The sequence below is a fragment of the Schistocerca serialis genome, chromosome 4 (assembly GCF_023864345.2).
Source record: "Schistocerca serialis cubense isolate TAMUIC-IGC-003099 chromosome 4, iqSchSeri2.2, whole genome shotgun sequence".
Lineage (NCBI taxonomy): Eukaryota > Metazoa > Arthropoda > Insecta > Orthoptera > Acrididae > Schistocerca > Schistocerca serialis.
The window spans coordinates 886,494,531-886,782,888 of record NC_064641.1 but is presented as its reverse complement, the minus strand read 5'-3'; the positions used below and the strand labels follow the sequence as shown (position 1 = coordinate 886,782,888).

Genomic DNA, 288,358 nt, shown 5'->3' with positions numbered 1-288,358 from the left:
GTTGCTACGCAATGGCCCTTGTCAAAGTCACGGATCGAGGATCCGTTGGTTCGCCGATTTTTTGCTCACAAGGAGAGACTTTTTGTGTGACGTGGTGTTTTGCTGTTGCGTTCTGATAATGATCAGTCCAGGGTCGTGGTCCCATGTTCGTTACAGTCCTCTGTCCTACGGCTTATCCACCAAGGACATTGGGGTATAGTGCGAATGAAACAACTTGCTCGTCAGCACTCTACTTGGTTCGGAATCGATGCTGCGATAACGAATATGTGCTCTTCTTGAATGGCGTGTGCCGAACAACAATCCGCACCACCGCGGAAATTCTTTGCATGGCCAAAAGCCACTTCCCCTTGGCAACGCTTACACATCGATTTTGCTGGTCCCTTCTGGAATGCTCGATGGTTGGTTCTGGTCGATTCATTCAGTAATTTTCCTTTTGTTGTCCGGATGTCTTCCACGACGTCATCTCCCACCATCCAAGCGTTATCCACTATCTTTTGCATTGAAGGTCTTCCACAGACTATTGTTTCCGACAATGGCCCACAATTCATGTCCGCAGAATTTCAGTCATTCTGCAAGGCCAATGGTATTCAATATCTGACATCCGCACCGTTTTCGCCTCAGTCAAACGGTGCCGCTGAACGATTGGTCCGGACTTTCAAGTCACAGATGTTGAAGTTGAAAGTGTCGCATTCTCGGGAGGACGCATTATTGCTCTTTTTGTCCTCGTATCGCTCTCAGCCCCGAGATGGTCGCTCGCCGGCTGAGTTGCTCCACGGTCGTCCTCATCGAACCTTGATGTCTTTGCTACATCCGCCACATCAGGTTCCTGTGCAGCGGCAGCCACCTGCTTTTGCCCCAGGCGACGTTGTGTACTGTCGCAACTATCGAGGTTCACGGCGTTGGCTCGCAGGGCGCATTCTTCGCTGCCTCGGCCGCGCTATGTATCTGGTTTTGGGGGACTCTGGTGAGATGTGTCGGCATCTCAATCAGCTGCGCCTCTGTCATCGCACGGGATCTGCCGCTCCCCGTCTGCTTTCAGCGTCCTGGGGACCCATCTACTGGCGCGCCTCAACCCCGGGTGTTACCGACGCTGCCTTCCATTTTGCCCCATGGCGACGCACCGCCGCCTGTTCTCCCGCCGGCGATGCCTGCAGTGGATGCTTCGCTGCAGCCGCCGGGCGCCTCCCTGGGTCACACGCCGCCGGTCGCTTCCCGTGACCAGCTGTCCTCCGACATGGAACTCTTGCCCGCTCCGGACCACATGGCGTCTTCGCCCGTCGGGTGCCCTGACCCGATGGAGGTCGACCCTTCGGCCCCTCCTGTCTCTCTACGGGCACGTACACTGCATGTTGGCGTGCACCCTGGACTAGGTTTTCAGGCGTTTCCTAGCTCCCCTCGGACCGAATGGCAGGGTGCGTTTGGCACAGCCTCGCCTGTTGTTAGGCTCCCCACCTCGTCGCATTTGTCAACATGGGGTCCTCCTCACAGCGGGCGGAAGCTTTATACCACAACCGTACGCCGATTTGCAGGGGAGGAATGTGGTGTCACCGCCAGACACCTCACTTGCTAGGTGGTAGCCTTTAAATCAGCCGCGGTCCGGTAGTATACGTCGGACCCGTGTGCCACCACTATCAGTGATTGCAGACCGAGCGCCGCCACACGGCAGGTCTAGAAAGACTTCCTAGCACTCGCCCCAGTTGTACAGCCGACTTTGCTAGCGATGGTTCACTGACAAATTACGCTCTCATTTGCCGAGACGATAGTTAGCATAGACTTCAGCTACGTCATTTGCTACGACCTAGCAAGGTGCCATTATCAATTGCTATATATCTTGTGATGCATGTACTGTCAGACCGATGTTCACCAATTATGGATTAAAGTTAAGTATTCCAGAAGCTCCGTACTTTTTTTACTAGACTCAATTCCTTTAACTGTTCCAGACCTCACGCAGCCTGCATGAGCTTAAATGCGTGCCTTTCAGCTATTCGTCACAGTGGATTGGCTGTTTTGCCAGTCCACAACTGAGAACATGTGAGGACATTGGCAGAAAGAGTCTGACTCACTGGTATGCAAAACTTGAGGACAGAAGTAACTTTCGCATTATATGTCCATGTCAAGTAAAATAGGTAAATGAATCTTGGGTCATATACAGAAAAAACTGCTATAGTATAGTAACAAGGCAAATGAGAGAAATACACAGTGAGATGAAGAGAAATGACACTGTTGTCAATAATGTTACTGAAGTCGCTGTTATTTTTTGGTCCTCAGCACATTACAAAACCCACAACATGGTTCTTCACAGGGTGTGTGATCACCACAGAGAGGAGCGTAAACTCTACAATGTGCTCCCATGTGGGCCCCAAGCTTGGTAAGAAGATCTTGTGGTCGGGTTTTCCACTTCTCCACCAGTGTAGTTTACAACTGCTGGATAATCATTTCTGCATATGGACGAGATGCAATACTTCTCCCCAACACATCCCACATGTGTCTGACAGGGTTTAAGTCGATGGAACGGGCAGGCCAGACCGTTCACCGAATATCCACTCATTCCAACAGCTCCTCCATTTGTTCAGTTCGATGTGGGCACGCATTGTCATACGAGGGTTGTTTTTTAAGTAAGGGTCATTTTTATTTTTAGAAAAAGATACAAATACTTTTGTAAAAAAACTTTTATTTTCTGATTCAACACACTTTTACCTAGTTTTCTACATAGTTGCCTTGTTTATTTAAGCACTTGTCATACCGTACAACTAAGTTTTTAATTCCCTCTTCAAAGAATTCGGCCGCCTGCTCCGACAGCCAAGAGTTCACGGCCACTTTCACTTCATCGTCGTCATTGAAGCGCTGTCCGCCAAGATGGTGTTTCAGGTACCGGAAAAAGTTAAAATCGCTAGGAGCAAGGTCGGGGCTGTATGGTGCATGATCCATAACTTCCCAGCCAAAAGAATCAATCAAATCCCGAGTCTTTTGAGAGGTGTGAGGCCTAGCATTATCGTGCAGGAGCAAAACTCCTTTTGTCAGCATGCCATGCCTTTTGTTTTGAATTGCTCTGCAGAGCTTCTTTAGAGTTGCACAGTAGGCATCTGAGTTGATTGTAGTTCCTCGTGGCATAAAGTCCACTAGCAAAACACTGCGCCGGTCCCAGAACACAGTTGCCATAATCTTGCGCTTTGACAGCGTCTGTTTGGCTTTGACCTTGACGGGTGAGGTTGTGTGTCGCCATTCCATCGATTGTCGCTTGCTTTTGGGAGTGATATGGGATACCCATCTTTCATCTCCAGTGACAATTTGACTCAACATGTCATCCCCTTCTTCTTCGTAACGAATCAAAAAGTCCAATGAAGTGGCAAATCTCTTCCCTTTGTGGTCCTCTGTGAGGAGTCTGGATATCCACCGAGAACACAGTTTCTTAATGTTTAGGTTTTCAGACACAATTTTGTACAGAACCGATCTTGAAACTTGTGGAAATTCCAAAGAAAGAGTGGAAATTGTGAATCTTCTGTCCTCACGAATCTTTGTTTCGACTGCAGCCACCAAATCATCAGTGATCACAGAGGGCCAGCCTGAGCGTTCTTCGTCGTGGACGTTTTGACGGCCATTTTTAAACTCTCTAACCCACTGACGCACTTTACCCTCACAAATTGCATTCAAGCCATAAACTTCTGTTAACTGACGATGAATTTCTGCAGCTGATAGGCTTCTCGCGGTCAAAAAACATATCACTGACCGTATCTCACACGTGGCGGGCGATTCAATAATCGTAAACATTATAAAGTAGCACAGCGTTTCGTGCACGTGGGCTACAGAGCTACAACTTGCATCAGTGTGAACGGGAAGGATGCCGGCAAGTGGCGCGGTGGCTTGTTGCGGCGTCTGCGCGAACTACGGGACTATACGCGCGAACGGCCCTTACTTAAAAAATATCCCTCGTACATAAGAATGGAGGCTGGGCTGAACAGACACGTGGGGAAGGAGTACAGTGTCACAACAACGTTGCCTGGTGAGTGTGTCATGTTCGAAGAAGTACAGGTCAGTACGCCCATGAAATATTATGCATCCCAACATGTAACACATCGACCCTCAAAACGATCAGTTTCGAAGAATTTTCTGGCTGCTTTACGTATTCCCGTCTCTCACCATATGAAGGTATCTCCAGAATCACTAAGACTTAATCCGCTCTCATCTGAGAAGAGTACACAACCCCACGTCACATTGGTCATGTCCCTATGCTCTTGGCACCATCATAAATGGTGCAGCTGACGTATGAGTGTGGTGGATCACAACATACTGGTCATTGGGCAAAGAGACCATGTACATGCAGTCGCTGTGCCACTGTAGAGTGTCATATTGCGTGCCATCCAGTCCATTTAAATGTGCTTGCATTTCCAACTGCTGTTTGATGTGGATCACTTTTTGCCTGTTGCAGAATGTAGCAGTCATCTGAGCTGTAGCTGACCATGATCGACCGCCTCCACCTCTTCAGGCAGCAGCGCCTGTGATTCTGAATGCTCCCCATGCATGTAGAGCAATGCTGTGAGCAGTACCAAACTGCTGGGCTACATTTGTCACACTCCATCCTTTTTCTAGTTTCCAAATGATACTTCTCTGTGTGAAGTCATCCGGTTGTTGTAATGAAGAGCACAACCACAGTGAACTATGCATTATCACTAATTGTCACACATTGTCTTTCCCTAATCCTTCAACTACCTCAGGCTGCATAGCCAGCCCCACCTATCACAACAGTCAAACTGACGTCAGGCCTTGTGATGTCTAATTTTCTGTGAATAGTTGAGAGACCTCTCGTACTTTCATATATTTCCACCAAATAGTTAATATGTTTGTTACTTTATCTATCTCACTCTTCATTTTTACAGAGCAGTGTACTTATCTGAACTGGGCCATCTAGCGTTTCCCTCTCGCCAGCACTTTAGTCTGTAAACAGAACAAACTAGCAGTCTCGCTCTCCACCATGAAGCAATAGTGACTTCACGTGGCCAGCTTTCCAGAAGTGGTGGCAGGCTTATTTTGCAGTGCCGGTGTATTGAATAAGTACTCTTGACTTCTTACTTCATAGTGCATGTTCACTATTTGCTGCATTGGCGCCAGGCTGTTCAGTTGTCCAGAGTAGTTCATGACGCAACAGAAGTATAAAACTGAATTGAGATTTGTGTGAATTCTGAAACAAATGTGTAACTACATTTCATGCAATATTGTTAAAAATACATTATGCAAAGAAACCTAATTAATATTATGAACACTGTCAGAAAAAGATAACAAATGAGACTTGCAATTCAAAAAGTGTCAATTTTAAAATGTTGAAAGTATGGAAGAAAAGACTGAACCCCACAATATGCATACATCATACATGCAACTGTTTTTCATATCTGTCTAAGGATGAGCCAGGTAGTAGACCGATAGTAGGGGATTTTATTTTACTTTTTATCTGCTTTCAAAAGGTAACTTTATTTTTATCGTTACGGTCAAGCATCGGCCGGCAGCGTTGGCTGCCTGCAACTTCTCTGTCCCACAGTCTGGCAACAACAAGTCAGCAAGCATCTCGATCACGCGCCTCCCTTGTGTGCTGACGAGGTAACACCGCCCCGGCAGTGACGCTGAGCTAGCCACGCTCTGGAAATTTCCATGCCGCCTCCGCGGGGTTCTCAGCTTCTGACCAATCAGGGCTGAGGAAGTCGCGTGGCCATGTTGGATGTACCCAGCATCCCGCCAACGGGTGCTCCCTCTCGATCGTGCACCCTGTAGCGGTCAACATCTCCAGCCCTCCCCCGTGCTGTGGCACTGCAGACTTTGTCTTTCCGGACACCGCATTTCCCTGACTATGTGCACTACGTTTCGACCCCGACTACGCACTGGCTCACTCTCGCCTCCCTAGGCCTGACTATGTGACACTTTTTAAGACAAAAGTGGCCAATAAAAGACTTATTTCTTAAAATCTTCCCAATGGTTCTTTCACGCCCACCACCCTCCCATCTGACCGTCCTGCACATATGTGTCGATATTCATGTATGTTTTTATCTGAGAAAGTAACATAAATGAAACCTATAAATCATTATCCTATCCTCATAAAAGAAAAATCAGCCATAAGAAAAAATATTTCTAAAGGTTAATAAAAAGAAAAAAGAGATAAAAGCATTAGACCAAAGATGTTGTGGAAGTTCAGTGGCAGCAGCCATATTTAATAATTAAAGGTGTCTGCTACTACTGGGAACATTTTAGTATCTTGTGAGAAATAAGTTTCTGTGTGCAAATTCATAGCAGCTATTGAGTAGTCAGTATCAGGCAGAAGTGCTGAGTGCACATATTGTTATAGCTGTTTCACTTCAGTTATTCCATAGATCCTTCTTGACATTATCAATTTTATAAGGACAATCTGATATCGTAGTTGGAGGAGAAAGGAAGCATTCGTAAAAAACAGCCATAATGTTGAAGATTTTGTAATCACAATCATACTAGACATGGCTACTTATTTTGTTGTTACAAGAATAGTAATAAACTACACAATATTAATGAGAATTCGTAATAAATACTTATTATTTTAGATAGAAATTCTAATCATTGTTATTCATGTTATATGTATTGTTAAATACACATGGTATGGCTATTGTTCGGTGAGTTAGTGATAAAGTGACAATAAAGCCTGTAATCTTCAGAGAAAATATTCGTTTTTGACTTAAAAAATGAAAATCTTGCAACTAACCATCAGCTCATGAAACACATATATGCATTGCAGTCAGTGTGGTAAATCAAGCCAAGAATATAAAGTATCTCCATGAAACCAGAAAAATAAAAAATAAAGATACATCATTGATTTCATCTTTGGTTACTGTAGGCATACCTTCTGATCTGAAAGTGTTCTGTTTCTCCTCAATGGAAGCTTTTGAGTTGCCTTTGAGCTTGAACAGTTCGCTAAGTAGCTCCCATTTGCTGTGTTCCCTCACTTTCCATCCATGTACGCCTGTACGTGTCACACTAGTCTATGAAGTTCTATAAAACTACTGGCTTGTTGGTTAAAAACAGCACATGCTCTATCAACTGGTCTCGCTCCACTTAGTATGTGTTGTGCTATCCCAACTTCAGAATAAAGTTGGAACGATGCTCTCACATTAGTCTTAGTACATTCTACATAATAACTTACGCTTACACGCCCCCTTGTTCCTTGTGGCAGGTTTGGTAAGTTAGTTCAAATGGCTCTGAGCACTATGGGACTCAACTGCTGAGGTCATTAGTCCCCTAGAACTTAGAACTAGTTAAACCTAACTAACCTAAGGACATCACAAACACCCATGCCCGAGGCAGGATTCGAACCTGCGACCGTAGCGGTCTTGCGGTTCCAGACTGCAGCGCCTTTAACCGCACGGCCACTTCGGGCGGCGGTAAGTTAGTTCCTAAAGGGTATGTTCCAGTACGGTTTCCTCAAACAACCTTTTATAAAAATCACTAACTGTCATTCCTTCAGCCATGGCTTTCTTAATTCACTGCAAGATCTTGTCCCTTACTTTTGTAGTTACTGAATGGAGGAAATCATCCTGTTTCACCTCATATACTCCCCCTCTCTTCTGAAGATGAATAAGAAAAAATGTGCACTATGTGCTGAATGAAGTCAATAGAAAAACAAGCGGGCTGCACTAATAAATCCTGCCGAGGATTTTTAAGTTTTGTAAAGAAACCACTTACTCTTCCGTAGCATATCCGTTTACACCCAACACTATCATCATTGTCCACTTTGTCGATGCAGAACACCCTGGCGTTGCAAAACAACCTCTCAGCCCGTGCAAAAACTGCCACTGCCTTCTCCTTGACCAAACCAGTACCAGTTTTATCGTACTTTTCTCGACTAGCCACTCTCAGATCAGTAATTCGAGCAATATAATGACTTTCCCCAGCTCGAATTCTCTTTAAATGACTATTAGGAGGTTCGCAGCACTCAGAAATAAAATAAGTCAAAGCAGATTTTATCGAGCTGACGACCACACTCACGACATCACAACCCAAAATATCTACCCGCACTCTTTCCACGACCACCTGACGGAGTTGCTGCAGCAAATAGAGTGCCGTACCTGATGGTTCTCCCCCACAGACCATTATTTCATACTTTTACTTTTATTTGAACAGATATGCTAGGCCGCTTACCTTCCTGGCAGCCATATCTGTAATAGTACAAGACAAAACAGTACCTGACAAAAACCACAACGCCATGAACAGCAGCACTCAAACCCAAACCAACTGCTAAAAGAGAAATATTTTAAGTTACAAGGAGCAAGGGAGTGGCAGCAATAACAATAATAATAGTGATGTATGCCTCACTGGCCTGGTGCAAGTCTTTCAACGGCAGAACCAAAATTGCAGATCAACAGTGTTCTGCTACCAGTTAAAAAGAAAGAATTTAACTTACAAAGAACTAGGGAGTGGTAATAATAATAATAATGTCTGTGGCTCAGCAGCTTGGCACAAGTCTTTCAGTTGGACACTACTGTGGCGACTTGCATGTTCCTGAGTCAGAGGTAACCAGTGTTCCAAAACGGTTACCCATCCAAATACTGAGTTTGGTGTCGCTTAACTTTGGTGATCGGGTGACAACCAGTGTACTCCACATGGGAAGGGCATTGTCAAATGAGTTGTTGGCTGTGTTAAAAGTGTCGGCAGTACTGTTAAAAACATATTATTAATCTCAGAAATATCGAAGTTAACACAGGCTATGGTGTAACTCAACTCATGTCTTTATGGCAGATGTTGTCAACAAGAAAAACAAATTTTCCAGAATGAGATTTTCACTCTGCAGCGGAGTGTGCGCTGATATGAAACTTCCTGGCAGATTAAAACTGTGTGCCCGACCGAGACTCGAACTCGGGAGCTTTGCCTTTCGCGGGCAAAACTGTGAGCATCGGGCGTGAGTCGTGCTTCAGTAGCTCAAATGGTAGAGCACTTGCCCGTGAAAGGCAAAGGTCCCGAGTTCGAGTCCCGGTCGGGCACACAGTTTTAATCCGCCAGGAAGTTTCAAAACAAATTTTGTTTGTGGCTCTATAAAATCTACAAAATTATAATAAACCTTTTAAATAAATAATCTGCATAATTTAGTGTGGAATGTTTTCAGGAATTACTTTATTAAATGAGCAGAACTTCACAAACAAGCCTAGGTTTGTAGACGTTAACAAATTTGTCTATAACAAAAAGCACCCAAGTGAAGATTCTAAAATAAATGTCCATGCCCATAAATAAACCTACACATATAAAAGTGTTTAAATTGTATTCATGAAACAGTAACCAGTTAACCTCATTTTACATTCTGGGCTCTATGCCAAACTATATTGCTGCCATGGGCCACTGTTTAAGAAAGCCAGAATACAGTATAATGTTCTAAGAAGAAGTGATATCGTTAGGCAAGTTGCGAAGCGAGCGACAGCTATGTAGCGAAGTCCAAGAGCAAGGCTATATTATACTGTGTAAACTTCCACTTGCCCGCAGCTGTGGCGTTCTCACTTCCCATGCACGGTGTCCCGGATTCGATTTCCGGCGGGGTCAGGGATTTTCACCTGCCCCAAGATGACTGGGTGTTGTAGTGTAGTCTTCATCATCATCATTCATCCCCATTATGGTCAGAGGAAGGCAACAGCAAACCACCTCCATTAGGACCTTGCCTAGTACGGTGGTGTGGGTCTCCCGCGTCATTCCCTCTATGCTCTGTCAAGAAGCATGGGACTTCATTTTCAAACTTCCACTTGCTCACCAAAAAGGCCATCACTATCAACCGTGTAATACGCAATCAGATGATAGCATTGCTTACGAAAGCCTGCTGCGTGACCACTGGGGAAGTATGCACCCACTGGTCTCGTAACCCACAAGCTCAACAGTTTCAGGCAGTCGCTTTCCGCCTAATTGTTCAACAATCGCTCCTGACGCGGTGCCATTCTTCTCGCTGGTGATGGACGCTCACAGCTCACTGCACTGACGGCGAATTGCAGGCTGCCCCATTTGGTGCTGGCGTGATGGCTGAGCTGCCTCAGCAACACCAGGTGGCGCTGCAAGACAGCGACAGAGGTGCAGCACTTGTGCGCCAAACACAAACTTAAAATGTATCAGATCAAAAAATGGTTCAAATGGCTCTGAGCACTATGGGACTTAACATCTATGGTCATCAGTCCCCTAGAACTTAGAACTACTTAAACCTAACTAACCTAAGGACATCACACAACACCCAGCCATCACGAGGCAGAGAAAATCCCTGACCCCGCCGGGAATCGAACCCGGGAACCCGGGCGTGGGAAGCGAGAACGCTACCGCACGACCACGAGATGCGGGCAAAATGTATCAGAAAATCGAGCACAGTATATAACATACTGCATACATTGGTTTATTTGAAAACTGGCTTTGTTCTGTACTGTCCGTGTAAGTTCCTTTCATAATACATAACTCAAAACTGCCTGGGAACAACATCTGCAGAAAGATGCAATCTTTTGACTTTTGTCTCCAGGGTACCTATGATTACCGATGAGACTATAACATACTTCCTAGCTGTGAAGAGGATCAAGATATGATTCAGAAATACAGTTATTGACAGAAGGTTGAGTAGTAATATCAGTATTCTATATATACATAATTCTAATGAGAGTTTATTGACTTGTTCACTTAGAATAAAGACAGAAGAGTGGGATTTGTGCGCAATAATTGCAAGTAGGCGTGGTTTCCTACCATGTACAGATTACACTAGTTTTTTTTTACGCCAGTTTACTCAATTTGTAGCAACATGTTATGGTAAAATTTTGTCGTGATTTTCGTATGCATTGATGAATCTGAGCCCTCAGTTGATTAGTGACGATCTTCCTCTGAGAAAGTGCGAAGTAGGCAGAAAGTATAAAACAATCACACCACCCAATGTGCGAGTACAACATGTAGTAAAATATAGATATAGTGTTGCAATATCTTACGTCTTTATTATACCTTGTGTACTTATAGTGTTAGGATATTGGCAAATCTGAACACATTTACAGCTCACACATGTCCTCACATAATAGTTTTCCTGTGTTGCTTATGCTTTTATGAACTCATTTCCATTATGTTTACGATATTTTACCAATATATTTGTTTGCATTTCAATAATGTTTATTTCCCTGTAAATATTAATATGTTCATTATTTTGTATTGTTTACCTAAACACTACAATGCCAAAAGAAATTTTGCACAGTTTAATGAAAGTACACTACCTTTTCCTCAAAAAACATTTTTTAAAGAAGATGCCAGTGTAAACAAGTTTTTTGCATATAACAGACTGAGATTTACTACTTTTTTTTACAGTGCTCTTTAGTACTCTGACAACAATCTACAGATTCAACAGAATTTACTATTTGTGACTATATTGTAAAATTTATTTTCATATTAGAAAGATAGCTATTCATGTGAAGTACAGAAGGGTAAACCACTGTGCTTTATAGGTTAAGTTTACATTACTTGGTCACGTAAGTGCATGATTCGTTATTGTAAATAATTTTCAAATTTTCAGTTGATTCTCATGAAATGTGTTAAGGTCAGTTCACACTGGCCGTCATGGCACTGTGATGTCTGTATATTCACACTGTTCATTACGTCATGGCACGTCAAGTCAATTCAAGTCACGTGATCTCAACTCGAATGACTGTTCTCAACTGTTTTCTTCGTGGGAATTGCTATCTTCGCAAGATCATTTTCAGCTGTTTTTAGATGTGAAATGCACGTACACAATGTAATAGCTTATATATGTGGATGCTGGAGTATACATTTGTACGAAAATGACATTTATTGGACTCAAATGGTTTGCAGCTTGTAGGGATATCTTTATGTTAGGGAAGGAAGACAGAAGTGCAAAGCAACACAAAAAAGAGTGTAGGTCCGAAAAATGCCATTACGTGGTACAGAAGGGAAATTTCACACACTAGCTCGAGGAGGAGAAATGAGCATTTTATACTTTAGAAAGTCGAAATGTCAGTTTCATTCATTTGTTGTGTCAAATTGCACCCAGAATTACTGAAAGGAACACAGTGTTATGATCTGCCATCCCATCCCATGAAAAACCGATTTGTTTAAGGTTAAGTTTATTTGCTACTCCAGTGTAAATTTTTGTGGAACAGTCACATCTCCCCCAATACCTTTCCCTTCAAGTTGTAGGTTTCCTTTATATCTTGTATTTGGCTTTTAATAGTCCAAGTGCCTTATTTGTACTGGGGTTCGCTAGTAATACCACATAAATATTGATCGCTGATGCCTGCAAAACTGTTCCACACACAATCCAGAGAGCTATTTAACAATAAGTCTATCACAAAAACCTGTTTAAACGAACAACTTCCATAGTCACAAGGTTTCAGTCCATTTCTTTATGAAACGCTACAAATGCCTGACGACATTAATATAAATTCCCCTTACTAATCAGTCTGAGTCTACCCTTAGTACTTTTTCTACATCAGTTTGCTACCATATTGTAATCCATTTCACTGTAAAAGATTAAATATGGTACTGATACGTATACAACTCCACTGTATAAATTTAATAGAGGCAAGTATTTTAGTGTGCTCATGTCATACAATTCAGATTGCTACCTCATTCCTTGATTCAATCTTTCGTCGTTTGTTATAAGCCGGCCGGAGTGGCCGTGCGGTTCTAGGCGCTGGAAGCTCGAGACTGCTACGGTCGCAGGTTCGAATCCTTCCTCGGGCATGGATGTGTGTGATGTCCTTAGGTTAGTTAGGTTTAAGTAGTTCTAAGTTCTAGGGGACTGATGACTTCAGAAGTTGAGTCCCATAGTGGTCAGAGCCATTTTTTTTGTTATAAATTGTAACAAAAGAAATAACGAAACGAAACAATTTATAATAAATAATGAACAACAAACAACTTATATTAACCAAGGAAACCATGATGAAACGAAAACTAAATAAAGGCGCCAAATGTGCAGAAGGAGTGAACGGAACAATTTACATGGGAGCGAATAACGCTACACCGCAAACGCACCATCTTCTCAAATTTCCACTTGATCACGAAAGCCGCCCAACGCATACTAAGTATTAGTTCGCTATTCAGTCGTGTAGAGGACTGCAAAGTTAACTCTTACACACTACATGGGAGAGAATAACACTCCAACAGGCATCTGCATTCGGAAGACAGCTGCCGTTAATGGCGAACGTCAATCAATACCACCACAGACTTTGCGTGGTTGCGTATCGGGAGGAAATGAGCTTGAGGATCACGTGATCAACAACGGATATATAACGTCAACCGTCAAAACTTTCTCCCCGAGAAACCTCGACGGCGCCATGATATGACATGACATGATGTGTTGTGACGGAATGGGACGGGACGGGACAGGATGGCATTGAAGAATTTTTTAATGGGACAGGACGTGGCGGCCAGAATGAATTGGTCTTTACTTGTTGTGATCTTCATTAATGTCTAGTTGAGATAGGTGCATATCTTTCACATATTTTGGATAGAAAGGAGCTACATTGATAACAACAAAACCAGTATTGAGATTACTCTACTAATGAGAGCATCTTTTGGCTACAAATAATAAGTAGCAACGCCTCAGGTTGTTAGGCCACCATGTTTCTGAGTGGCACATGAATTAATCTAATTTTTTCGTGAGTATTAATACATAGGTAGTCTTCTGGTAACAGCATGTAGTTTATAGAATTAATTAATTAGATTTATTCCATTTTTATTTTTAATTTTTTCAATTTTTTAATTTTCCACTGAACCACATAGCAAATTTTTTGGGAACGGTACGGAAATGTGACATGTTCACACCAATGGCAATCCCCGTCCCTGTACATGTAGACAGAAATTCGTTAATATTATAGGTTTAATTCCCTGCTAGGTTAATTGATTTGCCTTTCTCTGGTCAAAGTTCAGAAATGTTGTTTCTTCAGGTTGTCGCCCTCAAAAACTCGATTTGGTCATTGAGGTCTTGCCTGGCTTTTTTTTGTTTCTCTCCTAATATCAAGCAAATTGTATAATAGCAGTTTTCTGTTGGAAATTGGCACTATCAACAGTGGCTCTGTAAAAAAGTTGGCAGGTTGCAGTGAGTAACTAATATTTGCCGACATTGTTGTAGGAGCAGTGTTGGCAGTGGCATGTCGATAGTTGCGGCAGTCATATCGCACTTGCGAAGTGTTCATGCGTGAGTCCTATACAGCTTCAGGTGCTGATCTGTAAGGTAAATTGGTTTTCGCCGATTATCAGAAAAGTTCGTGTGAGAAACTCACGGAGACTAGTACTTTCGCTTCATAACACAGCTGTCTGGTGAAATTGTTGTTTTATTGATCAAGTAATGTCTTCAAAGAAATGGAAAACTTTGTACGATTCCACCCACATGTACAGTAGGACATGGGAAGGGAGGTGAGATCAGGTGAAAGAAGCTGACTATGGGCTGGATGCACCATTCTGCAATTTGTACCTAAGCAACAATGTAAGTAAGAGCAGCGCCATTTACAACACGAAAAGTAAGAGAATCGCAAACAAAATATTCCATTAAAACGTCCGACACAACGGCAAGCGAAGAAATTTCCGAGGCAAGATGATAAAGTCAACAGTCGACCATTTGAGTGACATTATGATAGCTCACTGGAGTCACAGCGCATTGGTTGCAGAGGATTCATGGGACCATTTTCACAGTATATCGGTCCACACTCAGCGCGCGGGAAAGAGGGGTGCTGAAATCTTTAGGTGCAAGCTCTGTTCTCTCTTATTTCATTAGTATGAAATGTCTTGTGGCTAGGGCCTCCCGTCGGGGAGACCGGTCGCCTCATTTCCACCTTGTAAGTGGACGGCAACAAAATATATTCGTATTCAGAGGAGAGAGTTGGTGATTGAAATTCCGAGAAAAGATCTCGCAGCAACGAAAAACGCCTTTGTTTTAATAATTACCACCCCAATTCGCCTGTCATATCCGTGACGCTCTTTCCTCTCCCCTGTTTCGCGATAACACAAAACGAGTTGCCCTTCTTTGAACGGTTTCGATGTCTTCTGTCCGTCCTATCAAACAACCTAATGTGGTTCGTTCATAAAAATTTAATTTTACCTGTACCCAAAAATAATCTCGTTCAAGACGTCGGAACTAGAAATACGCCGTCTTTTCATAAACACTTGTGTGAGCTGTATGTTTAAGTTATAGGCCCAAGGACACTTTTACTGTATTTCTGTTCCAGTGAGAGAAGTTGCGGGAGAAATCATTTTGTCCTTGACTGAAGAGGAAATCAAAAACTATGGGCAGAATCTAACACATCGTTGGTTTTATCATCGGATGATGCATAAAAAATTAGTAGACGCAACAACTCCGTCTAATCTAGGATGAAAGCAGTATCTAAGAATTTTTAGCACATTGCAGCCCCGTCAGCAACTGTAATAGCCTAATATTTTGAAGAATCAGCCTAAGTTGCTCAAATTTTCTGGTCTTTACCAGGTTTCGGCTAAATTAATCTAGCCTTCTTCAGAAACATAAAATTACTGTAACATGCTAGAGTAAGGCACAGTCAACATTGAAATTAAAAACTGTAGTACCCAGGAAATGACCTGGGGGGGTCTCTGCAGACATCATGAGACTCTGGCATAAAATGGGGGTGATACACGATTACAAGAACTCAGCAAGAGAGTTCTCACAGCCTCTGTCACCTCAATTCTCCAACTTCCTACCTACACGTGGTGCCCCTGTTAAGCCGAGCAACTCAGCGGAAGGTTGGGTAACCAACCCCAGCGGGAAACTGAGTCGGTGAGCAGATAGGAGTTGGAGGACAGTGGAAGGCAACGGGAAACCACCACTGAACTATCCCAAGAAAACCCCATGGCTTCGCTCGGCTCAAAATGTTCCGGAGTTTCAAGTTCCCCGATCGGATCTCCGGGGGGAACCAGGTTGAGAGGAGCTTCACGAAGAGTAAGATGGTGCAAAGAGAAGCACTGCATAGGAACATGGAATGTAAGATCCATGTATCAAGGAAAACTAGACATAGTGAAAAGAGAAATGGAGAAAATTAACATCGACATATTGGGAATAAGTGAAATGAGGTGGACTGGCATGGGAGAATTTGCTTCGGATGGCCATATGGTGTATTATTCTGGGAACGATAACAACAGAAGTAATGGAGTAGCCTTCATAGTTAGTGATAAAGTGAGAAAAGCTGTGATGGGATGCAAATATAAAAATGATAGAATGATGTCCATCAGACTTCAAGGTCAGCCCCTCAACATCACAGTAATTCAAGTTTATGCACCAATAACCGATGCTGAAAAGGAAATTATTCACCAGTTCTATGGAGATTTACCAGAATTACTACTGTCAACACCAAAAAAGGATATCGTCTTCATAGTTGGAGATTGGAATGCAAAAGTGGGAAATGAAGCTGTAGAAGGTATAACAGGGAAATATGGTCTTAGTACAACAAATGAAGCTGGACAGAGGCGCCTAGAATTCTGCCAAGAAAATTCATTGATAATTACTAATACACTGTTTCAACTACCAAAACGACGCCTATATACCTGGACTTCGCCAGATGGCCAACACCGGAACCAAATTGATTACATACTTTGTAATCAGAGGTGGAAGAGCGCGGTTCAGTCAGCTACAACAAGACCTGGGGCTGACTGCGGATCAGATCATGAGCTCCTGATTGCAAAATTTCGGCTGAAACTTCAGAATGTAGCAAAAATTATCCCAACTTGCAGATACGACCTTAACCCTTCGACTATGCTGCAGAGGTACAAAACAGATTTAATGTATTACAGCTGGAGGACAAAAGCTCGCAAGAGATGTGGACAGAAGTAGCCAATACTGTCAAGGAGGCCGCAGAGAAACACATTCCCAAGAAAAGGAACAGTAAGAAGGCTAGATGGCTATCAGTCGAGGCACTGCAAGTTGCAGAAGAACGAAGGAAAGCAAAAATCAAGGGAGATAGATCAGCTATGTTTGAATTAAATAAAGATTTTCAGAAATTAGCTAGAAGAGATAAAAATATATTCTTTAATGAACAGTGCAATGAAGTTGAAGATAGTAACGTAATGGGGAAGACAAGAGATCTTTATAAGAAAATTAGAGAAATTAAAGTAAAATTCCAGGCAAAAATTGGAATGATAAAAAAAGAAACGGGAAAGATCTGAGTGAAGCAGAGGATGTTAAGGAAAGATGGGCAGAATATGTAGAATACCTATACAAGAAAGAACTGCATCATGACAGTGCTCCTAATGCTGATGTTAATGTTAATTTAGAAGCAGAGCCAGATATTTCGGAGAGCGAAATCCAGTGGGCCCTTGAAAATATGGCTGATAACAAAACTAGTGGACATGATGAAATACCAGCAGAATTGTTTAAAGTCACTGGAAAGGATGCAGTGAAAGTGCTGCACTCAATATGTCAAAAAATATGGATCACGCAGCAGTGGCCAGAAGACTGGAAAAGATCAGTATTCATCCCCATTCCAAAGAAGAAAAGTTCTATAGAATGCTCAGATTACCGAACAATCGCACTTATTTCACATGCTAGCAAAGTTATGTTGAAAATCTTACAAAATAGACTTCGCCAATATCTAGATCGAGAGCTGCCAGAAGAACAAGCTGGATTTAGGAAAGGAAGAGGAACTAGAGATCAAATTGCTAACATTCGGTGGATTATGGAAAAAGCGAGAGAATTCCAGAAAGATGTGTACCTCTGCTTTATTGACTACGCCAAAGCCTTTGACTGCGTCGATAACAACAAATTATGGAACGTACTGAAAAACATGGGTGTACCAGATCACCTCATTCATCTGATACGGAGTTTATACCTTGACCAAGAAGCCACGGTGAGAACTATGTATGGAACAACGAAATGGATAAAGATTCAGAAAGGGGTCCGGCAGGGCTGCATACTGTCACCGTACTTATTCAATCTGTATGCAGAACATGTCATGAGGAATGCGAGGCTAGATGAAGGAGAAACAGGAATTATAATAGCTGGAATAAATGTAAACAACCTCAGGTACGCGGATGATACGATCCTGTTGGCAGAAAGTGAAGAAGAATTGAGAACACTCTTACTGAAGGTGAAAGACGAAAGTGAAAAGGCTGGTCTTATGCTGAATGTGAAGAAAATGAAAATTATGGCAACTACACCTACCAATTCGTGGGATATAGCAGGAGAAACCATGGAGGTAGTGACCACATTCAGTTATCTCGGTTCCCAGATCTCTGCTGACGGTGACTGCAGCCGTGAAATCCGGAGACGCCTGTTGCTCGGTAGACAGGCGATGTCAAACCTTGACAAGGTTATAAGGTCCAGAGATATAACACTAGCAACAAAGATCCGTATTGTGAGGGCTATGGTCTTTCCAGTTGTGATGTATGGATGTGAGACCTGGACCATTAGAAAGGCTGAACGCCGAAGAATTGACTCCTTCGAATTGTGGTGTTGGAGGAAACTTCTTAGAGTTCCATGGACTGCAAAGAGAACGAACAGATCAATATTGGAGCAAATTAAACCAGATTTCTCCCTGGAAGGTCTAATCTTAAAACAAAAGCTGACCTACTTTGGACACACAATGCGAAGGCATGCCTCGCTGGAAAAAACATTAATGCTGGGGAAGATTGAAGGAACTAGAAGAAGAGGACGTCAGAGGATGAGATGGATCGATGGCATCACAGAAGCAATGTGTTCCAACCTGGAAGGTCTACGGGAGAAAGTGCAAGACAGGAAAAAGTGGCGTGATTTGGTTCATGGGGTCACGAAGAGTCTGAACCGACTAAACGAATAGAGAGAGAGAAAGAGAGAGTACCGTGGTACCATGTCGAAATAAAACTACTTAACGGAAGTCCAGCCCCACCATCTCAGTGCCAACGTAGTTGCCGCTGCCAACCGACCGCATGGTGAAGTGATGCCGGGGCTGAACTTCAGTTAAGTAGTTTTAATTCGAAATGGTACCACGGCACTACAGGTTTTACTTTCGATGTTGACTGTGCCTTACTCTGGCATGTTATAGTAATTTTATGCTTCTGAAGAAGACTAGATTAATTTATCCGAAACCTGGTAAAGATCAGAAAATTTGCGCAACTAAGACTGATTCTTCAAAATAAAAGCAGTATCTCCCTCTTACGTCCAATCCAAATGTAAGTATTGTTCACTGGCTTTCTGCACTCAAAATGTAATGTCCAAATTGTCAACAATCATACTTTTTTTTGCTGTTGTCGAAAGTACTCAATAGGTTTCGCCATATTAAGCTGAAACGATAAGCATATAAAAAATTGTTTAATATGATGAACTTAAGCCACTTCAAACAGCGCCATTGCAAACTGTTCGGTTTCATGCCAACACATCCCATCAGTTCTTATCAACCCATTACGATTCTATATGCATTCTTTAAGAGTGGATAGCTACTTGGACATCCTACACGGCTTGTAATACCCAAGGAATTCGCTTTTGAGCTTGATGCTGCGAATCTTTGTGATGTCTGTGACACGCCGTTTTTCAATCGGTATCAATGGTGCAAGTTAACGGTTTGTTTTGAGCATTTCTTGAATGTCGCCGATGTCCATTTCGTGAAGTGAAATACATACATCCCATAAAAGGTTGATCTCTGCGGGCACACATTTTATGCCGCGCTTCTGGTGCACATGATGAGTCATTAGCAGCTAATATTTCTCCTGTCGTAGTTGTTAACGCAACACTTTCAAATTAGCTTTACTAAAGACTAAACTTGCGAGGTCGCAATCAAGAGGTTCCTTGTTAGAGGGGAGTGACAGTTGTCGCACCCTTCGTCTTCCATCCGATTCCAACTGCCAATAAGAATCCGGTTTGGAACGTGACTCAGAGTAGATACTACTCTGCCATCTCCGCCTTGGCTGCCGCCTAGGTAATTTACCCAGCAGGAACATGATACAAAAATTGCCCTTTTTAGTCTCGTGTACCACATTCTGTAAAAACAGAAGCCTTATAAGATCACTTCCTTGTCTGTCGGTCTGTCTGTCCCACTATTAAGATCCTTTTTTTTTTCAGGCCGGATAGAGGTAAAATTTATATTACGTACTAAAGTCCCTTTTCTAGTGCGAAAGTTTTACGCTTCTAAGGCAATGCAAGTAAAAGATTGGCCATTTACGTCACGTATTTCGATACTCGCTACCTCATTTTACAAACCTAAAGCGTAATTCTCGTTGACCTAGAACCGTCAAATTTGACAAGCAGCAAGATTTCTCAGTGCAACTAAAGAAAAAAATTCGAAAATTGTTAGTTTATAAGTATGTCCGTCTATTAAAACCCCCTCTTTTCAGTCACTGGCATAGGTAACAATTTGAAATTTATGTCAGATACTAAGATCTCCGGTCCCTTGGCGATGTATAGAATTTAAGATTCTAAGTCAATGCAGTCAAAAGATACATTCATATACGTCACATATTTCGATACTCGCAAACTTAGTCATCAAAACCTACACTTGAAATTTAATACTTGTGCCGTGTAAAACTGAATATGCTTACAAGCAGCAAGCCAGTTGAGAAACACTCTGAAGTTGTGATTCAGTTGTGCAGCAAAGGGAGGGGATGGCCTTATGTGAATTGAGACACTGTGACACTGGACTTGTTGAGGCAACTAGAATAGCCTCTTCACTCATTTCAAAATAAGGAAAGAAAATAGCAAACAACACACAACACAAAGGATTCGGTAAAGGCTACCACAAAGTTACGCAAAGTAGAAGGTTAGTGCAATTATTTGGTGAGAGTGTCATTGTCATTAACGAGGCAGTGCAGTTAGACCAAACCTCAATACATCGATTAAAATAACTTTTTGACTGATAGATGTTGATGGTGGGAATTGGAGTTGTTAGCTTGTAGAACCTGCCATGCAATCAGACAGAGCGTGCGGAAAAAATGAGAAAAATAAAGTTTGCTGTGCAGTCTGGAGCAGATGTTTTAGAAGCATTTTATCTGCATACACAAAATTTCTCAGCACTAATGTTTTCATAGAAGCTTATAACTAAGTTGCAGAATACATTTTATTTTTCACTTCAGACCAAATGCGTCATGTACATCTTTCCAGTCCGTATTTCTCAAATAGTTCTTGAATTCTTAAATTATTTTTCCATTTCTTGCTCTTGAATTTTTCCAGTTTTTTTATGCCATGCACACCATATTAAACAGAAGCAGTTTACTATAACGATCAGAAAGGTCGTTAACTGTAGGCTTATGCTATTACTTTGAATCTCGATGCTTCTATAGAAATGTTGCAGCTGGTTCCAACTCTTGTTAGGAATTGTAACAGGTGAGTTAAATTACAATGGCGTGCAAAACTTAAGAACAAGAGTTGCTTTCGCATGATTTGCCACTGCCAAGTAACATAGCTCGAAGACACTCCGACCATAAGTGGGAAGTACTGCTACAGTACAGTACAGAAGGTAACTGAAATAAATACTCAATGAGACTAATAGAAATGACATATACAGGGTGGTCCATTGATCGTGACCGGGTCAAATATGTCACAAAATAAGCATCAAACGAAAAAACTACAAAGAACGAAATTCGTCTAGCTTGAAGGGAGAAACCAGATGGCGCTATGGTTCGCCCGCTAGATGGCGCTGCCGTAGGTCAAACGGATATCAACTGCGTTTTTTTTTTTTACAATAGGAACGCCCATTTTTTATTACATATTCGTGTAGTACGTAAAGAAATCTGAATGTTTTAGTTGGACCACTTTTTTCGCTATGTGATAGAATTCGCTGTAATAGTCACAAACGTATAAGTACGTGGTATCACGTAACATTCCGCCAATGCGGACGGTATTTGCTTCGTGATTCATTACCCGTATTAAAATGGACCGTTTGCCAATTGCGAGAAAGGTCGATATCGTGTTGATGTATGGCTATTGTGATCAAAATGCCCAACGGGCGTGTGCTATGTATGCTGCTCGGTATCCTGGACGACATCATCCAAGTGTCCGGACCGTTCGCCGGATAGTTACGTCATTTAAGGAAACAGGAAGTGTTCAGCCACATGTGAAACGTCAACCACGACCTGCAACAAATGATGATGCCCAAGTAGGTATTTTAGCTGCTGTAGAGGCTAATCCGCACATCAGTAGCAGACAAACTGCGCTAAAATCGGGAATCTCAAAAATGTCGGTGTTGAGGATGCTACATCAACATCGATTGCACCCGTACATTATATCTATGCACCAGGAATTTGCATGGCGACGACTTTGAACGTCGTGTACAGTTCTGCCACTGGGCACAAGAGAAATTACGGGACGATGACAGATTTTTTGCACGCGTACTATTTAGCGACGAAGCGCCATTCACCAACAGCGGTAACGTAAACCGCCATAATATGCACTATTGGCCAACGGCAAATCCACGATGGCTGCGACAAGTGGAACATGAGCGACCCTGGCGGGTTAATGTATGGTGCAGCATTATGGGAGGAAGAATAATTGGCCCCCATTTTATCGATGGCAATCTAAATGGTGCAGTGTATGCTGATTTCCTACGTAATGTTCTACCGATGTTACAACAAGATGTTTCACTGCATGACAGAATGGCGATGTACTTCCAACATGATGGATGTCCGGCACATAGCTCGCGTGCGGTTGAAGCGGTATCGAATAGCGTATTTCATGATAGGTGGATTGGTCGTCGAAGCACCATACCGTGGCCCGCACGTTCACCGAACCTGACGTCCCCGGATTTCTTTCTGTGCGGAAAGTTGAAGGATATTTGCTATCGTGATCCACCTACAACGCCTGATAACATGCGTCAGCGCATTGTCAATGCATGTGCGAACATTATGGAAGGCGAAATACTCGCTGTTGAGAGGAATGTCGCAACACATATTGCCAAATGCATTTAGGTTGACGGACATTATTTTGAGAATTTATTGCATTAATTTGGTATTTACAGGTAATCACGCTGTAACAGCATGCGTTCTCAGAAATGATAAGTTCACAAAGGTACATGTATCACATTGGAACAACCGAAATAAAATGTTCAAACGTACTTAAGTTCTGTATTTTAATTTAAAAAACTTACCTGTTTCCAACTGTACGTCTAAAGTTGCGAGCCATATGTTTGTGACTATTGCAGCGCCATCTATCATAAAGCGAAAAAAGTGGTCCAACTAAAACATTCTTATTTCTTTACGTACTACACGAATACGTAATAAAAATGGGGGTTCCTATTTTAAAAAACTCAGTTGATTTCCGTTTGAGCTATGACAGCCCCATCTAGCGGGCCAACCATAGCGCCATCTGGTTCCCCCTTCAAGCTAGACGGTTTCGTTCTTTGTAGTTTTTTCGTTTGACGCTTATTTCGTGAGATATTTGGCCCGGTCACGATCAATGGACCACCCTGTGTATTCAAAATTAGTTATGTTACTGAAGTCACCGCGATTAATCATGCTCCCCTGGAAATTACAAAAGCAGGGACTCGGTTCTTACAAGGGAACCTCCCCATCGCATCCCCCTCAGATTTAGTTATAAGTTGGCACAGTGGATATGACTTGAACACATTCGAGGGTTGGATTCCCTCGCTTCCTCATCGAGGACTCGCACTGCCTGGGCTACTCTCAGGGTGTATCTTCGACGTGGAAGAGCCCCCTACCGTGCCTGTCGTGTTGCTGCCCGTCTGCACGCCGTCACTGCTGCCCGCCGCCGCCGCCGTCGTCGTCTGTTCGCCGCCGCCCGGCGCTTGCCGCCGCCGCCGCCGCCGCCGCCGCTTGGTCGCCGCTTCCTCCTTTTCTGCCGCCGCCACCTGGTCGCCGCTTCTTCAGCCGCCGCCGCCACCTGGTCGCCGCTTCTTCAGCCGCCGCCGCCGCCGCCGCCGCCGCTGTCGCCGTCTTTTGGTGCTCGCCGCTTCTTCTGCCGCCGTCTCTCGGTGCTCGCTGCCGCCTGCGATCATGGACGCCCCAACTACCACCATCATCTACACCTCTCCTTCACCTGCCCCCACTGTAACGTCATGGAGTGCTTCCTCTGGGATTCACCCGTCTCATGCACCTCCCCTACTCACAGTCTCCTCCCCATCTATCTCCTCTCCATCGATGTATCCCCACCTGTACGTCACTCCTGCTCCTACCCCTGCTACTGCCCCTGCTGCTTCTCCCACTCCTGCCTCTGTCCCTGCTCCCAACCCCCCTACCCCTCCTGTCGCCCGCCGAGACGACTTTCCCCCTCTCCCCCCTGCGACTACCGCTGCTTCCCCTGCCAGAGTCTCCGCCCGCCGCGCCACAGTCGCCGCCACAGAGCGCCCTACCCTCTCATCCGGAGCTACTGCCTCACAGGAGGGCCCTGCCTCCCACCACCTCCCCATCCATCCAGTCCCTCATCCCTCCTCCCAGGCAACACCCGCAAAAAATCTTCCAGACGGCCCAGTGGCGACCTCTCCTCTACTCCTTCCTCCAAAAAGCCACTGCCCGCCCCACCTCCCACTGACCCCGCTATGGATACCACCCCACCTCCCTCCTCTCCAGCCCCCTCCCTGTATACCTTTGTCCTAGCCAACCCTGATCCGAAATTCCTGGATGCCCGCACCCTCACCCTTTAAATCCGGAAGTACATCCCCAGTGCCCCCATCACCCAACTTATCCCTCGCAGAGACTCTGTCCTCATCAAGTCTCCCTCTCCGTCCTTCCATACTGATCTCCTCCGGCGCCTTCCCCGCATCACCTTGGGCCCCACGCATCCCTCACCCCATTCCTTACATCCTCCTCTCCTCGTCAACCCCAACCGCCTCGTCGTCCGCCGACCCTCACTGCCGTCATCACAAAACTCAGCCCTGTGGTCACGGAGGCTGAGGTGTTGGCGGAACTGAATGCCCACCCCTCCCTGGAAGTCCGCTCTGCCCGCCGTATTTACAACTCCTCTGGCCCTACTTTCCTCATGCGTATCTTTACAGAGTCCGCCTCCTCCATCGACCACCTCCTCACGCAGGGAGCCCTGATTTTCAACCGCTGCCACCCTGTTGACCCATCCCGTTCCCCTCCTCAATCCTACCGCTGCCAGCGTTGTCTTCTGTACAATGACCACCTCACCCAAAACTGCAAGAACCCACCCACCTGCCCCCATTGTAAAGCCTCCCACTTCCTCAAACAGTGTCCCAACCTCGCCTTCCCCCCATCCTGCAACACCTGCAATGAACCTCACCCCACCTACTCCTCCAAATGCAAAGCCAAGCCCCCTCCCACCAACCCTGAACTCACTGTCCCCGTTCGCCCCATTGACCCACCTATCCACCCTAACAATTCCCTCCGCCCTCCCCCTACAGCAGAAGACATCATCCGGTTCCTCACCGTCGTCCTGCAGAACATCCACCCCTTCCAGCACACTCCAGCAGATTTCCCTCGCTGCCCGCTCTATTTTCCACTTAAACACCTACGCCACGTACTCCCACAACCAGGCCCACTTTACCTTCACCCGCCTAGACACCCTCGTTTAAGCCCCTCTCTCCCCTTCCCATACCCTTCCCACACCCAACCCCATGGCTCGTCAACAGTATCGTCTCCTCTACCTCAACATTCGCTCCCTCCCTGCAAACAAATACCTCTTCATGCATACCCTCTCCCAGCACCAGGTTGACTTCTTCATCCTTAATGAAACTTTCCTCCAACCCCACCATGTAGTCCGCATCTCCCCTTATCTCCTTCACCGCACCGACAATCCCCTTCCCCTAGCTCGAGGCGGGGTTGCTATCGGCCACCTCCGGCATCTCCCTGTCCGGCCACAACCCCTCCTCAATGACCCAACCGAACACCTCCTCCTCAGCCTCTTTTTTCCCTCCCTCACCGTCACCTGTGCCACTATCTATATTCGCCCCGCAGCTCCTCTCCCCTTTGACTTCATTTCCCATGTTGACCATGCCTTCTCCACCTATGTGATCGCCGCTGACCTCAACATCCACAGCCGTGACCCTGCCACCCTTCGGCGGTGGCATCAGTTCCTTGCCACCCTCCATGGTGACCTTGTTCCTCTCCCACAGCACACCCGTCCTGAAAGTAACTCTACCCCCGATGTTAACCTAGCTTCCCCCAACCTCCTTGGTCGCACTGCCGTTGATGTCCTCGATCCTGTCGGTAGTGACCATCTCCCTGTCCTTCTCACCATCTCCTCTATCCGTCCTGCCACTGCAGCCACCTGCCCACCTGCCCCTCCAAAATCTGTCCATGACTACCACCGTGCCAATTGGGCTGCCTACCGGGAATCCATTGCCTTACAGGTTGAAAGCCACCCCCTCACTTTCCACCACCCTGATGACATCACCCATGCCTCTTCCTTCCTTAAGAAGACCATCACTGACGCTGTGGAGGCTCATGTCCCTACCAAACTCATCCACCCTCACCGCCCTACGCTTCCTCCACAGGCCGTCCTTCTTCTGCGTGAATCCCGCAGGCTCTACCGCTCCTTCCTCCGCACTCGTGACCGGGATACTCTCACCCGCCACCGGCAATTACAGCGACATATCCGGAACCTCCTTACAGCAAAGAAACGCCGGGACTGGCGACAGACATGCACACGCCTCAACTCCACCCTTCCTGTCAACTCCTCCAAGTACTGGTCAGCCTTCCACCGCCTTACTGGTAGCCATCCCACCCCGCATTACCCCATCCTCCTTGACGATCGACCCTTTCCTGACCACCTCAGTAAGGCTAACCATTTTGCTTCTCACCTGTCCGAGGTCTTCTCCATTCCTGACGATCCCCATTTTGATTACTCCCTCTTCCCCACTGTCCTTGACCGCACTGACACCTCTGTCCCCCCGCTCGCCCCTAGCTTCCAGTACTTGGATCGGCTACCCCCCTCCGACATTAACACTCCCATCACCATGCAAGACATCACACTCGTCCTCCGCTCCAAACGAAACACCGCCCCTGGTCATGATGGCGTCACCTACCATCACCTCAAGGAATCCCCTCCATCCTTCCTGTCTGTCCTTGCTACGCTGTACAATGTCCTCCTCTCCACTGGATTTTACCCTGACCTGTGGAAGACTTCCTGTGTCCTGCTGTTCCCTAAGCCTAACAAACCCCCCTCTGCTACCTCTTCCTATCGTCCCATCTGCCTCACCTCCGTGTTCAGTAAGGTCTTTGAGGCCATCCTCTCTCGCCGCATCCACCGCCACCTTAACCAGCACCGCCTCCTTCCTCTTACCTAATGTGGCTTCCGGCCTTCCTTCTCTGCTGACGACCAGCTCCTTAACCTTACCCATCTTCTTTCCCTCCAACTTAACTCCCGTCGCTCTGCTATCTTTGTTTCCCTTGATCTCCAGAACGCCTATGACCGTGTCTGGCATCCCGGGCTCCTTTTTAAACTCCAGACCTATGCTCTCCCCATCAACTTCGTCCGTCTCGTTGCTTCCTTCCTCTCCCATCGTCCCTCCTATGTGACTATCCACAATTCCAACTCCCGTACTTTCTACCCCTCTGCCGGCGTGCCCCAAGGTTCTGTCCTTTCCCCTATCCTCTATCTCCTGTACACTGCTGATATGCCCAAACCTCCCCCTCCAGTTCATCTTCTCCAGTTCGCTGATGACACCGCCTTCCTAGCCCTTTATCCTACCCTTCAACGGTCCCAACGTACCCTCCAAACCCACCTTGACCAATTCACCGCTTGGTGCAACCAGTGGTTCCTCCTTGTTAATCCCTCCAAGACCCAGGCGATCATCATAGGCCGCACCACCCGCTCCTTCCGCCTCCATGATTTCTACCTCACCATTTACGGCCGTCCTATCCACCTCACTCCTACCCTCAAATACCTTGGCCTCACACTCGACCGCCACCTCACCTGGACTCCCCATCTCCTTACCATCCACAACAAAGCTCACAACCGCCTTCGCCTCCTGAAACTCCTGTCCGGCCGGACGTGGGGTCTGCATCCTTCCACCATCCTTCACACCTACAAATCCATGATCCGCCCCATCCTTTGTTATGCCAGCATCGCTTGGATTTCCGCCCCTCCCCGGTTCTATAAAGCCCTCCAAATCCTCGAACGCCATGCACTCCGCCTCGCCTTCCGCATCCGCCTTCCGTCCCCCACGCGCATCCTCTATGACCTCATCCCCTTCCCCCACCTTCTCCTTTTCCTTGAACACATCCGCACACTATATATTGTCCGCCGCCTTGATCCCCCTCACCCCCTGGTATCTCCCTTCCTCTCCACTCCCAACCAGTTGCCGCACCTTTACCGTTGTGTCCCTCCCTCTCTCCATCTCCACACCCTCCATCTCCTTTCCCAACACAACTTCCACCGTCTACCACTCCCGGATGATGAGCTTCGCCCTGACATCTACCCTTCCTACCAACTCTAACCCCCTCTTCCTGCCTCCTCCTCGGGGCTCCCTCTCCTCCCCCTCCCTCCTTCTGAGCGGATCTCCCCTCCCACTCCCCGTCCATCTCTTGTGCCTTCTTTCAGTGTCTCTGCGCTCCCTCCTGCCCTGTCTTCCCTTTCCCTCTCCCGCCCCATGTGTCTCCTGCCTCTTCGTGCACCCACGGTTGCCCCTCCTCTCTTCATCCCGCCGCTTCCCCAGCTGCCCCATGCTCTCCCCTCCTTTTCCATCCTCTCTGCCCTTTCCCTCGGCAGGTCCCGCCTGGTAGTTTTACTCTTCGTCGTGTGTGCTCCAAGTGGGTTTTAAGTGTGTTGTTTTCGGAGTGTTTTTAATACTGTGGCCAACTTTTAAACTGTGCATGCGCATCCAGTGTCTTCTCTGTGTTTTAAGAATCGCAAACTGTGTTTTTTAAACCTTCTGGTGACTATTTTAACTGTCCCCAATGAACTTCTACATGTCAGTGATTTTTACCCCCATTTTCTCCCCTTACTCTGTTTTATGTTCCCCTTTTTTACCTCCATTATGTATGTATTATTTTATTCTTGTTTTAGTTGTCATGTCACTCGGCTGAAGAGCAGCGGATTGTTCTGCTGACAGCCATCCCCTGCCCATATGGGGCAGGGGCATGAAATCACAATAAAGAAAAAAAAATATGGCTTGAAAAACTGAACACAGATCAATCGAGAAAACAGGAAGAAGTTGTGTGGAACTACGGAAAAATAAACAAAATATACAAACTGAGTAGTCCATCTGCAAGATACGCAACATCAAGGACAATATAAGTTGAGCAGTGCCATGGTGCCGTGGTTAGCGAGAGCAGCTGCGGAACAAGAGATCCTTGGTTCAAGTCTTCCCTCGAGCGAAAAATTTATTTTCTTTATTTTCGTAAAGTTGTGATCTGTCCGTTCGTTCACTGACGTCTCTGTTCACTGTAATAAGTTTAGTGCCTGTGTTTGCGACCGCATTGCAAAACCGTGCGATTAGTAGACGAAAGGACATGCCTTTCCAATGGGAACCGAAAACAGTTGATCGCAAGGCCATAGTCAACCGATTCCTCCACAGGACAACATGTCTGATATATTCTATACGACACTGGTGACGGCATGTGCGTCACATGACAGGAATATGTTGTCGACCCACCTAACTTGTACGCTTGGCGAATGGGTGAAAATATTCTTCTACCTTGCCCTGGTTAGGTTTCCTTGTGGATGTAATAATCAATCCCAAAAAAGTGATGAAAACAAAAGAGTTTGTGACATAAATTGAAAATAAAAAATTAAGTTTTTCAATCGAGGGCAGGCTTGAACCAAGTATCTCTCGCTGCGCAGTTGTTCACGCTAACCACGTGACCATGGCACTGCTAAGTTCAAAGTGTCCTTGATATTGCCTATCTTCAACATGGACTACTCAGTTTGTATATTTTGCTTATTTTTTCATAGGTCCACACATTTTCTTCCTGTTTTCTCGATTCATCTGTGTTCAGTTTTTCAAGGCCTATCCACTGCGCCAACTTATAACTAAATCTGAGGGGAGGGGGGGGGGGGGGTGCGATGTGGAGGTTCCCTTGTTAGTAGAGCGTGTGGCCAGCAGGGGCTGCAGAGCATGCCCTGCAACGCACTCGCATGTTACCCACAAAGTTGATGAGCTCTTGTGGTAGGACGTTCCATTCCTCCATGGGCTTCAATACGTCTCCAAATGCATCCCTTATGTACTCGATGGGAAAATGGCAAGACCAGACCATTCACCGGATGTCCTCTCGTTCCAAGAGCTTCTACACTTTGCTGTTCGATGTGAGCGGGCGTTGTCATCTATAAAAATGAAGTCAGGGACGAATGTAGCCCTGAAAATACGCTCGAGGGAAAGGAGAACAGTTTGACAATAACGTTGACCGGTGAGTATGCTGTGTATTAAGTTTTGGAGGTCAGTACGACCACGCAACACAACGCATCCGCACACCACAACACCTGCCCTACCAAAACGATAAATTTCGACAGTGCTCCTAGGTGCATTACGTGTTCTCACTTCTCGCCGTATGAGGGTACAGCCAGAATCACTACTCAGACTGAATCTACCCTCAGCTGAGAAGAACACGCTACCTCACTCCTCGTTGGTTCAGTCCCTAAACTCTTGGCTCTATTGCAAACGGTGCCGCCGACGGGGGGGGGGGGGGGGGGGGGGTGTCAGTGGAACACAGCGCACTACTAATCGGACAGGGAGGCCATACCCACGCGGTCGCTATGGCACCGCAGAGCGAGAGGCTGTGTGCCTCGCAGTACTGTTAAGCGGAGTATAAATGGTCATTTCGTCGAAAATTTTCAATTTTTTGTTTTTTATGCAGAAATACAGGATGTCCACAATGAGATTGCAACATTTTAATATCCTATATCTTTCTCATTTCAGATGGTGCACCTGTGAATCCTGAAGGGACAGACAGAGCAACTCAACAAGTTTGTGGTGTGCAAATTTGATACCCCAAGTCGCCGTAGTGGAGCTGCAATCAATTGTTTTAACAAAATGGAGGACATGAAGGAGCGTGCACAAGTGGTCTGGTGGCATGCAGAGACAAAATCGGCGACCCAAGTGCAAAGAAATTTTAGTCGAGTTTATACCAAAGCGCCGCCGTCGTTCAAGACTATAAAGAAGTGGTGTAATCAGTTTTTGGCTACTGGGAGTGTTGCGAAAGGGCATGGTGGTGGTAAGCCTGGGATCAGCGAACATCATGTGGAACAAGTGCGGCGGTCATTCGATCAAAGTCCACAGAAGTCAGTGCGACAGGCAGCACGAGAACTTCGTATGAAACGTTAAACAGTGCACAAAGTGCTTCATCAGCGATTACGTTTGTACGCATATAAAGTGCAGGTTGTGCAAGAAATCAAGCCTGATGATCGACCAAAGCGAAAATAATTTGCATGTGTCATGTTAGATCGCACTGCCGCGAACGAGACATTTTTATCACGCGTGATGTTTACTGACGAGCCAACCTCTCACGTGTCAGGGGCTGTCAATCGTCACAATGTGCGCATCTGGGGCTCCGAAAATCCACATGCACCTAGGGAACACATGCGCGACAGTCCGAAAGTGAATGTGTGGTGTGGTTTGATGATAAATCGCATTGTTGGGCCGTTTTTCTTTCAGGAGTCGACTGTGGATGGAGCCATGTACCTGGACATGTTGGAACAACTTGCCGTGCCACAGATAACAGACCTGCAGCCAAATGTGATGTTTCAACAGGACGGTGCACCACCGCATTCGAGCCTTAATGTCCGAAAATTTTTAAATGACTCATTCCCGCAACGATGGATTGGCCGTGGAGGTCAATTCCTTGACCGCCACGTTCGCCCGACATAATCCCCCTCGATTTTTTCTTGTGGGATTATGTAAAAGACCAGGTATACGCTACACCAGTAAAGGACCTGCAAGACTTGAAACAGCGCATAAGAATTGTCATCAACTCTGTCACAGAACAGATGCTCCGCAACACATGACACGAAATCGATTATAGACTTCATATTCTTCGCGCTACCTGTGGCACCCATGTTCAAGTGTACTGAACCGTCCACCTGTGTATGAAAACTTGATGAGCTGCTGTATGATTTCCCTGCATTTGTTCGTCAATAAATTGTGTTTCCTCTCAAATTTTATGATTTCAAATGTTGGTGTCTCATTGTAGACACCCTGTATTATTTGGAGTTTGGTGTGTGATTTATTAAATTTGTTTGACTGAAGTATTTTTAATGGAATTTAATCTAATTAGTTGTAAAGGACGTTTTTATGATTTCGTAAACCATGGGCCAGCTAAAACTTTATATTTCAAGAACGATAAGTTTTACAAGGCTGTGGTTTGATTTAATTTGTAGTGGAAACTTTGCTGCATAACTTGGAAGGACTTGCATGACAGTTACGAGTCTTGTTTGCGTTGTGCATGCAATATTGTTGTTGTAGCATTGGTGAGTACTTCATTCTTTTTGCTGTTGTGCTAGTGTACTCTTGATGCTGTGAGCTAATTATTACATTTGACACTGACAAGAGCAAAAGTAGTTTTCAAGAAAGTAAAAAACCGAGGAAATCGGTACTATAGGACTTATTCTCGTGTACCAGAGGTTATAAGTGGGGTTAGGAATGACAGTTCAGTCAATACAGGTACAGCTCCACCCGCTGCTACACCCTCCTCTTCCAAAAAGAAACTTACGAAACGTGGTGAAATGTATTCGAATAAGAGAAATGTGAATAATAAAGACATTAACATCACTATAGATTTCAGTATTCTCAGTTCCGTGTTAGTGAATTTACAAGTTGTAGATTATGTGGAGAAAAAATAAACGTCACTGAAGACGCCTCAAAGCGATATGGGTTAGTTTGTAGCTTGACAGTTTCATGTGAAAATTGTTAACTACAGATGCAATTTTTTACTTCAGAAAAGTGCAACTATAACGAATTGTTTGAGACGAACCTAAGGTATTTTATGGACTGAGTTGCATTGGAAAAGGGCCTACTGCTGGGAAAGTATTAAGCGGTATAATGAATCTGCCGCGCACCACTACAAGCACATCTAAACACAGTGACATTTCACTATACAAAGTGGAAAAAGTAGCAGAGGAACCAATGAAAACCGCAGTTGAGGAAAACCGAGATAGTGAGACACCTGCAGACATAACAGTTGCATTTGATGGTACTTGGTAGTAGAGGGGCCAATAGTCTCTAAACTCCTGTGCAGCTGTCACAAGTATTGACACAGGCAAGGTTCTAGATGTAGAAAATTTATGCAAACATTGCCATGGATGGATTATTGCTAAGCCAAATGTAGATAAAAACAGGCAGCACGAGCGAAAGTGCATAAAGAATTACACAGGCTCTAGTGGAGGAATGGAGAGTACCTCAGCTATAAAAATTTTTCATCGTTCTGTACAAAATCGAGGGGTTCGCTATGTGCAGTTCATTAGAGACGGTGACTGTAGCTCATTCAAATCTGCTGCTGATAGCAGACCTTATGGCAACAAGATACCAGAAAAGTTGGAGTGTGTCAACCACGTACAGAAAAGAATGGGCACACGACTTCGACGGAGGTAACAGGAGTTGTTGAAGACGATGCTGTCTGATGGCAAGACTATTCGGTGGTGTGGTGGTGGTTAGTGTTTAACGTCCCGTCGACAACGAGGTCATTAGAGACGGAAGACTATTCGGGGTCGTCTACTTGACAAAACCATCAATCAGCTATCGGAGTACTATGGTGAAGTCATAAGAAGTAACCAAAATATCCTAGATGATATGAAAAAGGCTGTGTGGGCAACCTTTGTCCATAAAACATCAACGGATGACATTCTGATCCACAACCTTTGTTCAGGCGAGTGGTGCAAATATAAAAAAGCTGAAGCAGCTGGAACTTTAGATAAGTTTGCCCACAAGAACTCTTTACCTGAGGCTGTCATGTTGGCTATAAAACCAGTTTACAGAGATTTGGAAAATCCAGATCTATTGAAGAAATGTCTAACAGGCAAAACACAAAATATGAATGAGTCATTCAACAATGTAGTGTGTGCAAGAGTACCTGAAAATGTATTTGTGGGGTACCATACATTGAAGCTTGGTGTGTTTGATGTTGTTATCACATTTAATGATGTGTTGGCAGAAGAGCCAACACCGTGTTGCTAGAGGAGGCCGAAATGCACGCGTTTAAGCTCACGCAGACTGGCTTGAGGTCTGGAACAAGGTAAAGTAATTATCCTATCAAGAAAAGAACGTAGTTGCTTGAATACTTAACTTTAATCCATAATTGGAGAACATCGCACTTGTTGATACATGAATTATAATCTCAATATAAACTGGTAATGGCGCCTTGCTAGGTCGTAGCAAATTACGTAGCTGATGTTGTGACTTGATCAGACAGCCAAGCCACTGTGAGGTAGCCGAAAGGCACGCGTTTAAGCTCACGCAGGCTGGCGTGAGGTCTGGAACATTACAAGGAAATGAGAACTTAGAAAAACGGACGCAGTTGCTGTAATACTTAACTTTAATCCATAATTGGAGAACATCGCTCGTGTTACTACAGGTATTGCAATCTCAATATAAACTGCTAATGGCGCCTTGCTAGGTCGTAGCAAATGACGTAGCTGAAGGCTATGCTAACTATCGTCTCGGCAAATGAGAGTGTAATTTGTCAGTGAACCATTCCTAGCAACGACGGCTGTACATCTGGGGCGAGTGCTAGGACGTCTCTCTAGACCTGCCGTGTGGTGGCGCTCGGTCTGCAATCACTGACAGTGGCGTCACGCGGGTCCGAAGTATACCAACGGACCGCGGCCGATTTAAAGGCTACCACCTAGCAAGTGTGGTGTCTGGCAGTGACACCACATTCCTCCCCCGCAAATCGGCGTACGGTTGTGTTATGAGGCTTCCGCACGCCGTGGAGATGACCCCATGTTGACGTATGCGACGAGATGGGGAGCCTAACAACAGGCGAGGGTGTGCCACCCGCACCCTGCCATTCGGCCCGAGGGGAGCTAGGAAACGCCTGAAAACCTAGTCCAGGGTGCACGCCAACATGCGGTGTATGCGCCCGCACAGAGACAGGAGGGGCCGAAGGGTCGACCTCCATCAGAACGGGGCACCCGACGGGCGAAGACGACATCTGGTCCGGAGCGGGCAAGAGTTCCATGTCGGAGATCAGCTGGTCACGGGAAGCGATCGGCGGCGCGTGACCCAGGGAGGCGCTTGGCGGCTGCAGCGAAGCGTCCACTGCGGGCGTCCCCGGCGGGAGAACAGGCGGCGGCGGCGGAGCGTCGCCATGTGGCAAAATGGAAGGCAGCGTCGGTAACACCTGGGGATGAGGCGAGCCAGTAGATGGGTCCCCAGGGCGCTGACCGGACGGCACTGTCGCTGAAAACTGACGGGGAGCGGCAGAACCCGTGGGACGACAGAGGCGCAGCTGATTGAGATGCCGACGCACCTCACCAGAGGCCCCCAAAACCACATACACAGCGCGGTCGAGGCAGCGAAGAATGCGCCCTGCGAGCCAACGCCGTGAACCTCGATAGTTCCGATAGTATACAACGATGACTGGGGCAAAAGCAGGTGTCTGCCGCTGCACAGGAACCTGATGCGGCGGATGTAGCAAAGACATCAAGGTTCGATGAGGACGACCGTGGAGCAACTCAACCGTCGAGCGAACATCCCGAGGCTGAGAGCGATACGAGGATAAGAAGAGCAATAACGCGTCCTCCCGAGAATGCGACTCTTTCAGCTTCAACATCTGTGACTTGAAAGTCCTGGCCAATCGTTCAGCAGCACCGTTTGATTGAGGCGAAAACGGCGCGGATGTCAGATGTTGAATACCATTGGCCGTGCAGAATGACTGAAATTCTGCGGACATGAATTGTAGGCCATTGTCGGAAACAATAGTCTGTGGAAGTCCTTCTATGCAAAAGATTGCCGATAACGCTTGGATGGTGGCAGATGACGTCGTGCAAGACATCCTGACAACAAAAGGAAAATTACTGAAGGAATCGACCACAACCAACCTTCGAGAATTCCAGAATGGAACAGCAAAATCGATGTGTAAGCGTTGCCAAGGGGAAGTGGCTTTCGGCCATGCAAAGAATTTCCGCGGTGGTGCGGATTGTTGTTTGGCACACGCCATGCAAGAAGAGCACATATTTGTAATCGCTGCATCGATTCCGAACCAAGTACAATGCTGACGAGCAAGTTGTTTCGTTCTCACTATACCCCAATGTCCTTGGTGGAGAAGCCGTAAGACAGAGGACAGTAATGAACGTGGGATCACGACCCTGGACTGATCATTATCAGAACGCAACAGCAAAACACCACGTCGAACAAAAAGTCTCTCCTTGTGAGCAAAAAATCGGCGAACCAACGGATCCTCGATCCGTGATTGCGACAAGGGCCATTCCGTAGCAACAAAACGCAAAACGGGAGCAAGGACAGGGTCAGCAGCTGTGGCTGTAGCTACACGACGAAAATCAATCGGAAACGATTCGACCACGTCATCGGTTTCCGAATCAATGAACAGGCAAGCAAGTTTGGAGGAATCGAATGCTCTATCCTCAGCAACAGACAAACGGGACAACGCATCGGCGTTTCCGTGCTTAGCAGTGGTCCGATACAAGATATCGTAGCGGTACTGCGAGAGGAAAATAGACCAGCGAATGAATTTCTGCGCTGTACGTGGAGGTACAGGCTTGGTCGGATGAAAAAGCGATGTCAAAGGTTTGTGGTCTGTGATAATGGTAAAGTGACGACCATACAAGAAATCATGAAACTTTGTAACACCAAATACGAGAGTCAAAGCTTCTTTCTCGATCTGTGAATAATTTCTTTGCGCAGACGAGAGCAATTTGGACGCAAAAGCAATAGGGGGAACATGCGATCCATCTGTGTGCGCAAGCACAGCACCGATCCCGAAATCCGATGCATCTACCATCAACAAAAGGGGTTTCTGGGGATCGAATGGCGTAAGGCAAGTATTGGAAAGCAACGCCGATTTCAACTGGCGAAAGGCGCGTTCGCATTCCGTCGTCCAGACGAACGGAACACCTTTACGGCGTAAGCGATGAAGCGGAGCTGAAATGGAAGAGGCGTGGCGCACATATCTGTTATAGTAATTGATTTTTCCCAGCACACTCTGTAGCTGCTTCAAAATCTGCGGCGAAGGCAAGTCTTGTATGGCACGGAGGTGCTCAGGACTGGGATGTATGCCCTGGGCATTGATTACATATCCCAGATAGGGTAAGTCACGAGCAAAAAACACACATTTGTCCTTCCGCAAGCGAAGACCATTTTGTCGCAAGACCTGAAATAATGTTCTGAGATTGGCTAAATGTTCTTCTTCTGTCTTTCCGGTGATCACAATATCGTCCAGATAGTTTGCTGTAGTAGGGACCGAGGCACAAACAGTTTGGAGATATTGCTGAAACAATGCAGGGGCGGATGCACACCCGAATGGCAGTCTTTCTATCGATACAAACCAAGATGCGAGTTAACCACCAAAACGCGCTGGGATTCTTCATCCACCGGTATTTGCAAGTACGCATCTGCTTGGTCCAACTTCGAAAAATATTTACCCGGGCACAGTTTGTCAAAAAGATCTTCCGGGCAGGGTAAAGGATAAGTTGCAATCACTAGTTGTGGATTCACCATTGCCTTGAAGTCCACACAAAGTCTCAATTTTCTGGAAGGCTTTTGCAAAATTACTAAGGGTGATGCCCAGAGAGAATCCTGCACAAGTTCAATCACACCTTGTGATTCCAAATCGTGTAATGTTCGTGCGACCTCATCACGCAATGCGTGGGGAACATTGCGCGCTCTGAAAAATTTCGGTTGCGCGTTTACTTTCACTTCCAAATGTGCTTTATAGTTCTTAGCGCAACCAAGGCCCGGTGCAAAAATGTCTGCAAATTCTTCACATAGACGAGAAACACTGTCTGAAGGCACAGTCTGGTTCACTGATAGGACCTGATTGACTATAGACAAGTTAAACAACTGAAATAAATCTAAACCAAACAAGTTCACTGCAGAAGAAGAACGAAGGACATAAAAAGACACAAGTTTTTTTTGTCCCTTGTGTGTTGCAAGAAGGCTGCACTGTCCTAACACAGGGATATTCTGACTGGAATAGCTAGTTAACTTAACATTTGCGGCACGCAACGGAGGTGTGCCCAGTTGTTTGTACGTGTCTTTATTGATTAGTGAAACTGCAGCTCCGGTATCGAGCTGGAATGGTATCACGTTGCCATTTATGACCAAATCTACAAAAAGTTTATTGTCCTGCTGACAAGAGCGACTGTCTCGTGCAACGTGATCTGACACTGGTTCAGAATCACTTGCGACTTGACTGGATTTCCGGCGACGTCGACGCACAGTATTTGTGGGACGAACACAGTCACTGTTAGAGAGAGTGGCACTGGGCGGAGTGGAATGAACTACATGAATTTCCATGGGCGAAGGTTCACGAGCCTGAGTATTCTTGGTTCAATTCCGATTCCGGCGCGAAGCAAAGGGCCTGGACTGGTTGTGAGTGTCCGCTCGGAGCTTTTTCTGGCAAACACTCTGAACATGTCCTTTTTTAAATGTGAGTGTATGCTTTCCCGGCGTATACAGCTGGCGAAGAGTTCTCGGGCTTCCAGCCGGGTGGCGGTGTCTTCAAACAGCGACGTTTCGACGAGTGACATACTCATCATCTTCGCCAGAAGATGATGAGTATGTCACTCGTCGAAACGTCGCTGTTTGAAGACACCGCCACCCGGCTGGAAGCCCGAGAACTCTTCGCCGCATGTCCTTTTTTATTACAGAAAAAGCAAATAGCTTGGCGTGATGGGCAATTGTCACGCGAATGTCTAGTAGCACACCGCGGACATGATTTTAGCACTGCATTTGCCTGCTTGTGCCGCACACGTAGCGGAGAGTTTGGCGGCAGCTGCGCGGATGGGCGCGAGGGCTGTATACTGCTCCGTGCAGCGCGCCCGGCGGGCCGGTTAACGTGACACACGGCTGGCGAAGTGTCAAATGATTCCTGAGCAAAGTCAAGTGTGCCTTGCCTATCCAATATGTCCATCACTTGTTGAAGGGAGGAATTGACTAGTTTCAAAATCTGTTCCCTTATACGAACATCAGAAACGTTCTGTGCAATTGCATCACGCACCATAGTATCTGAATAAGGGAGTCCACAGTCACACTCAAAAGCACAATCCTTAGTAAGGCCTTGCAAAGTTGCAACCCACTCCAGATTAGTTAGACCGGCCGTACGTTTTGTACAAAAGAAAGTATACCTTTTTGCAACTACATTGACGGATTCTTTGAAATATGCATCTAATGCCAACAAAATTACGTCGGGGAAACAATTTCACTATCACACGGTACGTGGACACTCCAACACACGAAAGCAAAAAAGGCTGCCGCTCGTTACCTTGAATTCTGTAGGCGGCGAGATGGAACCCAAATTGGCGTGACCACTCTGTCCAGCTTTCCAGTGCCGCATTAAAAGGACTAAAAGGTGGTGCAACTGCATTTTGTGGCTGCGGTAGCGGTGGAGTGGCGGCGGCCGCATCGTTTTGCATTGCACGTTGACCCTGGACGAGCTGTCCGAGGGCATCCAATAAGTCCTGCGTCTGCTGATTCTGCAAGCGATAAAATTCGGACAGTACATCTGGAGATTGTGGCGAAGCCATGACACAAGTAATTTAAGCAAGTATAAAGAAGAAGACTGTGTTTACACTCGTCGCCAAACTGTTGTGACTTGGCCAGAGAGCCAATCCACTGTGAGGTAGCCGAAAGGCACGTGTTTAAGCTCACGCTGGCTGGCGTAGTGTCTGGAACATTACAAGGAAATGAGACCTTAGAAAAACGGACGCAGTTGCTGTAATACTTAACTTTAATCCATAATTGGAGAATATCGCTCGTGTTGATACAGGTATTGCAATCTCAATATAAACTGGTAATGGCGCCTTGCTAGGTCGTAGCAAATGACGTAGCTGAAGGCTATGCTAACTATCGTCTCGGCCAATGCGAGTGTAATTTGTCAGTGAACCATTCCTAGCAACGTCGGCTGTACAACGGGGGCGAGTGCTAAGACGTCTCTCTAGACCTGCCGTGTGGTGGCGCTCGGTCTGCAATCACTGACAGTGGCAACACGCGGGACCGACGTATACTAACGGACCGCGGCCGATTTAAAGGCTACCACCTAGCAAGTGTGGTGTCTGGCAGTGACACCACAGCTGAAGGCTATGCTAACTATCGTCTCGGCAAATGAGAGCGTAGTTCGTCAGTATAGCATCGCTAGCAAAGTCGTCTGTACAACGGGGGCGAGTGCTAGGACGTCTCTCTAGACCTGCCGTGTGGCGGCGCTCGGTCTGCAATCACTGACAGTGGCGACACACGGGTCCGAAGTATACCAACGGACCGCGGCCGATTTAAAGGCTTCCACCTAGCAAGTGTGGTGTCTGGCGGTGACACCACATTCCTCCCCCGCAAATCGGAGTACGGTTGTGTTATAAGGCTTCCGCCCGCCATGGGGAGGACCCCATGTTGACGTATGCGACGAGGTGGGGAGCCTAACAACAGGCGAGGGTGTGCCACCCACACCCTGCCATTCGGTCCGAGGGGAGCTAGGAAACGCCTGAAAACCTAGTCCAGGGTGCACGCCAACATGCGGTGTATGCGCCCGCACAGAGACAGGAGGGGCCGAAGGGTCGACCTCCATCAGAACGGGGCACCCGACGGGCGAAGACGACATCTGGTCCGGAGCGGGCAAGAGTTCCATGTCGGAGATCAGCCGGTCATGGGAAGCGATCGGCGGCGCGTGACCCAGGGAGGCGCTTGGCGGCTGCAACGAAACGTCCACTGCGGGCGTCGCCGGCGGGAGAACAGGCGGCGGCGACGGCGGCGGCGCCGGCGGCAGAACCCGTGCGACGACAGAGGCGCAGCTGATTGAGAAGATACGCACCTCACCAGTGGCCCCCAAAACCAGATACATAACGCGGCCGAGGCAGCGAAGAATGCGCCCTGCGAGCCAACGCCGTGAACCTCTATAGTTGCGATAGTATACAACGGCGCCTGGAGCAAACACAGGTGTCTGCCGCTGCACAGGAACCTGATGCGGCGGATGTAGCAAAGACATCAAGGTTCGATGTGGACAACAGTGGAGCAACTCAGCCGGCGAGCGACCATTTCGGGGCTGAGAGCGATACAAGGATAAGAAGAGCAATAACGCGTCCTCCCGAGAATGCGACTCTTTCAGCTTCAACATCTGTGACTTGAAAGTCCGGACCAATCGTTCAGCGGCACCGTAAGATTGAGGCGAAAACGGCGCGGATGTCAGATGTTGAATACCATTGGCCATGCAGAATGACTGAAATTCTGCGGACACGAATTGTGGGACATTGTCGGAAACAATAGTCTGTGGAAGTCCTTCAATGCAAAAGGTTGCCGATAACGCTTGGATGGTGGCAGATGACGTCATGCAAGACATCCTGACAACAAAAGGAAAATTACTGAAGGAATCGACCACAACCAACCATCGAGCATTCCAGAATGGACCAGCAAAATCGATGTGTAAGTGTTGCCAAGGGGAAGTGGCTTTCGGCCATGCAAAGAATTTCCGCGGTGGTGCGGATTGTTGTTTGGCACACGCCATGCAAGAAGAGCACATATTCGTAATCGCTGCATCGATTCCGAACCAAGTACAGTGCTGACGAGCAAGTTGTTTCGTTCTCACTATACCCCAATGTCCTTGGTGGAGAAGCCGTAAGACAGAGGACTGTCACCAACGTGGGACCACGACCTGGTACTGATCATTATCAGAACGCAACAGCAAAACACCACGTCGTACAAAAAGTCTCTCCTTGTGAGCAAAAAATCGGCGAACCAACGGATCCTCGATCCGTGATTGCGACAAGGGCCATTGCGTAGCAACAAAACGCAAGACGGGAGCAAGGACAGGGTCAGCAGCTGTGGCTGCAGCCACACAACGAAAATCAGTAACAAACGATTCGACCACGTCATCGGTTTCCGCATCAATGAACATGCAAGCAAGTTTGGAGGAATTAAATGCTCTATCCTCAGCAACAGGCAAACGAGACAACGCATCGGCGTTTCCGTGCTTAGCAGTGGACCGATACAAGATATCGTAGCGGTACTGCGAGAGGAAAATTGACCAGCGAATGAATTTCTGCGCTGTACGTGGAGGTACAGGCTTGGTCGGATGAAAAAGCGATGTCAAAGGTTTGTGGTCTGTGATGATGGTAAAGTGACGACCACACAAGAAATCATGAAACTTTGTAACACCAAATACGAGAGTCAAAGCTTCTTTCTCGATCTGTGAATAATTTCTTTGCGCAGACGAGAGCAATTTGGACGCAAAGGCAATAGGGCGATCATGCGACCATCTTTATGCGCAAGCACAGCACCGATCCCGAAATCCGATGCATCTACCATCAACAAAAGGGGTTTCTGGGGATCGAATGGCGTAAGGCAAGTATTGGAAAGCAACGCCGATTTCAACTGGCGAAAGGCGCGTTCGCATTCCGTCGTCCAGACGAACGGAACACCTTTACGGCGTAAGCGATGAAGCGGAGCTGAAATGGAAGAGGCATGGCGCACATATCTGTTATAGTAATTGATTTTTCCCAGCACACTCTGTAGCTGCTTCAAAATCTGCGGCGAAGGCAAGTCTTGTATGGCACGGAGGTGCTCGGGACTGGGAAGTATGCCTTGGGCATTGGTTATATGTCCCAGATAGGGTCATTCACGAGCAAAAAACACACATTTGTCCTTGCGTAAGCGAAGACCATTTTGTCGCAAGACCTGAAAGAATGTTCCGAGATTGGCTAAATGTTCTCCTTCTGTCTTTCCGGAGATCACAATATCGTCCAGATAGTTTGCTGCAGTAGGGACTGAGGCACAAACAGTTTGCAGATATTGCTGAAACAATGCAGGGGCAGAAGCACACCCAAATGGCAGTCTTTTGAATCGATACAAACCAAGATGCGTGTTAACCACCAAAACGCGCTGGGATTCTTCGTCCACCGGTATTTACAGGTATGCATCTGCTAGGTCCAACTTCGAAAAATATTTACCCGGGCGCAGTTTGTCAAAAAGATCTTCCGGGTGGGGTAAAGGAAAAGTTTCAATCACTAGTTGTGGATACACCGTTGACTTAAAGTCCACACAAAGTCTCAATTTTTCGGAAGGTGTTGGCAAAATTACTAAGGGTGTGCCCCAGAGAGAAGCCTGCACACGTTCAATTTCACCTTGTGATTCAAAATCGTGTAATGTTCTTGCGACCTCATCATGCAATGCGTGGGGAACATTGCGTGCTCTGAAAAATTTCGGCTGCGCGTTTACTTTCAATTCCAAATGTGCTTTATAGTTCTTAGCGCAACCAAGGCCCGGTGCAAAAATGTCTGCAAACTCTTCACATAGACGAGAAACACTGTCTGAAGGCACAGTCTGGTTCACTTATAGGACCTGATTGACTATAGACAAGTTAAACAACTGAAATAAATCTAAACCAAACAAGTTCACTGCAGAAGAAGAACGAAGGACGTAAAATGACACAAGTTTTGTTTGTCCCTTGTATGTTGCAAGAAGGCTGCACTGTCCTAACACAGAGATAGCTTGTCCTGAATAACTACTGAGATTAACATTTGCGGCACGCAACGGAGGTGTGCCCAGTTGTTTGTACCTGTCTTTATTGATCAGGGAAACTGCAGCTCCGGTATCGAGCTGGAATGCTATCCCTTTGCCATTCATGACCAAGTCAACAAAAAGTTTATTGTCCTGCTGATGACAAGAGCGACTGTCTCGTGCAACATGAACTGACACTGGTACAGAATCACTTGCTACTTGACGGGATTTCCTGCGATGTCAACGCAAACTATTTGTGGGACGAACACAGTCACTGTTAGAGAGAGTGGCACTGGTCGGAGGGGAATGAACTACATGAATTTCCATGGGCGAAGGTTCACCAGCCTGAGTATTATCGGTTCGATTCCGGCGCGAAGCAAAGGGCCTGGAATGGTTGTGAATGTCCGTTCTGAGCTTTTTCTGGCAAACACTTTGAACATGTCCTTTTTTATTACAGAAAAAGCAAATAACTTGGCGTGATGGGCAATTCTCACGCGAATGTCTAGTAGCACACCGCGGACATGATTTTAGCACTGCATTTGCTTGCTTGCGCGGCACACTTAGCGGAGAGCTTGGCGGCAGCTGCGCGGACGGGCGCAAGGGCTGTTTACTGTTCCGTGCAGCTCGCCCGGCGGGCCAGTTAATGTGACACACAGCTGGCGAAGTTTCAAATGATTCCTGAGCAAAGTCAAGTGTGTCCTGTCGATCCAATATGTCTATGACTTGTTGAAGGGAGGAATTGACTAGTTTCAAAATCTGTTCCCTTATACGAACATCAGAAACGTTCTGTGCAATTGCATCACGTACCATAGTATCTGAATAAGGGAGTCCACATTGACACTCAAAAGCACACTCCCTAGTAAGGCCTTGCAAAGTTGCAACCCACTCCCTATTAGTCTTACCTGCCATACGTTTTGTACGAAAGAAGGTATACCGTTTTGCAACTACATTTATTTAGTCTTTGAAATATGCATCTAATGCCGACAAAATTTCGTCGTAGGACAGAGTTGCTATGTCGCGTTGGGGAAATAATTTCACTATCACACGGTAGGTGGACACTCCTTACACGAAAGCAAAAAAGGCTGCGACTCAATACCTTGAATTCTGTAGGCGGCGAGATGGAATCCAAATTGGCGTGACCACAGTCCAGCTTTCCAGTGCCGCATCAAAAGGACGAAAAGGTGGTGCAACTGCGTGTTGTGGCTGCGGTAGCGGTGGAGCGGCGGCCACCGCATCGTTCTGCATTGTACTTTGACCCTGGACGAGCTGTCCAAGGGCATCCAATAAGGCCTCCGTCTGCTGATTCTGCAAGCGATAAAATTCGGACAGTACATCTGGAGATTGTGGCGATGCCATGACACAAGTCATTTAAGCAAGTATAAAGTAGAAGACCGTTTTTACACTCGTCGCCATATGATGTGTTGGCAGAAGAGCCAACACCGTGTTGCTAGAGGAGGCCGAAATGCACGGGTTTAAGCTCACGCAGACTGGCGTGAGGTCTGGAACAAGGTAAAGTAATTATCCTATCAAGAAAAGAACGTAGTTGCTTGAATACTTAACTTTAATCCATAATTGGAGAACATCGCTCTTGTTGATACATGAATTATAATCTCAATATAAACTGGTAATGGCGCCTTGCTAGGTCGTAGCAAATGACGTAGCTGAAGGCTATGCTAACTATCGTCTCGGCAAATGAGAGTGTAATTTGTCAGTGAACCATTCCTAGCAACGTCGGCTGTACAACTGGGGCGAGTGCTAGGACGTCTCTCTAGACCTGCCGTGTGGTGGCGCTCGGTCTGCAATCACTGACAGTGGCGACACGCGGGTCAGACGTATACTAATGGACCGCGGCCGATTTAAAGGCTACCACCTAGCAAGTGTGGTGTCTGGCGGTGACACCACATTTAATGATGGTAATGCTGGTTGACTAAAAGTCTTAGGGGAATTGGGAGTGAACACTGATTGGAATACGCAAGACATACTAGAGGAACTGGACAAGCAGCGAGTCAAGAATGCTGAGCTACTAGTCCAAAAAGTGTCCAAGGAGGCAAGATCTTTGAACTGGAGGAAGGGATGCATTCTGCGAATGTAGATGAAGATAAAGACTACAGTGATGACGCATTTTAGCTGTTGATTCTACTTAAAAATAATTTTCAATTGCAATGTCTGAAAAATAAATTTTTCTAAGACAAATGACCCGTTTTCTCAGTAACTGTTAAAGATAGACTCTTCATTTTCTTACAGTGAATTTGTAATACCATTATTGTACTATACATCTAGAATGTTAGACATAACTTGCACATTTGCGGCAAAATGCACAAAAACGTATAGAAAATTGTAATAAAAAATGTACAACGGAGAAAAATTTCTATCTTAACTTGTGTAATATATAACTCAATCACGCTAGAGGAGTAAGTACTCAAAGCATATACAAGTAACGCACAAAAGTTTCATAGAGTTGCATGAAGTAGTTCTTGACAAAATGGGTCATGGAGTTAGCAAATTTAACACTAGCGGCATAAGCCATTCATACTCCCCTTAAATGTGGTTGCAATTGCACCCGTTGTTTTCATGGGTCATTTCTTGCCTGTTGGACAATGTAGCGGTCATCTCGCGCTGTAGGTGATCGTGTTTTGAGTATCTCCTGTCCTTCGGGAAGCAGTGCCTATGGTTCAGAGTGCTCCCCATACACACGAAGCAATGCTGTGAGGAACACCAAACTTCTGGGCTACACTCGTTGCACTTCGTCCTTCTTCCAGTTTCCCGACGACTGCTTGCCGTCTGAAGTAATCCAGATGTTACTCGAACAGTCCACGGGTGTACTGCCGGTCCATAGTGCCCAACGGGCACAATATTTCGGCAATCAGACATGTCGCCATCGTCAGGTGTGCTGACGAACTGAGCTCCTGAGAGCGGGCGGCCGTCCTAAATCCTCTTGCCCCGCGAGGCGTTCTCTCGGCGGTCCGCGGCCGCGGCCGCGCGTCGGCGGTCCCTGAGAGGCTGGCGTCAGTGTCTGTGGTGGCTCGGTGTAACTGCCTCGTCCGCCCTGGTCGCTCGTTCGCTTTCTTTGTTGAGCCTCTTCTTAATTAGACTCAGTGCTGGTTCCCATGCCTTGCTGAGGTTGTAGCTGCAATCTCTGTTGATGAGTCCGTCCCTGGTACGAATTTCGATAGCCTCTCTAACGATGCTGTCCCAGTATTTAGATGTCTGTGCCAAGACCCTGGTATGTTGGTAGTCCATTTAGTGATTTTCGGACAAACAGTGCCCTGCGACTGCTTACTTGTTGGGGTACATAAGTCGAGTGTGCCTCTGATGTTCTCGGTAACGATCTTCGATGGTGCGCACTGTCTGTCCAATGTAAATCTGCTCACGCAGCATACGTTCGCTTTATGGGGCAACAACAAAGTTGTTGACTGTGGATGGTATCGTCAGAATGGAAATAATGAGGTCACTGTAAAAAAGTCATTAATTTTGGCACATCTTGAATTGTTCCCCGCATAGATTTCGTCGAAGTTGTGACAGTGACAACTCAATATATAGTGTTCAACAGTGATGAAGATGATTAAAAGGAAAACGTATAAGTGGTTGCAGATGACAAACTGTGCAAAAAACGGTGACTCTGGAAACACAATACATCAGAAAAACCACACCATGTGGTAACAAGATGGAAAATAAAAGCCAACTGAAGATGCTGCAACTGCAGTGAAACATGTTTGGGTAAAAAAACAAAAATGTGTTTTGCTGAAGGCGGACCCTATCCAAAAACATACATATTTGTAAAGCAAACACGGAAGAAAAGAGCTTCAACCCCAAGATGATTAGTGGGATACATAATGTTGGATGGACGTATGAGCGTACTGACCTCCAGCTGTTTGAACACAGTGCGTTCAAGGATCAAAGTTTTTGTGCCACTGTACTCCTTCCCCATGTGCGGCTTTTCAGGGCTTGCTTTTTTATGGATCACAGTGTGCGATCGCATAGGACAGCGGAGGTGGAGGAGCTCTTTGAACGAGAGGATGTTCGACTAATTGACTCGTCTTCCCTTTCCCCCGGCTTAAATCCCATTAAACAAGTGTGTGTTGCTGGCGGAAAAGGACGAGGACTCCTTACAAATTGTGTGGCCAGCATTGGAGCATGGTGCAGAGCTCGCATTGCCGTCAATGGTCATTGCCCACCCTATTAAGAATCGTGTCCCGCCTTTTGTAATGTCCAGGGCACCATTACAAATCACTTCTGTGTATTTATTACTTTTGAATAAAAGTGTCATTGCGGTTCGCCTCATTGCACTTTTCTTACAATTACCTTGTGTACTATACTGTAGCAGTTCTTCCCATACACGATCCAAGTTTCATTGAGCTATGTTAATTGGCAGTGACACATCATGCAAAAATTACTTTCGTCCTTATATTTTCCAAAATCAGTATAATCAAAGAATACTGAAATTTCTCTGGTGTCGCCAACACCGACACATGAAAACGTTGTAAAAAGAAAATCTGCCTTTGTTGCTGGGTGTTGGTGGCACAAATAGATCTTCCATTTGGTATTCCATTACTTTTTTCATATTTCCGCCTTCCAACACCATCTTCAAACGTACACCGGCATCCCGTCTGTAGCAGCTGTTGCCCCTAAGATAGTTCGAATATAGCGTGATATGTAGTGTTAGTGCCGTTAGTTTACTAGGTCCTGAGTCAAGGTTCCTGAATGAGGGCTTCCTAATTCTGGATCGGCCGAAGCCGGTGGTAGTCGGTCGACTTCGGGCCGCGAGAGTTTTGCATCCGGCCGTTACCAACACTGGCGATCTAACAATACAGTGTTGTTGTCGTAGCATATCTTGCCAAACCAGTAAGAACAGAGCACGCGTTCAGTGCCAGAGCCGCGCGAGTAGAGCGCAGCTTCCTGTCCCCGCACCAGCCTAACTCAGTGGCTGTCAACAGGGCCCGTTTTAGACCCGAGAGGGGTGCCAGGGGCACCCAGGTGCCAAATTTTTATACAGGGTGTCCATAATTAAAGTTCTAATTTCGAAACGCTGTAGACAGAGAACCACTGCTCAGAATGACGTCAAATTTGAACGGCATATTTTGACGCAGGGGAAACTTCATTAAAAAAACACGAAAATCTGACCAATAGGTGGCGCCATAAGCGTCAAAATATGCACGCAAACAGAAACGTAGCACGCGGTTGTTTCTCAGTTCGCGTCCGACAAGAACGGTGGCTGTGAGCCAGTAACCCTGCAGAATTTCCGCACTCTCAAGATTATGAAAAAGCGCATTAGTTCGATGTCTGCTAAGGGTCTGGAGAAAATGAATACAAATTTCGAAAAGATAAGTTCTTTCGGAGTGCAATATGGCAGAGGGAGGAAAGCAATTGATGCGACATTTGACGAAGATGTTGCCACAATATTGCAGGACAGGTCGAGCGCTGGTGTTCAAACACACATGCAGTGCACGGGAAATTGCCCGAACGCTGGACATGCCCGAGTGCATGGTACAGAAAATCTTATAAAACACCCTGCATTGCTATCCATATAGAATCTCCCACCTTCCGGAGTTTCTTCCTGCTGATCTGACAGTAATACACTAATGGCCATTAAAATTGCTACACCTAGAAGAAATGCAGATGATAAACGGGTATTCATTGGACAAATATATTATACTAAAACTGACATGTGATTACATTTTCACGCAATCTGGGTGCATAGATCCTGAGAAATCAGTACCCAGAACAACCACCTCTGGCCGTAATAACGGCCTTGATACGCCTGGGCATTGAGTCAAACAGAGCTTGGATGGCGTGTACAGGTACAGCTGCCCATGCAGCTTCAACACGATACCACAGTTCATCACGAGTAGTGACTGGCGTATTGTGATGAGCCAGTTGCTGAGCCACCATTGACCAGACGTTTTCAATTGGTGAGAGATCTGGAGAATGTGTTGGCCAGGGCAGCAGTCAAACATTTTCTGTATCCAGAAAGGCCCGTACAGGACCTGCAACATGCGGTCTTACATTATCCTGCTGAAATGTAGGGTTTCGTAGGGATCGAATGAACGATAGAGCCACGGGTCGTAACACATCTGAAATGTACGTTCACTGTTCAAAGTGCCTTCAATACGAACAAGAGGTGACCGAGACGTGTAACCAATGCCACCCCATACCATCACACCGGGTGATACGCCAGTATGGCGATGACGAATACACGCTTCCAATGTGCGTTCACCGCGATATCGTCAAACACGGATGCGACCATCATGATGCTGTAAACAGAACCTGGATTCATCCGAAAAAATGACGTTTTGCCATTCGTGCACCCAGGTTCGTCGCTCCTGTCTGTGATGCAGCGTCAAGGGTAACCGTTGCCATGGTCTCGGAGCTGATAGTCCATGCTGCTGCAATCGTCATCTAACTGTTCGTGCAGATGGTTGTTGTCTTGCAAACGTCCCCATCTGTTGACTCAGGGATCGAGACGTGGCTGCACGATCCGTTACAGCCATGCGGATAAGATGCCTGTCATCTCGACTGCTAGTGATACGAGGCCGTTGGGATCCAGCACGGCGTTCCGTATTACCCTCCTGAAATCAACGATTCCATATTCTGCTAACAGTCATTGAATCTCGACCAATGCCAGCAGCAGTGTCGCGATACGATAAACCGCAATCGCGATAGGCTACAATCCGACCTTTATCAAAGTCGGAAACGTGATGGTACGCATTGCTCCTCCTTACACGAGGCATCACAACAACATTTCACCAGGCAACGCCGGTCAACTGCTGTTTGTGTATGAGAAATCGGTTGGAAACTTTCCTCATGTCAGCACGTTGTAGGTGTCGCCACCGGCGCCAACCTTGCGTGAATGCTCTGAAAAGCTAATCATTTGCATATCACAGCATCTTCTTCCTGTCGGTTAAATTTCGCGTCTGTAGCCCGTCATCTTCGTGGTGTAGCAATTTTAATGGCCAGTAGTGTACAAACGTTCGCAGTGGAATTTCTTGCTCTCATGGAAGTGGACAATGAATGGCCACGGAACATTCTGTGGACAGACCAAGCCCGTTTCTATCTCCGAGGACATGCCAGTACGCAGAATTGCAGAATATAGGCAACGGAAGATCCGCAAGCACATCAACCGGTACCAGCTCATTCTCCAGAGTTGTCTGTGTGGTGCGGACTGGCGGCATCGTTGCACAGCCGTGTCACCTGTACTGTCGCCGATAAACGCTACGAGAGTCTTTTGCTTGGCAACGTCGTTCTAACTGTTCAACAGCGTCGACATATTGGTAGGTCAATTTTCACGCAAGGTCGCGGTCATCTGCACATCGCTAAGCTGCTGCAGAGGCATTTCGGAAATGCTATAACTATAAGCCGTCATTTTCCTACAGCATGGCCGTCCAGATCACCTGATATTAATCCGTGTAACTTCTGGCTGTAGGTTTATCTGAAAGATGTTGTGTTTAGTGTTCCAATTACGGTCGTAGCTGAACTGAAGGAACGCATTATGCAGGGTATTCTGAATGTCACCCCAGAGACGCTCCGATCTGTTGAGGAACATGCTATTTTCCCAATTTTGACTTGTGGCGGAAAACTTGGACAGCATATTCAACACGTCTCGTACCAGTCTCGCAACACGAGAAAACCGACGTCGTTTTGCTTTTTCTCTGCGGTTTTTGATCTCAGGACAACTAGTAACCAATATTTCCCATCCGATGTGATACGTAATTGCCCTGCTGGATCGGTCTACCCAACTAACAGTACCACAACTGTTCACTGCCAAACTTATGCCGTCATGCAAATTGAACAGTATGGACGGTGTAATATGCGACTCCAACCGTAGCCATCGTATTGCGATCCACCTGTCAGTTGTAACGTACCCCTTCTACGTTAAGATTCTTACAGCGCCATCTATTGGTAAAATTTTCGTTATTTTTCCATACAGTTTCTCCCTGCGTCAATAATACGATGTTCAGATTTGACGTCGTTCAGAGCGGTGGTTCTCTTTCCACAGTGTTTTAAAATTGGATCTTTAATTATGAACACGTTGTACATGGTGTATAACAATTGGGAGAGAAAACTGAAGTGGCTGAAAGTATACGTATGAGAACAGAAGTAAAAATGTTCTGGTAATCAAGGGTCTGCAAACCGGAAGATAACTGTAAATTGTGGGTACGAGCCGTCACTGACTTCAGTATCAAATATTGTTCTAGTTAGTATCAGTGTATTTGTAATGCAAACATTTCGATTAAGACACAATCTAATAATGCTCAGATTTCACCTAAGGCCTGCCTAAACAAGAAATACAATACAACGTCAGCACATTACATGTTGCAGTTTACTGCTCATTCATTGCTGTTAAAAGCTTGTCTTCCCCCTGCCGACATCACATACGGTGGCAATATTGCACTCGTCTCTGCAGCGAGTCAGAAGTTCTTCCAAACATCTACAGTCAACCCACAGACAGTTGTTGTTGTTGTTGTTGTTGTTGTGCTCTTCAGTCCTGAGACTGGTTTGACGCAGCTCCCCATGCTACTCTATCCTGTGCAAGCTTCTTCATCTCCCAGTACTTACTGCAACACACAACCTTCTGAATCTGCTTAGTGTATTCATCTCTTGGTCTCCCTCTACGATTTTTACCCTCCACGCTGCCCTCCAATGCTAAATTTGTGATCCCTTGATGCCTCAGAACGTGTCCTACCAACCGGTCCCTTCTTCTTGTCAAGTTGTGCCACAAACTCCTCTTCTCCTCAATTCTGTTCAGTACCTCCTCATTAGTTGTGTGATCTAACCATCTAATCTTCAGCATTCTTCTGTAGCACCACAATTCAAAAGCTTCTATTCTCTTCTTCTCCAAACTATTTATCGTCCACGTTTCACTTCCATACATGGCTACACTCCATACAAATACTTTCAGAAACGACTTCCTCACACTTAAATCTATACTCGATGTTAACAAATTTCTCTTCTTCAGAAACGCTTTCCTTGCCATTGCCAGTCTACATTTTATATACTCTATACTTCGACCATCATCAGTTATTTTGCTCCCAAATAGCAAAGCTCCTTTACTACTTTAAGTGTCTCATTTTCTAATCTAATTCCCTCAGCATCACCTGACTTAAATTCGACTACATTCCATTATCCTCGTTTTGCTTTTGTTGATGTTCATCTTATATCCTCCTTTCAAGACACTATCCATTCCATTTAACTGCTCTTCCAAGTCCTTTGCTGTCTCTGACAGAATTACAATGTCATCGGCGAACCTCAAAGTTTTTGTTTCTTCTCCATGGATTTTAATACCTACTCCGAATTTTTCTTTTGTTTCCTTTACTGCTTGCTCAATATACAGATTGAATAACATCGGGGAGAGGCTACAACCCTGTCTCACTCCTTTCCCAACCACTGCTTCCCTTTCATGCCCCTCGACTCTTATAACTGCCATCTGGTTTCTGTACAAATTGTAAATAGCCTTGCGGTCCCTGTATTTTGCCCCTGCCACCTTTAGAATTTGAAAGAGAGTATTCCAGTCAACATTGTCAAAAGGTTTCTCTAAGTCTACAAATGCTAGAAACGTAGGTTTGCCTTTCCTTAATCTAGCTTCCAAGATAAGTTGGTTGGTTGTTTTGGGGAAGGAGACCAGACAGCGAGGTCATCGGTCTCATCGGATTAGGGAAGGACGGGGAAGGAAGTCGGCCGTGCCCTTTGAAAGGAACCATCCCGGCATTTGCCTGGAGCGATTTAGGGAAATCACGGAAAACCTAAATCAGGATGGCCGGACGCGGGATTGAACCGTCGTCCTCCCGAATGCGAGTCCAGTGTCCCAAGATAAGTCGTAGGGTCAGTATTGCCTCACGTGTTCCAATATTTCTACGGGATCCAAACTGATCTTCCGCGAGGTTGGCTTCTATCAGTTTTTCCATTCGTCTGTAAAGAATTCGCATTAGTATTTTGCTGCTGTGACTTATTAAACTGATAGTTCGGTAATTTTCACATCTGTCAACACCTGCTTTCTTTGGGATTGGAATTACTATATTCTTCTTGAAGTCTGAGGGTATTTCGTCTGTCTCATACATCTTGCTAACCAGATGCTAGAGTTTTGTCAGGACTGGCTCTCCCAAGGCCGTTAGTAGTTCTAATGGAATGTTGTCTACAACCGGGGCCTTGTTTCGACTTAGGTCTTTGAGTGCTCTGTCAAACTCTTCACGCAGTATCGTATCTCCCATTTCATCTTCATCCTCTTCCATTTCCATAATATTGTCCTCAAGTACATCGCCCTTGTATAGACCCTCTATATACTCCTTCCACCTTTCTGCTTTCCCTTCTTTGCTTAGAACTGGGTTTCCATCTGAGCTCTTGATATTCATACAAGTGGCTTTCTTTTCTCCAAAGGTCTCTTTAATTTTCGTGTAGGCAGTATCTATCTTACCCCTAGTGAGATAAGCCTCTACATCCTTACATTTGTCCTCTAGCCATGCCTGCTTAGCCATTTTGCACTTTCTGTCGATCTCATTTTTGAGACGTTTGTATTCCTTTTTGCCTGCTTCATTTACTGCATTTTTATATTTTCTCCTTTCATCAATTAAATTCAATATTTCTTCTGTTACCCAAGGATTTCTACTAGCCCTCGTCTTTTTACCTACTTGATCCTCTGCTGCCTTCACTACTTCATCCCTCAGAGCTATCCATTCTTCTTCTACTGTATTTCTTTCCCCCATTCCTGTCAATTGTTCCCTTATGCTCTCCCTGAAACTCTGTGCAACCTCTGGTTTAGTCAGTTTATCCAGGTCCCATCTCCTTAAATTCCGACCATTTTGCAGTTTATTCAGTTTTAATCTACAGTTCATAACCAATAGATTGTGGTCTGAGTCCACATCTGCCCCTGGAAATGTCTTACAATTTAAAACCTGGTTCCTAAATCTCTGTCTTACCATTATATAATCTATCTGAAACCTTCTAGTATTTCCAGGGTTCTTCCATGTATACAACCTTCTTTCGTGATTCTTGAACCAAGTGTTAGCTATGATTAAGCTATGCTCTGTGCAAAATTCTACCAGACGGCTTCCTCTTTCATTTCTTACCCCGAATCCATATTCACCTACTACACTCCTGGAAATGGAAAAAAGAACACATTGACAGCGGTGTGTCAGACCCACCATACTTGCTCCGGACACTGCGAGAGGGCTGTACAAGCAATGATCACACGCACGGCACAGCGGACACACCAGGAACCGCGGTGTTGGCCGTCGAATGGCGCTAGCTGCGCAGCATTTGTGCACCGCCGCCGTCAGTGTCAGCCAGTTTGCCGTGGCATACGGAGCTCCATCGCAGTCTTTAACACTGGTAGCATGCCGCGACAGCGTGGACGTGAACCGTATGTGCAGTTGACGGACTTTGAGCGAGGGCGTATAGTGGGCATGCGGGAGGCCGGGTGGACGTACCGCCGAATTGTTCAACACGTGGGGCGTGAGGTCTCCACAGTACATCGATGTTGTCGCCAGTGGTCGGCGGAAGGTGCACGTGCCCGTCGACCTGGTACCGGACCGCAGCGACGCACGGATGCACGCCAAGACCGTAGGATCCTACGCAGTGCCGTAGGGGACCGCACCGCCACTTCCCAGCAAATTAGGGACACTGTTGCTCCTGGGGTATCGGCGAGGACCATTCGCAACCGTCTCCATGAAGCTGGGCTACGGTCCCGCACACCGTTAGGCCGTCTTCCGCTCACGCCCCAACATCGTGCAGCCCGCCTCCAGTGGTGTCGCGACAGGCGTGAATGGAGGGACGAATGGAGACGTGTCGTCTTCAGCGATGAGAGTCGCTTCTGCCTTGGTGCCAATGATGGTCGTATGCGTGTTTGGCGCCGTGCAGGTGAGCGCCACAATCAGGACTGCATACGACCGAGGCACACAGGGCCAACACCCGGCATCATGGTGTGGGGAGCGATCTCCTACACTGGCCGTACACCACTGGTGATCGTCGAGGGGACACGGAATAGTGCACGGTACATCCAAACCGTCATCGAACCCATCGTTCTACCATTCCTAGACCGGCAAGGGAACTTGCTGTTCCAACAGGACAATGCACGTCCGCATGTATCCCGTGCCACCCAACGTGCTCTAGAAGGTGTAAGTCAACTACCCTGGCCAGCAAGATCTCCGGATCTGTCCCCCATTGAGCATGTTTGGGACTGGATGAAGCGTCGTCTCACGTGGTCTGCACGTCCAGCACGAACGCTGGTCCAACTGAGGCGCCAGGTGGAAATGGCATGGCAAGCCGTTCCACAGGACTACATCCAGCATCTCTACGATCGTCTCCATGGGAGAATAGCAGCCTGCATTGCTGCGAAAGGTGGATATACACTGTACTAGTGCCGACATTGTGCATGCTCTGTTGCCTGCGTCTATGTGCCTGTGGTTCTGTCAGTGTGATCATGTGATGTATCTGACCCCAGGAATGTGTCAATAAAGTTTCCCCTTCCTGGGACAATGAATTCACGGTGTTCTTATTTCAATTTCCAGGAGTGTATGTTTCCTTCTCTACCTTTTCCTACTCACGAATTCCAGTCACCCATGACTATTAAATTTTCATCTCCCTTCACTACCTGAATAATTTCTTTTATCTCATCATACATTTCATCAATTTCTTCATCATCTGTAGAGCTAGTTGCATATAAACTTGTACTACTGTAGTAGGCATGGGCTTCGTGTCTATCTTGGCCGCAATAATGCGTTCACTATGCTGTTTGTAGTAGCTTACCCGCAGTCCTATTTTTTTGTTGACACTTATACGTTACATCGTCCTGAGGAATTCGTGGAAATCCTTGGTGCAGGACGTAACTTTTCTAAGATAGATTTGCGTTATGCATACTTGCAAATTCCATTGGATGTATTTGCGTTTGCCCTTCGGCAGTGCTTCCGCAGCCCCCATTTTTCAACGTTACTAGGAACATCTGACTGCGAAAGTGCAATTTTGTTCAAACTACCTTGACGGTATTACGTCTCAGGTCGTACACCAGAGGAACACAACGACAATTTGAGTACTCTTTCTCGAGTGTTGTCAGAAGCAGGACTAAAGTGTCGTCTGGAAAAGTGTGAAGGCTAAGGTACAAGCATTTCTACACCTGTTCAGCTTGGTCCGTTCTGGTGCGTTACGTGGTGTTAAATGTCAACAGCAAAATACACGGTACACAATCACATCTGTACCACACTCTCTAACATTGTCCAGGCTAACGTAGGGTACTTACGCGCCGGCAAGAAAGGGTTAGAGGGTAATTGCTCCATCCTGGCATATGGGTACGCTCTTTCTCTAATAATTTCAGAACTCTCTCGAATTTCTAGCAATCATTGTATGCGATTCCATTAAACTGTAGATGTCAAACAGTCGATAGCGATGAGAAGTACTGCAGTTTTAGCAGTTCTGTGACCAGACGAAACTATTTTCATCGAGTCATAACTATGGGTTCCTGTAATTGCTATGGGAGAAGGCTCATCAAACTAGAACACATGAAATATTAGTTCACATTATTACCTAAATAAATAAAAGATTTACTTAATTCTGACACATTTCTTTTCCACAGGAGTATTGGATAATTTATAAAAATGGTTCAAATGGCTCTGAGCACTATGGGACTTAACATCTTAGGTCATCAGTCCCCTAGAACTTAGAACTACCTAAACCTAACTAACCTAAGGACATCACACACACCCATGCCCGAGGCAGGATTCGAACCTGCGACCGTAGCAGTCCCGCGGTTCCGGACTGAAGCGCCTAGAACCGCACGGCCAACACGGTCGGCGATAATTTACAACTGTATTTGACTATGAAAGTATCACTTGATACACTAAGTAACAACCTGTTCTCCTGAGGTACAGTATTTGACATTTTCTACAGTACAAGTTCATCTGAAACCTTAACAACTCGTTAGTCCTATACTGTGATGTTGACTACTGTAGCTGAAGCCTAGAGGCTGGGATGAGCTCCTGCAAGCTCGACACTGTGCTGGCATAAGCCATCACTCTGATCGGCAGAGAGGCTACGAGAAGATCGATGGCAGTATGTCAGGAGAGAAGCAAAAGACAGACTCGCAAGAAACGCGCTGCCAACGCCCTCTCAGCCGCCAGTATTTAGATCCCGCTGCAGACTGGAGGCCCAGTCAGTCATCCAGTGAGTCAACGAGTCGAGTCATCAGTCGCAGCCAAGTGGGAGTTGCAGTCGCAGTTAGCTCAGCCTCTAGCTGAGAGTCAATCAGTACCTAGCGACCAGTGTAGTGTACATAGCGGACTTGTACTTCACCAGCAGTGAGACTAACGTGGTCTATTGTGGAAGAGCTTGTATCACAACACCTGGACTATCTTAAGTAGGTCTCTATGTTAATAAAGAACCATGCTAATACATGTGTGCAGTTGTGTAATAGACAGAGGATACTGGCCACCAAACAACATCCTCTCCTTGCTCCCCATGGTACAAGCCTACAGTGACAAGGAGACGACAGAAAAGCTGGCGGTGAGTATACTTCAGTGCAGATTTTGCTTGCTGCTCTTGTGTTTTAGTTTTCAGGGGTGCTCATTTCTCATTGCTAATTTGTTGTTGTGTTCTTTCATGTATTGCAGGAGGGGATCCGCAGAACCAATCAAATTTCTCTCTTCAAAGGTTTTGCTTGCTTTTTGGTACAGCCTATTTGTCTAAACAATGGCTACTCCGCCCCCTCCACCCGCAGCCCCCCCCCCTCCCTCCACCTCAGCCGCAGACGGCCAATGTGATGCATCTAACACCGGTTTTTCAGTTTCACAACTAACTAATTGCTGCTCTACTAACGACGGTACAACAACTTCTGGCAGCACAAGCCGCGTAGGCCGCGCAACAACAACCTACCAAGTTCCACCGACCAGCATACCAATGTTCCGGCAATTTAACGACACAGATGAGGACTGGCTCGAATACCTGACACAGTTCCTAGCACATTGTAAAATTCATCATGTGGAAGGTATTGTAAAGCTACAATACTTTCTTCCGACTGCGGGGTCTCCATTGTTCACGTTAATACAAAAACCATTCTCAAATGCGTCTCCCGACGAACTCAGCTATGACGAAGTTCAAATGGCTCTGAGCATCATGGGACTTAACTTCTACCGAGCGAGGTGGCGCAGTGGTTAGCACACTGGACTCGCATTCGGGAGGACGACGGTTCAATCCCGTCTCCAGCCCTCCTGATTTAGGTTTTCCGTGATTTCCCTAAATCGTTTCAGGCAAATGCCGGGATGGTTCCTTTGAAAGGGCACGGCCGATTTCCTTCCCAATCCTTCCCTTAGCCGAGCTTGCGCTCCGTCTCTAATGACCTCGTTGTCGACGGGACGTTAAACACTAACCACCACCACCACCACTTAACTTCTGAGGCCATCAGTCCCCTAGAATTTAGAACTACTTAAACCTAACTAACCTAGTGACATCACACACATCCACGCCCGAGGCAGGATTCGAACCTGCGACCGTAGCGGTCGTGCGGTTCCAGACTGTAGCGCCTAGAACCGCTCGGCCACTCCGGCCGGCTATGACGAAGTAATCGCTGCATTAACTAAATACTATGACCAGCAAGTCCAAGTAGCTGCAGCCAGATATCAGTTCTTTCGCCTGCAGAAAAAGCCGGCACAAACGTAACACCAGTGGCAGACAGAATTAAAGGGCATGAGTCGGGACTGTAAACTTAAGTGTATTGTAGCAACTTTTACAGTGATTTATTAATTAGAGATGCTATAACATTCAATGTTCCAGATAGTAGAATACGGGAACAAATCTTAAAGCACTCGGATCCATCACTTCCGCAAATGTTACAAATCTTAGAGCAATGTGATTCGGATGTCATAGCGGCCAATATGTTTGACCAGGCCCCGATTTGTCGGTTCGAGTCGCCCATTGCTCGCGACCGCCCCTAGCAACCACCACAACGGGAGCGCACACAGCCGCGCGGGCAGCCACGTAGACAGCTAAACAGGCCTGTGAATTTAACGAAGTCTTGCCCTAGATGTTTTGCTCGCCGTAAAAGACAGGATTGTCCGCCACGTAACACAACGTGTTACACATGTGGAAAATAGGCCTTGTCCAAGCAGTTTGTTTGCAACGGCACAAAAATACCAATTTTGCCAGTTCCCAGAAAAAACAGGCTCTTGCATATGCAGTAAACGTTGTGTTTGTCAAACCTACAACAGGTTCTGACAAAAGCAAGATTAAGGTTGTGCCTCATTCTCGCCCTAGCACTGTGCAAAGACGTTCTAACAAACTTTTTGTCTCATTACGAACTGTTCGCCGTCGTGTGAACTTTCAGCTAGAGTTAAGTGCCTCAGTAACTTTACTTACAAGGGGAGGCCGCCAATTGTGAAATTCAGATTCGATTCATACTGCGCATAATAAAAGCTCATGGCCAGAGGTGTAATGTGGCAAAGCACCAAGATGCACTTCTCAGCCGTTGTCGAGAAAATCGATAGTTAAAAGAAACCGTTGCCGTGAAATACTTTCTACGATTAATAATGTTCTACAGCGTCGTGGCGCAGCGGTAAGCGCTCGGGTTCGTAATCCCAAGGTCGCCGGATCAAATCTCACGCCATGCAATTTTTTTATTAGTTTTTTGTAATTCAACTATATATATATATATATATATATATATATAAACTATTAATGAATTGCTTATGCATGTTGGTGAAGGCGGATCGCTCTCCAATTGTACCGCCTCCATTTTTCCGTTTGTTTAACAGGGTGTACCAAAGCTCTCCCGTCCGCACTGATTTTCGACGATGTTATAAGTTGCGCTAGGGACCGCATCTACCTTCTTTCGAAGTTAGCAGGCAACTACGCTGTTATGCGGCTGCTCGTTTCGGCCCATTCAACATCTGTCCTTCAAGTGTAACGAGCGAGTAACGGAGTTTATACAGGGTTATTACAAATGATTGAAGCGATTTCACAGCTCTACGATAACTTTATTATTTGAGATATTTTCACAATGCTTTGCACACATATACAAAAACTCAAAAAGTTTTTTTAGGCATTCACAAATGTTCGATATGTGTCCCTTTAGTGATTCGGCAGACATCAAGCCGATAATCAAGTTCCTCCCACACTCGGCACAGCATGTCCCCATCAATGAGTTCGAAAGCATCGTTGATTCGAGCTTGCAGTTCTGGCACGTTTCTTGGTAGAGGAGGTTTAAACACTGGATCTTTCACATAACTCCACAGAAAGAAATCGCATGGGTTTAAGTCGGGAGAGTGTGGAGGCCATGACATGAATTGTTGATCATGATCTCCACCACGACCGATCCATCGGTTTTCCAATCTCGTGTTTAAGAAATGCTTCTGCTTTAGCCTTTTCCGTAAGATTTTCGAAACCGTCGGCTGTGGTACGTTTAGCTCTCTGCTTGCTTTATTCGTCGACTTCCGCGGGCTACGCGTGAAACTTGCCCGCACGCGTTCAACCGTTTCTTCGCTCACTGCAGGCCGACCCGTTGATTTCCCCTTACAGAGGCATCCAGAAGCTTTAAACTGCGCATACCATCGCCGAATGGAGTTAGCAGTAGGTGGATCTTTGTTGAACTTCGTCCTGAAGTGTCGTTGCACTGTTATGATTGACTGATGCGAGTGCATTTCAAGCACGACATATGCTTTCTCGGCTCCTGTCGCCATTTTGTCTCACTGCGCTCTCGAGCGCTCTGGCGGCAGAAACCTGAAGTGCGGCTTCAGCCGAACAAACCTTTTTCTACGTATCTGTAGTGTGTCGTGACTATATGTCAATGAATGGAGCTACAGTGAATTTATGAAATCGCTTCAATCATTTGTAATAGCCCTGTATTTCATACCTGCCACAGCAAATTTGTGTTCGTGGGGTCTCTGTTCTAATTCGAACGTGTGACTTACGCTATACGTATTCGTTTCGGAATATCGTTTCTACGTCTTCCGTTAACTATACGTGGTTAAAATTATGAAGACAATTAATAACATTTGTGAAATACAACTTTGTTTGCGGAAAACGTAATGATGTTCGAAGTCGCCAGTTTTTCCACGAGAAACGACTTTCAACAACTTATTATATGCATAATTGTTGCAACTGATTGCCGGGAATTTTATATATATATATATATATATATATATATATATATATATATATATATATATATATATATATATACACATTTGAATTACAAAAAACAAATACCAAAAAAAAAATGTTGCAGAGCGCGAGATTCGATCCGGCGACCTTCGGATAACGAACCCGAACGCTTACCGCTGCGTCACGACGCTGTAGAACATTGATAATCGTAGAGAGCATTTCACCGCAACGGTTTCTTTTAACTGTCGATTTTCTCGACAACGGCTGAGAAGTGCATCTTGGTGCTTTGCCACATTACACCTCTGGCCATGAGGTATTATTATGCGCAGTATGAATCGAATCTGAATTTCACAATTGGCGGCCTCCCCTTGTTAATAGTGCCGCATACAGTTAGGCTCACCACGCCTTTCTAAATCTAACAAGTACCTCATTGTTTACAACGGACAGGAAATTCCAGTGCTTGGACGGTGTAGTTTGCCTGTCACATGCAAATATCACACTAGGACAGTGAATTTTACTGTGTTGAAATCAAAAGACAGTAAGAAAATATTCGGTTTAGATGTCTTTGATTTTTTTGGACTTAGCATCCATGAGAACGTACTTTCCATATCAGCTTTTGCACCAAAAAGCAGTGTCGCTAGCTTGTTTAAAGACTTAACTGAACTATTTTCAGACGGAATGGGAAAAGCAAATAACTTCGTAGCGCATTTTACATTGAAAGACAATGCACAGCCTAAGTTTTTCCGGACTGACCCCGTTCCAATTGCTTTAAGAGATAAAGTAGCCAGTGAATTGGAAGAATTGCAAGATAATGGTCTAGTTGCTCCCATTCAAGCTAGTCAATGGGCAAGTCCTCTCGTTTTGTTGTCTAAGCCTTCTGGTCGCATTCGCATTTGTATTCGCCTCATGTCTACAGTCAACTTATCCCTTACATCGCTCTGAGGAACTCATTGATCGGCTTACTGCAGAACGTTACTTTTCTAAGACACATCTGCGTGATGGCTATCTGCAAATTCCATTGGATGAAGAATCACAGAAAGTGTTTGCTGTAAATACATACTTAGAACTGTACAAGTGTTTGCGTTTGCCCTTCGGCAGTGCTTCTGCACCCGCCATTTTTCAATGTTACTTGAAACATCTGACTGCAAAAGTGCCATTTTGTTCAAACTACCTTGACGGTATTGCCGTGTCAGGACGTACGCCAGAGGAACACATTGCCAGTTTGCGTACTCTTTTTCGAGTGTTGTCAGAAGCAGGACTAAAGTGTCGCCTCGAAAAGTGCGACTTTTTTCAAACTCAACTACAGTACTCAGGTCATGTTATAAACAGTCAGCGTGACCACCCCCTCCAATCTCATTTGCTTGCAATCCGTGACCTGCCCGTTCCTCGCAATGTGCCCGAACTGCAGTCAGCACTAGGCAAGATGACAAAATTCATTCGGTTCATACCGAATGCCGCCCAGATCGCGGCTCCATTGCATCGCTGCGTCGCAAAAATGTACCTTTTGTGTGGACTAAAGACTGTCAAGACGCATTGCAGGAACTCAAAAATGCTTTGCTTAGTGGCCGATGTTTAGTGCATTTTGACCCTGCCAAGCCAGTAGTTTTGCAAGTCGATGCTACTTCCTACGGAATCGGCGCTGTGCTTTCGCACAGAATTGGTGCCCAAGACAGACCTGTTGCTTTTGCCTCGAAGTTGTTAACTCGAACTCAGTGTAATTAATCTCAAATAGAAAAAGAAGCTCTCGCTATTGTGTATGGTGTGACCAAATTCCATCACTATTTATATGGTCGCAAGTTTTATTTAGTGACAGATCACAAGCCTTTGTAGTCCTTGTTCCATCCGTGAAAGCCGGTCCCTACACGCACTGCTAAAAAATTACAACGTCGGGCTTTGTTGCCTGCGGGGTACCGGGGTGAAATTGTGTTCATAACTACGGTAAAGCATGGCAATGCAGATGTGCTATCTCTCCTTCTGGTTGGACCAGACTCTGACGTTGATGCATTTGTCGCATCTTGTTGCCAAATCTATGCTCAGGACTGTGAATTGCTGGATTCTTTTTCCTTGCACGACAGAAAAATTGCACAGGCCACGGAAGTAGACCCAGGTCTCAAGATTTTGTTGCATTACATTCACACATCTTGGCCTCGTTCATTGAGCAGTATCCAGAACAAAGTTGTGTGTCGATATTTCACACGTCGACATAGCCTTTCAGTTCAACAGGGTGTGATTCTAGTTCAAAATGACAGTGGATAACTCCGTGTGCTTATTCCCAAAATTTTGCAAAAGGATGTGTTGCGATTGCTCCACGAAGGACTTTGGGGAACTGTTCGCACTAAACAGCGCGGCGACATTGTACTTGGCAGGACGTTGACGCCCACATTGAACAGATGGCACCACAGCATCACGCATGCGCGGAGAACCAATCCTCTCCGCCACAAACATACTCAGCTTGTATATGAAGACAGTAACAGTTCTCGAAAGAACAGATACCATTGATGACCTGGCAGCTTCTCTAGAATAAATGATAATTAATTGAAACCCTCAGTTGCCGACAGGTGTCGTTGATATACCTCGATGGGGACAGCTGAAAATGTGTGCCCCGACCGGGACTCGAACCCAGGATCTCCTGCTTTCATGGGAGACTCTCTAACCATCTGAGCCACCGAGGACACAGATGAATAGCAGCAGGAGATCCCGGGTTCGAGTCCCGATCCGGGCACACATTTTCAGCTGTCCCCATCGAGGTACATCAACGACACCTGTCTTCAGCTGAGGGTTTCAGTTAATTATCATTTATTCTAGAGAAACTACACGGTCATCAATGGTATCTGTTCTTTCGAGAACAGTTACTATCTTCATATATTTAGTTAAAGGATACCCAGCCATTGACCTTCGCCTGTGCGAATGCGCACAGGTTGCCTGAACTCTTATGGGAATCGTCACCTTAGTGTGCGCGAGTAATGAGTGGATGGGCAAATTTCTATTAAGTTCATTACGTATGTAGATTGTGGACAGCTGGAAATGTGGATCTCACGGGAAGCGTGCAAGGGATAAGTCCTTGCAGTCGCGCCGTTTCTCTGTGTCCTCGGTGGCTCAGATGGATAGAGCGTCTGCCATGTAAGCAGGAGAGCCCAGGTTCGAGTCCCAGTCGGGACACACATTTTCAGCTGTCCCCATCGAGGTATATCAACAAAACCTGTCAGTAGCTGAGGGTTTCAATTAATTATCATTTATACTCAGCTTGGCCTAAGGATCAATAGCTATGGCAACGAGTGTTCATCGACTTTGAGGATGATTTTGGAACACTCGGTGGGTGATAGTGGTAGACTCTTTCAGCAAGTTCCCATTTGCGGTGCCTATGGCTTCTACCACATGGAGTAGCACCATTGAAGCAATGTCCTCCGTATTTTGCATCGAAGGTTTGCCAGAAGTACTTGTGTCAGACAACCGACCACAGTTCATTTCACGTGATGTTGAATGGTTTTGTAAACACAGTGGGATTCGTCATCTAACAAGTGCTCCGTTTCATCCGCAATCCAACGGTGAAGCAGAACGCTTCGTACGCACTTTCAAGCAACAGATGGCCAAGCTTTGCACCACCCAAACACGAGAACAGGCGCTGCAACTCTTTCTCGTCTCCTATCGCTCCTGACCACGAGAAGGACCATCACCGGCGGAAATTCTGCATGACCGCCGCCACTGGACGCTGCTACACTTGCTACACCCATCGCAGCATCCAGCACCACCAGTGGTCCGCAACTATCACTTTGCCACGTGCGATCTTGTTCTTTTCAGGGTTTATGGCAACAGTGGGCGCTGAGAAAGAGGTGTGATCCAGGAATGCATTGGCTCTTATATACTGGATGATCAAAAAGTCAGTATAAATTTGAAAACTGAATAAATCACGGAATAATGTATATAGGAAAGAGAGGTGCAAATTGACACACATGCTTGGAATGACATGGGGTTTTATTAGAACCAAAAAAATACAAAAGTTCAAAAAAATCATCTGATCAGAATAGCAATAATTAGCATAACAAAGTAAGACAAAGCAAAGATGATGTTCTTTACAGGAAATTCTCACTATGTCCACCATCATTCCTCAACAATAGCTGTAGTCGAGGAATAATGTTGTGAACAGCACTGTAAAGCATGTCCGGAGGTATGGTGAGGCATTGGCGTCGGGTGTTGTCTTTCGGCATCCCTAGAGATGTCGATCGATCACGATACACTGGCGACTTCAGGTAACCCCGAAGCCAATAATCGCACGGACTGAGGTCTGGGGACCTGGGAGGCCAAGCATGACGGAAGTGGCGGCTGAGCACACGATCATCACCAAACGACGCGCGCAAGAGATCTTTCACGCGTCTAGCAATATGAGGTGGAGCGCCATCCTGCATAAGCATCGTACGTTCCAGCAGGTGTTTATCAGCCAGGCTGGGGATGATGCGATTCTGTAACATATCGGCGTACCTCTCACGGTAGCAGTTACAAAACCAGAATCACGCATTTCCTCGAAGAAAAAAGTCCCGATAACGGTAGATGTGGTAAATCCAAACCATACCGTGACTTTCTCGTCGTGCAATGGATTTTCCACGACAGTTCTAGGATTTTCGGTAGCCCAAATTCTGCAGTTGCGGGCGTTGACAGACCCTCGGAGCGTGAAATGAGCTTCGTCGGTCCACAACATGTTACTCAACCAATCGTCATCTTCCGCCATCTTTTGAAGCGCCCACACTGCAAATGCCCTCTGCTTCACTAAATCGCCAGGTAACAGTTCATGATGCTGATGGATTTTGTACGGATAGCATCCGAGGGTATGCCTCAGTGCCAACGAAACAGTAGTGTATGGTATGCCGGTGCGACGTGCGAGTGCACGAGCACTGACTTCCCCGTGCATAGATGAACCCGCTACAGTCTCCATTTCTTCCTGAACTCTCTAGCAGCATTACGCCTTGTGCTCGGTCTATCGTCTAAACAACCCGTGGATTCGAACTTCGAAATCATTCTCGCCACAGCTGCATTTGTCAACGGATCTTTACCCGTTCGAATCCCCTTCCTATGGCGATAGGATCGTAACGCTGAACTAGCACATTCCCTATTCTGATAATACAGCTTCACTAAAAGCGTTTTTTTCAGGTAACGTCAACATGCTGCGACTGCTGGCGCATCTGATTCTCTCTCTCATTACAGCTCCTTTTATACACGATTATCATGTGCAGTCACTGACGTTTTGCTGTCCAGCGCCATCTGTAGGACATTTTGTGAACTTTGTTTTTTTTTTTTTTTGTTCTAATAAAACCCCATGTCATTCCAAGCATGTGTGTCAATTTTTACCTCTCTCTCTGCATTATTCCGTGGTTTATTCAGTTTTCAAATTTATACTGACTGTTTGATCACCCAGTATATTTGATTGCAGATCCCCATGGTTTGCAGCACCGCCAACAGAACTAAATCTGTGCATGTCATTTTCCCTGTGAGTGTGCTGCTTTTCTTCCCCCAGATTCACGGCTTTATGGGACAGTGCAGCCTTTGCAGCTGCCCACTGGTGCCACCAAGACACCCCCGGAGGAGTGGATGGACGATGCGCACTCGCCCTCACTGTCACCACTGGCCGAATCCATGGACCTGGACTCGCCATCGCCGTCGCCGTCGCCATCGCCATCGCCATCATCGCCCCAGCACACACACTCAAGCCTGGACGTGTGCCCTGGCAGCAGTTTTCCAGAGGATGTTCCTGCTGCCTCGCAAGCCAGATGACTGGGTATGGTTGGGAGTACATCGTCCTCCACAGCTAATGTTCCCAGCTCAGTTCTACGTCCAGTTTCGTGCCTCACTTCCCGTTGTCGTTCACAGCCTCACTACACGACGATGGTGTGGTATTTCGGGGGGGGGGGGGGGCGGGGGGGGGGGGGCGGCAGGAATGTGCTGCCGTAAGCTGTCACCAGCACTCTGATTGCAAAGAGGCTACGAGAAGAAGGCACCGGAGCAAGTGAGCCTATCAGGAGAGAGGTCAAACTTGCACGAAACGCGCCGCCAACGCCCTCTCAACAGCCAGTATTTAGATCACTGTCTCTGATCAGAGGCACAGTCAGTCATCCAGTGAGTCAACGAGTTGAGTCTTCAGTCACAGCCCACTGGGAGTCGCAGTCGCAGTTAGCTCAGCCTCTAGCTGAGAGTCAGTCAGTACCTAGCGACCAGTGTAGTGTACATAGCGGACTTGTACTTCACCAGCAGTGAGACTAACATGGTCTATTGTGGAAGAGCTTGTATCACAACACCTGGACTATCTTATGTGGCTCTCTGTGTACATTAATAACGAACCCTGTTAATAGATGCGTGCAGTTGTCTTATAGAAAGGGGATACTGGCCAACAAACAACATTCTCTCCTTGCTTCCCATGGTACAAGCCTACAGTGACAACGAGACGACACAAAAGACACCATAATGAGCTCAGCACAAGGGTGCTGCATTGCCATCTGTAGTTGTGGATCGCAGCGAGTCCTCGCTAATGCCTATGCTATCGATTTGAGTTGGCTACTGTGTCATGGTACTGCGATATCTAGACGATACCACAGCAGTCACTATGCTCTGATCAGCCAGAACATTATCACCACCGACCTACTATCGATATAAACCCGTTCAGGTGATAGCAGCGTCACCTGGCGATGAATGACTGCTAGCCAGACACACACATGGTGCATGTACTTATCAGTGAGCATGCTGTCTGTGTGTAGAATGGGGAAGGCGCGCGTTCTATCTCAGTCTGATCGAGGGCAAATTGTGATGGCCCATAGGGCTCGGCACGAGTATCTTCGAAACTGCAGGACTTGTCGGTTGTTCGAGGAGTGCTGTGGTGAGTGTCTCCAACACGTGGGGAAACCAAGGTGAAACCACATCCTGACGTCTTGGATTTGGGTGGCCCCCATCATTACAGATGTTGGACATCATAGTCTGGACAGACAGGTAAAGAAGGACAGGCAGTGAACTGTGACGGAAGTAACACCAGACGTTAATGCTGGGTAGAGTACAAGTGTGTCTGAACACTCCGCAGCTGGTGATCCGTGCATGTGCCAATGTTAACACCACGACATTAGCAACTACAACTGAAATGGGACCGAGCGAGGTGGCGCAGTGGTTAGCACACTGGACTCGCATTCAGGAGGATGATGGTTCAATCCCGCGGTCGGCCACCCTGATTTAGGTTTTCCGTGATTTCCCTAAATCGCTCCAGGCAAATGCTGGGATGGTTCCTCTGAAAGGGCACGGCCGACTTCCTTCCCTGTCCTTCCCTAATCCGATGAGACCGATGACTTCACTGTTTGGTCTCTTCCCCCAAAAAAACAACCAACCAACCAACTGAAATGGGCACGGGACTATCGGCACTGGACGTTGGCGCAGTGGCAGAACATTACATAATCTGATGAATTCCAATACCTTCTTCGACATGCCAATGGCAGGGCGCAAATTCGTCGTTTTCAATGGGGAACGGCTCCTTGACACTTGTATTGCAGGATGGAGACAAGCTGGCGGCGGTCCCATTGTGCTTTGGGGAACATTCATGTGGGCATCCATCGGTCCAGTGGGGTTCGTCTAGGGCCGAGGAGATCGTACACTGGTTGCAGACCACGTACAGCCCTTCATGACAATCATGTTTCCTGATGGCAGTGCCATTTTTGAACAAGGTAATGCGCCATCTCACAAGGCCAGGAGTGTTATGGAGTGGTTCGAGGAACACAGTGGCGAGTTCCAGTTGATGTGCTGGCCCCTACAACTCACCATATCTGAACCTGATCGAAAACATCTGAGATGTCATTGAATGTGGCGCAACAGATCTTCGCCCCCTCTCCCCAGAATTTACGACACTTAGGTGACTTGTGTGTGCAAAAGTGCTGCTAACTCCCTCCAGCGACCTACCGAGGCCTCATCGCTTCCATGCCATGACGTGTCGCCGCTGTTATCCAAGCCAAAGGTGGACATACTAGCTGTCAGGTAGGTGGTTATAATGTTCTGGCTGATCAGACTATGCGTACGGTTCTTTTTTTTTTTTTTTTTTTTTTAGCTTTCACTCTCTTCACGAGAAATTGCGCTGATTTCTTGGCTTGGCTGCGGTATCAGCGCTGATCTGCAATCAAGATGAATAAGAACCTTTACAGAAACGTGCCGAAATCATCCTTTTTCCGTCGCTTCCTCGTCCAGCCGTTACCGGGCTGCAGAAGGGAATCAGTCTAACGCTCTAACGCACTGACTCCTAACACATAAACATTGCAGCAGTATATGCGTCCAAGTCCCTCAAGGATGATCTCTCCCTTTGATGCACAACGGAGTCAAGATAGTAGTTTACCATTTATATTTGAAAGAAGAAGCAGAATGACTAGCTGATTCTACATTCTGTTTTACTTGGAACAGACATTGAAGTACCACTCAGAAGAACAAATCCATATTATACTGTCGGTGTTGTGTTGGCAGAAGAGCCAACACCGTGTTACTAGTGGAGGCCGAAATGCACGCGTTTTAGCTCACACAGGCTGGTGCGAGGAGGGAAGAATTATACTGACGTGAGGTCTGCAACATGACAAGGAATTAGAATTCAGAAAGCGGACGTAATTAGTTTCATACTTAACTTTAATCCATTAATGATGAACATCGCTCTTGACGGTACATGATTCACAATATTATCTGTTCAGAATACATTCATAGTAACTGAATATGGCGCCTTGCTAGGTCGCAGCAAATGACGTAGCTGAAGGCTACGCTAAACTGTCGTCTCTGCAAATGAGAGCGTATGTAGACAGTGAACCATCGCTGGCAAAGTCGGCTGTACAACTGGGGCGAGTGCTAGGGAGTCTCTCTAGACTAGACCTGCAGTGTGGCGGCGCTCGGTCTGCAATCACTGATAGTGGCGACACTCGGGTCCGACGTATACTAACGGACCGCGGCCGATTTAAAGGCTACCACCTAGCAAATGTAGTGTCTGGCGGTGACACCACAGTCGGTATGTACATCTATACTTAATCCCAAACACACCAGTCGAAAAAGCCATTTTCTGCACCAGAAGAGAGGGAGAAAAGTGTGTAATTTCAAGGTCGATATGATCCGCAGGATTTGGTCCTTCTACAAGGGTGGTTAGATAAGACTGGTAAAAGAACAAGAAAAAATATTTTTTCCTAAACAACTCACCTTACTCCTCGACATAATCTCCACTGATAGATATAAACTTGGTTCAGCAATGCTTTGCCTTTTCAGCCCATACGAAAACATGCTCTGACAAACACTGCAAAATACTCGTTGACTGCAACCATCGCTTCCTCATTTGATGAAAATTTCTTCCCATCAAGCCAAAGTTTCAGGTTAGAGAACAGGAAGAAGTCACTTGGAGGTATGTGTCGGTTAGACCGTCAGCGAGAGCACACCACGAGTTCCCGCTACTAATAAGGCGAGTACACCGTTCGCTTGTTACATATTTTTAAGAGCTTCAAACAGGAGCGACTTATTTTCAGTTATCTGTGTAGTTACTAGTTTATTTTTGTAATTTCTTGCGTGTTCGAGTGCTTACTAGGCACTACCTTTCATTTCAATAACAGTGTGTGTACAGTACCGCCGTTGCTATCGACCGTTTTGCCGACCCTCATATCGTACAGGCGTTTGTTCATTTGGTTAGAACAGCTCAGTGTCGATTAGACCGTCAGTGAGAGAGCACTTCGATTTCATGCAACTAATAAGGCGAGTACACCGTTCGTTTGCTGCATATTTTTACAAGCTTCAAACAGGATCAACTGCAATAATGGATAGGAACTGTGATCGTTGTGTACAGATGCGAGCTGAGTTGGTGACCCTTCGCTCACAGCTCCAGGCTGCATTGGCTACCATCACACACCTTGAGACTGCTGCCAAGGGGCGTCACTGTGGGTGATCGAATGCGGGGAGGTGAGGGACTTCGAGCACGTCCCACATGTCCTCCTATCGCTCCACTGCTGTGACTGCCCCAGGTACTGCCTGCACTGAGGTTTACCCCTCACCCATGGTCTAGTGGGAGGTCATTCCAAAGTCTGGCAGGCAGTGAAAAACTTTCTGAGAGGCCGATCGTAGGGCCTTCCCGGTTCTTTTGACGAACAGGTTTCAGGAACTATCTGTGGCTGACGATGTCTCTGAGCTGGATGCAGTCGTCCACCCTGTTCCAAAGGAAGCTTCTCGGCCTGCAAGGTCTGGGCATTCACAGAGGGTGGGTTAGCTGGTAGTTGGGAGCTCCAACGTTAGGCGTGTGATGGGAACCCTTAACAACATGACTGCTAACGAGGGAAAAGAAGCCAGTGTGCACTCCGTGTGCATTCTGGGGGGAGTCATTCCAGATGTGGAAACGGTGCTTCCTGATGCCATGAAGAGTACAGGGTGCAGCCAACTGCAGGTGGTGGCTCATGTCGGTACCAATGACATGTGTCGCTTTGGATCGGAGCAGATTCTGTCTGGTTTCGGACGGCTAGTAGAAATGGTAAAGACTGCCAGTCTTGCTTCTGAGATTAAGACGGAGCTCACCATCTGCAGCATCGTCGATAGAACCGACTGTGGTCCTTTGGTGCAGAGCCGAGTGGAGGGTCTGAATCAGAGGCTCAAGCGTCTCTGTGACCATGTAGGCTGTAGATTCCTTGACTTGCGCCATCGGGTGGTGGGTTTCCGGGTTCCACTTCATAGATCAGGATTCCACTACACACAGGATGCGGCTACACGGGTAGTCGGGGTTTTGTGGAAGAGACTGGACGGTGTTTTTAGGTTAGAGGGTCTTAGGGAATCACAGAAGGGGCGTCCGTCTAAAAGTGGGCAGGTAAAACACAGTAAGGTAGTTGTAGAAACGAATGGTATTGTAAATTGTCGTAGCTGTGTTGGGAAAGAGCCAGAGCTCCAAGCCCTAACAGAAAGCACTGAAGCTCAAATAGTAGTCGGTACAGAGAGCTGGCTAAAGCTGGAAATAAGTTCAGCCGAAATTTTTTCAAATGATCTAACAGTGTTCAGAAAGGATAGATTAAATACAATTGGTGGTGGAGTATTTATTGCTGTTAGAGGTAGTTTGCCTTGTAGCGAAATTGAAGTAATAGTTCGTGTGAAATAGTATGGGTAGAGGTTATACCTAACAATCGGACTAAACTATTAACTGGAGCGTTTTACCGACTCCCGACTCAGAAGATATAGTTGCTGAACAGTTCAAAGAAAACTTCAGTCTCATTTCAAGCAAGTACCCCGCTCATAAAATTATAGTCGGTGGTGATTTCAATCTACCCTCGATATGCCGAAAAATTATTCGTTTAAAGCCGGCGGCAGATATAAAACGTCATCCGAAATTGTACTGAATGCTTTCTCAGAAAATTATTTTCAACAATTACCACACTCGAAGCGTAAATGGTTGCGAAAGCATACTTGACCTTTTAGCAACAAATAATCCTGGATAAATAGTGAATAATATGACGAATACATGGATTAACGACCACAAGGCAGTTGCTGCTAGGCTGAATACCGTAACACCTACAACCTTAAAAAAGAAAAGAAAAGTATATCTATTTAAAACAAGCTGCTAAAAATGCTCTTAACGCCTTTTCGAGAGACAGTCTTCACTCCTTCCGATTTGATCATGTAAGTGTAGAAAAGTTGTGGATTGATTTCATAGCGATAGTATCGACAGCAGTCGATATATACCGCATAAATTAATAAGTGATGGTACTGATCCCCCATGGTACACAAGACGTGTCAGATCGTTGTTGCAGAAGCAACGAAATAAGCATGCCAAATTTAAAAGAACGCCAAATCCCCAAGATTGGTAAAGTTTTACAGAAGTTCGAAATATAGCGCGTACTGCAATACGAGATGCTTTTAATAATTTCCACAACGAAATTCTGTCTCGAAATCTGGCAGAAAACCCAAAGAGATTCTGGTCATACATAAAGCAAACCAGTGCCAGACACAATCAGTACCTTCGCTGCGCGATAACAACGGTGAACTCACTGATGACAGTGCCACTAAAGCAGAGTTATCAAACACGGTTTTCCGAAACTCCTTCACCAAAGAAGACGAAGTAAATATTCCTTAATTCAAATCAAGAACAACTGCCAAGATGAGAAACATAGAAGTAGATATCCTCGGTGTAACAAGGCAGCTTAAATCACTTAATAAAGGCAAGGCTTCCGTCCAGATTGTATACTTCTCAGGTTCCTCTCAAAGTATGCTGATAAAATAGCTTCATATTTAGCAATTATATCCAACCACTCGCTCACAGAAAGATCCGTACCTAAAGACTGCAAAATTGCTCAAGTCACACCAATACCCAAAAAGGAATGTAGGAATAATCCGCTGAATTACAGGCCTATATATTTGCAGTAGGGTTCTGGAACATATACTATATTCGAACATTACGAAGTACCTCGAAGAACATGATTTATTAACACATAGTCAGCACCGATTCAGAAAATATCGTTCTTGCGAAAAACAACTACCTCTTTATACTCATGAAGTAATGAGTGCTATCGACAGGCGATGTCAAATTGATTCCATATTTTTAGATTTCCAGAAGGCTTTCGACACCATTCCTCACAAGCGTCTCCTTACCAAACTGCGTGCCTACGGAATATCGCCTCAGTTGTGCGACTGGATTCGTGATTTCCTGTCAGAAAGGTCACAGTTCGTAGTAACAGTCGGAAAGTCATCGAGTAAAACAGAAGTAATATCCGGCGTTTCCCAAGGAAGTGTTATAGGCCCTCTATTGTTCCTGATCTATATTAACGAGATAGGAAACAATCTGAGTAGCCGTCTTAGATTGTTTGCAGATGATGCTGTCATTTACCGTCTTGTAAAGTCATCAGATGATCAAAACGACTTGCAAAATGATTTAGATAAGATATCTGTATGGTGCGAAAAGTGGCAGTTGACCCTGAATAAAGAAAAGTGTGAAGTTATTCACATGAGTACTAAAAGTAATCAGCTAAATTTCGATTACGCGATAAGTCACAGAAATATGAAGGCTTTCATTTGTACTTTTATAAGTACGTTCTCTCTCGTGAGGCAACAGCATGTTCAATCTACTCGAGGCAGCTGCACAGTCCACACAGCTAAATACTTAGGGATTACAATTACAAATAACTAAAATTGGAACGAGCACATAGATAGTATTGTGGGTAGAGCAAACCAAAGACTGCTTTTCATTGGCACAACACTTGGAAGGTGCAACAGGTCTACTAAAGAGACTGCTTACACCACGCTTGTCCGTCCTATTCTGGAGAATTGCTGTGCGGTGTGGGATCCGCATCAGGTGGGACTGACGGATGACATCGAAAAAGTATTATCGCGAAATAGGGAGATAGTGTCACAGTCATGATACGTGAATTGGAGTGGCAATCATTAAAACAAAGGCATTTTCCCTTGCGACGGGATCTTCTGATGAAATTTCAATCACCAGTTTTCTCCTCCGATTGCGAAAACATTCTGTTGGCACCCACCTACATAGGGAGAAATGATCATCATGATAAAATAAGAGAAATCAGGGCTCACACAGGAAAATTTAGGTACTCGTTTTTCCCACGTGCCATTCGAGAGTGGAACAGTAGAGAGACATCTTAAAGGTGGTTCGTTGAACCCTCTGCCAGGCACTTTATTGTGAATAGCAGAGTAATCACATAGATGTAGATGTAAGTGGATATGGAACCAGTTTAAAGCCCAAATCATGCACTTTCGCCATTATTGTCGCTGATGGGAGGAATGGTGCATTATCCTGATGAAAGGGGACTTTTTTGTGTGCCAGCCTTGGTCTTTTTTCAGCCAACACAAGTTTCAAACTATATGACAATCAATCTATGTGGATTTCCCTTGGGAATAAAAAAATAAAACGTGGTCATCACCTTACAAACTAACAAAAAGGTCTTTGCCTTCTTCGGTGCACTGTCATCAGCCTATGTCCATCGTTCTGATTGCTGTTTTGACTCTGGTGTGTAATCATGGATCCAGGTTTCATCAAAAATCACAAATTGGCGCAAAACATCTGTAAGATGGCAAGAACTATGCCCCTTACATGGAGTCATTAAAGATCACTGAACTCACGTTGAGCAAACAGTAGGGCTGAATAAAAATGACTGACAAGGTACAATGCATCTTGTAGAGGGTATAGTATGGATGTATTGGAATAATTAATGTTGGGTGATGGTTTTAAAGTAATTCACACAACATGAAAACATTTGGAAACGCGTCGATTTACTGGAGGCTAGTTTATCCCAGGGAATTATTCAGAGTTGACAGCGGCCAGGTAGCGGCTGGGGAACGGTGAAGGGAAGCGACAATAAGCAGCTTAGGGCGGGTCAAACTCTGAGAAAGTGGTAACGGGGCGCGGCCTCCAGCTGCCTTAAGATGAGTGACAGTGAGTGGATGGTTGACCCCATGCTGGTGCGCCGGGAAGCAGATGGAGAACTTCTACGCCTGTTGATAAATGCCCGTTGTCCCATTTTCAGTGAAACATGCCTGAAAGCCGCGCAAAGCTACAGTGGAGCGGTCAACAGAGGCCGAAATATGCGTGTCCATGACTGTAGCAACTTCACGCTGAATTCACAGTCCACAGCGTCTGAAGTAAATCAGGTGAAGAGCGACAGAATGAAATACGCTGGCCTCTGATGGGAACGTAGGACAAAGGAATTTGAAGTACTCTCCTGGGAGTCAGAATTTCGGAAAAATTGGTGTTTTATGCAGATGCTAACCTTGATGGGTAGCCTGGGAGGAGCTAAATAGCAGAAGTTGAGAGGAAGGGAAATTAGTGGGAATTTGTTCACTTCCCACAGCATATGTCGGCACTGGGAAGCGACGCATAATTAACATGACTTGCGCTGCAATTGGCGTAAGTTATTTTGCTGGAGAGGAAATCGAGGCGAAGAGCGGACTGGCAGAAGTCTCGGTAGAAGTCTTCCATTCCCAGCTTGCCTAGAGTGCGGACGTGGCGCTCTTTACTCTGCTTCCCTGAGAGAGAGTGAGCTTCTCTACAGTATAAGACTTAGCAAACGGAACGATTGAGCTTGGAGATAGAAAGTTTTCGTTCAGCTTTGTACTGAGCAAGATAGCTAGAAGTGAATGGACGGGTGCAGCCTTGCAGCACCATGAGGCTGGCCAACGTCTGCACAATGACGCCTCCCTGCCACGCTGAATTCGGTGATATTGCGCCCACTACAGCTAGAGTTAGGCCTGATTAATTTGTTGGATCACGCCGGCAAAGTTTCCACAAGGGTTTCATGGGCCTTGTATTGTAGAATCCTTCTCGCACTTTGCATTACGCCTGGGTCAGTCGATAGGAATTAATTTTGATTTATATCGTTTTACTCCATGTAAATGCAATTTATTCCCACTGCCTGTTAGGAGAGTCATGTAATGTGATGATTGAAGGGCGTGAGTTAAAATAAATTTTTGCTAGTCGACTGCATCTGTTTTTAATCAAGTAGTTGAAATCCCAAGTCATTTTCTAAATTAATTTAATGTTCAACATTTGCATCTGGTGTTCAATAGCTGAATATAACATCAATGTGCACCCATTTTTAATTAAAAGGGATCAATTCTGAATCAGTTAATGTCAACACTGCCACCGCAGTTCGACCAGGAGTCACAGAGCCTTATTACTTTCTTTGCGTTATCCGATATTGCGGCAGTTTTGCACTCTCTGTTGATCTGTTAGTCAATTAGCTAGGGTGAACACACGCCAAAACCAGATAAGTGATGGGTGGGGTGTTACACATCTTATGCTGAAATGTTGTGCCAGATGCGCTTTTGGTCGACTAAGCAACTGCGCCATCCACGGCTCACCCAGCTTCTTCGTAGCCAGTTTGTGCAGGATGTTATACCCATGTTCAGTTGAGATGGCTACAGTCTCAGCTATCTCGCGAATTTTTATTATGGGTCTTTCATTTCCGTATCACGGATTTTGTCAATGGTGTCCCTTATGGTGACCTTAATTGGATGGCAGGAGTGCGCTTCATCTTTGGCAATTGTCCAACAACGTTTAAATTCATTGATGCAAAAGTAAATAGTTTTCTGTGACAGTGCAGAGTTCGCACGAACTTCATCCGCTTCTGTTTTGATTTCTGAAGCAGTCCAACCCTTCAAATAATAATGTTTAATAACAACATGAAATTAGATTTTGTCGATTTTCAAACATAGCTAAAACAATGACCAATTCAGATGGCTGTCAACAATGAACTGCACGCTGCACATTGTTGAAATTCTTTGTACGATACTTGGAATATTCAAGCATAAAACGTGAAGACGCAACGAAAATCTGCTCTTTCGTCGAAATTTAGCAGACTTATCAAGCTGTCACTGTAAAAGTCTATGAGTGCTACACAATGCCAAGTGCGATTATGGAGTAACGAATCCTGTATTCTTGTTGGCATGTTGCACAATAACATGTCAAACTGAAGAGACACAGATTATTTTGGTGTAACCCTAGTCTACCGAAAGCTGGTGCCATCGCCCGATTTGAGAGTGTGTTTGGAGGCGTCCCATGTTCATCTACTCGGTAGTGGTCCTGGGCTGTACTTTACCTAACCAACCTACAAAAGTAGCTTTCAAAACACATTTTGTCCAACTTTAGTTATGGTAGTCGACACTAAAAAATAGAGATCTTGAAAGTAATGCAATATATTCTTTAATGTGAACGGATGTGAAGTTTTATAATCAGAGTGGATACCCTGGATTTAATCACATGTGGAAGTTATTTTAGGTCGTTGAATCAAAATCTACAATCATATCAATAACATAAATAGATGTACTTTGCTTATAATATTGAAATATGCCTACTGTTTGGTTATCAAAGCAATCTGCCATAAAACAGGAAGTAGAGAGCTATAAATCTTTTGAGATACAGTACGTTTTTTGTACTTTTTGTCAAATTTAGTTCTTGTGGCATGATGCTCGCCGAGGCAGTCATATCAAAACTGGCAAGTTTTGAATTTTGTCCGCTCTTGGAAATATTTCTGCGGACGCCCAAGTCCTAGGCCATGGCCCAAAATTGAAAGCATTAAAATATCGATAAACCAAAAAGTTTATATTTCAAATTCATTTGTTGTAACTCGGATAATATTTCATACTAAACTTAGTGATGGCTATTAGCCATACATTTGCAGTTGGACTCCGATTTAATAGTTTTTGTTTCTGCTGTCGCATACTTTCACATGTGTCAGTTTTTGCTGTTCAGCATGTATATTTTTATCACAATGTTTACAGATAAATAAATAACAAATCTTGTGTGGCTCTCAGCTTGGTGCAAATATTCTCATCGGACACCATTTCAGTGAGGAGCGTGTCAGTTTCAGTTGGTGCAGACACCAGTAATCGAGCCCAAGTTCTCTAGGTCAAAATCGTGAACATTGCCATTCAGCTACAGAGGGGGTTGTTATGTTTACGACATGACAAAAATGCTTCGTCTTGGATATCATTATCCTCGTGGCATTTTGGCCAACAAGTTGTCACTGCTCCTCACAGCAAAATACCAAGAGCTTCGCCAATGCTGAGTGATGAGGACTTAGTTGTTCACAGACACAGAATCACCTGCCCTAATTAACTGTAGCGCCTCCCTTCTTTCCATTCTTACAACACAGCTAACGATAGGATCCAAAAGATGTGGTAGCAACACTAGATTGCAGACAACAGTGTTCAGCTTGTCTCCTAGAGTGATTTAGTTCCATGGTCGTGCACTGTTATGAGTGCAGTGTTCAGTTGGTTTCTAGACTGTTCCTGTTTCATGATAGTACACTGTTCTGTGTCCGTCCGTCCAGCAGTTCTGAAGGTACCCTGTAATTTTACTGCCTGAAAACATGGCACGATCAGGATGTTGGGAGTAAACTTGTAGTAGTAGTGGTAATAGTAGTAGTAGTAGTAATTAGCAATGGTAGTGCAACTGATAGCGTACCACAATAGCACAATTGCTAGGATAAAATTCTGTGCCTTGGTAGTAAAAGGGCCAATGTCAAGAATCTTAGTTTTAAGTTATAAGCTTCTGAATATTTTCTGTCATTTTCTGACAACTGTTAACAGTATATTTTGGGCTATTTGTTACTATCATTATAGTAAATCATCTTAACTAAAGCTTATTTTTAAATAATACATTTCTCTAATTTTCAACTTCAAAATTAAAGGACTTAAGAGGACATTGGCCCTTTTTAAAATCATTTAACATTGGCCCTTTGAACATCAGGGTCAGGTACACAGAATAACCGGAAACAGGTAATTTTAAGATAAATATGTCCTTGTACTCATTAATTAAATCACTTTATTCATTCCTCTAGAATTTAGTAACTGATAGCAACTGTTATGTGTTCCAAAACTCACATTTTATCACCGTAAATCATGAAAACACTGTTTGGACTCATAATCATGGGGGAAACTTTGTTCACAATTCGTAATATCATACAAATAATTTGCATACACTATTGTTGATACTGTAAAAGGGGAGAGAAAAATATATCACTCGTTTCCATCATTGTCAAGATTCTCATCCTTCCCTTCTTAAGATATCTGTTTATCTCTTTCATCTGACTGTGTATTGGCTCTCAGGTGATTGATGAACTGCATGTAGACTGGACGACTGCTTACATTGATGTACGCAAGGAGATCCCTTAAGTCCTTTAATTTCATTTCTGAAATGGGTATGATGGCATCAGAAATAGGTACAAGTTTTGGCAAAGACAAGCATTGAGTTTTTTTTTCTGTTCAGATCTATTACCTTGAATGGATCTTCTGAGGAGTAACTGTGTTTCTAGGAGACAATTCCTGGGATACCTGCATGATACTTCATCCATTTTATCTTGTTCGAAATAATAGGATTCCTTCTGTGTTAATTTTCTTATGCAGATAATGACTTTTCATCAGGTCTTTAAAGCTGTAGAAGTCCTTTTGTTCCAGCTCTGTAGCAGTTATGGGTGACTTTCGGGGAACTATGCATATTAATTTGGCCCAGTCTCTTGGCAGTTCTACTTCAACAATTGTTGTCTTTTTGTCTTCTCAGTGGCTGCATGTATTGAGTCAGCTTCCATGTGAGTATGTCCAACTTCAAGAAACTTATGGTTAATTTCCAAACGTCTTCCCTGAATCATGAATTCTCCCACTACTCTCAGAAACATGATGGCAATAAAAATATTTCCGTTTTGTCCGGTACACGAATCACTGTACAGGTGTACCTCCTCAGACACATGATTAGCTATGAACTGATTTTGAGCTTCTGGGGACAATTTGTAATATTCTATGAATATTTTCTCTCTCTCATCGTCATATACTTTTCCTCCACAATTTTTCCTGCACTTGCACGATGATTTCAGAACTTTAGCAGGTATAACTTTTCCTTTCAACGTCACATATTCCTTTCCCACAGTTTTCAATTCTTTCTTCCAATTTTTCTCCCATAATTTTTCGTTTGGCTTTCTTTTTCTGAATGAATCCTGTGGATCACATTTCTTCCTCCTCCTTCAACTGAACTTTGTTATTTTATTGCCAGGCTGCTGTTGAATTAGATCAATTCCTTCAATCCTTGAAGATTTCTCCCCCCATCATTGCTTTCATCACTACTTTCACTACCACTTGGAACATATTCATCAGAATCTTCAAGTACATCTTCATCAAACTTGATATCACATCTGCCGATAATGACGAACATGAATTTCCTTCTGTACTGGTACTGGGATGACCTTAAGGAAAATGAAAATGAAATAAATTTAAAAGGCAGTTGATAATATTTTAGATTGGCATTAAGTAGAGATACCAGTCAATTTATGGCCTTGTGCTGGAAAAATTAGGGATAAATGTTCCTGATACCAGTTTATTTTAGTAAACTTACCTTCAAGGCAAAATGATGACTTTAGCGATGATATTTCAGGTGCAGTTTGTTCCTCAAGCTCTTCCTTATAGCCTCTGTGAAACATATTTGTGCCCACCAAGACTGTCTAGAATCCTCACTAACAATGTGCCGAATGCTAAGGGAAATTGTTAAAGGAACAATTCTTATTATTGTGTATTCCCGCCAGATTTAAGTCCAACGTAACAGCACTGCTTCAATTGTTGAAACCATCTGACAGCAGAAAAGGCCAATGTCAAGATCGGCCCTTTATTGCCGATTGGAAACTTGATAAAACACTTTGGGGCTTACAACTTAAAAAACGAGTATCTCTAATCCTATGTGGCTTAGACATTGGCCGTTTTAACGTTATGAAGAGCATGCGAAACTATAGCGCGTACACCAATAAAACCAGTTTTGACAAATATTGACATAGGCTCTTTTAGAGCCAAGCCACAGAGTTATTTGTAGATTTTTTTTTTATTAAACCTTATCTGGTGAAGTCCAGATCATCGCTCATATCATCTGACGAATACGAGAGGGCTGATCGTTTTAGTGCTATACATACAAATGGATTTCTCAGTCCGCCTGCACACACCCAAATATCAATCATGGCTCTACCAAAGAGACCTCAACAAATAAGAAGTCGCTGTTGCCTGCATTTATCGCACTTAAAAAATAAAAAAAACATGACATAAGCACTATATATTCTTTTTGCGCAGCTATTAGCGTTTGACCACAGTCTAGACTGTGTTTTTTTTCCTTTATTGTTATTTGAATACCTGAACAATCAGGTAGGCTGTCAGCGGCATGCTACGCCGCTCTTCAGCCGTAGTGTTGACAGTAACAGTACAAGAATGGGGAATTGGAATTAACATAGTGACGGGCAAAAAATAGTGGCCACAGATACACAAAAAACACGGAGCCGTTCACACTCGACGAGGACAACACTGAAAACACGTTGGCACGGCGCACATATAACACTGATGAATCCGACGGCACAAGTGAACGTAGAAGCGTGACGGCGGACACTAAAAACACAAAACGACGTCACACACACGAGACACTGATGGCGGACTGTGGTTTGGTTTTTTCCTGTATATAAAGAACAGTTCGACCCTATCAGCTGAAACTCCGATTACGAGTGTGACGGCGCACAACTGTACAAATCGATTCTTGGTATCGAAAGATACGATTTTAGAGTGGCACAAATTACTGGTATCCTAGTAACAGATTACGGTTAGGGAGAGCAATAAAATAGTTTATGATTCATTTTTAAAGTGTATCTTCAATTTTCGTTACGATTGAAAACCTCAATTTTTGTGAAAGTCGTAAGGTAAGACATTGAGGCGGGAAATATGAAAAGTTGGTACGGTCTCTCGTTAAACGGTACGTACTGTGAGTGCGGGTACATGTCGTAGATCTATTCGGTTGGTCATCGACGAATACGTCAAGGAAAGTTAACAATTTGTTCCTTTGTTGAAACTTGTCATAATGGCAACAAGGTCGAGTAGCAATTTAGTGCAGTGATGTACAGCACATCACAGCTTGTTTTTCCTCTTAGCTTCTACACAAAGGACACACAATTTAAGCTGTTTTTAAAAGTTACCCGCAAGTTACACGAAGACCAAATGTTTTCATCTAACAATCTACTTAAAAATACAGTTCGCTTTAAAGTTTAGTCAGTTATTAATTACACGAAAGTAAATATTTATGGTGGTTGGTAGAATAGAATGCACGTATTCGATAACTGAAATGGATGAAACAAAATCCTATACACAAAAATAAATTGGGCGCAATAACATTTGAAATTCTAAGCACGGCCATAAAGCCGCATGCCGTTTCGCTTTAGTAGACAGCGTTTTTTCTAATCGTTTTTTGTCTGAGGATGTTTGTGCTATAAATAGAACGAGTAACATTGAATGCAATTCTCTACGGTAAATGTAATCGTAAAAATAGTCTCGTGTGGGCGCTTTCGCCACGGATGGTGGGAAGCGCGCTCCACGTTATCTAGAAAATCGAAGTAAGAATTCCAACTTTTGAGCACAATTTTCCTCTGAAATACGGAACATTTTGACTTTATATTGGCTCACCTATGTGAAATAGGGAGGTTGTTAACTTAGGGAATTAACAGTACACAAAAATCCATTCCTTTACGCAGGTGTCACGCCAAACCAATAGAGTAATTGATCTCGATAATGTTATAGGTCTGTAGTGAGACTGTTCATTGGATTACAGACTTTCAGCCTAGCTCAAAGAACTAGGACAATCAATAGTTTTGGCTGTGCTATTATTCCACAACTAATACAAGTTTAAATTTGAGCGCATTATTTGGTATTCAATACTGCGCCGGAGTTGCAAAAATGACGTTTTATTGATTGTCCTTCCGATTGGTGAATGCTGTATACTACAACCAATCACGTTACTTCAGTAGTATTCAAGAAGATGGCGTCGTTGCCGTCTCCAACACAGGTAGAGTTGGAGCTGTTCTTAACGTAACGACATTAAATTATATTTATGTTATCCTCGTGGAGTTTCTGAACGCTTTTTCATCGGTATTTAGACTTCTGACTGAATATCTCAAATATTGCATAGACCTGATTGCGTATTGGAGTGCTAAACGAGTAGCTGCAGCTATATTTTGCCTATGTGATTGGGTAGATTTAAGTTTTGTTCAGAAGAAAAGTACTCTGGTCAATGCTGACTGCTGTTTCGAGCAAGTAAGACACACTAACGTTGGCTAAGGAGCTGCAGTATTTATCTGTCATTTAATATTTACTTCGGAGAGCGAATGTTGACAGGCACACCCCTAACCAAAAGGTTGTGCGGAATTTTTGTTCTACTGTAAGTTTTAGTGATGAATCTTCGTTCCTATGAGGTAACAGAGATTTGCATGTTCATAGTTTTGATGTTTCTTTTTTAGCGTGACAGAATTTGCGTGCACGAATCGGACGCGAGCCCACGAATGTGTCTTAGTTGAATGACACAAATTTCAGTTCAGAGCTTAGAATCGTGAAACAATTTAATTGTAAGGTCGTCATTTTTGAAAATTTTTGTGTGTTTGTAATCGCCAAAGGGTTCATTGGACCACGCGAGTTCATGTTGTTTCAGTAATGTAACACAAAACGGGACTGGTATCGTATTGCAAGATAACGTAATCTTGTTGCTTGGTTTTGCAGCAGACTTGTTGAATTTACGTTCTGAACGTCTACTACAACGAAAACTACCAATAAAGCATTATATTTGTGGAAATGCATTTTAAGACTTAAATCACGAACTGTCACCGGCGTGAATGAAGCTAAGTTTTCGGTTGATGCTTTGTGTAATAGTAATAGATAGTAAAAGAACCCCTTCGCTGATTTTATATGGAGATCAGGTAAACAAATAATGAAAATCGCGAATAATGCATTGCGATTGATACTACAGTTAGTCGCAGCCTCACAACTGAGTTGCAGTTGAGAGTACCGTTTTCTCTGAATGTAATCGTCATACGATATAAACGTGGGAGGCAGACTGCTATTTTCTTGAATGCTGCTGGAAGGACATTAGATGAAGTAATTTTTGTGATCAATCTTTGTCTTTCATTGCGTACTATGTAAACTCTCATAAAAACTGTATGTGCTTAAAGTGGCAGACAGGCATAGACAACCATGTCAGCATCATAATCAAATTGGATATGAGAATTCTTGGTGCAAGCTCTTGCACCACTGTAATATTTGAATTGACTTTATTAGACTGTTTTTCTACAGCATTCTGCAAGTAATTGTAGCTCTGCCCGCAACTATTCACAAACAACTTCTGTTTTTAATTGTTCACTGCTGAAATATATTTCTGTGGAAGCCCGATCACTTATATTTTAAATTATGAGCATGTCCCAAACCAAGTTATCAAATATAACATTCATCTATTCATTCGACATGTTTGTAGATCCCATCCAGATCTACATTGAGGGATGTGTAACGAGTCAAGGCATACACAAGCACAAAAAGGGGCATCTTGTAGAAACTTAATCTGTACTCTATACGAACAAGAAAATATCACTATGCTACCTAGTTGCCAGCTTAATATGATGTACTAAATTAGGAGGAATGCTATCACTTGAAGGGAAAAATAGGGTATTGCTTCTTCAGTTGGTTGCTCTTTTGTATTGTGATCAAAACCACTGATGTCTGCATATAAGAAAAGTTATTGTATTGTCAGCTGTTCCCAATTATTTTAGTTCATGTCAGAAATGAGTCTATTTGTGACAGTGCAAAATTCACACGTCATAAATTATCCTTTTGGGGCAGGATCAATCCATTTGATAGCAAGAGGCTATTACTTAATTAATTATGTCTTTGAATATTTGCTTAAATTGCTTGTTATTAATTGTTTAACCCATATTTATATTAGTCATTTGCAGAAGAGCAGAGTTTTTGAAGGCTAACACTATTCTTGAAAGCTGTAAAATAGGCTGAAACTTGTTAATCTCAGATGGTTATATATCAAGTAGACCAGTGTTTTGTCAGAGAGAAGCAAGGGCATACTGTTGGCAGTAGCACTATGACAAGTAGCCAAAATCACTAGTTTGTTGGCTGTTTCATGTTATTCATGTAATGCAGTGTGTGCTCAAAAATCCTGTAAGTAATGACTGCCTCACAGTTCTTTAAAGAACTGTGTCTAGTAGAACAATTCAAGCAAGGAGGGACCATCCATGATCTACAGTGACTGCAAAAGAAACACTGTGTTGAGTGTAGACTCCTGATGTAAGCTAGCCCAGGTGTGCTAGTGTCAAGGATCCCACAGTAAATGCGTCAAGGAAATCGAATATTTTTTTGGCAGTGGTGGCGCCTGAGGATGGCGGTAATGTGCCGCTGAAACTAGTCATGATAGAATAAAGACTTTCTCAAGATACAGCTGTGGTGGTACTTTTTCTCATATGTATCATCAGCGGAAGTCCCTTGTCCGTGTAGTAAGATTGACATAAAAGGAAAATGGCACACTCTTTGAGAGAAATTGTGCCATCTGCATAGTAGGTGTAAAACAAAGCCTATGGGCATAATTAGAGAAGGGATGCTGAATGAAACTCATTTGGTTGTCAAGATGGAAACAATAAAACTTCCGTGGCTACTGTAGTAGAATCTTATGAAAAGTCTCATGAAACCCAGGGAAAATCTGATTGTAAGTAAAGGCCGTCATTGGCACCAGAATTTACTATCGAGGCGCAAGAAGACGCAGGAAATAGAATCAAAGGTAGCATAGCAAAGCAAAAGCAGAAATGTTGAAATCTATTTTAAAATATTTTATGACCAAGAAAGATACAGATGTAAGTTACTGCCCCACTTTAGTTCTCCCACCACTGCAAAGAAAAATGGTATAGATACTAGTGTCTCTTGCATCGAGAAACAGTTAAAGTTGTAATAACTGAGCAAAGTTGCAGGCCCTGATGGGATCTGTTATCTGATTTATACAGAATTTGTGGCCAAGTTAGCTCCCGTTTTAATCTAGGCTAGATCAAGAACATTTTTACTTACAATTGACATATCATTTGGCATCACACTCCCCCTTTCCCTCTTTTCTTTCACCCATGTCAGTTTTTGCTTCGACATGGATTACGCAGCACTGTATACAAATCTTGCACTTGGATGCCCTTAACTTGACGCCCCATGCGAAAGCTAGTAATTGTGATACATCGTATGTAGAAATCTTAAAGTTGTGGCACCCGAAGTGATAGAATGTGTCATTTGGGCCTTAAACTAGTCCTGACCATAATACACTGTACAGCCCTTGAACAAAAAACTGTACCCAATGGGTGGAAGAAGAATTATACTGGTCTACAAGAAAGGTAACAGAAGTAACCTGCAAAACTGCTTTCAGATCTGATGTAACAGCCATCTGTTGTAGAAGCCTAGTAACATAATCTGAGATCAAACATAGTGAGATATCTTGAACAGGCTTATTTTCTCCATCCCAACCACTGTTAATTCTGAAAACATTGATCACATGAAACCAGCTTGTGGTTTTCTCCCAGGACATCTTCAAAGTAATGACTCAAGGAAATCGAGTGGCCGTATTTCTTAGCATTTGAAAAGTATTTTATTCATTACCACACTAAAATTTATGAATAAAAGTTTGGTTGCATGGGGTTGCAAACAAAATTTGTTACTGGGTTTATGGGTCTTGGAAGGCAGGACACAGAATATTATCTTGGCTGGAGAGTCAGGAGCAGAAGAAGTAGTTGCCTTTGACATGCACCGTCGAAGTGTTTCGAGAGCATTCCTGTTCATGTTGTGTACTAATGATTAGGCAAACAGTTTCAAAAACATCTGGGATTTTCACACACGATTCAATATGATTCACTTATCTGTAATGAAATACTATTTAATTAAAGCTATACAGTATTGACCCAGAGCTTGATAAGATTTCAAAGTTATACAAAGTTTGGCCACTTCTTTAAGTGTACGGAAACGTAAAATTTTGGACTTCACAAAAAGAAAAAAAAATCAGAAAAGGGGGAAAAATAATGAAGCAATTCGTGCAAATATATGCGTGCAGCAGTTTGTAGTGGCATTAAATGGACAGATTCCTTACGCTCAGTCATAGGTAAGGTCAGTCGCAGACTTTGATTTGATTTGATTTTTTATTGGTCCAGTTTTATCATATAGCACAAATTGTACAATTGATATTGGACAGGTCAAAGATAAGTTACAATAATACATAGTATTATCAATTAAAATTAGGTACCTACTACAGTTAATTTTGTTACTTATTCAGAAATTCTCTGACAGAATAGAAACAGTGCTTTATTAGAAATGCCTTTAGTTTAGCTTTAAATATTGGATGAGTAGTATTTTTTATTTCCTCTGGTATGTTATTGTGTAGTATTACACCAATGTTAATTATGCTCCTCAGATAGGTGGTTGTTCTGTGATATTTTTGATGTATATTTGATTCCCTTCTGGTACTATGGTTGTGTACCCTTTTGTTCTGTAGCAGTTTGCCTGTTTTCAGGAGGTAGTCCCTAGTGAACAAGATAGTTTCATAAATGAATAAACTTGGAACATTTACAACACCAAGCTCAGTGAAATGGAATTTACAGGACTCCATCTTTTTAAGGCCACAAATTATTCTTAAAGCTCTTTTTTGCATTCTAAAAACCTTTACACTGTGAGTTGAGTATCCTCAGAAAATGATCCCATATCGGATTAGTGAGTGGAACTGTACATAGTATGCCTGCAGTACTGTTGTTTTGCTTGTTGTAGCCTTTAAAATTCTTAGGCCATAGCACACAGAAGATAGTTTTCTACACAAGTTATTTATATGTGTGTCCCACTTTAAGTCTTGCTGAACCCAAAGACCCAAGAATTTTGTGACACTTACATTTTCTAGGGGATCATTGTTTAATTGGGCTTGAATAGACATTTGATTAGTTGGAGGAATTAAATGAAAATCAACACACACAGTTTTTTCAGTATTTATAATGAGTTTGTTTTTTGTGAACCACTCAGAGTCTTTTCATAGAACTTTCTGCTGTGTACCACAAAGTTTCTGGACTGGATACAGTGAGCAATATGCTGGTGTCATCGGCAAACAGGATAGTTTTTGTGGGACTCCTCTATTCAACTAAGTCGTCCACATAAATCAAGAAGAGTAGTGAACCTAGGATTGGGCCCTGTGGTACACCATATTTTATTGGTAATTCCCTAGAAAGAAAGGAGTTGTTTCTTGTTTTATTCATTTTGTTGAATTCATACTGAAGTGATACTTTATGCCTGCAGTTTTTTAGGTATGAACACAACCAGCTATGTGCTACACCTCTTACTCCTCGTCTTTCTAATTTTTCGAGCAGAATGTTATGGTCCAGGACATCGAAGGCTTTTGATAGATCTAGAAAAATACCTGCAGCTAATTTGTTGATCAAGGGATTTTAAAATGCAGTCTAAGAATTCGAAAATTGCTGTCTGTGTAGATTTAGACTTTCTAAAACCATGTTGTTGTACTGTAAGAGGTGCATATTTATTTATGAAACTTAAAAGCCTGTTATAGAAGAGTTTTTCTAGAATTTTTGAGAAGGAACTTAACTGTGACACGGGTCGGTAGTTTGATATTTTTTCAGAACCTGTTTTTAGCAGTGGTGAACTTTTTGCTATTTTAAAAATATCTGGGAATACACCAGTTTTTAAAGAGAGGTTGAAAATTTTTGCCAAGGGGTTTGCTATGTGGTGAGCATATGCTTTTAATATGAAATCAGGTACTTCACCAAGAGCACTTGACATTTTATTGCTTAATGATTTAATTTTACTTATAATTTCATTGGGGTTTGTTTCATACACATACATAGAAGCATTGAAGGTCACTGACTTGCTGGAGAAACTTGGGACTGGTCCTTGACAGTGTACTTGAATGAGGTCTTCAGCTAGTGAGGTGAAGTATTCATTGAATTTTTCCACAACTGAATTTGGGTCTGTGACTTTTGAGCCTTCTAGTGTTAATGATACATTCTTTTTCTTTGGCACTGAACTACAAGTTTCTTTCTTTATAACTCTCCATGTGGATCTCATTTTGTTAGATGAGTTTCTTATCAAATTGTCATTCCACATAATTTTTGCCTCTTTGACTACTCTACCATAGATTCTTTTGTAGGCTTTTGAATAATCTGCAAATTCTTGGGTTACTCTATATTTCTTACAAGAGTACTGCAGAAATCTGTTTCTCTCACTGGAAATTTTTATGCCTATAGTTACCCATTGCTTATTAATGTTAGGTTTTACTGTTTTTACTACTTTTGGAAATGCTACATTAAAATAGTGAACAAAGATTCTCTGAAAACTCATGTACATGCTATCAACATTGTTCTGAGTGGCGATGCTTTCCCAGTTTTCCTTCGCCAGTAAGAGATTAAAAATTCTAATGTTATCTTCAGAAAAGGTTCTTTTTTCCGGAACTGATGCTACTTGTTAGCATTTCTATACACAGCAGCTGTGCCTCATGATCACTATAACCCATGCTCAGTACTCTGCTTGTGAATCTGTAAGTTGTTTCTGAGATGAATATTTGGTCAATAATGGAATTTGTGCATTCTGTTAATCTTGTTGGACAGTGTATTGTGGGGATCATATTGAATTTGTGGCTCATGTTTATCAAAGCATCTCTGCTGCTGCTGTCTTTTGAAAAATCAATATTGAAATCCCCACAAAGCACTATCTTCATATTTAGTGTACTGATCTTGTTTAACAGAACCTCTAGTTTATTCATGAAGACTGACAGGTTTCCACTTGGTGCTCTGTATATGTTAATAACTATGAAATTAAGCTCTGGCAGTTTGGTAATGGAAAGCTCAAAGTCTTTTTCAATTGAGTCAATATAACTTTTACTGACATCACAGAACTTTATTTGTTCTTTCACAAAGATAGCAGAGCCACCATGTTTGGAAAACATTAGCTAAAATGACTTGCTAATCTATATCCTGAGATTGAGGTTAATTTTACTTCGTCATTTCGTAGCCAATGTTCAGTAATGCAAATTATATCTATGTTTAGTGCATACTGGAGTAGTGCTTCCAACATGGAAATTTTATTTGTGAGTGACTGAACGTTATGGTGTAGTATAGCAAAATCTGGGTACTTAGTAACTTTAGTTGAAATGGTTTCTGAGTCTTTATCTAATGGCATTTCTAATACAGCACTTACCCTAAAAAATTTTCTGTATGTTTCTTGTGTGTGGCTTCTGTTCGCTGGTGGCAATCAGCAGGTGAGTTAACTTCTGGAGCTTGTATAAGTTTTGCTTCATCCACATCTTTCGTCTTCGGTTTAAACCATTTCGTAATTTTCGTTTGGCTGACGACTTGATTGATTGTTTTTTGCCTAATCGGTTTGAAGCACTTGGTAATTCACGTTTGGCCGATGGCACAGCTTGGAACTCGTCTAAAACACTTCTTAATCTCTGTTTGTTTGTCACTTATACTTTTTTCTTCACTCTTCTTCGAAATGCGAGTACATATTTTTTCGGCTAGTAATTTCTTTCCTGGTGTATTTAAATGAAGTCCATGGACTGTATGGAACCTTCGCTCCAATCTGTTTATGTTTACAATATCGCCATTCTTAAAGTTAGTGCATATTTCAGTGATACACTCGTTTGCAACATTAATTTCGCGGTTCACCCATGACCAGGGTGGTAAATCATGACGATGTGGGATATTCACAATGAGTACATTTGTGTGGGTTAAATTATTTAAACATTTCCTCATTTCTGTAATCACCTTGTGTGTGGTTCATTATTGGGATACTGACAATGGTCAGGTTTGTTTGGCTCATGAGAGAGTGTCATGGAGATGCTGGAAAACTTGAATTGGCAGACTTTAGAAGACATGCAAAAGCCTACTTAAAAAATTTAAAGGATCACTATTAAGCAAAAAATCTGTAGATATTCTTCATCCTGCTACATATTGCTCCCATAGGAAAGGAAACAGTAAGACTGAATGTGGTGTCAGACTGAACTGTAGCCTTAGCTCAAGGCTAGATTGCGTTGGAAGGTGACAGTTTGGTTGTGCATTTGTGGAGCCAACAAATGTGAATCTGAAAAAAACCTGGATGTGGGTACACACTTATCTGTAGATGAGCCTGTTTGAAAAAAAATTGCTGCTGATATTATGCTGTAGTCACCATATTGTTTACGGCGTTTGCTGCAATATTCCTATGTCACTGGTGAAAGGCTGAGCCATATCGAATATTCATCCGCTTCCAAAAACATAACATGATACCGTGCTAAGTGCCCTCTGCTATGGGCTTCACAGTTGTTTGCAGAGTAAGTACATAAGTAGAAGTAAGCGTTAGTGCCATAGATTAATTGGGCTACTTCTCAGTTGTTGAAATTTCCTTTGAGGAATGTGTTTTACTGCGATGTTCTTGCTGATACTGTGTCAAGCCCACTAACCTAGTGTTCCATTTTGACAACTTTTTTTATATAAAGGCGATAGTTGTCACAGGATCATCAAACTAGAATATCAGGGGAAAACACCTATGTATCTGACAATCTTGTGAATTATTTTCAGAAATTTGTACCAAAGACTAGGAAAAGTTTGTGTTGTTGATATAGTAAGGAGAGTTAAACATTATTTTTTTCTCTCTCTTTTAGGTGGCTGGTAATCATAACTCAGTTTACGAGGCATACTTCAGTCAGGTGAGTATGATTTATTAATGTTATGTTCTCTTATTACCAACTTCTGTTGATTTCTAGGAACATTCTTGCAAAGCACCATAAAATTTTTCGCACCTCAGTGTAGCACACAGTTTTAATTTGCCAAGGAGTTTGAAAATAACAAACACTCCATTGCGAGTGAAAGATTAATTTGGAATATTTGATGTGTTTGATATTTTTTCTATGAAGGGAAAGGAGGACAAAGCAGCAAAGGTACATAAGATATGGTATGCTGACAGATTTCTTGTCAATAACTAAAGTAGCACGGAAGTGGACACAAAGTAGGAAAATGTTAATGTCTTTTGACAATTATATCTGATGAAGATTTTTATCTGGTTGCTTGATTTCCCTCCATATTCGTGTTAAACAACCCCAAAACTGAGACAACATATTCTGTCATCTATAGATCACTTCATAACATTGAAAGTTCTTTTGCATTTTGAGGCAGCGTTTGAAGTCAGTTTTCATCTGTCGATATGCGAATGCAGTCAATGTATGGTGGAACAATAAGGCAGTCTTAGCCTTCCATTTTCCAGTTCTTTTATCATCTGTATTCTATAAAGATTCAAAAAAACAGAGGAATAAATTTGGGTGTGGTTGACTGATCATAATTCCAGTTGTACCTTGGATATTGTTGTTTTGTTTAGTGCTTTTTCCCGTCACAAAGGTAGTGATGCCAGTTAGGTTTAAGGTCATGGCTTGTCATGGTGTAAGGTCCCTATTAATGTTCTACATATAAGGGAAACAACAGTCTACTTTGGTGTTAATTATGCATATCCACAGAAACTGTATTCACTAGTAGAGAAGAATCTATCTTAATTATTTCTTTCCAATTAACTGTTGTGGGAGTACTTTTCAATGGGTACCATGAGCTGTATGTTGATAGTGTACATATTCAGATGGCAGCAAACTATTGTTTTTGTGACCTTTCATCCTCATTCAGTTTTATTACGCATCCGTATATATCAGCTATCCATGTATTGTTGTCAGAGCATAAATTCAAACCATGGAAAGTCCAGTATGAACCAACAGTACGAAAAGGATAGATCGCTGTTCGTCGCATAAAGGAGGCATTGAGTCACAGGCAGGCACAAGGAAAGGAACACTAAACATATTCAAACTTTCGGCCAAAGTCTTCTCAGAAGTAGAATTCTCACACATTCGTGCAACAATTCATGCACACATGGCTACTGTCTCCGGAAGCTAATTAATTTATACAGAATCAACTAGATGTCTAAAAGTCATGTTAGAATTGTTATCATTCATGGGTAACAACAGAAATTGATCCAAGAGGGGGGCCAAGTAACTGAAATTGGCAGTCGCTGATGTTGTTTACCATAATTTATTTAATGCACTCACCAAAAATATGAAACTGTTCAGTACCATACATCATTTCTGACAGCTCTAAATTGCAACTTAAAGTAGCATAGTTTTCTTCATTTTATGTATACAGTTAAACTGAACTTCAAGATAACCACCAACTATGAAGTGCCAGTAGCTGCAGAAAAGTGAAATAACAAGCCAATTTTAACATAAAGCTGGTATCAATATCTTCACGATAAAGTCAACTCCATGATCTCCACCAAACGAGTACTGACAGCATCTCACAAACTTCAAATAATATGCAAAAGGAGACCTACATCTGATTCTGATAAATTATATTCGCCTATATACCTAAATTTAACTGTACAATACCAAATAAACACATTAATAGTACATTAATTACAATTTCTTAAAACTGAATAAAAACCATACAAACTTTTGAGGAAACACAAGCACACACATTTCAAGACTTGCGCAAAGTAAAATATAGAAAATGAGACATCATTCTATTTGAAAAGCAAGCAACACAAAAATAAATATAACCAAAAAGTGTGTTTAAATTTATGTTTGTCCAAAGGAAGACTTCTTCCCCTGCCCACACTCAGGAACTGCGTGTTGGCAAATAAATCAACTTTTATTCAACAGCGTTTGTATTTCAAGAGAGGGGATATACGGAGCCCTTTATTCCTTCAGTACTTACTTTTGGTTATTTCCTTAACTGGAAAAACACTGACACATGTTCTAAATTGTGCATTAGCTGTAGTCTATACTCTTGCGCAAATGATATCAATTATATTTCTTGGTTTTGACTTCATTACATACATTGAGATGATTCTGTCTTTTGGGAATTTAGTGGCAGTGTTACACTAAGAAACATTTAGGTACCTAAGTTTTAGCAGTAGTGTTGCATATGTTAATAGCTAATTATTTTTATAATAGAAGGAAACATTCCACGTGGGAAAAATTATATATAAAAACAAAGATGAGGTGACTTACCGAACGAAAGCGCTGGCAGGTCGATAGACACACAAACATACACACAAAATTCAAGCTTTCGCAACAAACTGTTGCCTCATCAGGAAAGAGGGAAGGAGAGGGGAAGACGAAAGGAAGTGGGTTTTAAGGGAGAGGGTAAGGAGTCATTCCAATCCCGGGAGTGGAAAGACTTACCTTTGGGGAAAAAAAGGACAGGTATACACTGGCACACACGCACATATCCATCCACACATACAGCCACAAGCAGACATATTTAAAGACCAAATCTTTAAATATGTCTGCTTGTGGCTGTATGTGTGGATGGATATGTGCGTGTGTGCCAGTGTATACCTGTCCTTTTTTCCCTCAAAGGTAAGTCTTTCCGCTCCCGGGATTGGAATGACTCCTTACCCTCTCCCTTAAAACCCACTTCCTTTCGTCTTCCCCTCTCCTTCCCTCTTTCCTGATAAGGCAACAGTTTGTTGCGAAAGCTTGAATTTTGTGTGTCTATCGACCTGCCAGCGCTTTCGTTCGGTAAGTCACCTCATCTTTGTTTTTATATATAGCTAATTATTTTTATACATGAAGTGATACATTAGCGACCAACAAATTTTACGTTTATTCCAACCACACCCAGGGGATATTAGTCAAATTCTGCTTGAGGTAGACTATTTTCGGTCACCTTTTCAAGACTTTTTTGTTATTTGTTTGTGTCATTGCTTTAAAGAAATAACATTAACTGTGGGGAAGTCTTCTAGTCTAAATGTGTTTGGTATAGCAGCTACTTTGCTGTGTAACTGAACACTTGAAATGTGGCGAGTGTATGTCTATTTCAACCCAATAATTTTAATGATTACCGTATGAATTCTGTTCTTTATAGTATTGGCTGTGCCAGAGCAAATTAATATAGACCATTTCATCACTTATTATTCAGAACCTGTTATTGATTTTGTTACAGGTTGAACACTCCAGTGATGGAACCATAGGAGCCTTACAAGCTGCAAAATTCTTGAAAAAGTCTGGTTTATCAGATGTTGTTTTAAGCAGAGTCTGGAGTCTTGCTGATCCAGCTGGAAAAGGATTTCTCAACAAAGATGGTTTCTTTGTTGCACTGAAACTTGTTGCATTGGCTCAATCTGGAATTGACGTAAATATGGTGAACATTACGATGGATACACCACCACCAAAAATGGTAAGAAAGCAATAGCTCATTAACTGTTCAGTTAGACTAAAACATTTGTACACATTGAGCGAATCTGCCGACTGTTGTAATATTGTTGTTTACTCCGAATAATGATTGAATAGTTCAGGTGAACATGCCATTAGATCCTCTTTGTTTCACTCACAGACAGAGAGAAGATTGACTGCACTTTCTACAAACTATTAGCAGTGTTCCTGTGCATAGTATGTACAATATAACTTTGCAGCTTTTTCGGGGGTTACTCTGAGTGTAAACATGATATTACCACCTAGCACATCAGCATAGATATTGTGCATGATATTTCTTGTGCCACTATCTATGGCATAAGGAAGTAGCAAATGATCTCACATGTATTTGTAAGAAATTGAGAGCCCCACCCAGTGCCAGGGAAAGACATAAAGTTTGTTTGAAATTGTAGTACTACAAGCACTTGTTTAAACAGTATAAGAAAGGGTCCTTGGTATTTGCTGATGGTGTAATAATTAAGATGGGGCTGTAAGGAGAGAAAAAAGTAGAGTTGAATTGACAAGCAGAATTTGAGAGAATGAAATTGACTATCAGTGGAACAACGGTAGTTTGTTTGGCAATGAGTGGAAAGCTTGCGACACTTCACTTGAAATTCCAAATTACAGAAAATAATATGGAAAACTTCAAATGTTTAAAGAGCTTATTTTCTTTGTGGAAAGTACTGTAAATCAGATAACTGGCAATATAAGACATGTAGCTTCACAGTTCTGTCTCTGTTCATCACATATCACGGGATAGAATTTACTTACTATATTGGGAGACCACTTTGCATGTACCATATTTCATTGAATTACTTATACAGGCCAAGTCAAAAAGGACTTTACAACTATGGAACGATATAGAAATTTATTGAGAGCTTACTGAATGATTAGATGTGTCATGTAGTGAACAACCTCAAGTTTGATTCATGTAGTGAATCAGTTCCCCATTGCTCCACCATGTATGTCAGCAAGTGCACAGTTAAAATGGCTGCTTTCACTGGTCCAGAGCTTGCTTGCTGTGTGTTTTGGCTTCATGAAATGAACTCTGCAACAGCTGTTCGGCCTAAATTTCGCACTGAATACACTAAAGAAAGTCCAAGCAGGCCTACAATTATTCTTGGCTCAAGAATTTTGTTGAGACGGATTGATCATTGCGACATGATAAATCACCAGGTTGCCTGTGTGTTGATTATGTTGAAAAGGTTGGGGAGCGCTTTGCCCACAGTCCCCAAAAATCGATGTGACGTGTGCCTCACGAGACTGGTATTCCACAAAAGACTGTTTGGCGAGTACTGTGTTGATGTTTACACTTCAAACCATATAGATTGACAGTGGCACACCACATTAGTGATGCAGATAAGGTTGCTCGTGAGGAATTCTGTGTGGAAATGTTGCACCAGATAGAGAACAATGTGTGGAAATGTCACACCAGATGGAGAACAATGATACATTTCTGAACACAAGAATCTTCAGCAATGAGTCAGCATTTCATATCAGTGGCATGGTGAACACACACAACCTGAGAATATGAGGCAGTAAAAATCCACATGCAACACTGGAACACATTCATGGCAGCCCCAGAATTAATGTGTTTTGCACTCTTAGCAAATTGAAAGTGTAAAGCCCTTTCTTCTTCAAGAAAACTGTCACCGGTGTTGTGTATCTGGATATGCTTGAAAACTTTTTAATTCCCCAGATCAATGAAGATGACTGAGGTGGCATGGTTTACAATCAGCAAAACAGTGCACCACCTCATTTCCTTATGGAAGTTTGAGGCTTCCTCGATAATCACTTCCCAGATCGGTGGATTGGTCTTGAAGGGCCAGTTGCGTGGCTACTTTGCACCACAGTCTAGTCACCACTGTATTTATTTATCTGGTGTTTCTTTAAAGACCGTGTGTATGTTCCTCCCCTACCAAAAAGCTTAGTGACCTGAAAAACTGAATCTATACTGCTCTTGCACAAGTTACGCCCAATTTGATGCAACAAATGTGAGATGAAATTGAGTACCGGTTGGATGTCTGTTGTGTCACAAATGGTAATCACGTTGAACCAAAATGGCACTTGGCACTTTTATGTGAAACTTGAGGTTGCTTGCTATAAAATGATGCATCTACCAATTCTGTAAGTTATCTCAAAAAAAATTATCTGTAATTTCAAAGCTGTAAACTCCTTTCTGACTCATTAAATTGATCAGACTGGCCAGTTTTCAGGAGGAGGAAATGGAAATTCCATTATCTTTCTTCCAGATTACCAAAAAAACAAGAAAAGAAAAGAAAAATGTGCATATAAAAGAGAAATGCGGACTACAAAGCAGTCTAATTTATATGATATTACTAAAATTGGTTGTTGGACTGCAGGGGAATGTTAAGATTGAAGTTTCACCCAATGGCCAAAATATCCTAGAAAGAACTTAGGGAAGAAAAAAATTGTAAAAGGCACTTAGAGTTGCAATGGTGTGAAAAATGTATTTACCAATAAAAAATTATCGATCAGGTGAACATCTGCAACTGAGGAACATAGTTGTAGAATAAAAATCCACTTCAGTTGCTAGTAATTCTCTTAATTTATTCCATGACCAGTTATGAAGCTTAAATCTTCAGCTTCTGGTACCACCAAACAATTATGAAAATGTAATTGTGGTGGTTGGGCTCATCAGTCATTGGGAATTGGGGCCATGTCAAACAAACTCGTGCAAGCATAGGAACAGCAACCGCAGCACCCACCTGGACAGCACGACATGAAAGTTTGATGTGGGTGTGATCCCCAATGACTGATTGGCCTGACCACCACACGTTCATGTTTTTGTAAATGCTTGGTAGCACTTGAAGATAAAGCTTAGAGTTTTGAACCTGGCTGTGGAATAAATTAAGAAAATTACTAGCAGCTGAGGCAGATTTTTATTCTATAAATATTTACCAGTAACTTAGATTGTTAGCGATACTGCAAGCAGCTTACATCAAACACAGTAGAATTGGAGTGGTGTTGGCACAAGAAGAAGAAGAAGAAGAAGAAGAAGAAATTCTTTAAAGATACAGCACAGGTTTTCAGCTTGGAATAAATGTTCGATTATTGCAAGACACAGACTTGTCAGTGATGTACAACTTATCCTTATGTGGTACTGTATGTCAAAGACTGAAAAGCATAACATTTTTTTCTCATCATGTAGGTCTTTGGAAACAGGTAAGTTCTGGGCTCTTTGTTTAGAGAAAATTCTGTCAAGCCAACCTTTACAACCCTCCCCCCTTATGATTTGATAATAGTCAAGAATACAAATATGAGAGATAATGATCAAGAAGTAGCTAAAGCTTATAGATGATCCATAAAAATACTGTAAGGGCCTTAGCATCAAAAATGTTGACAACAAAACACTAGAACAACTTTTTTATTAACATAATTAGTATGTAACTAGACCATTTTTGCCCACTTGCATAGTTGCAGTCAGAATAGAAGTGTAGAAATTATGAATTATTTCTATAGTAATTTCCACCGACCGTCATGCAATACTGAACTTACTGGAGTCAGAAATTATACAAAAGAGAATATGCCCTTAATTGCCTGATCTGATTCAAAGACTAAATCATTGATAAAGTTCAAATGCTTTGGGTATCAATTGAAAGAAAAACAATATTCCACATTTATTATCAACTCATTATTGAGATGCTACTTGGATTAGTAGGATTAATAGTTTAGACAGTACTGTTTGCAGATTAATTTTAGTTCATTTGCAGCTATAGCAATATTTGGAAAATACATTGCAAAATCCTCACCCAGTTAGGAAGTGCTTTTATTTTTTTTTTATTTCTTTACAAGTTTTGAATGTATTTATACAATTACTATATTTTAGTCACTTCATTGTTCACAAAGTTATTAGTTGCACGTAATCTGAATGAGAAATTATTACAATTTATCTTGACTGTCTAATGATTGTGAAGTAAACTGACCACAGTTTCTGAAGGAGATAACAATTCTTATCTATGATGGACATCCACCTGTAGTAAGGATTAGACTACCCCATCATGACTACACGTGGGTCCCATTTATCCTGGGATCTGAGTGAGCTGCCCTTCCTTGTAAACCTTCCCCAACCCATTTCCCTCCCCTCCCTGGTAACGGAACTACTGGTTCTGAAAGATAGTATATCACTTTTACTTCTATGTGAGTTTATTGGCTGTAGTATATGTTTCGCCTTCAGAAGGGAAGTATTGACCGTTATTGAGAACCAGTGTCAGAAGTAAAAACAAAAAAGAGAGACTGAGGAGAAACTCAACGTGCTGTTAGCTAGCAGCTTGCTGGAAATTGTTTTTCCATACAAGATATTTTCTGTTTTTCTATGCAATAATTAGACAACTGTGTTCTTTAAGGGAGCAGTAGCCATTTACTGACAGAATTCTTCCTTTTTTTTTCAGGGGGATATTCTACCTGCAAGTACAATTCACAATAACCTTATGTCACCACCGGTCATGAACAGCTCTGTATCACTTAGTGACTGGGCAGTAAAACCAGCGGAAAAGGCAAAATATGATAAATTATTTGATTCATTACAACCTCTAAATGGAATGATCCCTGGAAATAAGGTAAACACATATTGTGCATTACACAAAAAATATTAAAAATTTTCAAAGTGCTGTAAATATTTACATATCTTAATCTTTGTAAAGATCTTTTTCTGTTCTTTGAAGAATATTTCCTAATAAGTATTCAAAATTGATAGGTTAAAGGTGTTTTAATGGATTCAAAGTTGCCACTGGAAACACTGGGAAAAATATGGGATCTTGCAGATATGGATAAAGATGGAATGCTGGACAGGCACGAGTTTATGGTGGTAAGTGAAATAGTATATTCAGTTACCTGTAGGCAATAATAGCTTATTAAACATGTGCTTAGAGTGAATTGTGAAAGAAATGATAGTGTTTGCTAAATATCTGATATGCAAAGGGATAAACATCTCGGGTAATAAATCTTTATCCAGGATTTTGTTGATCCCCCTATACTTCTGATAGAGTGCACATATTGTTATTGAGACTGTTGTTGGATGCAATTGGATAGAGTCCCAGTGGTATTCACTATATAGGAGCCACCTTTATCAAAAATTTTACTGTTGTGGCAACATCAACGTGCCACCTCTAACATATATCCATCCTTTGTTTTCTAAATTGTCAAACAGTTTATATTCCCATTTTACAAAACTGTTATTTTATTTTAAGTCGGTAAAAAGCTGCCTTTGTAAAAAGAGTAAAATAATTGGCTTGGCTCCACATGACTGACACAGGCAATAGTGCATGTGGACATGGATCAGTGTTGGTAAGCTTTGGCTCATCCAAGCTTGGCAGGAAGGCAAAGCAGCTAAGACGACGTTTACTGAGTAGCAACTGAAAAAATAGTGATATGGCAACTGATATGTGGTGAAATTAATGATCAATTGTAGCATTTTGAAAGTAGCTTTGTTCATTTGCTGGCAGTGGAAATGTAATTGTGAAAATTACAGTTTTTAGCTGTCGATGATTTGCTGGAAGTCTGAAGCTTCCAAAATAATAGTATCTTGTGTAGTACCCACCTGGAAATAATATGATGCAATTGTGTGTTCATCCAACCGCACATATACAGACACAAAGAGGTTGGGCAGAGATGTCAGTCGAGGCAGAAGTACAGGCAAAGACATTGTTGAATAACAGGTGAGGTATGAGGGGCGGCAACTTGAAATTAGCGGAGGTTGAGACCTGGTGGGTAACGGGACAAACCACCTTCCCTACTCTCTGGCTCCTACCCTTGTAACCGCCCCCGGTGTAAAACCTGTCCCATGCACCCTCCCACCACCGCAAGCAACAGTGCCTCCATTATGACAGCTGCCATCCATTCCATATCAAACAGTCCCTTCCCTACAGCGTAGGTCTTCGTGGTGAACGAATCTGCTCCAGTCCTGAATCCCTGAACCATTACAGCAATAACCTGAAAACAGCTTTCCCATCCCGCAACTACCCTCCCGACCCGGTACAGAAGCAAATAGCTGGAGCCACTTCCTCATCCCCTCAAACCCAGTACCTCTCACAGAACAACCCCAGAAGTGCCCCTCTTGTGACAGGATACTTTCTGGGACTGGATCAGACTCTGAATGTGGCTCTCCAGCAGGGATATGACTTCCTCAAATCCTGCCCTGAAATGAGATCCATCCTTCATGAAATCCTCCCCACTCCACCAAGAGTGTCTTTCCGCCGTCCACCTAACCTTCGTAACCTGTTAGTTCATCTCTATGAAATCCCCAAACCACCTTCCCTACCCTCTGGCTCCTATCCTTGTAACCGCCCCCGGTGTAAAACCTGTCCCATGCACCCTCCCACCACCACCTACTCCAGTCCTGTAACCCGGAAGGTGTACACGATCAAAGGCGGAGCCACGTGTGAAAGCACCCACGTGATTTACCAACTGACATGCCTACACTGTGATGCATTCTATGTGAGAATGACCAGCAACAAACTGTCCATTCGCATGAATGGACACAGGCAGACAGTGTTTGTTGGTAATGAGGATCACCCTGTGGCTAAACATGCCTTGGTGCACGGCCAGCACATCTTGGCACAGTGTTACACCGTCCGGGTTATCTGGATACTTCCCACCAACACCAACCTATCCAAACTCCGGAGATGGGAACTTGCTCTTCAATATATCCTCTCTTCCCGTTACCCACCAGGCCTCAATCTCTGATAATTTCAAGTTGCCGCCACTCATACCTCACCTGTCATTCAACAACATCTTTGCCTCTGCACTTCCGCCTCGACTGACATCTCTGCCCAAACTCTTTGTCTTTAAATATGTCTGCTTGTGTCTGTATATGTGTGGATGGGATACGTGTGTGTGTGTGTGTGTGTGTGTGTGTGTGTGTGTGTGTGTGTGTGTGTGTGTGTGTGTGTGTGTGTGCACACGCGCGCGAGAGAGTCTATACCTGTCCTTTTTTGCCCCTAAGGTCAGTCTTTCTGCTCCCGGGATTGGAATGGCTCTTTACCCTCTCCCTTAAAACCCACGTCCTTTCATCTTTCCCTCTCCTTCCCTCTTTCCCTCTTTCCTGATGAAGCAACCAGGGGTTGCGAAAGCTTGAAATTTGTGTGTGTTTGTGTGTTTTTTATTGTGTCTATCTACCAGCACTTTTGTGTATGTGTGTGTGTGTTCTGCTCTAGCTCATCAACGTTTGCGTAATGACAACCACACACTTATGCTTTTCGGGGAGTGGTCTCCTTTAATCCTAAAGTGTTTTCATTCTCTTTTATCGTACTTTTACCTTTTTTCACCATGTTTCACTAACATATATCTGTCGTTTTAGTGTAATAGTATATTGCGTGGTATAGGTGTAAATAACAGAATTTGCATTATTTGTAATCAAATTTAGTAACAGAAATGTGAACATGTATTAAATCTCAAACTGAAAACATACCAATTTTATTATTTCTTACGTGCATTCCAGGACATTTGGGGGAGATAGGGGGGGGGGGGGGGTTAATGTATAGTTACATGATTAATATCCTGTCTTGTATTTGTTTGCAGGCAACGAAATAGGTTCAAATAAAGTGGCATCGGATTTGTTTTCTTGTACATCTTAGGTGACAGACTTTATTTTTATGTAGTATGTGTTAATCATAGGAACACAGTTCTTTGTGATACCCCTCCAAAACCGTCAGACACAGTCACACTCATACAGAGAGAACTTTTGTCTTCATCTGTGTCATTGTTGAGGATTCATAAGACAAATTGAAATACTCATTATTTATTGTAGCACAGTTAAACTTCTCTCTCCAAACTATTCGAAGTAATATGATGAATTTTTTTTTTCTTTAGGAAATATTTGGAATTATTGGCATATTTCCTGTTGGTTTCTGGCATGAGATCTTTGTCCTATGTCTTTAATCATTTCCCTGTTGTTTTGCCTGCATGAGTTGCTAAAATTGTCAAATGATCAACCTCCATTGCTGATGTCTGACTGGAGTTGAGCCTACAACTGGAGATAATACAGGGTGTCCCAGGAGAATTGGTAACTGTTCAGGGATAAGACAGGGACAATCATTTGAAGTGAGAAAGTCGAGTAAACGTAAGTGTTAGAATGCATACCTTATGAGGTATGAGCCCTTTTTTTTAATTCTATGAAACAAATCTCTTCTGCTGCAAGTTCTTTGTTTTCCATATTTTGCGAGGAGGTAGTGTGATCCAAAACAACAAAAAATTATCTAGTTAACTTGATCTCTAAACTTCACACCTTAAGATCTATGAGCATTTGTTCAGTGGAAGTGATGTGTTTCACAGAAGTGAAGATAAACAAATGCTCATAGCTCTTAAGGTGCGCATTTTAGGGCCCTGATTTGCTAGGTAGTTTTCCTTCAAATGAAAATTCCTGTCATATCCTTGAATATTGACCATTCCTTGTGGGATGCCCTGTATGTACCTGTCGCACCAATGTCTGAGGGCTTTTCCGTGTACATGTACCTGTCATTCCAGCATCTGAGGCCTTTTCCCTGGTCATTAGTACTGTGGTTATCCCCTTGCAACAGTTGTTCATCGCAGTGCGGGAATCTAGGATTTGTTTACCTTGAGGATTTCTTATTTCTTGTGAAACTGTTGTCATGTTTGTGAATTTCCATGCCTTCCCTAAACAAGAGGGCATGGTGGCTCTTCTCTGCAATGAGTACATGTGTCAGCAAATTTTGTATGTAGTCAGTCTCACACAGCATGTGCTTTGGCCCAGTCAATATATCCACGTCTCCTAACTTGCAGTACCATTGAAGGTTGGTGATCCTTTTATTGATGGATTGTCAACTTATTTCAAAATATACTTTTCCACATGTACATATATTCCCGACATTGCGAGTGGGTCTCTCTTGTTCTTAGCTAGTCTGAGACAATCTTTGATCTTTTTGATTGGATTGTGGGTAGACTTTACACCATGTTTACTCAATATATGGCGTATTCTGTACATCTCCCTGGGGATAGAGGACAGAAAGACACTATTAGACACTTCTTCTTCCAATGTGCCATTTTATTGAATGTTATGTTATGTGACACTTCTTATGCAACCAGTGGTGCACTTACTAGTGCTCAGAACAAATTCCAGGTGTTGCATTTCATGCCCGAGGTGCTGTGGCTCACATATTTGATTCTAGTGTCTTAACAAGCATGTTAATCATTCTTCTTTTTCTGTTTTGGGCAATGATTTGGCAATTTATGCAAGTATTGGTCCATGTGTATCACGTTTCTGTTCATGCTGCAGACCAGGTTCTCACCATCCCTCATAAGCAGTACATCTGGAAAGTGTAGCTGTTGGTACTTTTCTACCTTCGTAATAAAGATTATGTGGGCTTGTTTGCCTTTGGAAATCACTACAAAATAAGGGATGAAGCACAAAAAAGGAATGTATAAACAGCATGGTCTATGAACGGTCGATGAGAATGGTTTAACTGATGGATGGCAGTGACTGACTGACTTGACTGACTGAGTGAATGAATGAAATGCTAAAAGTGTGGGAGTGAGTCTTTTTCTTGTGCCTCATTAACTTGGTATCATAGTCCACATCCAAATGCTGCTATCCTTTGCCACATCGAATGTAGCACATTGACCAGCTGATTTGTTGATAGATGCAATAGGTTTTTTTTTCCAAGTCTGCTAGGACCATTACCTGGCATTCTGTAAGTATACCTAATACTAAGCACAGTGGCCAGAACAGATCAATCTGTCAGCATCTAATGAGCTAATTATTTGACTTCTCACTCATTCAGTGGTTAGTTCTTAAATTATTCAGGTTCTTCAGTAGGCTTCTCAGTATACATTTGGAAAGCAGTTTCAGAAAATCAGTGTGTTGAGATAGTGTCAGTATATGAATGTAAAGTAAGAGGAGACTGTGTCAGTATGCAAGTATTTGGACACTTGCTACACACAGCATTGAAATTGTTGTTAATTTTTTTTTATCTGTGTGCACTTGGCAATTTAACTATTGCAGCTAACAATTTCACATTCTATTTTTCCAGGCAATGCATTTAGTATACAAGGCATTAGAAAAGTATACAATTCCAAGCTCCTTACCACCAGAACTAATGCCACCATCGAAACGGAAAGATATGATGCCAGCTGTCAGTATGTCTAATGTGCCTAATCTTGGAACAGGAGGAGATTCGAAGGTAGTTATTAAAAGTAAGACTTTGAACAGTATTTTTATGGTGAGTGCCTGTCTAAAAATTTCTTGACCAACTTCAAACCTTTGAAGTAGTTACAGTGTATACTAATTTGTGTGGTTTAAGTGATAATTTAATCTTACAGCAATTGATTTGATGAATAACTACACCTATTGCTAAAGTTCTTTACTTTTCTCCATGACTGATTTTGTCTTTTATATTGAAAGCTTTTTCTAGTGGAATCTGGAAACGTTATAAATGCAACCAAATGTAAATGAAGAAAATCTTATCTGCAGTTTCTTGAAAATTAAAACAATTCTTCGTGCATGGCTGGAGAAACTAATACTTAAAAAAATTTTTGTAGCCAGACACATTCACAGTAATATTTTTAAATGAACATTTCAGCATGTGCTCCTAATCAGTATGTGTGCCATCGTAGTTTTAAACTTGGGATTTCATACCATACAGAAACTTTCAGTTTTTGACAGAATAATTAAATTGGATGGATAAAAAAATCTACTCACTAAGCTGCGGCAGAACACACACCTAAAAGGAGGTTGCAATTAAACAAGCTTTCGGAGCCAGTGGCTCCTTCTCCAGGCAGAAGGGTCGAAGGGAAAGGAAGAGGGGTGAAGGAAAAGGACTAGACAGGTCTAGGAAAAGGGGTAGATTTCGCGAGAGTCACAAAGAACCAGAGGTCAGGGGAGACTTACCGCATGTGATAAGAAGGAAAGACTGGTTGTTGGGCACTGCATCAGACGAGATTTGTGAAACTGAGAGCTTAAAGATGGAAGACAGGGTAATATGTAGGACCTAGATTACTGCTTAAACATCATACGTAAGGTAATAAGAGTGAAAAGCTAAGTGCATTGTATGTAACAGAGGTGGGAAGGGGACAATGAAAAATAGATTAGTGAGCCAATGAAAGAAGTAGACAACTAAAACAGAGTAAAGAAAAGAGTGCTTACTGTGAATAAATGCTGAGACAGAAGAAATTAACGTACATTAAGTCCAGGTGGCTGGTGAGAAACAAGGACATGTTGTAGTGCTAGTTCTCACCTGCGGAGTTCTGAGAAACTGATGTCTGGGGGAAAAATCCAGATAGCGTGTGTGGTGAAACAGGCACCAAGGTCATGATTGTCATGTTGTAGAGCATGCTCTGCAACAGGATATTGCACTCTCTGCCTATGTCCATTCATTCTAATGGATAATTTGGTGGTAGTCACGCCGATGTAGAAGCCCAAACAATGTTTATGTAACAGCTGTTGTATGACTTGTTGTTTCGCAGTTGGCTCTCCCTTTGATAGTATATGCTTTGCCAGTTACAGGGCTGCTATAGGTGGTGGTAGGACCATGCATAGGACAAGTCTTGCAGTGGGGACACACACACAGGGGTAGGAGGGATAGGGTAGGGAGATGGGTCCAGAAGGATCGTGGGGTCTGATAAGAGTATTGCAGAGATTAGGAGGCAACGAAAAGCTATTCTAGGTGTGGTGGGCATGATTTTATCATGGCCTGAAATGAGATCCATTCTGTATGAAATTTTGTCCTCAGGTTTTCAAATCTTGTCCGATGCAGTCCCCAACAATCAGTCTTTTCTTCTCATCACTTGCAGTAAGCCTCCCCTGACGCGTGGTTCTGGGTGACTTTCCCGAAATCTACCACTTTTCGTAGACCTCTCCACTCCTTTTCCTTCTTCAACCCTCTTCCTTCCACTTTGACCCTTCTGCCTGAAGAAGGAGCCACTGGCTCTTAAAGTGTGCTTAATTACTACCTTCTTTTATGTGTGTATTCTGCCGCCGCATGGTGAGTAGATATTTCGTCTGTCCAATTTAATTATCTGTCACATAGAAACCTTGACATTCAAGTTGTAGCATTTGTAGTTTGAGTTGTACATCATGATTTGTGAACCTTGGAATGTTTGCACTTTGCGTCAAATGTTTGCTGGTTTGACACTAGCTTATCAGGCAGCTACCTGTTTCGGGTCACTTGTTATGTTTACAGCCTGAACACAAAACACCTTGAAACAACAGTTATGCATGAAATTGTTGTTGTTGAAAACATGTAGCTGACTACAGTGTAACAGGCTGTGAAACACATTAAAAGATGCAGAGCAACTTGGTGTGATATCTCATCATAAGAGTGTTATCGTACATATTCTGTAGCACACTTCATGCAGTTTTAGATTCCTCTAGAACTGAATAGCTCTCTTTATACTTCATGAGATATGTTGCTGTATCAAAAATCTTATCTTTCACAATTTAAGAAAGGGAATGATAATGTTCATTAATGACTTCTATGAATATGCTAAATAGCATTTGGATTGGAGGTAACAATTTTGTAGTCTGGAACATCCCTTTTCCTCTGTTGACAGTGCTGATTGTGGCAAGCACTAAATAAGGCACCACAAACACTGAGAGTTCAAAATGGTTCAAATGGCTCTGAGCACTATGGGACTCAACTTCTGAGGTCATTAGTCCCCTAGAACTTAGAACTAGTTAAACCTAACTAACCTAAGGACATCACAAACATCCATGCCCGAGGCAGGATTCGAACCTGCGACCGTAGCGGTCTTGCGGTTCCAGACTGCAGCGCCTTTAACCGCACGGCCACTTCGGCCGGCACACTGAGAGTTATTTTGATCCATTGTCACTTAACTGCTACCACCGACTTAATGAGAGTGATTAGATCTAAATCCGTGGCAGCCGAATCTCATTTTATAGTGTCACAAATGTGGTCAGTAGGATTGAGATCAGGTGACATACATGGGGTTCCATACAAGCACCTTCATATTCCTGGAGTGTTCTTTAAACTTTTCTGACGGTTTTGTAGTGAAAAGGGAGCTTCATTATCTTGATGAATGTGCATATGTCCTAAAGGTTATTGCAAGCAAATGAATGTATGCATATGATTTGATAATAGGTTATGAGACTCTTGTGTTTGCCAATGAGAGACCGAGGTGGATGTGTTGGAGACACCATTTCATTCCGGGTAAAAATTCCCCACGTGAGACTACTACAGTGCCCTGTTGGCAAGTGGGATGTGTACCTTAGTGTGAACAATGGTTCAAACCCGTGTCCATTCATCCTGTTTTCCTTGACTTCCCTGAATTGCTTCTGGCAAATGCCAGGATGGTTCCTTTGAAAGGGCACGGCTGACTTCCTTCCCTAATCCTATGGGACCAATGATCTTGCTGTTTAATCCCCTCTCCCCAAACCAACTAACGAACCTTAGTGTGGTTTTTGAAAGGGATACATTGCTGCTTACCATATGGTGGAGATACTAAGTTGCAGATAGGCACAACAAAAAGACTGTTAAACAAGTAAACCCTTTACATAATAGGGTGTTCTCAATATTCATTCTGGCCTTGGGTGTAGTTTATTACGTACTTGCACCCTCCCATCTGTTCAGAGGTTTGGTAATTTCTTCATGAAATTATTAGGTTATTTCTGAACCATGAATTCTCTGCTTGCCTGTTGTGCAGAAAAGTATCTAATGAAACTGTGTGCTTTACTTGTAATAAAATGTGCAAAAACAAATGTTCCAAAGCACTTATATTCCAGGAAGTAGCAAAATGGCAACTGAAGCTGTCTGTCGTAGTACTGTCCTTTGCATGAGAGGTTGTAAAAGATTTGCTAAGTTCCCTAAATTTAGTGAAGGTTGAACCATTGATGAAAATTTTTCTTGATGCTGCCCATCAAAAGATCATAATGTATTAGTGTTGTAAACTTTTAAGTTGCATACTGTACTATTATAAGCTTCTGATTCACTTTGACACACATCCATGATTGAAAAACAAACATTTTTATCTGATTTTGGAATCTTTTTGATACTCATTACTTGCATCACACTGCTGGAATTGTGCTCAAAAAGTTCAAATTTTTTCAGAGTATTCTTCCAGGGGCTCCTTCAGTGCCTTGGGTTGTCACTGTAGAAGAGAAAACTAAATATGATACCTTGTTCGAGCAAACAGATATTGACAAGGATGGTTTTGTGTCCGGGTTGGAAATAAAAGACGTCTTCCTACAGTCTGGTGTACCTCAGCCTGTTCTGGCGCATATTTGGTAAATATTAATAGCAAACATATTAATCCTTACCCTGTATCCCTGACTTGAAAAAATTGTCTGGAGAAAGCTTCATTAACCGCTTTTAATGTTAGTGTGTTTGTAGAAATAATGTGCTGTAATAAGTTATGGCTTTTCACTAAAGCACCTTAAACTGGACAGAAAAACAATAAATTATATTTTTGTGAACAATCTCTTAATGGCAGAACACTATTCTTGTGCAACTCCACATATTTTCATATACTTATCATGAAGGTTACACAGAGTAATTATACATTATTTGATGATTTCATAAGGCTATATTATCACTTCCATGGAAAATAAATATAGGACAGACTGTAATGTAAAGGTTCAAGTATTTTAATTACTGCAGATGTACTGTTGACCTGACTGACATTTATAGACATCAGTAACCGCAGTGGATAGAACAAAAACAGAGAAATTACTTACACATGCAGGAATTTCATTACGTCAATAATATATATGTATGTTCATTGTTACATAAAGTATGGCAGTAGCATCACTGAGACAGTGGCATCGTTGATTATTGCTGTCAGGTCTTGAGAATTTCGACAGCATCCTTCATCAAGAGTTCAGCTACATTTTTCCATGCATCGAGATGAGAAATATCCTACTCAACCACTCATCCTATGAAATATCCTAGTGCTAATAGCAACCTTGTTTCTAGTCCTGCAACATATGGATCATTGTTCTTTGGACAACCCAATGCAGAACCTTTTCTATTCCACCACCACCACCTCCTCCTCCTCCTCCTCCTCCTCCTCCTCCTGTTGCAATCCAGCTGTAAGAATTTCCTATCCTATAGAAGATGAGACCACCTGTGAAAGCATACCAATTGTGCTGTAACTATTGCACAGCATTGTATGTAGGATATGACAACCACACTACAGTAGTGTGTGTGGTGGTTTGAAACTTCAGTCAATTAGAATTATACCAGACCAGAACATAAACTCTGAAACTTTGCCTTGTGTGGGCAAACACTCTATTGACTGAACCCACCCGTACAGCATTATTTCCAACAGTACCTCTACTACCTCCAAACTACTCAGAAGTTCTCCTGCATACGTAAGTGGATTAGGACTCTTGGAAGAAAGGATATGGAGAAGTAAAGCAGTGACAGCAGGATATGAATCGTGACGGATAGTGTGTTTGCCTGGTAAAGGCAGAGTTGCCAGGTTTGAATCTTTGTGGGCACACAGTTTTAATCTGTCTTATCTGCACAAGTGGCCGCTGCCAAACTACAAATCTTTCCTGAATCCTTACTATTGAATTTAAGTATTTCCTGAGAAAAATTGCACTTGGAGTTCAGCAAGAATAGAAAAATTTAAAACACTTAATTTGCTGTAACTTGAAAAAATAATATATGTACCATATCAGTTGGAGACTTGAGTATATTTGCTAAGATATGTTTTCTTAGTACATTAAAGCAATGATGTACTGATGTAACTTCTGAAATTTTCCCATCGTATATCTTCTCCTAATAATTTTGGGTGTGCAGCTGGATCCTGTCGACATTCTGCCACGATATATCGAGCCATCGGCCCAGTGATGGCCAGTTATCTTCAGGTGAGCAGACAACTACTGAAAAGCCCAGGTGCATTCATAGTATTTATGCAGAATCTTGCGCATGCAAAATATGTGGCATCTTTCGACGCATGCATCAAGTGATGACATGCACTGGAGAGCCAAGTTGTGTGTGCTGCCCTCAGTGGTGGAAGTGAGAGATGATCCAATTATTGAGTATTGAATGACCCTGTCGATTCCATTGTGACTGGATGATTTTAATTATAGGATTCCAATTTTTATCGAATTGAAAGCCATTGTCACAGTTTATAAGATTATCAAGAAGATATATTTCCACCAATTCTCTGATTACTGAATCCCAAAAACTGGAAACTGAGGCTAAAATTATTCTATTGTGTTCCATTGACTGTATTTCCAAGTGACAGAGTTCTGCTACTACAGATTTTAACGGTCGCCGAAGAAGGGTGTATCTTTCATGTTCTGTACAACGCTCCTTGGCAGTTCATGTGGTCTGGCCTATAAACGCAGCACCACACTCACTGAGAATTTTGTAAATGCTTGCTTTTTTTTTTAGTTGTATGTCACCTTTAACGGATCCAACCAGGGCCAGGCACTTAGCTGGTGGACAGAAGATAACTTTGATTTTATTTTCCTAGGTAACCTGCCTGTTTTAGAAGACACAGTCCCGGCATATGGAAGGAACGCAGTTGATTTATCGTCATTGTCATTGTCCACAGTATGTTGCTTCTTGTTATTAAAGTTTTTCATGACCTTCTTTATTTGACATGAAGTGTAGCCATTCTCCTTAAAAACCCTCTCAAAGTGTTCTAATTCTGTGTGGAGGTTTTCTTTGTCTGTACACCCAATGTATTAAGGTACTAAGAACACCGGTGGTTTTTGCAGGGTGATGGCAGCTAGACGCCTGGAGATATAGATGTGTGTGTGGGTTTTCTGTTCACAGAATGTCTCGATGACACATCATTCTTATGTTGTACTAACATGTCTAGGAAGGGTAAAATCCTGTCTTCCTAAATCGCCATTGTAAACTTAATGTTCTCATGTAATGAATTTGTGACAGAGGGATTTTTCCAGTTCTTGTCTGCCATGAGCCCATACAACAATAGTATCTACATAATGCTAGAAAACGGTGGGCTTCAAAACAGCAGACACAAGTGCTTTCTCATCAGATTTCTCCATAAAAAGATTAGCCACCACAGGGGACAAAGGGCTCCCCATGATGAAGCCATCTGCTTGTTCAGCTCCAATTTCCAGTTTTTGGGATTCAGTAATCAAAGAATTGGTGGAAATATGTCTTGCCAATAATCTTCTAAATTGTGACAAAGGCTTTCAACTGGATAAAAATTTAAATCCTATAATTAAAATTATCCAGTCACAACGGAATTGATGGGGTCATTCGATGCTCAATAATTACATCATCTTTCACTTCCACCACTGTGAGGGCAGCACACACAACTCGGCTGTCCCGTGCATGTCATCATGGATGCACCGAAAGATGCCAGCACATTTTGCATGCGTGAGATACAACTTAAATACTGTGAATGCACCTGGGCTGTTCTATAGTTGGCTACTCACCTGAAGAGGGTTGGACATCTCTGGGCTGAAATATTGTCGCAGAATGTAGATGGATCCGGCTACAGATTCGAAAATTATTGTAATGGTTTACTGTGCATAAGAAGGAAAATAATTAGAAACGTATAATTCTAAGCACAATAATGCACAGTTATTGAATGCAGTTTTCCGAAATTCCTTCACCAGGGAAGATGAATGGAATATTCCAGAATTTGAAACACGAACAGCTGCTAGCATGAGTTTCGTAGAAGTAGATACCTTAGGGGTTGCGAAGCAACTCAAATCGCTTGATACGGGGAAGTCTTCAGGTCCAGATTGTATACCGATTAGGTTCCTTTCAGATTACGCTGATACAATACCGTCCTACTTAGCAATCGTATACAACCGCTCGTCACCGATAGGTCTGTACCTACAGATTGGAAAATTGCGCAGGTCACACCAGTGCTTAAGAAGGGTAGTAGGAGTAATCCATCAAACTACAGACCTATATCATTGACGTCAGTTTGCAGCAGGGTTTTGGAGCATATACTGTTTTCAAACATTATGAATCACCTCGAAGGGAATGATCTATTGATACGTAATCAGCATGGTTTCAGAAAATGTTGTTCTTGTGCAGCGCAGCTAGCTCTTTATTCGCACGAAGTAATGGCCGCTGTCGACAGGTGATCTCAAGTTGATTCCGTATTTCTAGATTTCTGGAAAGCTTTTGACACCGTTCCTCACAAGCAACTTCTAATCAAGCTGTGGGCCTATGGGGTATCGTCTCAGTTGTACGACTGTATTCGTGATTTCCTGTCAGGAAGATCGTAGTTCATAGTAATAAACGGCAAATCATCGAGTAAAACTGAAGTGATATCAGGTGTTCTCCAGGGAAGCGTCCTGGGACCTCTGCTGTTCCTGATCTATTTAAATGACCTGGGTGACAATCTGAGCAGTTCTCTTAGGTTGTTCGCAGATGATGCTGCAATTTACCGTCTAGTAAGGTCATCCGAAGACCATTATCAGTTCCAAAGCGATTTAGAAAAGATTGCTGTATGGTGTGGCAGGTGGCAGTTGACGCTAAATAATGAAAAGTGTGAGGTGATCCACATGAGTTCCAAAAGAAATCCGTTGGAATTCGATTACTCGATAAATAGTATAGTAAAATTTTCAAGGCTGTCAATTCAACTAAGTACCTGGGTGTTAAAATTACGAACAACTTCAGTTGGAAAGACCACATAGATAATATTGCAGGGAAAGCGAGCCAAAGGTTGCGTTTCATTGGCAGGACACTTAGAAGATGCAACAAGTCCACTAAAGAGACAGGTTACACTACACTCGTTCGTCCTCTGTTAGAATATTGCTGCGCGGTGTGGGATCCTTACCAGGTCGGATTGACGGAGGACATCAAAAGGGTGCAAAAAAAGGGCAGCTCGTTTTGTATTTTCACGTAATAGGGGAGAGAATGTGGCAGATATGATACGAGAGTTGGGATGGAAGTCATTAAAGCAAAGACGTTTTTCGTCGCGACGAGATCTATTTACAAAATTTCAGTCACCAACTTTATCTTCCAATTGCGAAAATATTTTGTTGAGCCCAACCTACATACGTAGGAATAATCATCAAAATAAAATAAGAGAAATCAGAGCTCGAACAGAAAGGTTTAGGTCTTCGTTTTTCCCGCACGCTGTTCGGGAGTAGAATGGTAGAGAGATAGTATGATTGTGGTTCAATGAACCCTCTGCCAAGCACTTAAATGTGAATTGCAGAGTAATCATGTAGATGTAGAAATTTACTTCTGTAAATTAATTTGAAATTCAGGATAGTTAAAGTTGTATGTAGTGAGGATCTGCATTTGTGATTTTAAAAAACCTGTATAAGTTCTAAATTTTCATTTCAGCTGTACAGTCAGCAGATGTATTGCTATTAATTTATTTGTCACAGAGTGCAGGGCACATGTTAGCAGTTTGTTACACATTTAGTAACTTAAAACTAAATTTTTCAAGCTGAGGGAAATTCTTTTTGAAGATATGATCAATCTATGAGTTTTGGAGTAACAGGATGTGCACAGTCTAATCTTTCCCACTGCATTTGCTTCCCTTTGTTTTAACACATAACATTTTATTCATATCTCATGTTAAATTTGTAATAAAATTGATTTGTTTCAGGTCACTTTGTGATATAAAGCAGTGTGGCAAGTTGAACAGTGAACAGTTTGCTTTGGCCATGTGGCTGATCAATCAGAAACTACAAGGTATAAGCCCACCAGCAACTCTCACTCCAGAAATGATACCACCATGTTTTCGGACAAAACAGCCTGTTGACGGATTAGTAGTGAGTACTAAACTTGTAAATGTAGTACTGATTAAATATTGAATAATAAGTGTAAATTCCAAATTTAATTTTATAAAACTTGTCAATAGGTAGCAGTCTAAAGCTTCCTTTGTCTTCGTTTTATTTTTAAACTCACTGGAGTATGGTGCTGATAAGAACCATCATCTACGTCCTACCTCCTAGATAACAGTATTGTGGTGCAATTCACTGTTTTGGTTGCCCTTGAGTAATGAATGAGAGGTTACACTGAGAGTTCTCCAGTTTTTTCCCCTATCTTCTTTTTACATTCGACAGTTGTTCCACAGATTAGCTTCTAGTTCAGTATGTTTTACATCTGTTGCAACCAAGCAGCTGTCTTCTGTTGACTTTAGAATCTCTGTTCATCTTAAGAATTTGACAGAAGGTCTTGGATTTTACTGTGTTCACTTGTAGTGGGCACTGTACTACATCATATAATGAATCTTATCACATCTTTCATGTGAGGCTTCCAAATGTTTCACTGAAAAATTTCATTAAATTTTGTGATGGTCTCTTATAAGAGCATTTACAAGATTTTCTGACGTAAGTCATAATACAGTGACTGCCAAGCTGGTTCGTTCAGTAACACTATATGGCGAGTAGTGAAATGAAGCATTGCTCAGACCCTAAGGACATTAGTGCTTATGAGATCATAAACACTAATGTCGGATCCTCTTATGGCGAGTGGTTATTTTTAACTTCAGTGGTTTGTCTTTCAACTTAGAAGGAGTAAGGAGACTCGGCATGTGAAAGTGGCCATACAAATTACTTTGTACAACTATTTTAATTATTCAAGTAACTAGAGGCTTGAATGATTTATTATTATGCAAGCTTGCGCAAGTGTGTGTGCTTAAGCGTATGTACCAGGTTGGCGCAAGCTAAGATTAGGTTAGTGTTTTTTCCAGTGTGTCAAGCGACCTTAGGAAAATTGGTATATGCTTCAGGATTTTATTTAAGCATTGGTTATAATGAAAGTGTATGAGTGAGACATAGTGTATATAATACACTCCAAATACCAAGCAATCAATTTGGCTTCTAACAAAGACACAGTCATCAAGAAAATCAATTCCTTCCCAACAAATTTTAGGAGAGGAAAAAAAATTGAGTTGGGGAATGGCATAGATCAAATGTATAAATCCACACTGTGGTATTATTTTTCTTCACTTAGTAGATAGCATGGCAGTTTTCAGGAAATATGTACCTGAATGCTTGTGATACCATCGCTGTCAGTCTTTTGTGTGTTGTTATAGTTTCCCTCGTACCTACATCTTGTCCCTCAGTGAAGGGACTCTGAAGTGACAGAAGGTTCAAATATGTCTCTTCATGCATTGTTAGATAATTATGCCAATATCTATGATATATCTTGAGTTCACTACCTAATCAATAAGGAAAATAGTTTTTTGTATCATTATTTAGATCACATACCACATTTCCTCTTATTTCCCTTGCCAGTCACAAATGCAAATGTGCATAAAGTGGTCACATTGTAGTCTGAGCTCATCATACTGTATCAATAACACAAATTGCACAAGAAAGTTTTTGCTGTGTGGGGATGATAATGACTTGAGCCTGCTTGTGCCAAATACTTGCACATCCACGCTTGTCAAGCTTGTAGTAACATGTGAAGCCACTTCAAGACAGGTATTTTTCTGGATATTTGATACTCAGTTTTGAGATTAAAAGACACCCTATAATAATCTCATTTTTGCATCACCATTTACTATCAGTCTGCAGCTTTCCTAATTATAACACTTACTAAAGCGACTGCTCAGTTTCTTGTTCACTTTAAATGTATACATTATCAGTTTCTTGCCATAATGTATACATTATCAGTTTCTTGCCATTGTTGCTTACTGTAATGCTATTTTCTGTTCCTGCTATATCACATTTGCAGTTGCTGGTTGCTGATAAACACCTGTACATCATGAATGAAAATACATGACATATATTTGTATCAGTTTCATTGTGACTGGTTACTTTGCATGGGTGTGCAAAGTGTGTACATAATTTGACAACTAAGAAAGCTTCTCACTTCAGTGATGAAGACTCAACAAACAGCAGCATTTTGTTAGCAGTCATTTGTTGTGAGTTTCAATTTATGCATTGCTTGTGTCTTTAATATTTTGTTGGTTGGAGATGTGCTGTGAAACAAAGTGAATCTCATCTCAATGACAAAGCTCTTAAGTTGATAAGTCACTAGTCACCCTCCTCCTTGCCTTCCCTGTGACACAAATGTCTCATATTTATAGTACTTGCCTTTTGCCATGCCCTCTTTGTTTCACTTCTCCGCTTGTAGAAAATAATCTTTGAGTAGACAGTCACCATGGAAACCATTGTTGAGTATGAACTGTGTGTGTGCTGTCTCATCCGAGTATTTTTTTTTTTTTTTTTTTTTTTTTTTTTTTTTTTTTTTTTTTTTTTTTTTTGTTCATATCCACTGTTACCTCTGTAACCTGCTGTTGTCTTTTGCAGAGTAAATGAGCACCGAGTGAGATTTGCCCAGGGGTTAAAACATTTGACTCACATTCAGAGCCATGGTATTCAGATTTCCTGTAGTTACTTAATCACTTAAAGTGGATACTAGGATGGTACCTTTGCAAAGACCATACATTTTCTATGTCACAGTACCCCGTTTATTAAAGTCATGCTGTCAACAAATTTGTCCATATTGACTCGCAGGCATAGGGTAACATAACTTTGTTGGCCCTTTTTTCCACAGTACTTTCTTCATTTTTCTCCTTAGCTAATGAAAAGATTTTTCAGTTTTGAAACCTGCAGTTCCAACTACAGATTTTAAAATATTGGTATCTGTAATTTTTTTAAAAAAATACCGTATTTTTGTGTGGTGTTTGTAGCTTTCATTTTTTACTGTCATTTCTACTCTGTATCTTAGTGATTATGTGTATAGGTCATTGTTAGTTACTGATCCAGTTGAGGAATTAAACATTTTATAATAATTCTAATAATAACTTTTCATTGAGCAAACTATAAAAGGGGGGGGGGGGGGGGAGACTTGTAACAATGCAGACCAGATAAGTACATCTACATCTACATCTACATTGATACTCCGCAAGCCACCCAACGGTGTGTGGCGGAGGGCACTTTACGTGCCACTGTCATTACCTCCCTTTCCTGTTCCAGTCGCGTATGGTTCGCGGGAAGAACGACTGTCTGAAAGCCTCCGTGCGCGCTCTAATCTCTCTAATTTTACATTCGTGATCTCCTCGGGAAGTATAAGTAGGGGGAAGCAATATATTCGATACCTCATCCAGAAACGCACCCTCTCGAAACCTGGCGAGCAAGCTACACCGCGATGCAGAGCGCCTCTCTTGCAGAGTCTGCCACTTGAGTTTATTAAACATCTCCGTAACGCTATCACGGTTACCAAATAACCCAGTGACGAAACGCGCCGCTCTTCTTTGGATCTTCTCTATCTCCTCCGTCAACCCGACCTGGTACGGATCCCACACTGATGAGCAATACTCAAGTATAGGTCGAACGAGTGTTTTGTAAGCCACCTCCTTTGTTGATGGACTACATTTTCTAAGCACTCTCCCAATGAATCTCAACCTGGTACCCGCCTTACCAACAATTAGTTTTATATGATCATTCCACTTCAAATCGTTCCGTACGCATACTCCCAGATATTTTACAGAAGTAACTGCTACCAGTGTTTGTTCCGCTATCATATAATCACACAATAAAGGATCCTTCTTTCTATGTATTCGCAATACATTACATTTGTCTATGTTAAGGGTCAGTTGCCACTCCCTGCACCAAGTGCCTATCCGCTGCAGATCTTCCTGTATTTCACTACAATTTTCTAATGCAGCAACTTCTCTGTATACTACAGCATCATCCGCGAAAAGCCGCATGGAACTTCCGACACTATCTACTAAGTCATTTATATATATTGTGAAAAGCAATGGTCCCATAACACTCCCCTGTGGCACGCCAGAGGTTACTTTAACGTCTGTAGATGTCTCTCCATTGATAACAACATGCTGTGTTCTGTTTGCTAAAAACTCTTCAATCCAGCCACACAGCTGGTCTGATATTCAAGTAGCTACTGTTTCCCTACATTTTAGATATGAGATGATTTAATTCAGTTGAAACCGCTAATTACATTTTTTAAAGAAGTATGTAAAATGTTTTGGTCATAAGAAAAAGAAGAAATTAACTCCGAGATGAGGACTCCAAAGACTGACAACAGATCTGCATGCTTCCTTGAGGAAGAGTCACATGTATGTTGTAGGCCTCCATGTTACTGCTTAATGTAGGTAGTCACTTTAATCCAATGCAGTGGGTCTCCTTCTTGTAGCTCTATAAAACACAAAGATAAATGTTCCAAAAATTGCAGTCAGACCAAGGAGTACTGTATGATGGTTGATAGTGAATGTCATTGGCTTGTTTATCATTAGTCGTATTCTTCCAGAAAGTCTGTTAGCACGCCAACAGCTGTAAAAATTCAAGAAGTGTTAGCAGTAATTTAAAAATACCAATGCTACACAAGGTTTTAAAGTTAGAGAAAATTAAATAAATAACTTAGTATGTGATTTCGTTAGGACAAGTAGATAGACATTTGCCTTCCCTAAGGTAGTGACTGATGGGAGGTGTAACTGCTTCTTGAAAAATCACAGATTGGTACACGTACTGGACAATGTGCTGGAAATACTTATGACATTTTATAAACAAAAGTATAGAAATTTGCCTCTGGAGTAAATATAATGTAATTCACTCATTTTGAAAGTTTACCGTATTATTAATATCTATCAGTATATTATAATCAGCTGTTGTACAGTGTGATAATAAAAGACAACAAAAAAATTATTGCTATTTGGAGAAATTTTATGAATTTTGTTACTGCAACTTATTTTTCTTACAAAACCATTAGTTAAAATACTGTGAGTTACAACAGAGTTTACAACATTGCTTTACTCTGTATATAATCGCAAAATATTAACTCACTTGAAATGTTATCTACATCACCAGACTAAATGACATCTGCATTTTATATTCCTCCCTCATTTAAAATAAAAGACCTTCAGCGCAACTGAACATTTAAATCAATGTAAATTGACAGATAAAAAAATCTACTAACCAAGTGGTGACGGTGGGAAAAACGCTCACACGCTCGCTCGCTCGCTCGCTCACACACAAAAGGATTTAACGTTTACAGGCTTTCGGAGCCAGTGGCTCCTTCTTGGAGGAGGAGGAGCCAGAACCCTGAGTCAGAGACGACTTACTGGACAGGAATAGAAGGAAAGAATTGTTGGGGGCTGCACTGGATGAGACTTGAAAACCTGAGAGCTTAAAGGTGGAAGACGTGGCAATACGCAAGACAGAGATTACTTCTAAAACATTGTGCATGAGTTATTAAGAGTAAAATGCTAAGTGCACTGTATGTAACAGAGGTAGGAAGGGAACGGCAAAAACTAGACAAGTCAGAAAATGAAAGAAGTAGAAAACAAAAATTGAGTAAAGAATTGAGTAGTTACTATGAATAAATGCTGAGATGGAAGGAATTAAAATTAATTAATGCCAGGTGGTTGGAGAGAACCAAGGACATGTTGTAGTGCTAGTTCCCACCTGCAGAGTTCTGAGAAACTGGTGTCTGGGGGAAGAATCCAGACGACGCATGTGCTCTTTTTCTGTTTTTCTATCTTTTACCACCCTCTGCCTCTCATTTTGGCCACTCCCACTATTTTTACACTCCAAACTTTCCTCTCTTGCCATAATGAATCCCATCACATATTACATCCGTTCTTTTCGAAAACGTGCTTTTGCACTATCAAAATTAAGGTCCCACATTCTGTTTCTTGAAACGTGCTCATCTCTTGGTGTTACTCCCAAAGGCCTTCTGGATGTAATCCTACTCTACACCAGCCTCTTTTGCAGTTTTAAATACAGCAATTTATTGCACTTACCAGACTTATCTTTGACTTAGATGCCTCATCTGGCAGTTTCCACACCACCATACTTCTCTCCTCCTACAAAATTTTGTAGTTATGTGCCCATCATGTTTCCTTGGATGGTATCATTTGCAAGCCAACATCAGACTGCAATGACATGCCAGACTTGACCTCAAAAAATTATCCCACCTTCTCCTAAACTACCTCAACAGTGATGTCCCCCCTCCCGTCCTTCTGCAGCTTCCAGCTTCCCAAACAGCTACACCATCAACCACAACTCCTCTCCTACAAACCGAGCTTGGCCAACCTCCTTAACATCCCTCAGCCTTCACCACTGCCTCCCAGACCTGTAATAAACTCATAATCACAAGAACCAGTGACAACACTGCAGTGTTCTCAACCTCTCGTCCAATGCACTCCCCCCCCCTCCCCCCCAAATTATCTATATTATCCAAGCGTCTCACTTTCAGCCCTAAAACTGCATTCAACCATTATGCTTTGGTGAAGGATCTACTTTCCTTCACACGTAATTTCAACTTTAAATATCGGTTTGGAACCCAGCCACAAAATCTTTCCAATAGGAAACCTGACATTGGACCCTGCCTTGAACAGCTCTGACCATGATCCCAACTTGATCCCCCACCACTACCTCAGTATCCTCCCTTACAAGCCCTCCAGGAATTCCTGTTGCTTCACAACCTTTCGTCAGGTCCCTACAACACGACCCTAACCTGCCGTCTGCAGAACTCTAGGCTCACGTTCCCTAAAAGCTGATGACTCCATCATTATCCTCCCAGCAGACAAAGGATCTACCACTGTGGTGCTAGACAGACTGGAGTATGTTAGTGAAGGTTTACACCGGCTGTCTGACATCTCTACAAACAAGCATCTGCCATCAAGATCCCATCCTCAGGCCGTCACAAGGACTTACACCTCAATCCACAGAACTTCTGCCCCACCCAAACTACGCACCGCCACCTTTTACCTACTTCCTCAGAGGCACAAACCCAATCATCATGGCAGTCCTATAGTTACTGGCTTCAAATCACACTCCAGACAAATATCTGCCTTAGTTGATCAATACTTGCAACCTGTAGTACAAAGACTTCCCTCCTATATTAAAGATACCAACCATTTCCTAAATTGTCTGAAGTCCATATCCATTCTTCTCCCACCACACCCCTTACTTGTCACCATTGAGGTGATCTCCAACATCCCCGACGTACATGGTCTGCCGACTGGTGAACTTCTCCTCAGTCAGTGCCCACCTGCTTCCAAGCCTATGGCATCCTTTTGCTCACCTTAATCAACTTTATACTTACCAACAATTACTTCACCTTTGAGGGGCAGACATGCAAACAGATCACTGGTATGGCCATGGGAACCAGGATGGCTCCTTCCTGTGCCAACCTCTTCATGTGTCGCTTGGAGGGGGCTTTCCTGGGAGTGGTAATCCTTCAGCCCCTGGTTTGGTTCAGATACATTGATGACATCTTTGCTGTATAGACTCATGCTGAGGCTGACCTGTTAAAATTCCTGGAATGTCTAAATACCTTCTCCCAATTAAATTTCACATGATCCTATTCCAAATCCCGTGTCAGTTTCCTTGATGCTGATCTCATCCTCACCAATGGCCAGCTATACTCTTCCTTCCACATCGAACCTACTAACAAACAGCAGTACCTACATTTTTACAATTGCCATTCTTTCCATGTCAAATCTTCTCTTCCATACAGCATTGGCATTCGAGGCAAGCATATTTGTTCAGATGCAGACTCTTCACAACAATACTCTTTACAACAAGGCTGTCACTTCAGCCCTCATTGGATGTAATTACCCCAATAGCCTAGTTCAAAAGCAGATGATCCAGGCCATCCCGGTACTGCTGATCCCTCATGAAACAACTTCAGAGCACACCACTTGTCACCCAGTATTATCCTGGTCTTGAATGTATCAATCAGCTACTTCAGCAAGGCCATGACTGCCTAAAATCATGCCCTGAAATGAGATCCATTCTGTCTGAGGTTTTGTTCGCCACACATAGAATAGCTTTTCCTCGGTCTCCCAAACTCTGCAATATCCTTGTCGGACCCTATGCTCCTTCTGCACGCATCTCCCTACCTTATGGCTCCACCCCTTGTGACTGTCCCCGCTACAAGACTTGCCCTGTGCACCCTCCTACCACCACCTATTCCAGCCCTGTAACTGGCAAAACATATGCTATCAAAGCAAGAGCCACCTGTGAAACAACATGTCGTATACCAGCTGTTATGTAAACGCCGTTCGGCGGTTTACATCAGCATGACTACCACCCAGTTATCAGTCAGGATTAATAGGTGTAGCCGGAGGATGTATACAGGCAACACACAATATCCTGTTGCAGAGCATGCTGTACAACATGACAGTCATGACCTTGGTGCCTGTTTCACCACACACGCCATCTGGATTCTCCCCCAGACACCAGTTTCTCAGGATTCTGTGTTTAGAAACTAGCATTACAACATGTCCTTGATTCTTGCCACCCACTTGGCCTTAATTTATGTTAATTCCTTCTGTCTCGGCATTTCTTCACGGTAACTACTTTCTGTACTCCATTTTAGTTTACTAAATCTTTCATTTTCTGACTGGTCTACCTTTCACGGTCCCCCCTCCCACCTCTGTTACATACAATGTACTTAGCTTTTCACTCTTATTAACTCGTGCATGATGTTGTAGTAGTAATCTCTGTCTTGCCTATTACCCTGTCTTCCATCTTTAAGCTCTCAGCTTTTCAAATCTTGTCCGATGCAGTCCCCAACAATCGGTCTTTGCTTCTCATCCCGTCCAGTAAGTCTTTGCTGACCCAGGGTTCTGGGCGAATTTTCTGAACTGTACCCGTTTCTCTCAAACTTTCCAGTCCTTTTCCTTCACCCTTCTATGTTCCCCTTCAATTCTTCTGCTAGGAGGAGGAGCCACTGCCTCCGAAAGCTTGTAAACGTTAAATCCTTTTGTGTGTGTGTTTCCATGCTGCCACTTGGTGAGTAGATTTTTATCTATCCATTTACATTATGCTATCAATAATTGAACATTTAAACTGTATTATCTACAAGTCTTCAGTATGCATGTACCAACTCACTTCTCTCAACACTGTGCTTTTACTGACTGTGTAATTCAGTATCTTTCTTTATTTCATGAACATTGACGTTTCGGATGTACTCAATGGGATAGGGCACTCATCAATGCCTGAGCATCAAAATATCAATTAATTTCCATAAATAAATAATAGCTGACTTATTCTTTTGTCCTAAACCCAAATAACCAAACTAAACAGAAAAAGAGGTATATTTTGTTTTCAACTTGGTTAATATTGACCAAAGTAATATGTTATTTTTGCCATAACGTGAGTTACAGCAAAATTTTATTTTTATATTTAATGTAGCAGTAATATCACCACCATCATACACACCTGTAAGTTTTTGTATCGGAATAATGTGGATTTCTTATTACTATATTATTCTTCACATCAATCTCAATTCTCCCATGGGTTTGGTTCTTAATTAAACTGGGATAAATCCGCTTTAGTCCAATACGCCATATGACAGGAGCATCACCATTGAGATACCTTTAAAAAAAAAAAAAAAAAAAAAAAAAAAAAAAAAAAAAAAAAAAGACCGGTTTAAGTGCAATATGTTTTCCAACATTGTCCATCTTAAGGGCCGGAGGTGGTTTGTTACGATAATTGTTATATTTTAGCACACAACCTCTAATGTTGGGAACGTAATCCTCTGCAATGTATTTCAGGAGTCAAGCAACCATTATCTGCCTGTCAAGTTAATCGTATATAAACAAGCACTTCAAAAACACACAAAGCCAGAATGTAAAAACAAATAAAATTATTCGAATCTGCTCCAGTCTGGAATCCCTGAAGCATTACACCAACAACCTGACAACAGCTTTCGCATCCCGCAGCTACCCTCCCGACCTGGTACAGAAGCAAATAACCAGAGCCACTTCCTCATCCTCTCAAACCCAGAACCTCCCACAGAAGAACCACAAAAGTGCTCCACTTGTGACAGGATCCTTTCCGGGACTGGATCAGATTCTGAATGTGGCTCTCCAGCAGGGATACGACTTCCTCAAATCCTGCCCTGAAATGAGATCCATCCTTCATGAAATCCTCCCCACTCCACCAAGAGTGTCTTTCCAACGTCCACCTAACCTTCGTAACCTCTTAGTTCATCCCTATGAAATCCCCAAACCACTTTCCCTACCCTCTGGCTCCTACCCTTGTAACCGCCCCCAGTGTAAAACCTGTCCCATGCACCCTCCCACCACTACCTACTCCAGTCCTGTAACCCGGAAGGTGTACACGATCAAAGGCAGAGCCACGTGTGAAAGCACCCACGTGATCTACCAACTGACCTGCCTACACTGTGACGCATTCTATGTGGGAATGACCAGCAACAAACTGTCCATTCGCATGAATGGACACAGGCAGACAGTGTTTGTTGGTAATGAGGATCACCCTGTGGCTAAACATGCCTTGGTGCGTGGCCAGCACATCTTGGCACAGTGTTACACCGTCCGGGTTATCTGGATACTTCCCACTAACACCAACCTATCCGAACTCCGGAGATGGGAACTTGCTCTTCAATATATCCTCTCTTCCCGTTATCCACCAGGCCTCAATCTCCGCTAATTTCAAGTTCCCGCCACTCATACCTCACCTGTCATTCAACAACATCTTTGCCTCTGCACTTCTGCCTCGACTGGCATCTCTGCCCAAACTCTTTGTCTTTAAATATGTCTGCTTGTGTCTGTGTATGTGTGGATGGATGTGTGTGTGTGTGTGTGTGTGTGTGTGTGTGTGTGCGCGAGTGTGTACCCGTCCTTTTTTCCCCCTGGGGTGGGTCTTTCCGCTCCCGGGATTGGAGTGGCTCCTTGCCCTCTCCCTTGAGGCCCGCATCCTTTCGTCTTTCCCTCTCCTTCCCTCTTTCCTGGTGAGGCAACAGTTTGTTGCGAAAGCTTGAATTTTGTGTGTATGTTTGTGTTTGTTTGTGTGTCTGTCGACCTGCCAGCACTTTCATTTGGTAAGTCACATCATGTTTGTTTTTAGATATATTTTTCCTACGTGGAATGTTTCCCTCTATTATATATATATATATATAAAAAAACAAAGATGAGGTGACTTACCGAACAAAAGCGCTGGCAGGTCGATAGACACACAAACAAACACAAACATACACACAAAATTCAAGCTTTCGCAACAAACTGTTGCCTCATCAGGAAAGAGGGAAGGAGAGGGGAAGACGAAAGGAAGTGGGTTTTAAAGGAGAGGGTAAGGAGTCATTCCAATCCCGGGAGCGGAAAGACTTACCTTAGGGGGAAAATAGGACAGGTATACACTCGCACACACGCACATATCCATCCACACATACAGACACAAGCAGACATATTTAAATATGTCTGCTTGTGTCTGTATGTGTGGATGGATATGTGCGTGTGTGCGAGTGTATACCTGTCCTTTTTTCCCCCTAAGGTAAGTCTTTCCGCTCCCGGGATTGGAATGACTCCTTACCCTCTCCTTTAAAAGCCACTTCCTTTCGTCTTCCCCTCTCCTTCCCTCTTTCCTGATGAGGCAACAGTTTGTTGCGAAAGCTTGAATTTTGTGTGTATGTTTGTGTTTGTTTGTGTGTCTATCGACCTGCCAGCGCTTTTGTTCGGTAAGTCACCTCATCTTTGTTTTTATATATAATTTTTCCCACGTGGAATGTTTCCTTCCATTATATATATATATATAATAGAGGGAAACATTCCACGTAGGAAATATATATCTAAAAACAAAGATGATGTGACTTACCAAATGAAAGTGCTGGCAGGTCGACAGACACACAAACAAACACAAACATACACACAAAATTCTAGCTTTCGCAACCAACGGTTGCCTCGTCAGGAAAGAGGGAAGGAGAGGGAAAGATGAAAGGATTTGGGTTTTAAGGGAGAGGGTAAGGAGTCATTCCAATCCCGGGAGCGGAAAGACTTACCTTAGGGGGGAAAAAGGACGGGTATACACTCGCACACACACACATATCCATCCACACATATACAGACACAAGCAGACATCTTTAAATATGTCTGCTTGTGTCTGTATATGTGTGGATGGATATGTGTGTGTGTGCGAGTGTATACCCGTCCTTTTTCCCCCCTAAGGTAAGTCTTTCCGCTCCCGGGATTGGAATGACTCCTTACCCTCTCCCTTAAAACCCAAATCCTTTCATCTTTCCCTCTCCTTCCCTCTTTCCTGACGAGGCAACCGTTGGTTGCGAAAGCTAGAATTTTGTGTGTATGTTTGTGTTTGTTTGTGTGTCTGTCGACCTGCCAGCACTTTCATTTCGTAAGTCACATCATCTTTGTTTTTAGATATATATATATATATATATATATATATATATATATATATATATATATAATGGAAGGAAACATTCCCTCTTTCCTGATGAGGCAACAGTTTGTTGCGAAAGCTTGAATTTTGTGTGTGTGTTTGTGTTTGTTTGTGTATCTATCGACCTGCCAGCGCTTTTGTTCGGTAAGTCACCTCATCTTTGTTTTTATAATATATATATATATATATATATATATATATATATATATATATATCCATCCTACGTGGAATGTTTCCCTCTATTATAACCGTGTGTGTGTGTATATATATATATATATACTGGAATTAGTATGATAAATGTGAACAGTTTTGTACAGATAATCATTGGTATGGTATGTCTCCATGCCCTTAGTAAGAACTTAGGAATGTTATGGAAGTGCTGACAGCTCAGTGCAGTATATCAGAACCATTGTACAGTGGGGCAGGTAATGTGACCATAGTTTACCACTTTACAGAAGGAGTGCCTTGGTGGATGTGTGATAACATGGACAAATGAAGCAGGAGATGTGGTGTTGCCTTTTTTAAAGTAGGGCGAGGACTTCATGTCCATGTAATTTTATTTGTTTTTATATTTGGACCTTGTGTGCTTTTGAAGTGCAGGTGCCAGATGCGTGATTCCCAAGCAGATGATTATGTTCCTAATATTAGTGGTTGTATGCTAAAATATTTTTAATGTCATTGTTGTGTTTTATTTTCTAATGGAGTTAGAACAACACTGATTTTTAGTGTATTTCTGGAAGCTTAGTGTTTCCTGTACATTTTTGGCATCCATGAAATGACAAACTGGTTATTTCCACTTAAGGAATGGCACAAAAAGAGAATTTGAACATTGTGTAGTTCATATAAGTACTCTTAGATGCTCATCACTTGATGGAAAGTAAAACACTTTATTTCACCTCATCAAATTTTCCCTTTTATGTCTTATATATGATCACCAACTGGTCTCTTGATTTAAAACAAACATTCAGTAGAAAATGAAACTTTCATTGAAAAGTTGTTTTATGTAATTATCACTACATAGGATAGGGTATCCTTATATTTAGCTATGCCATAAGATGAACATTATAAGTAAGTGTAAGGAAAATTCTTAAATATTGTCATTGATTTTTTTTTTTTAAGTCAGTGTGAGTAGAGTTCTCACTCTAGCTGGTTTGGGCTGCCAGGAACTAAGAACTAACAACTGAAGAAAAATATATGTTAATGGTGTCAAGTCCTTATATAGTTGCAGTAAAATTCGCTGTAAGTAAATCCACTTCTTGTTCATTACCTTCACCACCACCATTACAATAATGTATTCTAACATACTTGTCCGCATCTCGTGGTCTGGCGGTCGTGTTCTCGCTTCCCGAGCATGGGGTCCCGGGTTCGATTCTCAGCGCCAGCAGGGTCAGGGATTTTCACCTGCCTCGAGATGACTGGGTGTTTGTGTTGTCCTCATTCTTTCATCCTCATTCCTGAAAGTGGCGAGATTGGACTGAACAAAGATTGGGAATTTGTACGGGTGCTGATAACCACGCAGTTGAGTGCCCCACAAACCCATCATCATCGTCATCATCATCATCATCATCATCATCATCATCTAACATACTTCTTCACAAGATCAACACAGAGCTCCCATACATCCACTTCGTGTGTGAAAGTCAGGATACTGTGCTAAGAAACAAGCCTGAAATGTACTTCTTGTTTAAACATCAGTAATGGCTTTCCATTCCTCTTCAGGGAAATTTTCTTCCACAGCAAATGAGACTGTTGCCACATTCATAATTTATGACAACAGCATTTCAAAAATAGTTAAGTGCATTCTTAGAGTCACAACATTCTAATTAGTAACAAACATTTTCGTAGCCTGTGTGACTTGCATTTTTAACACTGCACTTCCTATCTTCGACTGTAGTTGGTCTCTGCAAAACAGCCATTCTGTATAGGCTACGTCAGTCACATCAAACAATTGATTTTGAGCTGAAAGATAACTACAAAATAGCAGTCATAGGAACTGTGCTTGTTTAACATATAATATATATTTCTTCCAGGGAAGCAAGAATTGTCCATGAAATTATGTTCACTATAATATATTATGTATAATCACAGCAAATGTGGCATATACTCCATGTCTTGCAAAATAGCCAGATTGCTTTACAACTGTGAACAAATAAAATGTAGTCCTCCCAGTTGACATTCGATGCAGTGTTCCTCTCTCTCTCTTGTAGAGAGAGCAATGCATTTTATTGAAACATCCTTAGCTTAAAAGTTCTTGGTTTCCTTATGCTGCAGGAAGTTTCTGTATAAACTTTCAGTTATTGGCCACATGGTTAATGTAGAATGATTGAGAATCATAATATGAATACACTGGTATAAACACCCCTTTTTGGGTCCAGAATTATCAGTCATGCTTAGCATCTTTTGTTTCTGTCCTTTGCTATGTAATTTCTATAAGTTTTCTGTACCACTGGTACATAAATACTCCTGACATGTTAATTTGTCATTGTAGTGAACCAGATATTTATTTCTGACCATTTGTTCCTTGCCTCAAAGTATTCTGTTTAGGATTTTCTACCATGTGTGTCATTTTGATCCTAAAAGTTTTTGAGAAACCTTGTGTCAAAGGTCCTACACAGAATGAAAGGAAACATGCTCACAGCCATAACCTGTTTTGATGTGACACTTCTTGGATTGATGGAGTAATTCAGGAATGCTGGACCAAAATGAAGGTAGATTCATAATCCATAAGAATGTGTTTCAAGTTATGCTGCAGCCCTGTTTGCTACAGGTATTTGGTGGTTTCTACAGATCTCTCTACCCAACTCTTGACATGTCTTGTGCAATGAAGTCATGTGTTGTGCCAAAACCTTCAAACATAAGTGTGGAATATGTGGACAAAATTGCTTTGATGAAAAACTATTTCTCAACACATCCACTATGGATAAAATTGGAGTAGACAGTTTTCATTGCAGAAAAATGTAATCACTAAAATGTAAAACAAACATTATTAGCTTACCCTGGACATTTCAGAATGACTACATGTGAAGAAGTCGATGCATAAATGGTTTGCCAGGTGATAGTACCAGAAGATATTTCACGCTGGAGATTTAGGAAGCCTTCTGATATTTTCTCTTTGATAGTTTTGTTATCTTTTCCATTTGTTGTAACTGATGACTGACACTGGACCTGCAATGTGTAGAAAAAGTATAAAGTCTTAGTACAATTAATGTTACACTTCAGTAAAATCAAAGTAGGTACCTTGCAGTATCTGGTCATAATCTCGGAGGACCTGTTCTGAATGATTGAAATTGCATCTGTGCTTCCTCCAAGCAAGTGTGACCTGCATGGAACACCATTATTAAATAATTTTAACAAAGATACCAACGATGATATTCCACGCTTTTCATTGTGCTGGTTTGTTGCGGCATCATCTATGCTGTGCTGTAACATAATTGTGCATATACCAAACTTTACTTGCGTCCCAACCTTTTCACACTGACTGCAGTCTGACCAAAGACCCCATTTCGTGAACAGTCTTATGGAGCCATCTAATTGCTTCTCGGGAAGACTGTGCAGGCCATTAGGAGCAGTTTCAGGTTTCACCTAGAAAAAGAAAATTGTTAAGTCTTGACCATATGTTGATGTCAAAAAATGGGAGGTGCTTACTGAGAAAACTAAAAACACTCCTAGCACATGTGTGATATAGGAAACTCTGTCTTGTAACAGATACCTAATACCTTACAGGAAGCAACACTCTGTTATGAGAATTGCAATGCTCAGAGTGAGGGCTGTCTAGAATGATGGACCTATGAATGGAGCGGCAAATAATAACCCTATCTTCCAACAGTGATGTGCTTTATGATATTAAGCAGCTGCTCAGGGTGTTTTAACAGAGCTACAAAAGTGAAGCAAAAGAACAGAAGTGCTAGTTGTGCTGTGGCTGAGAAACAGCAAACTCATCTTCTGATGAACTACAAAAATAAGAGCTACTCGTAGAAAGGACAAAAACAAATTACTACTTTGCTTGTGTGAGACTGACAAGTCTTGCATTGGTTTGGACACACATGGTGCATTCCAGTGTTCTACAAGACATGTAGCAAAGCTTTAGACATATATGGTAAAAAGGATATTGTCTTGCAGGGCATAGTGTAATGAAGAAGCATACCATCAGTTTTCCAAAGACTCAGGTTATGTGTTTATCTGTTGATTTTGGAAAAGCACAACCAGGAAGCAATAGATGTATTGATGCCATCCAGTTTTGTAAATTCAGATAAGATTTGCCCTCAGAATTGCTGACAACCTATGTTGAAGTGAATGTAGACTCTTGTAGCAAATGCTATTGATGAAAAGCTCTCAGGTTTCCAGATGGCTGGCAGTGCATTAATGGCTACCATAGCCATGGATGGAGGCACACCAGTAATACAAATATTACAACTTCTGCAGTATATCGACTCTTTGTCAGAAGATGGTGAGTATGACATTCTTCAAAACATCATGGTATTTTAACTCACCCACCCAGCTGGAAACCTGAGAGCTTTTCATCTACCCGTTTCAGAAGTTATCAGAAGGGAGTGATACACATACTGTGTGTGGGGCAGTGACTGCTGCACTGGTGACCAGAATTAAAGCAACAAACGGAAACTTTTCAAGGTTCGTTTATTTTGTCACAAGACGTTGCGCGCGCGCGCGCGCGCGCGCGCGCGCGCGCGCGCGCGCGCGCGCGCGCGCACACACACACACACACACACACACACACACACACACATTCTGGCAAGTGGTTAATGTGCTCAGTATGGGGTGTGACTACCTCTGGCAGCAATACAGGCCTGACAATGATGGGGCATGCTGTGAATGATATCATCAGTCTCATGTTGAGGCAGTAATGCCCATACTTCCTGTAGAGCTGCTGCAGTCTTGGAGAGTGTTTGATAGATGCTGACACGATGCAAGCCATCTCTCTAGTGCTCTCGAAACATGCTCTATGAAATTCAAATTGGGAGAGTGAACGGGCTATGCCATGAGTGCAATACCTTCCATACGAAGTCTGGGGCCACAGCGCCTCGCAACAAAAAATGGTTCAAATGGCTCTGAGCACTATGGGACTTAACATCTGAGGTCATCAGTCCCCTAGAACTTCGAACTACCTAAACCTAACTAACCTAAGGACATCACACATATCCATGCCTGAGGCAGGATTCAAACCTGCGACCGTAGCAGTCGCGCGGTTCCGGACTGAAGCGCCTAGAACTGCTCGGCACCGCGGCTGGTGCCTCGCAACAACCGCAAATGAGATCCCAAGATCTCATCACAATATCTCACAGCCGTTAAACCTTGCTGATTCACCCATACGATTTCATTAGGGTTTTGTATGTGAAAACAACATTGGCCCACTGTTCGACCATCCAGGTGACGTGTTGATGACTCTACTTTAGACGTTCCCTTCTGTGAAGATGCGTCAGAGGTAGACATACAGCAGGTCTCAGACAGTAGAGGCCACTCTGCTGGAGCCTTCTGCACACTGTTTGCCTTGACACAACACGTCCAGTAAATGCTGCGAGCTCACATGCCGGTTGCCATGTGGTACTATGGCTGTACTGTTATATCCTTACAGCCAAATAATGGTTCTCTCTTCTGAAGTCACACCTTGTCAGCCCTGCCCTGGTCTTTGGGATACAGTTTTGATCTCTAGGAACTGTTGCCACATCTGAGAAACAACAGAATGATTCACACTAAGCCATCAGGCCCACATCAGTTTGTGACTGTCCTGCTTCCCTTCCTTCTGTGGCTCTCCCTACAGAGAGAGTGTTGGGCGATTTCTCTGTACCATACTGCACTTTCTGTGACTGTGTACACTGCCATTGTAAACGTGGGACTACTTGGCAAACACTATCTCGTTACATAGGTGCATTGGCGTCATCGTTGGCATGGTTGCCTGTTGGCTGGAATGCCTTCCATGCAGAGGCTGATAATATGGGAAATAGCACTTTGTTGCTTTAATTTTGGACACCACTGTAGTTGCCACCCCTATGAATGTCAGTGTTATCTATAAGGTTGTTTTGGAGCAGTCACTACTGGAACTTAAATGCCTGCCAAATTTGATGCCTTTGTGTGTAATGAATACTGAGGTTAGGGGCATTTTGCCAAAATACAGTCGAAGAAGGTTTGCTTGCCTAAACTTCGCTCACACACTGTGTCATGATTAATTTGTAATCCTGAAATAGTTTTGTTACATTGGCATTTCTAAAGATGCTTATCCATATAATCCTTTCGTGAATAACCCCTTGCTAATCTAACTTGGCTCATTGTAGCTAGTATTACATTGTTCAGTGCCACTTATTTTTCTTGCTACCGTATCCCACCAACAAAAATATCTTAACCTTAATTTCTCTGCATCATTAATAATTGAAAGTTCCTTATTCCCTAATTATAAAAATGCTTAAATTCAACAAATATGTGCATTTGTCAGACATAAAAATATCTGATAGTAATATTTATGGCAGTTAAGGTGGACTAAGGGTCTTCTCAATGTATCTTTTGCCTTTTGTTATCTACAGAGTACTAGGAGGTGATGCTCAAATTTGAATGTCCAAGTAATTTGGTGCTCAACTGATAGATAGATGTTAACTCTGGGCCTAAGACAGAAATTAAGGAGATTAACTGTACTGCTCTTGTATTCTGTCACACGCATTTCAACCTTCTGTGGAACCTTCAGAGATATCTGCCACTGGGAATGGGACACTGAAGTACCCGTGAACCATGGACCAGTTGGACTGTCCTAAATTCTGATCACATTGATACCTTAAGTGGTGCTAATCTTGACAGATAAAACTGCATAGTAGAAGCTGAGCTTTTGCAATATAATTGGATGTGCCCATTTCCCTTCCTTCATAACTTTAAATTCTCATATGGCATTGTTGGGGAGGGGGGACCCAAGGGGGTAAGTTCTACCATCTAGTAACAAAAGGTTTCCTTCCCCTGCACACAGTGGCCCCATTCTTTGTGAATGTGCAACAGTTGTATTTACTGGAGGTAGAAAATGCTGCAGGTGAGCAACTTGACATTGCAGGCACAGCAATCTGTGGCTGCTAAAAAGTGTCTGAAAGTCAGCCACCAGAACTACAGACTGTACCGTGCAGCAGACAAAATGTTACCCAGCAAGGAAATGTCATTTCCGTATCTCTCTTGTTCCCAGCTTCTGTAACTGCCAATGAGAAGCCTTTTTCTTACACCATTAAACGCAAATTGTAGTTTCTACTGTTTTCATCCAAACAGCATCATAATGAGCTGATGGTTACCAAACAGCTGCCATTGCTCGCGTGGTTTATGTGACAATGTAGCACTCAGTTCACACAGTTACTACATGTATCTCTCTTTCTTATTCAGCACTGTAGTTGTGATTAATGCTTTACTGCACTATCATTTATTGCAAAAGAGGGGTGTGTGTGACAAGAACAAGTCAGTAAAGGAAGCTTCCAAAAATGTGGAGTACCTTTAGTACCATATTTGCATGAATATAGGCCGTACTTTTTGTCCTAAATCTTGGCTTGAAAAAACATGGCGTGACCTATAATTGAGAATTTTTTCCCTCGTATCATAAAATACCAATTCAAGATGACGTGAACCTTAACTTTTGGGTTGGAAAAACTTAACACAGTACCTGTTCTTGAAAAAAGAAAAGGAAATTTTTTTTTTCACAAAGCTGCATCATCTTTTTTGTACAACTTGTTCACTTTCTAAAGAGACATAGCACGGTGACTGATGTGAATCGATGTTTTGATATAAATTGAGTGGCTTCAGTTGGTACCACAGTCTAATACATAAAGTCACGACACTCTCTACTGTGAAAGCTGTTACAGTTTGACAGCTGGGGTGACATTAGCGTTCTGAGCAGTGAAAGCAGGCTGTCGCATTCATTGTAAGGTTACTATTTATTATTTATTGTTTTTGTACCTAATTAATGAAATAAATGTTACTTTTGTGTTGCATGCATTGGGAAATTACCAAGAAACATGGATTATTATGAAATAAGTATAAAAGCAGCTTAATGTCACTGATTCAGTTATTTAACCTACAACTTATTCAGGAAGAAATGCTTTAGAATATGTATATAACTGCACTTCCTCCACTGACAGCAAAAGGATAAAAACACACATTTCATGCATTGAAAGCATATATTTCTGTTGTTGTCTATTCTTATTACAATAGGCACTTTGCTTGACATGTAAAAAAATTTTTTGGAGTCAAAAGGCTTTCCTGTTCCTACAGTTCACTCAATTTTCTAACACACAAATATTCTTGCAAATGTAATTTCTGTTGCCTCAAAAGTGAATTCATTGAAGATTCTTGTCATTTACGTCTCAGATGTAGCAACAGTTGTGAAATTGGTTTCTCCTGTGTAGGGAAACAGTTTTATTGCTTTTGACATTTTATCATTGCATCTGTTTTGTTTTCCCTCCAGATGCAGATATGTTGCCTTATTTGATACTTTTTAAATACTGTAGATATTACATTCCATACAGGTTTCCTACGTTCTGCATACACTGATATGGCTGGAAGTGTAGCGAACGAAACTTCGCATTGTTGGGGAGACACAGAATGTCTTTCTGCAAAGGATCAAGTCTTAACTTTTTGTTATTAAAGAAAAACTACATTCTTCAGTAAATATCTGTTTGTTATAAGAGACTCGTAAACAAAGTTTCCTGTAATGCACTGTTTCATACCTTCCAGGGTCTTAGGAAACTAAAGAATGACAAATGTTGTGCCAATTTTTAGTAATCGTCAATGTGTTACAGATGAATATAGATGATACTATTCGTACTCATCCGATATCATATTTGTAAGTGTAGCTTGCTGGTTGCTTGGCGTGTGCTATCACAGTGGGTAACAAAAATGAGATGTAGTGTGAACACAGTTATGTTAGACTGTGATCAGTACTGACAGCTGTTTCTGTGCAGCCAACATAGCCAACCATAATTAGTAGATGACAGCGTTTTCAACATACCTTTGTGAAGCAGATGTATTTAACACATGGAATTCAAAATCATTTGAATTTGGTGTGGTTTAAATTTGCGACAATACACATAGCAGTTACTGAATAAATCAGATTTATTATTAAAGATATTTGAGAGCCATTTTGTTACTTCTGAAGATGCATATATTTTCCTTTACGCATTTCATTTTGTCTGTTGAAAACCATGTCAGTTGTAGCATTTTTGTCTGATTTCCACTTATATTTGGGAATGCTATCTGCTTCCACACTTCTAGCGCTTTCAATACCCTTAACAAGTGTAAAGTGTTTATGAACACTGTGGCCACACAAATGAAGAATTGGAATCAAACAATATTATGAAAAGGATTTTCTGTTGTTTGAATTGTAATCAAATCCAGTTTTGAAAGATGTAGGTAAAATTCCCATAACAATAACAATAATTTTGTGTTACTTTTGCGAAAATATTTAAGTAAAAGTACATTAAATCTGAACACATTGAAACATTACACAGTGGGACCAATTTACTCCAGGCTGTCAATTTCACCCAAATCAAGCACAATTACTTCTCACAAGGGAACCTCCCCATCGCACCCTCCTCAGATTTAGTTATAAGTTGGCACAGTGGCTAGGCCTTGATAAACTAAACACAGATCAATTGAGAAAACAGGAAGAAGTTGTGTGGAACTGTGAAAAAATAAGCAAAATATACAAACTGAGTAGTCCATGGGCCACAGAGGCAACATCATGGAGACCGTGAGCTCAGAAGCGCCGTGGTCCTGTGGTAGCGTGAGCAGCTGCAGAAGGAGAGGTCCTTGGTTCAAGTCTTCCCTCGAGTGAAAATTTTACTTTCTCTATTTTTGCATAGTTATTATCTGTCCGTTCGTTCATTGGCGTCTCTGTTCACTGTAATAAGTTTAGTGTCTGTGTTTTGCGACCGCATCGCAAAAACATGCGATTAGCAGTCGAAAGGACGTGCCTCTCCAATGGGAACCGAAAACATTTGATCGCAAGGTCATAGGTCAACCGATTCCTCCACAGGAAAACACATCTGATATATTCTATACGACACTGGTGACGGCATGTGCGTCACATGACAGGAATATGTTGTCGACCCACCTAACTTGTACACTTGGCGAATGGGTAAAAAGATTCTTCTACCTTGCCCGATTTGGGTTTTCTTGTGAATGTGATACTCACTCCCAAAAAAGTGATGAAAACATAAGAGTTTGTCACATAAACTGAAAATAAAAAATTAAACTTTTCACTCGATGGAAGATTTGAACCAAGGACCTTTCGTTCCGCAGCTGCTCACGTTACCACGAGACCACGGCGCTCCTGTGTTTCCAGTTTCCTTGATGTGGCTTATCTTCCCATGGACTACTCAGTTTGTATACTTTGCTTATTTTTTCACAGTTCCACACAACTTCTTCCTGTTTTCTCAGTTGATCTGTATTCAGTTGTTTAAGGCCTATCCACTGTGCCAACTTATAACTAAATCTGAGGGGGGTGCGATGGGGAGGTTCCCTTGTCAGCATCTCCAGTATCCGATTCTTGACTCTCATTAGACAATCCAGGTTGCTGCTCAGAGTCACTATCACAATGGAGGTCATCTTCAGTCCCATCAGGATGACTGGAAATTCTGTTTTTAAATAACTTTCTACAACGGGTTCTTCTGATATTGACTGCCAAGCAGCCAAATTCCAGCAGCGCACTTCTCACACAGAAGCATGTTGCAAACAGTGTCCTGGTGTCAAAGTCCCTTTGTTCATTGTGTAATTTCTATAAAGGCTGAAACACACTTGTCATGCTGCCAGAAATAATAACTAGGTCGTATTTTTTTTCTTTCAGATTTTGTGCCATTTGTTTACCATTGTGACCGCAAAAACTGTCAGACATGACCACTGATTTTGGGCATAGAAGAGCTCCTAGCTGCTTATTCCAGACTGCTGAAATCCAGTCTAGGACCACTTCCTTTATCATTCACCCACCATCACAAGCCCTTACAATGATACCAGGTGGGAAGCCTTCTCCATTGGGGAGATTAAATACCACATACAGTGGCAGTTTTCATCCATCAGCCAAAATGCTTAACATCACTGTGCATTATTGCTTTTCAGAACCATATACACACATTTGACACTGTGTTCCCATATGTTATTTACTGCAGTGCTGCTCGGCCTATCGAAATGGACCCGCATTTTGTCTGCATTCCCTGTCTGGGAAAGGAAATAACAATTTTTGTGTCTAAATCAGATTACGTAACACTGAAAAGATATCAGACTGTTACCATAAGTCTGAGGCAGTTTTTGCGCAATTGTAGTTAGGTGATGAACAGATTGTTTTTTGCACAGATTGCTGACCCCACCTGTACGAAACTTTAAATACTACTGGCGAAATGGTTCTTCTGTGTGCTATTTTGCAGCCTTCAGTTTGAATTGTTTCCATCTTAACGGCATATACACATTTCCTATTTTGAATTACAAAGCCAAGCAAGTCTTCTTCCACATCTAGTTATTAGAACTTTCTGCCCTTGAAATGCACACTGACTTCCGAACTGTTTAGGAGTCTCTTTTCACTTACAAATCAAATCTGTGTCGGGCTTTCTGCTTTCTGTGTTCCTTTACATGGCTGCTAAATTTAAGTTTAAATTTCACTGTGTAATTAGCATGCTCCTTTTCCATCATTGCTTACAAACCAAAAATCAACTTCTCTCTTGCCCCCAACTTCCTTACTTTGTCCGTACCTCCTAATAAACCCGGTTTCTCCACAACACAAGTGTATGAGAAGGTGGAAGGGTGGAGATGGTCCGCCACCTAATAGCAGAGTAGATGAAACTGCGATTTTAACAAAGCAAATATATTCTGCCTATTTAACAGCTACATTGTAGTTATGCAAGAGCTGAAGAAGAAAGAGGACATCAAAGTACTTTCTGATTGAACTTTCTCATAAGTTTTAGTGTGGTCTATAGTCAGGATTAACTTTTTACTATAATTTCATGCCAAAAGTTTAGTGCGTCCTATAGTTACAGGCAGCCTGTATTCACGCAAATATGGTGCTTGCCAGACCACCTAAACTTAGGTTGCTCTCATTTGAAACCCACCTGCCATAATGAGAAATTATGTGTTTCCACCTTGTTGTTGCAGCGGGCCAAACTGCTTTTGTGTATAATGAAACATACTGATTTAATTACAAATTATGATTCAAAAAATAGTAGTTTTTTAGTGATGAAAAAATCATTTAATGAATGACATTACATATAGACATAAGAAGGTAGCTGTTAAAACTCATAAGAAGTTACAAATTTTTGCAGATTGCTGTAAATAAAATCCTCGTGCACTGCACTTTAACTGAAATCTGTGTGGATATGAAGTTAAAACATGAATTTTGTAATAGGTTTAAATGTTTATGGTCATGTGATAAGTGTGAAAGTAGGAAACAATGCACAGAATGATACCAATCTTCACAACTGTACCTTGATACCCTTTTAACCTTTCTTCTCTCTGCATCCCGAACATAGCTGTACATTTTCCAAGTGCTTGTTGGGTGATGATTCTTTGCAGTGGATGGAATTATTGACAGAAAATGTTTTATCAGTCAGTCACATAGGGTTGGTGGTTGAACATGGAGGACCTGCTACTATTGATGCAAATTCCTCTTTTTGATATTTTGAAATAATTTTCTTAGTAACAGCAATACAGAACCCTTTAGGATTTCTCTGGCCACCTTGTTTTCTGAACAAAGCATGTGCATTCCACAGAGCTAATTCTGTGACATGGAAAAGATTTTCTTGTTATATTTCTTTCCTCTTTTATGAGTAGTCAATTTGTTAGATCAAGTGCTGATCTATCTTGTCTACTTTGCTCATCATGTCATTGTATACTGCGACAGCTACTGGCTTCAATAGTCTGAGTCGTATCTACACAACTTTTCTTTCAGCATCGTGAATTGTTGGCAAGATAGACACATCTCTCTCATTCTTCTACCACATTCTTCACCACAGTTTCTTGTGACAAAATGATCAAAGCATGTCATTTCTGGAGAGCTTGGTAGATACTATACCCATATGTATTTCCCTTTATAGAACATCAAACTGTCATCAGTTGTATATCTCGTGTCTGGCAAGCACAAACTTATGAATTTGTTGTTGAGGTGTTCAAGTATAGACAGATTGTACTTAGCTTCAGTTGTGAAAGGTTCACAGGATTGCACAAAGAATTGTCAGGAAAACGGAGCAGTTTTTCAGCATCAGAAATTGAGAGAAAAAAATCAACACCTGTCAAAATCAGTGTAGCTAACATAGGGTGTTCTGTCAGATACATTTTGTAGTGGTTCTTCATCCCAGTGTTTGAAGCAATACAACAGCGATAAATGCTAGCATTTCATCGCTGGTAGTGTCTTTCCACTGAGAAATAAGTTGCAGTTTAGCATACTTGTTTGCCTCTGTGACAACCCTTTTTATCAAATAATCATCAATTACTTGCTCCACATAACACATCACATCATTTGTATAGTAGTTCATTAAATGTATTTCAAGGTTTCTTGTGAACAGAAATCTTGGAAAAGTTGGCCGGAGCACAGTAAGTATATCTGTCTCGTTTGGTGAATTATCATCACTTTGTCTGCAGTGAACTACTCTTCTCTTGCTGAACTGCTAAATTTAATGTCAAACTGAGAATCACTATAGCCATTGGTTTTTGGTATCACAGCCTAAACAATAACACAGAACAGAGGCTGAAAGTGCAAATTTTGTTGTTGAGTATCCAGAGCTGCACACAGTAAAGTCAATATTTTCTGGCATCTTGAACAAAATATGATAGCTGGGCTATAAATTTAGGACTTAATGCTCTCTGGTGGCTGAATACCTAACTATCAGCACTGAAAAGAATACAAGAAGGGTTTTATTTTTTCAATGTTTGTTTTTAAGTTGTCTGAGTATACTTGGGATTTTAAGTATCTGTCAAAATAAAAAACAATATAACTCGGGATGTTGTGTTAACGCGATAGTAGAGCTTTCTACAGCTGTTCTTCATTTGGTCGTGGCTAGATCGTGCTTTCTGGCTTTTGTGGCGTTGGATATCACTTCAGTAGCAGACAACACACTGGAAGAGAGAATTAAGTTCAGGGCAATATACTGGTTGGTGGGCTTGAGGACTACTTGATGTCATGAATCTTGATGAAGGAGAAACACTTAAGAAAGCTATTATTTCCACTCTGTCATTGATATATATGAATGCTTATTAATGGTTGCAGATTTAATTTCAAACAACCAGATATGATTTGCTAATGGTTGAGCTAACATACGGGTGAATTGGGGAAGCTAAAGAGCTGTGACCATGTGCCTAGTACCAGTCCCATTTCTATGTTGACATTTTATTACTGTTATGCACGTTGTTTATATTTAACTCACATGGATGACATGTCTTTTTAGTCACTGTGTACTAGACATAAAATTCAAATCTAAGAAGGTTCAGTCTGCAATTGCATTTGGCACTACTTTTACAACACTGTTTTCACTTTGGTTAGTTGTAGGCTGGAAAATTCCCTGTGAAAATTGCTGAAGCTTGAATGAAATGTTTTGTGGGACAATTACTGTTTGATATCATTCCCACACTTTAAAACACTTGAGCCGTTTAAAATAGGAAGACAAATTCCTTTTCCAGTGAATTTTCTAGATAATATTCTTCCCCTCATTCCATTTCTAGTGATTACTTATCATTGATATTTATTTCACCTTTAACATCCAGTAATATTCAACATAACTCTGTTTCTTAAAATTCTCCTAGTCTCCACTCGTAATGCAATCCACTTATCACTCAACTCACACTGACCCCTGGAAAACACATGTGTGCTCAAATTGTAAAACATTGTCAGTTGTACAGTGCCCAACAAATGACTGTCTCACAGAGAGCTACCAATCCCTCCTTCCCTCGGTAGATAGGGTACACTTGTAGTATGCAAGACTACTGCCGCCAAGTGATTTAATGTAAGTGTTTGCTAATGGTAAATTGATTGGCTAAAAGTGGTGGAACTTTGTATTCATAGTGCCTAAATTCTTTCCCTTAAAACTGCTCAGGCAACAGTAGATATCAGTTTGGTGAAATTAATTTTGTGGTGACATTGGGCTACCGACAAGGGAGAAAAGAGGTTCAGATCAGTGAGTCTTTGTTTTCACTTTTTTATAGTTTCCAGCAAAATGTTTAGAAACATGTAAGAATTGTACTGTAAGTAAATCTTGATTAACTCAGTTGTTTGTGCCATAAACTTAGTGCTATCTTTACTGACACTAAACTACAACAAGAATGCAGATAAGTTTGTTGAGACAGTCAAATGTTGAGTTACAATCAGTATCTATAAGAAAAGTTGAATTGATTTTTGAGTTGCCAGCTAACAATGATGGCATTTTAATTGAAGTTTCCGCAGAAGAATACATCATGTAATTTACATTATCCTATTGCATTCTCTTGTTGTTCCACTAAAGAACTTCAGCTGAATAGATTAAAATATTATGGACATAGATTTAAACAAATGTAATGGATTGATCTATTAGGTACTTACAACTAGTGTAGGTTCAGAAGTATCCGCAACTTCAAGAAAGTAAACATTGTAAATCCTGTTCCTGTGTTTACAGATATATTGTCCAGAGATTTCCTTCCCAAGGGCCTTTATATACAAACTCTTTCCTCCTTCTGAAATGGTAATGTATTCTTTTTCCTCAATGACTGACATAACTTGAGAAGAAAGTTCTCTGTAGTACCAAGTAACATCATTTGTTTCCATTTCATTTGGTGCTGTGCACACACTGCAGTTTAACCTTGGCAAAAGAGAGAAGGAGGAGGTTATCTGGCACTGTGCATTCTATGAGCAGGGATACAAGCAAAAAGTCAGCACTAAGCAGGTTGAAATGGATACAGGATGCTGCAGTTTTGCAGAGATGAAGAATCTTGCACTGGACAGACTGGAGTTAGAGCCTATTTGAATTTAGCCCTTCAAGATGCACTTGCCCATACAAGCTGTGATGTCAAGATGCATATGTAAAAATAAAAATTCACTGTCTTATTTGATCAACATGAGCAAATGATTACAGATGATCACATTATTTGTATTTCAGAACATTTGGGTATCCTGTTTCCTGTTTTCTTGTTTTCATCAAAGCTTAAGAAAATACTGAGATTAATGTATGTGATGATGAGTCCATATTACCTGGTTTGTGTTCCTTCAAAGACCATTAATGCTTCTGGAATAACGGACTTTCCAGTCTTAATGTTCAGGGAAAAATTATTTAAACACTCATAATATTTTTGCCATGAATTCTTGATTAATGCAATCTTCTGGGAATCTTTACCAGGATACTCCATTTCCGTATAAGCTCTGTCAGTATTAGTATTTGCAATATTTACTCTTAACGTCTTCAGAAAATCGTAGGAAGTAGATACTGAATGATGGTGCAAAATGTACAAAAGGAAGTACATTGATGCAGCAAAATATTGTGTGCTCATTGATGGATACCTGGGCAGTTTACAGGCAAACGTCAATAAATATAACAGTGTGTTCAGTCAAACATTTCATTCGCAGCACGTCTTCCATGCCCTTGGATTGCAATTGTTTTTATTTGGTTACCAATGGAGTTTCAGTAGGCTACTTATATTAAGTGTCATTTGTTTCCTATGTTTCCTCCTTCTGTTGTTCCTCTGCATATTCTGTGCAACTTACTGCAGTTACTAACACAACATATTTCTGTAGTTTCTCTGGAGAAGTTCATGTAAAAGTTTGATTTCTTAATGTCAGAATGCTCTTATTACACATAAATAAATTGTATATGTTGTGAACTTTCATTATATAGATTATTTTAAAATTAGATATTGGCATCTCTGAGAGTTCATGTTAATTGTAATATTTCACTTTCATTGTGTCAAATTCAGTTAGAAAATCTCCTAAACTTAATGTTGCCAAAGAATTGACTTGTGAGAAGATGAACTTTTTTTAAGATGTGCCATTATCTTAAAATGAGTGACAGGTTTTGTTGCTTTTTTAGTTAAGATGATTCCATCCACACATTAGTTTCACAAGTATATTATGCTACCGTTCATACAAGCTTGTAAATGAAGTTTTATTTCTAAAACAGATACCTCATATTTGGTTATTTGTGTCAAAGGTTTACTTTGTAACGGCACCAGATTGTTAATTATAAAATGGAAACTACTATACAACAATCAATCTTGCCAAAGGAACATTCACAACTGAGCATTATAGTAGAGATTGAAAATATCAATTCAGTTGTAAGGTTTTTTAATTTTCCATGACCGATTTCAGGCTCTTACATGCCCATCATCAGGCATGATAATTTTGTTTTGTGACCCTAAGTGCTGCAATGGAGAGTATAGGACACGGTGTACCACCAGCGAGTGCTGAGCCCGGACTAGTTATCCCACAGTTGTTAACATGAAATAATCATTGTACATTAGAGTCAAATCACAGATTTAACATGTTGACAATATGTTAACTGAAGACTCTTGAAAAATTGTCACTAAAAATATTATGGGGCTATGGATCAGTAAATTTTCTCTGTGGTTTTGTACTTAATTGAACCGAAATGCGAGCAGATTAGTTCAAACTCTACACCATTTCTAAATATTTATAATGAAAATAAATACACTCTCTCTCTCTCTCTCTCTCTCTCTCTCTCTCTCTCTCTCTCTCTCTCTCTCTCCAGCACACATCCCCCGGTGTGGGGTTTTAACTATTTATAGAATTTAAGCAGTGTATTCTGTGCATGTAAGAAGGAAGATGGAATTTTGTTGTTTCAGGTTTTGGGTTTTTATTGATTTACTGCCGACCCTGGCAATATGTCAAGAGTGCTAAATATGTATGGGAAGTGGATATACATCATAGTCTCCTCCTCCCCCCTCTCTTTGTCCATCTCCTCCTCCTTCCCCCCTCCCTCTGTCTGTCACCTCCTGCCCCATTCCTCGGTCCATCTCCTCCACCCCCTCTCTCTGACCTTGAGCCTTATTTATTGTTATTACAACTTCAGATTCTGTAGTGTTGTAATCATAAGTAAATAAACCATGGCAGCACATTTTCACAGCAGAGTACAATGCAGCATTTTCTTTCTCACAATAAGTTTTAACAGAAAAGTGGTACACTTTTGTCTTAAAAAAAAAAATATCACCTACATCTGTCCGAATGTTCATTAGAGTATTATGTAAAAATTTGTAGTATATCGGGCAAGAACTTTTCAACATTTTTGGTAACAGTGTTTGGTGTGTATTTTAAGTGCCTCGTTAGGTGTATAAGATCGCATGTGTATTTGAATGCAACATTGTGTCAAAATTTCAAAGCAATCTGTGAAGGACCTTCGGACATTTAAGATTTTGAACAAATGAAGATTTACTTTTTTTGTAAGAAAAATGGCATTAGTTTTGTCAGGGAATTATTATGCTTTCATAAATCTGCTAAAATTGTGGGGGTGGGGGGGGGGGGGGGGGGGTGTTGGCACTTGTGCGTGTACAAGCGTGCATTTGTGTTTAATGGCAAAATTTTGAAAAATAAAATCTTTTGTATTAATAAAAGTAATTGGTTGTTTTGTAAGAAAAAACTGTTACACACATATTTTCAATTTATTTTGTTTTCCTTTTTCAGGAGAACAATAATGCGCCTTATTCAAATCCTGAACTTGACATGATAACCAAAGATATAGAGGAACTCGCCAAAGAAAAACATATCCTTGAGACTGATATAGCACAAAAGGAAGCAGACATTAAAATTAAAAATGGTGAAATTAAAAGTCTTCAGGTAGGTTATCTTTCTTTGTTCATTAAGTGTGCATATTCTAGAAGGAAGTGATTGGATCATTAGAGTAACCTGTTTATTCAACAGCCCCCTTATTTAATTTGTTCATTGATAAATTATCATAGCCGGCCGAAGTGGCCGTGCGGTTAAAGGCGCTGCAGTCTGGAACCGCAAGACCGCTACGGTCGCAGGTTCGAATCCTGCCTCGGGCATGGATGTTTGTGATGTCCTTAGGTTAGTTAGGTTTAACTAGTTCTAAGTTCTAGGGGACTAATGACCTCAGCAGTTGAGTCCCATAGTGCTCAGAGCCATAAATTATCATAATCACTGATATCTAGTAACAAATTGACAGCTATACAGATCAAAAACAGAATTTGTTAAGTTACATGTGGACTCTGTTTGAATAAAAGTTTAGTTATTTATGGTTGAGAGAATTTAAACAAAGGTAAGCACGATTGAAAATGCAAAACTCTGAGCTTGAAGTGTAGCTCACAGAAAAATTAAAATCTGTTATCCTTAATGACTACATCCATTTGAACACACTTACTGTAAACTAACCTTGGTTTCCCTCTACAATTTCTACTTCTTACATTTCCCTCCGTTACCAAAATGGCACTGCCTTGGTTCCACAGGATGTGTTCTGAAAACTGATCCCTTCTTAATTTTTTTCTCTATTCAGTTCTGCACCTTGTCATTTGATCTGCCCATGTAATCTTCATCATTCTTCTACAGCACCACATTTCAAAAAATCCCATTCTCTTCTTGTCTGAAATGTTTATTTTCCACTTTTTCAGTTCTGTTGAAGTTTATGCTCCAGACAAAAATACATTCAGTAAAGACTTCTTTACATTTAATTTTATATCTGATGTTAACAAATGTCTGTTTTTCAGAAATATTTTTTTCGTTTTATTGCTAGTTTGCATTCCATGACCTCTCTGCTTTGGCCATCACTTATTTTGCTGCTCAAATATCAAAACTTATCTCCTAATTTTAGTGGCATATTTCCTAATATAACTCCTTCAGCATGGCCTGATTTAATTTGACTACATTCTGTTACCCTGTTGTCACTTTTGTTTACATTCATCTTGCAACCTCTTTTCAAGATCTTATCCATTCCATTAAACTGCTTCTTCAAGTCCATTGGTGTCTCAGATAAAATTGCAGTGTTTTCAGCAAATCTCAGTTTTTATTTCTTCTAGCAGAACTTTGATTCCTTTTTGTAATTTCTCCATGGCTTCCTTCACAACTTGCTCAGTGTACACACTGAATAACCGAGGATACACTACAACCCTGTCTCTCTTCCTTCACAATTACTGCTTCCCTTTCATGTCCTTTGACTCTCGCAACTGAAGTATGGTTTCCACACATGTTGTAAATAAACTTCTGTTCTGTGTTTTTTCTGTGCTTCTTTCAGAATTTCAAAGAGTGAATTCCAGTCAACAACGGAAAAAGTTGGTGTAAGACTTCCTTCAGTATAATCATAGGGTTGAATTGCCTCCCATTTTCCAGTATTTCTCTGGAACCCAAACTGATCTTTCCTAAGGATGGATTCTACCAGTTTTTCCATTTTTCTGTAATTAATTTGTATCAGTAGTTTGTGACCACGACTTGTTAAAAACTGATAGATCAGTAAATGCACACCTGTGAGCACCTGCCCATTTTTTAAATTGGGGTTTGCTTGTCTCATATATTTTGCACACCATATAGAATAGTTTGGTTGTGGCTGGCTCTCTCAAAAGTCTCAATATTTCTGAGGGAATGTCATATGGTCTAGGGTTCTTGTTTTGACTTGGATCTTTCTGTTCCCTGCCAAATTTTTCTCCCAGTATCATATCTCCCTTCTTAACTTTTTAAGTACTGGCTCTTCCCTCTGTGTAATATTGTCTCTTTTGTGTTGATGGTTCTTTGCTGTGGTAGAAGTACTTTCAGCCAGACAGGACACCAGTTATGAAACACAGACAGCTTTATTATGGAAATATACTTAACTCGGTGACAAAACAGCGACAAGATGTGTAAATATGCTTGCCCCAGGGTCACGGTTTGTACCTCACTTAAGTCCAATACTGTGACAAGATATGTGAATATGCTAGCCCTGGTTACACAATTTGTACCTCACTAAAGTCCTGGGTGATTGTTCTGAACTAGAAACATGGTAACTGAAGTGATGCATAAACTTAAGGTAGCTGGCTTGGGGTGTAATGCAGGATTGAATCTAGACTCTCGGCACTGTATATAAATATTGGCATGGAGATACCACTTTGCACACTTCCCGAAGGTGTTGCTCTTTTGCTGGCCTTACATTGGAACCCAGTGTGCACCACTTAGCTGGCCTCCAATGATCTGTATGGGCAGTTGCTAGTGCCAACTGTTGAATCTCAGCTTGGGTTGCCTGGCACAGTGTGTAACAATGATTGACACCACGTTCCTCCCTGCCCCTGTACACCCCCCCCCCCCACCCCCACCCCCCCCACCCCCCACCTCTGCACCATCATTGTGTACTGTGACGGCAAGTACAAGTAGTAGGGTTGGGAGATCTGGATTCAGACGCAGGTGAAAAGGCAAGAGTTGTGGTGATGGCGGATCGCAGATCCCCTTCCTCACGCTTCCATGCTCCTGGCAAGTGTTCAGAAACATCAGCCGAAGACCAGACACATTGTGCATGGTTGCACCCAAGAACTGTGAAGTTGCTGATTAAATATCTGCAACTGATGATGGTGAGGTGTCCAGAAAGGCAGCAGGTTTGAGCATTGCAGATCACTGTGGCAGGAGCTGTGGTACTGGTGGCAGCAGCAGAGGCCTTGTGTTGATCTCTGTGGGTGACTCACCCCAAGGGGAAGACTGCACTGGGCATGGGGAAGATAGGGATGGCTGGTACTGCAGAATCGTGTGAGGTTCAGCACCTGTGAACAAACATCTGCAGCAGTATCACACAGTGAAGAGAAGTGCAACTGATTCTAATGCTGCTAATGCACTCCAGACGATCCCCTCAAGACATAAAAGGCCCAAAGCACCTGTTCCCAATAATGAACACCCGATAGTACACTTTCCGCTGGGCCTGAACTTTGTGCACTGCAGAATAATGTAGGACTTCTGTGGTGCATGCATTGGACCATAACTGTAATTGTATGTGCAGCAAAGTGTGCTTCCAGTTGTGCACAGTACTCAGCCTAGTCATCCCACTGGCCATCAAAATCTCTGAATTCGGGTGCCAACATGGATGTTGCTTGTGGTGGTGGTGCTGCTGCTGCTGCTGTACACTGGAGCTGAAGAAACTGAGTAATGCATATGAGCACTGTTGTGTCTGCTGCCCTTGTAACTGTGAAACCTGAGTTAGCGACAGTTCCAACATTGGATTAGCCATGAAGACTAGCGACTACAGCTGCACATGAAGAGAGATGCTGCTGTACCTGCCAGCAACCTAGAACCAGACAGTTAGTGAAACAGAAACTAGCCACAGTCCCTTAGTAGAATAGGTAGCACGTAATAAAGACATATTGACAATGCCAGTTAAGCCCCTGGAAACACCAACTATTGCTGTTCATTGTCTGATCGTGTGGTGGTGGGAACCAACCGGGAACATTGTGCTGATGAAAAGTACCCTGTTGCCAACTTCGGTGTCCGGAGTTCAGCTGCTATGAGAGTGAGAGACCTTTAAGTAGACAGGACACCAGTTACAGGAACACAAAGAGCATTATTATGGAGACAAAATGGCGACAAGATCTGTGAATATGTTAGCTCTGGTGATATGGCTTGTACCTCACACAAGTCAAATCTTTAAATCTTAGGAGCAGCCGACGTCCAGGTCACAGTTATGTACTGGAAATATTTCAATGAAGTGCTGTATGAACTCGTGGAAGCCGACTCGAGCAAATACATGACCGCTTCCAAACACTTGGCACTGCACATACTTCCTGGAAGCGTTGCCCTGTTCATGGCTCTCCATTGGGAGCTAGTACAAACCGCTTGGCCAGCCTCTGGTGATCTGCACAGACAATTGCTACTGCCAACTGTTGAATCTCGGCATATGTTGCCTGGCATGGTGTGTGTAACAGTGGGTGATACCACAGCCTTCTAGTAAATTCCCTTGTACTGCCCTTGTATATATTTCTTCCACCTTTCAACTTTCCTTTCTTTGCTCAGTACTGGCTTGCCATGTGAGCTCCTGATATTCATACAGCTGCTTCCTTTTCTCAAAGATCTCCCCCCCCCCCCCCTCCCCTCCCCCCAATTGGTGACACGTATTTATCTACTACCTAGTTTTGCATGCCTGTAGAGCCTGGCATTTATTCTCTAGCCATATCTGCTTAGCTGTTTGTTTATTGTGTCACTCAGTTTTAGGATTATGTGCCTCAGTCTTAAAAACTGAATCCTTATAAAATCATTTTGTTGTCTGTCTGTCTGTCCTACTGTTAAGAACCCATTTTCTCATGAACAGGTAGACGAATCAAGCTTAAATTTAAGTTTCTGAGTCAGTTCAATCAAAAGATGTGGGCGTTTATGTCACATATTTTGTATTTGATAACTCACTCATCAGAGCCTATAGGGCGCTTCCAGTTGACCTAGAATCATGAAATTTGGCAAGAAGCAACATTTCACACAAGTAGTAAAGGAAAAATTCCGAAAATTGTTAATTTGTAATTTATCACGTGAAAAAACATTTGTTGCCATTTTTATCTGTCTGTCTATTAAGACCCATATTTCTCTGGAACTAGGTGGCATATCAATTTCAGATTTACGTCTCATATTAAGGTCTAAGATCCCTTGGTGGAATAAAAAAATTTAAGTTTCTAAGTCAATGCGATGAAAAGATTTGACCATTTATTTCACATAGTTTGAAACTCGCAGACTCGCTCATCAAAACCTGTAGGATACTTCCAGATGACCTAGAATCAGGAAATTCAGCAAGAAGCAGGGTTTCACAGTACAAGTAAAGTAAAAAATCAGAAACATGTTAAATTTTAATTGTGTCAAATAAAAAGTATCTTTTTGCCATTTGAGCATGCGTGCACCTGCTCAATTTGTTACAGTTTTATTTATTTATTTTTTTTTTAATTTGTCACATAAATTCAATATTTCATGTGTCACACAAGGATTTTTACTGGGCCTCGTTGTTTTACATATTTGATCCTCTGCTGCCTTTTCTACTTCATGTCACGAAGCTATCCATTTGTCTTTTATTACATTTCTTTACCCAGTTTCAGCCAATTGTTGACCAATGCTTTCTTTCCATTCTGTAATGTATTTCAAACCTTACAATGTCTCCAAGCCACATGTACAACCATCTTACATGATTCTTAAAGCAAGTGTTGTCAGTGATTAAATTATGCTCTGTGCAAATTTCTACCATTTGGGTTCCTCTTTCATTCCTCTCCTTCCCCAGTTCACATTCTTATACTAATTTTCCTTCTCCTCCTTTCCCTGCTATTGAATTTCATTCTCCCATCGTATTTAAATTTTTCTCTCTCTTAAATATCGGAATAATTCCTTTTATCTCATCATACATTATTTCAATCTCATTGGCAGAGGTAGTTGGCATATAAACTTGTACTACTGTGGTGATTGTTGGCTTCATGTCTATCTTGGGTACAATATTGTGTTCACTATGTTGTTCATACTTACCCATATTCCATTTCCTTATTTATTATTAGACCTACTCCTGCATTACTCCTATTTGTTTTTTGTATAGACCTGTGTACTAACCAGATCAGAAGTCATGTTCTTCCTGCTACCACACTTTACTAGTTCCCACTATATCTATCTTCAGCTTACCCATTTCCCTTCCTAAATTTTCTTACCCATCTACCCAATTAAGCAGTGTAATGTTCCAGGCTAACCCACAGAATGCCAGTTTTGTTTTTCCTGATGGTATCGGAGATCCAAATGGGGGTTATTATACCTCTAGAATATTTTACACAAGAGGATAACAAAATCATCAAGCCATGTAGTAGAGGTGTATGTTGTCAGAAGAAATAACAGCTGTAGTTTTCCCTTGGTTTCAGCTGTTTATATTACTGACATGGCAAGGCCATGTTGGCTGAATGTTACAGGAATAGCCAGCCAGAACTCGAGGGAAGATATATTATAAAATGTCATGTATATGATTACTGATGAATTAGGTATTATGTCTCCACTAGAGTTCTGATTGGCTATTACTTCTGTATTTCCATAAGCTTCCCTGTTTAGATACCAATCTTACTTTATTTGCAAGAGATAGATACAGTAAACGGTGGATCAGTGCATTGTGCACTGAATATTACTGAAGCTTGTGGAATCAGGTTACAATATTTACACACATTAAAGTAGACAAGTTAGAATTTTTGCGTTAACTCACCCTTTTTAGTATCTCTGAAATTTTGTTACATAATATTAATAAATTATTCTGAGTGTTCACAGTGGCATCTTCCTTTACAGACATCATCAGCTAACTATGTTGATCACTTTCAGATGTCTTCTTGTTCTTCATCATTCAGTGACAAGTGAAAATGAAGTGGGAGCAGAAATATAGTTTCCCGAGTGAGATTCTGTTCAGCTGTAAAATATGTCCGAACAAGAGTGTTCATACTACTACAAACCATAAAACAACATTGGTTAATTTAGGTCATAGTTGGATCAGGTGTAATATTACTACAGTTTTCTTAACTATTATCTTTGTAGGTACTTTGATATAGAGTTCCACTTCTATGAGCGGCTTTTTAACCAAGCCCTTTCTCTGTGCATTTTCTAGTGATGCCCAACAAAATAGTATTTAAACTAACATGTTTTGCCAGTATATATTTTTAGGTACAGAAACTTCAGGATTACGAATTGGTAATAATTCAACAAAAATAATCAGTTGTTTAAAATGTAATTTAATTGGTCAGATAAAAAATCTTCTTGCCAAGTGGCAGCAGGAGAACACACACGTAAGGGTGTCAAAGTTTGGCATTGAGAAGTCTGTGAAGGGTGATCCACAACATGAGACATGGAGTGCTGAATAGAAGAATTATTCTTTTTGCATGACAGTGTATGATCCCATATGCTCACAGCACACTGAATCAGTTGCCTCAGTTTGAATGGGAGATCACCACCCATCCACCCTACAGCTACAACCTCATGCCCAGTGACATCTCTAACACCACACTATTTTAGTAATATGGCGACAGTCTTAGAGCAGTAATATGGTGACAGTCTTGGTGAGTTCTCATGATATTATTTGTACTGCTCCTTGTGCCAGTGGATCCTCCTCCTAGCAGAAAGGTTGAAGGTGAAGCAGGAGAATTGAAGGTAAAGGACTGGTGAGGTTTAGGAAAAAGGATATAGTTTGGAAAATTTGCAGAGAACCCGAGGTCAGGGGAGACTTAGTTGACAGGATGATAAGGAAAGACTGATTGTTGGGAACTGCACCAGATGAGATTTGAAAACGTTACAAACTTATGCATGTACTTCTGCTGCAGCATGGAAAATGGTAATACTGTATCTTCTGAAGGTTGGAGTGATATCAAAGTAAGGAGAGCTCTTCCACCTTGCTGTGTTTGTCAGTTGACTGCAGTAATGACATGCATTTAGGATGCAGTTCTGTCATGCCTTTGTTCACAGCAGGTGCATGTTGTGCTGGGTAATGCACTTCCAGATGACTGAGCTATGTGAAGAACTTTGCTTAAATAAAGATCACACTTTCTAGAGCATTAGCCCAAACTTCCTTGCTGGAACTAGACACAGAATCTGAATTAAAGATTTATTGTGAGGCGTGTTACACTGTAGATTAAGACTTTGTGAGTTGGCTGACTAGGATTTATACAAATTGTTCACTTTCTATGACACTGCTTAGAGCTTAGCCTAATAAATGCTACATGTGTTTGTATCTTGAAATGTGCATCTTTAATCACAGTTTCTCATTCCACATGTAATATAAATCAGTACCTTTTGTGGTTAAAATTATTTAAACACTGTTTGTAAAAGGCAGCACCTCTTATTTAGAAAGTCTGACCAATTTGTCTTTCTAGGCTTGAGAGTTCAGTAAATTTGTACATCTGATGTTGGTAAACATTCAACATTGATTCAAATTCATTTAGATTGTTGCGCTTGCAGTTGCCTTGTATCTGAGGGTACGGCTGCAAGCACTTCTAGGCTGGTATTAGTGCAGAATTTAATCATCCGCCCTAACATTCGTTTTTTTCATCCTCTTTAAAATGACAAGTTCTATCATCTTAGTAGATTTCTTCCTCAGCAAATCGCGATTGGAACAGGCTCCAGGCAACCACGCACAATGCGTAGTAAAATTTTGTGTCATGAGCCACAAATCTGATTCATTACCTATAACCTTGTCCAGATGCATACCTTCGGATACATACATCCCATTCAAACAAATAGCTTACATGTATACACACTTATGTACTACTACATATATTCAAATGCATACAAATGAAATGCAAATGCATAGGAATTGAAAAGCAAATCCTAACTACACTTACACTATAACTTATAAACTACTATCTATTTACAATTCAGTCGAGTTTTTTACTCAGTTAAATATCAGTTTCTTTGTTCAGAGATATGAATGGCATTATGTCCTTATGAGGGTACAACCCTTGCACCTTCTGTGTCTCTGGGTGTGCCAACAGGTAGCACCCATCATGTGGTACATTATTAGGTGTGGCCAGGTATATAAAATTTGCCACTTTTTATTTATTCTTTTGATACTAGAAGCCTTGGGGGTGGTTTTTCAACATAGCCAAATCTCCTATTCTGTAGGTATATATTCGATTCAGATTTCTTTCAAACTTCGCTTGGGATTCACGGCATAGGCGTGAACCATTTATCATCAGGTACATTTGTCATGACAGTTTCACAGGGTGTGTATCCTGTGGACTTGTGTGGTAAACTGTTTGTGCATCTTTTGAAAGATGGGTTCAAGTTCCACCCACTTAGTGTGTTGGTTAGCTGCGTAGGTTATAATGTATCTATTTAAGTCACAAAAACATTGTGCTATGGGATTTATGCTAGGATTAAAATTTTCAGGCCTGGTCCATACGGATATAATTACATTGTTAATATCCCGCACGTCCAACACCAATCTGATACTGCCATCTGCTTTTGTTACAGGTAGCAGCAGGCTGCTATAAGGTGACATTGATGGATCTATGATCCACCAATGCAGCATTCTCTCTATTTGCCTCCCCATGGCTTACTTTTTTTGTCCAAGGCATAGAGTATGTAGCTCTACAGAAAGTATTGTGTGGTTTTACTTGCATATCGAATTCGTATCCATGAATAATTCTGAGTTTTACAGAAAATACTCTGACAAATTCGTGCAACAACTGTTTAAGTTCAGCTTGTTGTTGCTCACTCAGATAGGCTGATTCAGCTACCTTTTCATTGCGTTTTTGTTTTATGGTGACAGTTTCTTGTGCCCAGCCGGGTTCCTGTTCGTTATCGTTCTCCATGGAGACACTATCTTTAATGCACATTGTGTGTGGATCATCTATGGTTATGTGGACATGCCAGCAATAACTCACATAATTATCCGGGGTCCTAATTAGTGCCAGGTCAGTTCATCAGTTTTGGTAGAACAAGTTCCAGATGGCTTGGGAGAGGTCTATTTTTGCCTTCATTTGCCTAAGCACATCCAACCCGAGGATTCAAGGTACCACTAGATTCTTTACCACTAGGGATAAGCACTTGATGGCTTTGTTTTCCATGGTTATCTCAGCCTGCACCTGCTTTTTATGATTTGTACCCTGCCCCATAAAGCACCTACCACCTATTACACTACTCTTCCGACAGAATTTGCAATCTCCTCACCCGATCTATACATTTAAACAGCTGTTCATCAATAACTGAGACACTAGCCCCTGTATCCAGAATCACTGTCACCAGTATGCCATTTATTTGCCCCATGGTCTAGGGGTAGCGTCTTTGATTCATAATCAAAACATCTTCGGTCCCGGGTTCGATCCCCGCCACTGCCTAAATTTTGATAAATAATCAGCAATGGTGGCCGAAGACTTCCGGCAGTACAGTTGAAGAGGAATGGACATCTCTAAAAATGGCCATCACAGAAGTTGGGAAGGAAAACATAGGTTCAAAGAAGGTAGCTGTGAAGAAACCATGGGTAACAGAAGAAATACTTCAGTTGATTGATGAAAGGAGGAAGTACAAACATGTTCTGGGAAAATCAGGAATACAGAAATACAAGTCGCTGAGGAATGAAATAAATAGGAAGTGCAGGGAAGCTAAGACAAAATGGCTGCAGGAAAAATGTGAAGACATCGAAAAGATATGATTGTCGGGAGGACAGACTCAGCATACAGGTAAGTCACAACAACCTTTGGTGACATTAAAAGCAACGGTGATGACATTAAGAGTCCAACGGGAATTCCACTGTTAAATGCAGAGGAGAGAGCAGATAGGTGGAAAGAATATATTGAAAGCCTCTATGAGGGTGAAGATTTGTCTGATGTGATAGAAGAAGAAACAGGAGTCGATTTAGAAGAGATAGGGGATCCAGTATTAGAATCGGAATTTCAAAGAGCTTTGGAGGACTTACGGTCAAATAAGGCAGAAGGGATAGATAACATTCCATCAGAATTTCTAAAATCGTTGGGGGAAGTGGCAACAAAACGACTATTCACGTTGGTGTGTAGAATAGATGAGTCTGGCGATATACCATCTGACTTTCGGAAAAGCACCATCCACACAATTCCGAAGACGGCAAGAGCTGACAAGTGCGAGAATTATCGCACAATCAGCTTAACAGCTCATGCATCGAAGCTGCTTACAAGAATAATATACAGAAGAATGGAAAAGAAAATTGAGAATGCGCTAGGTGACGATCAGTTTGGCTTTAGGAAAAGTAGAGAGACGAGAGAGGCAATTCTGACGTTACGGCTAATAATGGAAGCAAGGATAAAGAAAAATCAAGACACTTTCATAGGATTTGTCGACGTGGAAAAAGCGTTCGACAATATAAAATGGTGCAAGCTGTTCGAGATTCTGAAAAAAGTTGGGGTAAGCTATAGGGAGAGGCGGGTAGTATACAATATGTACAACAACCAAGAGGGAATAATAAGAGTGGACGATCAAGAACGAAGTGCTCGTATTAATAAGGGTGTAAGACAAGGCGGTAGCCTTTCGCCCCTACTCTTCAATCTGTACATCGAGGAAGCAATGATGGAAATAAAAGAAAGGTTCAGGAGTGGAATTAAAATACAAGGTGAAAGGATATCAATGATACGATTCGCTGATGACATTGCTATCCTGAGTGAAAGTGAAGAAGAATTAAATGATCTGCTGAACGGAATGAACAATGAGTACACAGTATGGTTTGAGAGTAAATCGGAGAAAGACGAAGGTAATCAGAAGTAGTAGAAATGAGAACAGCGAGAAACTTAACATTAGGATTGATGGTCACGAAGTCAATGAAGTTAAGGAATTCTGCTACCTAGGCAGTAAAATAACCAATGATGGATGGAGAAAGGAGGACATCAAAAGCATACTCGCTATGGCAAAAAAGGCATTTCTGGCCAAGAGAAGTCTACTAATATCAAATACCGGCCTTAATTTGAGGAAGAAATTTCTGAGGATGTACGTCTGGAGTACAGCATTGTATGGTAGTGAAACATGGACTGTGGGAAAACCGGAACAGAAGAGAATCGAAGCATTTGAGATTGAAAGGAATATGTGGAAAACACTGATAAGGAGAAGGGACAGGATGATAGGACATCCGCTAAGACATGAGGGAATGGCTTCCATGGTACTAGAGGGAGCTGTAGAGGGCAAAAACTGTAGAGGAAGACAGAGATTGGAATACGTCAAGCAAATAATTGAGAACGTAGGTTGCAAGTGCTACTCTGAGATGAAGAGGTTAGCACAGGAAAGGAATTCGTGGCGGGCCGCATCAAATCAGTCAGTAGACTGATAAAAAGGCAGCCTGCACAAGTTCTACTTCTGATTGTTCCATTTGTCACGGATCAATCGTCAACTCCTCTCTGATGTCACAATCATCACTGTATCATAATAAATTAATATTCACATTCTGTCTGCCCCCCCTCTTTTGTCTTGCCGACCGTCTGGGAAGGGTGTACAACAATTGGCCAGAGTTGAAACTCTGTCACATGCTGCCGGTACCTGATCCATCACATCAGTTATCCTTACACTGTCCTTCGCAGTACAAGGTGAATTTTGTGACACATACACTTGTGACTGACCACTTCATGGCTGTAGCGGGGGCGGTGGCATTGAAATCACATTAATGTGGTTAACGGGTACATGGCCTGCTGGCATTGCACGTTGCGACTGCCAGTTAGTCGGCCCTGTCCGTTGCCACTGCTCATTACTCGTCCGCATGTTTTTATTAGCAAAGGGGGTATTACCTCTTCCTCCACTTCTTCTCTTGGATAAAATTCTCCCCTCCCTTTTGGTTGGAGGCTGGCTCGCATTAGCATAATGATTACCATAATACCCGCTGTGATGCCAGTTACCACTGCTGCTGGCACATGTTTGTCTTTTTATTATAGTTGTCCCCACGAGGGTATTTACTACTATGTGCAAATCCGTTCTTTCATAGAATGCCATTGCTTGATTTTGTATTTTATTGCTCACCTGACCATTATTTGAATTCCCGTATTCATTTTGTCGGGCATCGTCTTGAATAAGGTCAAGGGAATCAATTGTGCCCACAGATTGTTCAAACATTTACTAATTTTTTGCAAATAGTGTTCGGTAATTTTCATTTTAAAATTCACAAAACATTCCGCACCTGCATTGGTTCGTCGCAATATCGGGTCTCATTTAAGTAGCGTTCAAAATACTTTCGGAGATTTCAGCATCTGGTATTGAAAGGCTCGGGGTTATAAACCTGTTTTGTAGTCTTTCTTATACTGACAGAGACCAAAACATTGCCAGGAATTTACTTTCAAAATCTGAAAACATTGGACACTGATCGGCAATTTCCATTGCCTACAGAGCTGCATCACCAGTTATAAAGGATATTACAAAGTGTATCTTCAGTTGTTCAGTCCAAGATAAGGGCAACACATTTCTGAAACTTTTTACAAAAATCACTGAGTGAAGACTTTTCTTTTCGTCATTGAAAGTTTGGAATTGGCGGTGCCTAATCGAGGACTCCTCATGTGCTACAATTGGTAGCACACCTGCATCTGTCACAGCAACAATGCATGGAGATAGTGGCTGCATATTCTCATAGGCTGATTTCTCCATTCCGGCAATACTAATTGGTACATTTCCATACTGCTCTTTTCTTGGCGGTCTGTGGGTCACATGCAGTGGCTCCGCCACGCAATACTGTAATTGTACGCCAACATCAAGTCGACCCACAACTTCTGACACGCTCGTCAGTTCATTGTTCCAAACCTTGTGTAATATCAACAACAGTTTTGCTGATGATTTTCACTTGGCTCTCCAAGACTTTATGTGCCTTGTCAGGCTGGTCTACTTTATCATCTAAATTTGAAACTTGTTGCAGGATGTCTCTGTCCTGTACTACAAGTTCTGCAACTTGATCTTTGACAACATCGATTTCTTGTGACAGATACGAAGCAATTGTGTTGTCGTGTTGGTCGAGAAGCTCATTGAACTTTGTTAAAAATTGAGCATCTCGCTCTTGCACTCTTTTTTTCGCGAGCAATCTGTTCCAGTCTTTCCCTATCTTCAAGTTCATTGTGCTATAATCTCTCCTTTTCATCACGATGTTCATCTCCCAAGTCTAAAAGCACTGCAAGGAAGTATTGTAAAGGTGGTGATGTTGGCAACACATCAGCTGTCAATGTTGTTGCATCACATTTCTCTACACTATCAGCCGTGTGAATTTTTCTACTCATTTGAGTGTGTTCACTAGAATCGAAAGATACATTATCTGTGCAGTGTCACTCATTTTCCACTTGAGGAATTCGAGAGGTTGACGATTTGCCTTGTTCGTTTAATGCAAACTCTTGCACATCATCAGCTGCTTCAAATTTGGACATATTCTTGTTCTCTACTCACTTATCCTTGTGTGTCTTAACTATCGTTACTCAGAATCAATTTCACTGTCTCAGCAAAGACACACAGAAAAATATGATGCACAAAAATAGCACATCCAAGAAACGCTTAAATTACCCAAAACACACAGAAAAATATTGAACATATCCTAAAGAAACTCTGTATAGTGCATGTCAAGATAAATGTGTCCTACACCAGTAAATGACTTTTCACAGTACACCTTAAGCAACACTCCTGCAGTGTACTGTTAATATGCTTAACACTGCATAAATGATTATTTAAACTTTATTACACACGTATGAGTCTCCCATGTAATCAAACTTTACTTTACCTAATTGCCACACATCAGATTGTGTAACCTATTTGACTCAAAATCCTTAAGCTATGTTACACACAGTGAATGAAGTTTTAGTAAATGAATCTTTCGAAAAATAGTTGTGACAATACTACTATATTCACTTTAAGCACAACACTGTAATTAATTTTAGACAACACAGTCAGCACATTGCATGGCCCCCAGATACCTTTCCTTCTCTTGGCTGCCAGCCCAGAGGCACATGCACTTGCACCCTTACCTTTTGTAATTGGTTTTTGAATGCTGCCGTTTATCTCGGTTGAGACACCTGCTATACTGTCATAAAGCTGCAGACCCAAACTCTCCACTGCAGCAGTCTTGTCTATCAGATTTGACTCTCTCTCAGGTGCAATGAATGGTGGTATGTTACATGAAACAATGTTAATGTACATAATTAACTTATGCACCATACTCATTATTACATACATAAAATATATTTCATAAATATACTTTGAAAAAAATTTCTTTGAAAGTCAGATATACTTCAGATTGGTATTATGTACTCATAGTTATGTTGGTATTATGTACTCAATAATTATATAGGTACATTAGTACATAAATTCGGGCCCCTAAGTTCTGGGCCCCAGTTGTGGTGGTATATAAAAAAATAATGGTTTTATTTGGTGGGTGATAATACGAGGGTTGGAGCTTAAATAGTGGCAACTATTTATTCACAACCGATACAAAAGAGTTACATGTTTGCACCTGTTACTGTCCTTCAAAGTAGTCATCAGCATTGTGTAGAACCTGTTGCCACCGATGTGGAAGGCGTAGTATACCGTTAGCAGAGCCTGTTCTGTTGATGGTGCGAATGGAGCTGTCTACTGCCTGTTGAATCTCTGGAACAGTTCTAAAGAGAATGCCACGAAGAGGTTCCTTAATCTTTGGAATCAAATCAAAGTCACAAGGACTTAAGTCGTATTACTGTTCGTTTTTGGAGCATCACCTATGACCAGCTTTGCGAAAGAAGTGGCGACACTTTCTGCGCAACCCACCTGTCATTTTGCACGACATTGCGTGGCTGCATACAGCACAAGATGTGGGTGCTCTGTTCGGTTGATGGGACTGGGAAGTACTGTACCACCCACCATACTCCCCATACTTAAGTCCTTGTGACTTTGATTTGATTCCGAAGATGAAGGAACCACTTCATGGCATTCGCTTCAGAACTGTTCCAGAGATTCGACAGGCAGTAGACCGCTCCATTCACGCCATCAACAGAACAGGCTCTGCTAACTGTGTACTATGCCTTACACGTCACTGGCAACGGGTTCTACACAATGCTGGTGACTACTTTGAAAGACAGTAACAGGTGCAAACATGTAACTCTTTTGTATCAGTTGCGAATAAATAGTTGACACTATTTAAGTTCCAACCCCCATATTATGTAAAACTGTAATTTACTATTTCTGTTGTGGTATTTGATTTAAAGAGAAATACTCATCATTAGCATTGGGCTCTGATTTTAGCTAGTATGAGACTGTTAAACAAACTCAGTACCACCACAAGCATTTACGTAGACCTTGGATTTTCTATGGTGCGACTTACCGCCTTCTACAGTTAAGTTTGCGTAAGTGGTTGCAATTATTAATAAAATTCTGCGTATATTACTCAGAATGTTGTAATAAAAATTAGTTCTTCGATCCTGATGGCAAGTGGTTTAATTATGTACTAATTTTAAAATGACAATTAATACTTGAGATATTTCTGTTTTCATGAAAAGTAATAAATTGCTTTAATTATTTTTCATTAGCAAGGCAAAGCTAAGGAAATTCTCGTCATCTGCCATTAAGCAGCCAATCGAAAATTTACTGAACTCAATACAACAAAAATATTAACGATTGAAGCTTTAATTTAATTTAACTGTCTTTAGAATATTGAATCAGAAAAACGGAGAACTCTTCTGCATTTACATTTACGTTAATGAATGATTTATTAAGAATAATTGTTTTGCTGGCGTAATGGCCGACCTATGCTGCAAGAGAAATGGTGGTCCCCTCAGGAGCACACGATAAAACAACAAATTTACACAAAATATTGATTCACTAATATGAGAGGTGTGAGCTTTACAAAAAATAAATGTTATTACTTAGAAGTATTATTTATATTCTGAATAGTTTTACAGAACTTGCACACAATTATATCCAGCGTACAATGGCATCTATCACCCATACAAGAATCGAAGACGAGAGTGTGTAACGTGATACAATGCCTCTGGTCTTTTTCATTGACCAACACAGATAAAATACAGAAGGTTCAATATCATTATCTTTAGTTCCCTAGAAATAATTTATTTTTCTTCCGAATGTCAGTGTTCATTGCGCAAAAAACATCGCACTTTAACATTTCTAGCATCACATGATGAATTAATCAGAATACAAAAACATTTTTTTTTAATAAATAAATGTATGTGGTGTTCCACTACACTATGACACTGGTTAGAGCAGCTGATACTTGTGTTTGTATCTTGAGATGTGTAGGCAGTGAATTATGTAAGACATAGAAAGACAACCTCCTAAGTTCTACTAGTAGTTGAAATTAGTGAGCCAACTCATTAAATGTGACTAGAAGACAGTAATAAAACAGACAGAAGAAGAGTACCTGGAATGTTACTAGCTTCGGAAACCATTGGAGATATGTGTTCCAAGTTCGTTACAAATTGTCAAATGCCAGAAATGTAGATTCTGGCAATGCTGGTATAGAGGTACCGGTGGTCTTGATGCTGTTGGTGGAACATTGTCCTTCTCTGCTGTGCACATTAACAGGCCACTGTGCTGTTTCCCATAGACCTTGAATTGTCTCTGAATTAGCTGGTTATTCTTGTTATGACATCAGCTGATGCTGATTCAATAAGCTTTGCATCCGTGATGAAGATAATATGTGATAGTTTGATTTTCTAATTGCTGCTCAAGTGTCCTAGCCTGACATTAAATTAGGCAAATCAGTGCCACAAACTGCATAGTGTCTGGAAACCAAGATGCATATATTCGATGCATCTAGAAAAGTGCTCATAAATTGTGTCAAGGCATGTACTGAATTAATCTGCATCGAATTGACTGGCCTGAAAAGATGTGTGTACTTGGATAACACTTCCTCGAGCATTGTACAGAAAGGCGTGCAGCATTAAGCATGTTTCATTTTCAATAGAGTTCCAGCAGAACAAAAAGTATCGAGTGATGAACGCAAACTATTCAAATCTAAATTGGAAGTTTCCCTCCTAGTGCACTCATTCTACTCTGCAGAAGACTTCTTCGCAGTAGTTGAGAACTTTTCTCTGTGATAGTCATTTGTTTGTATACTCTCTGTTTAGTGTTATTTATTAATAGTTCAAGTCTTTGTTTAAAAATTTTGTAATTGGTATTCTATAAACTATTTATGGTCTCATTTGGCTTGCATGGTCCCACAGAACCTGACAAATAAAGAAGCAGGAGAAGTAGTAAACAAGCCACATCAAAATTCTTGAATGTCTGAAAAATTTCAACTCTTGTGGATTCTTTAAATGAAGCTTCAAAATTTTTACAGATGTCTGTAAAAGAGTTACAGTATCTTATAATTTTCTCTTTGTTACAGAGTGAGCTGGATACTTTAGCTGCCACATTAAAACAGTTGGAAAACCAGAAAGGTGAAGCACAAAAGAGGCTTAATGATTTAAAGAGCCAGGTAAAACATATTTTTTATTTGTAGTCCGCACTGTTTTTCAGAATGCATGCTCAGCTTGTAATATGGTGCTTCTTGAAATGCTTTTATGATTTGGATTTTGTTTGTGACAGATGAGGAAAAAATGTTTTCTTTTCTCTTTATAATTTTAATTAAAAAAAATCTAATGATTGCGATGCTTCTTTGGTTTTAATCTGTACCTGTATAAAAAGTGCACTATTTACATAAGAGTTGCACTCTTATATCTAATACTAGAAAGAAAACTCTGTGGACAATATCATGAACATTCAGTTAAGAATGATCAAATCCCAAAACAGAATCAATTGCCGTCGCTGCAGTTCTCTGGAAGTTTTCGGCACTTCCATCAGTCATGTGAAGAAGTAAATAAGACTGGAAGTACAAGTAGACAGTGGGCATACAGAGTGAAATGTTGCTCTGAACTTTTAAAGATGATCACAAGACACAAAACAGAAATAATGTGGTGAAATTATGCATAATGTTAGCAGACACGTACAAGTAAAAAAAAGATTCTACCTTTTGGAACTGTCGGATCCTATTCTTGTGAGGTATAGTTTGTGGTGAGTGGTGGGAGGGGGGGGGGGGGGGGTCAGTTAGAAAGGAAGAGTGACCCACTCAGACTCTAAGATGAGAGGTGTCTGAGTGACTTGACCCTCCTTTGTAAGCTTCCCCAGTCTTGTCCCTCTTTCCTTTCTAGGAAAGGAACCAACTGCTCCAAAAACAAGGTTGTTCTTCCACTCCACCCCCACGCCCTTCGCCGCCTGCCCTCCACCGCCACCACAATCATGTTGGAAGTTTTTGGAATGATGCATCCGGAAGATAAGTGTTGCCTGGCCATTCTGATTCATTGCAATTTCACAATTGCAGAGAAACACAGATAGAATGAAAGTACGCATAAAAGTATAAAGAGGAAGGCAAGGTCTGAAAAACACAAGTACAGAAGTAGAAGCAAATAATGTAATGAAAAGTTAATACTAATAAGTTGAATGATTGTAATACTAATTTAGGAAGCTGAACAAAAATTGCCAGACAATTGAGGGCACACTTATTAAAGTCCACTTAGGTGTATGCAGCTTTTGTGTTGCAGTTTGCATTGGTATGTATTTGTGCGGGAATGATGGGAAGTGAACACAGTGAGTTAGTTAAGAGTCAGATGATCAGATTAGATAGCAGAACCAATGAGAAAATAGTGTTTGATAAATGTCGTCATGGTGTGGAGGAGGGTGTCAAATTACATGGAAATATAAAGGACTACATTGTGCAGAATGTTGTATAAAACAGAATAGTCTGTAAAATTTAAGCTATACTCTTTAGGTTCCTGTGTAAGCATAACCTCGGAAATTGGGACATTTTGAAAATACCCCACAAAGTTTTTGAAACAACCTTTGTGATACACTGCGATCAGTCAGCCATCTCACCCAGTTTTCCTTCAGTCACATTCGTTGGCTTCACCAACTCGCAACCACACGCTAACATTTCCTTGTAACCTACACCTCAGGCTATGCTACAGATCAGTCCAATACTACAGCCCAATTCTCCTTCAGTCACATTGATTGGCTTAACCAACTCGCAACCAATCTATAACATTGAAATACAAAACAATATCCCATGAAATATTGTCATATTCTGAGAATCAAGAGAATACAAGACATGCATGCTAAAACCAGTAGTAACTTTATAATCTATAAAAGCCAGATCAATAATCATCAGTCTCCCACTATCCATATAGAAAACAAAAGTAATCAATTCACATCTTCTGCTGAAACAAGTAATTAAGTTCAGCAATTCACATTGGCTACTATATACTATCGCTTGATTGCCTACGACCAACGAAAACCAATTGCCAACAACACCACACAGCAGAAGAGCCGCCAACACTGTAAATGCACTGTCTTATTTATATATGCTTTCCTCTTCAAGATTATATAAGTGTTTTGGAAATGATATGGATAAACATGTAGTTTCATTAGATTATGTAGAACAGAGTTCATGACATAGGTGTCCATGTTGTGGGTTGGCAGGAGAGCCAACACCGTATTATTAGAGGAAGCCGAAAGGCACGCGTTTTAGCTCACGCAGGCTGGCGTGAGGTCTGGTACAGGACAAGGAAATTAGACTTCAGAAAAACGGACGTATCTGGTGGAATACTTAACTTTAATCCATTAATGATAAGTGTCGCTCTTGACGGTACATGATTACAGTATCAGTAGTATCTGGTAATGGCACCTTGCTAGGTCGTAGCAAATGACGTAGCTGAAGGCTATGCTAAACTATCGTCTCGGCAAATGAGAGCGTATTTTGTCAGTGAACCATCGCTAGCAAAGTCGGTTGTACAACTGGGGCGAGTGCTAGGAAGTCTCTCTAGACCTGCCGTGTGGCGGCGCTCGGTCTGCAATCACTGATAGTGGTGACACGCGGGTCCGACGTATACTAACAGACCGCGGCCGATTTAAAGGCTACCACCTAGCAAGTGTGGTGTCTGGCTGTGACACCGCAGTCCACAAAGGCAAAACCTAGCAGAATGACTCTTGTTGACCTGTCGACCATATTACAGATATTAGTTGTACAACAGGAGGCTTTTCTAACAGATGAGGGAACATTTCTAATTCAGCTGGCACCGTGTTAGGGCATGGATCTTTTTTTTTTTTTTTTTTTTTTTCATTTGTTACCTCTCTCTTATCACCTACTGAGCAGGTTCTATCCATTGTGGTACAATATTTTGTAATAATGTAAATGTTCTTCTCAGATGTGAATGAGTGATCATTTACTTTTTAGGTTGACTAAAGTTTGCCAAAGAAATTTGCTTACATGTAAGCTCATCTAGGTAGTTTTAGGAAGCAGAAGTGTTCATCAACTTCTTTGCACAGTTAAAGACCCTGTATGAGAACAAATTTTTTCTGTCATGAAGTTAAACGATACAGAGAAGAAAATGTCTATTGTTGAAGGGATGGCACCTGCAATAATTAAGATAGTTGTTGATAGGTTAATTCTGTGTAATATTGCAGAAGTGACTGCCACTTTGCTCAACATACATGTTCAGGAAGGTAGTATGCTTTCTGAAGAAAGGCAAGTGCAAATTTATTGATAGTAAAAGTATTTAATCAGATAAAGAAAATTCGAAGAAAATGTTGCAGCCCTCTAAGCGTCATCCAAATAACTGAACCAAAGTAACTAGTGAAAATTTTATGAGAGTGATGAGGAAAGTATATTGTGCCCACTATTGCTGATCTGATTAGTAGCAGACAGGTTGTAAGCTTTGTTACTATTATAGGAACAGCAATCACAAGGTTGTAAGTTCAGCACTTATTCTTAAGAGAGTTCTCTGCGTATCATCATTTAACACCCCCCCCCCTCCCCCCTCTAGAAAATATCTGGCTGTCCTCCAAACTACTTGAGATAAGACTTTTGTGAAAACTAGATTACTCTACCCAACTTTTGGTAGTTTAAACATATTTTACTGAACTGGAGTCCTGGACATCAATAATAATAATAATAATAATTTAAAAAAGAAACTTTTTTTGTCCACCAGTTATCCTTTCAGGGAATTGTAATCATTGTTAAGGAGCCTTCAAACCTCAGAGATGGGTTGTACAGACTCAAGAGATATGATACCAGATTATGAGGCTGTATGTCAATCATTCCAAAAACTTGGCAACAGAAGCTAAGACCCTAAAAACAACAACTTTCGTGGTTGTACAAGCGTTTAGAAGAATCAAATGTGTTCAGTAATCCCTTTTGTGTCAGACTGGCAGATGTACTGCTATCCTGATGTATTTTTAATATGATGATTTAACTACAGATGTACAGGAGTTCGATTCTGCTAGAAAAAGAATGCTAAAATAATCACTTGAGAGATAGTAGGTCGTACATAATTTGACGGGTTAAAAAGAGTGCATTCTGTGAATATTGGGGTAATTTTGGGGAGGCAATACAGGATGTAAGGAACTGCTGGAAAACTGTTAACATTTCTGCAGAACTGATGGATTTCACTGTGGTTACAAAGAAAACTTTTCTTAGTGGGATAGAGAGTTTGGTGGCAGTCGGGCAAGTTTGGACAGCCAGGAATTGAATCTAAAAAGCAGGTTTTGTGACAGTTGTGGATTGACATGAAAGAATAACAGTGTAGCTACATAGTCTGAAATTTACTCCAGTACACCTACAGTTTGGAGAAGAAAGATAAACACAGAAAATATGTAGACTAAATTCAAAAAATATCTAGATGTACACAAATACAGCAGTTATATTAAAGCATGAGCTGGATGTTAATTGACTCTTTATGTTGCCCCACCATGAGCATAACTTTGAATGTGCCCATCATGCCCATTTAAATAAAATCTGAAGGTGACAGTTGTCAAAAAGGATTTTAGTTAGTGTTTATGATCCAGCCAGTCTTGAAACAACCTGCAATTGCATTAAGTTCTGTTTGGGGAAGGGAAGTACATGAAACAGTAATGTTTCAGTTTGTGGATTCACTAAAATGTTTTGTAACAAATATCACCCTAGTCTTATACTCCATATGAACGTACAAAGCAGTCAGGGAGTTTTCATCCATCATTTATTTGAATGAAAAATGAAAAGCTGTACGCATACAGTTTTTCTGTGTATGACATAAAGTGAAAATATTGAGATATTTCAGTTTGTCATAGTGAGCACAAAGACTCCTGTAATGGCATTAATTCTTAGATCATCCTCATTTTGTGATTTCATACATGATTTCTTTTCCCGAGGTCAACTTATGTGTCTGTTTTATGTATTGTTGCTCAGTCCTCTTTGCTGATGATGGCATTTTTTATTGATTTATATTTTATAATTACTTTGGTATTGTGGCATGGGTAAAAGTCCTGACCCCACTGAAAAAGTCATCAAATGTTTGCTGCTTATATTTCCATGTTACCTACATGTCAGGCTATGCTACAGATCAGTCCAATACTACAGGCCAGTTCTCCTGCAGTCACATTCCTTATGAATGTGCATTTTATGCATAATTATGTGAAAAAAGTTGCACTGAAATATTGTTCTTGATCCATTCTTGAAGCATAAGTAGAAACATTTCCTGTACATCTAATCACAGTTGATTACCAGGTCTCCATGAAGATTAATTAAACATACTGATCAGAAGATTTAGTTGGATTTTATTTTATCTATAGTCATACTCAATCCTTTACTTCTAAATTTTTTTATAAATGTCTTTATTTTTATTGTAAAAAGTTGAAAAAAATAAAAAATTACACCTGTAGAGTGCCTGAAACTCACTCGATAATTGTACTTTTGATGTGATTTTGTGTGGCAGATCAAAAACAAAAGAGTTTTCTTGTGACAGTCTTCTGTATTTTACACAGACTGAACACACAAGTTTCTAACGTTCTTATGTACTCAATGCCTTATCTCTTGAGAAATATGTTTCAACTTAATGATTACAATACTTATAAATTTGATTGAGCTGTAGTGCATGAATATTATATTGGACAAACGGTTTGAAACTGTAATGCATCGTCCTTGGTAGAAGACTACTTGAATTTTTGCTTCTTGAGATTTGTTTACAGCATTATTTTAGCTAAAAAAAACTATTATTTGGGCCATTGCTGTTATTGTAGACATTTATGTTTTTTCAGATACATGTAATGCACTGTGCCTGTTAGACTTAATTGCACAAATGGCAGCTTGAATTCATTTTGTTTGTTTGCACTTCGATTTCTGTAAATAATATGCATAATGTTTCCTAATTTGCAAACCATATATACAATTTTGCAGTATTTTTGTTTCTTGTAATGTGTTATTATATTGACTTGGCCAAGCATGGTATTTTATATTCATATTATGTTTGCTTTTATTTTAATTTTGCTTAGAAAACATCTGTAGAGAAAGAACTTAATGACATCAAGCAGGCATTGGAAGAAGAGCAAGCCCAGGTAATAGATTTTTATTTTTTAAATGCTGTGGCAGATGTAGTTGTAGCTTAAAGTAATTGTAGATACCCCCACTAGTTTACTTTGTGTCTTTATTGTTGAATAATAATAGAGAGAGAGAAGGTTGGGTGGGGGTGGGGGTGGGCATAAGGTAGCATTTTTAAATATTCAAAATTTATGTTCAGTGAGCCACAGTCATAATTTCATTACATACTTTACAGAGAGTGAAAGGAAAAAATTCGAATGCTGTTACTTTGTCATCAACAAAATTACAAATGTAGTACAGAAACAGTAGCAATAAATTTCCATCAGATTCGTTATACTGTATTTCTTCAGTACCTACACAGTAAAGTGATAAAATTGATTTGTGAAATTGTTCAGAAGAGTTTTGTGATTGCTGTAGATATGTAAGGGGAGGGAGTTTGAGGAACATAATACAAAGCGTTCTTGCAACCAGAGTTTTTGATCAAGAAATTAAACTTTGTACAAGTTTTGTATACTCACAAGGGAGAGTCCTCAGAGAGCCAACCAATTCAGGTACCGTTATTCAGCAGGTCACTGGTGCACATCATAAAATGAAATACTGTTAGATATTTTGCTGCACAACCCCTGGTTTTTGAGAAACTATCCCTAAAGTTCATGATGCGCAGTCGACTCAGAATTGACAGGATCGATAGATACTTGAAAACTGAGCATTTTTAATTAATACATATGAGTCTACAAACACCTATTTTCCTGGAAATCAAGGAAAGAAACTTTCTTGACTGCAGCTTAAGTACCCACAAGGTATGCGCAGTTAAATGAAACTGCTCCTGATGTAGTGATCAAGAGGTCTAGGTGTGGAGTGTTGTATATTTTCCATTTCAAAATTGATAGGTATAGGAGGGTTAATAAGGTAAGTGAACGAATAGGGAATAATAAGGTAGGCAAGTAATTTTTCCGAGCAATATGGATCAGTAAAGAATTAAAAATGTAATCCTGGTCGATTTACGATCTCTCTTTCGCTCACTCTGTTCCATGTCCTCAATTACCTACAATATAAACATTCAAAGCAAATATACTTGCGGTATCAAGATCATCTAGTGAATGGAATCTTCATGTAACTACATCTTTCTTTCGGAAGATTCTAGAATTCTCCGCTCCACACCCAGACGCCTTGGTCCCTATGCCAGTGATGGTTTTGTTTAACAGCAGATATCTTATGGTGACAGAATCTGCAGTAAAAAAGTTTCTTTCCTTGATTTCTAGAAAAAAATGTCTTTGCAGACCCCAAATGTGCTGATGTAAATGCTCAATTTCCAATTATCTATCAGTCCCATCAATTCTGAAGCAGTTGTATGGCATGATCTTTAGTGATAGTTTTCTCAAAAACAGAGCACTGTTGAACCAAAATTTCATTTTAGGTTGTTCACAAGCAACTTGCCAAAATAAGAGCGGAATTGCTCACCTGTGTTTGCGCCGTGCCCATTGTTTGTAAATGTTTATGGGTTATCTCCAGTTTGAGAATTTCGTGGGCTCAAAATCAGATTGTGTTGCAAAGACTGTTACATAATAGTTGAGATTTCGAGGATGGTTGTGAAATACGGCAGCAGAAATTGTCATAGTTATAGCGCACTGGAGAGAGACAGAAATACTGAAAAACCAGAACTGCAGACAGTGGGAGACAGGTGCTAACTATCCTGTGAAGACTTAGTTAAAAAATTCAAAGAACCAGTTGTGCAGAATCTGGGAATACATTGTAGCCTCCTACTTATCACTGTCTTAGGGTGGCAAAGACTAGATTAGACTAATTACTGTGCACACTGTGGCATTTAAGCAGGTATTCCTCTTCCACTTAATATGTGAATGAATGGAACAGTAAGAAACACTAAAAAGTTGTACAATAGGTTGTGCCATCTGCTATATGTGTCACAGCTGTTTGCAGAGCATGGATGGAGATATAACAACATTAATTTGTAAAAATAAATGTTACTAACATAATTTCCACTCTAACAGTTGTTAATGTATAAAAACTTGTTTTGGTGATTATACCACTACTGTGGTGTTGTCAGTATTTGTCTTCTAATCATAGTACTAACATTTGTTGAATTTTTCTAGTTATTTACATTCAAACCTATTCCTTTTTTTAAATTTATTCTTCTTATATGTTACAGCATTATAAACTGTAATGTTATCAGATTTTTAATTTTCATATACAGCATATTGTCTGTAAAAAGACACTATCATGAAAGATGTTCAGATTTTTAGCCGTGTCTATGCTGACAAAATCATTGCTGCAGCTACAAGCTCTAAAATGCAAAGCTTTCAACAGAGCTTCATATGTTGTTAGTGCCAAATTATTCTCAGGAATGTGTATTGGCATAAGTAATGCCTATATTTAACCCTGTATCATATATCCAGTAGAAGATAGTGTACACTGACCACTGATATTAACTAAATTTCAGATATCAACTTTAAAAGTAGGCTTTAAGTTGGTTCCGTAATTTCTGCAATTGACCCAAATTTCCAAATACATTTAAGTTGATAAGAGAATCTGCACTCTGCTGTTTCAACTAATTTGCTAAATGTTGGGAAGAAAAGTGGTAATGTAAGTAAATTTAATGCTCCCACAGTATGTGCCAAGAATGTGATATAATTCTGCTTGCAGAAGTTTCTACGAAATGTCAACATGTCATAAAAAGCATGTATGGTGGCAGATGAAATGCTGTAGCTAGACATGTCAATTATTTTTGGGGGGAACACATCAGTTGCTAATTAATGATGTAATAGGTAACAAAACACAGCAAAAAAATGCATAAAAATTTATGATGCCATTTTTTTCAGCGGATCTTTGTATTTTCAGAAAAAAAATGAAAATGTTGGTCCCACATAAGTGGTGAAGTACATGGCTGATTTATGTCTTTCTTTGTGTAAAAAAATCTGAAAATGATCATTGAAATGCATCATATCTAGGAGATGTAGAAAAAAAATTATGGTACTGATTTCCCTATTTCTCACAGAGTTATGAGCAAAAGATAGTTGCATGTACCTACAAGGAATTTGTATCTCATACTATTAATGGTGAGACATGTTTTTATGAGCAAAAGCAAACCTATGCATTGCATAGTGCTAGCCAATACTTCAAAGAACTCAGCTTAACTGTTAGCAAAAACAAGACAGTTGTAATGCAGATGAATAAAACTCACTCTATGTAACCAATTTTTGGAATGTGAATAATTTCACATATCTTGGTAGTATTGAGGCAAGTGATGAGAGTGCCAATTTTAAGGTTTTGAACACGATAGTCAAGTATCCAAACTCTTCCATTTAGTGCAGAGACTTGTCCTGAATATGGACAGTACTCTAAGAGCTAAGCACACTATGTTCAAAACTTTCCTTCTGCCCATTATGTCTTACAGTTCGGAGAAGTGCGTCATAACCAAAAGGCACATAATCAGTTATGAACTTATCAAATGAAATTACTTAGATCTGCTCTACAAAAGACAAGAGCAGAAATGAGCACATCAGGGGAACCTGCAAGTGGAAATGAGTGTGAAAGGTAAGGCTGATTACAGTGAGATTGAAGTGCTTTGGTCCAGGAGAACAGATACTGTTTAAGCTATTTCCCTGTCAGTATTTGGAAAGGCATGTTTCATCCAAGAAATGGGGTGCCTGGGCTAAATTAAAGACGACCTCAAAAGAAAGGGGAGATATGCTGTGGTGAGGGAAGAAATCAACCAAGGCAAGCAGATTGAAGCAAATCATTTGAAAACATCCTACGCAGCTTATTGGCAGTACATGATGATGATGAAATTATAATCATCATCATCTGCATCAACAGTGATGATTATTGGTTTGATAAGTAAAATGTGTCAAACGAATAGTTGAAAGCAGATTTTCCTAACTCGTACCTACATGTATCAGACCAGTGACTCATTGTTTTATGCTGTACCATATCGTGACGGGCATGCACAAAGATTGTTAATGTCCTCATAACAGAATATTCTACTGAGTTAGACTCTTGGGTTATAAAAGGTGTTCTCAGTGGTAGCAGCCAAGAAGAAAAATATATTAAGAAGAAAATTTATTCCTGGAACTTACTTAATGTATTTTGATCTTTAAGGACTGTATACATTGCTTAAAGTGGAAGGTTATGTACACAGCTAAATTTGTATTTCTTAGTTTATGCTAAAAACTATCTGTCAGTTATCAGTCTAGTATCACAAGTCTCACTCTTATTCCATTGTATATTTTTTTCTTCACATTTAATAGAGCAATCTATATCTCTGTAATGACATTATATTGTCCTACAGGTTGATAACTTGAGACGTCAAGCAGATGAGCAGGAAATGAGCCTCAAAGCGCAAGAAGAAGAACTGAATTCAAAGAAGCAGGAACTGGAAGGTCTCAAACAGGAAGAAGCAAGATTAGAGCAGCAACAAAAGGATTCTAGGAATCAGCTTGACAATCTGACAAAAAATTTGCAAGATACACAACTACAAATTAGCCAGGTATATCCTCCCTTTTGCTTTTCGATCTTCTTGCATTATTCTTGTAAATACATTGTTTTTGTATCAGGTTGCAGAGGTAACTGTGAGTAACCAATCATTCTGAACCTAATTGTGGACTGTTGTATATGTGAATCCACACACACACACACACACACACACACACACACACACACACACACACACACACTCTCTCTCTCTCTCTCTCTCTGTCTGTCTGTCTGTGTGTGTGTGTGTGTGTGTGTGTGTGTGTGTGTGTGTGTGTGTGTGTGTGTGTGTGTGAAAATAGTCCACAGTTTACAAATCAAGAAACCAAATTATCGTGTCACAATGTATTACCAAACTACATAGAGGAATTTTAAAAATAAGACACACTTCAGGGCTTAGTTTATTGTTTGTTTTCTGAAATATGTATCAGATGCTTCTGTTTGGACATAAGAAACATGAATGGGGGATGGAAGTAGACTGCTGATGTTCCCATGAAACTTAGATGGATGATTGTTCATGTGAAACAGTGGAGTGCGCCATCGATGTTTACCAAAGATGTAATCACACAAATTGATGTTCAGTGACAAATGAGCAATGCAAGTCATAGTAAAATCTACTGTTATAATGCTGGGAGTACCGATACACAGAAAGTGTGTGCCACTCGCAGCAAATAAGGCAACTATTCTTCATAATGAGCCCACTGTGGAACATTTTATAATAATTATAAATATGTGGTTAAAGGACATTATGGGGGGCAGGACGTGAAACGAGCTGACTTGGAGCAGGAGAGGCACCACAGGACATTTTAATTTACACTGTCTATACTTTTACAAATAAATTCATAAAACTTTGTTAGCATGACCAGGAAGGATTCAGGACTCACACTTATAGCAGAGGAAGTTCAAAAACATAACAAAACAAATTTTTGTTACATGTGAAATTTCATCATTTTTTCACTTGGTATTAGCTGCATTTGTTGCCGTAGGTACACTTTTCTTCATAAGTAAGAGAGATTCTTCGATGAATTTTGCACAGCATACAAACCATACTTACATATAAAAACAAAGATGAGGTGACTTACCGAACAAAAGCGCTGGCAGGTCGATAGATACACAAACAAACACAAACATACACACAAAATTCAAGCTTTCGCAACAAACTGTTGCCTCATCAGGAAAGAGGGAAGGAGAGGGGAAGACGAAAGGAAGTGGGTTTTAAGGGAGAGGATAAGGAGTCATTCCAATCTTAAAACCCACTTCCTTTCGTCTTCCCCTCTCCTTCCCTCTTTCCTGATGAGGCAACAGTTTGTTGCGAAAGCTTGAATTTTGTGTGTATGTTTGTGTTTGTTTGTGTATCTATCGACCTGCCAGCGCTTTTGTTCGGTAAGTCACCTCATCTTTGTTTTTATATATAATTTTTCCCACGTGGAATGTTTCCTTCCATTATATTGAAACCATACTTACAGGCGTATGAAAGTCTAGAATTTCCCAAATCTGTTAAAAACTGTGGTAAAAATTGAGATAATTAACTATAAAATTCGAGTTTTCTCTAAACGCGAAGTTTAAAACGTAACAGCCTATTCATTTTTCCATAGATTAAATAAGTTCTAGAGTTTCATACACCTGTAAGTATGGTTTGTAATCTGTGCAAAGTTCATCGAAGAATCTCTCTTACTTATGAAGAAAAGTGTACCTATAGCAACAAATGCAGCCAACAGTAAGTGAAAAAAATCATGAAATTTCACATTTAAGAAATATTATTTTTTCGTGTTTTGAACTTCCACTGCTATGAGTGTGAATCCTGAATCCTTTCTGGTCACGCTGACAAAGTTTTATGAATTATCTGTAAAAGTATAGACAGTGCAATTTAAAATGTCCTGTGGTGCCTCTCCTTCTCGAAGTCAGCCCGTTTGATGTCCTACCCCCCTTAAGAAATCGAGGAGTGTGGGCAACAGATTGATGCCCACTTTCTTTACTTCGGGGTAGGAATTTTGTCACTGCAACACTTGAAGAAGGTAGGGCAAGAACCAAAGATCGGTATGCTAGAGTATGCTTTGTTAAGGTTGCTTAAAACACAAGTATTTGCTGAAGTTGGCTACATTCACCTTAAAGAGCAGATATGCCTCTTTAAACTTTGTTTTCACCCATCCACGGGCATTGCTTTGAGTCCCCAGAAGCAATTATGTTTGCTTGTGAAGTGTTCAACTTTACCATGAAGCCCATAGGACCATCACTATGTGGTTACTGAGGATACATCAGTGCATATATTTTCAAGGAGCATAAGTTGTAAGAAATGGAGAGCAAGCTATAAGAAAATGAGGTATTTGCAGTAGTTTCTCAAATTTTTAGGTGACCTTTGTGTGTAAATGAACAAGATTCTAAATGAACAGTGCAGTATGCAGCTAAATATTGTACAGTACAGTTTTATACAGCTTCTCACTCAAGTAAGTAAGTAAATAAATAAATGTAAAAATGTTTGTTACTTGAATGAGTATAAAATTCAAAACTTTGTACACACTGAGATGACAGGCTTTTATTATTGTAAAATAAAATTCTGTTTCTACATTGGACCTGTGCAAAATTGTATGATATAAATATTGTTTGTAAATTTTCAGGTAAAAGCAAAGATTACTCATCTCCAAGAGCAGCATCGACAAATGAATGATGCAATTGCGATGTATGATACAGCTATAACAGCAGGAGATACTTCTACTGTTGTGGACACTTCACTGAATATTAAACCTGAATTCAGAGATCCTGAGTACTTAAGAATTTGTGGTGGAAATGACAACAGTCCTGTTGAACAGGTGTGGATCATTATTATATTAATTTATGAGCTGAAGTTAAATTTAAATTGTGTTCCTGATAGTAGTTCAGGTATTCAAACTTTCAAGCAGCAGTTCCCCAGCCTTGTTTTGTTATTGAAGCACTTAGCTTAAATGATTCACACATTTCCTGATAATTTAGTCTCAAGATTCATACAGTACCCATTCTATTTGTATGCATACTAGGTTATTAGTTTCACATCTGTTTCTGCCAATTCCTGTAAGGTATCGTTGATCATACCAAAATTCAAAATCCGAGAGAGATTTTACAGTTCTTTGTCATAGCTGTCTGAGCAGTCTGTAATGTGTTCAACGTATTCAGTAATTCTTTACATTATGATCCATTTCTTATCATCTATTCTTGCTGTATAGTCGGATTAAAGCTTGAAGTCTTTAACCCATGTGAACTTCAGTGTGTCGAAGTCTTAAGTCTAAGTGCACGACGCTGTGGCTATTGGCTTTCAAACTGGAATATTGTAAATTTATTTATTTACACATCTCGTTCGATAGGACCAAATTGAGGAGCAAATCTTAAAGATCATGGAATGCGTCACTACATGAAATTACAGCATAAAAATAACAACAGACAAAATGTTTATGAATCCAAAGAAAGTCAAGTCATAAGTTTAAGTACACTCAATCAGTAATATAACATATGAATTAGCATAATTTTTCAAGGAACTCCTCGACAGAATAGAAGGATTGACCCATGAGGAAACTCTTCAGTTTAAATTTGAAAGCGCGTGGATTACTGCTAAGATTTTTTAATTCTTGTGATAGCGTATTGAAAGTGGATGCAGTAGCATACTGCACACTTTTCTGTACAAGGGATAACGAAGTGCAGCCCGAATGCAGATTGGATTTCTGTCGAGTATTAACTGAGTTAAAGCTGCTAATTCTTGGGAATAAGCTGATATTGCCAAGAAGAAACAACAGTAAAGTAAATATATATTGAGGGCAATGTCAAAGTACCCAGACTAGGGGACAGGGGTCGACCAGAGTTTCACGAACTTGTACCACTTATTGCCCGAACTGCCCGTTTCTGAGCCAAAAATATGCTTTGAGAATGGGAAGAGTTACCCCAAAATACAGTACCATATGACTTTAGTGAATGAAAGTAAGCAAAGTAGACTAATTTTTGTGTCAAATAAGCACTTCAGATACTGTTCGAATAGTAAAAATGACAGCATTAAGTCTTTGAATGAGATCCTGATTGTGGGCTTTTCACGACAGTTTCCTATCTGCCTGAACACGTAGAAATTTGAACTGTTCAGTTTCACTAATCGTATGCCCATTCTGTGAAATTAAAATGTCAAGTTTTGTTGAATTGTGTGTTAGAAACTATAAAAACTGAGTCTTACTGTGATTTAGCATTAGTCTATTTTCTATGAGCCATAAACATATGTTATTTATGAACTGCACTATTTGAAACAGAGTCAATGTTTCACACAACAGCCTTTACTACCAAGCTAGTGTCATCAGCAAACAGAAATATTTTGGAATCACCTGTAATACCAGAGGGGGCCCAAAATTGATCCCTGAGGTCCCCACCCCCCCATTTGACCGTACCCCACTCAGACCCCATGTCACAGCCATTCTCAGCATTGTGAATAATGACCTGTTGCTGTCTGTTGTTAAAGTAAGAGGTGAACCAATTGTGAGCTATTCCCTGTATTCCGTAATGGTCCAACTTCTGGAGCAATATTTTGTGATCAGCACAATCAAACACCTAGCATTCAAAACCTTTTGTTTAATCCATCCAGTGCTTCACAAAGAAAAGAGATTATAACATTTTCAGTTGTTAAACAAGTTTCTAAATCTGAACTGTATATTTGATTGAAAATTATGCAAATTATGTGACATAAAATGATCAGTTATCGTTACATACACAGCCTTTTCAGTAACTTTAGCAGACACTGATGGCATAGAAATAGGTCTGAACTTGTCTACGTAATTCCTTTCTCCCTTTTTATAAAGCGGCTTACTACTGTGTAGTACTTTAAACATTCAGGAAACTGACCATTCCTAAAGGAAAAATTACAAATATGGCTAAGTACAGGGCTAACATGTGCAACACAGTACTTTAATATTCTGCTAGGCCCTCCATCATATCCATGAGAGTCCATAGTCTTTAGTAATTTAATTAGTGACTCAGTCTCTCCCTTGTCAGTATCACAGAGTGGTATTTCAGACATCATTCTCAGAAAGGCATTTTCCAAGAGTGTTAGATGATTCCCTGCAGAAATTAAGTCTTTATTTAACTCACCAGCAATCCTCAGAAAATGATTGTTAAATACTGTACATATATATGACTTATCAGTAACACAAATATTATTACTGCGAACTGACTTTATATCATCGACCTTGTGCTGCTGACCAGACACTTCCTTCAAAACTGACCATATGGTTTCAATTTTATCCTGTGAATTAGTTATTCTGTTTGTGTACCACATACTCTTTCCCTTCCTAATAACATTTTAAGCACCTTATAATACTATTTGTAAATGGGCTACTGTAGCTTGATTATGACTACTTCTAACATTTTGATACAATTCCTGCTTTGTTCTACATGATACCCTCATACCACTAGTCAGCCACCCAGGTTGCCTTGTACTGCTTGTACACTGTTTAAAACATTCTAATGGAAAGCAACTCTCAAAGAGCATGAGAAATGTCTTAAGGACAGCATTATATTTATCATCTATGTTATTGGCAGTATAAATGTCCTGCCACTCTTATTCCTTATCGAGGATTAAACCTATTTGACTTTCTTTTTTTCTTTAAATCATTTCAATTTAACATACAGTATGTCAAACAGTAAGTTTAATTTTAATTGCAGAAGTTGCAATTTTGATTGTATGGTAATTTTTGGATGAGATTTAATGTCATCATCATCTGGGTATCTTTCCAGTGAGCTAGGTAGGACTTTTATGGATATCATGCCTCTATCACTTCCTGTCATTATAAGCTCCCTCTCTTTCTACATCTTGCAATGCTATTCCTGGCTGATTCATCATCATCTTGGACAGTTTCCAGCCACTGGCTGGGTCTGTCGGGAACACAAGCCTCTCCATCGTGTTCTGTCTTTCCACCATTCCCCCTCTTCCACCTTCGTCCAGTTCTCTCCTCTTCTCGTCACACATTCCTTCACTCCCTTCACCCATCTATCTCTTGGTCTTCCTCTGGGCCTCTTCTCCTCCAGTTGCAGATCAAACATCCTCTTTGGAATTCTTCCCTCATCCATTCTCTTCATGTGTCCATACCACTGCAGTCTTGATTTTTCTATCCTGTCCTGTACTGGTTCCTCCTTTAGTCTTTCCCTCACATACACATTTCGCAATCTGTCTCGTCTTGTTACACTCAACCTGCTCCTCTGGAACTTCATTTCACTAGCCTGTATTCTACTTTTGTCGCTTTTGTGCATTACCCATGTCTCACTTCCGTATGCCAATATGGGGACAAAGTAGGTTCGGTATATAATTCCCTTGGATTTCTGTGGCACCTCCTTGCTCCAAATAAGCCCCCTAATGCATTTGTAGAACTGCCCTGCTTTTCTGCACCTTTCATTTATTTCCATTGCGTTTCCCCCCTTACTTTCAATCATGCTTCCCAGGTACTTGAAGTTCTCTACTACTTGTAGTTTTTCCCCTCCACAAGTTATATCCACATTTGGCCTATTCTTCTTCCTTGTTGTGACAATTATTTCACTTTTCTTTGCAGAAAAATGCATTCCATATTGTGCTGCCGTTGCCTCCCATGCATCTAACTGCTCTTGCACCACCTTCTCGCAATTTCCCCATAACATCAGGTCATCGGCAAAAAGCACTGCTTTCATTTTATGATCTCCAATTGCATCTGATACTTGCTGTAGGATTTCATCCATAACAATAATAAACAATAAAGGCGAAAGTGCACTTCCTTGTCACAGCCCATTTTCCAGCTTGAACCATGCAGTACGTTCCCTCCCCACTTTCACATAACTCTCACTTCCCTCATACATTTTTCTGACTTTTCGTGTTATCTCTTCATCTATCCCTTTTGCATTCAGCACATCCCAGAGCTTGTCCCTACAGATACTGTCATACGCCTTCTCAATATCTAAAAAGGCCATGATTAAGTCCTTCCCGTACTCATAGTGCCTTTCCTGCAGTTGCCTTACCGCAAATATGAGGTCCGGTGTTGATCTTTCCGGTCTGAAACCGTACTGCTCCTCTTGCAGTCTACTTTCAATACTGCTTCTTATTCTCTTCTCCAGGATCTTTTCATAGATTTTCCCACAGTGGCATAGCAGGGTGATTCCTCTGTAGTTCTCACATCTCCTTTTATCCCCTTTCTTGAAGATCGGGACTATAATTCCTTTCTTCCAATCCTCCGGAATTCTGTTCTCCTTCCACACCACCCTCAGCACTCTGTATAGCCACTGGGTTCCTACTTCTCCTGCTGCTCGTATCATATCCACTATTACTTCGTCCCAACCTGGTGCCTTGCCCCCTTTCATCCTCTTTATGGCTTCTTCCACTTCATTCCAAGTTAGATCATCAATTTCCCCACTATTATAATCGTCTGCTGCCTTAGGCTCTCCATCGCTGTTAGTTACCCGCTTGGCGGCATTCAACAGATCTTCAAAGTACTCCTTCCAAATCTTTTTGAGCTCATGCATTTCCTCCACAACACTTCCATTATTATCCATGATCCTCAGGCACTCACTTCTGTCGTTCCTCTTATTTCTTACCATGGTGTAAAGTACTTTTTTGTTCCCTTCACTGTCCTCTTCTAACATTCTTGTCCATTTTTCCATCCACTTCTTCTTTTCCGCCCTTACTATGGTCTGTGCCGCTTTCTTGCTTTCCTTATATTTTACCCTAGCTTCCTCTGTTCGGGTCTGGAGCCATCCTCTGAAGGCTTTGTTCTTTCGAAGTACTGCCTCTTTACATATGTTGTTCCACCATGGGGTTTCCTTACTTCTCCTCTTTGTGCTAGTTCTTCCGCACACAGTCTCAGCTGCCTCAACTAGAGCCCTCTTAAAACCTCCCCATTCTTCTTCCACTGTTCTCTGATCTTCCTTTGGCAGCTTCTTCCTGATCAGTGTCTGGTACTGGGTCCTCCGTTCGTCCTCTTTCAGCATCCATGTCTTCAACCTTTTCTCCTGTATATCTGTTGCCCTCCTATCTTTTTTCTCTCTCAGGGTGGCTACCAACAGCCGATGGTCACTGTCTAAGGCCTCAGATGGAATGACCTTAACATCTGTGAGGCTGCTCATCATCTGCCTATCCACTAGTACATAGTCTACTACTGAAGTTTGGGACCAGTCTCCACTGTACCAAGTTATTTTGTGGCTACTTCTCTTCTTGTACCAGGAATTTGCGATCGCCAGCCCATTCCTCTTGCAGAATTCCAGCAACAATTTTCCTTCTCTATTTCGGTTCCCCCAGCTCTCTGGTCCCATTATCTCCTCGAATCCTTTCCTATCTGTGCCAACATGTGCATTGAGGTCCCCAATTATAATCTGATTACCTCCATTTAGCTGCTTTTGCATGTCATCTTCAAATTCCTCCTTCTCCTTTTTTGTACACCCCACCTGTGGGGCATATGCTTGGATGATTTCAATGCTTTTTCCTTTCACTCGTACTCTGGCTTTTATCATTCGATCATTGATACCTTTCACCTCCTCCTGCAGACCCTCTCTGACCACTATTGCCACTCCATTTCTTCCCCTCTCATTCCCTATCCAGTACAGTTTACATCCTTTACTTAGTGGTTTTTCACCAACTCCTCTCCACCTAGTCTCAGCAAGTCCCAAGATGTCCAATTTCCTCCTTTTCATCATTTCTACAATTTCTTCTAACTTCCCAGTTAGAGTCCTTACGTTTAAGGTGCCCAGTCGTAAACCATCTCGTAATCCTTTTCCATTGCTTGGTCAGTTTCCTTTAAATCCGTTCCGTGATCCGAGGCATGTTCCCTTTTTAAAAGCAGTTGATTTATCCACTACTGGCTTGCTAGGCCTATCCTGGCTGATTGTCTTCATTTATTTGGTCTAACCATCATCTTCTGGGACATCCAATAGGTCCCCTTCCATGTAGTGTCATTTCCAAGCAATGTCTAGGGGTTCTAATCCCTTGCATCCTTTGTATAGGCGCAAGCCTTTTTCAATTGTGCAGTGTGTAATCCCCGCCCCCATAGTGCAGGCACTAGCATATCATTCATAATACACTTGTTTCTAATTTGGTCTCGTACGTGATCTGTTCAAAAAATTCTGGAATTCGGTCCACAAAGTTTTTCTGTACTTACCTTTCAGTTATTGTCCATGGTCTCCTTTGAAATACTCTTCTCCCAATTGATACACCACTCCCAATGCTGTTTACCCTTCCAGAAACAGTCTTAGTATGCCTCTTGTGGATTGCACAAATTGCCATCTGCAAATTTTCTTTTATCTCATCTGTTGTTGCAAATGTTCATCCTTTCAATGGGCTTTTCAACTTTGGAAATAAAAAAAAAGTCTGCAGGCACTAGGTCTGGAGAGTGTGGAGGTTGAGGTAGCACACTGATTTACTTTTCTGAGCAATAGTCACACACCAAGAGGGATGAATGTGCAGGTGCATTATTGTGATGCAAAGCCATGAATTGCCTCACCATATTTCAGGCTGGTTCCTTTTCACATTTTCTCACAGGCATCGCAACACTTTCCGATAGCACTTTTGATTAGCAGTGTGTCCCTGTGACATGAATTTGTGATCCAAAAGCTCTTCAAAGATTGTGAGGTGAAGGTCTATCTGGTCTTGACGCGTGAGTGATGGGAAGAACTTGGCAGCAATGCGATGTATTCCAAGGTGCTGTGTCAGGATTTCTTGACATGATCCAACTGAAATGTTACATTCCTCTGCAGTTTCCCAGTCAGTCAGTCAGTCTTCAACTGACAAGCACAGCTTCGTTGATGTTCCTGACATGATCGTTCTTGGTAAATGTCGAAGGGTGTCTGGAATGAGAGTCATCTTTAACTTCCATCCAGCCATTTTTAAACAATGTGAACAATTTATAATACCGAGTATGGCTTAAGCACTCATCGCCGCAGGCTTCCTGCATAATTTAGGGTGTCTGCGTAAAGGTTCTCTTGTGTTTCTCACAGAATTTAATGCAGGTGCATTGCTCCTCTTAACTCTGTCATCTTGAAATTCACAAATTGTGCGATGCAACGCTCTACCCAACACATCACTGAACAATAACTAAAAGACATACAGCAATGAAACTTAGAGCAGTTACACATTAAACACAAGCATGTGCAGGGATGCCAACCACCTTTTGCTCCCATGCACCATTGACGTGGGATTATGAATGTCGTGGAATTTTCTGAACAGACCTAATATTGTCTTTTGTACAGTAGATCATAAGAATTTCATTTCATGAGCTTGTAGTTTGCTGATGTCTTGTTCTGTTAACACACAGATTTCCAAGCTGTTTGTTGTGACTGGCAGAAGGTGTTATTTGAACATGTTCGGTTTGGCTTCTACGAGAACTGCTTTATTCCTAGAACAACATGCAGCCTTTTAACGTTCTGTTTTGAACTTCTAACTTAGCATTCCCATGGTTTGATACAAAACTTCCAAGATAGCTGATGCTTCATACACTTTCAATCTTTTCTTCACGAAGTTTGACCATATATTAGTTGGTGCTCAATTTCATTGCTACTATTTTCTTCTTGCTTGTACTCATTAAATTTGTTAGTACAGCAATATAAGTCCCATTCTCTCTCTCTCTCTCTCTCTCTCTCTCTCTCTCTCTCTCTCTCTCTCTCTCTCTCTCTCTCAGCCCCCCTTTTTCCCTCCCTCTGTCCCCCCAGATGGCAACATCCCTTGCAAAGACAAATGCATTGAGATCTCCAGAATCTACAGCTTTAATTTTTTTGACAATTACATCCAATAGTGCAATGAAAAGTAGTACAGATTGTGAACTACCTCATATGCCTTTGTTTGTTTGGAACATATCTGATTTGCCATTTCTTACTTCGTACTGCTGTCACAGGTTTTGTTAGCAATTGGGTCTCAAATTGGAGAGCTTTGAACATCTAGATTATGCAGCCACTGCCATATTTTGCTCATTGGAACATTATCAAAGGCTTTTTCTATGTCTAAAAATGCTATAATCATATTGTATGGAAAGTTCTGGTTAAGAATAACAAATTATTTAAGAATAAAGGAGACGGCTCACCTAAAGACAGAAGTGCTATGTCATTGACATATACACACACAAAAGGTACAGAGCTTTACTTTGCTAGTTTTCAGAATGCAATTCCTTTCTTAAGCATGTTGGAGAAACATGCAAAAAGCACGCACGCACACACACACACACACACACACACACTGTTTGGTGAGGCTGACCTTACGTTTAAGCCGGGGAAGTTACAGGAGTGAAGGATGAGCTGTAAGGATAGCTCCCATCTGCGCAGCTCAGGAAAGCTGATGGTGATGGGGAGAATCCAGATGGCACGGTTTGTGGAGCAGCCATTGAAATCTCGCATGTTGTGCTCTGCTGCATGTTGTGCCACTGTGTGGTCCACCTTGTTGTTGGCAACAGTTTGATGGAGGCCATGTATTGTGGCTGACAGCTGGTTGGTTGTCATACCAATGTAAAATGCCGTGGCAGTGGTTGCAGCAGAGCTGGTGTATAAGATGGCTGCTTTCACAGTTGGCCCAACCTCTGATGGGATAGGATAAGTCTGTGACGGGACTGGTCTTGCATCTGGATATTCCATAAGTGTATGATCCCTGTGGCAGGGGATTGGGTGTAGGAGTGGCATAGGGCTGGACTAGGATGTTGTGGAGGTTGGGTGGGTGGCAAAACACCACTTTGTGAGGGGATGGAAGTATCTTGGGTAGGATGTCCCTCATTTCAGGGCATGATGATAAATAATCAAAGCCCTGATGAAGGACGTGAGGCCTTCAGCATACTGGGCAAGGAAGTTCTCATCACATCACTACAGATCTGTCTGCCAAGGGTGACCAGGGTGGATTGGAGGAATTTTGTGTGGAAGGGGTGGCAGCAGTCAAAGTGCAGGCACTGTTGGTGATTGGTTGGTTTGATGTGGACTGAGGTGTGGATGGAGCCATCTGAGAGGAGGAGATCAACATCTAGAAAGGTGGCACAATGGGCAGAGGGGCACCAAGTGAAATGGATGGGAGAGAAGGTGTTGAGTTGTGCAGGGATGAGGATAAGGTGTCCTGGCCTTGGGTCCAGATTATGAAGATGCCACCAATAAACCTGAACCAGACCAGGGATTTGGGGTTTTAAGAAGCTTCGAATGTTTCCTCTACCTGGATTATGAAGAGGTTGGCATAGGAGGGTGCCATGCGGATGCCAGTGGCTGTGCCACGAATTTGTTTGTATATCTTCCCTTCAAAAGTGAAGTAGTTATGGGTTAGGATGTAGTTGGTTAGGTGCGACAATGCAGCGCTTCTGCCTTTAGGTGAGTCGTCTCCTTTATCCCTAAATAATTTGTTACATTACAATCAGATTTTTCCCTTTTCCATTAGTTGCCTAATGGCAAAAACGAGGTCAGTTGTTCTTCCTTAAACTGGTGTTCTATCATTATTTATAGTCTCTTCACTGTAATCTTTCGTAATATCTTATGACATCGTTATTACAGGGTAATTCCTCTACAGCCCTGCACAAGTTACAGAATGTAAACCTCTACTGGGATGATGACATCTCTGGTATATATAACATCCCATGCCATGGTCAAACACAGTTCAGTAGTGGAAGCCAACGACATTTCTGCATCACCTTCAAAATTCTCACCAAACTCCAGAATGAGATTTTCACTCTGCAGCGGAGTGTGCGCTGATATGAAACTTCCTGGCAGATTACTGGCAGAAGTAAAGATGTGAGGACCGGGCGTGAGTCGTGCTTCGGTAGCTCAGATGGTAGAGCACTTGCCCGCGAAAGGCAAAGGTCCCGAGTTTGAGTCTCGGTCCGGCACACAGTTTTAATCTGCCAGGAAGTTTCATAGCAGCTGATATGTCATGCCACACCTGCTTTGTCAGTTTAATTCCACATCCAGTGGGGAAAAGAATATTTAACTGCAGTGTTACAGTGAAGGGAAAAAGCTCATAACTTCACTGTGTTCGCAAATGCAGACTAGTTCATGAGCTACGCAGTTCATGTTGTCAAAAGACAAAATGGTCAGAATGTCTTGTAAACAGTAACATTAGACATCTTCGGTTGTTTAGAATCTTCATAAATGAACTTCATTGTAGTTTGGATGAGCCCTTGATGTATACATTCTGCATTGTCACTGTGGAGAGAGACACACACATCCACAGTAACCTGCTCCCAAGCTACTTTTTACATTCAAAATGTCCTACATTGCTGTTTTATCTGTCTTGCACCAGGTGTTCTATTTTGACAAACATTGAAAATTTCTGTGTGCTCACAGAATTTTTGCACTTTCGAAGGCACACTGTGATACAAATTGTTTCCTTCTGTGAGGCGATCTGTATATAAACTGAGACCATGATTCAGGTAGAAGCTAAGAAAATGTGCATATTCTTAGCAACATGCAGAAATTATAAAATTTCTGATTAGGTGTGGTATGTTTTAGTGAACAGTCGAAGAACTGAATTACCTCCTCCCTGTTCACATGGACTGATATAAAACTACGCATGAATAATGTTAACCATTTTGTGATCTGTACGAAGTTGAATGCAACCCATATATGCCCAACGGGTCCCCATGGGGTCATTTTCGTTCCACTGTGAAAACCTCATTGCGAACTGCTACTACAAATAACTGCTACAGTTGTTATCTGTTGCTACATGTGAAAATCGTACAACTCCATGAAGGAAAAAAAAAAAAAAAGTTCTGGGCATATGTGGGTTAAAGGCAACACTTGCTACACTTTCCTGTAGTTATTTGCTTTCTGTCATGACTTGACTAAATGAATGGAGAGTTTGATAGGTCTCTCTCTCTCTCTCTCTCTCTCTCTCTCTCTCTCTCTCTGTGTGTGTGTGTGTGTGTGTGTGTGTGTGTGTGTGTGTGTGTGTGTGTACTCTGACTTAGTAGGGTCTAATGGATGTAGAGTACAGAAGTTATCTTAATAATATTAGGCGTGCACAAGATCTACATCTACATCGATACTCTGCAAACCACAGTATGGTGTGTGGCGGAGAGTACCCTGTACCACTACTAAGTGGTTTCCTGTTCCACTCACAAATAGAGCAAGGGAAAAATGACTGTCTAAAATACCTCTGTAGGGACCCTAATTTCTCATATCTTATCTTCATGGTCATTATACGCAATGTATGTTCCTGGCAGTGGAATTGTTCAGCAGTCAGCTTCAAATGCCGGTTCTCTAAATTTGCTCAACAGTATTTCTTGAAAAGAACATCGTCCTACCTCCAGGGATTCCCATTTGTGTTCCCAAAGAGTCTCTGTAACACTTATGTGGTGTTCAAACTTGCTGGTAACAAATCTATCAGCCCGTCTCTGGTCAGATTGAAGGAAGACATAGAAGCAATTCAGTCCTTTACAGGTGAACCACTCTTTCCTAAAATTATCCCAATAGACTGAAGTTGACCATCCGTCTTCCCTACCACAGTTCTCATGTGCTTGTTCCATCTCATATCACTTTGCAACATTACGCCCAGATACTGAACTGCATTAACGTACACTCTTCCACATTTAGGGCTAGCTACCATTCATTACACCAACTGGAAATTTTGTCAACGCGGTCTTCTATCTTCACTCAACTTCAACACCTTATCCGTATAACCACACTGTCATCAGCAAACAGCTGCAGATTGCTGCCCACCCCATCTGCCAAATCATTTATGTATATAGAGAACAGCAGCAGTCCAATCATACTCCCCCTGATGATACCCTTGTCTCTGATGAACACCCTCTGTCGAGGACAACATACTGGGTTCTATTATTTAAGAAGTCTTGGAGCCACTCACATATCTGTGAACTTATTCCATATGCTCGTACCTTCAGTAACAGCCTGCAGTGGGGCCCCATGTCAAATGCTTTCATGAAATTGAGAAATGTGGAATCTGCCTGTTGCCCTTCATCCATAGCAGTATATCATGTGAGAAAAGGGCAAACTGAGTTTCACATGAGCGATGCCTTCTAAAACCATGTTGATTTGTGGACATAAGCTTCTCAGTCTCAAGAAAGTTTATTATATTTGAACTGAGAATACGTTCAAAGATTCTGCAGCAACAGATGTTAGGGATATTGGTCTGTAATTTTGTGGATCCATTCTTTAATTTGTAAAATTTAACAGGAATTCCATCTGGACGTGGTGATTTATTTGCTTTCAAGTCTTTCAGTTGTTTCTCTACACCAGCAATGCTTAGTGTGGAGAGATGCATAAAACGAGTCTTTAGACTGATGACTATAATGACAGTAACAAAAACAGCACTCATTTGGACTTACCTTGTCTTATGAAGCCTTGACGTTTAAAGTTTTCATTTTCTAAAACCATAAGTGTTCACAATAACTCGTTACAAATTGTGGTTGTGTGTGTATTTTGCTTCTTGCAACCATGAAACTGTATTTTTTAGGGTTTTAATATTGCAAAGTAAAATCATAACAAAACATCAGTTTGAATAGGATGTAGTGTTTCTGGACTAAAATTATCTGTTTTTATTGAAAGATATAATATTTTGTGTAAACTACTGTGTGTTATATGTAAACCAGACAACATATTTCTTTACTTTTGTTATTTGTGTAAGTAAATTGAACTAGTAATAGTAAGAAAATTTCTAACATTTTTGCAGAATAAGGCATTAACAAATAACAATGATCCTTTTGGTGGGATGAATGAACATTCTGAAAATATTGGAGGATTTGATGGAGAAGATCTTTTCAGCAATGGTATGTATGTAAAACCTTAAATTTCAGTTGTATCTAGTGGAAAACAAGCAAGACAAGTATAAATGCAAATGTAATAATCTGTTAATCTCTAGCATTTAGTCTCATATGATAAGAGTAAGTTATTTAAATTCACTGTACCAGATGGTTATGATTAAAGTGCAGCTGCTCGCAGAGGTCTAGTGTGGGCTCCAATTATTACATGGCAGTGAAACTTGGTAGATATTCTAAAACATTAATGCAGAACCGATTTACACTAGAAAAAAATTGATTTGAATTTTGTCCAACAGGTGCAAATCTGGTACTGTGACTACAAGAAATATGTGTAGAAATGTTTCCATATGTTATGAATTAGACATCGTATATGGGCAGAAATGGTCAAACAAGTGAGAAAGGCATAATGTCAATATTATTATTAATTGCCCCTTACACACGTTGTTGAGTATGAGCACCAGAGATGTCGATGAGATGCTGTACAGTGCCAGGTTTGCACCTGGTGGCCAGAATTGGAACAAATTGTTTTCCAGCATAAGTTGATTCTGCATTAACACATTTGTATATCTATCAAGTTTCGCTACCATGTGGTAATTACAGCCCACACTGGACCTTCAAGATTATCTGCACTTTCATTATAGCCACAAAGTACTGAACAGCTATGTTCATAACATAATGGTAGTAATTATTGAATCAAAATAAATATTATTTAAACATCCTGTTGATGAAAAGCCTGTTATAGCTGGAAGAATGAGTACAGATAAGGAATTTAAAGAGCTATTTTTGTAGTAATCACTTCGAAAAGAAGGGGGAATGGAGGTGTGGGGGCGGGGGAGGGGCAGCTGCGCACTGCATGAATATCAAGAGCTCATATGGCAGGCCAGCACTAAGCAAAGAAGATAAACCTGAAAGGTGAAGAAATATGTAGAGGGGCTGCACATACAAATTGAACTTGGAAGATAATATCATAGACAGGGAAGAGGAAGTAGATGAAGATGATACATTGTGAGAAATACTTCACAGATTCCCTCAGAATTATTGACGTCCTTGGGAGTGCCAAAAATGTTAAAACTATTCCACCTGTTGTGAAAGATATGAGATGAGGAAAGCAGTTCCAGAGTGCAAGACGAATGTTATAATTTCAATTCCAAATAAAGCAGGATTGAGACATGTGAATATTACAGAACCATCAGTTTAATAAGTCATGGTTTCAAAATACTGACACAGATTACTTGCAGAAGAATGGAAAAACTAGTAGAAACCAGTCTCAGGGAAGATTAGTTTGGGATCCAGGGAAAAAAGAGGACTGCATGAGGCTATACTCATCCTACTACTTATCTTAGAAGTTATACTGAAGGTAAACAAACCTGTATTTATAACATTTATAGACTTAGAGAAACTTTTTGACAGTTTTGACTGAAACACATGCTTCGAAATTCTGAAGATAGTAAGGATAAAACACAGTAAGGAAAAGCTTTCGCAACAAACTGTTGCCTCATCAGGAAAGAGGGAAGGAGAGGGGAAGACGAAAGGAAGTGGGTTTTAAAGGAGAGGGTAAGGAGTCATTCCAATCCCGGGAGCGGAAAGACTTACCTTAGGGGGAAAAAAGGACAGGTATACACTCGCACACACGCACATATCCATCCACACATACAGACACAAGCAGAAATATTTAAAGACAAAGAGTTTGGGCAGAGATGTCAGTCGAGGCAGAAGTGTAGAGGCAAAGAAGTTGTTGAAAGACAGGTGAGGTATGAGTGGCGGCAACTTGAAATTAGCGGAGATTGAGGCCTGGCGGATGACGAGAAGAGAGGATATACTGAAGGGCAAGTTCCCATCTCCGGAGTTCGGATAGGTTGGTGTTGGTGGGAAGTATCCAGATAACCCGGACGGTGTAACACTGTGCCAAGATGTGCTGGCCGTGCACCAAGGCATGTTTAGCCACAGGGTGATCCTCATTACCAACAAACACTGTCTGCCTGTGTCCATTCATGCGAATGGACAGTTTGTTGCTGGTCATTCCCACATAGAATGCGTCACAGTGTAGGCAGGTCAGTTGGTAGATCACGTGGGTGCTTTCACACGTGGCTCTGCCTTTGATCGTGTACACCTTCCGGGTTACAGGACTGGAGTGTGGTGGTGGGAGGGTGCATGGGACAGGTTTTACACCGGGGGCGGTTACAAGGGTAGGAGCCAGAGGGTAGGGAAGGTGGTTTGGGGATTTCATAGGGATGAACTAAGAGGTTACGAATATGGCAGGCCAGCACTAAGCAAAGAAGATAAACCTGAAAGGTGAAGAAATATGTAGAGGGGCTGCACATACAAATTGAACTGTCGACCTGCCAGCACTTTCATTTGGTAAGTCACATCATCTTTGTTTTTAGATATATATTTCCTACGTGGAATGTTTCCCTCTATTATAACAGTAAGGAAAAGGTTATACTTGGCTTGCACTGAAACCAAACAGCAGTTGTAAAAGTCAAGGGGCATAAAAGGGAAGCAGTGGTTGAGAAGGGAGCGAGAAAGGGTCTTAGCCTAGTCCCAATGTTGTTCAATATGCGCATTGAGCAAGCAGTTTAGGAAAGAAAAGAAAAATTCTGAGAAGGCATTAAAGCTTAGAGAGAGACAATAAAAATTTTGTGCTTTGCCGATGACATTTTAATTCTGTCAGAGACAACAAAAGACTTGGAACAGCTGTTGAACAGAATGGATAGTGTGTTGAAAAGAGATTACAAGATTAGTATCAACAAAAGTAAACCAGGGGTAATGGAATGTAGGTGAATTACATCAGATTGAATTAGGAATAAGGCAGTAAAAGTAGATGAGTTTTGCTATTTGAGCAGTAAAATGATAATGTCAGAAGTAGTAGGGACGTAAAAAGGCAGGCTAGCAATACCAGGAAACATATTTCTGAAAATTGTGACTTGGTTAACACTAATACAAATTTAAATGTTAGGAACTCTGTGGAGTGTAACCTTGTACAGAAGTGAAAAGTGGATGATAAGAAGTTTAGACAAGAAGAGAACAGAAGCTCTTGAAATGTGGTGCTATAGAAGAATGCTGTGCATTAGCTATAGGCCACGTAACTAATGAGGTGGTACTGAATTGAATTGGGAGAAAATACATGTATGGCACAATTTGACTGAAAGAATGGATTTGTTGATCCCAAGACACTTTCTGCGGCATCAAGGAAATGCCAGTTTTATATTGCAGCAGAGTATAATGTGGATGGGGGTGTAAACTGTGGAGGGAGAGCAAGGGCGGAATACAGTAAGTAGGTTCAGATGGACCTATGTTGTAGTATTTATTCAGAGATGATGAAGCTTGCATGAGGTAGACTAGTGTGCATTAAACTACTCTTTGGACTGGAGAGCAAAGCAACAATATTATCATAATTTTGTACAAGACATTTTCTATCAGCATACATTGGATACTGAGTTCTAACAAAATGGTGACATGCTGAAACAAATGTTATTTTCTTCACCCACAAAACTGAGACAGAAGCGTGTACCAAAAATAGCCTTTTGAAGATATTGCAAAATGACATGTATGCCGACAGAGTTTAATTCAGAATGTTGGCATCAGATTCTGATGAAAATTATATGTACCATTTTCGTTTCCCACCAATATGGAAAACATGGTTCTGAGAAAAGAGTGTTTAAAATTTTAGGTTAAGTATTTATATTTAACTTCGACTTCTCTAATCAGCAATCCCTGGCCCATACAGTAGTTCTTCCGGATTCGAAAGGAGGTCCTCCTCCACCTTTTATATGGCCATGGTTGTTTTTGCGGGCTTATTTGGCAGCTTCTGTCATCTGCCACACTGCTTGCTCAATACATTTTTTGTCTGCATCCATACAGAAGTTGTAACAGGCAGAGGCAATCTCAAGTTTGAACACTTTCAAAGTTTCCATAATGCCTGTTAGAACATTGCTGAAATTCCATGTCAACTAGTGTTTTCATGCCGTGAATGGTTTTTGGAGAAACGTTTTCACAAATAGTCTTGTAACTCGGCCTGCTGTCTTCCATGGTTGGTTTTGAGCAAATCGTCTGTGTTCTGTTTCCACTAGAAATGTCCTGAGACATGCACCTGGTTGCGAGGTGGCATTCAGCTTTTGGTTCATTGTACCTGTCAGTGATCTGGGATTCTTGTTGCATTGTTAGCAACTGCACTGGAGGATCCTAGACTTTACTCAGTGCTCACTGATGGCTGATTCAAGTTACCTGTTCCATCCAAATGTGGCTCCAATGTTCTTGGCAGCTGATGCCCCCCATTCTAATCATTTGGTTTTCATAAACCCATGTCATCTTTCACATTTCCCTGTAGTTCTCTTATTTTAGTAGGTGGGCAAAATGCACACTTGATGTTAAGTTTCATGAACGCACAATGGATGTTATGTTTCATGAGGATCCTGCTGATCATGGCAGAAATAGATCCTACATAGGGCAGGTAAGCCACAGCCTTCGCTTTATCTTGCTCTTCTTCTCTATTATGTGGCAGAGTGGCTGGTTGAAAGGAATTTGAATGTTCGACTGTGTATTCATTTTTGAAGAAGATTGCTCATAGATGCTCTATTTCTGATGTCAAACTATATTGCTTTGAGAAGTTATATGTGCCTATTCTTTGGTGCTGGGTTATGACAGTTGCTAGCCTGTATAAATCATTGTTTGCAATACACACTGCAGCCAAACAATCTGTCTGCTCTCCTTTTGACAGTATATCCAGAAATGGCAGCTGACCATTGTTCTCCAGTTCCGTGGTGAACTTTGTATTTGTGTTGTGTTGTGGTCTTCAGTCCTGAGACTGGCTTGATGCAGCTCTCCATGCTACTCTACCCTGTACAAGCCTCTTCATCTCCCAGTACCTACCGCAACCTACATCCTTCTGAATCTGCTTAGTGTATTCATCTCTTGGTCTCCCTCTACGATTTTTACCCTCTACGCTTCCCTCCAATACTAAATTGGTGATCCCTTGATGCCTCAGAACATGTCCTACCAACCGATCCCTTCTTCTAGTCAAGTTGTGCCACAAACTTCTCTTCTCCCCAATCCTATTCAATACTTCCTCATTAGTTATATGATCTACCCATCTAATCTTCAGCATTCTTCTGTAGCACCACATTTCGAAAGCTTCTATTCTCTTCTTGTCCAAACTATTTATCGTCCATGTTTCACTTCCATACATGGCTACACTCCATACAAATACTTTCAGAAATGACTTCCTGACACTTAAATCTATACTCGATGTTAACAAATTTCTCTTCTTCAGAAACGCTTTCCTTGCCATTGCCAACCTACATTTTATATCCTCTCTACTTCGACCATCATCAGTTATTTTGCTCCCCAAATAGCAAAACTCCTTTACTACTTTAAGTGTCTCATTTCCTAATCTAATTCTCTCAGCATCACCCGACTTAATTCGACTACATTCCATTATACTCGTTTTGCTTTAGTTGATGTTCATCTTATATCCTCCTTTCAAGACACTGTCCATTCCATTCAACTGCTCTTCCAAGTCCTTTGCTGTCTCTGACAGAATTACCATGTCATCGGCGAACCTCAAAGTTTTTATTTTTCTCCATGGATTTTAATACCTACTCCTAATTTTTCTTTTCTTTCCTTCACTGCTTGCTCAATATACAGATTGAATAACATCGGGGATAGGCTACAGCCCTGTCTCACTCCCTTCTCAACCATTGCTTCCCTTTCATGCCCCTCGATTCTTAGAACTGCCATCTGGTTTCTGTCAAATTGTAAATAGCCTTTCCCTCCTTGTATTTTACCCCTGCCACCTTCAGAATTTGAAAGAGAGTATTCTAGTCAACATTGTCAAAAGGTTTCTCTAAGTCTACAAATGCTAGAAACGTAGGTTTGCCCTTCCTTAATCTAGCTTCTAAGATGATTCGTAGGGTCAGTATTGCCTCACGTGTTCCAACATTTCTACGGAATCCAAACTGATCTTCCCCGAGGTCGGCTTCTACTAGTTTTTCCATTCTTCTGTAAAGAATTAGCGTTAGTATTTTGCAGCTGTGACTTATTAAACTGATAGTTCGGTAATTTTGACATCTGTCAACATCTGCTTTCTTTGGGATTGGAATTATTATATTCTTCTTGAAGCCTGAGGGTGTTTCGCCTGTTTCATACATCTTGCTCACCAGATGATAGAGTTTTGTCAGGACTGGCTCTCCCAAGGCCGTCAGTAGTTCTAATGGAATGTTGTCTACTCCCGGGGCCTTGTTTCGACTCAGGTCTTTCAGTGCTCTGTCAAACTCTTCACGCAGTATCGTATCTCCCATTTCATCTTCATCTACATCCTCTTCCATTTCCATAATACATCGCCCTTGTATAGACCTTCTATATACTCCTTCCACCTTTCTGCTTTCCCTTCTTTGCTTAGAACTGGGTTTCCATGTGAGCTCTTGATATTCATACAAGTGGTTCTCTTATCTCCAAAGGTCTCTCTAATTTTCCTGTAGGCAGTATCTATCTTACCCCTAGTGAGATAAGCCTCTACATCCTTACATTTGTCCTCCAGACATCCCTGCTTAGCCATTTTGCACTTCCTGTCGATCTCATTTTTGAGACGTTTGTGTCCCTTTTTGCCTGCTTCATTTACTGCATTTTTATATTTTCTCCTTTCATCAATTAAATTCAGAATCTCTTCTGTTACCCAAGGATTTCTACTAGCCCTCGTCTTTTTACCTACTTGATCCTCTGTTGCCTTCTACTTCATCCCTCAAAGCTACCCATTCTTCTTCTACTGTATTTCTTTCCCCCATTCCTGTCAATTGTTCCCTTATGCTCTCACTGAAACTCTGTACAACCTCTGATTCTTTCAGTTTATCCAGGTCCCATCTCCTTAAATTCCTGCCTTTTTGCATTTTCTTCAGTTTTAATCTACAGGTCATAACCAATAGATTGTGGTCAGTCCACATCTGCCCCTGGAAATGCCTTACAATTTAAAACCTGGTTCCTAAATCTCTGTCTTACCATTAGATAATCTATCTGAAACCTGTCAGTATCTCCAGGCTTCTTCCATGTATACAGCCTTCTTTTATGATTCTTGAACCAAGTGTTAGCTATGATTAAGTTGTGCTATGTGCAAAATTCTACCAGGTGGCTTCCTCTTTCATTTCTTAGCCCCAATCCATATTCACCTACTACGTTTCCTTCTCTCCCTTTTCCTACTACCGAATTCCAGTCACTCATGACTATTAAATTTTCGTCACCCTTCACTATCTGAATAATTTCTTTTATATCATCATACATTTTTTTCAATTTCTTCGTCATCTGCAGAGCTAGTTGGCATATAAACTTGTACTGCTGTAGTAGGCGTGGGCTTCATATCTATCTTGGCCACAATAATGCATTCACTATGCTGTTTGTAATAGCTTACCCGCATTCCTATTTTCCTATTCATTATTAAACCTACTCCTGCATTACCCCTATTTGATTTTGTGTTTATAATCCTGTAGTCACCTGACCAGAAGTCTTGTTCCTCCTGCCACCGAACTTCACTAATTCCCACTATATTTAACTTTAACTTATCCATTTCCCTTTTTAAATTTTCTAACCTACCTGCCCGATTAAGGGATCTGACATTCCATGCTCCGATCGGTAGAACCCCAATGGTTTTCTTTCTCCTGATAGCGACATCCTCTTGAGTAGTCCCCGCCTGGAGATCCGAATGGGGGCTATTTTACCTCCGGAATATTTTACCGAAGAGGACGCCATCATCATTTAACCATACAGTAAAGCTGCATGCCCTTGGGAAAAGAAAAGAATTTGAAGAAATTGCTGTGCTCATATGTGGGAGAATTGTATTCATCACGTCTACAACTTTGTATTTAGATGGTACCAATTCCACATAGACTGTGTGGATTGTTATAGATACATACAGAAGGTATGCCATTATGTCTGATGTCAGCAACACTGGTGCAACTGCATACCCAGCAACTAAGAATTTGAAGAAATTGCTGTGCTCATATGTGGGAAAATTGTATTCATCACATCTACAACTTGGAGTTCTTGCAATGTCTCAAGCAACTACATGTCATGAAATCTGATGCAGTGCTGTCTCCCTGTTTAGCAAGATACCACTGAAAGACTCACAGGGACAACTGCAAAGAAATTTGACAATGCTTTGACAGACTTGTTCAGGCATTACTGACTTCAACATGTTTACTGTAAGCGAGCCAATTTTACAAGCAGATAGGAATAGTTCCCATGGGCAGCCCCGTCTCCGATAGTTACCAATCTGTTGATTGAGAAATTTTAGGAAAAAGCATTAGAGATTGTTAGATACAAACCCACTTGCTTCTTCAGGTATGGATGATACCTTTGTGATTTGGCCTCATGATAGGGAGAGGCTCAGTGAGGTCCTGGAATGTCTTAACTCATGCCACCCAGATATAAAGTTCACCATTGAGCTGCAAGAGAATAGTCAGCTGCCATTTCTGGACGTACTTGTGAAAAGAAGAGCAGGTGGGTCATTTGATTACAGTGTGTGTCACAAACCAATGTGTTCTGTACTATACCTGCGAGCTAGCAACTGTTACCACCCAGCACAGAAGAGAGAAGTTGCAAAGACATTGATGGACAAGGCACACACGTTATCAGACCAAGATAGTTTGACATCAGAAATAGAGCATCTGCACTCAGTCTTCATCAGAAGTGGATACACAGTCTGATTCAGAAGGCTTTTCAACCAGCTACTTTGTCACATGACAGAAAAGAAGAGCAAGATGAAGCGAAGGCTGTGGCTTATCTGCTTTATGTGGGATCTATTTCTGCTAAGATTAGCAGGATTCTCAAGGAACATAGCTTCAAGTCTGTGTTCTGCCCACCTACTAAAATAAAAAGACTACTGGGAAATGTGAAGGATGACCTGGATTTATGAAAACCAACTAGAACAGTTGGCATCACCTGCCAAAAACCTCGAAGGCACATTCGGCTGGAACAGGCAACTTAAATCAGCCATTGGTGAGCACTGTCTGGAACTTAATCATTCCATTAACTATGAAAAAATGAGGGTCCTGGCACAAACCCCCAGATACTGGGATAGAGTTAAAAGAGAGTCAATAGAGATAAAGGTGGCAGAAAACCTCATGATTTGTGACACTGGGCACAAATTCAGAAAAACCTGGGAATCGACAGTGTAGATACTGAGAGTGCAGCAATGACAGCAGCAGCAGAACTCGACATAAAGAACTGAGAATGTGGTTGTGGGATACAGACTCCAGATAGAGCACAAGGTAAACTGTACTGAGAACAGAGCACCAGCTCACTGCCAGCCGCCTCGGATCGAGGATGCTTTGTAATTGTAGCTATAGTTACAATATGTGTAATCATAATGTAGTGGCTTAACGGTAAAATTGTGAACTCGTATCCCAGGATTAATAAGCACTGAGATATTATAAACCCTTCAGTTGTGCTATGGTGGCCCAGAAATGCAGAAATATCCACAGTCAGTTTGTACTGTCCTAGCTGCTCAGTGCAGTTCCAAGGAAACTAACACTTTATCTTTTTAAATGTTCTGTTGTTGCGGCCTTCAGTCCAAAGACTGGTTTACCACATCTGTCCGTGCTATTCTTTCCTGTGCAAGCATCTTCATCTCCAAATAACTACTGCAACATACATCCTTCTGAATCTGCTTATTACATCCATCTCTTGGTCTCCCTCTACAATCTCCACCCTCCCCCCCCCCCCCCCTCGCCCCGCCCCCACTTCTCTCAACACTTCTCTTCAGTGCTAAATTGATGATCCCTTGATGTCTCAGAATGTGTCCTAACAACCAATCCCTTCTTTTAATCAAGTTGTGCTACGAATTTCTTGTCTGCCCAATTCTGCTCAGTGCCATATCATTAGTTACAAGATCTGCCCATCTAATCTTCAGCATTCCTCTGTACCACCACATTTCAAAAGCTTCTATTCTCTTCTTGCCTAAATTATTTATTGTCTGTGTTTGACTTGCATAATTTGTTGACCAAATAGCAAAACTAAACTATTACTTTAAGTATCTCATTTACCATTATGTAATCAGTCTGAAACATCACGGGGGGCGGCTTTTTATTATCAGGCTTCATCATTATTTTGTTACTTCTACTCAAAATACTTTTTTCTGCTATCAAATCATTGTCTATAACAATATAAGGTCCTTGAATTTATTGAAGCGGAAAAGAAATTTTTTTTTTTTTTTTTTTTTTTTTTTTTTTTTTTTTTTTTTTACCATAAGGAGCAACATGCTGACATTTCACTGTACACTACTTTCCACGTTTTCCAATCTCAAACTTGTGGTAACTCAACATGTACAGAAACAAAACTTAAAAAATCAATGGGTCTCCAGGTGTGTCTATTTACTTTTTGTCTCTTTTGAAGAATACTTCAGCAGTGTGATTGTCACATTACAGCTTCCTACCTTTGCAAGTACTGCACTTATGCCTTATCCATCAGACAGATGCTGTGTACATACATTGTTATCTTCATAATGAGTGCTCCCTTCTTTTTCCTTCCTCCCTTACCAAAGTCATTAATGCTTGCTTATGAGAAGCAACACTATTGCTTGCTGTCAAAGCATTCGCCAGACAGTTTGTGTGCCATACCATCCCATCTCCACAAACTTGTTAGCATGCCAGCTTCTATTTTCTGTGCAATTGCTGGCACCCTTCCTCCTTCCCTTGTTTGATTGACGTTACTAACAAGTGCATCTTAACGTAATACTCATAACCATGTCTTAGACAATTAATTTTTTTTTACTTGTTATCCTGTACCGTCTCTCAGCATTACCTGTGCAAGCAAGTTGTAATTGCTGTAATGTGTATTCTTTCTACCGCTCACATATGCCCATATATTCTCAAATGGATTTAAATGAGCATTATATGGAGGAAGCCTGATTAATCTATGCCCTATAGCATAAATCAATTCATTGACATGGTAGCTTGGCATTCTTGGCTTGTACAGCATTACAATTTCTGTTAACTCTGCAGTATTCATCTCAGATTCAACTTTATCTGGTGGAATATGTCTTGCACCCTAGAGTAAAATATCCACTTTCCTCCATTGCATTGTTGGGGATTTATACCTCACAGTTCGCCTTCGTAGCATAGCGGTAGCGTTACCCCCTAACAGGCAGGGGGCCCAGGTTCGATTCCCAGCAGGAGACTGGGTGTTGTGTGCCCTTCATTATTATTTTCATCATCATTGACCCGCAAGACGCCGAAGTGGCGTCAACTAAGAAAAAAAGGACTTGCAATACGGCGGCTGAACATTCCTGAATGGTGACTCCCAGCCAACAATGCCATACGATCATTTCCATTTTTTTTATGCCTCACAACAGAGTGATGTGGATAGTCCATTACTGTTGTTGAATTCCAAGGAATATTTTGCAGCAGAACATTAGAAGATCACTTTCTGAAAACTTTGGCATTCATTTTCTCATGAGGATCGTCTTGCTTCTTGGGACAGACAGCAATAAACAGTTTGGAATGGAGCTGTGAGCAGAGCCATTGTGAAGGGCGATTATGCTGCTTCCCTGGCCTAATGGTGTGTTCATAATTTCTTGTGCTGTGTGGTCCATCCACATCTTTTTCAGTGCGTGACATGTCTAGCTACGCGGTGTCTTTGAATGAAACCCTCCTCACGGCATGCAGAAATTGCCCTTTCCATGTCACTGTGTCACTTCTCACGATGATGAATGTCCGAGACAAAAAGTTTTCATGTCAAAAACAGAGCTTATAAAGACAATTTCAAAGTGACAACTCACTGTCATTGAACAGCTCTTCTGCTTTGATAATTAAAAGAAGTTTATGGTGGTAGACAGAGGTGATGCGCTATTTTGGAACTGAAATATTTTTGTTTATTACTATTGTTAATTTTTTAAATAAACCAGAAAAATTGCGTAACTGACTTTAGACCTTTATTGTACATCCTTAAGACTGCAAATTTATTTATTTATTTTTTAAAGTAAGATACTTCTACGCGGAGGACACTACACATCAGCAAAGAAAGGCCTTCATGGAGTGCCACAATTTTCAACCTAGAACAAAATTTCAAAAACTGCTTTGAAATTGATAATATTGTCTTAACGTACACTGGTTGAGTGAAAAGTAATGCCTCCATCTTCATTAATTTGGTTTGGATAGGAATATTTTAATAAATCAAATGCAGAAATAATCCTTAGAATGTGATCTTTAATGATCACTATTCACTTTTCCACAAAATCACCAGCCAATTTGATACATTTCTGCCAACGATGAAAAAGTTTTCTGAAGCCATCATGGAAGAAGTCGACACTCTGTTTCTGCAACCACAGTCTCACAGTTCTCTCAACGTCTTCATCAGAAGCATAATGATGTCCCCACAGATTGTCTTTTGTTATCGGGAACAGATGGAAGTCAGGCGGTGCTAAATCTGGACTGTATGAAGGATGTCGTACGGTGGTGAGATTCAGTCTCTGAAGTTCAGCTGTGGTGGCACGTGAAGTGTGTGGTTTGGCATTGTCGTGCTGCAGGAAAACATTTCCCTTTTCCTTTCGAACCCTTGTCAGCTGTCATTTCAGAGTTTGCAGTGTTGTGATATAACGCTCTGAATTTATTGTTGTTCCACGATCAAGGAAATCAACATGGATAACATCATCTGTGTCCCAGAACACTGTAGCCATGATTTTTCCAGCTGAGTGTGTCAGTATTCCATAGACTGATATTTGGTCTCTGGGTTGTAATGGTGTTCCCACATTTTGTCTCATGTCACAATTTAATGGAGAAAGGCTTAACCTTCGTTCTCATAACGCAAGAGGAGTTCCTGGCATATTTCAAGTCTGTGCGCTTTCATTTCTGGAGTCAGCATCCGGGGTATCCATCATGCATAGATCTTCAGATAGCCAAGCAAAGTAATAATGTGACCCATACGGTCTTGTGAAATGCCGATTGTGCTTGCAATTGCTGTCTGAGTGGTACAATGATCATCCTGAATCGATGTGTCAACATTTTGCTTGTGGAACTTGGTGGTTGCTGTCACAGGACGTCCAACTCTTTGTTTGTCACGCAGGTCAGATATTCCTGCCTCAACATCTTTAAACTTACTCGCCCAATGATGCACAGTACTCACATCAACACAGTCGCCATAAACTGCTTTCATTCTCTAATGAATCTCGTTTGGGGTGACACCTTCTGCTGTCAAGAATTCAATGACTGTACATTGCTTAAAACACATCGACCAACTGTCTACGCAGGGTTCCATACTTTACACTGTAACAACACAACCATTCAATACTAAGGCTTGTCACCAACTGGAGCTGTAGAAAAGAGGCTACAGAACAAGCTAATACCTGCCACATACCAATGCTGCCAACTGTTAAAGAGTTACAAAGGTGGAGGCAGTACTTTTCAGTCAGCCCTTGTAGTATGTAGGAATGTTAAAAAAATGATTTTCAACAAACTGGAAGCTCTCCTAAATAAAAGAACAAAAAATTAGAATTAAAATATATCACAAAAATCATATGTACTACTGTAGGAAAAAACACCAACTCATAAATTACGAAAAGATATAATGTATATTTCGTGAGTTATAGCACCCACCAACTTGACAAATGTTGTTTTGGAAAAACAAGCGATTAAAATTTCAACACCCCCCCACCCCCACCTCCCCCCCTGGAACTGAACAAACTTTTAGTCAGAAGAGCGAGTATTGTACATTTTTATGAAATTATGTTGATTAACTGGCTTCCCTGTACCAGCAGTTTTTGCACAATTGGGATTACTTTCCAAACCGTTTCTATCCGTATAACTATTTTTGTTTATCATTTTCAAGCACTCACGTTTTACTGTGAATAAAAATCAAGCAGAATGACAAGTTAAGCAGACACTAGGGAAGCATGCGCTTTCAGACTGTTTACTATAAACGAATAATGTTATGAAGAGAAATCTTGTGAGAATAGTTTTTGAGCCGATATTTATGCCCTTTGTGATACTATCTAAAACTGACAGGACCCTTACTCTGTTGGTAACTATTATAGTATTACATCAGTTGCATTCACTTGGATGCATCAGACGCCCATGCAAAAAACTATGGTTTTAACATATTTTAACATTTATGGCACACTTTATGTGAATGAATGTTAAAAAGTAGATTCTCTAAGGAGCATTTTAAGGCAATAAGAAAATTTGGATAAAAAGATTTCTAGCATGGTGCACCCCGTAAAGAAGGGTATTCCGTGCATTGGTAATAAGCATACACATCTGCCCATTGCACCCTGCTGGGATGCATCCATCCATCTCCGTTACCCATCTATCGTAACTTCTTTACTTGCACAGAGTTTATAGTAAAGAAAAATCTGATGTTGCTTTATCATTTACATCTTTTCTTTCATTCTCCCTCCTTCTCAGTCCTCAACACCGGAGATTAGTTAATGCTAAAAGAAACAGCTTTTCTGTCCACCACTATTATAACACGTAAAATAGGTCCACCACTATTGGACTACAGTTCAGAATAACTGTGAATAGAGCACACAAATTTACAGCCTTGTCCATAGATCAGAAATTCCCCCTTCCAATGCTTGATATCTTTGCAGCCAGTGATTGTGTTTTTGGATGACCTTTTTATTGCAAATTTCATGTTCAGACATGCTGCACTATCATTATGAATCCAGTGCTAAACAAAACATTCATTCACATCTCTTGAAGACTGCAGAACACTTCAGCGTCAAACAATACCACTTTACAATGTGAGACGGTGAGTGTAGCTGCCTCTGATGTGCGACACCAAGTGGTATTGTTTAGCCAAGACATTGCAACTGGAGCTCTTTACCAACTGAACTGCTGGCAGTGTGCTAGGGAAAGCTGGCTTGCCATTGTGTTAACCTGGGCAACTGAGTTATGTCCCCTCCAGTGAGCCAAACATTAAAAGTCACAACTAATTTGTAACACACCATAGCTATGTGTAATTTTCACACTCTCAGACAAAATTATTCATATTATCTGCATATTAACAAGGAGACCTTCCCTCAGCAATAGGATTTTTGAAATTTTGTATATTTTTGGTATATGAAGTTCAGAACTCGAATATCAATTTCCCAAAGCAGTTCAATGTAACCCCTAAAAATTCTCAAGAAAAGAATAGAGTATGCTGAATGAAATGTGTTTGACTGTCAAGAGAATACTGTGTGAAGCCTTCAATGGCTACCTTCGCAGAATATATCAAAATGATCATCAACAGCCTTCAATGGCTACCTTAGCAGAATATATCAAAATGATCATCCACAAAAACCCAAGAAATTCAGGTGATGTGTGAAGGCTGTTTAGTGGCACCAAAGTTAGTGCCAGTCATTTGCCAAAGAGACAGGAACTGAAACTGAAGGTAGCAAAACATAAGCAGAGGGATCACGAGAACAAGATTAGGTTAATTACAGCACACACAGAGGTACATGTGAATGGAATGAGAAGAAACTAATAATTTGTGTAATGTGACATACCTTTTGCAATGCTCTTCACAGTGGTTTACAGAGTATGGATGTAGATGTAGGTCAAGATGTAGAAAATTGACTTTGAAGTTTTCTGTGACACTTCAGGAACCTTAACTCCTCAAAATTAAGGCAATTTTTCACGACAGGCACGGTGGCTTACTCAGTATCCTTGTAGCATCATCACTGCGTAATGACAAGATTGCTGGTTTGAATCTCACTACTGGCTTTTTTTAATTTAATTTTTCGTTCATTTCGAGTGCCTGTGTCACTATAAAATTTGTCAGATATCTGAAATTATATGTTTATTAAAAATCTTTTCTAAAAATCAGTGATTAAGAGATTACGAGGTGCGACAATAAAGTAATGAGACTGATGTGAAAAAAAAATGTTGCTTACCGTTTTAGTCAAGTTTAGTGTTGTCTCCGTCAAAGTGGTTTCCTTTTGATTGCACACACTTTTTCCAGGGCTTCTGCCATTGATGGTAACATTTCTGGAACTCATCTTCTGTAATATCCTCCAAGACCCTCGTCACAGCTTTTTGGACCTCTTGTGTTGTTTGAAATTGGTGTCCCTCGACTGCCGTTTGGACACTTGGAAATAGAAAAAAGTCGCACGGAGCAATATCTGGTGAATAAGGTGGCTGTGGTAGTACTGAAATTTGTTTTGAGGTTAAAAATTGCTGTACTGACAGAGCAGTATGGGATGGCGCATTATCCTGATTCAGAATCCAATTATCAACAATGTTGCCAGGACACAAAGAACTCTTTTACGAAGTCTTCCTAAAATTTCTTTGTAGTAATGTTGGTTAACGGTTTGTCCAGGAGGCACCCACTCTTCATGAGCAATTCCCTTGGAATCAAAGAAACACGCAAGCATACATTTCACATTTGACTTTGACATGCGAGCTTTTTTTGGTCTGGGTGATCCCTTTGAGCACCATTGCGAACTTTGGCGTTTTGGCTCTGGATCATACTGAAAAAACCAACTTTCATCACCAGTGATAACAGCTCAACAATCCTGGATTGATTTCCGTTTGCTGTTACAGATCGGCTGCCACATTTTTCTGTGTTTCTCACTGTTGTGGTGTTAGATTTTTGGGGACCATTTTTGCACAAATCTTTCTCGTACCAAAATCTTCAGTTATTAATAGATGAACTGTTTCTCGATTGATGTTCAGTTCTTCTGCAATCATTTTCACAGATAAACTTCGATCAGATCATACGAGTTCACGCACCCTGGCCAGGTTGACATCCGTCTGTGAGGTTGATGGTCGTCCACTGCGGTCTTCCATCTTCAACATTCGTTCTGCCTTCACTAAACATGTTATGCCAACAAAAAACTTGAGCTCATGACATAACCTCCTCTCCAAAAGCCTTCTGAAGGTTACCATAAGTTGTCGTCGCATTTTCACCCAATTTAATGCATAAAGAAATGGCATACCGTTGCGCAATATTATGCGGTTCCATTTCCGTGTTAACATACTACAGCACAACCCACGACTGAGTTGCGTCAATGTGCTGCTTGGTCTAGAAGCAGCTTATAGACCAAGGTCAAAGATATTGTGCCTACACAAGCCTGCAGGGTTGCCACATCTTGCAAAGAAAATAAGTCTCATTACTTTATTATCGCACCTCGTATAATTACAATGAAAACTGGAATTTTGGATGTGATGTGTAATTAGAAACAAGAAATTGTGCATTTGTTAGAAAAATAATGATTTGATATCTGTTAATCTGCATACATTTGATGAATTTTATATTTAAATGAAGATATTCAAATTGACCAAAAATTTTAAAAATGGAAAAAAATCTATAGTGACATTTGAACAAGAAATCCATTGATTACCTCATAACCATTCTCCAGAAGTACCAAGTGAGCCACACTGCCTGTCATGAAAATTGCCTTCATTTAAGGGAGTAAAGGTGCTCAAGTTCTGTGGAAAATTGCAAAGTTGATTTTCTTGAGTCTTTTTGATAGTTGCATTGGGTTGCTTTGGGGCATTGATATTTGAGTTTTGAACTTCACGATCATAAATTTAAAAAAATTACAAAAGTCCGATTGCCGGATGGCCTCCTTGTAAGCAAAATTTTAATTTTCGAACTTTCCGTTTTCTAACTTTCCATTTTCTAACACTTTTTAATTATTTTATTTTATTTTATTTGTTCCTTTCTTTAAGTACAGACTGAGCTTACTAAATGCCCACTCTTCCATTCTTTGGTCAAGAAAAATAAGAGATCTGCATATTTCCCACCTTATGTGCACAAATATAAAATGCCAAAACATCAATTAAGCTGTATTTTGCAAACTAATACAAATGGAGTCACAGATTTGGAAGCCACCAATTTAGACGTTTAGCAAATTTAAAGACAACTATTTTTCCAGTAATTTACCTTCACACCATGGTGTGTGCTTTATGGTTTGGTAACATAATGTGCTTTCCCATGCACATAATCTCTAGAAAATGGCTTGATAAGCCAAAACTGATTGTGAAAAGAAAGAAAGATTACATAATTAACAGTCTAAGTAAAAAAAAATACTGCATTCTTTTGATAAATATTTGACTTTGGTGCCATTTATGAAGAAGATGATACGAGCTGTCAGGCAAAGTCCTGCTTTCAGATACGGAAATGTGCACATGCGTGCAAACGTGAACACGTGTGCACACACAAATATGTGCAAATGTGTTCGCTTCACAGAAGTAAAAATATTATTAAGCAAGCCAGTGTCGTTCTTGATGTGTGTCATGCTGTCAAGCCCAGTCTGTAGATCTGCACTTCTTGGGTCATAGTGTCCCTTGTATATTTTTATTGTGTACATCAAAATAAAGAATCACACTCAAATGACAATTTGAAGAACTAAGACCTATTAATTCTTTCTAGCAGTAAAATTTGGTGACAACAAATTAGATAAACTTACATTTCCAGTGGTAGGTTCTGGATTTTTTTTCTGTTCATTGCAGCAGCAGTGTAGTTTAAACAGGTGGGTCGAAGCAAGGGTGACATTGTCAGCTTTGATGTGTTCTCTGAATAAACCGTAGAGATTTGTTTATCTGATGTTATCACTATATTTAATGCTAAATTACATTGTATGTGTTTATGAGGGCTGTGGTGCAAATCATTTTAACTGTTCCACTACATGCCTTATATGGTCAGATTGCCTTAGTGCCTGTCTGTGTATCCACTGTAGGTATCTGGCAGAGGAAGTCCAAACTATCTGGCATCCCCTTCTCTACTTCCGCATGAAGAAAGGGTGATGTAATTTTGCTTGGTAACAGGGCATCACAGAATCCAGGGAATATGTATGTGTATGTCATGACGTAGTGTCTTGGACTAAAGCAATAATTCGTTCACCAGCATATCTGCACTCTCCAGTCGAAGTGATGAGTTAGATGGGATGATCTGTACTGCCTCATATCTTCATAAGTTGTTATTCAGGTGGTTTTCAAGTGATTATAAGGTGTGTAGCTCATCTGCCCATCCCTCCTTCTCCCTCCCTCCCCCCCCCCTCTCCCCCCCCCTTCTCTCTCTCTCTCTCTCTCTCTCTCTCTCTCTCTCTCTCTCTCTCTCTCACACACACACACACACACACACACACACACACACACACACTCCTTGCCTCCCCCAGTCAGCCAGACTGTTCTTTGTTAAAGAATTTTATCTACTGCTTTTATATTGTACATGGATTTTATGAAATTAATATAGAACTGTGTTGTAGGCTATGCTTCTGTATGAATGAGTAGTTCAGTGTATCAGATTTCAGTTAGGAATTGTATATTTTAATCATGTTCATTTTACAGTATTCTATTACGGGCACTAATAACTTCAATATCAAGGAAACTAATCCTACAACCATAACATATTTAGAGACTTTTCAGTATATATTCAGAAGGTATCATTTTATTGTGGGTAGCCTTCGTCAGTTGGAGGTAGCTGTAAAGGTGATTGTTGTTAGACATCGAGCGATGTATTTTTTTACATAAAGAAGCTACTTGGCACTACTTGTGTGTACATGTCTTTCGAGCTGTGTGATTGGGTATTTTGCTAGTTTCGCTCATGTAATTGTGACCCCATCTTACTGGTGTCATTTGAGATACAGAGTCAGAAAAGAACTTTCTCAGATTGTTTTATTCATTTGTGGAGAGAATGAGCTTTTAATTTTCTGTTAATTCTGCACTCTTGCAACTGCATCTCATTACCTTCGCCTGTTGCTTAAGTAACTAGATAATGGGAGGGAATAGTGATTTTTAAGTATGACACAGGCAGAACTGTCTATGTAAAGTTTACTTATTCCATCAGTCATTAGAATAAACTTCCACTTCCTATGAGATACATCAGGAAGTAGTAGTAGTGGAATTCTGCTGGGTATCTATCCACTCAAAACTCCAGTGAAATTAAGTAGCCGATAAAGTGACGAAAGGTGCTTGGGGAAGTCAAGCATTGCACTTGGTCACTGCGCAGATGAGTTAGTCCTGACCTAGTGAGAAAAATCGGAGTAGGGTGTGAAGTCATAAATTGTGAGATAATCTAGAACACCCAATGGTATCTTCATCTGCAGTGAAGAAGAAACCACATTCCTACACATCTGGACATTTGTCACACTCCTGTAACATGTAGTTTTCTGCTCCTGTGGTTTTTTTGTTGTACATGCACTGAATTACTTTCAGCAACATGTGTTTCAACTGGTGGTGTTTTATAACACAGCAAAAGGTGTCTTGTGTATTTTACAGTGTGTTAAGCAACCTCCCTGGTTATGTTTTTTCTTGGTTGTACCATTTTGTTTCTGATATGCCACATTTTCCCCTTTAGCTTTTAGTCTCCTTACTAGCCCATCCTGCAACATAACTGTGATTTACATACGTATGACACTAGGCAGAAGCTGAACCTACACATAACGACAGTAAGCACAAACTAAGGCAAAAGAGGAATGTATCATACTGGAGTTATATAACCATATTTACTCTTACTTAAAATGCATACCAACATTAAGTACATTTAAGATAAAGTTGAAACAATTCTTGCTTGACCACTGCTTCTGCTCTGACTCTGTATTTCTGGAACATCATAATGAGTAAAACTCATTTACCAAATATTGTTTTATTATGTGCTATGTCATTTCACACTATCATTTACTTCGTGTTTATCATGTAGCATCACTTACTAATCTCTACTATCAATCGTAGCAGCAGTTTAGTATGTCATTTTATATTATTATGCACTTTCACTGTGTTGACCATGTAGTCACAATGACTGCTGTAACCATAAATTAATTATGTTTACTGCTGTCCTGTATTATCTCAACAAACAATGCACTACAAAAAATGATTCTAGAACAAAACAAGTAAATAAAAAATAAGTAAATAAATAAATCCTTGCAGAATGTTGCCACGCAGTCTTCTTTCATATCTTCACAGTAGATCTGGAGGAGGGGATCCAATATTCTAAAAGTTGGGAATTTGTTTTTTCACATGGTAGTCTGTTAGGCATTTTACAATTAAAAATAAGCTTTTATTCATCTTTATTCCTTTGCAAAATAGACTGTGTGTTCCATATTGTGTTCTCTAATCGGATTCAGAGATATTAAACAAGTTGTTTCATAGTAGGAAAGAAGAAAATTTCCCATTTTTCAATTTGTACCTGCTGTTAATATTTCAGATCCATTCAAGAGCACAAAGCCAGTTCCTGCTGTTGATCCTTTCAGCTCAAGTGATCCGTTTAGTTCTGCCTTCCCTTCGAAACCAGCAGTAAGTAAACATACAGACTTGTCACTGTGTTTAATATCTACTGTATACTGAGCATTTTTGTTCATGGTTACAGGATATATCAGTAACAGATCCATTTACCTCCTTTGGGACGCCAGCTACAAGTGGTATGAATCCATTCTTGTATTACTTCACATTTTTTGTAATATGTAACAAGTCTTCCAGTTTATTTAGTGCTTGTGCTTTTTTTCCAGCCAAGAATGATCCATTTGATCCATTCGGGGATGGGACAAACCGAAATTCAAGCAAATCGCCAGTGGATGTATGTATTACATTAATCAATCTTTCAAACACCCCCCTCCCCCCCTCTGTCACACCCTTCCTCTCTCCTCCTCATCCTCTTCTTGCCTCGCTCATATGTGTGTATGCATGATATTGTATTGTGTTATTCCACTGTGCAAAGTTAAAAATCTGAAGTGGATGTTATACTCTGTTATTACCTGCCTTTTTAAAATCTTCTTTGAGTTTTGATACTACTTTCTCGTAGCCTATTTCCCTCTTTCCCCATAACAGATGAAGAATTTGGTTATATTTTTCTTGCATATGTGAAAGAACAGACGTTACTGACAATCCACAGCTGTATGAAATAATTCAAAATTTATTTGCTGGCTGAAAATTCTTTGGGATCAACTGTGTTAGGTATAAATGTACTACCTATTAGTGACATGCTTAATAATATACTGAATGTTGCACTAACTGAAATGGGAAGAATGACAATCGTCTGATCAGTTGCCTCTAAGCTATCAAGCTGTTCCAGCTATGACCTGACAGTCAAGTAATTCTTTGCTGTTCGATTTGTTTACTTGATCATATGGAAAATAGTTCTTATGAGGAAGTTACGATTAGAAAGTATGAGGGTGTGGGGGGCTGAAAAGATTCTAGCCCAAAAAGTAAAGAACAATAGAAATTCCACAATACCAGTTTATTTTTCTATAATATATGTGTACACTAATACACTCGCATGCACACTCAGATAGTTTCTGCAAACCATTCAAATAAAAGGTCTTCAATTTAGAGTTCAACCAAACGTTCACAGCATCAATACACTGCACCATCATTGTCAAATCATTGTCCTTTGAGGTATTTTTTTCTTTTAGATTTGGGAAAAGAATAAAGTCTGGAGCCAAATACAGAGAATATGGTGGATGATGTAACAATTCGAACCCGCAGTCCCGCAGAGTTTCCAGTGTTGCAAGAGTTTTATGCACCGGTGCATTTTCCTGATACAAAAGAACTCCGCGTACCAATTTTCTGTGCTGCTCTCCCCCCCCCCCCCCCCCCCCCCCCCTCCCCTTTTGATCTTTTCTCTCAAATGGTGCAGGAGGATGCATTGATAGTTACAACCTTTCGCAAGTAATCCACCATTGTTACCCCTTTTGCATCCCAGAAGGTCAATGCCATCAGCTTTCTGGCCGATTTTTTGCGCCTGGAATTTTTTTAGGGGTAAGGGATGATGGATGTTTCCATTATTGTGACTGTTTTGTCTCGGGATCAAAGCGGTGAACCCATGTTTCGTCCATTGCCACATAGTCACTGTTTCATCAGTGGAAATGGTGACAGGCCTTTCACTCCTTAGCGTATCTTCCACACTCGAAGTCGGGCACCCAGTTTTTCACTGTAGCATAAGACTGAGCACTGCCCTTAAGTACATTCCTCATGTCCTCTGCAATTTCATTGGGCATCATTCCCTTCAAATGAAGATATTAAGTCACATCATGGTTCTTGATTCTCTCGATATTCGCCATTTTTCTTACAGTACGGTATACAAAAACTAATGAAGCTGGAGCTGCGAAATTTGACTCGCATATCCACAAAGGGTCATCATAAAAGTCGGTGGTGGTGTTTGTGATACCACATTATGGTAACCATCTCAGGCTAGAAACTTTTCAACTGCCACACGTAATATCGTTTATTTAGATAATGGAAAGCCCTAACTGGAGTAACAACAATATGGAAAGGATAGATTGGTACTCACTGCAAAGAGAATGTGTTGAGTTGCAGGCAGGCACAATGAAAAAGACTGACAAAATATTAAGCTTTCGCACAAAGTTCTTCTGAAACACACACACACACACACATACACACACACACACGAGAGAGAGAGAGAGAGAGAGAGAGAGAGAGAGAGAGAGAGAGAGAGAGAGAGAGAGAGAGCACTTGATGCACACGGGACCTCTTTATCCGACCACTCTGGCCATACTGCCAGAGCAGTATCGTTTTCATTATTGTTGATATTACAACCTGCACTTCACCTTGCTTAAATTTTTTTGTTTATTTTTAACTTCTCACAATGTGTTTTGTGTTTCCCACCATCAAATATGTAGCACAAAAATACAGTGTAAGATGAAATTGAGTAATGTACATTACAATGAAGCAGTGAATTTAGTAACGTGCTTTTAACATCAATACACAATATATAGTCACTTATGAGTTATTGCAATGCAACGTCATTCATTGCTGAAACTGGCTCAGGCAGTAAAATATGTTATATGGTAAATAAGTTTTGGTGCTAGGCAGTGTTGGTAACAGTATTAAAAATTCCTCTGACATTACACATGTCTGCGATATTTCAATGCTTATGTTAAATAAAGGTAAAGGGAAAGTATAGGTGTGAAACTCATGACTTCAATCTGCACAGGGAATTGTGGTGGTGTTGTTGTTGTTGTTGTTGTTGTGGTCTTCAGTCCTGAGACTGGTTTGATGCAGCTCTCCATGCTACTCTATCCTGTGCAAGCTTCTTCATCTCCCAGTACCTACTGCAACCTACATCCGTCTGAATCTGCTTAGTGTATTCATCTCTTGGTCTCCCCCTACGATTTTTACCCTCCACGCTGCCCTCCAGTACTAAATTGGTGATCCCTTGATGCCTCAGAACATGTCCTACCAACCGATCCCTTCTTCTGGTCAAGTTGTGCCACAAACTTCTCCCCAATCCTATTCAATACTTCCTCATTAGTTATGTGATCTACCCATCTAATCTTCAGCATTCTTCTGTAGCACCACATTTCGTAAGCTTCTATTCTCTTCTTTGCCAAACTATTTACCGTCCATGTTTCACTTCCATACATGGCTACACTCCATACAAATACTTTCAGAAATGACTTCCTGACACTTAAATCTATACTCGATGTTAACAAATTTCTCTTCTTCAGAAATGCTTTCCTTGCCATTGCCAACCTACATTTTATATCCTCTCTACTTCGACCATCATCAGTTATTTTGCTCCACAAATAGCAAAACTCCTTTACTACTTTAAGTGTCTCATTTCCTAATCTACTACCCTCAACATCACCAGACTTAATTCAACTACATTCCATTATCCTCGTTTTGCTTTTGTTGATGTTCATCTTATGTCCTCCCTTCAAGACACCATCCATTCCGTTCAACTGCTCTTCCAAGTCCTTTGCTGTCTCTGACAGAATTACAGTGTCATCGACGAACCTCAACGTTTTTATTTCTTCTCCATGGATTTTAATACCTACTCCAAATTTTTCTTTTGTTTCCTTTACTGCTTGCTCAATATACAGATTGAATAACATCGGGGAGAGACTACAACCCTGTCTTACTCCCTTCCCAACCACTGCTTCCCTTTCATGTCCCTCGACTCTTATAACTGCCATCTGGTTTCTGTCAAATTGTAAATAGCCTTTCGCTCCCTGTATTTTACCCCTGCCACCTTTAGAATTTGAAAGAGAGTATTCCAGTCAACATTGTCAAAAGGAATTGTCAAAGGGAATTGTGGTAAAGTTGAAACTCATGTTTGCACTCTGTTACGAACAGAGTAAACTAGCAGTACAAAATACCTAAACATAAATGTGTTGTCCTTTGTGAGAGACAATGTAATTATCCATCTTGATTGCTGTTATGCATTTTTTATATGTTGAAACTACAGCTTTCAGTAGAAAAAACTCTCAATGTACTGTATCTCATCAGTTCACACATGCACTTGTACCAAGACTAGTGTGTGTGTGTGTGTGTGTGTGTGTGTACTGAAAAGATACAGTGTATTAAGGTTTCAGCTTTTTTATAATTTTTTTTTGTTTATTTTATTTTTATTTGAGTCTGATGATGGCTGTGGTTGAAACATGTTAAGGTTTATTGTTATCAAAATAAAGATGTAATAGTGATCAAGATGGACAATTATATTGATGTGTGATAATGATCACAGGCTTGTACAATGACTTTGTCATTTATAGATTTTCTATGAGAGCTTAATTTGAGTTTGATGAAAGATTAGAGGAATGTGAATTGGTGAATCTGCATCAGATTTTCCAAACACCCATGTCACCCAGTTAGTTTGGATAATTAATACTCTACTATACATGTATTACTACTTAACTTTCAATTATATAAAAACTCACACAGGATCTACATTTACTGTAGATTCCATTCAAGATGTTACACTGTCTGGTATTGTGCTCCACAGAAGTTGAATGCCTGCAGGAGCACTTTGGTGTTGTTCAGATTCTAATGTAGGACAAACCCTTCACAGTGACTTGGTCCAATATTTTTTAATTTGTATTTTACTTTGTTTAAAACTAATGTTGAAAGCTCTAATATGTGGTCAAGCAAATTACAAAAAAGTTAACAGCCTTAAAAAGTGATGATTGAGGAAGAAATATATTACTGAAATTACAGCGTACCTCTGCCATATACAGCTCAGCAACTGATAAATGTTGGTAGTATAACAACTGTATTCTGGAAAATATACAATGTAATTTTATACAACTTATCTAACAAATCATTTAACAACAGACATTATTAAAAATAATTCAAATAATGCATTAACAGACCACTGAGTTTCACAGTGAATAACAAAACTAGTGTTCGTAGAATATGGGAAGGAGGGAGCAGGAGCACTTATTATGATGAACAATGGGGTGTCGCTCCTCTATTTGAAATGGAGTGTAGCATATATGGGAAAACATATGCAGCTTCACAGAATGCATTATGTAATTAGTAAAGATGATGCAGTTTGTATTGACATCATTGAACTGTAGTGCCTCATCCCAATAAAACAAGAGAAAACCTCATATGTGTCACCGTGCCAATTGGAGAATACAGCGCGCTGAGACAACTTGTGAAGTATGGAAAAGAGGGAGCAGGGATCTTAATTATGATAACCACTGGGGCACCACACTCGCCAGCACAGCAGCACTTGTGGGAATAGATGTGCCTTCAAAAATAACATAATTGAAACATAGTATTATATCACATAAGTAAGAAAAACTATCTTTATCAGCAAATGGAAATATTAACAAATACAGAATTTTCTAATGAAAGTAACATCTTTTTTATTTTTCAATGCTAACCCATGAAAATGTAAGTATTCACAAGAAATTTAAATTAGGTACAGAAACACGTAACATTTGATGAAAAATAAAATTCATTTTATTTTTATGGATTGAGCAGTAATACATATTAATTTTTTTCATTTGACAATAAGGCAATTTGTATTTCTGTCTCGCATTTTAATTATTTTTATGTGATTATCAGTTTTTTAAAAAGTTGTTACTTATTACCAAAATTATGAGAAGGAAAGTCGCTACTCACCATATAGCGGAGGTGCTGAGTCGGAGATAGGCACAACAAAATGACTCTCACACTTAAACCTTTTGTCAAACTAGTAACTGAAAGCTTTAATGGTGAGTGTCTTGTTCTTGTACCTGTCTGCAACTCAGTATCTCCACTATATGGTGAGTAGCAACTTCCCTTCTCATAATTTTGTCACATTCCATCCTGGATTTTTCATTGTTATTTATTAACATTTCCAAGCAGAACTTTTTTAAAAAATTGCTGCTAGCAAGAATTTAACAAGTGATGTGGCAATGACAGTACTTGTATGCTACACACTTGGTTATCTGTGCTCTGTTAAAATGTTCGAAATGGTTCATATTTAAGAGTACTCTGACCCTTTGAATTTTCTACAAGGATTGTCAAACATCAGACAGATCCTGCACATGAGAGTGAAGAGAAAATGAACCATTGCTGTAGATTCCATTCAAGAAGTTCCGTTGTATGGTATCAGGCTCCACAGAAGTTGAGAATACCTGCAGGAGGAAATGGACTTTCATGGCCATTATAGGGCATAGTATCGCAATGTTTGCACTCGCTTAGCAAGCATGCCACCAGTCTTGATGTATGCATTTGCTGGACAACAAAGTTCCTCTTGGCCGGTATAAATGTGGCGACCCAGCAAATGATCATTTAGTTCTGTACTCTGTAACCCCCCCCTCACTTATCGACCTTAATGACAGTGAAAAATTAAACCACGTGTACCTAATGGAAATTTGGAAAAAGCAATTGTCACCGAAGTTAATCTGTTGGTAAAGATGGAGGAAAGGGTTACATCTAAATGAAAGGAAAAATGCAAATGAAACTGGTGAAAATTAATTTTGAAAAGGGGTAAAGTTAATAAAAAAAGTAAATGTCCGGCTGTTACGTTAACCATTAACTAGCAGTAACTGGATATTTGAGATTTGGGGGAAATTACGGTTGCCAGTCCTATGGACAATTACTATAGTAACTGAAAAAGAAAGGTTATTACACATATAATTAGCACTAGAAGCGTGGCAGCTGAAGGTTGACACGTGTAGTGTGAAAACTGAAAGTTTGTCAAAAGTAATAAATTTCGCTACACTCTGACTTAATTTAGCAAAAGAATTAATAAAACCGAAAAATTGAAAGTTAAGTTAGTGACTGAAATTAATAGTGAGCTTTGTTTCTGAAGCACATCGAAATTCAGTAAAATGCGGTTAGTCTTGGGCTACCTCAACAATCATTTCAAAAGCTACTTGAATCTACGCAATTTAGAAATAAGAGATTTAACTTAGAACTTGAATTAAATGATTCTGAACAATTAACAATAGTAAAATTTAGTACGTACCAAGTTGAGCTGCAGTCACAGGTAAGCTAAAATACGGTAACAAAACTCGCACTCTTAATTTGTGCTTGTGTAATCTAAATATTGTAGCCAGCTATGAATACCTTAACTGAACTTTGAAATTAAAGCAGTGAAATGGAGTGATGTTACTTTTATGCTGGCGTTTGAATTTCAACGACACTCGGGATCATTTCGGAAAAGGAAGGGACCCTGCTTGGTAATGCAATTGGGACAATGAGCAACAAAGGTTCATGCTAAGTTGCTGTAATTTTGATGCAACAGTTTGAAAAGCTGAGGTCTGCCATACAGCTCTAAAACTTTACGTGCTTTTAGTCTTCCTTGTTGGTTGATTGAAGGTTTGAAGTCGTCAATCAAGGAGGTGGCGACAGTTACTCATTGTCGGCCATCGCTGTTGCAGAAATTGGATGTTGGCGTGACTTCTTCTCGACATGGTCTCCAGCCGAAACGGGCTCTTGATGTGTGCCAGCTAACGCCTTCCGTCCGCAACACCATGTCAGAAACTAACATAGCAAGTCGAGCGCAATTACATGCTGCCAAACCCAGAAAGCGCGGCAACTCGCGGGAGCGTCACACAACATTCCTGCTCCACTGCCCTCCTCTAGCCAGACTCTCCCTGACCGTGCTCCGTGCGGCCGAGTTCACAATACCAAAGATCCTAAACACTTTGGTTCTCCACACGACCTATTGATGTATTCGTTCGATAGAATAGTTTTCCCTAGGCAAGACCCAACGTAAAAATACAAATAGTATTTACAAAACAAACCAATTATACATCGACATAAATGCATGTATATACAAATAGTAAAACAATTACAATATACAAAGACACAGAAACGTCATATCTTCAAGTAACAAAATAAGGAAAAAAATTTATAGTACAATAGATGGAAATAGGAGGATATGCATTTCCGGCGTTACAACTCGCATCTGATATTGTCGGTTACTATCATCATTGTACTACAGACTGTTCAGTAACAATCTCACTTGTCACTTGGTTCTACTATCTGGTCAGGTTTCGGATTGTGAGTCTCTTTGTTCTTGTGATTCTTCAATTTCTCCCGGCATATTTGTTGCTCGAACAGTCCATGGGTATACTCCCGGTTCACAGTGTCCAACGGGCACAATATTTCGCTGATCAGACATGTCGCCATCATCAGGTGCGCTGACGAACTGAGCTCCTGGGAGCGGGCGGCTGATTTAAATCCCCTCTCCCCGTGGGCCGCTCTCATCGCCGTCCGCGCCCGCGCGCCGGCGGTTACGAAGACGTGGGCGTCAGAATCAGCCATGGCGTCGATGTGCTTGCTACGTCCAACCTGGTCGCCAGTTCGTTCTTCTTGCTGAGAGTCTTCTTAATTACATTCAATGCCGGGTCCCAAGCCTTGCTGAGATTGTTGTCGCAATCTCGGTTGATAAGATCTTCCCTGGTGCGAATTTCGATAGCCTCCCTTATAAAGCTGTCCCAGTATTTAGAGGTCTGAGCCAGGATCTTGGTACGCTCATAATCCATCTTGTGTTTCTCGGACAAACAGTGCTCTGTTACCACTGACTTACTTGGATATTTCAGCCAAGTGTGCTTTTGATGTTCTCGGCAATGATTTTCGATGGTGCGTACTGTTTGTCCGATATAAGTCTTCCCACACTCACAGGGAATTTGGTATATGCCAGCCTTCCTCAAACCGAGGTCATCTTCCACACTTCCCAGTAATGCCCGTGTTTTATTGGGCGGGCAAAAGATGGTTTTAACTCAGTGTTTCTTTAATATACGGCCGATTTTCCCCGATAGTGCGCCATTGTGCGGAATAAAGGCAGTGGCTACCTCTTCTTCCGTGACTTCATCTGTCTCCACAGGTTGTGCTTGGTGGCAGGACGGAGAGTGCGTCTAATCTGCCATTCCGAGTACCCTTTTTTTTTGGAACACGGTTTTGAGGTGTTCCAATTCCTAGGGCAGATTCTCTGCATCTGAGATGCTGCACGCCCTGTGTACTTGGTGTTTTTAGTACTCCATCCCTCTGAGAAGGGTGGTGACAGCTGTCTGCATGCAGGTACAGATCAGTGTGCGTTTTCTTCCTGTACACACCATGGCTCAGGGTACCATCAGCTCTTCTGTTGACCATGACGTCCAAGAATGGTAATCTTCCCTCTGCTTCAGTCTCCATAGTGAATTTGATGTGTGGATGTTTGGAGTTTAGGTTGGTTAGGTTTTCTCCTGCGAAAATTAACGCCTCTGTCTGACACACTTGCGCTCTCTTTTCAGGTTATATGTATTCTGTTGACTAATTATAATTCCCAGAGATATCATGTGGTTGCCTGCATGCTCAAGTTTCACCAATACTGAGCACTATGGGACTCAACATCTGAGATCATCAGTCTATTGAGTTTAGGTGTGTAAGGAAATTGTTCTTGATCTGTTGACATCGTTGTGGCAGAGGTTTTCACTTTGCACATAATTTTTGCCGTAAGTCGCTTTGGGCTTCTTGTATGTGTCTTGTCTGCCATCAATCAGCCCAGTTTAGATCAACTACCGTTTGGTATCACATTCGCTTCTGCAGGTGGCCCTTCCATCTCATGGCTTTATTAGTTTCTCTCGTGAGTTTTGGCATATGCGGTGATATCCAGCTATTCGTGGATATAGCATTGCCTATGAGGAAAAAGGATATTGTTCAGTAGCATGGATGCTAAATTGGTTTGCCTGCCAAAACAGCAGCAGTAGCTAGTGCAACCTAGGCAGCTGCAGATAGACTTGTTGCAAAAGTTGCTTCAGCTTTGGGAGACAAACTCCAAGTGCACGAATCCACTTCACTCCAGCCCTCATCAACCCTCGCAGCCAATGCCCTCTATGTCTTCCATCATTTCTACTTTAAATGACACTGCAGAGATCTGGGACACACATTTGCATTGCCTGAAGCAATGTTTTTTGGCATTTAAACTTGCATATGATTCATTGCTGTGATTGTTATTTGTCATGGATGTCACGAGGCAAAAATTTTTCTCCTGCAAAAATTAACGCCTCTGTCTGACCCACTTGCGCTCTCCTTTCAGGATATATGTATTCTGTTGACTAATTATTATTCCCAGAGTTATCATGTGGTTGCTGCATGCTCAAGTTTCACCAATACCATAAATATCCTGGATAATCACACCTTTCCTGGGTCACTGGTTTGCAACATTTATGCTGCAAATGTTATTTCACTTGGGCCAGTCATGGCTGCAAGGCTTCATATGCAACCTCTGATTTGTGAAGTCATGATTCAACTGGCATCCAAACTGGAATTCCATAGAGAACCATTGAAACTGGATAACCTGTCTCTGGAGGACATCTTGTGCATTGCACACTCATCGAAACTGCGCAGGCTAACAAACGACTTGTGGCGAGGCACCAAAGTGGGGCATGTAATGGGCCACCACACTTTCTACCCTCACATCACAAGGTCGGATGCCGGCCGGTGTGGCCAAGCAGTTAAAGGCGCTACAGTCTGGAACTGCGTGACCGCTACGGTCGCAGGTTCGAATCCTGCCTCGGGCATGGACGTGTGTGATGTCCTTACGTTAGTTAGGTTTAAGTAGTTCTAAGTTCTAGGGGACTGATGACCTTAGCAGTTAAGTCCCATAGTGCTCAGAGCCATTTTTGAACAAGGTCGGATGACCCCCAAGTTTCAGCTGTGTTGTAATTCGTCATTGTGGTGTCCGAGACTCCGGTCGCCCCTACATGCCGTTACCTCTGCGTGCACAGTATTTTTCCTGTCACTTTAGAGTTGACTGCCCAGATCACTGGGATTCTGTGTGTGCTGCGATAAAGAGGGGCATTTCTGCTAAGTGTGTTGAAACCGCACAACCAGCTCCCATCCCACCCCAAGAGTGCTTCAGAAAACCGTACATGCACTGCTGTAGGTAGTCCGTTTGGGCGACCCCTTCGTGCGGAAATTGTTACACACATTTTCACCATGACATCTGTTTCCAGGTGGGCACAGAGGCCACCATTTCTTTGGCAAATCAGGTAACGTATGCACAAATGAGCTGAATAAAGTTTTCCCCACCCTCATGGTATTTGGTGGCCTACAGGACTGATTCTATACCTCTTCGTAGGCACTTATCAACCACTGTGGTCTGCAGATGTGTTACGTGGTTCAGTACATTATTTGTTGTCGACCACCTGTGTGCTACCAGCATTTTTGGCCTTGACATCTTAGGTTGTTTGGATTTGCTATCCCTGATGAAGCCATGGTCGGATCAACCATAATCCATTTCCAGGAACTGGAAGATATATGTGCTGCTTTTGTATCTATATTTCATCTTGACTTGCAGGTTGTCTCAGACTTTTACGTGCACTTCTCCCATTGGCTGGACGCCGCACCTCGGTTTTACCGACCAGGTCAGTTCCAGTGCTGCTCTGAAGCAGGTGGAAGATAGTTTCCAGGCTGCTGGGGCTATCAAGCCAGTGAAGTCTAGTAGATAGACCACAGCAGTAGTCATCAGAAAGCCCAGGGGTTCTCTCAGATTGTGTGGGGATTTTAGGGCACTACAATATCCAATTGCAGGTGCAAAACATATCCTTTCTGCCCCCAACAGAAGACATCCTCACCAAACTCCCTGAAGGGGAACACTATTCCAGGATTGACTTTGCTGACGCTTATCTCTAGTTACCGTTAGATAAAAAGTCCCAGAACACTACTGTCCTCTTCCACAGTTTTACAAAAGTTTCTGGAACAACTGACGCAGCATATTGTGGTTTGCATGGATTACTTGAATGATCTCATTCTTACACGACCTCCCACCAGAAGCATTTGTAAAACCTATACAGCCTTTCTATGATCCAATGGGACAGAGGACTGCATTGTCATTTGGAGAGCTGCAGTTAGGTTTAAAAAAAAAAAAAAAGCCAGAAGTGGAGTATTTGGCACAGTAAAGAGGGAATCTGGCCAACTGCTCAGAATTTTGCTGCAATAACTTGCTTACCCTGCCCAATGAACTTACTTAAATTAGTGGTGGTTTTGGACGTAATAATATATTATCCAAAGTTCTTGCCACATGTGCACCACATTGCGCTGCCCCTCAGTTGGTTGCATAAAAAGTGTGTGCCATATGACTGAAACTCTACTGCAAACGTGTTTTTACCCAATTGAAAACCATACTGAAATCTGCCTCTTGCCTCATGCCATTCTCTCGTGATCGACACTGATTTTGGTGACTGATGCATCTGTCAATGGATTATGGCTGTCTTGGCACAGACAAATGGGGATGGCTCTGGGAACAGCATATGATGTACACATCCAAGACATTCACTCCTGCCTAGTGAAACTATTCCCAAATCGAAAAGGAGGCATTGCCAATGATTTTTGCCATTAAAAAGTTTCATGTTTATCTTTTTTGGGATGAAGTTCTGTCTAGCCACAAGCCATTGGTGGCATTCGGGCTGTGCCTCAGCCAGCCTCATTGGACAGCCCAACACCTCCAGCAGTAGATACTGTTCCTGAGTGCTAAAGTCGTACCATCGAGTATAAAACCATGGCACAGTATTCCAGTGCCAATGTGTTGCATGTCTGCCCACTGACCCAACCCTGATTTTTACCAACAGGAGGTCCTCTAGATCAGAGAGGTTGCTCAGTGTGGATGCTTATTGGAAGTGCCTGTATGTTGCACGTGTGGCTACACCGTGACCAACACTACACTCAGTGCCTTGACACAGGTATTGGCCATCAAAGTGTTGCCTCACTCATTCTTGGATAATGGACTGCAACTTGCAGAATCTGCCTCCAAATATTTCTGTGAGGTTAATGGCATGAAACACTTCTGCAGCCCTCTATTCCATTCTTCCTCAGCTGGTGAAATGGAACGTCTCTTTCAGACTTTTAAACCACAAATGAAAAAAGCTGTTAAATCCAGTGCCACTGCATTGGCTCTCACCCTGTATTTGAGCACTTATTGAACCATGCCAATTAGCAGTCTTGGCTCCACTGAACTACTCCATTGGGGCAAGCACAGACCTTGCTTCATCTCCTGACACCACCCCCTTTCAAGCCTCACTACTGTCCTTCCCACTGTTACACACCCAGCACTACTCTGTGGCCCTAATCCTATGGGGGGTACTGAGGCTGGATGCTGTTGATGGTAGTGGAGACCCACATGCAGTGAGTTAATGTTGGTACAAACACCAAAGGAGCTCGAGCGCCGCAACCACAGCCAGCTCTGGCCTTGAGCACAGATGTTGCATCCACCCACCATCTCCTCCACAGTCTTCTGGTGACAGTGGGTCACTGTGGCCAATGCCCTGGTGGCTGCCAATGACTGGTGGAACTCTCTGGTAAGTCCATCATCAGCAAGTCCCAGTGGATGCTGCCAGACACCTTCCCAGCCAAAGAGACAGGGTCTCTGCCCATACCTCCACTCCACCCTCCACAACACTGTCCAGAGCGTTTCTGTCTGTAAATGGCTGTTTCAGGGAGGGGAGAGATCTCTTACCAGGCTCCACAGAAGCTAATGCATGCCTAAGGAAATTGACCTAGATGACCATTACAGGTCATTGTATCGCCACTGAGCTGCACTCGTATAGTGAGTGCACACCCATCTCACCATGTAAATGCACCAGCCATTAACGTTCCTCGTGGCCAGTATAAATACGGCCACCTGGCAAACAGTCATTGTCTTCTCATGTCTGATAGCATCAGTTATTATCTCCACTGTACTATGGAATATTTGATAATAACCACACTTGGCACTCGGTTCTTCTCTCTGATCACATTTCAGATTCTCTCTCTCTCTCTCTCTCTCTCTCTCTCTCTCTCTCTCTCTCTCTCTCTCTCTTTGTTCTTGGCCTGTTGTCATCATGGTAAACGTTTCCACTTTGCACCTCATTGTTGCATAGGTTGCTTTGGGCTTGTCCTGCTCTGTCTTGTCCGCCACCAGTTAACCGTGTTCACCTCGATGGTGATCGGTATCATGTTCTCTTCCACAGGCAGCCCTTTTGCCTCACAGCTTCACTCATTTCTCCTGCATTCTGTTGCATTCACTGATATCTGGCTGCTTGTGTATAAAGCATATTACCCACCTTTTTCATCCTCCATGTTGGTAGGGGCTTTGAACCTTGTTTCATAATGTGTGCCTGGAGGCCAAATTAATCATGTGTAGACAGTTGCATACTGTTTTATGTAACTGTCCCAGTTGCCTCAAAGAAAGCAGTGCACAGTTGTGTTGCATTCTCCTCTCAGTATGTACAGTTTATAAATTGTAGGTAGCTGTCATCAGCTGGTGGTATTGACCATGGGTGATCACTACAAGGCTCATTTGCAATGCTTTGTGTCTCATGCAGTCAATCAAATTTTCACTGTGGTGTACACACAGTTGGTGGGCAAATTTGCGTGCTGACAATCCTTCTGACCACAAAGTGCCAATTTGCACACAGTCTAAGCTTGAAATGACACTTCAAGGCCAAATGATAAAGTGAGCAGTACACACAAGTCACATTGCCTCGTTCACAATTGCCAACACAGAATGCTCTATAGACCTGCACTGTGAAAAGCAGGTTTACTGTTACCTACTTTAGTTAAGTGGCTGTACGAGGTGCATTCAAGTTCTAAGGCCTCCGATTTTTTTTCTAATTAACTACTCACTTGAAATCGATGAAACTGGCGTTACTTCTCGAAGTAATCGCCCTGCAGACGTACACATTTTTCACAACGCTGATGCCATGATCCCATGGCAGCGGCGAAGGCTTCTTTAGGAGTCTGTTTTGACCACTGGAAAATCGCTGAGGCAATAGCAGCACAGCTGGTGAATGTGCGGCCACAGAGAGTGTCTTTCATTGTTGGAAAAAGCCAAAAGTCACTAGGAGCCAAGTCAGGTGAGTAGGGAGCATGAGGAATCACTTCAAAGTTGTTATCACGAAGGAACTGTTGCGTAACGTTAGCTCGATGTGCGTGTGCGTTGTCTTGGTGAAACAGCACACGCGCAGCCCTTCCCGGGCGTTTTTGTTGCAGTGCAGGAAGGAATTTGTTCTTCAAAACATTTTCGTAGGATGCACCTGTTACCGTAGTGCCCTTTGGAATGCAATGGGTAAGGATTACGCCCTTGCTGTCCCAGAACATGGACACCATCATTTTTTCAGCACTGGCGGTTACCCGAAATTTTTTTGGTGGCGATGAATCTGTGTGCTTCCATTGAGCTGACTGGCGCTTTGTTTCTGGATTAAAAATGGCATCCGCGTCTCATCCATTGTCACAACCGACGAAAAGAAAGTCCCATTCATGCTGTCGTTGTGCGTCAACATTGCTTGGCAACATGCCACACGGGCAGCCATGTGGTCGTCCATCAGCATTCGTGGCACCCACCTGGATAACACTTTTCGCATTTTCAGGTCGTCATGCAGGATTGTGTGCACAGAACCCACAGAAATGCCAAATCTGGAGCCGATCCCTCAAAACAATTGTCTCCACTTTCTCGATCATGTCGTCAGACCGGCTTGTGCAAGCCCGAGGTTGTTTTGGTTTGTTGTCACACAATGTTCTGCCTTCATTAAACTGTCGCACCCACGAACGCACTTTCGACACATCCATAACTCCATCACCACATGTCTCCTTCAACTGTCGATGAATTTCAATTGGTTTCACACCACGCAAATTCAGAAAACGAATGATTGCACGCTGTTCAAGTAAGGAAAATGTCGCCATTTTAAGTATTTAAAACAGTTCTCATTCTCGCCGCTGGCGGTAAAATTCCATCTGCCGTACGGTGCTGCCATCTCTGGGACGTATTGACAATGAATGCGGCCTCATTTTAAAACAATGCGCATGTTTCTATCTCTTTCCAGTCCAGAGAAAAAAAATCGGCGGTCTTAGAACTTGAATGCATCTCGTACATAGTGATTTCCTGTGACCAGAACTATTGAGGAAAAGGTTTCAGAGCAAAAAAATAAAAATTCTATAAGAGCTGTGAATACAGCAAAATTTTTGCACCAGTATATAAACAGGGTGTTACTCTGTTGGCAAGCAAAATACCTGGAAAGCTTAAGTCAGTTCTGCTGTCAGACAGACAGGTGGCAGACATAGGACAACTACTAAGAATACAATCTTTCCTTGCAGTTAAATGACGATAGAAGTGGATTTCAGCATTGTAAAAATGCAGTATGCCACTTGAGTTGATTAAGTCGCCTCCTGTCAGTTTTATCGAATGAACCATGTCACAAGGTACAGATAAATTTGAATAATACTAAATCCTAAAGTTACATGGATGTCTCTCAGCTAAAATATTGGTCCACAAAATAATAAGAATCAGGCTGCACTCCCATCCAGTCATTGAAAATTTGATCCATTGGGATTGCTTCACTTTCATTAATCATTCTTGCAAACTCTATAAAACAGTAAAAGCAGCAGACCTCATTGAAAAATAATTAAGGCAGTTACTGAGGTAAATATTGAGCTTGATGTCAGCCATAGCTAAGCATTGCCTGGAAAACAGACACAAAATACAGTTTGAAAAGACAAGAGTCTCGAGTCATGTATCAGCATATTGGCATTCCATTATAAAGAAAGTGGCTGAGATCAGAATAAACAACAGCAATTTTAACAGTAATGTGTGGGGGCAAGCTTTGGATATCAAAAGGAGAATATGTGACACTCGTAGGGAGGTAGGAGTGACCTTTCAGACATGGCACTGGCCCCTCACACCATTTAAGTCACCTGGGCCCACTGCAGGTCAGAGCTGCTATGAGCTGCCCAACTCACCTTCCACACATGCATTGTTTTCGTGCTCTGTTTGTTGCCAGATGCTGCAATCGAGCCTATATAAGCAGAAAACCATGCCAGCCCTGGCAGTCAGTGGTTTTTACAATTTACTACAGTGGTGGACATAGCTATCGAAAGCTCGAGTATTTTATTCAAACTGGGGCAGCTTAAAAACTTAGAAGATTTTATTCAGATGTGCCGCTGTAAAAAACTCCGATGACACAAAGTAATTACTACCAACAAAGAAATCGGATATCAAATACACGGGGAATCATCTTTATTAAAATATTGGTGTGTCTGTCGATAGTGAACTTGCTGCCATTATTTAACATTGCAACTCTTGCAAAACTAATGTACATGGTGATTATTATTTTCATTTCTCATCTTCACCCAAGTATTGACATCAATCCTAAATCGTATCTCCCCATACTTTAATCTCTGTTAATCGTCCTTACTAACTGCAATACATTGAATAACTTTTTTCTTTTTATGATATTCACAGTTAATATCTAACAAGAATGAATATACCTGGATGGAAAAATATGTAAATTAGATGAAGGGCAACCACTCGCCTATAATGCTTTTGTGTGTGGCGTGCAGAAACACGTAACAGAAGGCAGTATTCACGTTAGCATTTAAGCTCTTGCACTTTCTGTAGTAAAAGTGCACATATTGACAAACAACTCAACGTACACCCAAACTCACTCTCCTGTGGTTGCGGGGAGACTGATTATTTGGTTTCGGTTATTGAGAACAATTGCCTGGACAGATAGGATGTGCGTAGCAAGGTGGGACACTGGACTCGTGTTCGGGAGGGTGACAGTTCAAACTTGCGTCCAGCCATCCTGACATAGGTTTAGGCAAATGCCGGGATGGTTCCTTTGAAACGGCATGGCTGACTTCCTTCCCCATCCTTCCCTAATCCAATGGAACCAATGACCTTGCTGTTTGTTCCCCTCTCCCAAATCATTCAAACAGCAAGGTAGGTCTTCTGGCAGATGACTCAGCGGCAACACAACAAGACAAAATAAGTTCAGAGGATAGAGAATATAACAGAGGGATAAGAAGAGAGGGGAGGAAATCAGAGGAAGATAGAGATGAAGAGGGGGGGAGAGAGAAAGGAAAATGGCGGTTGTGATGGGTGGGGAGAGCATGTGGGGGAGGGGGGGGGGAGAAAGAGAGAGAGAGAGAGAGAGAGAGAGAGAGAGAGAGAGAGAGAGAGAGAGAGATGCTGTCATTGCAGTACAAGGTGTTGTCCTCCAGTGGTTGGAACGGCATTTCTGGCACCATCTGAGAAAACTGATCCAGCTACTCCAGTGTTATGCCTGTTGTTAAGATAAGTAATTAATTCTAGAATAACTATCAATTAAGTTAATATTATACTGTAACAAAGTTAGTTAGAATTTGTTTTATATTATCTATTGAAGGTTTCACTTGTTTCAAAGTATTTCTTAAAAAAAAAAATACATTACATAAGGGCCAGTTTCCGGGTTATTTAGATGTAGGTTTACATACAAATTTAAGACATTTCTTTAAGTATTAAGTGAAGAATTTAGGTTGTTTTCATTACACATATATTTAGTTGTGCCGTATCTACTCAGAGAATTAAAAGTTTTAAGTTCTATCATTTATTTCCTTTTAATACGCATAAAGTACGTATCGCACATACACTATGTTAGGCCTAATTTTTCGGGAATACAAATTCTGATTTTTAACATTAGTCTAACTGCATTATGTTATTATATTAATAGTATACATGTATATTAGTGTACCACATAACTTCACTCACTCATGTGATCTGTAGTTAATAGAATATTACTGTTATTGTCTTGATAAATTTTTTAAAAATATTGTAAACAACCATGAGTGAGAAGTGTTTGAGCTGCCATAGGAAAGTCAGTTCTGGGGTTCTGTGCAGCTGTTGTGGCAGATGGTTACATTGGGGTGAATGTAGTGGCATGGGAATCGGGGAAGTAAATGGGTCTCTTCCATGGTATTGCAGATTATGTTCAAGGGATAGGAAAATAGCAGAACAGGAAGAGAAGATTAGAGCCCTTCAGGCTGAACTGGATAGTGCTAGGGAGGAACTGATGAGGTTAAGGGGGGAGGAGGGTGAAGACAGGTGGAAAGTGGTAGCAAGGAACAGAGCCACAGAAAGAGAACACTATCTGACAGTTTCATCATTGGCGCAAACAATATATTTGCCTTGCTACCTCAGTCAGCTAAGGAAGAGGCTCAAGTAGATGTAAGTGTAATCAGCACTCAACAGACTTCCACTGGGAAACCAGCTGTCAAAAAATGTAGAAAGTAGGAGGAAAGTGCTGTTGTTAGATAGTAGCCATGGAAGAGGTGTGTGCCAGATCTTGCAAGAAAAATTAGGTGACAGGTACCAGGTAACAAGTATTTTCAAGCCCAGTGCATGTCTTAGCCAAGTGATAGAGGATGTAGGATCATTGTGCTAGGGTTTTACAAAGCAGGATCATGTTGTGGTAGTTAGTGGAGTGGGAAACAGTATTGATAGAGATCAGGGCTACAATATTGAGTATGACCTGGCAAACGTAGCATCTGCAACAAACCATACAGATGTTGGCTTGGTTCCTACTTTCATGCAGTAATGATCAGCCCCAATTGAACAGCTCTTTCAGGAGGGTCTATATGGAGTTAGATAAGCTGCTTCGGGCAGCTACTTTGTCAGGCATAGATTTGGTTCCTGTTGATGGTATTGGTAGGTGGAACTTCACAAGACATGGCCTGCAACTCAGTAGGAAAGGGAAGGGTAAACTGCCTGGGATGGTAGCAAGATCTTTGGGGGGGGGGGGGGGGGGGGGGGGGTCACTAAAACTCATGGAAGTAGTTTTTTTGGCTAAGATCAGTGTCCAATCATCCTACATTAATTGAAATTAGGCTTAATGAGAAGTTCAGACAGGCCAGTACTAAAGATGTGAAAATATCACAAGATTCTCATAACAGTACAGTGAAACATAATGTTAGTGTGTCACAAGATTCACATAAAAGCACAGTGAGAAATAATGTTTACATATTGCATCAGAATATCAGAGGATTAAAAAACAAAGTAGATGTGCTTCTTGTTTGCTTAGAAGATTCAGAATCTGAGGGTGGAACAGATGTACTATACCTGTCTGCACATTATATAGTGACAGGTATGGAAATGGTAAATGTAGGTGGGTATAAGCTTTCAGCACATGTAAGTAGAGACACTATGGAGAGAGGAGGAGTTGTCGTATATGTTAAAATTTGTCATAGTGTGAAAAATTTGGAAAATAAAAATTTTTGCATGGAGCAACATTTAGAAGCATGTGCATGTGAGCTTAAACTAAATAATGGCACTTTTATAATTGTAGCCGTGTATAGGTCCCCATTGGGAAATTTTCAACTATTTTTGAAAAACTTGGATTCTTTGTTGTGCTATCTGTCAGACAGAGGAAAGCAAATTATTGTTTGTGGGGATTTCAATGTAGAGTTTCTGAAAGAGTCTGATAGAAAGCTTGACCTTGAAGTATAACTTGGTTCTTTCAATTTGACATCAGTTATTGATTTTCCTACTCAGGTGGTACAGCACAGTGATAGATAATGTTTTCATTGACCAAGATAAATTTAATCAAAAACTTTTCCTGTTAAGAATAGTATGTCTGATCATGATGCACAGCTAGTTACAGTAATGCAAAACAGTCCTCCAAATTAGTGTGTTCAATTAACGATTTAACAATTCAAAATTTTAGGAAGAATATGCTACAGACTGGGATGAGGTGTACAGGGAACATGATGCTAATTTAAAATTTAACCTATTTCATGATACCTTTGTGAGTATATTTGAAAACAATATCTCTAAGAAAACAGTGAAATATAATTGTAAGAAACCATGTAAAAAGCCATGGCTTACTAAAGGGATAAAAATATCTTGTAAACAGAAAAGGGAAATGTATCTTACAACTAGGAGGAGTAATAATTCCAAAACAGTGAAACATTATAAGAACTACTGCACTGTATTAAGAAAAGTTATTAAAAAGTCCAGAAGTATGTACATTATGTCTGAGATTAGCACGTCTGATAATAAAATTGAAACTATTTGGAATATTGTTAAATGGGAAACAGGGCAACCGAGAGCACAGGAAGACTGTATTTCTGTAAAACACAATGAAAAGTTTGTTAACAAGAAGTCAGAAGTAGAAAACATTTTTAATAATCATCTTTTAAGTGTTGTAGAGAAAATAGGATCCAGCTATTCATTAGAAAATGGAAGGCAGTATATGGAAAAGGCAGTACCTATGCAATTTGATAAAATTGAAATTCAACCCAGCTCTCCTACTGAAATTAGGAAAATAATAAATTGGCATTTCCAACAGAGTACTAAAAGCTTGTTCCGAACAAATAAGTATGATTCTCAGACACATATGTAATAGCTCACTGAAATAGGGCAAGTTTCCAGATAGACTGAAATACGCTATTGTTAAACCATTGCATAAAAAAGGGGATAGATCTGATGCTAACAACTACCAACCAATCTCACTTCTGACAACTTTATCCAAAATTCTGGAAAAAGTAATGTATTCATGAGTAGCATCACATATTTGTAAAAATGAAGTACTAACAAAATGTCAATTTGGTTTTCAGAAAGGCTTCTCAACAGAAAATGCTATAAACACTGTTACTGATCAAATATTAAATGCATTGAATAACCAAATATCACCCCATTGGGATATTTTGTGATCTATCAAAGGCTTTTGATTGTGTGAATCATGAAATTCTTCTAGATGAGCTTAAGTATTGTGGTATGAGTGGAACAGCGCACAAATGTTTTAATTCATACTTAACTGAAAGAATGCAGAAGGTTGAAACTAACAATACAGATAGTCTGCAAAACCCTCCAGAGTCCTCTAACTAGCGATGTGTCAAGAGTGGTTTCCCCACAGGGTTCAGTCTTGGGCCCCTTATTGTTCTTGGTATATATTAATGACTTGCCTCTCTATATTCATGAAGATGCGAAGCTAGTTCTCTTTATGATACAAGTATAGTAATCACATCCAACAAGCAGGAATCAGCTGAGGAAATTGCAAATAATGTATTTCAGCAAATTATTAAGTGGTTCTCTGCAAATGGACTCGCACTAAATTTTGAGGAAACATGGTTATACAATTCTGTACAGTAATAACACCATTGATCAATACAGACTATGAACAGAAGTCTGTTGCTGAGGCAAGATACTCAAAATTTATGGGTGTGTGCATTGATGAGAAATTGAATTGGAAGAAACACATAGACGATCTGCTGAAACGGTTATGTTCAGCTACTTATGCTATTAGGGTTATTGCAAATTTTGGTGATAAACATACCAGTAAATTAGCCTATTATGCCTATTTTCATTCACTGCTTTCATATGGCATCATATTTTGGGGCAATTTGTCATTAAGAGAGAAAGTATTCGTTTCACAAGAGCATGTAATCAGAATAATAGCTGGAGCCCACCCAAGATCACCTTGCAGACATTTATTTAAGGAACTCTAGATATTCACAGTCCCTTCGCAATACGTATATTCGCCAATGAAATTTGTCATTAATAACCCATCCCAATTGAATAATAACAGCGAAGTGCATAGCTACAACACTAGAAGAAAGGATGATCTTCAGTATTCTGGATAAAATCTCACTTTGACACAGAAAGGGATGAACTATGCTGCCACAAAAATTGATGGTCATTTGCCAAATAGTATTAAAAGTCTGACAGATAGCCAACCAACATGTAAAAGCAAATTAAAAGAATTTCTGAATTACAACTCCTACTCAATAGATGAATTCTTAGATATGTAGTAACTGTAAAAAAATATTTATTTTGTGTAAAGAAAACTTATAATAAAGTGACACGTTCTGCATTATTACGAAATGTCGTATTCGTAATCTATGGAACGAGAATTAATGTATGTATGCAACCACTCCATCAATTCCTCAGCCCCGTGACCATGCCTATGTGACATACTCCACCTTCCATATCCACAAAAAATTTCTCCACCCTCCCTGAAACACAGCTATCCTGAGCACCCATCCAGTAACACTGTTGTCAACTTTCCTGCCAAAACTCTGACCTCTGCAGAAGTCCCCGTACTTTCTAAAGGCCTCACCATTCACCTAAAATGTAAACTCAACCATGCTGTACTTGTAAAGAACCTTCTTTTTTTTACTTGTTTCCTGTGGTGGAAACATTTCTTCACCACACACCCCACTGACAACAGCAAATCAACACACACACCCTCCCCCCACCCCGCCCAACACACACACACACACACACACACACACACACACACACACACACACACACACACACACAAAACCTTGTCTAAAACAGATACAGTGCTCCTACAGAATGAACCTCTGCCTTGATTGACCAACCCCTGCAGACTATCGTCTGTAACCTCCAATCATACATTCATGACACTACTCACCTCCCTTCCACAGTTCCTCTTCCATTACCACCAGACTACTTGCTCACCACTTCTGGGGGGAGGGGGGATGGGAAGTGCTGGGTGATGGGAGAAGGCAGTACACCATCTGTATGATGAAGGAAGGATGTGGACAGGAGAGTGTAGGGAGAAGGAATGAGAAACAAGTTAGTGAAGGTTTAGGTCAGGCGGATAACAAGAGTGCAGCCTATGCTGGAGACACAGTTCGCATCTGCGTACCTCAGAGAAACTTTTGCAGGGAGTGAGTATCCAAATGGCCCTTCTAGTGAAGCAGCTACTGAAATCATTTGTGTTGCGATGTGCAGCATGTTCAGCAACTGGATGGTCAAGTTTGCAGTTTACCATAGATTAGCAGTATCTATTCATGTGAGTAGACAGTTGTTCGCTTGCCAGGCTCACTTAGAATGATCTACAGTAATTACAGCACAGCTGATGTATAATGGGGGTGCCTGGACTGTGGCAGGAAGTGGTCAGTGGGTGTACGGGACAAATCTTGCCCCTGCAGCAGGCACTAGAAAATGACCCTTGTGGTGCAGGATTGGGTTAGGGATGTACAAGGTTAATCTGGATGCTGCGTGCTTGGCAGAACAGTATTTGAGTGATGGTAGGACTTAGGGGCAGGGTATCACTCATCTCGAGGCACAATGAAGCCGTGGTGATGATGCAGTTGCCTTTTTCAAGGCCAATGTGATACTGGCTGATGGAGGAGTGCTGTTCAGTGGCCATTTAACAGGTTTACTGGTGTCAGAGGAGGAAATGACATCAAATATCTGTTTATAGATGAGCTGGCTTTTCAATGACTCCTGTTTTTTCACTGCAGAGCATTATCCACAAATGGTGAGGCTATGAGGAGGTGACTTTTGTATGTGGGTCTGGTAACAGCTGTCAGAGTGGAGGTGCTGTGGTGGTTGGTGTGCTTGATATGAACAGATGTATTTTTGGAGCCGTAACCAACTTGACCTCACATTTTAAAAAGAAAAAAGCAGACTTGTAGGATATCAGCCCCAGCAATTGATCCTGTGCAAAAATTTGGGCCATAATTCTGATAGTAGGCAATGATGACCTCCTTAAAGTACAGCTTTTGTGCACATCAGTTGTTGTCACTCACTCTGCCCCCATTGCAGCCGCCTAATGCCCAAGTGCAAATTACTGTACAGCAGACTGACAGAGCCCTCCTATTCATGGGATGTTGAAGGCAGAGGGAGAGGAGGCAGGAGGTGGACATACCTGACATCTTGATTATGTCCCATAAATGTTTGATGGAATTCTTGTCAGGTGACTTGGCTGACTGTCTCATTCACTAGAGTTGTCCAGAATGTTTGTGAAACCAATCAGAAACAATTGTGGCCCAATGACATGGCACATTGTCACCACAAAAATTCCATCATTGTTTGGGAACGTGAGGTCTGTGAGTGGCTGCAAATGATATCCAAGTAGCTGAATATGACAATTTCCAGTTAATGATTGGTTCAGTTGGATCAGAAGACCCAGTCCATTCCAAGTACACACAGCCCACACCATTACGGAGCCACCACCAGCTTGCACAGCAGCTTGTTGAAAACTTAGGTCCACAGCTTTGTGAGAACTGCACCGCACTCAAACCCTACCATCAGCTCTTACCAGGTGAAATGGGGACTCATTTGACCAGGCCACGGTTTTCCATTCGTGTAGGGTCCAACCAGTTTGGTCACAAGCCCTGGAGAGGTGCTGCAGGTGATGTCGTGCTATTAGCATAGCCCATTAATGCCAAATTTCACCACACAGTCCTGACGGATACATTTGTTGTACATTCCACGTTGATTTCTGTAGTTATTTCATGCAATGTTGCTAATCTGTTGGCACTGATAACTCTATGCAAACGCTGCTGCTCTCAGTTGTTAAGTGAAGGCCGTCAGCCACTGCATAGTCTGTAGTGAGAGGTAATGCCTGAAATGTGGTATTCTCGGCACACTTGTGACGCTGTAGATCTTGGAATATTGAACTTCCGAAATGGAATGTCGCATGCATCGAGCTCCAACTGTGTTCAAAGTCTGTTAATTCCCGTCATGCTGCCATTATCACGTCGGACACCTTTTCACATGGATCATGTTAATACAAGTGACAGCATCGCTGATGCGCTTCTGTTTTATACCTTGTGTACATGATACTACCACCTTCTATATATGTGCATTTCTCTGTCCTGTGCCTTTATCACCTCCATGTATGTCAACCTTACAAACTTATACAATCAGTTTTTATTGTAACAGTATTCTCAAACTGATATCCTGCAGCTGTAAGTACATCTCAAAATCAAAATGAATTTATTTAGTCAATCGTATGGCTAGGGCCCCCCCCCGTCGGGCAGACCGTTCGCCAGGTGCCGGTCTTTAAATTTGACGCCACTTCGGCGACCTGCAGTCGATGAGGATGATAGGATGATGATAAGGACAACACAACACCCAGTCCCTGGGCGGAGAAAATTCCCCAACCCAGCCAGAAATCGAACCCGCGCACAGAGGATTGACAATCCGTCACTTTGACCAGTCAGCTACCGGGGGCAGACATCAAAATGAATAAACCTGAGCAACTGAAGAATTATTATGTAACGAAATTAATGATTTTCAATTTACAATTTAATCATGCCAGACATGTTGAACAGTGCATCCACGCAAATTTACTTCACTTTAACAGTGCTGGCTTTAGTATACAAAGAAAATAACACAAAACAGCAATGTTAATAGTCCAATAGTGCTACACTACATCTTTAATGACATACTAATCCATTCACACTGCGTTTGTTAATTACAACATAAAAATGTTTAGAGCAAAGATATCTATGGTACCAGCTACAGATTAGAAACTGTGCACTTTGACATGAGGAATAAAGCATGTCAGCAACATAAAAACACTATTTCACAAACAGCTTGCTCACTCTACTGTACTGTACTTCACACTCGACATTGGGCAACTGCAGTGGGGTGGAGCAGCTGACAGTCAGTGCACACAAAAGTTTTAAAAGGTCATAACTGGATACTGTCAGAATTATGGCCCAAATTTTGCAAGGGGTCGATTGCTAGAGCTGTTAACTTGCAAGTTTGCCTTTTTCTCTGTAAAATATGAGGTTAAGTTGGTGATTATTCCTTGTGGGAGGTGGAGATTCTCATTTAGAAGGTGGCTTGTTGAATTGAGATATACTGTATGAGGTGGATGTGAAAGCAAATATTGAGGAAAGAGCTAAAATTGTCCCTGCCATGTGTCCAGATCATGAAAATATCAGCAATGACTCAGCCAGAGAATGTGTTTTAGTTTTTGACTGAATAGGAAGAATTCCTCCAGGTACCTCATAAATAAATTGGCATAGGATGATACCATGCGAGTACCCATGGCAGCACCACAGATTTGTGTGTAGATTTTGACTTCGAAAATGAGATAATTGTGGGTCAGCATATGATTGGCTAGGATTTTTAGCAAAGAGGTAATGAATTAGGAAAGAGGTGGTGGCTTTGGTATCGTGAGGACACTGGAAAAAGTAATATTTCATGGCCACAAGGCCAAGGGCACAGGGGATGTTGGTGTTTAGGGATGACTCATCCACAGTGATCGACAACGAGTCTGGTGGTAATGGGACACAAACTGTGGAAAGACAGTGAAGGAAGTGAGCAGTGTCTTGACTGTAGTGTTGGGGGGGGGGGGGGGGGGCGCTATGGACAATAGTTTGGAGACATTGTTCAACAAAGGTAGAGATTTGTTCTGTAAGAGCATCCTACCCAGCCACAATGGTGTGACATGTGGGGTTGGTTTTGGATTACTGGGGAAATGTAAGGGGTTGCTAGTGTGAGGACGGAGGAGGATTTAGATGTCAGGTTTTGGGATGAACCTAAGGCCTTAAGGAGCTGATGGAGGTCCTATTCCACTTCTGGGATGCAGATCATGGTTGTAAGGTTAGTATGCAGAGGTTTTGGAAAGTTGGCGGAGATCCTCAGCCATGTAGTTACTGCAATTCATGACCACTGTGATGTAGCTTTTGTCTGCTGGAAGGGTGATAAGGTCTGGATTGGTTTTGAGGTTACAGATAGCTGCATGCTCCGTAGGAGTGATGTTGGATTCACTGTGGAGGAATCTAGGAAAGGAAAGTGAGGCCAATTTAAAAGTGAGGAATTCCTGAAAGATAGCCTGGGGATGACTGTGAAAAAGGACGAGGATCTCAGCTGTAGGGAGATAGGAACTGTTTTAAACAAGGTTCTTTGTGGGGGTTTGGTTGGCTATAGTCAGTGGAGTATGTAGCAAAGAAATGTTTTCACTACAGGACATGAGTAAAGGAGAGGAGGTCTGTTTCAAGTCCAGCATGGTTGAACTTAGGTTTGATGCTAAGGGTGAGGCCTTTAGAAAGTACTGATAGGTCAGAGTTTTGGGAGAAAGGTTGACAACAGTGTTATTGGATGGGTGCTCAGGAGCAATATGTATCGTGGAGGGTGGAGGAAGTTTTTGTGGATACGGAAGGTGGAGTAAGTCAGGAAGGCATGATCAGGAGCTGTGAGGGATTGATGTAGTTGTTGGATCAGAATAGCAGGCTCATTCTTGGCTGTAGGTAATCTCATGCAGGCATAACACTGGAGTGGCTGGAACAGCTTTCTCAGATGGTGCTGGGAATGCTGTTCCAACTATTGAAGGACAATGGTTTGTATTGTCATGATAGCATCTCTCCTTCTTTCTCTTTCTCTGTCCCTTCACCCCCCTTCCCCCTCTTTCTCCATATCTCTCTTTTTTGTTATATGCTCTAGCCTCTGAACTCATTTTGTCTTGTTGTGCTGCCACCGAGTCATCTGTATAAAGACCTACCTCAAAGTATCCTGCTAGTCCCACCTTGGTTCATGTGTCTTTCCCTACCCCTCCCCACTCCCATCTGCTCAGGTAATTGTCCTCAATAACTGATAGCCAATAATCAGTCCTATTGCAACCATAGGAATGTGCATTTGAGTGTATGTTGGGTTGTTTGTGAATATGTTTACTTTTACTAGAGAAAGTGGAAGAGCTCAAATGCTAATGTGAATACTGCTTTCTGTTACTTGTTTCTGTGTACCACACAAGTGCATTATAGGTGAGTGGTTGCCTTTCCTTTATTTTACATAGTTTTCCACTGATAATGTCGCTGCAGTTTGCAGAATGAAAATGAGTTGCAGAATATATCTACCACAGCTATTATCCGGCTCCTGTCAATCTCCCATCACTTGTACTGTTCTTCATATTCATTAACTGATAATATCATTTCACTGACCTCCGTAAATCATTTTTTGCGACAGTGTCACAGCGCTGGACCCAATTCTATCCAATGTTACACACAAAACTCATCTGTTGGCTCATGATTTTCGAGTGTAAAGATCATGGAGATATCTGTGGTGATCTGGCATTAACATATAATAAATGTTAGTGCCTCCATACAAATTATGGGCTGGTATACCAGAGCTGATTGCATTACGTACCCAGAGGCACGCCTCACTCCATCACATCAGTGCTGGGGCAGAATGATCATTATGAATACAAGATGACAACATTCGTTGGGGTGTACACGACCCGGGAGATCCAGGAAAAACCCGGGAATTTTTTCGTGCGAGAGAAAACTGGGCAAAACCCGGGAATTTTTTAGAATTCTAGGAAATTTTCATTGTTTTGGTTATCAGTTAAATTTTGTGATTCTGACTGGTAAGAACCAATACTCTAGCAAAGGATATTACTGTATCCCACTTCTGCAGAATAATACTGCAGCAACAAAACATGGACGAGAGAAAAAAAAGTAAAAAAAATACTTAAGTCACAAAGGAAAAGCGCCATATACAACAAAACACAGTGCTCATACAAGTGTCTGCCAACAGCAAAGTGTGTCAAAGACTTTAGGAAGACTTTGCAATGCTTTCTAACAGGCTGGCCTGTGTGGCCGGGCAGTACTAGGCGCTTCGGTCTGGAACCGCGCAACCTCTACGGTTGCAGGTTCGAATCCTGCCTCGGGCATGAATGTGTGTGATGTTCTAAGGTTAGTTAGGTTTAAGTAGTTCTAAGCTCTAGGGGACTGATGACCTCAGATGTTAAGTCCCATAGTGCTCAGAGCCATTTTGAGCTTCCTAACAACAAATTGCCTCCGATGAGCGTGACGTGACAGCTGTTTACATTAGATTCATTTGAGCAGTCGCGGGCAGCTCTTGCACATGCGCAGTTGAGTCGCAAATGAGTAGTACCTTCTCCTGCTTCTGGCTACAGATGTGTGGCTGGGCGCCACTATCTAATATTGTCCCGGTTCAAAAATATCGTAGATCCGGGGCTGACGCACAGAGCAATCTGAGCTGTAGTGGGGAGGTGGGTAGTCTCCACATGACCTGTGTTTACGTTTAGTGATTGTGCTGTTTTCTCTTCATTAATTGTTCTCACATTAAATGAAAACAAAACAGATTTCTGTGGCCAGGAGCTACCAAATGAATTAAAATATGTTCACATAATTACAGAAGGCTAAAATATGTTGTTAGTTTCAGGTTTTATTTCCACCTTTGACAGTCAAGCATTAATCGCCTTGCAGAACAATGAAGCTATTTTTGTCGGTTTGCTAAAGAGATTTGGCTTTTATTAATCTTTTGCGCTGAGGCAGTCAATTTATTTGAAACGAAGAGTTTAATTTCACACTGTTGACTAGTTTCAACTGTTCGCTGCATTTCAAGTGCACGTTTTCCATCTTCTAACTCGTATGGCTTTATACCATAATAAAGAACCAAATGTGAGGTAATACAGTACTAGTACTCAAGAAAATTTACATCCAAATATGGACATATGAATGTGCACTTTAAGCCGAATTATGCAATTTTTGTATGGTTCATGAAATTCCGGTGCTCTTGACGTATCCTCTGATGTCTTGCTTCTTTTACGACATAATGCAAGATCTTTTAATGTTTTACATGAACGAACATATGGGCTTCCTGTGTCATTGTAGCTGCGCAAGCGCAGTGATGGCTGTTATCTGGTGCTGTGTGGCAACTGCTGAAACGAACCAATTTCTAACAGGTCACGGGAAAATATTGCAAATGGTGATTTGAAAAGCGTTACTTTCAAAGTAAATTTCCTTCTACAAAAGATGAACTATATGCGAGAATGTACGATGAATTTCTTAAATCACTGAACGTTTGACTGTCATTTAAAAATCAAATCTTTGAGGATGACCATCTAGAAGAATTTCGAGCCCAGAAGATCAGACATTTACGTCATTATTAAAAAATTTTCTGGCACATTTGTGTGCTGTATCTTAAAGTGTAACACGCGCAAAAAGAGCAACATTATATGTGGAAGCTTAGCTTCTTGCACCTTATTAATCTTAGAGACCAATATTATATGTGAAAGTTTGTTTTCCTTATATATGTGTATATTAATTTAAACCATTAACATTTCTTATTTGTGTGTTCGCACTACTTGAGAGTGATCTTGCTATTTGTTGACTACATCACGTGTCCTATGCTGTCATCAGCTGGCGAGATCACGTGACATGAGCTATGACTAGCTTACAAAAGTATGTTGCAATCTCTATTTCAATGCTTCGGAAATTAATGTGCGATGTTTGGTGGAATTCGAATTTATACCTTCGTAACACGAAAAAATGCAGCGTACATGTTGCTGCACATCAAAGGTCTTTCCAAAACGTGTTTTTTCCCCCTGAGTTTCGTTTTCTAAAGTGCTGGAAAATTTTGCGTTGGTGTAGAAAACAGTAAACATCGTAAGGTTTGTTAAGTTTTACAGTGCTGAGGAAAAATATACTGTCACCTAACATGAGAAAAGTGTATTTTCACCCGGGAGAAAGTGTATTTTCAACCGGGAAATCCGCGAAAAATCCAGGAATTTTTTTTTTTTTTCCTTGTCCATGTATACACCCTGTTTATTCTCCTTGGACCCTCCACACACAAATACATCAGTAGTACACAGAACCTGGACTTGTATGAGGAAATGTGATGCCACTCATGGGTTCAGAATTGTTCGGTTCACATCTGTCAGTGTGTCTGTTCTGCTGTTATGTTAAGGGAACCTTCAATGAAGGTCATTTTACTGACAGCCAGTAGTGCTAAGGTCATTGTCACACTGTCTGTTTAGATACTATGGTCATTTTAGTGACAGTCAATGGTGCTAAGGACATTGTCACACTGGCTGTGCAGGTACTTGAATTGTTGCAAAGAAGCCTATTACGTCTTTAAAGCTATGTGATATGCCTTTTTGATCCTGTGCAACCAAACAAATGGTAGGTATGTATTTTTGGGCACTAGTCTCATGGACCCATTGAAACCCTGCATGACATTTAGTATGGCGATTCTGAACCAATCTTTCCATATTTGTATGACAGTCATTGAATTCTGACCACTGTGAACAGCAGTATAGTGGAACAATGAACTGCAGTCTCGATAGGCCGTGATCCTGCTACTGTCAAATTCCAATATGTGCTGGTAGCCATTTCTCCTAAATGCACCACCTTCTCACAAACAACAAACATTTTTGGATGCAATACCTGCTGCCTACTCTCTTTATGTAAGAATGTTGATATTGTTACTGCTATGTACTTTGTGCAGTTGTGTTGAAATACATGCAGTTTATATGCAGATCCAAGGATGTGTTAAACTTCATGGCAGTGTGATGTTTGTTGTATGTTGTCTTCACGGTATTGCAATTTTAATGAACAACAGTGTATAAAGCTTCCCAGTAGCAACTTCTGATTTGTAACGTGTTGCCCACCTTAGTGAAATGTCATCCTGCCCTTTGTTCATTTTCTTTAATATGGCATGTTTATAGTCCAAAAAACTGGTAGCTTCTGTTTCGACAATTAAGGTTATTTGAGTATCTTAATATTTTATGTTGTCTGTCTTGCATAGCATATTTAGTGCAGAATTTGATTTCTTCTCCATTTCAGCTATAGGCATTTTTGTAAGTTTACAAGAAGTGATTCATATTTTGAATTGAGAGGAATATGTATTTGTTATGGAAATTTATAAGTTGTTTTGTAAAATACATAGTAGTTCTTTTGAATTTGATGAATAACAGTAAGATGTTAACTGTCCAGATGTCGGGCAAGGATCCATTTGGTTGCGATCCATTTGCACTGCAGCCATCTCCGAGTGGGCCACCACCTCGCCCTGAAAGCCCGAGTCCTGCTCTTCCTCCAAAGAAGAGTAAACAGCCTCCTCCTCGGCCAGCACCACCACGGCCGCTGCAGCAGCCAGGTGGCCGCGCAGCACCTGTTCCCCCCACACCTAGCCCTGACCCTGGTCGTGACCCTTTCTCTTCACCTGACCCATTTGCTGTACCAAACTCATCTTCTGGATCGTTTGCAAATTTTGCAGACTTTGATGCTAAGGTGAGTGTTGAGAGTGGTAGCTGTTACATATATTTATTAATAACAGTTATAAATTGAATATATAATTCTTAATTAAGGTAGCAGAAGTTTTTTTTAAGTTTTCTGCTTTTTTTCTATATTTATTTAATAAATATTTCTCTAGGTTTTTTCCTGAGCATATCAAGAGGTGTACGTTCTCTTAGCCTCAGGGGATAGAGTTTGATTTAAAAAACACAGAATTAGGGTAAAGATGCTAACATTTCTGATAGGCTAGAAGCTGAGTATGGTGCACATTTTAAAAGTAAGAGTTAATGGTCATTATCACTGAAGAAGGTGTAAGTGAAGAATGTGCATCTTTGTATCATTTTTCAACTAAGTCACCAGTTCATTGGGAAATGTTTTTGATAGCATGGAACACATGATCTTAAAATCTATTCTTCATTGTATTTTTCATTCATTCATTTCTTTGACTGAAAGAGAGCACTTTGTGAATTAGTATCTGTAGTGTGCACAGCTCATATTAATTCATTGTGTTGCTCATGGTTCTTTACAAAATGCCACTTGATATTAATGTAAATCACTGATCATTATGTGAGTATATTCACTGTTTCTTTCACATTATCATGATTGGTTAGGTCGTTCTTCTGAAAGTTATGCCTACTGTTCACAGCTGTAAAGAATGTGTGTGACAGGAATACGAGTGTGGGTCATGACATAACATCTTTGGCACACTGATGGTTCTGGAGTAATAACCACCAAATTCTTAATCTGCTTGATTGAGATATAGGTAGCTGATTCGTAAATACTTTATTAAGTTGGTAGTGCGCTTGCAGCTGCTGAAATGTTTTTTCATCATGACGCATTTCATATTCTTCAATTGAAACATCATTAGGAGGGTTTTCTGGTCTGTTTCTAACTCACAATCAGACCTTGATGTCTATATGTGTGTTGCACAAAAATTTTCATCTTAGGCACTGATGCTGCTGCTAAAACATGGGCAAGAAAATCAGTGTCAAGGGTAAAATTCATGTGAAATGTGCAGGTAGGCAACACATCCCTTTGTAAGTGAGAAAGAGAAGGAAGTACATCAGGGCTGACAAGTTTTAAGTGCGTAATATCAAACATGGATGCACAAAAAATGTGTTTTTAACAGCTATATATTTCCCAAAACATATTATCTGTCTTGATTAGGTTTTCATCAAACTTTTCCCAGTTAGCTGTGGTCACAGATGCAATCCTGTTCCCTGTTGCTTTTGCAGCTTTTCTAGAGATAGGTTCCTTGCTCTGATTTGCTAACACAGGTCTTAATCTTCACCAGGCCATTTTAATTGGCATTCAGTTCAAACATACATGGGGGTAACCAGAGGACTGTGTACTCTTGACTTTTTTAAACTTTTTAATCAGTTCACAGTTTGAACTTCATTTTTTTACTGTGTGATATATTGTTATTTTGAAGCCAATTCATCATATTGATTTTAACAGCATATTGTCAAGGTGCTTGGTATTCTTTGCATATTATGGTAAGGAGTGTCATCAACAATTATAATACTAGCTTTGGGTAGTCTGAGGAGCAATTTTCTCTGTACCCACTTATGAAAATTGGTAGCATTCATTTGCTGGTGATAATCTCCACTTGCTTTTCCAGCTCTAGAAATCAGTTCTGCTTCATTGACTAATTTGCTCATTTAACCTGTGTTAACAAGGATAATTCTATTTGGTGACCTGGTATTTGTAATGAGACCCATAGCATTTTTGCTCTGCTAGCATTTTCGAAGTGTAAGATTATTGTCTGCTCAAGATTCCTGTTAATAAACAGTGTTTCTGTCCTGTGAATGGAAGGTTCTGGTGCTCATTAATTATTTTGCTTGCCAAATGACAAAATTCGCTTTTCAGTCAGAAATTTCCTATTGGTTGGACATATTTTCCATTTGAATCCCATTGCATGCAGTTGTGTCAGTAATGCTCCAACAGACCATGGAAATTCAATTATTTTCCTGATTGCTGTGAAAAGCTTGGGTACAGTAGAAACAGTCATCTCCATGAGGTAGAAATATCTTACAGTATCTTGTATTACATTCTTCTTAAAATTATCATAGTGAAACTTTAAATAGTTCTCACTGACATGCCAGCATAGTTGGCAGCTCAAAGACTACTTGGTTTCACACCAGATTTGAAATTTACTGCCCTGTTTTCCTTATTACCTGATTTTATAATATTCCTTTCTATTTTCCTGCCCTCTAATGAATTTTCTGTCCCTTGTTGAACTCTAAAGATAGTAAAGACACTGAAGAAATAATCTCGGTGACTACCAATTCACCAGTCACTGAATGAAACACTATTCTTTGCACATGACAAACAAGGACAAAACAAAACACCAAAACATCACAGATATATAAATAATCATAAAATACAACACATTCATGAAAGATACTACACTCTGAACAGTGAAAAATACTTCACTGTACTGGTAGGGCAACCTCTTTTCAGATGGGCAATTCCACTGACCATTGGCAGCCACAAGGCTGAATGGAGAGAGGGAAAGGGCTGTTACTCCTTACCCTTGCTCATCTCTTGCAAGCTTTCTTGTGTGCTGTGTACTGTACTGCATCTCTCCTTATGCTTTGAGTATGATCTGTCGTAAACTCTTGATACCACTATCATTCTTTTCTTCTCATTGCAGGGAACCATATGCCTCACTCAGTTATTTGTTAATATCATGAAACTATTTACCTAATGTGTTATAAAGTTTGATCATAGTTGATTTTTAAACAAGACAGTATAGTTACATGTTTCATTATTGAAATACATTGTCACACAAAAGCAAGCTACATTGAGCTGTAGATGAAAGAAAGATTACATGGTTAATAAACCCCTTGAATATACTGAGCATGTGCAGTCGAGTCAGTTGTGTTATTCAGACATTACTTTTGATATGAACTTTATATTTCTGATATCTGAACATAGAAGCATAATGTTAAGGAACACTTTTATTACAATTCTGAATGGGAAGAGGGTGGGGTTGCGGCTTTCTTTTTTACAACCCTTGCACATGATTTTTCATTAAATGCTAGTTTTTGTTTTATATTTCATGTTTAATTCACAACCATTTGAATAAAAACTTCTTACAATTTGTTTTAATGTTATAGGAATATCACGTAAATCTTTGTTGCAACTCCTGTACTACTCAAATGTTTGATTTTTTAACAGTTTGTATTAGTAACGGATTGTAAGGAGAAAAAGCCAATTTCACAACACGAAAATGAGTCTGAGAAAACTTCTGCTTCCTTACATGTTTCTAACTGGAAACTTCAATAACAATAATCTAGCATGAGACCCAGATGTTCATATTTTACATTTTTCCCCTTGATGTCTGAGAGATCCCCATATTATCATAGTAATTGTGGTAATGCAAATTACAATAATTCTTGTAAATTTTGGCTGTTCAACACTGCCTAGTATCTTTATTAGATAATTTTTTCCCCTTTTCTTTTGTTATGTATTACTTGTTTTATGTGCACATATATTTTCTAATTTACATATTTTGTTGTTTTTAGTCCTTTGCTTGAATCAGTTTTCTAGATGCTTTGTGCAATCTTATCACTGCATTAAGCTAAACTGTTGCATGTAACCTAGTGATTTAAATATTCATCACTGTTTGTATAAATCTGTTTATAATGGAAGCCTAATTTGAGTAACCTGTTCATGTTTAACACATTAAAAAGTCCATGTTTGAATAAGTAAACGAGGAGAAGGTTTACATTTGCAAATGGGCCTAAGATATAGCCGTATTACGTTCACCGGATTTTTTCTCACACTTGCTATTAAAACTGCTAAATAGTTAAGTGTCAATAAAAATTGGCAGCTGATTTCAAATGAACAAGTTTTGTTGTTTTGTATATGTCTCTCACAGTTCACTCTCATATGCCTAAAATTTATTAGATGCTGAACTGTATTTGAGTTGAATCTTAGATCTTCTGACTGTAGCAATCCTCCACTGAATTACTTGTAGTCAGGTTTTTACCCACTTGTTTAGTTAGCAGTAAATTTCCTTCCAGTGTGTGAGCGCCCTAATCAGTTTCTTACTTATATGTCTGTCATTTTCACTGTCAGTGTTATACTTGGGAGATAGACTTGCAGGCTTTGTTCATGTTTCAGTGACCACCCTTTGTGTGTCTTTGAAAGCAGGGATCCTGATTTGATTGCATGAATCGTGATGATAAATTTTTAAAAAAATATCAACTTAAAGGTGTATGTGCAGCAATGAGGTGGAAGGCTATTGACACACAATTTTTGTTAGTTGGCAACCACAGTGCCAACAGCTGCACACCAGTTGTATCAGTCTGATCCAGATAAGTTGGGGTTCTATGTGGATTGAGCTTTCTACACCCAGCTACCCCTTGTATCTATGTAAATAGCTCAAACCTCTCTCTGTCTAACCCCTTCAATGACATGGCTGGACCAGTGGTTGATATTAACTCCCAAACAACCAAGAGAACTTGACAGGCTGCTCTTGAAGGCCAATGAACAACTGAAAAAGAAAATGTTGACAGTAACGATATAAATCCCTTCTAAAATGTTTACATTGTGTTGAAAAGAGGAGAAAGGACTTTAGAAATGGTATTGCTTTTCTACATCCATAGTCTTAGACTCAATCAGTACAAATTTAAAAATCTGTCAGTTGATTCTGTAGTGAAGTGCAGAATATAGAAATAGTTAACAGCCATACAAGCAGAACAACTGCTTAAATTTCAGAAGATGGTGAATAGCCAGTTGTTGTTGAATAACATGTTGGGAGCTAAAGAACCTGTAGCCCTTTTTGTAATATTTAGTTCACATGTATTGTGAGATCACATTCTTATAGACTTCCTCTGTAGTATGAGACAGAAGACAATTTCACTGCTCATGCAAATAAGCTATTTTAATTATTATCTTCAAATGTGGGAAGAACTTTACTTGTTGGGGATAGCTACTGTATCATTGCCCTCACTAACTACTTGGAAAAATCTTAGATCTGAGTTCAACTATCATCTTATCTCACTAGTTACTTTCGGAGTGGGTTCAGGAGATATTGTTCCAAAATTGATGATGGATGGTTGGATGGATGGATGGATGGATGGATGGTGCTATACAACAAACTTCCTTTCTTCACACTTTGGGCCCTGAGCCATAGTGCATGAAGCTCTACCATGAGGCCTAGCTGTTTTTAGCATATTTTAATTTACTATAACTCTTAAATATTTTTTGTTATAGTAATGACGTCACCCTTATTGAAAAGCCTGAACTTTCTAATTTGAGGCTATGTATAATACTTTGTTCTTTTAATTAATATTTGCTTTCATGGAACTTTCAATTATAGCATTGTTTTTAAAAAGAGGAAAAGTTGGTCAAGGCTATATGCAGTTAATGCTCAGAAGGAAAACTACATTATTTTACACAAGAATTTTAATAATTATTTATACTGCTTGTTTTATATACAGGAACCTCGTTTGGCTTTATTTTGAGATGCAATTTTTGTCTTTGTATGATAAATTTTGAAAATGGTAGTTTGCACAATGCCACTTTGCATCCACTACACTGTTAGCTTGTTTCTTATGCCACACTTTCTCAGTAAGCTTTTTACCTCTCAGAGAACACAATACACATTTTTTTCTGTTTCTTGCCTATTTCTGTCTCAAGCTTTTCCAGAAAATGGTTTCCAGTTGATAGTCTGGAGAGTCCCGATGCACCAGGTTGTGGTTTGAGATCTCTGCTGCCTGCAAGACCTGCACAGATAGTTCTCATAAACTGTGTTGTTGGGAGGCATTTTCCAGTTACCTTGTACAATATACTTGAATTTATTATCACCATTAGTATTATGTGGAATGACAACTTTCTCCACCACTTCACAGTTCGATGCTCAAAAGCCCCATAAGATAATTGTTGGTCTAATAAGTCGACACCCATCTTGTTTTTATTATAGTCTGGTTGTGACTTCTCTTGCCTCTCTTATCTGTATACATCACAATCTCAGCAGTGTGCCTTGTACTTATCATGTGCACATTTCTTTTGTCCTTCCAACAGAAAGCCAAGATATTTCCTTTACGCCTAAAAATTAGTTCACCTCGCTGAAGTTTTGGATCTTTTATAGCAGAAGGTAATCCCTGCCTAGATTTTCTTGTAGTTCCCTCAAGAGCAGTTTTTTGCAGCTTCCAGTTCTTAAGCAAGGGCTGGACTGGAGTAGAATCTGTCTGTAAACATAGTGTAAACTTTTTCTGACAGATTCCCAGGCAATGTCTTTAAGAGTGTCACTATGTCAGACATCTCACCTACATAATCAGAAGAATTCCAGACATAACCTGTCTCTGACTCTGAGATGTACAGTTTTATACCATATTTATTTGGCTTCTGTGGCATGTACTGCATGAAATACACACAGCCTCGAAATTTGCACATGCCTTCATCAGCTGTAATGTTTTGAGAGGGTGTGTATGCTTGCTGGAAATTAGCAGACACCATATCCAGGACGGGTCTCACCTTGTGCAGTGGGTCATAGCCAGCTTCTCCTTTTTTCTTAGCTGCTGAACTGTCACTGATGTGAAAGTTTCTCAAAATAGAAAGAAACCTGTCACAGCTCAGGATGTTTGGACAGAAATTACATGACACGACAGGATTCTTGGACCAGTGCTCTCGTATACGGGGTCTCACACTTACACACACATGGACTCCAATTGCCAGAAACTTTATTATTTCTATGAGAGTAACTCCTTTCCACTCTGATAGCGAGCATATAGGGGAAAGGGAATTTCCTTATCCAACCCATGAACAATGGACCTTGCCGTTGGTGGGGAGGCTTGTGTGCCTCAACGACACAGATAGCCGTACAATAGGAGCAACCACAATGCAGGGGTATCTGTTGAGAGGCAACGTGTGGTTCCTGAAGAGGGGCAGCAGCCTTTTCAGTAGTTGCAGGGGCAACAGTCTTGATGATTGACTGATCTGGCCTTGTAACACTAACCAAAACGGCCTTGCTGTGCTGGTACTGCGAACGGCTGAAAGCAAGGGGAAACAACAGCCGTAATTTTTCCCGAGGGCATGCAGCTTTACTGTATGATTAAATGATGATGGCGTCCTCTTGGGTAAAATATTCCGGAAGTAAAATAGTCCACCCACTCGGATCTCTGGGCGGGGACTACTCAGGAGGACGTCGTAATCAGGAGAAAGAAAACTGGCGTTCTACGGATCGGACCGTGGAATGTCAGATCCCTTAATCGGGCAGGTAGGATAGAAAATTTAAAAAGGGAAATGGATAGGTTAAAGTTAGATATAGTGGGAATTGGTGAAGTTCGGTGGCAGGAGGAACAAGACTTTTGGTCAGGTGAATACAGGGTTATAAATACAAAATCAAATAGGGGTAATGCAGGAGCAGGTTTAATGATGAATAAAAAAAATAGGAGTGCGGGTAAGCTGCTACAAACAGCATAGTGAACGCATTATTGTGGCCAAGATAGACACGAAGCCCACACCTACTACAGTAGTACAAGTTTATATGCCAACTAGCTCTGCAGATGATGAAGAAATTGATGAAATGTATGATGAGATAAAAGAAATTATTCAGGTAGTGAAGGAAGACGAAAATTGAATAGTCATGGGTGACTGGAATTCGACAGTAGGAAAAGGAAGAGAAGGAAACGTAATAGGTGAATATGGATTGGGGCTAGGAAATGAAAGAGGAAGCCGCCTGGTAGAATTTTGCACAGAGCATAACTTAATCATAGCTAACACTTGGTTCAAGAATCATGAAAGAAGGTTTTTAAATTGTAAGACATTTCCAGGGGCAGATGTGGACTCTGACCACAATCTATTGGTTATGAACTGTAGATTAAAACTGAAGAAACTGCAAAAAGGTGGGAATTTAAGGAGATGGGACCTGGATAAACTGAAAGAACCAGAGGTTGTACAGAGTTTCAGGGAGAGCATAAGGGAACAATTGACAGGAATGGGGGAAAGAAATACAGTAGAAGATGAATGGGTAGCTTTGAGGAATGAAATAGTGAAGGCAGCAGAGGATCAAGTAGGTAAAAAGACAAGGGCTAGTAGAAATCCTTGGCTAACAGAAGAGATACTGAATTTAATTGATGAAAGGAGAAAATACAAAAATGCAGTAAGTGAAGCAGGCAAAAAGGAATACAAACGTCTCAAAAATGAGATCGACAGGAAGTGCAAAATGGCTAAGCAGGGATGGCTAGAGGACAAATGCGAGGATGTAGAGGCTTATCTCACAAGGGGTAAGATAGATACTGCCTACAGGAAAATTAAAGAGACCTTTGGAGAAAAGAGAACCACTTGTATGAACATCAAGAGCTCAGATGGAAACCCAGCTCTAAGCAAAAAGGGAAAGCAGAAAGGTGGAAGGAGTATATAGAGGGTCTATACAAGGGCGATGTTCTTGAGGACAGTATCATGGAAATGGAAGAGGATGTAGATGAAGATGAAATGGGAGGTATGATACTGCGTGAAGAGTTTGACAGAGCGCTGAAAGACCTGAGTCGAAACAAGGCCCCGAGAGTAAACAACATTCCATTAGAACTACTGACAGCCTTGGGAGAGCCAGTCATGACAAAACTCTACCATCTGGTGAGCAAGATGTATGAGACAGGCAAAATTCCCTCAGACTTCAAGAACAATTAATAATTCCAATCCCAAAGAAAGCAGGTGTTGACAGATGTGAAAATTACCGAACTATCAGTTTAATAAGTCACAGCTGCAAAATACTAACGCTAATTCTTTACAGACGAATGGAAAAACTGGTAGAAGCCGACCTTGGGGAAGATCAGTTTGGATTCCGTAGAAATGTTGGAACACGTGAGGCTATACTGACCCTACGACTTATCTTAGAAGAAAGATTAAGGAAAGGCAAACCTACGTTTCTAGCATTTGTAGACTTAGAGAAAACTTTTGACAATGTTGACTGGAATACTCTCTTTCAAATTCTGAAGGTGGCAGGGGTAAAATACAGGGAGCAAAAGGCTATTTACAATTTGTGCAGAGACCAGATGGCAGTTACAAGAGTCGAGGGACATGAAAGGGAAGCAGTGGTTGGGAAGGCAGTGAGACAGGGTTGTAGCCTCTCCCCGATGCTATTCAATCTGTATATTGAGCAAGCAGTAAAGGAAACAAAAGGTAAGTTCGGAGTAGGTATTAAAATCCATGGAGAAGAAATAAAAACTTTGAGGTTCGCCGATGGCATTGTAATTCTGTCAGAAACAGCAAAGGACTTGGAAGAGCAGTTGAACGGAATGGACAGTGCCTGGAAAGGAGGATATAAGATGAACATCAACAATAGCAAAACGAGGATAATGGAATGTAGTCAAATTAAGTTGGGTGATGCTGAGGGAATTAGATTAGGAAATGAGACACTTAAAGTAGTAAAGGAGTTTTGCTATTTGGAGAGCAAAATAACTGATGATCGTCAAAGTAGAGAGGATGTAAAATGTAGACTGGCAGTGGCAAGGAAAGCGCTTCTGAAGAAGAGAAACTTGTTAACATCGAGTATTGATTTAAGTGTCAGGAAGTCGTTTCTGAAAGTATTTATATGGAGTGTAGCCATGTATGGAAGTGAAACGTGGACGACTTCACTAGAAGAAGGGATAGGTCGGTAGGACATGTTCTGAGGCATCAAGGGATCACCAACTTAGTACTAGAGGGCAGCATGGAGGGTAAAAATCGTAGAGGGAGACCAAGAGATGAGTACACTAAGCAGATTAAGAAGGATGTAGGCTGCAGTAGGTACTGGGAGATGAAGAAGCTTACACAGGATAGAGTAGCATGAAGAGGTGCATCAAACCAGTCTCAGGACTGAAGACCACAACAACAGTTTCCTTATGCTTTGTTGTGCATACAGATTAGTTTGCTGCTTTATACGATTCACCAGACTCTCTGTAAGTAAACACAAAAACAAGTCTAAAGGTGTGCTGTTCTGGTCTAAACTGGTAAGGTTGCACTTTCCAGAGTGTCCTGAGAATGGATAGATATTTGGTACATGGTCAGTAGTCGTCCAGCCTTCCTCAGAATCGGTACAGCGCGGAGTTCTCGGTCTCACACTCACACTCACCCTCGGTCACCCACGCGCTTCAGGTGTGGTATCAGCAGGAACAACGGCAATACATCCTTCTGAAGAACTTGGACGCTCGCTCTCCTCGTCTGAATTTACCATAAAAGTAGTACTTGCAAATAAAATCACTTACTACAGTAGTTACATATTGAAAGCTCTTTCAATTGAAATCTGAATAAAAATATTGCGTATTTTGTTATCTGCATTCCTTACTTGAAGACTCAGAATCTTCTTGAGTATAGTCTGTATAACCATTAGAATCAAGCAAATCATAATCTGTCAAACAATGCTTCGCCATGACGACGCAACTGAGCATGTGTGTAGCAGAATATTCCCACTATCAGAGCCTCACAAAAAAAGTGGTTCTCCCTTGTCCAGCATGCCCGCACCATCTAGCATCAAATACTTCAAATATACCCTCTGCCTTGCCACCCGGACCGTTGGGAACACTATGAACATGTGAAGGAAGGAAGGGGAAGATCGAGCACATGCGCCCATAAAATTACAGGGGACAGATTTTCGGGCTGGTCAGGCGCACCCGTATTTTTACGGGTGTCTGCTCCTAAGTGTTAACCTTCATCCACTCATTGCTGCCATTGTTGGTGCCAACAGTGACCAATATTTATAGAAAAGTGCCCACACATTCAAGGCAACATTCAGTTGGACTCTTATACCAGGTGATTTTTTTCCACCATGTACAAACTCTGGGGATTGATCAATGAGAGGATGTGGATCAAAACAAATCTAAATGAACTTATGTCTGGAAACGCATTGTTTCCATGGTAAAGATCATTTTTTCAATCACACATTGTTACAGAGACTGGTCTAATATGCTGTGTACCATGCAGCCACAGTTACAGTATGTTTTGAACATGGTTTCCATGTGCCTCAATACATGCATGTATGTGCTGTAACATGTTCTGTCTCACACATTGTTTGGGCAGGCTGCATCTGAATAGTGTCAAAGGCAGCATGAATACACTGCTCCAGTGTCTCCACATCTGGAATGGGCTCTGCATCCACAATACTTTTGAGATGGCCCCATAACCAGAAATCGCATGGGTTGAGATCCGGTGACAGTAGGCAATGCAAAAGGATCCCTACGCTCGATCGATCACCCAGGGAAAGACATGACTGAGATGCGTCCAGACGTTAATGGCGAAGTGGGCTGGAGCACCATCATGAAGCTGTCACAGAACGCTTCAAATCATCAATAGCAGGGGAAGCAAAGTCAGTCGCAAGAAATGCTGATAGGTCCAGCCCGTTACGCAATGTGGAAGGAAGAATGGTTCCAAAATGCGGTCGCCATTTACCCGGCCCTCACATTCTGGCTGCACCAATGCTGATTATTCGCTGTCATCATACCGTGGGGGTTCTGTGTAGTATCCCACAGATAACTGTTATGAAAGTTGAAGATACCATTCCACGTAAAGGTGGTCTCATCTGTGAATAGAATGGACGACACAGATCCCGGTATCATAGTTGCCAGGTGAAGAAACTAGTGACAGAACTGCTCACGGTGTAGAAAGTCTGTCGCTATTATGCCCTGCACTTGCTGTAAGTGATAAGGGTAAGTAACAACTGCCGTGGAGAATGTTCCGCACCATCATCTGGCTTACACTGTACTGGTAGGCAGCGTAACACTGTCCCTCCTTTCAGTCGTCATGCAAACATCGAAATGGCAGATATTGAGATAGCCGATTGCGGAATTGAATAGCAGCTACAATAGCTTAGTAGTGGAAAGGTATCAGGACCAGATGAGGTACTTACAAGATTCTATAAAGATTATGTGAAATAACTTGCTCCCCTTCTATCAGTAATTTATTGTAGATCGCTTGAGCAACAAAAGATACCTTAACGATAGGAAAACAGGGCGGGTCATTCCCATTTTTAAGAAAGGTCGTAAGACAGATCCACACAATTATAGACCTATATAGTTGACGTCAATCTGTTGTAGAATTATGGAACATGTTTTATGCCCAAGAATTATGACATTTGCGGAAAATGAACATCTCCTCTATAAAAATCACCATGGATTTCGCAAACAGAGATCCTGCAAAACTCAGCCCACCCTGTTCCTACATGAGATCCATAGCACAGTGGACAATAGCAATCAGAGTGATGCTGTGTTCCTTGATTTCAGTAAGGCATTTGACACCATCTCACATTGCCATTTAATGAAACAAATAAGGAGCAGACTTGCAATTGGATTCCAGACTTTCTTGCAGATAGAACTCAACACGTCACTCACAATGGAACAAAATCGACAGATGTTAAGGAGTACCACAGGGAAGTGTGATATGACCATTGCTGTTTACAATATATATAAATGATCTAGTAGAAATTGGATGCTCTTTAAAGCTATTCGCAGATGATGCAGTTGTCTATACCAAAGTAGCAACACCAGAAGATAGTAAGAATTTGTAGAATGACCTGCAGAGAATTTACGAATGACACAGGCTCTGGCAGTTGACCCTGTACCTAAATAAATGGAACATAAGAAAAGAAATCCACTACTATACAGCTACACTATTGATGACAAACAGCTGGAGACATTGTCTGCCATAAAATATCTAGGCGTAACTATCCAGAGCGACTAAGTGGAATGACCACATAAAACAGATAGTGTGAAAAGTAGATACCAGACTCGAATTCAAAAGAAGAATCTTAAGGAAATGTAACTCGTCAACTTGTTCATCCTTCTGGGATCCCTATCAGGTAGGACAGAGAGAGGAGATAGAAGAGATCCAACAAAGAGCAGCGTGTTCTGTCACAGGATCATTTAACTGGCGAGAGAACATTACAGAGGTGCTAAACAGACTCCATTGGCAGATGTTACAAGAGAGGTGTTGTGCATCATAGAAAGATTTACTATTGAATATTTGGGACAGCACTTTTCAGGAGGAGTTGGACAACATATTACTTTCTCCCACATACATCTCACATATTGACCACAAGGAGAAAATTTGAGTAATTAGAGTCAGTACAGAGGCTTACCGACAATTACTCTTCCCACGCACTATTCCTGAGTGAAACAGGGTTGGAGGGATCAGATAATGGCACTGAAGGTACTCTCTGCCACACACCATTAGCTGGCGTGGGAGTATGATGCAGATGTAGATGTAGGCCAACTGCCTGATACTGACAAGGTTGTCGCCTTCCGCAGTGTTAATCACATTTTCCTCCAAGTCTGATGACCGAGCATTTCGGATACACCCTTCATGATTTCCTGATTCCTAAAATGACCCTGTCGCAGACAAACAGTGAAACACTATTGCAAACATTGAATGCTGTGGGTGTTGTCTGTGGGGATAGGTCTCCTGATACAACCTTGCTGCCTGTTGCCATTTGCCTTCTTTCTGTAAGTAAACACCATGTCGACAAGCTCTCAATTCAAGTACGGAACTGTTGTGTATACATCCACAACAAGGTGAGTCAGCAAGAGATACAATATTACCAATTTTATTGTCGCAGGAGGGGTACCCTAGGGAACCATGCATACACCCCCCCCCATCCCCCAGCCGCCATGTCCTCTCATCGACTAAAGTTTGTGCATGGTGGAAAAAGTCACCCTGTAGAGCCAGCATAAATATTTCTGATACACAGATTGTGGCCTGTGCAATTGCAGGTTTGAGTGTGAATAATTACATATTGTCATTGCAAAATATATAAGAAAACATGTGAAAGGAGGTCGTGGATTCTTTTGAAATCAGTTAGTTTGAAATAACATATAAAATTGTAGGCAAACCATGTTTCAAAATACTTCATCAATTGATGTCCTGAACTAAGTCTTTTTGTCCCCTTATAGTGAGGGCAATAATTTGACTTTGTTTTTAGCTATGGTGCAGTCCGTACTGAATTTTTGCTGCCTGTGATGCCATAAATCCTCAGTGGCATTGCGATTTTCGTTTTTCTTCATAGTGGGATTCCACAAATGTGTATCTTGCCAGTAAAGAAGACATTGTGATTTCAGAAATTCAACCTGGAAGTATAAGCAACAAACTCACTCTTGTTTTGAAATGATATAAAAAACAAAACAATGTTGGCACCAATGTGTGGTCGACATATCTATATTGACCCTCACGCCTTTGATGTGAAAGACCATCAAACAACAGTCACACCAACGTTGCAGCCAGTGTCGTTTCCATTGCTCATCGATACTCACATTTGAATGACACTGTTGCTGTCAATGTTGACTCCCATCTTAGCTTACAGAAGACATTTAGTGAATTAGCAGTGTACAGCCCATTGGAATTCAAAGCAAGTTGATAAGTAGGTAATCACTAAAGAAATTAAGGGTTACCGAATTCACTGTACTTTTATCGAATATTCAGCAGTACAGATTTTCCTTTGTGCAAGTTATAGTTCTTGGAACTGTTCATTCTTCTCGATTTCTGATCTTTACTTCTGAAACCTGTTTCCACACTATTTTCTTCAAACAGTTGCTGCTTACAGTATATGGCAAGACTTTATATTCCCTTTCTTGTATTTTGATGTCCAACCTGCCATCACATTACCTTATTTGTCAATTCACTAGATGATTATATTTGTGCTCTACTTATCCGAACACTCAGTATCTAATTGCCTTCTTCTAAGAGATTGTCATGGAAATGACTCTCACCAGGCTGTGGAAAGCTAGTTAAATAATCATTGATTCAGAGTTTCTGAGTAATGTGCTTCTTCCTGATATCTCTGGTACTACCATGGGAGTGGATGTGCAATTAGAGCCCAGCTAGAGTAACCAGATCAGAGTAGAGCTGGCCAGTGTATCCATAGTTATCAAGTAATGCACTGCAAGTGGGTATCAGTAAACAAAAGTAAAAATAAAAATGTACTTTCATACTGAGTGTTGTGGTACTCTTTATGTGACTCACTGTGTCACAGTAAAACTCTCATCTTCAAAAATTATTAATAGTCACATGTAAGCAACTCAGTAGCCACTCGGGGGAGATACCCCTATAATTTTGTAGCCTAGTGGAAGTACTTATTGGACAGATGAGGAGATGATTATTCAAGAAATTCAACAGTAAGGAAACCCATCCAAGGTTATTGTCAGATATAGAAGAGTAGTTCGTTACCCATTATAGATTCTACTCTGAGGTTTTTGTTCAACATGGGGTCCCGGGTTCAATTCCTGACGGGGTCAGGGATTTTCACCTGCCTCGAGATGACTGGGTGTTTGTGTTGCCCTCATCATTTCATCATCATTAATGGAAGTGGCAGAGTGGACTGAGCAAAGGTTGGGAATTTGTACAGATGCTGATAACCGCGCAGTTGAGTGCCCAACAAACCAAACATCATCATCATCATCATCATCATCATCGGTTTTGTTCAAATGAAATGTTACAAGAACTTTTGACAAAGACTGATGTGATAAAAGATGTTTGAAACTCATGTTTTTTTACCTGAAGATGATCTGAAAGACTGAAACTGGTTATAACATATAAACAATTCACCTAGCAGATATCTGTGTGTTTGTGTGTATGTATGAGTTTTGTTAAGTGTTAAAAGTTGCAGATATCTACAGTAAGAAGCATTCATGGAGCTTGTAATGGTGAAAGTAATGCATGGAATCAAGGATACACCATTGTCTACATTTTTTTCCTTTTTAATTTAATACCAACTTTAAGTTATTTTTTGAAAGACAAGTACAATAAAATGTGTTGCTGCACTGCATGTTCGATTTACAGTAACTTGTTACATCATAAAGGAATAATGTGGGTGAATCCAGATTTACCATGTGGCTCACCTTTCATTAAACTGTTTCTGTTGCCTCATGAATATTCGTAAAATTAGTATAATCGCACGCAGTAGTGTCTGCCTCTGTTTAAGTGTGGACTTAAGCAGATGATGATACAGATGGGTTGTGTTGGCCCTCTTTTGCATCTTGAATTACAAATGAAACTGAAGTGTCAGTAGATGTAAGCATTCAAGAGAGCTGCCAATTGAATGCAAAAACATGTAAAAGCAAACAACTTGGTGAATTGTGTAGCTAAATGGATTAATTTTGATTGCAGACAGAGAAGATTTATTACGGTGGCATATGCCATGCATTTAAAAGGAGAAAGTGTGGACTTCAAAGCAGATTACTAGGCTTTCCTATTCAACAATTGGATGAGATGCTATATTTATTTGTTAAATTTGATGTTTAGGGGCACTCATGTGGTGTATATAGTAGTATAGTTAATGTAAAAGACAAAAAATTTTAAAAAAATTAAAAAAGAGTTGGTATCTTTACTGAAAATTTTGAACAATGGATAAAATTGGGGAAAACTGGAATTGATGCTTATTTGTAGTTGCTGTATTCTAGAATAATTATTTTTGTACATTTTTTATTATTTTGAATATATTTCTCAAATTTGAAGTACCTGTTAGTGGCCTTGTAGCTTTAGTGTGGTTCATCTAGCTCTGCCTCCAATTTCCTGCTTGACAATTTAAATGCTTTTTCCTTCTTTTTTTTAAATTAGCAAAAGTTTTATTTTGAATTTATATTCTAGGTACTCCGTGCTTAGTTTGGTACCAGCACATGCATGTCTTCCTTCTGCCTGCTGCCCAGCTGTGGGTAAACCATGAACGTTATGATTTGTTGAAGTTTCCATTCAATTTCAGAATTTCGTGTCAGCTGTCCTGAGTAGCCTGGAATTTCCACAGTTGTCTTTTTCATATGTTTTTCAGCCTTAAAAACCTTCTGCTCCTCCCTCTTCAGTTTCTTGGTGCAGCAGAAGGTACACCAGTTCATTCCGTTAAGGGTGTGGGAAAGGTGTCAAAGAAGGAGTCCAGTACAACCAAAGATTCTACATCATCGTCACAGAACCGTTATGCTGCTTTGGAATTCACGGAAGATCCGTTCAGGAATTACAGATATGAAGATCCCTTCAATATTTCAGACCCATTTGAAGACAGTACACCAAATGGAATGCCTTCAGTATCGGAGAAAAAGCTCGATCCTTTTGGACTAGAAGCAGATGCATTATTTGTGAAAGATGCAGGTAGCACATTGAGTACTGTGAATGGCAGTAACTGTGCAGTAGATAATATTCATGGGCCAAAGCTTGCAATTGTTCCTCCTGAGGACCAGCAGTTGGCTTGGGCAGCTGCAGAAAGTCTGAAGTTGGAGAATGAACGCCGAAAAAGAATAGAGCAAGAGCAAGCTGATTTGGAATATGCTCTTGCACTTAGTCGAGGAGACAAAGCAAAACCAAAAAAAGTGCTGTGAGATGATGTGAAAATTTTTATCAGGTGTTAGAACATTAAATCTGTTGGTAGTGTTGGATGTAGAATAAGAGAATTGTAAAATACATTTGCATGGTTACATATGATTCCTTATGCTTGTGTTGATTTCTGTGCTTTTGGATATATCTTATTACAAATAATATGTGTAATTGACTGGCATACTATTTCTCGACAAGTGCATGTGTGTATTGTGCCTTCTTCCTGATCATGTAATTTATTGTCAATTTACTGTATGTATGGTATTATGGAAACATGGACAGTACTATTAAAGTGATAATATTGAAACAGTTACTTGCAAGTGTGATTAGTTGCAATTAAATGCTCTTTAAGTTTTGTTATAATGAAAGGATGTGCACTATATTTTTTTATTTGAAGTTGCATACCATAACATATTGTTTAATGAAGCACTGTCTGAATACTGTGTATTGTTGTAAGACTTTAGCTGTGTATATATAAATAATGTGAAGTGCCATTGAGGGAAACACTTTATGTTGTTCTGTTAGACTGTCGTTATCATATACCTTTTTGTACACTCAATGTTGTATTGGGTGCTTCATTTATGAGCATTAGGTACTTGGTTATGTGAGATGTGCAGTATTTAAAAAGTTCTGCTGTTATTTGAGATGCACTTAATGAATAGGTCTTCTTTAAAAAGAAAAAGTAGGTAAGTGTTAATCCTGTATATATTGAAACTGTACACTTAATTCAAGTCATGTATATAAATATTATAACAGGTTGAGTCTGTATTAGATTGTGCATACCTATATTATGACTTAGTCTGTGAGTGGTGTTGAGCTGACTGAGGTGATTTTTTTATCCCAATAGCAAGAATGATGAAACCATGAGGAGGTGCATGAATATTGTTTTCTCTCTGTGATACGTTTTTCATTAAAATTAGTTGATTTCTTAAAATTCAAAGTTATGTTAAAGAATTTGTACAAACATGGTTTGAAAGTAAAATGTAACATAAATTGTTGGTTGATTGTGTGTTAATGAAAACACAACTACATTTGGATGTAGTAACATATATGCTTGTAAAGAATGAATGGTAGCTGCAGCAAAAAAAAAGTATTATTTAGCTGCAGTGTAATATGTGATATTATGCATAGATTGTAAGACACATGAAACATATTTCATTGTTACTGCAAAGCAACCAGGTAGAAAGTTGATTTGTTACTTGTTTTTAGTTTGAGAATTGAGAAGTAGGCTGGATTTGAGTGTGAAATGTTGTACGTGTCATTTTGTGTACAATGCAAGCCTACTTCCTTGTTAATTATGTTGTTCAAGCTTGTAAAATATTGTGGGCAACAGTAAAATGCCTCACCTAAATACAGCTACGAGGAGCCTCCATATAACTAAACTTGTTACTGAATTGTAAAATATACTTGTAAGTACAAATACTGCTTATTTAAGTTACTTTACTAAAGTACAGAATTTAATTATTAAAATAATTATTTGCTTTACCTTGAATTCACAAACGTTAGTTAATAATACATGGTGCATTCTCTCTCTCTGTCTCTCTCTCTATCTATCTATCTATCTATCTATCTATCTATCTCTCTGTCTGTCTGTCTCGCAAACACACACACACACACACACACACACACACACACACACACACACACAGGTAAGTGTTCTTAAAAAAGCATAGATAAAATTGTTAGTATATCTACAAATTTTGAAAACAATTCATGCTTTGTATTTGACCTGCTTCCCCTCCCTGCCTGCTGAATGCCACTGTAGAGTAGTCTTGAGAAAGATACCAAAACAGACAAATAGTTATTCTGTCATTGGTAATTCACAGGTGTTAAGTACACACAAAATAAATACTAGTTTAAACAGCGACTTGCGTGTCATCGCTGCAGTGCTTGTCTTACAGCAGTGCTGTTTAATTGTAAACACAGTTTTCTTCAAAAAAAAAAAATTGTCATTTGCGGAGATATTTTTCTAGCATAAATGTTTTTGCTGAACTGCGGAAGTGTGTAATTCACCATTTTCTTCTTTTCACCCATCGTTTACACAAGGCTAAATACATATGAAATGTGTTGCATTTTGACATCCAGCCTTGAATGCAGATGTCTGCTTGACAGTTGTTAACCCTTTGTGTCTTCCTTTCCTTCCTTCCATGTCTTTTATTTCATTCAGGTGATTAACTAAATCTTTTATAGTGAGGTGTTCTCAAGAGAAAGAACATGATAAGTTAAATCCAATCACTAGTACACAAAATTCTCTTTCCCTCCCCCTACTGCGCCCCCCCCCCCCTCTCTGCCCTCAGAATACACATGTGGATGAACCACTCTTGCAAATTATAAGATTACATTTAAATTTATGGTAAGAATAATTGTTGTAATATCCATTGGTTACCAGAATTCCACAAAGTACTTCCAAATTGTTTGACATCTTTATACTGAACAACTACCTGTTTCTGTTATTGGTACTAGTACTCACTCGGTGGATTGTTCTTGTTTCTTACCTGATTTATTCAGTCGTCATATTTCTATATACTGCTTGATAAACAGCCCTGCGGCATGCTACATATGATAGTGCCAATTCTATATGTACTTAAGACTCTTTGACTTTACTGCATTGTGTATGAAGTTTGTTCGTGTGAGAGAATTTCTGGTGAAATGGAAAGGGTACTATTATTTAATGTCTTCCAGAAGCCATTTTTTTCCTCTTTTAATATACAAACAAAAGTGTGTAATCACAGTACTACTGAGGTAATAATGCTATACCCCACATTTCCACCGTATCAGAAACACGGTGAAAATGTGCAATGAACATCATTTCCATCCTGTTGAGGTATGTGTTGGGATTGGTACAGATTTATATAAAATTTTATTTTCTGCTAAAATGGTGTTTAATTCAGCTTTGCTTTAATTAGTATGTGCTTAAAGATTTCGTCCCCTGCACATTAAAAATTTCATTTAGTTGGAGATGAGATCTTTGTTTTGTTTAAATATAACATTTGCACAAAGGAAAGGAGTAAAATCAAATAGTACAATAGTAACCCTTTTTTAACCTTTAGCCATGGTTTGTGCTGCACTATTGTAGTTTTTCTACATATTCAAATTATCTAGAATTTACCAGGAGAAGAGTGTATTTTTTGTGTTTTGGGACTACAGTTTTCTGATTCAACATATGCGTGTTTCATTTTTAAAACTGAACACGGGCAGTGTCAATTTAGTTTGTCACACACTGATGCCAGATGAGCATAAATGTCCCAATAAGTAAATTAGTTGGTTCTTGTTTGGTAACCTTAACTAATCCTGCTGACCTTAACTAATCCTGCTGTAATCTCACTTTGGTGATGCAACGCTCTGTTTTTATAAACCTCATCTGAGTAAGATGAATGTAAAATTTGCAGTGTGCTTGGTTTTTCTGAGACTTAAATGACATGGTGACCGTTATTTATATTTCTGAATGAGATGGCCCGCACTAATGAACACTCAAATTTGTGCATTCATGTCTATCTCATTAAGTTGTCTCTGATGCCATCACTTACATTAACTGGAATGCTTTCAATCAAAAGCAACAAATGCTTCTTTCATGTGTTTTTTAGTATGTGCTGTTTTCATGAGGTTACCAGTTCTTTAATTTTTGTGGTTTCAGGAGCAGCAACCAAAGTTTATAAGTATTGCCAAATATTGTTGCAATATAATGAATGACAAAATTTATTTACCACAGTATTCATGGAAAGTAAAAATGAGGTTTGTTCTTGGGTCTGTAGTAATATGGTGTGATCACTGTGCCTGGAACTTCTGTGTGTGTGTAGGGGGGGGGGGGGGGGTGCTGGTTTCTTGAGAGAATGAAGTTTCTTAAATTTTGTGGAATTTGTTGAGAAAGTTAAATGTTGGAAGGTTGGGGAAAAGTAACAGTGGTACTTGAAATTGCAAGTTTTTTGTTTATAGAAGAGACAAGGTGTTTGGTCATACTCTCTATTTAAAAAGTCTGGAAGTTGGCTCTACTTGTATAATCAGTAAACTATAATGAGTAAAGTAATTCATATTCAGTGGAATGCAGTGTTTCTTGTAAGTCTTTTGTTGTATGTTTCTCTTTTCCGATTAAAAAATCTCTGCCATGTATTACGTGAGATCCAGATTTATATGCAGTATGTTTCCAGACTACAGCAGTCTGTAAAGTAAATTCATTTGTTGTGTGGAAGGTATCACATGTAGGCATTATTAATGTTCTGAGTAGGTCACAGAGGATTCTTGCAGCCATTAGCAAGTAGATTCAACCACATTTGGTGTAAATAATGCACATAATTAAATCTCCACATACTATGTATAGTATAGTAATGGTGATGTAATATTACTTCAGAATTTTAGTAAATTATGCTAATTTCCAAAAACCTCAACCACTGGTTACCATAAAAAGCGCAATATTTCAGTTAAGTTTATGAATCTGATGCAAAGTATGTAACATAACAAAACATATTGTTTGAAATACGTTGTTAAATCTTGAATATAAAATTCTCTGCAGCTACATAGTGAAAAGATCAGAGAACTCTCATGAAAATCATTGTTTCTTATGCACTTTGTACTATTTTCATTTCTACTTTTGGACAGAAAGACTTGGTGTTACCTTTCCAAAGTGTGTGATGCTAAGAATACAAATGAAAAAAGTTTTGATACTCCGCCCAAAATTTCATGAATATTTAAATTTTTGAATTACATATGACACAGCAGATATAACTTGAGACATAGAATTTACTCTCGTGACAGTATAGTACACTTATTAACTCGTTTCACTCATTCTTGTCTTTGGTGTACGAAATGATGATTGTGCAGTGACAACAAGTGAAGTGTGTTTTGCAAGTCAGTAAAGTAACAATTGTAAAACAAGTCACATAATTAACATTAAGTAATTTGGTGATGATGTCATGTATACTGAAGTAGTATCACTATAAAGTGGAGACACTTCAAAGAAATAAAGTGTGAAAAGCCTAAACTGGGTTTTGCAATAATTAGGAAGTAGGTTTATATTCCATTTTGAACAACACTGTACCCATGCATTATCTATCCATATACGTGTATATATAAATTTGGAGTTCCTACAGTGTTGCTTGCCCAGTAAAATGTAGTCAGAATGTAAATACCTGTAAATTATTGAATTATTCATTATAATCCAAATATACCTGGTTGATCTAGTGCCTAACTGCAACTGCTTATACCATATAATGTTTTATTAAGTACATGACCTCAAAAAATAGCCATCTGTGACAATGAAAAAGTTAAATTACACTTTTTTTAAATAATCCGTTTGTCTCACACTGTGGAAATTAATATTCTGTATGTCTTACTCAGTTTTTCTACTATAATATTTTAACCTCCCCCCCCCCCCTCTCCTCTCTCTCTCTCTCTCTCTCTCTCTCTCTCTCTCTCTCTCTCTCTCTCTCTCTCTCTCTCCCTCCCTCCCTCCCTCCCCCCCCCGTCTCCCCCCCTCTCCCCCTACCCCCCTCCCCTCTATCCCCCCCTCCCCTCTACCCCCCTCATACGTGTATTGTGGGAGATGATTCATGGAGCAGGGACTCAGTTTTGTTCTTTAATTAATAACAGTATATAGACACCCATAAATAATATTCTCCTGAAGGTGTTCTCAAAATGTAGAAAGACTGTGGCATCCCGTCAACATTGATTGTATTTTTTCTTTACTTTTTTCAAAAATACGTTTTATACTCTCATATAAATGTTAGGTACTAGTGTGCACTTTAACTTTGCTAATTTAAGAGGATTTTTTTTTGGGGGGGGGGGGGGCGCAAGTAGAGAGAAGGAAATGTGTCCTCCCTCTCTTCCAGAGAAGGCACCATATCTTCACTTTGTTTTTCAAACTGGACGTCGAGGAAAAACACGAGTTAACAACATGTATTGCCCTAGATTATTACCATTGAAATGAAACAGCATCAGTAATTGCTGCTACATTGTTACAGAATACAGTATTGTTTGACACACAACAATGGTAGGAACTGGACACAAAATGCTTCCACCCTGAAGTCTTCAAAATTCTACTGATTTAGAGCTAAGGAATCCAGGCAAACAGATAAAGTGCACACTTAGTAATTAGTAAACTGAAGATTAGAGCATCCAATTGCTTGCATCCTTTAGTTGACATTAATACTGAAAGGGAAGACATAGCTGTCTATTTCCTGGAAATCTAATTGTTTCATTTTGTAATATAAGAAAGTAATTGGTTTTCGTGTGGAATAAAACAGTGAATCTTTGCTTCCATTGTTGCATTGTATTAATAACCTCATGCAAACAATACTCAAATGACCAATATAGTACTTGTTAATAAGTGCAATCACTCTTGTATTTTCTCTGGGCTAATACCAGATTGTATATCACTAAAACTACATATTCAAAACAAATGCTTAAGTAAATGTGTATGTTTAGAGAACTGTTGTTAAATAGTATTAAGATATTCTGTATTATCTATTTTTATGTCATGATGTTTGTTACTGATGAAGGAGACCATCGAAAATAGTTAGTCTTCATATAATGTGATCCACTAAGTGTATTGTGTGTATTGCTGTTGAGAGGTATCTGTGTATGTGTTCTGATCATAAATTTGTATGTTCTCCATGTAACAAATGTGCAAACAGGTGTGTAAAAAACTGTCTTTTTATGTCAACATTGCACAGGAATGAAAGCTGTAAATATCATTTTCATTGCATAAATGGTGTCAGTTTTAATACTAAAATATTCTGAATTCCCTTCTTTTGTTTTTAGCATTTCGGCAAAGGTTGGCAATTGAAATTTCTAAGTTCACTCTTTCATATGGGTTTGAATTCAAGTAAATATATTTTTACAGGAAGAGGATATGTTTCTTGCTCTTTCTTCCACAAAAAATTGCATAAGCAGCATTTTGAAGCATTAGAGTTTGACTACTGGTTACACCCCCCCCCCCCCCCCCCCCCTCTCTCTCTCTCTCTCTCTCTCTCTCTCTCTCTCTCTCTCTCTCTCTCTCTCTCTCTCTGTCTTACATTTTAATATCTCAGGGAAATGGCTTCTTTATTGAAATGCTGTGCATTCTTTTGTCATACTGAGTGCTTTGATAAAAGGCTTCTAAGTATTTTAAAGAAAACAATGTTAATACAATAACTATTGTTGCCACACTGCAGCTTTACTAAGAAAGTGCACCACAACATTATAGCTCTACATAATAGTGTGTTTCTGAAATGTCAAATTCAGTGTCACTTCAGCTTCCAACAAAATAATTAATTGCATAATCTATATAAAATTAATAACTAAGATTAAATTTTGAGAGTGTGTGGTGATTGTGAACTAACAAAGTCTCTCTCTAGGTAGCAGTAAACACTACCATTTGTTGAATAACCTTCCAAAATTGAATAATTTAATATAAACAAATGACCCTTATATATCTTTTCAATTATTTTTCTAGATGATTTTATTATATTCCAAAAAATTAAATGATTCCATAAATTAATTAAGCCAGTATTTAAAATTACATTATTCAGTTAGTGTCAAAATGGCCATATATTCTAACTTCTTGTGCCAAAAACTTCTTATAGATTGGTTCTAGTAACTTTCTCTAGTGTAATGATTGCCAGTATCAATACACAGTCTAGTGGAGTAGAGGTGAACTAATTGTTCAATTTAAAGCTGATTTGGTGATTGACCAGGAAGAGTTAGTATGATTATGTGCTGCAGTTTACAACACCGTTTGAAATCCTCACAGAGAAGGCTGAATATTGATTTAGCCTGGCAAATCAATTAACAAAAAGAATGAGATGGTACAAACTTGCTAGTTCATACTGCTTTGGTGACCATGTACAAAAGGATTAGTTCAAATCAATAAACTGAAAAGCTGTCTGATAGTAAAGGACATAAACTGCAAGCTATGTTGACAAATGAAAGATTGAAGACAAGGTACATAGATGAGGAAGGGTGGTATATCAGAGGTGTACAGCAGGGTTTCCAAAAGAATGTGATGCTTTTTTTGGCTAGAATGTCACCTGTGATGCAACATGGGTCCACCTATAAATGAATAAATATATCGTTTAAATGTATTTTTGTGCATTGTGCTTTCACCTGTAATTTAGGATTTGTGGTGATAGATCCTGGAAATTCAGTTGTGTAATTACAGATGGGTTGCTGGCAACACTTTGAACTGCAACATCAATTATGCGATTTTGAAAGATATACATGCACAATGCTGAGAAAAATTCTCAAACTGGTGTGAAATTTGGGAGGTTTTGAATTGGACATTCTGTGCACCATGTTAATGTAGTGCTTGGAGAGTTATTCAGAATGTCTGTGCCTTCGCACAGAAGTGTGATTAATCCATCTCTTTCTCAGTGGTGGTATCACTCATAGTATTTCCTGCACCTGAATGGTTAATGTAGGGGACTCCCTGTACTGTTAATTGCCAGCAGAATCTGGTCCGAGTTAAATATAGCTGCAGAGTACATATAATATCATTTGAAACCTCTAGTACCAAAGCAAATTACCATACTTCGGGAAAAAAAGAGACTAACAAGACTGTAAGTTTGTATGTAGATGTGATAATCAATTGTGATAAGCTGAAAGTAATGAATAATGAATGCAAGAGGGTAAATCAAATATAAATGGAATTTTTGTTCCTGAAGATCTATGGTTGGTAGGAATGGGTCTGTGCTTCTAGTATGCTTGGGAGGAGCAATCTACACTCCCAACCAATTCATCAGTACCACTCATGATGTCTGAGCAACAGGTAAGACCCCTCCATTTTGCAACACTTAGTTATAAAATGTCTTGCTCGTGAAGGAGTTAGAGCCATGTAAATTTTTTGGTGATTACCTGCACAGTTCTGGAATTGAACACTGTCAAAAACTTGGGTGTTTGTGTGCTGTAAGTAGTTCAAGAAAGGATGAAAAGAGTGGAAAATCAGAAATACAGTCACCGTCCTCGGACCAATGTTATGAATGAAAACATTCATGCAGTTTGAGGCACTCATAAGGACGATCACCTGTTAAGCGTATCTGAAATTGCAGAAAAGGTCCGCATAAATTATGGGAACTATCAAGTGCTCATCACAAACAACCCAAAGTTCCATAAAGAGTGTACCAGACAGGCCCCTTGCCAGTGACCAAAGATCAGAAGTCAAGATGTTTTTGAGGTCTGTCAGGAGCTCACAGCAAGTTTTGCAAAAGGAGGTGATGCATTGTTTGTATCAGATCATCACCTGTGATGAAACGTGGATCCATCACTACACTGCCGAGTCAGACCAAGCCCAGTATGGAGAGGCAGAGGGAACAGGAGACATTCCCAGTGAAAGCCAAGGCTGAACTGTCAGATGACAAAATTAACTGCCATTGTACAAAGGCTGCTACATGCGGCCTAAGGATTTTTAGATCGGGTGCAATATATAAAGACAGGAGCACTAATCTTTTGTGATTTTGGTAATTATGGATTAATTTATGAAACTGCAGGAGTCAGAATCAGCATTCAACTTTATGTATTGAATCCAACAATAATTTGGTTTATCTAAATAATAACACTTTAGGAAAATGATAAAAGTATAATGTTGTGTTTTTGTTGTGGTCTTCAGTCCAAAGACTGGTTTGATGCAGCTCCCATGCTACTCATACCCTGTGCAAGCTTCTTCATCTCCCAGTACTTACTGCAACCTACATCCTTCTGAAGCTGCTTAGTGAGTTCACTGCTTAGTGAGTTCACTGCTTAGTGAGTTCACTGCTTAGTGAGTTCACTGCTTAGTGAGTTCATCTCTTTATCTCCCTCTACAATTTTTACCCTTCACGCTTCCGTCCAGTACCAAATTGGTGGTCCCTTGATGCATCAGAATGTGTCCTACCAACCAATCGCTTCTTATAGTCGAGCTGTGTCACAAATTTCTCTTCTCCCCAATTGTATTCAATACCTTCTCATTAGTTACACAATCTAACCGTTAATCGACAGCATTCTTCCGTAGCACCACATTTCGAAAGCTTCTATTCTCTTCTTGTCTAAACCATTTATCGTCCATGTTTCACTTCCATATATGGCTACACTCCATACAAAAAGACTTCCTGACACTTAAATCTATGCTCTGTGTTAACAAATTTCTCTTCTTCAGAAACGCTTTCCTTGCCATAGCCAGTCTACATTTTATATCCTCTCTACTTTGACCATCATCAGTTATTTTGCTGCCTAAATAGGAAAACTCATCTACTACTTTAAATGTCTCATTTCCTAATCTAATTCCCTCAGCATCACCCGACTTAATTCGACTACATCCCATTATCCTTATTTTGCTTTTGTTGATGTTCATCTTATATCCTGTCCATTCCATTCAACTGCTCTTACAGGTCCTTTGCTGTCTCTGCCAGGATTACAATGTCATCAGCAAACCTCAGAGCTTTTATTCCTCTCCATGGATTTTAATTCCTACTCCAATTTTTTTCTTTTGTTTCCTTTACTGCTTACTCAATATACGACTGAATAACTTCGAGGATACGCTACAACCCCGTCTCACTCCTTTCTCAACTACTGATTCTCTTTTGTGTCCCTTGCCTCTTATAACTGCCATCTGGTTTCTGTACAAATTGTAAAAAGCTTTTTGCTCCCTGCATTTGACCCCTGCCACTTTCAGAATTTGAAAGAGATTATTCCAGTTAACATTGTCAAAAGCTTTCTCTAAGTCTAGAAATGTAGGTTTGCCTTTCTTTAATCTATCTTTTAAGATAAGTCGTTGGGTCAGTATTGCCTCATGTTCCAACATTTCTATGGAATCCAAACTGATCTTCCCAAGGTTAGCTTCTAAAAGTTTCTCCATTTGTCCGTAAAGAATTTGTGTTACTATTTTGCAACCGTGACTTATTAAACTGATAGTTTGGTAATTTTCACACCTAATGGCACCTGCTTTCTTTGGAATTAGTATTATTATATTCTTTTTGAACTCTGAGGGTATTTCACCTGTCTCATACATCTTGGACACTAGATGGAAGAATTTGGTCACTGCTGGCTCCGAAAGCTATCAGTAGTTCTAACGGAATGTTGTCTACTCCCGGGGCCTTGTTTCTACTTAGATCTTTCAGTGCTTTGTCAAATTCTTCATGCAATATCATATCTCCCATCTCATCTCCATCACGCCCTCTTCCATTTCTATAGTATTGCTCTCAAGTACATCACCCTTGTGTAGGCCCTCTATATACTTACACTTTACACCTTTTGGCTTTCCCTTCTTTGCTTAGCACTGGTTTACCATCTGAGCTCTTAATATACATACAGGTGGTTCTCTTTCCTCCAAAGTTGTCTTTAATTTTTCTGAAGGTGGCATCTGTTTTACCCATAGTGACACATGCTTCTACATCTTTACATTTGTCTTCTACCCATTTTGCACTTCCTGTCGATCTCATTTTTGAGACATTTGTATACCTTTTTGGCTGCTCAATTTGCTGCATTTTTATATTTTCTCCTTTCGTCAATTAAATTCAATATCTCTTGTGTTACCCAGGGATATCTACTAGCCCTCATCTTTTTATCTACTTGATCCTTTACTGCCTTCACTATTTCATCTCTCAAAGCGACCCATTCTTCTTCTACTGTATTCCTTTCCCCTATTCTTGTCAATCGTTCCCTAATGGTCCCTCTGAAACTCTCTACAACCTCTAGTTCTTTCAGTTTATCCAGTTCCCATCTTAAATTCCTACCTTTATGTAGTTTCTTCAGTTTTAGTCTACGGTTCATAATGAATAAGTTGTCAGAGTCCACATCTGCCCCTGGAAATGTCTTACAATTTAAAACCTGGTTCCTAAACCTCTGCCTTACCATTACATATTCATGTCTCCAGGTCTCTTCCACATATACAACCCTGTTTCGTAATTCTTAAGTATATTGTACTATTTGAATAATACACTTATAGCCACACAGTGGACTACTGACTTTCGTGTAAAGTTTCCATTTCATAATTTTTCAAATTTAGTTAAATTCTTAATTTGTTGCTTAATTTGATAACCAAAGGCTCTATTGAGTTTAGAATGATGAGGGCAACAAAAATATAATGTTAAATCCTGGAATCATTCAAGCATAACAGCTCAAATGTAAAAAGTAATTTTGAATGTGGCCAAACTTTAATTATGAATATCATATAAGTTTATTCATTTTTTAGGTAAATGAAACTAGATACTAGAAAGAATGAAATCAGGGCTTTCAGATGGGCATTGACACTGCTAATGAGAAAACTTTGCTCTATAATTCAACTTAAAGAAAAATGTTTTGTGGGATCTTAACAATGATATTTCTATCAGCAGATTGAATATTGTGATGTAAGTAGTAAAGTTACATAAAATGTTACCTAAATAAGAATTTAGAGTGCACACTGTATATACAACTGCTTGTAATAGAAGCAGATGAAAAAATAAAGAAAATGTAGGTGTTTAAAAGGAGTAGAATAGATGGCAGATGGATTAAATTCACTTTGCTATGTTTTAAAGTCACAAAATCAGTTCATTAAGACAAGGGCTGAATGGTCAACAAAACAAATGAATGTGCTCTACATAATAGCTCATCAGCAGTTCACTCTTGCCCCTAGCCCTTCCACACCCAGGTTGCTGAGCTTCTCTGCAGTTAGTTTTCATTCGACCCACCACATAGTTGCACGACAGTTGTCGACTGTGTGGCACTCGGTCATTTAGGGGGACAACCAGTCTTTGTGAGAGATCTGGAATGGGTGCATCAGTGACACAGTGGGTCACTTGTAATGTTATTTTACACTTTTTGGTCACTCTCAACATGTTTAATTATAGGCAGTCAGCAGCACAGTGTCCATTAAGTTTACTGATTTCCATTTCAATATTATACCTTCACACAGTTTTCAGACTGCAAGGTCCATCCTTATAGGAACTAGTCACTGAAGTGCAAATCTTGGATCACACACAACTTACATGCAATTTGATTTTGCAGGAGACAGACAAGGTGTGGTACTTCTCATGGGCAAATATGGCTCTGCCACCTTTATTCCTCTTTCCACTGAAGTGGCTTTACAGTATGAAACACTGTTTAAGTCATAGGCCTACAGGTTACTGAACATTATGTTAAACAGCTCTTTGAATTTTATGACACAACGGTGAATATGGAAACACAGAAGTTGGTTCTTCTGATCATTTTCAGGCAATCGCCAGGAAACATAACAAATTTCATCAAAATTATAATATGGGTATGCTGACCTAACTGGGACTTATTATTTGTGAAGATTTGAGCACTGATTTTCTCTTTGTCTGTAGTGTCAGGGTCCGTAGAATAACTGACGGACACCTATTGACTAGTTCTCACAGTGGGGTTCACAACAGTGACTGTCGTTCATATTGCTGCATGCAATCACAACTTGTTTTTAGCCCTGAATGCCTTCAAAGATTTAGAAATAACAGTTATAATGAATGGTTATTTGGATCATGATGGCCATTGTTGAAAGTACAACATGTTGACCAATTCGATTCAGATCATAAAAGAGAAATACTGTATAACTGAAGCAACAGTCAGTCAAGTGTGTAGACAGAACTTTCAGGAGCACTGAGAACTGATTCAAAAAGCAGCCAGTGCAGATAAAATATTCAATCCTTTCTTAAAAATATTCATACAGGACTTTTGAGTCCTGTTTCCCACTAAAGGAAACAAAGGTAAAATTAAATAATTGCAGGGTTGAGGGATAGATAAAAATTTCATTGACATACCACTCAAATGAACAACTCACGAATAATGAAAACTGTTTTCGAATAACAGTAAACTATTGCAGTAGCTACTGTAATTTGGATTACAATATGATTTCTTTGTCTTTATCCCTATTGCGCAGTTGTGGCTATGTAGCTATTTTCAAGTGCCTTTCTCTGATTCTTTTAATACCCCTTGTCCCTCCCCCACCAACCCCCAATTGCTAACTGTCACGTAGTGTATGTACCATATTCATGGCAGATTATAGTCATTCAAAAAATTTGTTTCAGTTGTGGACTCAGCTGCAACTAAAACTAAGAAAATCTTTCACATGATAAACAAGACCTGAAGAACAAATGTACAATGGCTCGCTGAAGTCCAGGAGTATCTCAAAGACATCATTGTTGACCCACCGATAATAATATACAGACAGAAGATTGATTCTCGTAAGTTCACATACAAACAAATGACAGAAAGGAGTCTGAAACATGAAACCTTATGGACACTGGGGAGATGACAAATGTATAGTGGGAGTATGAAATTTTGGGAAGATACAAACAGTAGTTATCTTTAGTCTTTGTATTATGTGTTCTTTAAGGGTCCAAACAAAATGATAATCCTGGAGATGAATGCAGTTGACTCTGAAAATAATAGCTCTGGCTGAAATGATGATACATCAAATCATGGCCCGAAATTCCAGATTTACTCAGGCATTACCCCTGCTGATAAGCAACCAACTTCAGATGTGTTTATATCTCCACAGGCATGAGTTCAAAGAAGAGAACCTCTAAAGAAATGACAAAAATCATTTTGAAATTTCAAAGCAGTAATTCTTCTGATGTGTTTCTTGCAGAGTAATAAAACTTCTGGTGTCTTGGTAGGACCACACATTTGAAAAGCTTTGTTGTCAGTCAGACTCATGGAATATTTTCTGACAGACCTAATTTAGCAGTAGTTTCTCATCTGCAAAAATGTTGACTAGTTTCAGTGCTTTCTTTATTAATGTAGAGAGTGTGGGAGGCTGGGGGAAGTTTATTACTTGCATCCTTTGTCACATTCAATAACAATTCTATAAGGCACAATTAAACAATGGAAACTCTATGTAGGAAAAGACAGATGGCTACTTACCACAGGGAAGATATGTTAAGTTGCAGATAGGCTCAATTAAAAGACAGTTACATAAAGCTTTCAGTCACAGCCTTCATCAGCAAAATAGAAACGCACATCATTGATACACACAAGCAAGCACACCTCGTGCACAAATGACTGCCAGCTCAAGCAGCTTGGGTCAGAATGCTCAAGATGTGTGCTTGAGGTGTGCTTGCTTATGTGTGTGAATGGTGTTTGTTTCTCTTTTGCTGATGAAGACTGTGGCTGAAAGCTTAATGTAAGTGCCTCTATAAGACACAAGGTCTCCTGGGCCATGCCAAATAATAAGCAACCCAGGAAGTTCAATCTTTGTTGGCTGAGTATGGGTTCAATGAACTAGGAGATCCATAGCTGAGGACTGATGAGTGTCACCAGTCCTCAATAACCATAAGCTGTGTACATGCTTCAGTGAAACTGTGCAGTGTAAAGGTGAAACATAGTGTGTCACTAGGTGTACTGAGAGCAGATGGGTTGATGGCTGATAAGGTGAAACAGAGTTTAGCAGGCAATGTCTGTGGGACCTACCATTCCTGAGATGCTTACCCATTCAAGTGAGGTTCTGCAAGGTTGTATCGTCTGTTCCGTAACTGCTCATGCGACCAAATTTTTCGTGACTATCCAAATCTAAAAACTTCCAGTGAGCCAGGTGGACCAGTGGTTGACTAATGCTAAACAGTGTGTGAAGTGGAGCACTGGTTGACCAACAGCTGGCAAATAAGAGAGCTTGACAGGCTGTAGAGCAATTATCATTTCACAGTAAAAAATTAGATATTAAATGAGTACATCTATATCAAAATGACTTTATGATTGCCGGCCGAAGTGGCCGTGCGGTTAAAGGCGCTGCAGTCTGGAACCGCAAGACCGCTACGGTCGCAGGTTCGAATCCTGCCTCGGGCATGGATGTTTGTGATGTCCTTAGGTTAGTTAGGTTTAACTAGTTCTAAGTTCTAGGGGACTAATGACCTCAGCAGTTGAGTCCCATAGTGCTCAGAGCCATTTTTTTGACTTTATGATTATTAAGAGATCGAAATGGACATTTGATATAGCAGCAACATTCTGTAGCCAGAATGCATTAGAAGACATATCTGGAACCCTAAAACTGGTAAAACATCTTATTATTAGTGCATTTCTTATTGAAATGACCACACACCTAAACAAGCTGACTGTTTAAATGCAAAAGGATAGGGGAATATTTTGCTGTAATAGAAAAGAATTATCCATAGCTAAAGCAAGTGTGTCACCTTCTGCTATGACATGAACATTGATGCAAAAGAGTTGTTGAAGAAATGGTGGAACAAGGTATAACAAACACCCTAAATGTTATGAAGTAGCTCAATGGAGATCTCCTAGTGGCAGCTGCAATTATAACCTTCAACTCTCCAAATTTACCAATGTGTAGATTGCAGTTGGTGGGCAGGCAGCCTATGTCTAGGATGGGAGAGGAACATGTGAGCACCAGAGGGATGGCCAGTTTGAAATGAAAACAGAGCATTAAAAGAAAGTAATTGTGTATTCAGAAACTTACAGAGTACTTGATGGCCCATCTGGGCTAATCCACTAGTCTGGATGTGGGACTGTCTGTTTTGCTTGCAAGTGAAAGCAAACTCAAAAGTATCTGCTCTGTCTCAAAGCTAGATCACAGGAGAGCAAAGCACCCAAGTTCTGCTCCCAGGGACACAGCCATTACCAACAAAGTGACTCCTTTCTCATGTGCTTCCCATTGGCTGAGTTGTGGTATCGGCACTTTTAGTGTATTCAGTGCAGGGCTAAAAGTGTATACTGTCAGTAGCTTTTACCAGAAAGAACTGCTTTTGTTCTGAAGGGACAGGTCAGTCAGTAAGTCATGTGGACACTGCACGAACTCATGCTATGTTCCAAGCCTGTAGCTCAGTTGCAGCTACATGCATGGAAGAAAAACGTAAAATCTCGATGAATTGTCAGTAAATTACATGTGATAACCCTAACTGGCTAGGCACCCTGTATAGTCCTCCCCCCTTCCGTAGGGCCTACAGTAGTGGGGGAGTGACTCTTATGGGGGAGTGACTCTTATGGGGGCTTAATGCTATGGTGGGATCTGTTCCAATTGTTTTTATTTATTGTAAGTGGAAGGGGACTTACATGTCAAGTGTATCAGATTTCACCACAAAAGTAAATAGTAAAATATTAGATGTTCATATTTTGTGCAAGAAGGAAGTATTGTTAGTAAATCAGATTGATCAAAGCAACTGAAATCATCCTAGTCAGAACTGTATAATAATGACTGCAGTAAAATAATGCAATGAATTTTGATGTAGCGAAACAATTTCTCTTAATAGCTTACTGTAACAGTGCTAAACTCGTTCCTCACATCTGTTTGGGGCAGTAATCTGCTTTTATCTGGGGGCCAGAAATATGCTGATAGGAGAAATGAAAGAACTCTGGAAGGATGGTGACACACACTGAATCTGAAACTGAAAAAATGTTACAAATCACTCGGGCACTCTGTGTATGCTGCAAGCTGCAAAGCCCTGGAGATTAAATGAAAACACTATCCTGGGGCCATCTTAATGCACAACGTTCAAAATATACCTACCAAAACTTCTCGTCATCACCTAACAATCAAGCATGGAATACTTCAATGACAGTGGAGCTTAAAACCAGGATAAGGAATCCTTTGCAGTACACAGTTCCAGTGAAGGCATTCATCTAAATTACACAGGTTTTAATTATACACACAAAAATTCAAATTTCCCTACTCAGTAAAGACATCTCCAATCAAAAGGCAATAACTAGAGAACATGCAAAATTTAACTTTTATACAATGTACAATGTTGTCTAAATATTCGGAGGGGGAGAGCCATACAAGCAACAACACTGATAAGGCATAAAACCACAGCCTCATACCACAACACAAGATAAATCTCTCTCTCTAAACAAATCTGAGTCTGTCATGAACTATGCAATGACCTAGCAAAATAGTTTTTAACTCATGACATTTTTATATTACAGGCAGTAAGGGTCAAAATAATGGTATGTGATCAACAACACAGGACATGTCCATTTAAACTATAATTTCCTGATATCAGAGTCCCTATTTGCTCTTGACCTCCACTGAACAAATGGCTACAATATCTTAGTACAAAGAAAAATGAACAATACATTCATCACTTAACAAAATGTGGCAGTGGCAACGGTGGGGTGATCTGTGAGGTGTTTGGAGGTGCAAGCAGCCAAAGGCCGTACACACATAATGCTCATGTGGCAGCAACATGGGCGGCTGGTTGCACAATGACAAAGATAGGTACCCTGGTGAGAACAGAACCCTCACAGAAATGGCAGCAGTGGCTGCCTGCCAGTGAACACAGGGCAGCACCTATGGGCAGTGCAGTGGCAGTGGCAGTTGGGCATTCTGCTTGCACCTAGGAGACAGTGCTCACTACGAGAGAGAGCTGTTGCTGTACTCTGCTTTGAACCTGTCTGCCATATCACACCAGCCTCACCACAAATTGACGTACTGCATCCACATGTACCGGTGCAAGGGGCAAAGTGTACTGCATCATTCACTGCCTTGCCAGGATATGGCATGATGTAGACACTCTGGCAAGTAGCAAGGCAGTTCAGTCAGCCAGGCTGCACTCAGCAGATGTGCGGTGACAGTGGGTGATGCAAGTGGGTGGCAAGCAGCAGGTCAGTGCCCCATTTTTGGATGGTGTCAGCGGCAGGGGAGTCACGCCAATCGTACACAGTACCCATGTGCTTGGCACATCCCAAGCAAGAGGTGACAATGCCACACAAATAGCACAGACTTGTCACATGTTTTTCAAGTCCCACTGTCCAGTTCAAGGTTAGCATTTGGTGACTGGAAAGTAGCACAGGCTGTGACTGTCAAATGGGTCTGGCGAACATGCAGCACACAGGTGCTTTGCACGGCATGGCTTGGTGCACTTGTTGAGACGCAGCCCTGGCTGTGGCAGACAGTGAAGTGACAAGACAGCGAATGACGCAGTAGACTTTGCACTGTGCTGTGGTATGTGTGGACGCAGCACTTCACTGTTGGTGAGGCTGTTGTGGTATGGCAACCAGGCTCACAGCAGAGTTCAAAAACAGCTCTCTCCCATCAGCTGCACGATAACAAATTTGAACTAAAAGATACTCCCACCCTTTGGTCCTAATGGTCAGTTTAATCATGAATCGGATACCAATATGTACAGACCGCACATTATGGGGGGGTGGGGGGTAGCATTTGTCAAGGATTAGAGAGGGATCAATTGTGACTGCCACAAGGGAGGCTGCTTTGAAACAAAAACAGAGGATTAAAAGAAAGTAATGGAATACTGTGAAACTTAGAGTTCTTGTGGGTTCATCGGGGCTGGACTGTAGGGGCATCTACCAATCTGAGTGCTTGTATGAGGGAAGACAGGAAAATAACACACAATAATTATATTAGTGATTGGAAACTAATGCACAATAATTATATTAGTGATTGGAAAATAATGCACAATAATTATATTACCAAAAACAATAATTATATTATCAAAAAGTTCAATAGGTAACAAAACGCAAATTAACTTACGTTACCAACTTTTCTATTTAGTCGGCAACATTCTCAAAACATTCCTTCCGCCATGGTATCAGTTTCAGTGTGTCCTGTTCATAGAAGTCTATTTGGTTGGAGTATGGCTATGTGCAGACTGCTGAATTCACTATCACATCCATTGCAAAGTGCTGGCTGGCCTGGAATTTCTTCATGGGAACAAACAGATGAAAGTCTGATGGCACAGGTTTTGGACTGTATGATGGATGCTGGAGCAACTCCCACCCAAATGCGATGAGTTTCTTATGAACAGGAGCAGTGACATGTGGGCAAAGAAGTTTGACACCATCAGCATTGATGTTGTGGTGTTCATCACAAAGGGCATGATGTAACTTAACCAGTTTCTTAATGTAGACAGCATTCACACTGGTCCCATGTTCAGCCAAGTCCACCAATAACACACCACACATATCCCAGAGCTCTGTCACAAACACTTTCCTAGCAGAGTTAGTCACTTTGAATTTTTGCACACTGGGATTCAGCATGTTTCCACTCCATAGAGGTCTGCTTGGTTTCAGGAATGTAATTGCACCCCACAACTCATCACCAGTGATGATTCCTTTCAGAAAGTCATGCACTTCTGAAGCATAGTGTTTTAAGTGAGCCAAGCTTGTCATCATTCGCTGGCCCTCTGTCAGGTCTGTCAGGTTCTTAGGCATTCAGAGAGCACTAATTTAAATGGAATTTCAACATTTCATTAACTATATCATACACCGAATCATAGCAAATGTTGAAGCTGCAACAAGGTTTACAGTTGCACATGCCGGTTGTTCCAAATTGCTGCGATTGCTCTGACATTCTGCAGAATTTCAGCTATTACTGGCTGCCCTGAGTGTGGCAAAGTCACTAACATTCACATGAGCCTCTCTGAAGAATGCATACCACCTGGAGACATTGCTACAGTCTGTACAGTCATCTCCATACACACCACACAGGTCCCTGTGAATTTCACTCAGTTTCTGCCCTTTGGCCCACAAATATCGAACTACATGTCACTGCTCTTCATAAGTTGATGATGGTAACGTGCACAATGTTTGTTTCGTAGTTCAGGCTTCTTTCACTAGAGCTGCACATGGAAACAAAATAACTCTCTGTAGCACAAATTAAAGACTATATCATCATGAAATTTCAACATTCCAGCTGCAATACCAAGCAGGGATGGAGACAGGTGGTGTGAGGCCACCTGATCTGCCTCCAAGCAAGAAAGACAACCAGGAGTGTCTATGCTGTCTGGAAGCTGGATCACAAGAGAGCAAAGCGACTGCTTTCTGCTCCCCATGATGTGGCCAGTAGCATACACGTGACCCCTTTCTTGTGCCTCCCATTGGCTGAGTGGTGGTGTGGGCACCTTTACTGTATTAGCAGATGGCTGAAAATGTACTCTGATAGCATCTTTTATCACAAAGAACTGCTTCTGTTCTAAAGGGTTAGGCTGGTTGGTCAGTAGACACCACAAGAACTCATGTTATGTTACAAGCCTATAGCTCAGTTGCAGCAAAATGATTGAAAGAAAAATTTAAGGTCTCAATAAATTACACCTGACACCCCAAACTGGTTAAGCACCCTGTACATCACGCAACATTGATACATACTTCCTTGATTTGAAAGTGGTGCAGTGTTTTCAGTGACAGCAATATAGTCACACCACACTTGCATGTAATGCACAGGCAACTCAGGCCAATACAGCTCATAGAGAGAGAGTAATATGCTCACTTCCTGAATTCTGCACTAATTGCTTCAATGATCACACTGCATGGAATTGGAAATGTTAGATATTTCAGAAGGAAAAGAAGGTGCAGGAAAGAGTGCCAAACACTGACGGCAAAAATTACCCAAATCAATGTAGCCAGCCGTTTATGGTATCCTTTCCAAAAATGAAACACTCTTCCACTGAATGGGAAATGCCATATGAATAAATAGAAATGGAAGAGAGGAAGTCAGAAATAATCAGACTATTCCACACTTGTTCAAACATGTAGGTCCAAAGATGGAATATGAAGTCTGATGGAAGGAACCATCCAGTCCTACAATCATGGCAGCAAGATACAAAAGCAGAGTAGAAAAAACTCACAACTAAAATTACTCAAACACTGCAGTATAACCTGAATGGATTCAGGACATCATGAGGAGCTGAAACTAATAGCACAGAGAAGGTCTGATACTGATACCCATGTGTTAAGACAATACAGCCTCTACCATAAAGACATAATCAGTGGGAAGAGGGCTATGGAGGTGGTGTGGCCATATTTTTCGGTGATGAATAACACTACTTCCCTCTCCTACTCACCATTAACTTGCAAGCAGTATAGAAACAGGGTATATGCCATGTTGTGGGTTGGCAGGAGAGCCAACACCGTGTTATTAGAGGAAGCCGAAAGGCACACGTTTTAGCTCACGCAGGCTGGCGTGAGGTCTGGAACAGATCAAGGAAATTAGAATTTAGAAAAACGGACATAGCTGGTGGAATACTTAACTTTAATCCATAAATGGTGAACGTCGCTCTTGACTGTACATTATTCACAATATCAATAGTAACTGAACATGGCGCCTTGTTAGGTCGTAGCAAATGACGTAGCTGAAGGCTATGCTAACTATCATCTCGACAAATGAGAGCGTATTTTGTCAGTGACCCATCGCTAGCAAAGTTGGTTGTACAACTGGGGCGAGTGCTAGGAAGTGTCTTTAGACCTGCCGTGTGGCGGCGCTAGGTCTGCAATCACTGATAGTGGCGACACGCGGGTCTGACGTATACTAACGGACCGCGGCCGATTTAAAGGCTACCACCTAGCAAGTGTGGTGTCTGGCGGTGACACCACATGCCATGTAGGGTGAAGCTGTGCCCCCTATACCTACCCTCCAATAAATATTTAGTTCAAGAGGCTCTCAGAGACCTCATTATATATCTCACGTGACTGTTCCCCTTTTGAGGGTGAATCAGTGCACATAATGTAGTATGGGCATCTATCAACATTTGCCCACAGGGTCAAACTTCTGAGAGCCTCATGTTTCAGAAATAATGTCTCTTGAACACTTCAGCATTATTGTAGGGTCATTTTCTACCATTGCTTTCTCAATATGCTCTTCAACCTTCACCAACACTGCTCAGTGGGAAGTGGTCTACAATTTGTGTCCCTGTGTTGTAAGCACTTTCCCAGCAGATTGAGTCTCACTGAATTTCTTTTCATACTGGGGAAACACCATGTTCCCACTCCATAGAGATCTGCTTCGTTTCAGGCATTAGTGATGTGCTCACGACTCATCGCCAGTGACAATTCCTTTCAGAAAGTCATGCCTACAGCATAGTGCCCACAGGGGAGTTTCAGGAGGTTGTGGAACTTGGAGGTGGGGCAAAAATGGAATGAAAAAGAAGAGGAGCAGGGAAAGAAGGCAGGTGCATTGGCAAAGGGAGGGAGACGAGAATGGGGAGGAGACGATAGGACAGAGGGGGTGGGGAAACTAGGTTGAGGCTTGCATGATTACGGGAGTGGAGAATGTGTTGTAATGATAACCCCCAATCTCCACAGTTCAGAAAATGTGGTGGTGGAGGGGAAAGGTCCAGATGGCTTGGGTAGTTAAGCAGCTATTGTAACCAAGCACGTTATCTTAAGACGCATGTTGTGCCACGTGGTGGTCTACTTTGCTCTTGGGCACAGTCTGGCAGTGGCTGTTCATCCTGATGGACAGCTGGTTGGTAGTCATACCAATATAAAAAGCTGTGCAATGATTGCAGCAGAGCTGGTAAATGACATGACTGCTTTTGCAGGTAGTCCACCCCCTGATGGGTAGTATAAACCTGTGACAGGACTGAATTAAGGAAGTGCTGAGTCTTTAACAAGGATATGATACTTGTGGTAAGGGGTTAGGGTTGGGAGTGGCTTAGGGAGAGACTATGATGAAGTGCAAGTTGGGTGAGCAATGGAACACCACTTGAGGAGGGGCGGGAAGGATCTCAGGCAGAATTTCCCTCATTTCAGGGAATGATGATATGTAATCAAAAACCTGGTACAGGATGGCGTCCAGTTGTTTCCCATCCAGGGTGGTATTTTGTGATGAAGAGGGCACTCCCAGAACCACCACTGCTCACTCTGCAAGATACTGCAGCTGTGCAGCCCTTTCTTCATACATCATATCTTTGAAATTCAATCCCTTGCTCTCCATCACTTGGAGGAGCATTCCAGACACCACCTTCACATGTTATCGAACCTGCTGACATCCTATTGCAGCCTCAAGGCACCACTTTCCAGTCCCTATTCCACCCACAGTGTTGCTCCTCATCTACCTCTCATAGCTTCTAAACCCTGTCTAACTGACCTTTTTAACTTGCCACATCCCCCAAAATTTCCTAACAGCGTTCCACAAAATCCAGAGCAGAAACGTTCCCATAACACTGTTGTTAATCTTTCCACCAAAACCTTTAGCTCCACAGAAATTTCAATCTATCCACACCTTTAGTCCTACACCCAAATTTAATCGTGCTTTACTTGTCAGTGACCTACTCTCCTTGCCCCAATCCCTGCAATGGAAACACTTCTTTGATGTCGATCCCTCCAACCAATTCCATCCTAATTTCAACATTGAGCTCTGCCTCTCCTAGTTCATACCACAATCCAACCGTGATATTCCTCCCTCCCACCTATCTACCTGCCGGTCATCTTGCAGGAATTCCTTACCTCCAACTTAGCCTTACCATCCTTCCTTGGAATGCCAACCTTTCAGCAGAAGAAAGAGTAGCCACACATAACCTCAAATCCTGATTTAATCATCCTACCTGTAGACAAAGGTTCCACCACCACTGTTATGAATCGCAGTGACTACCTGGTAGAAGACCTCCTCTTATTATTGAACTCCTCCAAATATAAACTCTGCAGAGTGATTCCATCCCAGCACAACCTCCAAACCCTGCTTAAAGCTTTAGGTCCTTCCCAGAACCTCTCCCTTGAATCCATTTCCCTCCTCACCCCTGTGACACCTTGCACACCCACCTTCTACATGCTCCACAAAATCCACAAACCCAACAATCCTGGATGCCCCATTGTGGCTGGGTATTGTACCCCCACAGAAGGAATTTCAGCTCTCATTTTGACCAACACCTCCAACCAGTTGCCCGAGACCTAATGTCCCACATCAAAGGTACCAACCACTTTCTTCACTGACTTCCACCATCCCCACCCCTTTACCTCCTGGATCCCTAATCATCACTGCTGATGCCACCTCCATGTACACCAACATCCCTCATGCCTGTGGTCTTACCACTATTGAACACTATCTTTCCCAATGTCCTTCAGACTCTGAACCCGCTACCACTTCTCCTTTGAAGGGAACATGTACAAACAAATCCAACACACAGCCTTGGCATCCTCCTATGCCATTCTTTTTGAGGGCCATCTAGAGGAGACCTCCCCAGCCTCCCAAAAATATCTTCATGATCCAGACTCAGGGCCAAGACACTCTACCTTCATTCCTTCACAACCTCAACACCTTCTCTCCATCCAATTCATCTGTTCCTTCTCAATCCAGCGTGCCACCTTCTTAGACATTGACCTCCTCCTCTCTAATGGCTCCAACCACAGCTCTGTCCACATTAAACCCACCAACCACCAACAGAACCTGCATTTCAACAGCTGTCATCCCTTTCACACCAAAAAAACCTTCCGATACAGCCTGGTCACCCGGGGATGGCAAATCTGCAATGATAAGAACTCCCTTACCCAGTATGCAGAGGGTCTCACCAAAACCTTCACAGACAGGCACTATCCCCCAGACCGAGCAAGGTGCCGCAGTGCTTAGCACACTGGACTCACATTCGGGAAGACAACAGTTCAGTCCCGCGTCCGGCCATCCTGATTTCGGTTTTTCATGATTTTCCCTAAATCGCTCCAGTCAAATGCCGGGATGGTTCCTTTGAGAGGACACGGTCGACTTCCTTCCCTAATCTGATGAGACCGATGACCTCGCCGTCTGGTCTCCTCCACCAAACAACCCAACCTTACTATCCCCCAGACCTAGTCTGCAAATAGATCCACCATCCCATTTCCCCTCACAGCCCAAATCCTCCCACCACCCCCAAGAACCAGCCACAATGGAGTGCCATCTTCATCACTCAGTACCACCCCAGTCTGGAACAACTGAACCACTTCCTTCACCAGAGCTTTGATTACTTATCATCATGCCCTGAAAAGAGGGACATTCTACCCAAGATCCTTCCCACCCCTCCTAAAGTTGTGGTCTGTCACCCACTCAACATGCACAGCATCCTGGTCCTTCCCTATGTCACTCCCAACCCCAACTCCTTGCCACAAGTTCATATCCCTGTGAAAGACACAGATGCAAGTCGTACACAATCCATCCACCCAGCACTTCCTATACCAGTCCTACACATGTTTATCCTACCCGTCAGGGGCCAGGCCACCTGTGAAAGCAGCCACACAATTTACCAGCACTGCTGCAATCAGTGTACAGCTTTTTATGTTAGTATGACTACCAACCAGCTGTCAACCAGGACGAACAGCCACTGCCAAATTGTACCCAAGAGCAAAGTACACCACTCTGTGGCACAACATGCAACCAAACATAACACACTTGATTGCAATGGCTGCTTTACTACCTGAGCCATCTGGATCCTCCCCTCCACCACCAGATTTTCTGAACTGCACAGAAGGGAGTTATTGTTACAACACATTCTCCACTCCTATAATTATCCCGTCCTCAACCTAAAGTAATATACTGTCTCCAGACCCTCTGCCCAACAGTTTCAACCCCCTTAGTCCTATCACCTCCTCTCCATTCTTGTCTCCCACCCTCTTTGTTTGCCACCCTCAGCCAGTCCACCCACTCATCTGTCCCTGCTCCTCTCCAGTTTCACTCCATTCTCCCCATCTCCCTGCCCCACAATCTCCTGATACCACACCTGTTGTTCTAACAGGCTGTGCTCGAATGCTTATGTGTAAATGTCTTTTAATTGTGCTGTCTGCTACTTAATGTGTCATCTTTATAGTAAGTAGCAATCTATATTTTCCTACACTGTTCATGTATATTTAGACAAAAGGTCAAAGGCTAGTTTACAAGATGATAAATCTTCCTTTTTATCAAACAGTGTGACAAATGTTATAAGACTTTTCAAATTGTTGGGAATGTTTGCCCAACTTCCTAAATTATTCAGGAGGATGTTTTAATAGGCC

The 288,358-nt window shown here is 41.1% G+C and overlaps 1 protein-coding gene across 4 annotated transcripts; it reads left to right on the top strand.

The window, feature by feature from the left end:
- The first annotated feature begins 83,778 nt into the window (after nucleotides 1-83,778).
- LOC126473555 (epidermal growth factor receptor substrate 15-like 1) lies at nucleotides 83,779-263,435 on the top strand. Of its 4 annotated transcripts, none has more exons than XM_050100687.1 (19): nucleotides 83,779-83,805; nucleotides 92,446-92,490; nucleotides 95,765-95,998; nucleotides 100,425-100,592; nucleotides 100,730-100,840; nucleotides 106,020-106,169; nucleotides 110,052-110,227; nucleotides 115,510-115,675; nucleotides 146,634-146,786; nucleotides 164,686-164,775; nucleotides 170,637-170,699; nucleotides 174,989-175,186; nucleotides 177,786-177,977; nucleotides 190,766-190,862; nucleotides 211,962-212,050; nucleotides 212,124-212,175; nucleotides 212,263-212,330; nucleotides 244,214-244,507; nucleotides 261,283-263,435. In XM_050100687.1, exons 1-19 carry the CDS (start codon nucleotides 83,779-83,781, stop codon nucleotides 261,790-261,792), a joined length of 2,883 nt encoding a protein of 960 aa, XP_049956644.1. In that variant the 3' UTR covers nucleotides 261,793-263,435. The 4 variants fall into 4 exon arrangements, with proteins under 4 accessions (XP_049956644.1, XP_049956643.1, XP_049956646.1 ...); XM_050100686.1 differs by lacking the exon at nucleotides 83,779-83,805 and adding an exon at nucleotides 84,637-84,709; XM_050100689.1 differs by lacking the exon at nucleotides 83,779-83,805 and adding an exon at nucleotides 84,637-84,709 and having other exon boundaries at nucleotides 261,252-261,394.
- Nucleotides 263,436-288,358: the final 24,923 nt, after the last annotated feature.

What these genes read in the sequence shown, in the direction of transcription:
- LOC126473555 (XM_050100686.1), top strand. Translation starts at nt 84,647, where the DNA reads ATGCTTTGTGTAATAGTAATAGATAGTAAAAGAACCCCTTCGCTGATT. An exon ending in ACAGGCACGAGTTTATGGTG is followed by an intron (nt 100,841 to 106,019) that starts GTAAGTGAAATA and finishes CTATTTTTCCAG; the next exon opens with GCAATGCATTTAGTATACAA. An exon ending in CCTGTTCTGGCGCATATTTG is followed by an intron (nt 110,228 to 115,509) that starts GTAAATATTAAT and finishes GATTTGTTTCAG; the next exon opens with GTCACTTTGTGATATAAAGC.